Source organism: Pseudophryne corroboree, chromosome 11 (genome assembly GCF_028390025.1).
Source record: "Pseudophryne corroboree isolate aPseCor3 chromosome 11, aPseCor3.hap2, whole genome shotgun sequence".
In the NCBI taxonomy this organism is placed as follows: domain Eukaryota; kingdom Metazoa; phylum Chordata; class Amphibia; order Anura; family Myobatrachidae; genus Pseudophryne; species Pseudophryne corroboree.
Window position 1 is genome coordinate 116718308 of NC_086454.1, and position 288358 is coordinate 117006665.

The following is a 288358-nucleotide window of genomic DNA, read 5'->3' on the forward strand; positions in this document are numbered from 1 at the left end:
TACACGGTATTAGTAAATAGCTTATGTTAATAGGTAAATATTTAGCTTTATCACTGTGACCTCTGCCTCTGCTTGGATACAGATGTGTCCTCATAAATCTTGCCTCCATACACCATGCAGCAGGAGATGCCTGGCGCGAGTCAACTAGTAGCTCTGATAACCAGTGCCGTAACTAGACATTTCAGCGCTGTGTGCAAGAAACGGCCTTGGCGCCCCCGCGCGCCAAAGATATATAGGGGAATGGCTTCATGGGGAAGGGGTGTGGCCACAAAATAATACCAATTCATATTACGGTGCACAGTAGTCTCTATTATTCAAATTGTGCCACACAGTAGAGCCACTACACCAGGTAGAGCCTCTTTTACACATTATGGCGTACAGATTCCCCTTTTTACACATTACGGCAGACAGCGTCCCCTTTCTACACATTGCGGCAGACAGAGTCCCCCCTTTTTACACATGACGGAAGCCAGTCCCTCTCTTTACACATTACGGCAGACAGGGTCCCCCTTTTTACACATTACGGCAGCCAGTCCCCCTTTTTACACATTACGGCAGCCAGTCCCTCTTTTTACACATTACGGCAGACAGAGTCCCCTTTTTTACACATTATGGCAGCCAGTACCCATTTTTACACATTACGGCAGCCAGTGTCCCCTTAATACACATTACGGCAGACAGCGTCCCCTTATTACACATTACGGCAGACAGCGTCCCCCTTTTTACACATTACGGCAGACAGCGTCCCCCTTTTTACACATTACGGCAGACAGCGTCCCCCTTTTTGCACATTACGGCAGCCAGTGTCCCCTTAATACACATTACGGCAGACAGCGTCCCCTTATTACACATTACGGCAGACAGCGTCCCCCTTTTTACACATTACGGCAGACAGCGTCCCCTTTTTTACACATTACGGCAGACAGAGTCCCCCCTTTTTACACATGACGGAAGCCAGTCCCTCTCTTTACACATTACGGCAGACAGGGTCCCCCTTTTTACACATTACGGCAGCCAGTCCCCCTTTTTACACATTACGGCAGCCAGTCACTCTTTTTACACATTACGGCAGACAGAGTCCCCTTTTTTACACATTATGGCAGCCAGTACCCATTTTTACACATTACTGCAGCCAGTGTCCCCTTATTACACATTACGGCAGACAGCGTCCCCTTATTACACATTACGGCAGACAGCGTCCCCCTTTTTACACATTACGGCAGACAGCGTCCCCCTTTTTACACATTACGTCAGACAGAGTCCCCACTTTTTACACATAACGGAAGCCAGTCCCTCTCTTTACACATTACGGCAGACAGGGTCCCCCTTTTTACACATTATGGCAGCCAGTCCCCCTTTTTACACATTACGGCAGCCAGTCCCTCTTTTTACACATTACGGCAGACAGAGTCCCCTTTTTTACACATTATGGCAGCCAGTACCCATTTTTACACATTACGGCAGCCAGTGTCCCCTTAATACACATTACGGCAGACAGCGTCCCCTTATTACACATTACGGCAGACAGCGTCCCCCTTTTTACACATTACGGCAGACAGCGTCCCCCTTTTTACACATTACGGCAGACAGTGTCCCCTTATTACACATTACGGCAGACAGCGTCCCCTTTTTACACATTACATCAGATGGCGTCCCCCTTATTACACATTACGGCAGACGGCGTCCCTCTTATTACACATTACGGCAGACGGCGTCCCCCTTATTACACATTATGGCAGACGGCATCCCCCTTATTACACATTACGACAGACGGCGTCCCCTTTTTATACATTACGGCAGACAGATTCCCCTTATTACACATTACGGCAGACAGCGTCCCCCTTTCTACAAATTACGGCAGACAGCGTCCCCCTTTTTACACATTGCGGCAGAAAGTCCCTACACACACACACACCTTGTCCCATCCAGCGACTACACACACAGCCTATCCCCTCCAGTCCCTACACACACACACACACACACACACCGTGTCCACTCCAGCGACTACACACACACAGCCTGTCCCCTCCAGTCACTACACACACACACACACACACACACACACACACATTCACAGCCTGTCCCCTCCAGTCACACCACACACACACACACACCCCTCTCCCCTCCCGTCCCCCTGAACCCACTGTGTAACCTCCAGGAGAGCTGTAGCAGAGATGGACACAGACAGACCAAAAAGCAAAGTCGGGGGCGTGGCCTAATCGCGGACCCGTGGCCACACCCCCTTTAAGCACCGATAGGCAGACTGGTAGAGGAGGAGGCGCAGGACCAGACATCCAGCGCCCTGATCCGCTGCTGCAGCTACAGTACTGCTACAGACAAGCACTGAGCAACGCAGACCTGCAGGTGTTGCCGGCGGTCCTGCGCCCTCAGTGCACATGCACTGTGTGCCAGGCACCGCCGGCACACTCCTAGTTATGGCACTGCTGATAACGTCGGGTGCCTATTTTTTATGAAAATGCATCATATTTGCATTGCTATGTGGCTAGGATGCACAAGCAGCTTCTCCTGATTAAAATGATATGCTGCATGCCTATATACTGTGTGTGACTGTGGCTGTATCTGCATACGAAATGCTACACACAGAATATAGGCATGCCGCATATCGGCCCTCATTCCGAGTTGTTCGCTCGCAAGGCGAATGTAGCAGAGTTACACACGCTAAGCCGCCGCCTACTGGGAGTGAATCTTAGCTTCTTAAAATTGCGACCGACGTACGCGCAATATTGCGATTACAAACGAGTTAGCAGTTTCAGAGTAGCTCCAGACTTACTCTGCCTGTGCGATCATTTCAGTGCTTGTCGTTCCTGGTTGACGTCACAAACACACCCAGCGTTCGCCCAGGCACTCCCACCGTTTCCCCGGCCACTCCTGCGTTTTTTCCGGAAACGGTAGCGTTTTCAGCCACACGCCCCTGAAACGCCGTGTATCCGCCCAGTAACACCCATTTCCTGTCAATCACATTACGATCGCCGGAGCGAAGAAAAAGCCGTGAGTAAAAATACTTTCTTCATAGTAAAGTTACTTGGCGCAGTCGCAGTGCGAACATTGCGCATGCGTACTAAGCGGATTTTCACTGCGATGCGATGAAAAATACCGAGCGAACAACTCGGAATGAGGGCCATCATTTTAATCAGCAGGAGCTGCTTATGCCCCTAGGCATACCAGATGCCCTAGGCAATTGCTTAGTTTGCCTAAGCCTAGGGTCGGCTCTGTCTGCAATGTGCATATGTGTGCAATATGGAACCCCCCCAGGAAATCCTGAGTTTGCCCCTGTCTTCTGTAGGTGACACACTCACCACCTCACCTATAAACAGCCCAGCAAAAGCTCAGCTCCATGAAGGCTGCAGTGGCCGGCCGGGTGGCTGTAGTAGACTTCTTGCTGATGAGAGCTACTGACCGTGTCTTGCTGAATGCTGCTTGATTAGTGCTTCTATACAAGGTACTGTATGCAAGCACCATAAAAAATGATGATATCTCTTGAATTAATTACATAACTAGTTATGATAAGTGACAGATAGGAATATTGCAAAAGTCTTGATAAAAGGGTGAGAATCCCTGAAACGCTGACTTTATTACATAGTCTGTTGGTTTTTGGTTGTATAGTGTCCAGGAGTGCCACCCTTCCATTTTTCCCCTCTGACTCCATTTCCCCTGCAGCATTAGATTTAGCAATTAACTCAAAGCTGTTGCAATGACAGGCAATAAAAACAGTCTGGGTCTGCCAGGTGAAGCGCAATCACTTTGGCTCATCCTAGGAGGAGCATTTGTGCTCCTAATGCTCATAAACGGTGGGCAAAGGAGGAGAGAGAGCAGGCTGGTGCACGCGCTGTGTGACATCATAACGTCAAGTGCATGCATACAAAGGATAGCCGTGCAGGTTCCAATTGCTTTCTAGACAGGGCATAGAAGGCAGCTACGATCCTCTCGGTTGGCGGTCATTAACTCTATTGTTGACTGGGCGGACACTAATCGTGCCTTATTTACACAATTCTCCCCTGCAGCTAGCAGCCCGGGGACCCCCAATCCTCCTCTGCAGACAATAGCCCAGGGACCCATGATCAGGGCTGGATTTCGGGGGTCCGACCACAGGCCCCATGGTACTTCTGGGCACTAGGCATTCTCCTAGGTTGAATAGCTGTAAATCTGGCCCTGTTCTCTCTTCCGCCACACTGTCTCCATCACTCTCTGCATCTTCTTGTCAACTACCGCTTGTCACCCTCTCTCCCTTCGACCTACTGCTGTGTGGCATATTGTGAACTTTGGGTGGGCTTATGTGTGTGTTACATGTGTTTGTGTTCCTGTGGGTGCCTGTTTGCATGTATGTGTTTTCCTGTCAGTGCTATGTATGTGATATTTTGCTGTGGGGGCCTGTGTGTGTGTGTGTGTGTGTGTGTGTGTGTGTGTGTGTGTGTGTGTGTGTGTGTGTTTTCCTGTGGGGGCCTATGTGTGTGTTTCTTTCTAGCAGTGCCTATGTGTGTATTTACTTTATCTCTATTGATGCTAATGTGTGTGTTTTAGTTCCTGTGGGGGGCTATGTGTATTTTATTTATTTATTTTTTGCTGTGGATGCCTATGTGTCTGTGTTTTTCCCTATCAGTGTGTGTGTGTGTGTGTGTGTGTGTGTGTGTGTGTGTGTGTGTGTGTGTGTGTGTGTGTGTGATTTTCCTGTGGGTGCCTGTGTATGTGGCGCCTAAACTCCAATTCTGGCATCGGTCTCCTGACTATGAGGTAAGGACGGTGGATGGAGTGGAAGCCTCCCATGGTTCCCACATTACGGGGCAAGTTTGCACACATCACTGGAGGGGGGTGAGCTGGATGCAGGTGGAGCCGCACTGCCATGGTCACTGCTGGTCACTACTAATGGCAATTTGCACATGGTTAACAGGGCCGTCTCTACCATTAGGCAGCTTAGGGGCCTAGGGGCACAGTCCACTGGAGGGTGCCACTGAATTCATCTAGATGCTGCAAATTCATCTGCTGCTGTGGGTCTTATCAGGTGCAGCTGCCACTGTCAGGCTGTACCACATAGAGTCTCAGCGCTTCCTCATGCTGACATGTGTAACATCAAGTCATGTGCACATAGGAGGCGGATGTAACTATGACTCCCGAGGGGCACCGACATGGCCGCTCCTCATAGCCCTGATAAACCTCCTCCAAGCCCCTGGATCCCGGCTCACCAGCAGCAAGCAGCACCTGACTACATGTCTGCACCAAGCAGCATCGCTGTAATGTTGCTGCCATCTGTAAGAGGAACCATGGCAATTTGGAGGGAAAACAGGGAAACAACTTTTAGGTAAGTAACCCATGGGGGTTTCTGCGGGACCACAGACACTACAGATCTTACAGCCCAATGGGTGGTTTGCACTTGTAAACAGCATAATAGGGAAATTGGGGCACAATACAGTAAATATGGAGGAGGGGGGTCAGTAATGAACTTACAGATGGGGGATGGAACACATTAAGGAGCATACAAATATACAGATGTGTCCACTATTACCTTTCTGAAAAGAGTGCCATGGCAGTAAATTTGGCATGACATGAATTCCTTTTGTTGTTGGGCCATCATGTTGTGCTGTGACAATTCATGACAATTCATAGTTTCACCACTGGGTGTCCAGTGCATCACGTAACGTAGCTTTCCACCAACATTGCTGTTAAATAGACACTGTAATCAGGTCGTTGTGATGTATGGCCAGCTTTAGAGTGTAATTGCTAATTGTGTAGGTGTGAAAATAACAGTGTGAGAGGCCTTTGAAGTAGACTCCTTGGGGGGTACAGATTTTATCCTGGCTGGGGGATGTTACTATATGTTGCTCATAGCACAGAGGTGAATGAAGTCTAAAGTGAAATTAAATAATAAGTTAAGAAAAACCTTAGTGCTAGAGAGTAAAAGAACATATAAGATTTTGCAATGATAAAATATTTCCAAATAAAGGGCCTCATTACGAGTTGATCGCACGAAGCTGCTTTTTGCAGCCCGTGCAATCATCTAATCTCCACCTATGAGGGTTGTTTTTTTCCCATAGCAAAGCTGCAATCGCTTGTGCAGGGCTGCTATGGTAAAAAATGTTGTGCAGTTTCTAAGTAGGTCTGGACTTAGGGGGTCATTACGACTCGATCGCAGCATGTCGTCGTTCGCACAGCTGCAATCGGGTCCGTGCTGCGCATGTGCGGCGGCTGCTATGTGCACGCATGGCCATCGCCGGGCAACGACGCTGGGACCGAAAAAAGCGATTGCAGCACCAATCGCACGAAGATTGACAGGCGGAGGGCGTTCCTGGGCAACTCACCGTTTGCAGCCATTTTCGGGGAGTGGTAAGAAAAACGCAGGCATGGTGAGAGAAACGCAAGTGTGTCCAGGGCGAGTGTTTGACGTCAGAGCTAGGACCGAACAGGTTGAAAACATTGCAGCAGGTAAGTAAGTCACCGGCACCCCTGCACTGAGCATACTGCCGGCACTGCCGACACTCCTGCACCGAGGACACTTCTGGCACTCCCACACTGCCGACACTCCTGCACTGAAGACACTGCCGGCACAACTGCACTGGGGATACTGCCAGCACTCCTGCACTGAGGACACCTCCTACACTGCCGACACTGCCAGCACTTCTGCACTGAGGACACTTCCGGCACTCCCACACTGCCGGCACCCCTGACTGCTGACACTGCTGGCACCCCTGCGCTGGGGATACTGCCAGCACTCCTGCACTGATTACACCACCTGCACCTCTGCACCGACGACACTACTGGCACTCCCACATGTATTGGAGATATATTAATACTTCACAATTAGCTGCCGCTGCTGATACTCCCGTGTGCCTGATGGATAAATTGCCCTGCACATATGGATGTCCATGTTGCTGCCCACGGTGCTGTTGGTGGCTAGAGGTGGGAGGAGAAGCCACCGGCATCTGTGATTCTGCTGACCGGAAGTCGGACCCGGTCACTTGCTCGTTGCCAGGGGTTACATGCTCGTTGCCCGGGGTTACATATGCTTGTTGCCATAGGGGTTACATGCTTAGTACCAGGAGGTTACATGCTCATTCTGGGTAGCGCTGGGTAATGGTCTAGTACACAGGTTCTCAAACTCGGTCCTCAGTACCCCACACGGTGCATGTTTTGCAGGTCTCCTCACAGAATCACAAGTGAAATAATTAGCTCCACCTGTGGACTTTGTAAAATGTGTCGGTGAGTAATTAATACACCTGTGCACCTGCTGGGTTACCTGCAAAACATGCACTGTGTGGGGTCCTGAGGACCGAGTTTGAGAACCTCTGGTCTAGTAATACCCCTGGCATCTGTCTCCTAGAAGGGCCGTCTTCCATGCTGTCTGCATGGAATCTGCAGCTTCCAGTAGTAGGTAGATCCTAAGCATCTATTGTGCCGCTGCTGCGCCCCCCCCCAGCCCCAGGACTCAGCCATCCAGGCTGCAGCCTTATGGCTGATCAGGCCCTGGGTCTCATGTTTCTTCACCTACTTGTATGGCAGGCAGAGCACCCAGTGACTTATTATGGAGCACAGCCCAAGCACTGGACTGATTTGTGGCAGACAGGCACAGCACCCACTTGTATGGCAGACAGAGCACCCGGTTACTTATTATGGCAGCACAGCCCAAGCACTGGACTGATTTGTGGCAGACAGGCACAGCACCCACTTGTATGGCAGACAGAGCACCCGGTTACTTATTATGGCAACACAGCCTCAGCACTGGACCGATTTGTGGCAGACAGATGCAGCACCCACTTGTATGGCAGACACTGTCGATCTTCAGACCAGATCCCAGTGAAATATATGCGGTATTGAAATACCAAAAATTCTCTCTACTCACACCTTAACTACCAAACAATTGCAAAAAATGACAAGTATCGATAGTGCCTTTTAGTTAGTATCATAATTTCCATATCGAATCTCTGTGTGGAGTTTGTATGAACTCTTCATCAGCACATTATCAATCATAAGGGAAAAGATTTTTTCAAACATATAGGCAACATTGAGCCAGGTACATGTTGGAAGTTAGTATGAGAGATGTATTGGAAAAATATTAATATTTCACAATTAGCTGCTACAGCTGATATTCCCATGTGCATGATGGATAAATTGGCCTGCACATATGGTTCATGGGGGTCATTCTGACCCGATCGCTGCTGCTGACCAGCCGCTGCGGGGCGTGTAGCGATGATTAGCTCCCGGCCAGCACGCTAAAGCTGCGCTGGCCGGGAGCTACTCCTGAAGTACAAAAGCATTGCCGCTGTGCAATGCTTTTGTACTTCTGCGGGGGAAAGGGGGGCGGAACTGACCTGCGGGGCGGACTAGCCCTGTGCTGGGCATCCCCATGCATGTCTCTGTTCCTGATCGTAGCCCTGCAAAATTTTGCAGGGCTACGATCAACTTAGAATGACCCCCCCATAGCCGCAATTTTGTTAGCAGATGGGCAAAACCATGGGGGTCATGCAGACCTGATCGCACGCTAGGTTTTTTCGCTGCGCTGCGATCAGGTCATAACTGCGCGTGCGTGTGCACCGCAATACGCAGGCGCGTCGCACGGGTACAAAGTGGATCGTTGCTGAGCAATGGATTTAATGAAGAATCCATTCGCACAGACAATTGCAAGGAGATTGAATGGAAGAAAACATTTGTGGATGTCAACTGATCGTTTTCTGGGAGTGTTTGGTAAAACGCAGGTGTGTCCATGCATTTGCAGGGTGGGTGTCTGACGTAAATTCGGGGCAATCACTTTAAGCTGTTCGTGTCCGGAATTGACGTCAGACACCTGCCCTGCAAACGCTTGGACATGCCTGCGTTTTTCCAAACACTCCCAGAAAATGTTCAGTTGCCACCCACAAATGCCCTCTTCCTGTCAATCTCCTTGCGATCTGCTGTCTCTGTCTCTCACCCTCTGATTTTCTTTCTCCTAGACTTTATCTCCTTCCCCATGACTCTCTCTCACATGACTGTCTCAGTGTCTCTCGCCATCTGACTGTCTCTCTCCCTCTAACTCTATCGCTCTCTCTCCTTTAATCTATCTCTCCCCTTCACTATGTCTGTGTCTCTGTCCCCTGAATTTGTTGCTATCTCCTCCTGACTCTATCGCTCTCCCCCTGACTCTGTCTCTCAGTGTCTCCCACCCTCTCATTTTCTTTCTCCTAGACTTTATCTCTCTCCCCGACTATCTCCATCAAAGTTTGTCTCTCTCCCTATAACTCTATCACTATATCTCCTTGACTCTCTCTCTCTCCCCTTAACTATCTCTCTATGTCTCTGTCCCCTGAATTTGTCACTCTCTTCTCCTAACTTTATCGCTCTCCCCCTGACTCTGTCTCTCACCATTTGATTTTCTTTCTCCTAGACTTTATCTCTCTCCCACTGACTATCTCTCTCACATGACTATCTCACTTTGTCTCTCCATCAAACTTTGTCTCTCTCCCTCTAACTCTGTCGCTCTCTCTCCTTGACTCTATCTCTCTCCCTTTAACTATCTCTGTCCCCTGAATTTTTTTGATCTCTCCTCCTGACTCTATCGCTCTGCCTCTGACTCTGTCTCTCAGTGTCTACCACCCTCTAATTTTCTTTTTCCTAGACTTTATCTCTCTCCCTCTGACTTTATCTCTCTCACATGACTCTGTCTCACTTTGTCTCTCTCCATCTAACTCTCTCTCTCTCCTTGACTCTATCTCTCTCCTCTTTACTGTCTCTCTGTCCCATGACTTTGTCGCTCTCTCCTACTGACTCTATCGCTCTCCCCCTGACTCTGTCTCTGTATCTCCCAACCTCTGATTTTGTCTTTCAAGTAGACTTTATCTCTCTCCCCTGACTCTATCTCTCTCACATGACGCTGTCTCACTTTCTCTCTCCATCTGACTTTCTCTCTCCCTCTAACTCTATCTCTCTCCCCTTAATTATCTCTCTGTGTCTGTCCCCTGACTTTGTCACTCTCTACTCCTGACTCTATCGCTCTCCCCCTAACTCTGTCTCTGTGTCTCCCACCCTCTGATTTTCTTTCTCCTAGACTTTATCGCCTTCCCTCTGACTCTGTCTCTCTCACATGACTCTGTCTCAGTGTCTCTCTCCATCTGACTACATCTCTCCCTCTAACTCTATCACTCTCTCTCCTTTACTCTATCTCTCTCCCCTTAACTATCTGTGTCTCTGTCCCCTGAATTTGTCGCTATCTCCTCCTGACTCTATCGCTCTCCCCCAGACTCTGTCTCTCAGTGTCTACCACCCTCTGATTTACTTTCTTCTAGACTTTATCTCTCTCTCCCTGACTATTTCTCATATGACTCTTTATCTCCATCAAACTTTGTCTCTCTCCCTATTACTCTATCACTCTCTCTCCTTGACTCTATCTCTCTCCCCTTAACTATCTCTCTATGTCTCTGTCCCCTGAATTTGTCACTCCCTCCTCCTAACTCTTTCGCTCTTCCCCTAACTCTGTCTCTCAGTGTCTCCCACCCTTTGATTTTCTTTCTCCTATACTTTATCTCTCTCCCTCTGACAATCTCTCTCACATGACTCTGTCTCACTTTGTCTCTCCATCAAACTTTGTCTCTCTCCCTCTAACTCTATCACTCTCTTTCTCTCCTTGACTCTATCTCTCTCCCCTTAACTATCTCTCTATGTCTCTGTCCCCTGAATTTGTCACTCCCTCCTCCTAACTCTTTCGCTCTTCCCCTAACTCTGTCTCTCAGTGTCTCCCACCCTTTGATTTTCTTTCTCCTATACTTTATCTCTCTCCCTCTGACAATCTCTCTCACATGACTCTGTCTCACTTTGTCTCTCCATCAAACTTTGTCTCTCTCCCTCTAACTCTATCACTCTCTTTCTCTCCTTGACTCTATCTCTCTCCCTTTAACTATCTCTCTGTGTCTCTGACCCCTGAATTTGTCGCTCACTCCTCCCGACTCTATCGCTCTCCCCCTGACTGTCTCTCAGTGTCTACCACCTTCTAATTTTCTTTATCCTAGACTTTATCTCTCTCCCTCTGACTATCTATCTCACATGACTCTCTCACTTTGTCTCTCTATCAAACTTTGTCTTTCTCCCTCTAACTCTATTGCTCTCTTCTTGACTCTATCTCTTTCCCCTAAACTATCTCTCTGTGTCTCTGTCCCATGACTTTGTCGCTCTCTCCTCCTGACTCTATTGCACTCCCCTAACTCTGTCTCTCATTGTCTACCACCCTCTAATTTTCTTTCTCCTAGACTTTATCTCTCTCACATGACTGTCTCACTTTCTCTCTCCATCTGACTATAGTTTATTGTAATGTTAGCAGCCACACAGCAAAACACAAGCTAAAAAACATTCTCCATAAAGGAGCTGTACAATAAAGAGCATATTACCCCATATTAATAAAGATCTGTTTACAGACTACAGTGAGTGGTCAATTGAACACAGGAACGTAGCAATCATGCCATAGCTTTAGAGTCCAAATCCTAATTGTGTACAGTAAGTGTGAAAATCTCAGTGTGTGAGGCCTTTGTAGTAGATTCCTTGGAGAGTATAGATAGCATATATCCTGTCTGGGGGATGGCCTGGGATTTGAAATGAATAATTCAATTCCAATTTAAGTGTTTTCAGCTTCTAACTTTAGTCTATGCAGCTACAATATCAAAAGTTTTTTTATACATTTCTTGTTCCTTGCAATAAACAAATTTGGTATTTAAAAATATAATTGATTCAACTTCCTTCATAACTGGTCAAATAATGTAAAATGCTCAGGAAATGCACTCTTGTCTGTGAGGGGAGCCTGTGCCATTCCTTAGAGGAGAGTAGGGAGTGGGCATCACAGCATCTACTGTATAAAAGGGCCTACACAGTACACATGAGGTGACTGTGCTGAGCGATCTGAGCGATGCTAGATCACTCAGCAAGATTGCTCAGCACACAGCGCTGCACAACAATGTGTCAACGATGTGTGCTGAGCGATCTGTCAGGGCCAGTGAACAGTACACTGGCCCTGAGAGGCGATCTGACTAGATTTATCCTGCATGCAGGATCTTAATCGCTGCACCATTGCGACAACTGAACATCTATGTACTTGGGATATACAGTACCTATCAGCCACATAATCACTGTTGAAGTCTGGTTCCAGTTTAAGAAATATAGCATCATAACTATTTATTTACAGTTTCTTACATAGCGCAGCATAATTCTTTCCCATTCGTCCATTTAAAAAATATTAGTTATTTTGTGTGCACTGTGACTGTGTAAAGTAATTGCTATCACACAGAGCTGCCACTGCTGTGATCGGGCAGCGTGGGGGATGGGACTTGCTTGAGCTGTGTGCACTGTGCCTGATTGTTGTCATTCTGTTGGGGGAGGGGAGAACACACAGAGCTGCATAAAGGGGGTCATTCCAAGTTGATCGCTAGCTGCCGTTGTTCGCAGCACAGCGATCAGGCTTAAAATCTGCATTTCTGTGCATGCATATGTCCCGCAATGCGCATGCGCGACGTACGGGTACATAGCCCTTTGTGGTTTTGCACAGATTCTAGCAAAGTTTTCCTTCACACTGGCGCCCGCTAGAAGATTGACAGGAAGGGGGCGTTTCTGAGTGTCAACTGACCGTTTTCAGGGAATGTTTGGAAAAACGCAGGCGTGTCTGAAAAAATGCAGGCGTGGCCGGGCATTCGCTGGGTGGATGTGTGATGTCAAATCTGGACACGAATAGGCTGAAGTGATCGCAAGCACTGAGTAGGTTTAGAGCTACTCAGAAACTGCACAAACTGTTTTTGTAGAGCTCTGCTGCACATGTGTTCGCACTTCTGCTAAGCTAAAATACACTCCCCAGTGGGCGGCGGCATAGCATTTGCACGGCTGCTACAATTGGCCAGCGAGTGATCAACTTAGAATGACCCCCAATGCTTGGTGCTCAGACGTGCATTAAATGCTTTGCTCACTACAAGGATACTAAAGGTTATGATTTGTGACATGGATAGACAAGGATGGAAAAAGTAAAAAAATATGAAAACATTCCCAAAACCTTGTGTTGACCATATGTGTGTTTTAACCATTTCCATGTCGACCATTTGCTGCTGTGAGTAGTTGTTTCCTAATTTGGGAGCAGCCGGTATATAATGAGCTGTCCAGGCTCATGGTATTATTATGTCGTTTCAGGGGTGGTGATACCTGTGCTCACCTGATGTCTAGGTGTATGTGTCTTACATTATTACCAGTAATTTATATAGTGCACACATATTCCACAGCGCTTTACAGAGAATATTCAGCCATTCACATCAGTCCCTGCCCCAGTGGAGCTTACACTCTATATTACCTACCACATGTACACACACACATTTGCACAAGGGTTAATTTTGTTAGGAACCAATTAACCTATCGCTATATTTTGGGATTGTGGGAGGAAACCGGAGTACCCGGAGGAAGCCCACTCAAGTACGGGGAGAATATACAAACTCCACACATTATAATGAGTGTACATTGGTGTATTTGTAGTGTTCTTTATTGTGACACAATGCTCAGGTCACATGCATATTAATTAGACAGGTAAAAAGAGAGGTTTTTAAAACCGCACAGGACATGTGTTTGGTTCACACTATGATTAGTTAGAAATTCAAAAAACCAACATAAAGGCAATAAAGGGTCAATTACTCCTGGCACTTGGTTGGTGGTGCGCCCAGAAAAAATATTTCAATAAACTTTAAGCTTAGTACATCAGGCCCAGTGCACCGTCCCAAGACAGACAACTAATTAGGTTTCCATTTGCCCTCCCCCCTGCCTTATGTTAATGCTAATTGATGTTGTATTGAGACTTTTGTTCAGTCTCTTACTCACAAAGTAGCACATGCACTGTAAAGGGTCAAATACTCCTGGCACTTGGTTGGTGGTGCTCCCTGAAAAAATAGTACAATAAACTGTATAAATGGAAAATCTTTACATAGGAGGTAAAGACAAAAGGAGACTTTAAGTCTGTCCTGGGGCACACTTGTCAAAAATGATTAATAAAATATAACTTTTAATATTCACAATTAAAAAAGATCATCTCACAAAGCGACATGGCGACATGTAAAAATTGTAATCATAAACTTTTTGATACAGTAATCCAATGTATTATTATAGTGAAATATGCAGTATGCGGTATTGAAATACCCAAAAATCTCTCTGAGGTGTATTACCTCGTTACAATACTTTGAGAGAATTGGCTTCGCTATACTCACACCTTAACCACCAAACAATTGCAAAAAATGACAAGTATCAATAGTGCCTTTTAATTAGTATCATAATTTCCATATCAAATATCTGTGTGAAGTTTGCCCGGCTGCTGGGATGAGAGAGCCAGGTACCTATATGGAAGTTACTGTAATATGAGAGATGTATTGGAGATATATTAATACTACACAATTAGCTGCCGCTGCTAATATTCCTGTGTGCCTGATGGATAAATTGCCCTGCACATACAGATGTCCATGTTGCTGCCCACGGTGCTGTTGGTGGCTAGAGGTGGGAGGAGAAGCCACCAGCATCCATGATTCTGCTGACCGGAAGTTGGACCCGGTCACATGCTCGTTGCCAGGGGTTATATGCTCGTTGCCAGGGGTTACATATGCTTGTTGCCATAGGGGTTACATGTTTAGTGCCAGGGGGTTACATGCTCAGTGCCAGGGGGTTACATGCTCATTCTGGGTAGCGCTGGGTAATGGTCTAGTAATACCTCTAGCATCAGTCTCCTAGAAGGCAGCTGCCATTTTTAAAGGGCCGTCTTCCATGCTGTCTGCATTGAATCTGCAGCTTCCAGTAGTAGGTAGAGCCTAAGCGTCTATTGGACCGGTGCTGCCCCCCCCCCCCCAGGACTCAGCCATCCTGGCTGCAGCCTTATGGCTGCTCAGGCCCCGGGTCTCATGTTTCTTCACCCGCTTGTATGGCAGACATAGCACTGAATGACTTATTATGGAGCACAGCCAGCCCCAGCACTGGACTGATTTGTGGCAGACAGGCGCAGCACCCACTTGTATGGCAGACAGAGCACCCAGTGACTTATTAAGGCAGCACAGCCCCAGCACTGGACTGATTTGTGGCAGACAGGTGCAGCACCCACATGTATGGCACACAGAGAACCCAGTGACTTATTATGGCAACACAGCCGCAGCGCTGGACCGATTTGTGGCAGACAGACGCAGCACCCACTTGTATGGCAGACACTGTCGATCTTCAGACCGGATCCCAGTGAAATATATGTGGTACTGAAATACCAAAAATTCTCTCTACTCACACCTTAACCACCAAACAATTGCAAAAAATGACAAGTATCAATAGTGCCTTTTAGTTAGTATCATAATTTCTATATTGAATCTCTGTGTGGAGTTTGTATGAACTCTTCATTAGCACATTATCAATCACAAGGAAAAAGATTTATTTAAACATATAGGCAACATTGAGCCAGGTACATGTTGGAAGTTAGTATGAGAGATGTATTGGAAAAATATTAATACTTCACAATTAGCTGCTGCAGCTGATATTCCCGTGTGCATGATCGATAAATTGCCCTGCACACACGGCTCATGGGGGTCATTCTGACCCGATCGCTGCTGCTGACCAGCCGCTGCGGGTCGTGTAGTAATGAGTAGCTCCCGGCCAGCATGCTAAAGCTGCGCTGGCCGGGAGCTACTCCTGAAGTACAAAAGCATCGCCGCTGTGCAATACTTTTGCACTTCTGAAGGGGGGGGAGGGGGGGGCGTAACTGACCTGCGGGGTGGACTGGCCCTGTGCTGGGCATCCCCCGCATGTCTCTGTTCCTGATCGTAGCCCTGCAAAATTTTGCAGGGCTACGATAAACTCGGAATGACACCCCATAGCTGCAATTTTGTTAGCAGATGGGCAAAACCATGGGGGTCATGCAGGCCTGATTGCACGCTAGGTTGTTTTGCTGAGCTGCGATCAGGACATAACTGCACATGTGTGTGCCCCGCAATACGCAGGCGCGTCGCACAGGTACAAAGTGGATCGTTGCTGAGCAATGGATTTAATGAAGAATCCATTCACACAGACAATCGCAAGGAGATTGACTGGAAGAAAACATTTGTGGATGTCAACTGACCATTTTCTGGGAGTGTTTGGAAAAACGCAGGTGTGTCAATGCGTTTGCAGGGTGGGTGTCTGATGTAAATTCGGGGCAAACACTTTAGCCTGTTCGTGTCCGGAATTGACGTCAGACACCTGCCCTGCAAACGCTTGGACACGCCTGCGTTTTTCCAAACACTCCCAGAAAGCGTTCAGTTGCCACCCACAAATGCCCTCTTCCTGTCAATCTCCTTGCGATCTGCTGTGCGAATCGATTCTTCGTTAAATCCATTGCTCAGCAATGATCCGCTTTGTACCCGTACGACGCACATGCGCATTGAGGTGCATACACATGTGCAGTTTCGACCTGATCGCACCGCTGCAAAACAACCTAGCGTGCGATCATTTCGGAATGACCCCCATGGTTTTGCCCATTTGCAAATAAAATGCTGCTAGAATCAGGTCTGAACTACTCCCTCTAGAATCTCTTTATCAGACTTTCTGCTTGCTCAGTTTCTGAAAATGCCACCTGCTGTCTGAAAAGTGGTACTGCACTATATTTCAGAGGAGATACACATGGCTTGCCGTGAATATCTTAAGAGGAAAGCTTATCTCGTGCCATGAACGGCAGGCCATGATACTTTTTTCAGAAAGGTAATAGTGGACACATCTGTATGTATGTGCAGAAGCATAGCCAGTACCTTGTGGGCCCCATAGCAACATTTTGAAGGGGCCCCTGTCCCTATGCGTCTAGAGAGACACCTCTCTGCAGCAGTTGTTAATTTTATGCCCCGTGATAGTGCTCTAGTTCTTTTTCTGAACCATAGAAGCGCCTTAGTTAATTAAATGCCCCATAATAGTGCCCTAATTCATTTTATACCACATACTGTAGTAGTGCCCTAATTCATTTTATACCACATACTGTAGTAGTGCCCTAATTCATTTTATACCACATACTGTAGTAGTACCCTAGTTCCGTTTCTGAACTATAGTAGGACCATAGTTAATGTTATGTCCCATAGTAATGTCCTAATTAATTTTGTGCATCATAGTAGTGTCCTAATTCATGTTATATCACATTTAGGGCTACCAGTACACATTTTGCAACACAGTACTGCCACGTCACATTATGACATACTGTGCCACCAGTTCATATTATGACACATTATAGTGCCTCCGCATCATATTGTGCAACACTACAGTGCTCCAGTTCATATTGTGCAACATTATAATGCCCTATAGTTTATTTTATACCACATTACAATGATCAAGTTCGGGGACATATATAGATATATTGCGGTAAGGGCCACTATATACCACCCAATTGTGAAAAATCTATATAACACATTTATTATTGACAGGCATGGTGGACTTCTTTCAGCTCTGGGCCCCATAGCAGCCACACTCCCTGCGCATATGGGAGCTACGCCATTGTGTATGTACGTCTGTATATGTATACACATACAATTAAATATTCTCACCAGACCCCATATGCAGATGCAGAGTATATAAAGTATACACCATAATGCTTATTACACATTATGCCACACTCCGTAATGCCCATTACACATTATGCCAGATACCGTAATGCCCATTACACATTATGCCACACACCGTAATGCCTATTACATATTATACCACACACCATAATGCCTATTACACATTATGCCACACAGTTATGCCACTGACACCATTTTATGTCCCACACAAAAAAATGCCCCTTATAAATTATGCCCACAGTAAGTCTTCTATTTATTTGCTGCCATGGGTTTCATGGCAAAAGAGGCAGTTTTCTGCATCTTCTCCTGATGGCGCCAGCATTCCTGGGACTTCTAGGAAATGCTATACATTCAGTGGTGTAATTATACATTTTGCGCCCCCCCCCCCCCCTCAGGCATTTTAATGCCACTTACAGGCATAATGCCCCCTTGTGGTGCCGCTTATAAACACAATGCCCCCTGCTGTGCTCCTTACATGCATTGTGCCCTACTAGTGTCGCTTACACATATAATGCCTCTATTAGGACTTACCGCCCTACATGTTCATTGCCAGGGGTTTTTTGCTCATTGCCAGGTGTTACATTCTCATTGTCAGGGGTTTCTTGCTCATTGCCAGGGGTTGCATGCTCATTGCTGACAGAGACCCTGCACCCTGTGGTGCTGGCAGTGGGATGGTGGTACTGCGTACCACCACCACATTTCTTAATGATACTCCGTACCACCCCGTACCACCCTACTTTCAGCACTGAGGAAAGGACACCTGAAATCAAAACCTGTCACATTTTTTAGAAAGAGGTAGAGGTGTCACATTAAAAACGAACATGTCAATGCCTTAACAAATAATGCTAAGGCTGAAGAACAAACTATGTGTTCACAAATCCCTGAAGAGAGCCTAGGAGCATCCACGTTAGCTATGTGTGAGTCTGACATTTCTCACACTTGTAGAGAAGCCTCCTGTACTTCCTTCCACCATTTCTGTACCATCTGCAAATTTGAGGATGAGCAGTACCAGGAAAGATTGTGATGATGACATAATAGCAATGGTGGATGCTAATGTGGAAGTGGAACAGGATGAGGGGGATATTTGTGTACTATCTGACACAAATGAGGATGATGAGGATGTTGATGATGTTTTGTGTGTAAGTCAGCCACCAGTGGTAGCAGTTCTTTCCCATGATAAAAAGAAAGCCATTGTGATGCTTGGGCATAAAACCTAAAAAGCCACCTCTTGGGTTTGGTATTATTTTTATCCAATTCCTGGCACCTCCTCCTCCTCCAGGGCAATTACATGTGGCATTGTTCTTTTCTGCCACTGCTGTGTGGCAATGTTTTATAGATGTCCTATAAACTGCCGTGTGTTTGTGCTGCTGGTCTGTCATTTAGAAACCAGCCAGCTCGCTGCAGCCTTTGGCCTAAACTGGATGAAAACAATATTGTGAGCTGTGAGGTGGTCAAAATTGACTGGAAATAACTGGAAATTAATTTTAGTGAGGTTAATAATAATGTAGGAACAAAATCAGGCCCAAATTATGTGAGTTTAGACGTTTTTATCAATTGTTTAAATAACTACAGATCCGAAACTAAAACATGAGGGCGGTTTTGGCAAAACCAAAACATGAAGTTAAGACAGATCCAAAACTAAAACACAGGGGTCAGCGCACATCTCTACTCTTTTAATTTCTAACTCTAACTCTTTACACTGATTGTTAACATTGTTAATAGTTCCTTTTTACAAGGCAATTTGGAGTTTGGCATTAGTGGTCCTTTAAATAATACATTTACTTTTTTGTGAAAATACTAAGTATTTCCTTTACTAGAAACATAGAGGCCCGACTGTCAGCATCCCTCTAAAATGATATAACATGAATGCTAGTAAGTAGCATTGCAGCATGAACTACAATCCACACACTCTCCATACACTCTCCTATGTGAATTGGTACCTAAAATAATGAGGGAGGGACTTACATGCAATATAAACAACATGAGATCCAATTTTGAGATTTGAGATCTGATCGATATCCGGATGGTAGGTCAACAGCAAATGGTCAACATGCATATGGTCGACATGGTCAAAAGTTTTTTGTTGTTTTTTTGCAACTTTGGAGTCTATTTACTAAGCCTTGGATGGAGAGAAAGTGGATGGAGATAAAGTCCTAGCCAATCAGCTCCTAACAGACATGTCACAGGCTGTGTTTGAAAAATGACAGTTAAGAGCTGGTTGGCTGGTACTTTATCTCCATCCACTTTATCTCCATTTGAGGCTTACTGAATAGACCCCTTTATCTTACCATCCATGTGGACTACAAATGAAAAAGGTAACCTGTGCTGAGCACGGTGGTAGCGGAACAAGGCAACTTGCCCAAAGCACGGCGAGCGAATCAAGCTATGCGAGGGGATTCTGTACACTAATTGGGGTTCCATGTGCTGCAAGGTAGAATTTGACACCAAAAATCATGGGAAACTCATGTTGACCTTTTCATGTGTCAACCATTTGACCCTGTGAACCTTTAGACCATGCTGACCTTGTGCATAACGATCATTTGGTGTCGACCTCGACATTGTCGATCTTTTGACTGTTCACCTATTTTACCAAAGCCATCTCATCTTGGTGGGAAGACCTGAGCCAGGACTCTGTTCTACTTGAAACATCAAAGTTTGGGTGTGTTCGGTTTTCAGCAAAACCGGACCTTTCATTTCTAATGAAACCTTCTAAGGCTTCCAAGTGCACAGCCCTCAGTTAGTGCTGTCTCCTTCTCCCATCATGGAATGCATTAGACCTCCAACGTACTGACCCAAAGAGATCTTTATTGGTACTGGCACTTTAAAGTGGTGCAATAAGGGTGCAGAAGGTAGGGCCACAAAGGACTGTACTTACAGCCTCTGCAAGTCAAGTCTTTTTGTGGGGATTCAAATATCATTATGGATTCCAACAACGCAAAGATTGGGGATTAATGGGAGGAACCCTATAATTTAGGTAAGAGGACTCAAGAGAGGTGGAATTAGATACTTCTGAAAAAGTTCACAATGAAGATAACCAATAAACAATTCAACAAGGTGTTTTTCGGACATCATAGAACAGCCAACGTTTCCATCAGTGCTAAAAATATGATGGTGTATGTAAGTAACTTTTCAGTTTAATAATGACAATATAATCAAAGTCACTAATGTAACAGACCACTACTATATGAGATAAGTGCTTTATTTTTAAAAAGAAATACAATTACATTTTGCAAAAATACAATATATTAGTGATGGAATATATTAAGTTTATATTGTATTTTTCAGTCTTCTGTTTACAGATCGACGAGAACGAACAGGTGTCTTTTCCGCAACCGATGTCGCTGCTCCACAGTCAGTGTTTACACAGTCACATTTCTCCACATCAATGTACTCATGGTCAACCTGACTTCCGTCAGAACACTGCAGCATGATATGTTTCTGGCTGGTCTGTACCTCCTGGCAGCAGGTACATTTATGCGACATTGACCTGGCAGCTGCTGAGTAGCTGAAAGTACAGTACAAATTAGAATAATTAGTGTATCAGTTTGTACTTGTGTTAACTAATACTTTTTAATGATGAATGCAGAACTGTTGTATAAGAGTTGCAAGAGTAACAGTAAACTAAACTACAGCTCAAGTGGATTCTGCACCATTGGGCCTTGCACTGTCCAAGTGAAAGCTAAAAGTTAAGGTGTGTAAAATGAAAATACTGTAGTATGAAGGTACTGCGCTACTTTAAATGACCATTCCTTTTTTATAGACATAATCAAAACATATATTTAGCCGGATGTAAAGGTAAGTACACTTTCCCCTGTCGGGATTCTAATCAGGATGCCGCGGTATTCTGAACGCCGGCATCCCAACCATCGGCATATTATTTGAGCTGCATGGAGAGAAGCTTCCCCTTTTCCACAGCGTGGAGTTGCCAAGGAACTGGAGTGAACCTGCATGCATTTTTCGCTGTATCTGATCTCCTCCGTTGTAGGGACTGTGTTGATTTTTACTTTTTTAGTTGTTATTTTTGTTGCTGTTGATTTCTGTCCACTGGAGAAATGCCAGGAAGAATACTGGGCGTCATTATTAGAGGAAGAAATATCAACAGATAAAAAGAAACCTTTACGTGCAAGCGAAAACCTGACCAGCTGTAAGTTGGGTACGCTATTCACTTAAAGCATTCGTCACTTCTGTGTGATTGATCGAGGTAATAGAGGGAGAGAAAGAGACTACAAAAGGTGGTGGAAGATAAAGAAACCTTTATGAGTGGTTCCTATTTCACTTGGGTGTGAGTACGGTACGATTATTTGCAGAATCCTTGGTGGAGGAGTAACCGTTAAAGAACACTACCCTTCCACTGTTTACACATAAGACTTTTGGACATTGATAAAACATACTACACTATATTGCTTCTCTGTCTCTTCTGGGTTTTTTTTGACATATGGGTCAGAGGAAGTTACGGCTGGAGCAAGTGGACTTATCGTGAATAATCTGGATGGAATTTCGATTCATCTAAGTATTAAGGAATTAAGACTGTGTATATAAGGCGAACTGTATGTGAGCACATGTGACGAATTGTGTATTTCTCTTTTTTCATTATTCCACACAGCACGTTAGGTGAACGTGCCCACACAATTTATTATCTGTTCCTCCTGAGTGCGCAGTGGTAGATATCGTATTTTTGTCCTTAGTTTGGCATATTATACTCAACCCCTATTGGTATCACTAATGACCGTTGTGTAGAGTCATATTTTAGAGTATAAAATATGATTTTAGCTTTGGGTGAAATATAGATCCTGGTCCCCTAAATTAATTTAGCTGGATTCCGGATATATATACAGTAGATAAGGTCTCCCAATGTCTCCTCGTGCCCCAGAATGTTCCTGCAGGTAGCATGTCAGTGTCAAAGCCTTACACATGCTCTCTGCTCCTGCTGACCAAATCATCTTTTAGGAAAGCAGAATGTTGTTCACCACTGTAAAACTGTCCTTGGGAGTGTAGAGAAATAAATGGTACAGCAGCGAAAAGATATTCTCACCTATTCCTCATACACAGTTCTTTTCTACCTTCATTGGAAGTCCTACACTACCTACAGTATAATACATATACGCCATATGTGTTCAAGTCTAAGGTTCTGCTTCTTACCTAGAGCATAGACCTGTAGTGGCACTAAGAAAATTATAGTAAATGTACAAAATATACTGTACTTTGTGACACACACATTGTAGTTTTTTTCTGTAATAAACCGTAAAAAATAGAGATGTGTGAGTTCAGATTTACTCGGTTCTTAAACGTCAAAATTAACAGTAGTTCGGATTTATTCAGATTTTTCTTATTGGCTAACAAAAACACGTGACATGCGAGAGCCAATAAGATGCTGTTTTGAAATCAGGGTAAATCCGAACCCGCACATCTCTAGTAAAAATATTTCCTAGTTTATATATTTCATTCTTACATTGAAAAGGTTCCACAGGTCCCTTCACACCGAGACATCTTCACCATATCTGTAGTTCTGCAGTTATTGTGGGACAGATAATCGGAGTATTGCTGTAACTGACAGGAGGTTGTCTTCTCAATACCTGTAGAGTTCATAAGATCACATTAGGTTATCTGAACATAGTGTATGTCACCATTTTATGCTTGACATTAATAATAATTTAATAATAATTTTATTTATATAGCGCTCTTTCTCCAATAGGACTCAAAGCACTTTTTTGAATACAGTAATGTACTTCATGCACTGTCAAATATTGTTGCCTCAAATTAATATAGTTAATGCATCTTTTGTTTCTTGGGATTAATAAACTGAATATTCCTCAATCTATAAAGATACAGACAACTGTTTTAGTATCTACTATATACTGTATACAGACAAAAAAATAATAGTTCAGACATTGGGCCTAATTCATGTTAGTACGCAATGGGCGATGTTCACGCAAAACAGAGCGATTATTAGCAAACTGCGCATGTGCTGCGATCGCAATGCACATGTGCGAGGTTGCCGCTGTGGTCCTGCTCACACTGAGAACTTTGTTGCAGAATGATTGACAGGAAGTGGCTGTTTGGAGGTATTAATGGGGAGTTTAAGGGTAATGGCAGGGGTGTCACTGCCCCTAATTACACCCGATGCGGGCTGCCGCAAAACAGGGGTGTGACCTCGCGGGAGAGGCCTGGCTTAGTGGGAGGGGCGTGGTTTAGCAGGAGAAGCATGGTCTTGCTGGCCGAACCCCTGTTTTCGGCATTCTGTGGGTTCGGGGGATATGGCTGCCCCCGGAGGGTGCTGTGGCTGCATTGCCGGCTCGTACAAGGTGACAGGAGCTGGGTGCTGCACGTTATGTTACAGTGCAGCACCTGGCTCCTGTCACTAAGTTGGAGCCGGCATATTGGTGTCACCCCTAAGCGGCCGCACCCCTCTTATGACGCCACTGGGAAATGGATGGAAAAACGCAGGCGTGTCATGGATGTTTTCAGGGCGAGTATCTTCTGATGGCTGTGTGATCGTACGTGTAAATACATGGCGTCTGAGTCACTACCGCTGTGACCAGTCTGCGTAGCTATAGACCATCACTTAGCTTTGATGCTCTCTGTAACTGCATACAGGGGGTGATTCAGAGATGGATGCAGATCTTGCTTCCTGCAGCAAGATCTGCGTCCATTTCCTCACATGCTGGGGGCCGCTCAGCACAGGGCAAGGCCGCCCAATATGTATGTGGCGCAGCCTCACGATGCGTCCACAAAGTAATTGCTGACACATCGATAGCCTGTCTCCACCGCCATTTTTTTTGGTCGGAGCGGCTGCATCCATCTCTGAATCAGCCCCATAGTCTGTTAATGTGTACACAATTGCGGTTGAGCTTGCGCTGGTGTCTCTTTTCATTCTTGGGTGGCAGCTTCACTTGCGAACATTAGGAGCTTCAGAGCCTAGAGAATCATAATTGCAGTTACATTTGTTTGCAAACATGAATTAGGCCCCTTACCCGAAATATGTAAATAATACCCATAGCACTGGACATGGTGAGAAGCTAGAGAAGTACTTACATATTTTACAGCAGCCATTAGGTAGAAGTTGTATGGTATCCTGAAAATAAAGATATTGTTTATATATTTTAATCAGTGATATTCTGAAAAGCTTAAATATTATAGACTTACAGTAGAGACAAAGACCTTGGCTAACCCCTTCAGTAATAGCCTGGGCAGGGGCTGGCGGGCAACTTTCAGCCTTGGAGGCAGACTCAAGCAAGTGGCCCATCTTTCCACTGGGAATCTGTAGTCAGGTGGCCCTGGAACACTTAAATTGCACTGGCCCAGGGGGCAGATGGCACCCTGCCCCCTTGCCCAGCCAGCCCCTGAGCCTGGGTAAATTTGCACTCTAAGGGCTGATGTTTACATAGTAAAGTGATTATTTGCAAATGCACATGTGTCAGATGCACAGCCACAGTCTTAGTCAGATAAAGAAACTCCACTTGTCATAGGGCTGGTTCAAGTGTTGATGGTGCACGTGATGGTGTGCTGATGGTGGCATCTAAGGAACCACCGGCAGTGTCACATCGTGCAGAGACACTGAAAGCAGGCATCTCAGTCCTTGCACATTTGGATGCTGGCTACCACACAAGGAGAATGCGGATACTAAGATCTGCATATCTTTGAAGCCGTGACTCTGGTATGCAGTTGAGTCAGGATTTCGACGCCGGGATCCCAACCTCTGACAAGCCAGAATCCCAGCTTTCAGGGGCTATTCCCACTGGTGGGAGTCCACGACACCCACAGAGTGGGAACAGAACCTATGGCCGGCGCAGCGAGCCTGCAAGTGGATCCTTTGCGCTTGCCTCGCTGCCAACATACTGATGATTGCGATGCCGTTGTCGATATACTGACGTCTGGCATCCCGATATATCATGCTGATCCTGTGACTCTTGCAACACATGTAAGAGCAGACGCAGCAGCGCACACCTCTAACTCAGGCCCTAACTATCGGTACAGTCTCTGCATTTCACGCTGCACTGGTATTACTGGGAATAACTTTATTATTAAATCTAAGTACATTTTATATTAGTCTTAGTTTCCGGATCGGATAAAGCTTATCATTTGTCAGTATAGTTGATTAAAAAATATTTTTCCCTTTTTTAGGGTTCCTTAGATAGAACATAGGCCCTCATTCCGAGTTGATCGCTAGCTGCCGTTGTTCGCAGCGCAGCGATCTGGCAAAAAAAATGGCACTTCTGCGCATGCGTACGTGCCACAGTACGCACGCACCAAGTACTTTCACATAAAACTATGCAGTTTTACACAAGGTCGAGCAACGCTTTTCTGTCGCTCTTTTGATCGGTGAGTGATTGACAGGAAGTGGGTGTTTCTGGGTGGTAACTGACTGTTTTCCGGGAGTGTGCTAAAAAACTCAGGCGTGTCAGGTAAAAACACAGGCGTGCCTGGGGAAACGGGGGAGTGGCTGGCTGAACGCAGGGCGTGTTTGTGACGTCAAAGCAGGAACTAAACTGACTGAAGTGATTGCAAGGTAGGAGTAGGTTTGGAGCTGCGCAGAAACTGCATGAAAATTTTTACGAGCAGTTCTGCTAACCTTTCGGTCGCACTTCTGCTAAGCAAAGATACACTCCTAGAGGGCGGTGGCCTACGTTTGCACTGCTGCTAAAAGTAGCTAGCGAGCGATCAACTCGGAATGAGGGCCATAATTCCACACTTTACTCTTCACAATTTCTATTTCTTCCCATATTTACAGTTACACAATTAGTGCAAACAAAGAAAATGTCTCCCAAATGTTATTGTCAAGTTCCCTTGAGAATAGCAATACCAGATATACTGTATGAACTTTTTTCAAGGTTTAGGTATTTATAGGATATAGGTAGCAACAAGTATGACTTTTCCCATTTGTCTTTGGTACAATTTTTTGCTTTCCCAACTGGGAAGAACTTTATGGGGGGAATTCAAATGTTTGAAAAGTCGGTTGGGTGTCTGTTTTTTCCTTTCTATTAGATAGGAAAAAACAGACACCCAACTGACTGTTCAAACAATTGAATATCCCCCTATGAGTCACCTGATCATCTAATATGCCTCCCATCTTCCATCATTAACAACTGCTGGCTATGTACAAGGAAAAGGTGTTGGGGGCTTTGCTGGCTATTTACCTAGACTAAGATACAGCGCATTGTGGCCAGGGAGGACACTTGGTTCCCACCATATGTTTCCACTGCTTATGCCCTGTCATAGCAGCTCCTGTGCCTCCCTCCCCCCACCTTGGAGAGTCGTTCCCAGCTCACTAGCCCTTACTGGGCTCACCTCAGTCATAACAAGCAGGTGGGCAGGTTTTGGTGGGGTTGAGAAGCATGAGAAGTAATTATCTCTCAAGACATTAGTGCAGAGAACTTGCGGCTGCAGCAGATGCATGCTGCACCTCCTATAAGCCCGGCTGACAGCAGTCATCAGGGGTCAGGGTTGGGGTGCCCCATGCAATTGCACGGCTCGCTTGGCCCTAGAAATGGCTGCGCTAGTTAGAGCCACCAGTCTGATGAAAGTCTATCTACTAATAGTAATAATCAGTCTGTATGTGAGCATCATACATTGAATCTTTTCAATTTGATTCATGCAGTGGCCAGATTAAGAGTGTCTAGATATTTCCATTCACACCACTCACAGGTTCACATTCATCTTCATTAAAGTAAGGGCAGGAGATTTGTGAGACAGACGTAATGAACTGCTTCTTGATCACAATGCAGCTGTACACAGTACAGTTATCATTCTCAGACCGAATCATTTCTCCATTCTGAAAAAAAAAGATTAGAGACAGAGATTAAACTAAATGCAGGCTGGATGTTTTCTTCTCTTTAGTTAGGTTGTGACACTGATTTCTAATGTTATGATACTTCATTCTTATTTGTTTACAGGAATTTGAGAACAGTCTATCTTCAGATACTCTCACCTGCATCATCCTCTGTGTGTAGTATGTTTGTTAAAGATTTATTTACATTGTGGTAGTTTGAAGGTAAATTGCATTACTGACACATGTAATCAGTGTGTGGCTGGAAGGACCCACATACACAAGAAACAAACAGGAGATGTGTCCACAACTAGAGGCCGTGCTTTACATAGAGCCCAGGTGAGACTGGAGGACAGTCAGACAGTCTTAGTGGGGCTGCAGTCAGAGTGGAACAGGTCGGGTGGCCAGGGTCAGACCTGGAAGATGCAGGAAGATCCTCTGACCAATTTCCCCTAGTGCCTCTGACACTGCACTAGGAGAAATTGTGGCAGCCAGTCAAGCCAGGCAGGAGCCTGGAGGTAGCAGGCAAAGACTGTGGGACTGAGTTTATGTTGCCAGGAAGAAGCCAGGCTGGAGCCTGTATTACTCTGCAGGAAGCAGAGCGTGAGACTGTGTGATTGCATTAGAGAGACTTTGTGTTTGCAGACTAGGATATTCAGGGGCCCTGAATGCGGGCTAGGCTGTTTGTTATTTTCTGTTCATTTGTGCTTCTGCTGACAATAAAGCACTATTTCATTTATTTTCCTGGAAAGCTATGTGTGTGGACTCTGACTAAGCACCTAGACACTGCACCAAAACACCAATCTAATGAGCTAATTGCCCTATATCCTGACAATATATACTGTGTGTGTGTGTGTGTGTGTGTGTGTGTGTGTGTGTGTGTGTGTGTGTGTGTGTGTGTGTGTGTGTGTGTATATATATATATATAGAGAGAGAGAGATAGTTGCAGAACATTCTAAAAAATAAGTTCCATTTGTCTGTGGCTTCTTTTCTCGCTAGCATGTTGCACCCCAGTCTTTAGAAACACCCCCTTAAAAAAAAAAAATCTGCCCACTCATTTGTCATTAGATTGAAATCTTATAACTAAGGGGACCTTGAGAATCCAATTCATTCTACATTCTAAACGTGTAAAATAAAGCCTTATTTTTGATGATCATCAAAGTAATTTGATATTTTCTACTTAGTAGTGTAAGAAAGTGACAAGTTAATAGGTCACACAGATGTTTATACTGTGTGTTTTCTGCTTTAATCACTTTTACATTTTGGGAATACTGTATGGAGATTACAGAGACAACAGTACACCCAGAGTAAACCTTAGCAAGTATATTCAACACTACACACTGCCCCAAACCCAATATCTCCATAAACAAGCCTGTAGTGCATTTAATACACTAATAAATATCACTGATATGTCTGTCGGTGATTGACTTGTGACACAATATTTGCCAATTGTGATTCTTCAACAATGAAATTACCTTGATGATCTTAAAAGCTCAAAAAAAAAAGAGTACACCAGCAATAAAAAGGGCAACACCATCAAACATATACCGTAGAGTATCCTACCAAAAGAAATGGTTTGCATATTATAGTAGAAAATTGCGCATTATTGCTGGTCAGTGCCGTAACTAGATATTTTGTTGCACTGTGCCGGGCGCTCTGCTACTAACATGTATTACAGCAGGCAGTACACAGCCCCTGGCGGGATTGACAGTGCATACAAAGGAGGTTGAGGATGTTTGTGGCTGGTTGCACCCACAGGGCAAATGTGCTGTGTGCCGCACACCTACCTCACCACTCTAGTTACGGACCTGTTGCTGGTATATGATTTGAGATCTTTTTTGTTTAGGTTAAGCATTTATGATCATCAAGGGAACATCGCTACAGAAGAATCATAATTGGTGGATATTTTGTCACAAGACACGCACCAACAGATGCATTGGTGATATTTATTATTGTTTCATGTTGGAGTGTGGGGTGACATTGCTACACCGGTGTGTCTAAAAGGCTGCTTTTTTGTACACACTTGTCTGGTTCACATTCTTTCCATTGCATTTAATACACTATACTGTCTATCTGACCATTCATGTTATGTATAATAAGGATAAACAACCACCTAATTATGGGGCCGATTTATCATTGATCACATTTGCAATATGATCTGGGAGCGAAATAAGCTCCCATGATCACATTGCAGAATGTGATCACATAGGTAGGATGTATCATCTGGCACCTGCAGGGACAAGGGCCCCGAAAAGAACCCCGTCCCTGCAGTGTGCCAAGTGTGGATGCCAGGGCTGCTGCGCATGGCCAGTCCCACTGATCTCACATTCACAGCGGTCATTTCCGGTGAGTGTTTCAGGGGAACCCTCTGCCAGAAGCAAATGCGAAGTGTAGCCCATAGGCTGAGGGGGCCAATCTCTGGAATGTTTTGCATTCTGGATATTGGTAAATCTGGCAGCATCGCATCCCCTATAGAAACCTATGGGGGGTACGGCTGCAGGTGGTAATGAAGGGATCCCAGCAGGTATTGGAGATATCTGCTGCAGTCCCTATTACATACATTCAGGGGATACTTAATGTATGCAGCTAACCCCAAAAAATGGGATCAACTCCCATCATCTTCCCATCAACTCCGATTGACAAGCTGTGAGCCAATCACAAAGCCAGACCAGAGGACCAATGGGAAATGATCCCACCCTACCAGGACACTTTAAATCCTGCAATTCAAACACACAAATGACTCCCAGAGGAAGACCCTAATAGGTCGAAACGCGTTGGAGCCACCTATCTAATTATATTGGACTGAGGACGAATGTTCATTGTAAAGAAGGACAGCACAGCACATCTCTGCAAACCGTCCGGTCATGTGATCCGGAGTTCCGGAAGCAACCGGTTGCTAAGTTACGGAAGAAGCCAGAGACAGCGTGTGGTGGAAGGCGGAGGGGAAAGGAGAAGGTAAGTCCCCATAGTAGGAGGAGAGGCACGGCCAGCCGCTCGGAGAGCTCCGGCCGCGTCCACTTTGCCTCCGTGACAGGCGCGCACCACAGGCTAACAGCCCCACAGAGTGTGTCTGAATCAGGCGCTCTACTGTGGGACGCGAAGCATGAGGAAGCACGCCAGTCCGGGGTTCTTTATTCTCCACTCTAACCAAAACCTACACTACTACTGTCCACTGTTCATCACTGTACAAGGGAACTATCTACTTCAGAGCACAGACCAGCGGGATGCCGCAGTCTGTACAGACTTTACAAATTCTTTGGACTCTGGTATACTTTTTGTGGCATTTTTTTTCTTTTTCCATTTTTCTTCTTTTACTTTGCATAATTGCAGCATTGTTCTTTCAATTGAACCTTGTATTTTTTACAAGTAAGCTCAAACCAGGAGCGTGCTTGAATCACCCATTGACTATATAAACTGAGTTTTCTGTCTTTTGGGAAAGACATTATCTTAGCAGCTTGAAATAAATAACATAAGTGCATTACCTGTCTTTTCATTTAGAGCCTTTAAGTTTATACACAACTCTACAACTGAATTATTTTACAACCATAATTAGGGGTTGAGCGCAGGTTCCTTGTGGATATATCCACATCTGTGTACTTACCATTTAAGGGGGGTGGGACACCCCTCATTACCAGCAGCACACCCCGACTCACATTATCACCTCAGTGCGCAGAAAACCCACTTCTGTGTGTTTGGGGAAATAGCTGCAAATATTGTTTGATAAGTGGGCCCCTATATCAGGATATTTTAAGTAGAGATGAGCGGGTTCGGATTTACTCGGTTCTTAACGCCAGAATTAGCGCAGGTTCTTTTTTATGGATTTTTCTTATTGGCTAACCAAAACATGTGACGTCCGTGAGCCAATAAGGAGATTCAGGTAAATCTGAGTAAATCCGAGTAAAACCGAACCCGCTCATCTCTAATTTTAAGTGACTTGAGTGTTTAGTGCCATCACCAGGGCCATACTATGGGCCACGTGGACCTGCGGCTGAAAATGATCAAGGGTCTTTTGAGAAAAGTAAAGAGACTATGACATGTGCTGTGTGGGCGTGGCCCATGCCATGTGGGGGTGTACGCCTCTACACTCTCAGTTCCACTGTGTCTCTAAGGGCGATATCATATTAGAGGCAATACGATTTCCGACGATCAAAACATCCAAAAATATCGCGATTAAAGACAGATGGTCATTATCGTGGTTTCCAATTAGAGGCCATTTTGATTGGCCGAAATTGGACCTGCGATCGCAAGAACACATATGGGAACAGGGATAAATCCCTGATCCCATGTGTTATCGTGGCTCCAGCGGCCCCTTATCACGGATTATGTTTAGGCACCTGAAACATAATCCCAGATAAATGCTGTCATCGGGGAAAAACTATGCCAGCATCGGGGCTAATAGGATAGCTCTCGGAGATCCTATTAACAGCAGTAAAGTACCGCTGTTAATAGAATAGCACCCTAAAAGTGACAAAATAGCAAATGAATCAATTCATGAGGAAGAAAGAATACTTCTGTCCAACATTTTCGTAAGATGGATGACTGGTCATCATCATTGCTCTCAAGAAGATGAGCCTTTTTTGATGTAGGGCCTGGAGCAATAGTCCTATCTGCCCAATCTGCTATAGCTATTAATATTCTTATATGTCTCAGTAGGCGAGTGCTTAATCTGACATCCCTGCTACAGCACCTGTATTTGTTTAAAAACAAGCCATAATACATGGGACATACCTTCATGAGATGCTGTGAACCATCCTGATTTAGGACACAGTGAGTCTGTTCACACGTTCCACAGCACTCCCGTGGGCTATTCTTCAGTTCAAAGCCCTGTGGTAAATACATTTACTTAAGTTTAATGACATGCAGTACATCTTATTGCTTTACACATCAGTATTTTCACCCTCCAAAAAAATCATCAATGATACTGGGGAGGGCAGGGCAGGTAAATGACCATCTGATGAGTGATGACATGATGTACTTACCAGTGGGCACTGCACGCTGCAGGGTACATGTGCGCATTTTATTTCCAACCCTGTAGTGCTGTTTGCACTCTCTGAGCACACACAGCTCTGGCACTTATCGGAGAAGACTGAAGCTCCAGGCTGCGGAAAGACAATGTCAGTATCTTGAAATGGCCAATGGAAAGTTATTATACAGAAAATACTGACGTGGTACAAAAATGTTGCTTATTAATAATATTTATTTTGTTAAAAGCACATTGACTTTATATTATAGACTCCTTTATGTACTGAATTTATAGCTTTTCACCTAATTGTGCTATACAGAGAAATTTGATGCAATGTTTGGTTACAGTAAAACTCTCAGTCAAGAAAAGTGCAAACAGACTTTTTGTGGTTCCGGGTGTCAGGGATGAAGTGGTTCTTACTCTTTTCTTTTCTCTGTACCGCCCTGTGTACTGCATTATTTACATTTCTGTGTTTTCCCTTTTTAGGGTGGGATGTATCATGTGTTCTATTGTTTCTGTGCATGGGTTTTGCCCATTAGAGAAAGATTTTGCTTTTGTGATCCATGCTAAATTAGGCCCTCAAAAGCTTATGATGTGCAAGTCATGGGGATGGGCAGTGAAATTCTGTAGTAAGAAGCCTGTAGGTTTTTATTGGCAATGGGGAAAACCTCTAAAAAAGGGCAGATTACGACCGCATTTACCCTTATTACATCCCGCCTATAGCACTATAGACCATAAGCACCATCCCAGGCGTTTATTAAAAGCCACTGAACGGAGGTGTGGCATGGAGCCAATATTGGACTGAATAAGTGCCATGGCAATCCAATTTAGGTCCCACTTTTATCCCACACCTAATCATTTCCATTACTTCATTTATCTCTGGTAGTCCATAGAATGCAGAGCTCACAAAACTCACTGATTCTGAGATTATAAACTCCGGCTTCATTATTTTTTTATGATGTGGACTGAAGGTAATGTTGAAGTGGGTTACGATAGGTAACTGCTTGAACTACATCAGATCAAGAAAATTACGTTGATAGTGAGGAAGTTTAATCAAATATGGGAGGATATAAGTATTTACTGTACAAATAAAGTGTGCTTTTAAATCAGTGAGCTTTATGAAGTTAAACTGTATTTTCTATTTATGTATAAAGGCCAATGTGTCATTATTGATAAGTGGACACCTACTGTAAATGGGAACATTGGGGGTCATTCCGAGTTGATCGCTCGCTGCCATTTTTCACAGCGCAGTGATCAGGTTACTACTGCGCATGTGTATGCACCGCAATGCGCAGGTGCGTCGTATGGGAACAAAACGGATCATTACTGGGTGATGGATTTAACAAAGAATCCATTCGCACAGCCGATCGCAAGGAGATTGACAGGAAGAAGGCGATTGTGGGTGTCAACTGACCGTTTTCTGGGAGTGGTGGGAAAAACGCAGGCGTGTCCAAGCGTTTGCATGGCGGGTGTCTGACGTCAATTCCGGGACCAAAAATACTGAAGTGATCGCAAGGGCTGAGTAAGTCCAGAGCTACTCAGAAACTGCAAAAAACATTTTTTGTCCCGCTCGGCTGCACAAGCGTTCGCACACTTGCAAAGCAAAAATACACTCCCCTGTAGGCGGTAGCTATCTGATCGCTGCGCTGCAAAAAATAGCTAGCGAGTGATCAACTCGGAATGAGGGCCATTATACACACTGAGATGGTAGGGAAGGCAAATTGGTTGCATTAATTACCAAACTGCATTGCTGGATATTTAATTTACTATATGAAAAAGCTTACCATGTACTCAGCATTTCCATGCACACAGACTCGCTTTTTAACTGCAAGAGAACACGGCACACGTTAAATTATTTACATGTGCATCACAAGGTCTTGTCTGACATGGCACATCTTGATTATTCAAAGGCAATTACTGAAATCAATAGCACAATTCCTGTCGCATATAAACACATAATAGTAGGCATGGATGTTTATTGGATAATTGTAATGCAATCTACTCGCCATCACCAAATATAATGATGGTTATTGCACCCCCACCCCTCTGCGGCTCACCTCTCAGACGGCCAGCACACGCTCGTTCGGGATTCCGGCAGTCGGGATTCCAGCGCCAGACTTGTGACTGTAGTTGGGATTCCGAGTAGTGCAGGGATTGCAGCGTCTGTATTTCGACTGCCGGGATCCCGGCCGGATACCATATGACCAGTACTTTGTTTTGTCGCAGTTCAGAAAACAGCAAGTATTGAGACTACAGCTAGATAACTATAGTATGATGTTTAATGGTAATAATAACTAAACACTACAGGGATTACAGATGAATTGATCATTAGGACATGTTGTCATGATACAAAGGCCCATGAGGACTAATGTAATTTGTTTAGATTGAGTTAATATAGAAAACGTGCTACTGAAATTTACTTTTAAGACCGGCACATGTTTTAGAAACAGTGAGTCACAAATTCACAATACTTTAAGTACTGTCAGTTAATGATCCCTGCATTTTAAACAGGGCATTTTGTAGAGCAGTGACTCCAGACCTCAAGTACCAGCAACTTGTCATGTTATGTGGATTTCTTTAATTTTGCACAGATGAATTATCAATTTTACTTCCAGAAATCTTGAAAACATGATCTGATGGAGAAATTTGAGGGGTGAGGTTGAGAACCACTGCTTTGTGGTATGTATTATTACATTTTGATAGACGTGGGGAACTACAACAGTTTAGCATTCCATTAATACAGTATATACAGTTTAGTAGACTATTAAAAGTGGAGATGAGCGGGTTTGGTTTTACTCGGATTTACAGGAATCTCCTTATTGGCTATCAGGCATCACATATTTTGGTTAGCCAATAAGAAAAATCCAGAAAATAAGAAATGGTGATAATTCTGACGTAAAGAACCGAGTAAATCCAAACCCGCTCATCTCTAATTAAAAGGCAGATTATAAACACACATTCAGGTTCTAAGAGAAAATAAAGAACATGTTGCACCTGTGGGCAACAGAACTTACCACACGTATACACAGGACAGCAATGTCCCTCTGGAATGCCACCAACGGCTTCATAGCCAAGTCCGCACTTAGGAGATTTGGATGAGCACAGGCTGGTGTCACACTCTACATAGAGAAGGAAATCAAACGATTGGTGGAAATATAATATAAGGTGGACACGTTTCACGTATGTGAACAGATCTGCACATATAACATCAGAGCAACAATAGTGGCCATGGGCATAGCCAGAAGTTTGTGAGCCCCAGAGCAACATTTTGAAGAGGCCCCTGTCCTAATACTTCTAGAGAGACAGCTCTCCACAGCATTTCTTCATTTTGTGCCCTAGTTCATTTTCTGAACCACAGTAGTGCCTTAGTTAATGTTACGCCCCATAATAGTCCCCTTGTTTATTTTATGCTCCATTGTAGTGCCCTAGTTTGGGTGTGTATTGTATGCTGATGGCTGGGATCCCGGCGACAAGCATACCGGCCCGGAAGCCCGACCGGCATACCGACAGCGCGGTGAGCGCAAATGAGCCCCTTGCGGGCTTGCTGCGCTTGCCACTCTGCGGGCACGGTGGCGCGCTACACTATTTATTCTCCCTCGAGGGGGGTCGTGGACCCCAAAGAGGGAGATAAAGTGTCGGTATGCCGGCTGTCGGGATTCTGGCGCCGGTATACTGTGTGGTGGGATCCCGACAGCCGGCAAACTGAAGACCACCCCCCTAGTTCACATTATGTCACATTGTTGGGCTGCCATTACACATTATGCAACACAGTACCGCCACTTCACAATATGACATACAGTGCCCACAGTTAATACTATGCCACATTAAAGTGCCCCCTGGTCATACTGTGCCACATTAGAGTACCCTCCATTTCATATAGTGCCACATTACAATGCCCTAGTTCATATTGTGTAACATTATAATGCCCTCCAGTTCATTGTATACCACATAACAAAGAGCAGGTGCAGGGGCATCACTATGTTCCAAGGCAAAAGTCTGTAAGAGCCCCTACAGTATGTACCACCCAATGGTGAAAAATGTATATAACACATGTTACTGTGACAGGGAAGGTGGCCCCTTTCAGCTGTGGGCCTCATAGCAGCTGCACTTCCTGCATCTATGGTACCTATGCCCTTCTATTAAAACACATGTAACTGTGACAGGGAAGGTGGGCCCCTTTCAGCTCTCGGCCCCATAGCAGCAGCTCTCCCTGCACCTATGGTGGCTATGCCCTTGTTATTGGCAATAGAGCCAACAACAACAGGCATCATCGGTCAGTAACAGGATTGTGCGAATATTTCATTTGCACGGGCGTTCGCAAGGTGATTGACAGGAAGAGGCCGTTTGTGGGTGGTAACTGACTGTTTACTGGTGGGAGTGTCAGGGAAAACACAGGCGTTTCCAAGCGTTTTCAGGGAGTGTGTCTGATGTCAGCTCTGGCTCTGATCAGCCTGTTCCCATCAAACTGTAGGAGTAAGTCCTGGGCTGCGCAGAGACTGCACACACTGCATTTTGCAGCTTGGCATACACATACGATCGCACACTTGCACAGCGAATTTACTGGGGCGGCGACTATCTGAACACAGGGCAGCAAAGTTAGCAGCCCAGTGATCAGATCTGAATAACTCCCATTGTGTACAAGCAAAGACATAATGGCAGCACAATGTGATCAGGTTGCTGAGATATGAATTACTGTCATACACACAAATGTCTAATCCCAAACCTAGCTGCTGTACTTTTCTAAGAGCTAAAACATTTTTTAACATTTGTATAACTTTAAATTGCAAGTAAATAAATATGCTGATTGGTTTTACTGTCATATATGACTGGTTTTGAAATGATCATTGAGTATAGCTAAGCAAATATCCAGGTTGTCATGACAATCACTAGAGGCTATGGGTGAAATTATATTAGCGGAATCAGTAGAATATTTTATGAATAGTTTAACTAATGTCTGTAGATTGGCTATACTGTATGTACTGTACTTTTGACTATAAAAAAGTAAACATAGTCCCTAATTAAAAATGGCTTATAGCTCTCAATGAAATTAAATATGTATAAGACTATATATAACATAATTAATGGAAAGGAAATATTGTTTTGAATATAAATATATTAAATGGGTAAATATGACATATTTTGGCAATAATGAATGAGTGTAGCAGCTGCACTTACTGCACACAGTCTCATTGCAGCAGACATCAGAGGGGCTGAACACTATCTCAGGATAGAAACCTTCCAGCGCACACCCTACTTTTTGCAATGGTCGGCACTCATGCTTCTGACATGTGATTCCACTGCCGCCCTCTCTGCAAACGCAGTCCTGGCAGTCAAGCTGGAACACATCTCCAAACTGTAAGGACAACAATTAGATCAAAATTATTGCTGATTTGAGAAAAAGAAAATCACACTGAAATCTTTTCTGCGTGTGCCTGAATTTACATCTCAGAGAGGTCTATAAACAAAGAACACAACAGTGGTGTGTCATGCTACAGCCAATCAGATACGCTATTACAAAGGTGTAAGCTTGTCTATTACTGAACCAGTGTTCACCTATAGATGTAGCTATGCTAATCTTGCTGCAATAAGGCATGTTGTATCATGGCATGCCATGCAGCAAGCCGTGATCCAATGCCGTATAGCAGTAAGATGAGCATGGCTACATCTGTATTCTCTAGGTTATCTAAATAGTTATATATTCTTTATGCTACCAAGTGCATAATGTAACAGTGACATAGTGGATAGCATTGCTGTCTCATTGCATAGGGATTATGGGTTTGATTCTGACCAGGACCCTATCTGTGTAGAGATGATGTGTTGTGTATGTAGTAGGGAATATATACTGTAAGATCCACTGGAGCAGAGACTATTGGGAATGATTACATAGTATCTACACAGCGCTGCGTAATATTAAGGGTCATGTGTGTGAGCACCTGTACTGATTTGTGTTTGTACACATGTTGGTGATCCACCAGACATCGTTCTGGCCATACAACGTTCTACAGGAGATAGGGATCATTCATTTTATAGGACTAAACAAACTTTTCAGTATACAGATGTAGCGGCATTTATCTTATCCACAATGCGTACGTACACATTGCGGGTATGTCTCAGTGCACCGGGCTGCGTCTATTTGCACCCACAATCGCACAATGTAAAGTGAATTGGTCACATCTGTTCAGTGATTCTGCATTATTGCTCCATCCAACACACTGAGACAGCAGAGGCTTGGCAGGATCAAACTTGGGAAAGGACAATTTATGCTTGGTCCTAGAGTGACAAGATAGCAGACATGCTTCCCCTACTTTCAGAATCTTGTTTTTTACGTTTTTGTTTTATTTAGAGATGTGCGGGTTCGGATTTACCTGCATCTCAAAATGGCATCTTATTGACTCTCAGATGTCACGTGTTTTAGATAGCCAATTAGAAAAATCCGGATAAATTCGATCTCACCTTAATTTTGGCGTTTAGAACTGAGTAAATCCGAACCCACACATCTCTGATTTTAATACAGTATGTATCTGTACGTTTGTGTCGACTAATTTCTGCAAAATGCCTGCTAGTGTAAAAATTCAAGATACTTTCTAATTACTAAAGAATATATTTATGTACACATTGTACTATAAACTAATTGGATGTGATGGAGTTTGGAGTCATGGAGGTGTGCCTCTGTCACCCTGCTGCTGCTGTAATATTCAGAAAATGGGCCATCTTCAACTATCAATTAGTCAAGAATCAAATACAGGTTGAGTATCCTATATCCAAATATTCCGAAATATGGATTTTTTTGACTGGGAGTGAGATAGTGAAACCTTTGTTTTTGATGGCTCAATGTACACAAACTTTGTTTAATACACAAAGTTATTAAAAATATTGTATTAAATGACCTTCAGGCTGTGTGTATAAGGTGTATATGAAACATAAATGAATTTTGTGAATGTACACACACTTTGTTTAATGCACAAAGTTACAAAAAATATTGGCTAAAATTACCTTCAGGCTGTGTGTATAAGGTGTATATGTAACATAAATGCATTATGTGCTTAGATTTAGGTCCCATCACCATGATATCTCATTATGGTATGCAATTATTCCAAAATACGGAAAAATCCGATATCCAAAATACCTCTGGTCCCAAGCATTTTGGATAAGGGATACTCAACCTGTATAGATATTTTGAGTGCTGTGTATGAAATAGTTTTACAATTGACTCCAGATAATATTTATACAATGTTATTATACATATATATAAATAACTATGTTTGCCATCAAAAATGCTTTTATTACTGTATTTTAAATGCCGACAGATATTAACAGTGTTCTTTGTTGCTAAGGCTCTGTCCATGAATTGAGTCTATGTATAGTGCCAGCTACTGTAGTTATTTGGGACTAGATTCCACAGTGTCAGTGCTATTAGAGTGGAAAAAACCTCCGCAAAGAATTTTTGCAGCAGGAAATAAAAGGTGTTTTTTTTTCAGAACGTAAGGTGTAACCTCTACATATGTACCTAGCACCATAGATCATTCTCTATCATGGACATCTATCCAACAGTCTTCCACCATCCACCACATTTCCCCACAGTCTCCCAATCTATCTAGTTGCCTTTTTAATGATAAAACATTTTGTGTGGACTTTGACCCATCCAGGTATGATGTACAGTATTAGATTGCAGAAAGCCTGCCATGCTACATGGTGTACAGACAATATAGGGGTATGAGGACAAATATGTACATTATTTAGTGTTATTTGCAAAATAATTTTAGCACCAGATTCTACATAATGTAGAACCGCTCAGCATACATCTCTCCTGCCGCTCAACACAGCGCAATCTGTGCTGAGCGTGCGGGGGGAGACGGGGGGCCCACTCATTTCACCCAGCAGGTGAAATGAGTGACCTGCTAGATTGGCCTGCATGCAGGCCAATCTAGCAGCAACGATAGCGATGTGCGGGGCTGCGCATCGCTATCGCTGTGAGGGGTACACACGGAGCGATCGTGCTTAAAATCTAAGTAATCTAGTCAGATTGCTTAGATTTAAAGCAGCGATCGCTCTGTGAGTACCCCCCTTAAAAGGCAGATTTAACAATGAGTGATATTCTTGTTATCACTCATTATGAATGATAAATGGTGCTCCAGCCAATCAGATCCTGACACTGTTAAAAACACAAGACAAATAGGAGCTGATAGGCTGGAGCACCATATAACAGTACAAATGATAACAAGAATATCACTCATTGTTAAATCTACCTGTAAATTATTTACAAGAAATGGAATGTATAAATTGATACTTTAGAAAGACAATACAGAGAACAAGCATGTCTTATGGAAGATTACAGATAGAGAAAAAGAAAAGGCTCAGAAAAAGCACCCACCTTTCGTGGTATATTGTCAGGTCCAACACATCCTGAGAGACAAAGAATATTGGCATGTTGGTACAGTATGCTCTTATTATTGTCAAGTATTTATATAACACCAACATAATACACTCAATATGGTAAAGTTGCAGAACAAACAGTAATCAACCACTGATACAAGAGAGATCTCAGCCCATATAAGCTGAGGGGCTAATTCCAGATGTCTTTATAACATTAATAATTTATATTATTGCTTAAATCCATGTCAATTGTAGCTATGCAGCATGTACTGTGTGTTTAAATATTTCTGTAGTTTGCATTTTGCAGGAATCTATGATCTAGACCACAGGTTCTCTAACTCGGTCCTCAGGACCCCACAGAGCGCATGTTTTGCAGGTAACCCAGCAGGTGCACAGGTGTATTAATTACTCACTGACACATTTTAAAAGGTCCACAGGTGGAGCTAATTATTTCACTTGCGATTCTGTGAGGAGACCTGCAAAACATGCACTGTGTGGGGTCCTGAGGACCGAGTTTGAGAACCTATGATCTAGACCAGTGGTTCTCAAACTCGGTCCTCTGGACCCCACACAGTGCATGTTTTACAGGTAACCCAGCAAGTGCACAGGTGTATTAATTACTCACTGACACGTTTTAAAAGGTCCACAGGTGGAGCTAATTATGTTTGTGAGGAGACCTGCAAAACATGCACTGTGTGGGGTCCTGAGGACCGAGTTTGAGAACCTGTGATCTAGACCACAGGTTCTCAAACTCGGTCCTCAGGACCCCACACGGTGCATGTTTTTCAGGTCTCCTCACAGAATCAAAAGTGAAATAATTAGCTCCACCTGCGGACCTTTTAAAATGTGTCAGTGAGTAATTAATAGAGATGAGCGCCTGAAATTTTTCGGGTTTTGTGTTTTGGTTTTGGGTTCGGTTCCGCGGCCGTGTTTTGGGTTCGAACGCGTTTTGGCAAAACCTCACCGAATTTTTTTTGTCGGATTCGGGTGTGTTTTGGATTCGGGTGTTTTTTTCAAAAAACACTAAAAAACTGCTTAAATCATAGAATTTGGGGGTCATTTTGATCCCAAAGTATTATTAACCTCAAAAACCATAATTTACACTCATTTTCAGTCTATTCTGAATACCTCACACCTCACAATATTATTTTTAGTCCTAAAATTTGCACCGAGGTCGCTGTGTGAGTAAGATAAGCGACCCTAGTGGCCGACACAAACACCGGGCCCATCTAGGAGTGGCACTGCAGTGTCACGCAGGATGTCCCTTCCAAAAAACCCTCCCCAAACAGCACATGACGCAAAGAAAAAAAGAGGCGCAATGAGGTAGCTGTGTGAGTAAGATTAGCGACCCTAGTGGCCGACACAAACACCGGGCCCATCTAGGAGTGGCACTGCAGTGTCACGCAGGATGGCCCTTCCAAAAAACCCTCCCCAAACAGCACATGACGCAAAGAAAAAAAGAGGCGCAATTAGGTAGCTGTGTGAGTAAGATTAGCGACCCTAGTGGCCGACACAAACACCGGGCCCATCTAGGAGTGGCACTGCAGTGTCACGCAGGATGTCCCTTCCAAAAAACCCTCCCCAAACAGCACATGACGCAAAGAAAAAAAGAGGCGCAATGAGGTAGCTGTGTGAGTAAGATTAGCGACCCTAGTGGCCGACACAAACACCGGGCCCATCTAGGAGTGGCACTGCAGTGTCACGCAGGATGTCCCTTCCAAAAAACCCTCCCCAAACAGCACATGACGCAAAGAAAAGAAGAGGCGCAATGAGGTAGCTGACTGTGTGAGTAAGATTAGCGACCCTAGTGGCCGACACAAACACCGGGCCCATCTAGGAGTGGCACTGCAGTGTCACGCAGGATGTCCCTTTCAAAAAACCCTCCCCAATCAGCACATGATGCAAAGAAAAAGAAAAGAAAAAAGAGGTGCAAGATGGAATTGTCCTTGGGCCCTCCCACCCACCCTTATGTTGCATAAACAAAACAGGACATGCACACTTTAACCAACCCATCATTTCAGTGACAGGGTCTGCCACACGACTGTGACTGATATGACGGGTTGGTTTGGACCCCCCCCAAAAAAGAAGCAATTAATCTCTCCTTGCACAAACTGGCTCTACAGAGGCAAGATGTCCACCTCATCTTCACCCTCCGATATATCACCGTGTACATCCCCCTCCTCACAGATTATCAATTCGTCCCCACTGGAATCCACCATCTCAGCTCCCTGTGTACTTTGTGGAGGCAATTGCTGCTGGTCAATGTCTCCGCGGAGGAATTGATTATAATTCATTTTAATGAACATCATCTTCTCCACATTTTCTGGATGTAACCTCGTACGCCGATTGCTGACAAGGTGAGCGGCGGCACTAAACACTCTTTCGGAGTACACACTTGTGGGAGGGCAACTTAGGTAGAATAAAGCCAGTTTGTGCAAGGGCCTCCAAATTGCCTCTTTTTCCTGCCAGTATAAGTACGGACTGTGTGACGTGCCTACTTGGATGCGGTCACTCATATAATCCTCCACCATTCTATCAATGTTGAGAGAATCATATGCAGTGACAGTAGACGACATGTCCGTAATCGTTGTCAGGTCCTTCAGTCCGGACCAGATGTCAGCATCAGCAGTCGCTCCAGACTGCCCTGCATCACCGCCAGCGGGTGGGCTCGGAATTCTAAGCCTTTTCCTCGCACCCCCAGTTGCGGGAGAATGTGAAGGAGGAGATGTTGACAGGTCGCGTTCCGCTTGACTTGACAATTTTGTCACCAGCAGGTCTTTCAACCCCAGCAGACTTGTGTCTGCCGGAAAGAGAGATTCAAGGTAGGCTTTAAATCTAGGATCGAGCACGGTGGCCAAAATGTAGTGCTCTGATTTCAACAGATTGACCACCCGTGAATCCTTGTTAAGCGAATTAAGGGCTCCATCCACAAGTCCCACATGCCTAGCGGAATCGCTCCGTGTTAGCTCCTCCTTCAATGTCTCCAGCTTCTTCTGCAAAAGCCTGATGAGGGGAATGACCTGACTCAGGCTGGCAGTGTCTGAACTGACTTCACGTGTGGCAAGTTCAAAGGGCATCAGAACCTTGCACAACGTTGAAATCATTCTCCACTGCGCTTGAGACAGGTGCATTCCACCTACTATATCGTGCTCAATTGTATAGGCTTGAATGGCCTTTTGCTGCTCCTCCAACCTCTGAAGCATATAGAGGGTTGAATTCCACCTCGTTACCACTTCTTGCTTCAGATGATGGCAGGGCAGGTTCAGTAGTTTTTGGTGGTGCTCCAGTCTTCTGTACGTGGTGCCTGTACGCCGAAAGTGTCCCGCAATTCTTCTGGCCACCGACAGCATCTCTTGCACGCCCCTGTCGTTTTTTAAAAAATTCTGCACCACCAAATTCAAGGTATGTGCAAAACATGGGACGTGCTGGAATTTGCCCATATTTAATGCACACACAATATTGCTGGCGTTGTCCGATGCCACAAATCCACAGGAGAGTCCAATTGGGGTAAGCCATTCCGCGATGATCTTCCTCAGTTGCCGTAAGAGGTTTTCAGCTGTGTGCGTATTCTGGAAAGCGGTGATACAAAGCGTAGCCTGCCTAGGAAAGAGTTGGCGTTTGCGAGATGCTGCTACTGGTGCCGCCGCTGCTGTTCTTGCGGCGGGAGTCCATACATCTACCCAGTGGGCTGTCACAGTCATATAGTCCTGACCCTGCCCTGCTCCACTTGTCCACATGTCCGTGGTTAAGTGGACATTGGGTACAACTGCATTTTTTAGGACACTGGTGAGTCTTTTTCTGACGTCCGTGTACATTCTCGGTATCGCCTGCCTAGAGAAGTGGAACCTAGATGGTATTTGGTAACGGGGGCACACTGCCTCAATACATTGTCTAGTTCCCTGTGAACTAACGGCGGATACCGGACGCACGTCTAACACCAACATAGTTGTCAAGGCCTCAGTTATCCGCTTTGCAGTAGGATGACTGCTGTGATATTTCATCTTCCTCGCAAAGGACTGTTGAACAGTCAATTGCTTACTGGAAGTAGTACAAGTGGGCTTACGACTTCCCCTCTGGGATGACCATCGACTCCCAGCGGCAACAACAGCAGCGCCAGCAGCAGTAGGCGTTACACGCAAGGATGCATCGGAGGAATCCCAGGCAGGAGAGGACTCGTCAGAATTGCCAGTGACATGGCCTGCAGGACAATTGGCATTCCTGGGGAAGGAGGAAATTGACACTGAGGGAGTTGGTGGGGTGGTTTGCGTGAGCTTGGTTACAAGAGGAAGGGATTTACTGGTCAGTGGACTGCTTCCGCTGTCACCCAAAGTTTTTGAACTTGTCACTGACTTATTATGAATGCGCTGCAGGTGACGTATAAGGGAGGATGTTCCGAGGTGGTTAACGTCCTTACCTCTACTTATTACAGCTTGACAAAGGGAACACACGGCTTGACACCTGTTGTCCGCATTTCTGGTGAAATACCTCCACACCGAAGAGCTGATTTTTTTGGTATTTTCACCTGGCATGTCAACGGCCATATTCCTCCCACGGACAACAGGTGTCTCCCCGGGTGCCTGACTTAAACAAACCACCTCACCATCAGAATCCTCCTGGTCAATTTCCTCCCCAGCGCCAGCAACACCCATATCCTCCTCATCCTGGTGTACTTCAACACTGACATCTTCAATCTGACTATCAGGAACTGGACTGCGGGTGCTCCTTCCAGCACTTGCAGGGGGCGTGCAAATGGTGGAAGGCGCATGCTCTTCACGTCCAGTGTTGGGAAGGTCAGGCATCGCAACCGACACAATTGGACTCTCCTTGTGGATTTGGGATTTCGAAGAATGCACAGTTCTTTGCTGTGCTGCTTTTGCCAGCTTGAGTCTTTTCATTTTTCTAGCGAGAGGCTGAGTGCTTCCATCCTCATGTGAAGCTGAACCACTAGCCATGAACATAGGCCAGGGCCTCAGCCGTTCCTTGCCACTCCGTGTGGTAAATGGCATATTGGCAAGTTTACGCTTCTCCTCCGACAATTTTATTTTAGGTTTTGGAGTCCTTTTTTTTCTGATATTTGGTGTTTTGGATTTGACATGCTCTGTACTATGACATTGGGCATCGGCCTTGGCAGACGACGTTGCTGGCATTTCATCGTCTCGGCCATGACTAGTGGCAGCAGCTTCAGCACGAGGTGGAAGTGGATCTTGATCTTTCCCTAATTTTGGAACCTCAACATTTTTGTTCTCCATATTTTAATAGGCACAACTAAAAGGCACCTCAGGTAAACAATGGAGATGGATACTAGTATACAATTATGGACTGCCTGCCGACTGCAGACACAGAGGTAGCCACAGCCGTGAACTACCGTACTGTACTGTGTCTGCAGCTAATATAGACTGGTTGATAAAGAGAAGATGTCTATGTAACTATGTATGTATAAAGAAGACTGAAAAAAATCCACGGTTAGGTGGTATACAATTATGGACGGACTGCCTGCCGAGTGCAGACACAGAGGTAGCCACAGCCGTGAACTACCGTACTGTACTGTGTCTGCAGCTAATATAGACTGGTTGATAAAGAGAAGATGTCTATGTAACTATGTATGTATAAAGAAGAATGAAAAAAAACCACGGTTAGGTGGTATACAATTATGGACGGACTGCCTGCCGAGTGCAGACACAGAGGTAGCCACAGCCGTGAACTACCGTACTGTACTGTGTCTGCAGCTAATATAGACTGGTTGATAAAGAGAAGATGTCTATGTAACTATGTATGTATAAAGAAGAATGAAAAAAATCCACGGTTAGGTGGTATTACAATTATGGACGGACTGCCTGCCGAGTGCAGAGACACAGAGGTAGCCACAGCCGTGAACTACCGTACTGTGTCTGCTGCGACTGGATGATAAATGATATAAAAAATATATATATATCACTACTGCAGCCGGACAGGTATATATTATATATTATATAATGACGGACCTGCTGGACACTGTCTGTCAGCAGAATGAGTTTTATTTTTATAGAATAAAAAAAAAAAAAACACACAAGTGAAGTCACACGACGAGTGTTTAACTTTTTTCAGGCAATCACAATATAAGTATACTACTAACTATACTGGTGGTCAGTGTGGTCAGGTCACTGGTCAGTCACACTGGCAGTGGCACTCCTGCAGCAAAAGTGTGCACTGTTTAATTTTAATATAATATGTACTCCTGGCTCCTGCTATAACCTATAACTGGCACTGCAGTAGTGCTCCCCAGTCTCCCCCACAATTATAAGCTGTGTGAGCTGAGCAGTCAGACAGATATATAATATATATAGATGATGCAGCACACTGGCCTGAGCCTGAGCAGTGCACACAGATATGGTATGTGACTGACTGAGTCACTGTGTGTATCGCTTTTTTCAGGCAGAGAACGGATATATTAAATAAACTGCACTGTGTGTCTGGTGGTCACTCACTATATAATATATTATGTACTCCTGGCTCCTGCTATAACCTATAACTGGCACTGCAGTAGTGCTCCCCAGTCTCCCCCACAATTATAAGCTGTGTGAGCTGAGCAGTCAGACAGATATATATAATATTATATATAGATAATAGATGATGCAGCACACTGGCCTGAGCCTGAGCAGTGCACACAGATATGGTATGTGACTGACTGAGTCACTGTGTGTATCGCTTTTTTCAGGCAGAGAACGGATATATTAAATAAACTGCACTGTGTGTCTGGTGGTCACTCACTATATAATATATTATGTACTCCTGGCTCCTGCTATAACCTATAACTGGCACTGCAGTAGTGCTCCCCAGTCTCCCCCACAATTATAAGCTGTGTGAGCTGAGCAGTCAGACAGATATATATAATATTATATATAGATAATAGATGATGCAGCACACTGGCCTGAGCCTGAGCAGTGCACACAGATATGGTATGTGACTGAGTCACTGTGTGCTGTGTATCGCTTTTTTCAGGCAGAGAACGGATTATAAAGTAAACTGCACTGTCCTCACTAGTAAACTCTCTCCACTCAGTCTCTTCACTTCTACAGTAACAGTACTCCTCCTAGTCAGCTCCAGTAAATCTCTCTCAGTCTCTTATAATCTAAATGGAGAGGACGCCAGCCACGTCCTCTCCCTATCAATCTCAATGCACGTGTGAAAATGGCGGCGACGCGCGGCTCCTTATATAGAATCCGAGTCTCGCGATAGAATCCGAGCCTCGCGAGAATCCGACAGCGTCATGATGACGTTCGGGCGCGCTCGGGTTAACCGAGCAAGGCGGGAAGATCCGAGTCTGCTCGGACCCGTGAAAAAAACCATGAAGTTCTGGCGGGTTCGGATTCAGAGAAACCGAACCCGCTCATCTCTAGTAATTAATACACCTGCGCACCTGCTGGGTTACCTGCAAAACATGCACTGTGTGGGGTCCTGAGGACCGAGTTTGAGAATCCCTGATCTAGACTATTTCTTTGTTGTAGGGAATATAATTGCTACCTAGCAACAGCTGGTGGGCTTGGTTATCAAGCATACTGATTCTCTGCTGACAGGTAGGGGAGTGAATTTTCTCCATCACTAACCTGCTGGTCACAAGCACACTAGCAGCTGGGCAGGGTCACTGAATCAGATTGAATCTGAATCTGAAGCCCGTCACCGATGGTAGGATGGGCCTCTGCTATTGAATGTTGCAATGCGATTGTGTCGGAACACAAGTAAAATATATAGCATATATATATATAGCACCCATAAAATGATAATAACAACGAAATACATTGGCCGTAAGGTAGGGGGATGCATAAAAAAAGTTTTTTTTTAATGGGGGGGTGATTTGGAAAACATATTATTTATTTTTTTACTTCTAAGGGGGTATGGGGTTTAAGTCCAATGGGGGGGTACTATTGCCAATGCAGGGTGAGATGTTATTTTATAATTGGGGCCTATGGACATGCGAGGGGGATGGGGGGGGGTGCAAAACATCCCTTATATATATATATATATATATATATATTTAACTAAAATATTTTAATATATTTCTGAGCGGTATTATGGGGAAACAATTGTCAGTTAGGTGGTTAAATACTATTAAAACAGATATTATTTAAAATAGTTAATACTTATATTAGCATCACCTGTCTATTATACAGATATTATGCATAAGAGCTCTCTACTGTGAATGACAAATCATATCAAACCATATATGACTCCATGGGATCTGGTCAGCATACTGGCGATCGGGATGCCGGCAGTCAGAATACCAATGGCGGAATCCCGACACTGGTCAGAAGACAGACGCCAGGATTCCAACATGTATCACAAGGCCGGCACCAGAATCCTGACTGCCGCCATCCTGATCGTAAGTATGCCCGGGCTGGGTTAGGTTTAGGCTGCGGGGGGTATTAGGGTTAGGCTGCAGGGGAGGGTTAGGGTTAGGATCGCAGTGGGGGGGGGGGGGGGTTAGCGCTAGGCTGCGGGGAGGGAGGGTTAGGTTTGGGCACTAAGAAGGGAAGTTAGGGTTAGGCAACAAGGAGGAAGGGTTAGGGTTAGGCACCACCGGGGAGGGTTACGGTTAGGCTGAAGCAGGGGGAAGGTTCAGGCTGCAGGGGAGGGGTAGTGGTAGTGTTAGTGTCAGGCTGCAGGCAGGGGGAGTTAGGTTTAGGGGGGTAGAGGGTTATGGTTAGACTACTTACTGCTGTGTGTCGGGATGTCGCTGTCAGTATACTGACCACTGGCATCCCAAGCGCAGGGATCCCAGTACCATCCCGACTCCATCACTCACTTCAATGTTTGTAACAATAATAACTTAAATTAATTGAATGTAATATTCAGTGTACTGTTAGCATATATGTTAGCTTACACCAATTCTTCTCACTACAGTGGCTGCATACAGTACGTTTGTCTTCTCTCTGCCTCTCATTCTTGTGTATATTTTTCCATAGCTAGAAATTGTTTTATAATTCTCGAAATAATCACTGCAAATGTTTGTTTTACTAGATACATTTAAAAAAAATGCTTTTAATTTCCCAATAATTCTGAAAGGTCTGTGTTTTCCAAGAATATTCATTTCTCCTTACCACAAGTGCGTACACAAACATCCGCGCCTGGGCTGAAGGCCATAGTACCCGGTGGGCAGAAGCAGCCCTCAACCAAATGTTTCTCATTATTCAGTAATGTATCTTCTTCGGGACTGAAAGATTTAAAGAAATCAAAGTTTACATTCCTCATACATGTACATAACAGTGACAGTAACAGTATACCATAAACCAATCTAGAGCTCTTATAGATATGTGATGTAAGCACACGCAGGGCTAAATTAAGGGCCACAATGTGCTGGGGCTGAAATGAGCACTGGAGGAGGTGTGTCCAGTGATGTTTGGGTGTGACCAGTGTCATGTGGGCATGGTCAGTACTGTGTGGGTGTGGCCTGAGCCATGTGGGCATGTACACTGCCTAAACCAGGGCCGCATCTAGGGGGGCTAAGGGGGCACGTGACCCGGGCACCGGACACAAAGGGGTGCCAATTCGTCCTCCAACTTTGAGGGGTAACAGGCTGTCCCCTCTCTCTCTCCTGTTGGATAGCTGAACAATGCTGGGTACAAATTCTTCCTACCCTGCTGTTGCTAGTCATTGTTCAGAACACTGTTACAGAGACCTCATGCACCGAGGGTGCTCAGTCGGGACACCGCAGTATAGGTGTCCACATATCTGCCTTGCCCTGGGTGACAAACATCTTTGTTTCGGTCCAGCCTCAATCCCAATGCCTTCCTAAATATGTAAAAGTCTAAAAATTGCATCTTTTTGTGAGGGAAAATCAGAATACAATTTTAGTACATATGAGTTATGGCCGACTGTGTGGTATTCATCATATTGTCACAATAATAGATATAGAAAAAATACCTGGCACCAATTAAAACTCAGACTTGGGAGTTTAAAAAACAAACAAACAAAAAAACAGAGTGCTATGCAGCGCTTTATCATACACTGCCGGCTTTGTAATCAACTGCTTAAAGGTTTCATTATTGGCTCAATAACCTTGTTCCAGTGTACAAACAAAAAGTAAAGGTTTGTAAGCATAGTGATAGTAAAAAAATAAACACAATTTGTAATTACAGTTGATTTGCTCTTTGAAGGGAGCATAGTAGATTGGTTTTGTATGGCATTGACTACGTATGTTAGTTTACAAAATACAGCATATGTATAAGGAAATTTCCCAAGTATTGGTGATCCAACTCTCTGTATATTTTTTGCATAACCCGGGTCGGTTCTGGGTTCGACCTTGGTAGCTACCAGAGTCGAATTCCAGGGTAACACAACCTGGGTAGCCCCGTTCACATCAAGCTCGGATCCGGGTTGCCCCAGGAATAACCCGGGTTCTAAGTTTGGTGTGAAAAGGGAAATTAGTGTACGTAAGTTAATTGCAGAAGCACTCTTCTGGTGCCCCCTTTACAGCAATAATCTCTGCTACTTCTATAATCCATGTTCTCTACACTTACGTGGTTTGACAAGTTCTTGACAAGGCTGGGCCACAGGCATTGTAGACTTGGTGTGATGGGCAGGAAATAGCTGGAAGAGAAGGAATTCCATGTCTTTTAATAGTACAAATCAGATTATCATATATGCACAGAACTTTGGGTAGCTAGTATAAAAGTCCACTGTCATAACACCATAACTAAATAAGGCAACACATTGATAACTTACCACATTCTGGGGCTACTTTCCTCCATTCAATGCATATTCCCTGATCTCCGCACAGGAGAGCATAGTGCTGCAAACTGGTGCATTCAATGTTGGAGTCAGTAACATGGCAGCTGTCATAAGTGCAAGCTTCATAGAAATCTCTTGGGTCTATAGTCTTATGGCAAGCCTGGAAAGTTCTTTAAATAGGAAATACAAATAAGGAAGATAACAATAATTATTCTGTGTATGAACAAAGCATAAACGGCTAAACAGTTGTCTCCTCTGATATAACCCCCCAACATAACCTTTATTGTTAATGCTTACGGTCCATTGATGAGGTTGCACAATGGCGATGGTGTGCAGGGGGTGGGAGGTTTAGTGACTTTGGGGGGTAATGTAGGTCTGATGTGGCCACATCCAGGTTTCCTTGGATCTGGTACTATCCAGGTATCAGCCATAAGTTCACAGTTTGACACAATTTCTCCGCTGCGTGTCATGCAGTCATCTGTTTTGTTGTTGGTGCAAGTACCTGTGTGGGAAGAATGAGTGTGTATCAAAAAAATAAGCAGGGTTTATCCAAAGAATTCTAAATGCATTTACCACTGTTCTGGGTCAAAGGCACCAACTTCCTCAAGGGGAGGATCTCTTCATTTGTTTATACACGTTTATTAATAGTGGCGATAACACTGCTAAATCTGCTGCTTGCATGTGTGTACTGTAACCACAAAACTAATGCTAGGTTCAGGAATTAACTATTTGAGATATATGGAAGACCTTAATCAGCCAACATCTGCACTCCTCTGCCGACCACACTACATGTGCATTCATATGCCAACAACACTAACAGGGCTTACTGGATCTGTGCAACTTGGGATCCCATATGTGTAGCACATTTAGAAATTACTTCTGTGCTTGAACTAAGTGTAGAGTCTTGCCTGTGTATGGCCAACATCAGACCTATGTTGTGGCAGGAGTCAATGGCTGATTCCCTTACAGCCTAGTACTTCTCTGGCCTAACCTTCAGAAGTGTGGCCTTACTATAAGAATGCTATTTATGTGTTTTACAGATAATGTTTGCAGATACTTGAATTCTAGAAAAAGATTCCTGACCCAGATAATTGCTTTAGTAAGTGATAACTTCATACAGTGCAAAGGATTACCTGACCTTTGAATATTAGACATATATGATAATGTACCACAGTTATTCCCTAGCCCTTTTCCTATCCAAGTATTGTTCTGTACCATAGAAACAGTGATTGCAGAGTTACCAACTGCTTCTGGGTCCTAAGTGTTTTGGGCCCAGTTATGATCACTCTATACCATAGGGGAAACAGGCTGTTTCAAACAGCCATAAATGGAAGACAAGTTGTTGCATATGGAGAACCTCAAAAGGACAAGTAGTATTAGTTAAATGGCCTTGGGGTTGATATGTCAAACAGTGAAAAGAGTGGAGAAATGGACCAATTGGAGAAGTTGCCTTCAGCAACCAATCAGCTTGTACCTTTCATTTTATAAAATGTATTTGAAATGTACTGGAAGCTGATTGGTTGCTATTGGAAATATATCAACTGGTCCACTTCTTGCTTGATATATCAACTCCCATATTGTTTATGCTGTATGGTGTGGTGGGTTTTATTAGAGATATTTCAGGAGCAGTTTATTTTGTTTGTAATGGAGTAAAGGAGATTTTAATTACATTTATTTGTTGTTAAAAAATAACTGGGAGATTGTGACCCAATTCGGATGTCTTGGAAGCTCCTGTTTTGGTTGTTAACTCTAGGTTAGGCACCATATAATTGACATTAATATGGTCTAGCTGTCTACAGGCATGACATACTACAATTCTTCCTTTGCTATTATATCCTTTTATGTAGCCTAGGTAGTAAACCAATTTACAAGTGCTGCTTTCTGTTTAGAAAAACCTACCTACTGTAGCTGAGAATCCAGGGACAAAGCACAGTGCACAAAAAGGATTCATATTTTAAATACTGATCACAAAACTAAAAGAAACAGGGGGGTCACTTAAAATAGGCAAAAGCAGAGCAGTGCAAGAACTAATGTTACATATTTGTTATCACTGCACCTAATTTGGCGATCTTGCAGATCAGGACCACAAACTAATACTGTCCTACTGCCAAGCACTCACCACACTGTCCTTGTGTGTTATGTCCAAAAAGCCGATATGGCAGCTTAATAGAGAAAGCCAAGCCATTGTACATGATATTAGCCTCCAGCTCAGGTATTTCCACCACATAATTAATTCCAGATTTGTAAACTTTCACTCCATATTTTTTAAAGGGAGTTCCAACAACTTCTCCATTTACAACAACCTACAGTATGTGAGAGAAGAGTAAGCAGTATAATTATAAAACAAATAGTACATAATTAATTTAATATGCATGTTTTATTTTAGGAAAAGTTTGTTGATCTTGTATAAAATTATATTTAAAGAATCTACTGTGTTAAAAACATTACAGAGCGGTAAACGTAATAAGTTTAGGTACAGTAGCTACAGGTCATAGAATTGAATAGTTGGGTAACATACCTCCCAACATTGCTCTTCCAGGAACCTGAAGGCGGAGCCTTTTGGCAAGGGTGCAGAGCCTTGCGGAACCCAGCTCGTATTGCTGTGGGGCTGTGCCCAGCACTCTCAGAGATGCTGGTCTACCCTCAGGCTCTCCCTACAGTGTGAATAGATGTTGTGCTCCACCCCAACTTTTCCCCCAGCAGGACACTATGCCCCGTGGGTGGAACAGCGGGACAGTACCAGAAAAACTGGATTGTCCCACCGAAAGCGGAACAGTTGGGAGATGTGGGTGTAATACTGAATGCACACTAGTGATGTCTAATATGCAGCTCAATGAATCAATGAGAAGACAACCACAAATGTACAGTATTATACATGTGTCTGGGAAATTAAATGGCTGAATGTATACACTTTTTGTACTGGATGTTGGGGATTGTCAACCCTATTTTGAGCCATCATTAAGCAATCTTTTATTTTGTATCCAGTGATATTTCTAGGTAAATGTTCTAGATTCCTACATGTTTCATATAGCTTGGGTAACATTTGATGACCTCATTTTTCTGTAGAGGCCTGTAATACTGCATGCTATATTTATTATTGAATATTTTACATTTACAGTCCAAGTAATCATCTTGAAGTACATATATACTTGTTTAGTATAATTGTTAACTTTTAGAACAGATAACTATTCTGTAAATCCTAATGAATAAAATTAAATTAATCTTTCACTTTCTGGCACTTTAACGTGATTGATTGAAGTTGAAAACTTACAGATAATAATGTTCCATCGTACCTGTAAATTCAGTGATGTCAAGCTTATTGTCTCAATGCGGATGACCTGAGATTCATGTCGAACAATGATGTTACGAGGACAGGAGACCCGGTCTAGTGCTCCACAGTCATAGCTATCAATGTATACTCCAAAGTTATCAACCCTCTCTTCAATCTCCTCCACTAGAGTATAGGTACAGTTGCCTTGATAGCTATAATACGTCCCATCAAACGTGACATAATGAGGATCGCCCCAGCCAGTACATACACCTGGATATCAAAATCAACATTTGTAATTGTCAGAATTTTTTAACAATGGTAAATTGCAACCCTGCTAAAGTATCATTATTATTTTTGTAGTTGAGGAGTCACAGTTCTCCACAGCTCTGGAGAATAGAGAAAACATCATACTGTCCATAAAACTGGGACAGGATAAGAAAACACAAGTGCTACTATGAAGCAAAAGATTCTAACGAAGGGAACTTGTTTATGAGAGTTTTGCAATGTACAGTAGAAAGAAAAAGGCCTGAGATAAGATCGGCAAGTGTGACTTGGAGTATAGATTCAAAAAGCAGACCAGTGTAGATGGCAGTAGGGGTTGGGTACAGGATTCCAACAGTCAGGATGCCGGCGGTAACATTACCGACAGTGGCATCCCGATGGTCAGAATCCCAACACATCTAGGTAAGTAGGCTGATCCTACTCCTTACCCTCCCCCTAACCCTCCCTACACGCAGCCTCACCCTAACCCTCCCGCTAGTGCCTAATCCTAACCCTCCCCAGCATACTTATGTTTGGGATTGTGACTGTTAGAATTACGGCATAGGGATTCTGAGTAGTGCCGGGATTCCGGCACCTGTCTTCTGGATGCCGGAATCCTGACGGTCATGATGGGAAATACATCCTGACAGTAGGGTAAGATTTTTTTAAAAGGGCCTTTTCAGAGAGCTTTTACAGATTTGATGGCTGGGGAAGAGTCTGGTCAGAGATACACGGGTATCAGGGACGGTTCTAGACCTTGTGGCGCCCCCGACGGCGAAATAGGGTTAGTGCTTGGCAAAGGCGCGTGTTAAAAATAGGGGCGTGGCTTCATAGGAAAAGGGCGTGGTCAGTTTTGCTGCCTGTAGTTTTGCCCCCTGTAGCGTTGTGCACCCTGTAGAGCTGTGCCCACAGTAGCTGTTATGCCCCCTGCAGCTGTTGTGCCCCCAGTAGCTGTTATGCCCCCTGCAGCTGTGCCCCCATTAGTTGTGCCCCCAGTAGTTGTGCCCCCCTTAGTGTGCCCCCTGCAGCTGTGCCCCCATTAGTTGTGGCCCCAGTAGTTTTGCCCCCATTAGTTGTGCCCCTGCAGCTGTGCCCCCATTAGTTGTGGCCCCAGTAGTTGTGCCCCCCTTAGTGTGCCCCCTGCAGCTGTGGCCACAGTAGTTGTGGTCTCCTTAGTGTGCCCCCTGCATCTGTGCCCCCATTAGTTGTGCCCACAAGTAGCTGTGCACCTAGTTAAAAAAATAAAAAATACTTACCAGCCCCGTTCCTGTTCCCGACCACTGCACTCTGTCTCCGGCGCCGCTCCTCTGAGCTATGGGAGAGATGTCATGACGTCTCTCTCATAGCGCTGCACAGAAAGGACCGCTCCGCGAAGGGAAACTAGACGCTACCGCACTGCGCGTCTAGATTCCCTTAGTGGAGAGGACCTTTTCAAAACCACCGCCGCCGCCGCCATCTGAGTTAGTAGTGGCTCTTGCCACGGCGGCAGCGCCCCATGGACATCGGCGCCCCGGGCAAAAGTACTACTTGCCCGTGGCAAGAGCCGCTACTGACGGGTATATACATCATACAGTTTTTCACACAAAATAGTAACAGCACAGATTATTCAGTTGCTGCTGTTTTCTTTCCAACAGTATTTGCAGATAGTAACAACTTTGCTTTCTGATGGTTCATGGGGCCTAATTCAGAGTTGATCGCAGCAGCAAATTTGTTAGCAGTTGGGCAAAACCATGTGCACTGCAGCTATAACATGTGCAGAGAGAGTTAGATTTGGGTGGGGTGTGTTCAAACTGAAATCTAAATTGCAGTGTAAAAATAAAGCAGCCAGTATATACCCTGCACAGAAACAAAATAACCCACCCAAATCTAACTCTCTCTGCAAATGTTATATCTGCCCCACTTGCAGTGCACATATTTTTGCCCAACTACTAACACATTTGCTGCTGCGATCAACTCTGAATTACCCCCATTGTCCAAAAACGTTGTTAAACCGCACAAAATTATAAAAAAAATAAAAATATTGTATAAAATTACCTTCAGGCCATGTTTATAATGTGTAAATGACACATTCATGCATTTTCTGTTTAGACTTGGGCCCCATACCAAAGATATCTCTATGGTATGTAAATATTCCAAAATATGGATAAACGGGATAATACGGGAGACTCAACCTGTGTTTATTACAGAGTCATCTGAGCAGAAATACTCACAGTCACACTCCCAGTGCCAGCAGCAAAGGTCATCATCTGGTACAGCTATTGGTGGGCGCCCATTGGCACATGTGATCAAAGGTGGAGGCTCACACTTTAACTCAATGATCTCTACTGTGTTATTTTCCAGACATCTGGCCATGGTACAGTTACACAGCATCCACGTTTCATTGTACTGGAGAAGCAGAGGCAGGAGGCAAAGTTACATTGCAACCAAAAAATACAGACTAGTAGAGGTATATAAACATAAGCCAGCCACATATCCTAATTAGTACTAGTCTAATATTGTGCAATTACAAAAAATAGTGGTTGACCTGGGCTGGGCCTGAATGTGTTTTACATTATATGACAAACAAGAAAGAGAAAGTATTCCACAGTGGGGTACTCATTTGTAACTGATTGGACTAATAGTCCTCAATCGAGGTACAGTATACCTCCCCATAAAACATAACCTTTATTATTATTTGTATAAAATACCAATATAAATTAGCTTGCAAAGTATTCTAAGAAAAATGTGTATGAAGAAGTGAATGTGTAACAGAAAAATTAAATAAATAAAAAAGAGTGAACACACACTGGTCTCAAATTACTTTAATATACCTCGTTAAAGCTTACATGCGAAATGCGCATTGGTTAGCACGCCACCCACCTTCTGGGTGCTGTGTTTTTTAATGATCACACGGTCTCATCAGACAGAATATCATATGCTAATTGTACTAGTGATATAATCCGATATCCGGGGATACTGGGATTTATGTACCATAGGACGTTAATGTGGAAAACATGTTGCTAAAAGAGATGCCATCTCTCCCTTATTAGGCATACGGGCAGTCTGATTGCAATAAAACATATCTCAGCAAGGGACTATTATAATCATATAATACTGCTAACAGCAGCGTTTGGGATAAAAGTTCATGTGCTAACTTTATGGTCAAACTACATGTTATAGAAACTATGGGGGGGTAGTTCCAAGTTGATCGCAGCAGGATTTTTTTAGCAGTTGGGCAAAACCATGTGCACTGCAGGGGAGGCAGATATAACATGTGCAGAAAGAGTTAGATTTGGGTGGGTTATTTTATTTCTGTGCAGGGTAAATACTGGCTGCTTTATTTTTACACTGCAAATTAGATTGCAGATTGAACTCACCACACCCAAATCTATCTCTCTCTGCACATGTTAAATCTGCCTCCCCTGCAGTGCACATGGGGGTCATTCCGAGTTGTTCGCTCGGTAAAAATCTTCGCATCGCAGCGATTTTCCGCTTAATGCGCATGCGCAATGTCCGCACTGCGACTGCGCCAAGTAAATTTGCTATGCACTTAGGAATTTTACTCACGGCATTTTCATCGTTCTGGCTATCGTAATGTGATTGACAGGAAATGGATGTTACTGGGCGGAAACAGGCCGTTTTATGGGCGTGTGGGAAAAAACGCTACCGTTTCCGGAAAAAACGCAGGAGTGGCTGGAGAAACGGGGGAGTGTCTGGGTGAACGCTGGGTGTGTTTGTGACGTCAAACCAGGAACGACGAGCAGTGAAATGATCGCAGATGCCGAGTAAGTCTGGAGCTACTCAGAAACTGCTACGAGGTGTGTAATCGCAATATTGCGAATACATCGTTCGCAATTTTAAGATGCTAAGATTCACTCCCAGTAGGTGGCGGCTTAGCATGAGCAAATCTGCTAAAATTCACTTGCGAGCGAACAACTCGGAATGACCCCCATGGTTTTGCCCAACTGCTAAAAAATTTCCTGCTGCAATCAACTTGGAATTACCCCCTATATGTGACCATAATCTGCAGAGTACGTTCCTTATAATTTAGATAAGCCATCTGGTTTGGGACTGCTGGCTTTGAAAAAATACGTTGTAATGGGGAGATTTTGCTATATGATATTTTTTATCACTAACTCCCTGCTAAGCATGAGCATTATGTCACAGCAGTATAATAATTTTTAATGAAAACACGACTCACGGTCCATGTTTTGTATTACTGCGCAAAGCTTCTAATTAATTCCAATTAACTTATAACTCACGGTCCGTGTGTTATATTACTGTGTAAAGCTCCCAATGAATTATGTGGGGTGAGAATACACTGCAGAGAATCGCATTGACACTTTATAACAGAGTTTTATGACTCAACAGGATATTTGTATCAGTTTCTGAGAGAAGGAAGATGTGCTACAATAAAGGATACAAGTAGCGATTCAGAATAAACTGCAGACCGGAGAAACTCCCTGCTATGTGCACAATAACAACGAGACAGCTGGCTTTTCAGAATATGCTGCAGATAGGAGATCTATTCTAATTTACTATTAACCTCTCGCTGTATATGAGTATTATACTGTAGTAGCCTCATTTCTAATTGGTGTATTATTAAAATAGGGTTAATATATCCATCTAGGGTACACACGAATACTAACTAACAGGAATTATAGGGATACAACTAGAGTCCATGTGTTGCATTCATTTATCATATAAACCATATGTGGTGACAATTGATTGCATAGAATCTCAGTGACATCTTGTAATAGGTGTACATGAACTTTAATTACAAGCCTATTGACTCTGGTGAGGGAATCTCGGAGTAGGGTATTATAAATACTATATTATAATCCACACAATTACATACCTCCCAACATGACCCTCTCCAGGAGGGACACAATGCTCTGCTTCTGGACTTTTCTCTTAATTTGTGATTGCCATCACCCGTGCTGAACAGGTTTATGGATAAGAAAGGTGTTTCAGCACAGGTGATGGCAATCATAGATTAAGAGGGAAGTCCAGGAGCAGAGCATTCTGTCCCTCCTGGAGAGGGTCATGTTGGAAGGTATGCAATTAGTACTATGGATTAATATTGATATTGGGCATAGGGATACTGCCTGATTTATTAAGAACATAACTATTTAGCATATATTAAAGTAATTTGAGACCAGTGTGTGTTCACTCTTTTTTATTTATTTAATTTTTCTGTTACACATTCACTTCTTCATACACATTTTTCTTAGAATACTTTGCAAGCTAATTTATATTGGTATTTTATACAAATAATAATAAAGGTTATGTTTTATGGGGAGGTATACTGTACCTCGATTGAGGACTATTAGTCCAATCAGTTACAAATGAGTACCCCACTGTGGAATACTTTCTCTTTCTTGTTTGTCATATGATTAATATATTCCAGGGAGCACACCCAACTAACAATAAATAATACTACTACTACTAAATTAATGGATTTTCTATACGAGTTATGGGAGGTAATTGATTGATATAAGAGTACCATTTATAGGATCTGTGCGGACTTTTTCTTTTAGAATTCATGTGTTTTACATTACCCAGTAGACGCTTCTCTTAGCTTAAATTAAACATTAACAATTAATGATGATTTAGCAAATGCAACAGATTTGTTATCTCTAGTATACACTAATTACCAGCCTGTCAGAAAGATGGAACAAATAAAAACAGTAATGTCAGCACCAGCGCCTGTGTGCGCCCTAACGGAGAAACACTTGAATTGCTCCGTCGGGCACCATCTAGTGGCAGCCAGCACGCAAAGCACCTGAATTCTCCCCATAGAGGTGAAGAGCAGAGTAGGGGTCTATTTACTAAGCCTTGGATGGAGATAAAGTAGATGGAGATAAAGTACCAGCCAATCAACTCCTAACTGTCATTTTACAGGCTGTGTTTGAAAAATGACAGGTAGGAGGTGATTGGCTGGTACTTTATCTCCATCCACTTTATCTCCATCCAAGGCTTAGTAAATAGACCCCTGACGGTTTTATTATATAGGATGTTAAGATTTATGGGTTGGTCTCCTGTAATGATTAGCATTACTGTCTCACAGCCCTAAGGTCATGTGTATATTTCCACCATGGCCCTAGCTGTGTGGAGTTTGTATATTCTCCCCGTGCTAGCATGGGTTTCTTCTGGGTACTCTGATTTCCCAAAAATTTAACCCTAGTGTGTAAGTGTGTGTATGTACTTGGGCAGACTAGATGGCCTGTCAAAGTCTATGTTTCTATGTTTCTAGCTACTACTATGGTAGGAAGACAATGCATACCTGTTCTGCTCCTGTTCTGCTTGAAATAAATTCAGTTCTCCTAGTGCTATAATACACTGTAATGTGCTACATGTGAAATGCATTCATTTATTAGGTTTTGCTGTATTTAATTTCAATGTACTGTCTCAGAGTTCAGAGAGGCAGGAGAGTCACACATGGAGACACAAGTTTGTCAAATCGCTTCCATTCAGGCTGGGGTCAGAGAGCTGATCACTGGGCAGTGTCTGTACTCCACTAGAACAGTGGTGAAATTAGCAGACAGGCAGAGGAAAAATATGGGGCAGACTGGAGAGAGATAAAGTGAGGAGAGATAAAGTACCAACCAATCAGCTACTACAGTAGCTTTCATTTTGCCAGCTGTGTTTAAAAATGACAGAAGCTGATTGGTTGGTACTTTATCTCTATCTAGGCTTTCATAAATCTCTCCCTATATGTGATATTGATTCTTTCTAACAAACTGAATGTAAAAAACCTTAAACCTATATCTTTTCTAGTTACTGTTGTAGCTGTGCTGATAAATGTACAATAGTTCACATAAATGATGTATTGTTTAATACAGTATCTATAATTTATAATAGGCATGTAACAGAGTCTTATATATTTGTTTATAGTCTACTGTATAATAAAACCTTCCGGCCTTAAATTCTGTTCAGGGAATCAATGTTTTTGTATCTCCTAACTAGGGGACATCACACCATATACTGTATTGTCACAGCTATTATCATCATTGTAAAATGAGGCTGTTATATAAAAGGTTATTGTGCCTTCTAATACAGTACTTATAACCTGTGATATAAGTAATCTGGCACGGATACATTTAAAAATAGTGGTAAAACTTACTAGTACTGTATTTTTTAAGATGCATGTAAGGAAAAATTTATTTACCTCACGATTAGGCTCAAAGGGACAACCAGGCTTCTTAGTAGTAGAAGGGACCATGAGTGTTGTAGATGTGGACTTTGAAGTTGTAGTACTATGTGTTGTGGATCCCTTTGTAGTGGTAGTTTGTGGTGGCGTGCTAGTAGGATGTGATATAGTACTTTCTGTAGTTTGACTACTGCTGGTAGAGGTTACTGGGGTTGTTGTGCCTTCTGTAGTTGTAGTGGTTCCTGGGGTTGTTGTGCCTTCTGTAGTTGTAGTGGTTCCTGGGGTTGTTGTACCTTCTGTAGTTGTAGTGGTTCCTGGGGTTGTTGTGACTTCTGTAGTTGTAGTGCTTCCTGGGGTTGTTGTACCTTCTGTAGTTGTAGTGGTTCCTGTGGTTGTTGTGACTTCTGTAGTTGTAGTGGTTCCTGGGGTTGTTGTGCCTTTTGTAGTTGTAGTGGTTCCTGGGGTTGTTGTGCCTTCTGTAGTTGTAGTGGTTCCTGGGGTTGTTGTACCTTCTGTAGTTGTAGTGGTTCCTGGGGTATTTGTACCTTCTGAAGTTGTAGTGGTTCCTGGGGTTGTTGTGACTTCTGTAGTTGTGGTGGTTCCTGGGGTTGTTGTGCCTTCTGTAGTTGTAGTGGTTCCTGGGGTTGTTGTGCCTTCTGTAGTTGTAGTGGTTCCTGGGGTTGATGTGCCTTCTGAAGTTGTAGTGGTTCCTGGGGTTGTTGTACCTTCTGTAGTTGTAGTGGTTCCTGGGGTTGTTGTGACTTCTGTTGTTGTAGTGGTTCCTGGGGTTGATGTGCCTTTTGTAGTTGTAGTGGTTCCTGGGGTTGTTGTGCCTTCTTTAGTTGTAGTGGTTCCTGGGGTTGTTGTGCCTTCTGTAGTTGTTGCTGGGGTTGTTGTACCTACTGTAGTTGTAGTTGTTACTGGGGTTGAGGTGCCTTCTGTAGTTGTAGTGGTTCCTGAGGTTGTTGTACCTTCTGTAGTTGTAGTGGTTCCTGGGGTTGATGTGCCTTCTGTAGTTGTAGTGGTTCTTGGGGTTGTTGTACCTTCTGTAGTTGTAGTGGTTCCTGAGGTTGTTGTACCTTCTGTAGTTGTAGTTGTTCCTGGGGTTGATGTGCCTTCTGTAGTTGTAGTGGTTCCTGAGGTTGTTGTACCTTCTGTAGTTGTAGTGGTTCCTGGGGTTGATGTGCCTTCTGTAGTTGTAGTGGTTCCTGTGGTTGTTGTACCTTCTGTAGTTGTAGTGGTTCCTGAGGTTGTTGTACCTTCTGTAGTTGTAGTTGTTCCTGGGGTTGAGGTGCCTTCTGTAGTTGTAGTGGTTACTGAGGTTGTTGTACCTTCTGTAGTTGTAGTGGTTCCTGGGGTTGATGTGCCTTCTGTAGTTGTAGTGGTTTCTGGGGTTGTTGTACCTTCTGTAGTTGTAGTGGTTCCTGGGGTTGATGTGCCTTCTGTAGTTGTAGTGGTTCCTGGGGTTTTTGTACCTTCTGTAGTTGTAGTGGTTCCTGGGGTTGTTGTGCCTTCTGTAGTTGTAGTGGTTCCTGGGGTTGTTGTAACTTCCGGAGTAGTAGTGGTTGGTTCTGTAGTTGTAGTACTTTCTGTAGTTGTTGTTGGAGTAGTAGTTGAAGGACTAGTACAAGGCCATTGGTGCACATGTACTTTGCACTGCCTGCTACATATTACTCTGTAGCACCAAGTGTCATTGGCTACACCGCTGGTTATTATACCTGAGGATGAAAACAAACATATTAACAGTAAATACTTTGGTCCTAGCTTGTTCCCTTTTTATATGAAAGCACGTTATTTCCTCTTATGTCTTTATACATCATACTTGACTAATACATAGAAATGTGTTAAACAATTATGTAATGTAATACAGTGGTTAATTCTTCAAGAAGCGTAAATCGTAAGTACATATAATGGGATAACCAGGTCCCAAAATACACATTCCAAATACCCCACATAATATTATGCAGGACTTCAGTTAGGAAAGCTGGTAAGAAAACAGTGTTGACCTGTGCACAGCAGCAGACAGCTCTGCAGCATGCTGGACTCGTACGTTGCAGCAATAGTCTAATGTGAAACAGGAAACTGATGTAGCCATAGTATATTCTGTAGCTGAGCACATTCATCCGGCTTTATGAAATCAAACACCACTCCGTCACATCTCCACTTGCAGCTGAAGAGGCATAACTGGGTTCTAACAGTTAATTTGCGTGTAAGCTAAAATTTGGTTTGGGTGTGTCTCGAGGCTCCATCAACAGAATTGTTGGTAATGTGGGGCTGACACACCTGTATTCAGCAGCATCTCTTGCACCAGTGGTAGAGCTGGTGCATGTGCTCACTGATACTGATAACAGCTATGGATCCAAGTGTATGGATAGGAGCATGTGGTCGTGTAGATGCATACAACTTAGCATATGTACAAATGTCCACATATTTATCTGGTCACATAATACAGGTTTAATTATGGTCAACTTGCATCAGCCCCTGAGTTATCGGACACTACATACTGTATTTACTGAGTATTCTATTGAAGGATGTAATATAGAGCTGTGTGTTTGATGTTCACCACAAATACCTCTGCGCATGTTCCATCCAGAATGCAGACAAGGGAAATTTAAGAATAAAAAACCCTTTATCATTGAAATCCAAAGCAAAATTAATGTATTCAGGCAAATACTGCCAGTACAGGTACTGTGAGTATGTAGTTGGGATGCCAGCATTCAGGATCTCAGCAGTCAGAATGCCGGCAGAAGGGAGGGTTAGGGTTAGGCTGTGGGAAGGGAGGGCTAGGTTTAGGCTGTCGGGAGGGGAGGTTAGGGTTAGGCTTTGCTGGAGGGAGGCTTAGAGTTAGGGGGAGGGTTAGAATTAGCAGTGCCTGCCTTCTGCACCCCTGTTGGGATTCCAAGCAATTGGGATGCCAATGTCGGTAGTCTGACCACCGTCTTCCTGACTGACGGTATCCCATACCAAACCCGTTTTGTGAACCATGTGTCCTATCTGATGTAGACATGACAACACGACCCTTTCAGTCTTATAATATTAATATTATATACTTGTGATACCGGACCGCTTTCACCATTGTGGAAGTTTGCCATTTTGCATTTCTCAGTACGGTTCAGTCCTGCGGTTTAGTGGTTATGGAATTACAGAGCTTTCCAAATGGCTTGTTATTTCGTTTGGCAATAATGTACAGTATATAATAGACACAACAGGGATGCCGTACTGTGATATTGGCTGTATTACCTGGTGGATACGTTGTGCCACTGTACACACAAACACACATTGTAGAAGATGAGATGGTTGTCTCAGTTGTGGTGGTTGTTAAAGGCGTTGTGGTAACTGAAGTAGTTGTTGGCAGTGTTGTAGTTGTTACAGTCGATGATGGCTTTATAGTAGGTGTCGGATTAGGAGTCACAGGTGTTGTGCTGTTCACTGTTAGAAGCAATGAGAAGATGAGAAGACTGATATGCTAAATGGTGGCTTAAATGATAAAACAGCTATGTTATGTTATGGATCGTTTTGTTTGACAATCTTCTCATTGACACAGTTTCATTTATGGATTAGAAAAGGCTGTTATCTAAGTTAACAATGCCCTAAATTGCTGTTTTACGCTACAGATGAAAAGATTCAGTGGAAAATCAAATCACATGTAACCCATTCTTAGGCTGGGTACACACTTGACGATATGCAGCCGATATATTGTCTGAAACGGCAGATCGGACGATATATTGTTCACATCGTCCAGTGTGTATGCAGTATGTTGTTAACGATGTGCACTCCCAGCGGCTCGTTAATGCTGTCCAATATCTTGAGTTCAAGCCTTGAAATCAAAAGATATAGGACATGACTGCATGCACCTGGATGTGGGTGGATGGCATCACTGGTGACAATATGATTCAGTGTGTATGCCCGACAATTCTTTGCCTTGACAATGTCGCATCTCAGGCGCATCATCAAGTGTGTACGCAGCCTAAGCTTTTTAAACTGAATGAGGAAAGTCCTTAGAAGGCCCCAAAATCTGCATTTCTCGACTAGCTCACAGAACTGATAACTTTCAGGATTCATACTTCGGCCAGTTTCCAATTAGCCACAGTAATTAACAGGGCTCTCCAATTAGCCATCATGCAAGCGCTTATCAGGGATCGCAGGCGAAACTGAATCCCCAAAAACAAGCTTTTCTTTTTTGCAATCATGGATGCAAAAATACACAGATCCATGACTTTTCACAGAGCTTATGTATTTTTGCGAGATAATGGTACATTTTTCGGGCACAAGCAATGAGGGCTTAATTATATAGACCAAAAACAATCGGCTGTAATAAAAAATATTGAAACTCCCCCATATCTCACAGCTGGAAAATGTCAGGACTAATTGGATACCCCCCTTAGTTGACTGAAATGAAAGTTTTCTATAAATTCTGAATATCCAGTTAAGTCACAAACTAAAACCTGCATTTTTTGCATCTGTAGTTAGTTAACTGTACATCTTGGTATTGGAGGACTGTATCTCCCTAGAATATTTTTTTATGTTGTATTAAACATAAAAATTTTTACAGTATTGATTCAGAAACAAATATCCATAGTTTTGATAATCATCATCACTCTATTTTACTATACAATTATTTTCAGGCCAGTATTTTTAAACTCTGAGGCTTTTTGAACTTTGGGTAAGTTTCCTCGGGGTACTCCTGCTTCCTCCTGCACTCCAAGAATAAATCTAATTGTGTGTATATGTGGTACGGAACACCGATTTTACACTCCACTGTTGCAGGGGCTGATGTGAATGATAACATGTTCTCTCTGCACTGCAATATATTTATATAATCAATACTATCCTAATACACAATAGGTCACACATCATTTACTGACAAATGTCTTTGCATGTCAGATGGTTGGAAAGCTAATTGCCTTGCTAGTGTTTCCTCATATACACCAGGAGTCCAGAGACAAAATGCTAATGGCCCTGGAATTTTCTATGAAGCCATGTTCAAAGCGTCGGGGCAGGGTCTATTGGTTATAGTCCTAGTTCCCCAGCTTCAAACAGGCAATTAAAGATAAGGGAATCCACCCCTGCCAGAATGACTCAGAAACCCCAAAGTGTAGATTGTGATTAAATCTGCTCTGGTTTTGGAAGGGACTGTGTGTGAATTGCAGTAGGTTTAAATATGGGAAACTGACTCGGCAAATGGTCCATTATCTTTGAGGTGGGTCAAGGGAGAGACTTGGTCCTATAATGACACGAGAATATCTGAAGCAGCCTTACTTCTACAACGTTCTGTACTGCAGGTGACTTGAGCGTTGTGGTTTTTACCTCTACCTTTATTTCTTGAAATTGTAATTACTTGTGTGACTATTTAAACTATTTTAATCTTGAAACTCTAAGCTTTGAAGATTTTCTTAAAATTAAATTCCATAATTTTTAGTTCTGGTTCTTTGTTTTCAAACCCAAGACCCCGAGTGGCCCATGTAACCTAAAAAGTAAAGTATTAAAAAATGGTATTGATCCCTCAAAGTATTAGCTACTCAGCATGTTCACTAAATGTAACAAAGAATTATAAATTTTAACAGAAAATCATAACATATGTACAGTTTTAAATATTTGTCTCCATGTTTAATTCAAGTTATAGGGGTATATTCAATTGAAGTCGAAAACTGCAGTTTGTCGAAAAGATGGCAGTTTTCGACTTTTTAAGGTCAAATCCTGACTCGACCTATTCAATATTTTGCTAAATTTTTTGACAAGTTGATAAATTCGACTTGTCGAAAGGCACGTGGATCGGCGGAATAGCTGCCGATCCACGTGTTGATGTCGAAAACGGGGCCAAATCCGACAGGTTTTGGCCCACTTTTCAACCATCTCAGTCCGACATCAAAATGATGTCGAACTGAGATGCGGACCCAGAGGAGGCAAGGTTGGGGGGAGCTGCAGGGAGATGGGGGGACAGCCGGAGGGCATACAGGGAGATCAGCGCTACAGTAGCACTGCAGCTGGATTTCACTCAGCCACCCGACCTCACGGCAGCTTCCACCCGGCACCAGCTGGAGCCAGGTGAAAGCTGCCGTGAGGTCGGGTAGCTGAGTGACATCCTGCTGCAGCGCTTCTCCGTAGCACTGATCTCCCTGTATGCCCGCCGGCTTTCCCCCCGCGGATCTCCCCCCTTCTCCTCCTCTGCGTCCCATCTAAATTCGACTTGAAAAAGTCAAATTTTAGATGGGATTGAATAGGGTTTGTCGGATCCATTCCGACAAATACATGTCGGAATAGATCCGACTTTAATTGAATATACCCCATAGACTTATTATTTTTCATAATATCTATGCAGTAACTGCAGTCTGAGTCATATTCTGCAATATACTGTAAGAATATAAAATGCACATTAGCATTGTTTAATCCATTTTAAATATATACAGTATATCTGCCATGTTATATAATTACCTTGAACTTCTTCAGAGTTAGGTGTTGTAGTCGTTGTTGTAAATGTACTGATGTCAACACGTATGGCTGCATGAGAGGGAAAAATATGATTATTGTTTATATAAATGAAGACAAATCTGGTAGGCACCTTCAGTACTTCTGTACATTCCAAACCTTAATATAGTTTATGTGAGACAGAGGCATCTAGTGGACATACTGTATGTAACCAATGAATGGACTCTGATGAACACACTATTTGCTACACTACAGTAAGTCCTGTCCCACTCTCTCAGCACCAGCCATTCTGTATCGTTTTGTTCCAATTTCAGATAACATACATACTCAAACTTTAATCCTTCCAGACACTGAACATTACTGTACCTCAGATGTGATAAACTTTTTTATTTGACAGGACACTTGAAACTATTACACCCAGTTATGTACGGTATCTACTTCAGCACCATCTTGTGCTTCCTCATAAAGTACAATAGTTCTCAAAAATGGAGTACACCCACACCTGGCACTAGCCTAGGACATGTTCCTCCCAAATTAATGTTTAAAAATATGTATGAAATTTAAAGTTTTCACTCAGATATAAGTTAGTGCTGATGAAGTGTGACAGCTGCTGTAATGTTGTCATCTGTCCTGACCACTGGTTGGGATCTGTAAGTCACAAACAAAACACCCTGAAGCTCTCTGGCAGAACAGTAATGCTTGGGCAGGGAAATAATACAAGATGACATCAAGGTTGGAGACACCCAGTGGGGTATGGGTCATTAGGTCGACCATACTTAGATTGACAGTCATGAGGTCGACCACTATTGGCCGACGGTCATTAGGTCGATGTGGTCACTACGTCGACATGAACAATGTCAACATGGAAAAAAGGTCGACATGCAGGGTTTTTTTGTGTCATTTTCTTTGTAAAGTGACGGGGAACTCCTAGTGCACCGTATCCCCTCGCATTGCTCGCAAGCTTCGGGCAAGGTTACTATTCCCAATCGTAGTCCACGTGGATTGTAACGTATGAAAATGTTTAAAAAATAGTTTGTTTTTTTAAAATGCATGTCGAGCTTTTTCCATGTCAACCTAGTCACCATGTCGACCTAATGCATCTCGACCAATAGTGGTCGGCCTAATAACTGTCGACCTATGTGTGGTCGTCCTATTGACCGTATCCCCAGTGACCAATGTAAAGTTGAGTAAAATGTACAGTTCCATACAGCGCTTGCATGCTTATGAGTAAATGTAGATACAGATACATTTTACATTTACAGCATCTTAGGTTTAGAGACACAGAACCGGGTAATGAAGGGAAAGCAAGCACAGGTCTAGTACAGTAAGGGCATGATAATTTTACGGCAACAAAATCAAAATGTAGATGAAAGGATACATGCTTATGATGATCATCAGCACAAATCTTTGCAGTGTTATATAAAAAGAGTTTTGTAAAAAAAATGTGTCTCACGCAGCTAAAAGCGAGCCAAGCAGCGGCACCTGCTGCCCCTGGGCTGAAGCCGTCCAAAGTATGCGGGGGAAGGGGGGGAGCTGGCCAGGACATATGTAACATATGTCCTGGCTTCCTTCCCCGGGAATCAGCAGCAGCAGCAGCATGCAACACACTGCTCAGCTTGTCAATCATCATTTAGCCCGCCCCCGGACTCCTGCTGGCTGGTTTCACAGGAGTCTAGGGGCGGGCTAAATGACGATTTACAGGCTGTACGGTGTGTAGCATGCTGCGGTGGCTGCTGACTTCCAAGGAAGGAAGCCAGGACTTACAGTACATGTGAAGTTGTATGTAACATATGTCCTTATGTCCAGGCCAGCTCCCCCTGCACACTGTAGATGGCGCTGGAGCTAAGCACCAATTGTCATAACCTTAACTGTCACTACTGTGTGGGGCCATCCTACGAAGGGCACTACCATCACTAGGCTATAAAGTAGGTAATTCCTCTAGCAATGAGACACAGCATTAGCCTGTACATCACAAGACTGCTAGATGCGTCATTGCTTAGACAGTGATAAAATAAGAATTTACTTACCGATAATTCTTTTTCTCATAGTCCGTAGTGGATGCTGGGGACTCCGAAAGGACCATGGGGAATAGCGGCTCCGCAGGAGACTGGGCACAAAAGTAAAAGCTTTAGGACTACCTGGTGTGCACTGGCTCCTCCCCCTATGACCCTCCTCCAAGCCTCAGTTAGGATACTGTGCCCGGACGAGCGTACACAATAAGGAAGGATTTTGAATCCCGGGTAAGACTCATACCAGCCACACCAATCACACCGTACAACTTGTGATCTGAACCCAGTTAACAGCATGATAACAGAGGAGCCTCTGAAAAGATGGCTCACAACAATAATAACCCGATTTTTGTAACAATAACTATGTACAAGTATTGCAGACAATCCGCACTTGGGATGGGCGCCCAGCATCCACTACGGACTATGAGAAAAAGAATTATCGGTAAGTAAATTCTTATTTTCTCTGACGTCCTAGTGGATGCTGGGGACTCCGAAAGGACCATGGGGATTATACCAAAGCTCCCAAACGGGCGGGAGAGTGCGGATGACTCTGCAGCACCGAATGAGAGAACTCCAGGTCCTCCTCAGCCAGGGTATCAAATTTGTAGAATTTAGCAAACGTGTTTGCCCCTGACCAAGTAGCTGCTCGGCAAAGTTGTAAAGCCGAGACCCCTCGGGCAGCCGCCCAAGATGAGCCCACTTTCCTTGTGGAATGGGCTTTTACAGATTTTGGCTGTGGCAGGCCTGCCACAGAATGCGCAAGCTGAATTGTACTACAAATCCAACGAGCAATAGTCTGCTTAGAAGCAGGAGCACCCAGCTTGTTGGGTGCATACAGGATAAACAGCGAGTCAGATTTTCTGACTCCAGCCGTCCTGGAAACATATATTTTCAGGGCCCTGACTACGTCCAGCAACTTGGAGTCCTCCAAGTCCCTAGTAGCCGCAGGTACCACAATAGGCTGGTTTAAGTGAAACGCTGAAACCACCTTAGGGAGAAATTGAGGACAAGTCCTCAATTCTGCCCTGTCCTCATAAAAAATTAGGTAAGGGCTTTTATAGGATAAAGCCGCCAATTCTGAGACACGCCTGGCTGAAGCCAGGGCTAACAGCATTACCACTTTCCATGTGAGATATTTTAAGTCCACAGTGGTGAGTGGTTCAAACCAATGTGATTTTAGGAACCCCAAAACTACATTGAGATCTCAAGGTGCCACTGGAGGCACAAAAGGAGGCTGTATATGCAGTACCCCCTTGACAAACGTCTGAACTTCAGGAACTGAAGCTAGTTCTTTCTGGAAGAAAATCGACAGGGCCGAAATTTGAACCTTAATGGACCCTAATTTTAGGCCCATAGACAGTCCTGTTTGCAGGAAATGCAGGAAACGACCCAGTTGAAATTCCTCTGTAGGGGCCTTCCTGGCCTCACACCACGCAACATATTTACGCCAAATACGGTGATAATGTTGCACAGTTACATCCTTCCTGGCTTTGATCAGGGTAGGGATGACTTCATCCGGAATGCCTTTTTCCTTCAGGATCCGGCGTTCAACCGCCATGCCGTCAAACGCAGCCGCGGTAAGTCTTGGAACAGACAGGGTCCCTGCTGGAGCAGGTCCTTTCTTAGAGGTAGAGGCCACGGGTCCTCCGTGAGCATCTCTTGAAGTTCCGGGTACCAAGTCCTTCTTGGCCAATCCGGAGCCACGAATATAGTCTTTACTCCTCTCCTTCTTATGATTCTCAGTACCTTGGGTATGAGAGGCAGAGGAGGGAACACATACACTGACTGGTACACCCACGGTGTTACCAGCGCGTCCACAGCTATTGCCTGAGGGTCCCTTGACCTGGCGCAATATCTGTCTAGTTTTTTGTTGAGGCGGGACGCCATCATGTCCACCTTTGGTTTTTCCCAACGGTTCACAATCATGTGGAAGACTTTTGGGTGAAGTCCCCACTCCCCCGGATGGAGGTCGTGTCTGCTGAGGAAGTCTGCTTCCCAGTTGTCCACTCCCGGAATGAACACAGCTGACAGTGCTATCACATGATTTTCCGCCCAGCGAAGAATCCTTGCAACTTCCGTCATTGCCCTCCTGCTTCTTGTGCCGCCCTGTCTGTTTACGTGGGCGACTGCCGTGATGTTGTCCGACTGGATCAACACCGGCTGACCCTGAAGCAGAGGCCTTGCTTGACTTAGGGCATTGTAAATGGCCCTTAGTTCCAGGATATTTATGTGAAATGACGTTTCCATGCTTGACCACAAACCCTGGAAATTTCTTCCCTGTGTGACTGCTCCCCAGCCTCTCAGGCTGGCATCCGTGGTCACCAGGACCCAGTCCTGAATGCCGAATCTGCGGCCCTCTAGAAGATGAGCACTCTGCAACCACCACAGGAGAGACACCCTTGTCCTTGGAGACAGGGTTATCCGCTGATGCATCTGAAGATGCGATCCGGACCATTTGTACAGCAGATCCCACTGAAAAGTTCTTGCGTGGAATCTGCCGAATGGAATCGCTTCGTAAGAAGCCAGCATTTTTCCCAGGACCCTTGTGCATTGATGCACTGACACTTGGCCTGGTTTTAGGAGGTTCCTGACTAGCTCGGATAACTCCCTGGCTTTCTCCTCCGGGAGAAACACCTTTTTCTGGACTGTGTCCAGAATCATCCCTAGGAACAGCAGACGTGTCGTCGGAATCAGCTGCGATTTTGGAATATTTAGAATCCACCCGTGCTGTCGTAGTACTACTTGAGATAGTGCTACTCCGACCTCTAACTGGTCCCTGGACCTTGCCCTTATCAGGAGATCGTCCAAGTAAGGGATAATTAAGACGCCTTTTCTTCGAAAAAGAATCATCATTTTGGCCATTACCTTGGTAAAGACCCGGGGTGCCGTGGACAATCCAAACGGCAGCATCTGAAACTGATAGTGACAGTTCTGTACCACAAACCTGAGGTACCCTTGGTGAGAAGGGCAAATTGGGACATGGAGGTAAGCATCCTTGATGTCCAGAGATACCATATAGTCCCCTTCTTCCAGGTTCGCTATCACTGCTCTGAGTGACTCCATCTTGAATTTGAACCTTTGTATGTAAGTGTTCAAGGATTTCAGATTTAAAATAGGTCTCACCGAGCCGTCCGGCTTCGGTACCACAAACAGCGTTGAATAATACCCCTTTCCCTGTTGTAGGAGGGGTACCTTGATTATCACCTGCTGGGAATACAGCTTGTGAATGGCTTCCAATACCGCCTCCCTGTCGGAGGGAGACGTTGGTAAAGCAGACTTCAGGAACCGGCGAGGGGGAGACGTCTCGAATTCCAATTTGTAGCCCTGAGATACTACCTGCAGGATCCAGGGGTCCACGTGCGAGTGAGCCCACTGCGCGCTGAAATTCTTGAGACGGGCCCCCACCGTGCCTGAGTCCGCTTGTAAGGCCCCAGCGTCATGCTGAGGACTTGGCAGAAGCGGGGGAGGGCTTCTGTTCCTGGGAAGAGGCTGCCTGCTGCAGTCTTTTTCCCCTTCCTCTGCCCCGGGGCAGATATGAGTGGCCTTTTGCCCGCTTGCCCTTATGGGGACTAAAGGACTGGGCCTGAAAAGACGGTGTCTTTTTCTGCTGAGAGGTGACCTGGGGTAAAAAGGTGGATTTCCCAGCCGTTGCCGTGGCCACCAGGTCCGATAGACCGACCCCAAATAACTCCTCCCCTTTATACGGCAATACTTCCATATGCCGTTTGGAATCCGCATCACCTGACCATTGTCGCGTCCATAACCCTCTTCTGGCAGAAATGGACAGCGCACTTACTCTTGATGCCAGAGTGCAAATATCCCTCTGTGCATCTCGCATATATAGAAATGCATCCTTTAAATGCTCTATAGTCAATAATATACTGTCCCTGTCCAGGGTATCAATATTTTCAGTCAGGGAATCCGACCAAGCCACCCCAGCACTGCACATCCAGGCTGAGGCGATTGCTGGTCGCAGTATAATACCAGTATGTGTGTATATACTTTTTAGGATATTTTCCAGCTTCCTATCAGCTGGTTCCTTGAGGGCGGCCGTATCAGGAGACGGTAACGCCACTTGTTTTGATAAGCGTGTGAGCGCCTTATCTACCCTAGGGGGTGTTTCCCAACGCGCCCTAACCTCTGACGGGAAAGGGTATAATGCCAATAATTTTTTAGAAATTAGCAGTTTTTTATCGGGGGAAACCCACGCTTCATCACACACCTCATTTAATTCATCTGATTCAGGAAAAACTACGGGTAGTTTTTTCACACCCCACATAATACCCTTTTTTGTGGTACTTGTAGTATCAGAAATGTTCAAAACCTCCTTCATTGCCGTGATCATGTAACGTGTGGCCCTACTGGAAAATACGTTTGTTTCCTCACCGTCGACACTGGAGTCAGTGTCCGTGTCTGGGTCTGTGTCGACCATCTGAGGTAACGGGCGCTTTAGAGCCCCTGACGGTGTTTGAGACGCCTGTACAGGTAATAACTGATTTTCTGGCTGTCTCATGTCGTCAACAGTCTTTTGTAAAGTGCTGACGCTATCACGTAATTCCTTCCATACGACCATCCAGTCAGGTGTCGACTCCCTAGGGGGTGACATCACTATTACAGGCAATTGCTCCGCCTCCATACCATTTTCCTCCTCATACATGTCGACACAACGTACCGACACACAGCACACACACAGGGAATGCTCTGATAGAGGACAGGACCCCACTAGCCCTTTGGGGAGACAGAGGGAGAGTTTGCCAGCACACACCAGAGCGCTATATATATACAGGGATAACCTTATATAAGTGTTTTTCCCTTATATAGCTGCTGTATTGATTAATCTGCCAAATTAGTGCCCCCCCCCCCTCTCTTGTTTTACCCTGTTTCTGTAGTGCAGGACTGCAGGGGAGAGTCAGGGAGCCTTCCCTCCAACGGAGCTGTGAGGAAAAATGGCGCTTGTGTGCTGAGGAGATAGGCTCCGCCCCCTTCTCGGCGGCCTTTCTCCCGCTTTTTTAAGGAAAAACTGGCAGGGGTTAAATGCATCCATATAGCCCAGGAGCTATATGTGATGTATTTTTTGCCATCTAAGGTGTTTTTATTGCGTCTCAGGGCGCCCCCCCCCCCAGCGCCCTGCACCCTCAGTGACCGGAGTGTGAAGTGTGCTGAGAGCAATGGCGCACAGCTGCGGTGCTGTGCGCTACCTTATTGAAGACAGGACGTCTTCTGACGCCGATTTCCCGGACCTCTTCAGTCTTCTGGCTCTGTAAGGGGGCCGGCGGCGCGGCTCTGGGACCCATCCATGGCTGGGCCTGTGATCGTCCCTCTGGAGCTAATGTCCAGTAGCCTAAGAAGCCCAATCCACTCTGCACGCAGGTGAGTTCGCTTCTCTCCCCTTAGTCCCTCGATGCAGTGAGCCTGTTGCCAGCAGGTCTCACTGAAAATAAAAAACCTAAAACTAAACTTTTCACTAAGTAGCTCAGGAGAGCCCCTAGTGTGCACCCTTCTCGTTCGGCACAAAAATCTAACTGAGGCTTGGAGGAGGGTCATAGGGGGAGGAGCCAGTGCACACCAGGTAGTCCTAAAGCTTTTACTTTTGTGCCCAGTCTCCTGCGGAGCCGCTATTCCCCATGGTCCTTTCGGAGTCCCCAGCATCCACTAGGACGTCAGAGAAAATGGAGAAAGAAAACGTACCAGCCAATCAGCTCATAGCTGTCATGTTACAGGCAGTGTTTGAAAAATGGCAGTTAGGGGCTGACTGGCTGCTGCTTTTTCTCTCTCCAGTTTATCACTTTCCAAGCGATGACGCATCTAGCCCTGTGAGGTTCAGTGGCGGATTTAGGGGGGGGGGGGGCACAAAGGCACGTGCCCCCCCTGTCGTTCATTCATTTAAACCGCAAGCCCGCCCGTGTCCAGGATGAGCGAGTCAGCCTCTTAGCCCTCCTGTCGGGCGGGTAGAGAGAGGTGAGGGAGAGACCACAGTAGCGGCGGTGCACACCGCTATTAAGGGACCTGAACCATTAATAGCCGCCGCTCTGTTCTGGGATGGCACCAAGCAAGATGTTCTGCCAGCGGCTCAGGCGGGGAGCAGGATTGTGCTAGCACACTTTGAAGCTACGGCGCACATTTTTTTTCAGCATTGGTCTGGACGGCCGTCAATTGTAGCCCCGCCCCCCTCACGGCTATTTGCCGCGATTTGCGGGTCTGTCGGGAAGGGGCGGAGCCAATATGAACAGATTCTCATGTAATTGAGTCATATTGGCTCCTCCCCCTCAACGCCGACCCGCGAATCGCGGCATTTAGCCGAGAGCGGGCGGGGCTACAGTTGCCGGACCAATTATGCCAAGGTGGCTTATTTTTGAAACATGCCCTGCCATTAATGACAATAAATGCCTGTCCAGCCCTGCATTAATGACAACTGCAGCATCCTCTTCATTCAGGACAGGGCAGTTTCCAAATGTAAGTGTACTGTATGTGGTGTGTAATTGTGTATGTGTGTATATGTATGTGTTCCATGTGTATATTTATGTGTACGTGTTCTGTGTATGTATATCGATCTATGTATGTATTGATGTGTTCTATGAGTGTATGTTTGTGGTGTTCTATGTGTGCGTTTGTGTGTATGTGTTTTATGTAATATATGTATTATATATATCTACATGTGTGGAAGGATGCATTTGCATCATGATTGACAGATGGCGGGCTTCTGGGGGCGGTAACACAGTGTTGGGGGGAGTGCACCATGAAATGCAGGCGTGTCATGGCCATTTTCGGGGCCGATGATGTCACCTGCATTTCCTGAGATCGCATGGCGGCTGTGCACCTGCCTGCGCAGCCATGAGGTCGACCTCTATTTGAGCTTTTCGCAATGCGATCAAAATAGAATTGTGATCCCATCGCGGGGCAGCACCAAACATTCTGGGCGACTTTGCCTTGTGCTGGGCGGCCCCCCACTGCATGCGATTTTAGTGGTTGCAGATTTTGCTAAAATAGCAAAATCTGCGACTAACTCTGAATAACTCACACTCTGCTTGTCCCTGTCACCAATTGCCTCTCAGTCACCCATTGCCTCACCCTCTGCCTCTACCTTGTGTCACCATCTCTCTGTCTTTCCAAGGCATCACCTGCTCCCCATTATATGAATATGGCATTACCTTTGAGGCCACGCCCCTTGCTGAGAGGCTATGCCCGTATTGAGAGGCCACACTCACTTTTCCAAGAACATGCACCTTTGGCATGCACTAGTAACACCCCCCTCTTCCTCATCATAGTGCCCCCCCTGTCATTTTGGTCTGGATCCGCCCCTGGTGAGGTTGATGTATCAAGCAGTGAAAAGAGTGGAAAAGTGTAGCAGTGCAGGAGTTGCCCATAGCAACTAATGAAATTGTGATGTAGCACACTCTATAAAATAATAGGGAAAAGCTGCTAGGGCCAACTTCTCCACTGGTCCACTTATCCACCTATTTCACTGCTTTATATATACATCAACCCCTAAATACTCTATGTAACGTTATCCTGCACAAAGTCACTGCTGCCTTCTCTATCAAAAAGAAGTCCTGTGCTGATATTTTAAATAGCTTTGGAGCTGTGGAAAATATACATAAGCCAAGGACATGGATGCAGGGACCTACTATACATATACATTTTATGTTTGTTTTTTTTAACAAGTAATTATTAACAAATTGTGTTTACTTAAATATTATAAGAATGACTTCGTTAAGGGCCCTACACACTGGCCGATAGCACTAAACGATATGAACATTCTCGTTCATTAATGAACAAGAACTCGTTCATATCGTTTCGTGTGGAGGCACCAACGATGAACGATGCATGGCCTCGTTCATCGTTGGTGCCCCGTCGCTTGTGCATGCAGGCCAATATGGACGATCTTGTCTATATTTGCATGCGCTGCTATGGTCGCCCGTCTCCCGTCTCGGCCGTCAGGCAGTTCGGCGGCGGGTCGACCAATGTGTAGGGGGCTTTAGTTTATAAAGGAAATACAGTTTGGGTTAGAATCATTCAGAGCTATGAATGTGCAGAAAGGGGGAGAATGTGATGGAATATTTAAATCCTACCTTTTTTTAAAGTCTTTTCTTCAATGTATGGGTTATTTGATAAGTTCTTGATCTAAAGCTAGGTACACACAATACAATTATTGGGCCGATTTGCCAATAATTGGGACATCGGCCTGATTTTTCATACAGTGTGTATGAACGATCGTTTCGGTAATAGTTCTATAAAATTTTGCACACACACACACACCCAACGATCGATTTTCCAATCTATTGGCCGAGACCAAAAATATCTGCTACAATCTCCCGATATCTAGCAGTGTGTGTGCATTCTCAATAATCTGCCCATATTTCCTGTGTTTTCCTGTCACTATGTCATTCACTTTGTGGGTGAATATATGCAAATGCAGTGTGATGTGGCAGAAAATTGGTAACTGGAAAAACAAATCTTCAAGGGTGTAGCTTAGATATTGGTGCCTACAATTTCCTGAAAAATTGTCCAATTGTCAGGCCGACCAAAAATTATCTGCCAGTGTGTACCTAACTTAAGAATAATTAATTTATCTACAACTGAGTATTACTAAACAATCCTTAAAGTTATGTTGGGTACACACTGGCAGATATTTTGGCAAATCAATTGTTTGGCCAATATATCTTTTGCTGATCTGCAGGTGTGTACAAGCAATATGTCTGTGAAAGTCGTCTTTCACAGATATACTGTATTGCTGGCCAATATATCTGCAGGTATATTGGTGCATCTTTCTGTGTGTATGAACAACCCCCATCTGCATATATAGCTTCAGATAGATTGAACAGCAGATATATCTTTAAGATATATTCCCGCATCTTTCTGTGTGTATGAACAACCACCATCGGCAGATATATCTGCAGATCGATTGAACTGCAGATATATCTGCCAGCGTGTACCCAGCTTACACAACACATACAGTAAAGGCCCATATACACTTGACGATAAAATGAGCAACGTCGTTCATTTCAGCCCTCATCAACGACGTCGCTCATTATATCGTTAAGTGTGTATGCATCCGACGACCACCGATGCGCGGCCCCGCGGGACGTTAACGACCCTCGCTTATCTGTGGAGCATGTATTCTCAATTTCCACTATGGTCGTTACCGACCAGAGACGTCGTTGAATGTGTATGGTGTGAACGACCAACGACCAAGCCACTGTTCACCAGCCCTGTTCCCAGCTCATTATTTTAATAAACTGTTCAGCTTGGATGCTTCAACGATGAATGGTCTTTGGTCTTTGGTCGTTGGTCTTTGGTTGTTGGTAGTGTGTATGCTCATGTCGTTTGCTCAGCTGTTCAAGGGAAGTTCAAGGGAAGTCGTTAACGACGGTCGTTAACGACGTGTGCATCGTCAAGTGTGTATGGGCCTTAATACAACATGTTGTGTTTTTGTTTTTTAAAATATTATACTTTATTGTCAAATCATAAATATTTATGATTCATGAAATTTCTGCATCACCTTATAAATACTTTATAAAGAACAAATTGATGATAATATCCTGTTCAAGAACTATGTAGAGGTTTCCTTCAATGACAACAAAACAGGAAGCAAATATATAAAGGAAGAAAAAGAAACATGTTCCACAATAGGATGGTACATTTTACTGCTAGTATGAAGCTAGCAGGGTGGTCTTCTGGTTGCCGGCGGCCGGCCTCCCGGCGACCATCATACCGGCGCCAGAATCCCTACCGCCGGCATACCGACATCTTTTCTCCCTCTTGGGGGTCCACGACCCCCCTGGAGGGAGAATAGATAGCGTGGCACGCCACTGTGCCCGCAAGGGGCTCATTTGCGCTCGCCCAGCTGTCGGTATGCCGGCGGTCAGGATTCCGGTGCTGGTATGCTGGTCACCAGGAGCCCGACCGCTGGCATACCATACTACACCCAGCTAGCACACAGCTGATGACACTGTGAACCAACGTGCAGTGTGACCAGATTGGTAAGCATTTGAGTGTGTGAGGGAGCACTTAACAAGTATTTGCACACTTACTGGCCTCACTACAGGTTACTTACCTTTATACTGTATATTTACTTGACATTGAAGGAAAACTCTACATAGTTCATGAATAGGATAGTCAGAATGTTTTAGTTTATAAAGTGTATGTACTGTAAGGTGGTGCAGGATGTTTTATAAATCATTTTGTAATTTTGTTTTGGTTAAGGTGTTAGTTGACACCTGTGTTTTTATTTGTTTTGCTGCAGCCTATGAGCGCTAATTGTAGGCCTAATTGTCTATTTATCGGTAAATCAGTTTCCTTATTTTCAATACAGATCTCCCAGAATATCATTAATATAACTATATTTAAATCTTGTGCAGTAAAACAATTTTGAATCTTGTTTCATTCTTACATGTAGTAGGACGTGTCTTTGTTGTAGCTGAACCTGTTGTGGTGATTGTTGTTGGCGATGGCACAGATGGTGTTGTTGGGGTTGTGCTCTTTGTTGTGGTAGGTGTTGTCTGAGAAGAAGTTGGAATAGTTGTAGATTCAGTATAGATGGTTGTTGGAGATGTGGCAGAAGTGGTACTCTCAGTTGTGGTGGTTGTGGTCACTATAGTGGAGGAAGTTGTAGTCTCCGGAGTTGTTTCAGTAGTGGTACTTGTTGTTGAAGGCACAGATGGTGTTGTACTGTGAGTTGTGGTGGTTGTGATCAGTGTAGTGGTAGGAGATGTCTCTGAAGTAGTAGAAGTATCAAGAAAAGGAGTAATTTCAGTAGTGATGGTTGTTGGGGATGTAGTCACTGATGTTGTACTCTCAGTTGTGGTGGTTGGAGTCTCTGTAGTGGTGGGAGTAGATGTCTCTGGCGTAGTTGTTATCTCTGGAGTAGTTGTAGTCGTAGTAACTGTTAATAAACAATGAGAACAAATTAAAAGCGCTAGCCTCAATAATGATATAAAAATTACAATGTTGAGATGAGCAATAAATAAAACTCAATTACTAACAGCACTGTATTTAAAATAGACATCATGATAAAGACACAGCATTACTGCAAGATTAATGTCAACTATCAACTAAAGTGTTGGTAGACTCTGACATTAGAGAATATCAAATGTTTGAACCAGCCTCTTTTTACTCCTGGAACCAGTTCATCAAAATGGTTCAAACATATGAAAACTAAGTGGAATTTCTTAAATTCTAAATGTAAAAAAAAAAAACTTTTACTAAGTAAAAAAAAAATTCAACACGTTAATCTATGTTTGTTGGATGACTATGTTTGAACGAGTTCATCCATGTTGCAGCTGTTTCTACTATGTTAGAACTAGTTTGCATATACTGTGCATATCTGATCAAGTCCACACATATACAAACCAGTTTAAAATCATACTTGATATATTTTTTTTTATTTTTTTCAGGAAACACTGTGCATATTTGACCTATCATGTGATTAGTTACAGGTTTAATTTCAGACTGTATTTAAAAAAAAAACAGATTTGATAAGGAGGATCTGCTATAAGGCTATATTGTTTATTTTTTTTAAGATTTTCAAATACAGGTATAATGTTGCATTTGTGTAGGACTATGTGGAATCGTTCTTGTTGGATATCTTTGCTGCTTGCTCATACAGTATGTCATTTATTTTGGACATACTGTAAATAGACATATGTCTATTTACATTTTCTGCCATCTTTCTACTATATATTTTATCTGTCTCACCATTTATGTGAATTGTTACTTTAATGCCAGTGGTATCCAGTGGTATCTTACACAGATGATGAATAGTATACAGTGAGGTAAAAGGATGAGCAAGGTACAGCATATATTTGGGGGGTGGATCATTCAGGTGAACTGTGGTGGGGCTTATATACAGATGTGTCCTCCTACAACTTTGCTGCAGTTCCGTTAAACAGCCCTTCTAGTGATACCATGCAGTGGCGTGACTCGGTAGTTCCGAGCATCTTTACGTGCGACTTTTTACGTTTAAATATGTTGCATTGCTATATGAATAGGATGCACAAGCAGCTTATGCTGATTAAAATGATATGCAGCATGCCTATATTCTGTGAGTGACTGGGGCTGTATCTGCATATGAAATGCTACGTTACAGTGTTTTCCTACACTCCAATATTTTCCTAGTAAACACTGTAACATAGCATTTTGTATGCAAATACAGCTGCAGTCACATACAGAATATAGGCAATTTGCATATTTTAATAAGCATAAGCTGCTTGTGCATCCTAGTCACATAGCGATGCGTATAAGACGCATTTTCAGCAACAACAAAAAAAGCCCAACAATAGCAGAGCTGCCCAGGAGCTGCCGGCTGACTCACGCCAGGTATCTTCTGCTGTATGGCGTATTTAGGGGGTAATTCAGACCTGATTGTAACAGCAAATTTATTAGCAGTTGGGCGAAACCATGTGCATTGCAGGTGTGGCAGATATAACATTTGCAGAGAGAGTTAGATTTGGGTGGGTTATTTTGTTTCTATGCAGAGTAAATACTGCCTGCTTTATTTTTACACTGCAATTTAGATTTCAGTTTGAAAATACCCCACCCAAATCTAACTCTATCTGCACATGTTATATCTGCCACCCCTGTAGTGCACATGGTTTTGCCCAACTGCTAACAACTTTGCGGCTACGATCAGGTCTGAATTACCTCCTTAGGCAAGATATATGAGGACACATGTGTAGTTCATGTTGTGCATTTAGAAACATAATTAAAGGCGATCACAATGATCATTTTCTGCTTTAAAATAAAAATCCCTTCTGTGGATTGTTTTAAATATGCGTTTTTAAAAAAAAACTTATAGGGAGATGTAAATAAACTTCTAAAGTGGAGAAGTTGCCTATAGCAGTGGTTCTCAACCTCGGTCCTCAAGTACCCCCAACAGTTCATGTTTTCCAGGTCACCTAGCAGTTGAACAGGTGTATTCATTACTCACTGACACATTATAAAAGACCCACAGGTGGAGCAAATTATTTCACTCGCAATCCTGTGAGGAGACCTGGAAAACATGAACTGTTGAGGGTACTTGAGGACCAAGGTTGAGGACCACTGGCCTATAGCATGATCACCGGGAGCATTCTTAAGTAATCATTCACTAGGAGTAGCTGGAAGTAACCATATGCTTAAAATATAGTATTGATGTTCTTTATAATTATGTTTAAATGTTATACGAACATAAACAACTTATACATCAGTGGATCTATTTAGTGAGAAGTATGTGGGGATCAAACTGTGGATAATGTGTACAGAGGTTAGGGTGCTTTAAACCATGGGACTACTTAACCGCTTAATATGGAGGTCCTTTATATGGAGTGTTAAAGCTAGACACCCGGATATGAGCAAACAATACGAATTATTTTAAGCTTGGTCTTGAATGTTTGACTTCTGGTGAGATGTATTTGTGCAATATTGAAAGACATATTGCTTGTCTTTGTGCCATATTGAAAGATACAGTTTATTGCTTGTTAGGACCACCTTGATCATTATGTATTTATAAGATCCCCTTGTCAGTATATATAGATAATTTCTGTCTATAGTGTGTTCTGCTATCAGAGCCAGCCCTAACCAATATGATGCCCTAGACAAGATTTTGGCTGGTGTCCCCTAGCACCGCCACTAGTTCTGCAGGAGATGCCTGGCATGAGTCATCTGGCAGCTCTGCTTATGTCTGGCGCCTTTTGTTTATAAAAATGCATCTTATTTGCATTACTATGTGGCTAGGATGCACAAGCAGCTTCTGCTGATTAAAATAATATGCAGCATGCCTATATTCTGTGTGCGACTGTGGCTGTATCTGCATACGAAATGCTACATTGCAGTGTATTCCTGGAAATCACTGTAATGTAGCATTTCGTATGCAGATACAGCCGCAGTCACACACTGAATATAGGCATGCCGCATATCATTTTAATCAGCAGAAGCTGCTGGTGCCCCTAAGCATACCAAATGCCCTAGGCATTTGCCTAGTTTGCCTATGCCTAAGGCCAGCTCTGTCTGCTATATATTTCCCCTTGAAAGAGGGTATTAGAAATTAAATAAGTAAAATAAAATATGTTTAAAACAACCTGACAGTGATCAGGATTGAACCCAGGTCTCAGAGTTAACAGGGCACACTTTAGTCCACTAGGCTACAGTATATAGCCTCTAGATATCTGAACAAGCTGGAACCTAATGTTAAAGTATTATGTGGTTACATAAAAATAAAAGATGCTTTGATTGTTCATTTACTTTGCTCTGTAACAACAATGTAACTAAACTATGATTCACCAACTGTTTCTCAATGATGCCCCAGGAAGTCAGGATAATACCAATAAATAAAAGGAAATATTGTTTATGTAACTGCTCTTAGATAGCTCCACATCAGGTAGTTGCTTTGATTCTACTCTCCAGGTGAAAACTCTCATCATTAACTGACAAAGACTAGTTATTGGACAGCGCTACCTTTAAATGAGAGCTCACCTGGACAGTGGATTACTGTTTCTTTCTTTCTGAAGAAACTGCCACGGTGTAACGGCAGAGAAACGCGTAAATAGTTATCGGCACTCACACCACCGCTACATGCTTCCAGTTACCGTGTTGATATAAAGGGCAGAGACAAGTAGAATCCGCGGCCTCCCCACCCGCTCCGAGACTGTGATATCTGACAGCTTCAACCCTGTCTTTCACTCCGGCTTCACCACCAATGCACAGGACAATATGGTGAGCAGCTATATACTCTCCACGGGCTTCTGAGGTAGAAAAATGCTGTGACACCTACCTTCAGCAAACTAGCCTAATTGGAGATAAGAAAGCTTATATCCTAGCTGGCTCATCTGTCACACAGTGAGAGATATATTTATAAAGACGAGAGGTGGTAGCGGGATCCGGTCTGAAGATCGACAGTGTCTAGGTCGACAATGTTTAGGTTGACCACTATAGGACGACAGTCACTAGGTCGACAGGGTCAGAAGGTCGACAGGGTCAGAAGGTCGACATGTTCTAGGTCGACAGGTCAAAAGGTCGACATGAGTTTTTCAAAATGTTTTTCTTTTTTTTTACTTTTTCATACTTAACGATCCACGTGGACTACGATTGGAACGGTAATCTGTGCCGAGCGAAGCGCAAAGGGACACGGTGCACTAATTGGTGTTCCCGGTCACTCTACGGAGAAAACAACACAAAAAAAAATAAAAACTCACGTCGACCTTTTGACCTGTCGACCTAGAACATGTTGACCTTCTGACCCTGTCGACCTAGTGACTGTCGACCTATAGTGGTCGACCTAAACATTGTCGACCTAGACACTGTCGATCAAATGATCCACACCCGGTGGTAGCATACTGCTGGCAATAGAACTGCTTACTGCATAAAACTACTCATTGAATCCATACCCCTGACACTGATTCAGGACAAATCATATGGAACGGAAGCATATTAACCATACATGTGGATAGTGAGACTTTGCCTTATGGAATACTATTGATTTTATTGTGATATATGTTTTCATTTTAAACCTTTTTGTAAAATAATAAATTGTTAAGCCCTCTCTATTTTAGTAATTTATATTACTCTTTTTTATGCTAAGTTGCCTATAGCGACCAATTAGCACCTAGTTACAGTATCATATATCCTAGAACATTATTTAAAATGGTAGCTAGAATTTGATTGGCTGCCATTGGCAGCTTCTCCACTGTAGAAGGTTTGATACATCTCCCCCAAAGTCACGTCAGGACCTGGATCTGAAATATCCCTGTAAATGCTGTAGTGGAGAAATTCTAGAAACAGGCGTCCATTCCGTATATGCCCACCTCTAACCAGCCCAGAAGTCTGGCTGCACATCCTTGACACTCCAACTAGATGGAATTTTTAGTTGTCACCCATAAATGGCCATTTAATGCACAAAGCAAACCGGCCACTCTGGTATCCTACATCAATATGCGTATGCATGGTGCATTACATGTTGTTATGCACACCAGTGCCTGCAGGAATGTACTGGTGTTTGAACTGTTATGCAAAACAAATGGACTCACAGACAGACTGGGGAATATGACATAACGTACACAGAAGGTGATAGGGTAACAAAATACACACAAAGTGAACAGAGAAGCCCAGAGGCTAAGGAACTGGGTGTCTCCCTTGTATTAGTAATGCTCAGATGAGAAAAGCAAGATGTTGTGTTTTAATACGTAGAGAACCCGAAATGCTGTTGCTAAGGGCAACAGCAAAACCCTAAAGGGTTACCAACGGGTGTGGCAGTAAACTCCTTGGTCAGAGATGGAATGATAGACACAAGGAGAGTCTCCACAATCCTAATTCTCACTTGCAGTGCACAGGTTCAGCTTACTGCCACTAAACTGACCCCTGACACCTAGCACAGTGAGACAGGATTAGACAGGCAAGTCTTAGAATACAGCCGCAAACTTGCTAAGTTCACAGAGTAGTAACAGAACCCCAGCAAGCTAAACGACTGACTCCAGTCTTACTGCTAGGTCTGGATTGGCAGAGTGTAATACCAAATCCCCAGGCCTATTTGCAGTAAGCAACAAACAAATACAAAGCTACACAGTACTGGCTAACTTTCAGGAACTGACTAACCAACAAAGATTCAGCAGCATCTGCTTACCCTAAGAAGAGGCCTTATAAAGCAGGTGCTGTCCACGCCCCACTCAGACCTCACAGACTGTGAGCACAAAAACCAGCACCGGATCCCCTACCGTGCACAGAGCCTGTAACCACTGCACAGCAAAAGACCCGAACCGGAGTATCAGCTGCGCTCAGGTTACTCTGCTAGCACTTGTCTCCCGGTTGCCATGACGACGTGGCAGCACAGGGCAGGAGACCCTAACAGTACCCCCCCTCTGACGAGGGGTCAAAGAACCCCTACCACCGGGTTTATCGGGGAACTGCGAGAAGAAAGAGCGTATCAGTCTGGGGGCATGAAGATCACAACTGCGCACCCACGACCGCTCCTCCGGGCCATACCCCTTCCAGTGCACCAAAAATGACAGCCGACCCCGAACCACCTTGGAGTCAAGAATCCTTTCAACAACAAACTCCCTCTGGCCACGTATCAGAAGAGGGGAAGGTCTTCCACTGGAAGAAGGATTACTAATCGCCCATTTTAAAAGGGAACAATGAAATGTTTTATTGATACCCAAAGAACGGGGCAGATCTAACTGAAATGCCACCGGATTGATAACCCTGGTGATCTTATAAGGGCCGATGAACCGGGGGCCTAACTTATGAGATGGCTGTCTCAACTTCAAATTCTTGGTAGACAACCAGACGAAGTCTCCTAATTTGAAGCTGCAGGGTCTTTTCCGCTTATCAAAAACCCTTTTGGTCACTAATGACACAGACACAAGGGCTTTCTTCACTTTCCGCCAAATACCTCTAAGGACCGAAACCACAGAGGAACCACCAGGCGTGGAGTCCAGGGGGTCAAAAGAATTGGCCTTAGGATGATGCCCATACACACAAAGGAAGGGAGAGATCCCTGTAGCAGAGTGAGCCACGTTGTTATAGGCAAACTCCGCCATGGACAGATGAGCAACCCAGTCAGTCTGACACTTGGAGACATAACACCTGAGGAACTGCTCCAAAGACTGGTTCACCCTTTCAGTCTGCCCATTAGACTGCGGATGGTAGCCTGACGACAAGCTGACAGAAATCTGGAGATCGGAACAAAATGCCCTCCAGAATTTTGCCACAAACTGGGATCCGCGGTCAGAGACCACATCAAGTGGCAACCCGTGGAGACGCACAACATGCAGCATAAATAATTCAGACAGGTGTCTGGCCGATGGCAGCCCAACCAGTGGAACGAAGTGCGCCATCTTCGAAAACCTGTCAACGACAACCCAGATGGCTGTCATCCCTGAGGATTTGGGCAAGTCCACCACAAAATCCATTGAAATGTGGGTCCATGGCTTAGATGGGATAGAGAGTGGATGTAATGGGCCAACAGGAACCCCTCTAGGAGTCTTATTTCGGGCACAGATGTCACATGCCCGAACCCACTGATCCACATCCTTAGCCACCGAGGGCCACCACACCGCCCTAGATAGCAACTCCCGAGTTCTGGCAATACCCGGGTGACCTGCCGACTTCTTGGCATGGAATTCCAGGAACACTCGCTGTCTTAACCTAGGAGGCACAAACAAAAGACCTACCGGAAGGTCTGGAGGAGCCTGCTCCTGTGCTCTAAGGACTAATGATAAGAGGTCCTGGGTAATGCCCACTTTAATACATGATGGGGAAACAATGGGCAACGGCTCCTCGGTGGTCTCCTGGATTGGAGCAAAACTCCGCGAGAGCGCATCAGCCTTGATGTTTTTTGACCCAGGGCGATATGTTATCAAAAAATTAAAGCGAGCAAAAAACAAAGCCCATCGTGCCTGCCTGGCATTGAGACGCTTCGCTGACTCTAAATATGCCAGATTCTTATGGTCAGTGAGAATTGAGACCACAAACTTAGCCCCCTCAAGCCAGTGTCTCCACTTCTCGAGTGCATCCTTAATAGCCAACAATTCCCGGTTACCCACGTCATAATTCATCTCGGCAGGCGAAAATTTACGGGAAAAGTAAGCACAGGGATGAAGGCGATTATCAGACACTCCCATCTGAGAAAGCACTGCCCCAATACCCATCTCAGAGGCATCCACCTCCACCACAAAAGGACGCTCTGGATCTGGGTGTCACAGCACCTTGGCCGAAACAAATGCCCTTTTGAGACGGGCAAAAGCCGCTTTAGCCTCACAAGACCAGTGAGCAACATCCGCCCCTTTCTTAGTGAGTGCCACCAAGGGCGCCACTATAGACGAAAATCCAGCGATAAATCGTCTATAAAAATTCGCAAAGCCCAGGAAACGCTGAAGCGCCTTCAAACTAGTGGGCTGCACCCAATCCAGGACTGCCTGTACCTTGGAACCCTCCATTTGGAAACCTTCTGGGGAGATAATATATCCTAGAAATGCGATTTGCTGAACTTCAAATTCGCACTTCTCCAGCTTCGCCCCAAGCCGGTGGTCTCTGAGTTTCTGGAGGACTAAGCGTACATGCTTCCGATGTTCCTCCAGGGAATGGGAGAAGATTAGGATGTCATCTAAGTATACAACTAAGAATCTATCCAAATATTCCCTGGGCACATCATTCATGAAATCCTGGAAGACTGCCGGGGCATTACAGAGCCCAAAAGGCATCACCAAATATTCATAATGCCCTGAGTGGGTATTAAAGGCAGTCTTCCATTCATCCCCCTCTCTTATTCGGATTAGATTGTACGCACCGCGTAGGTCAATCTTAGAAAAAATGGTGGCAGTACGAAGCTGGTCAAACAAGACCGAAATGAGAGGCAGTGGGTATGAGTTTTTAATCGTGATACGGTTCAATTCCCTGAAGTCGATGCAGGGTCGCAACGAACCGTCCTTTTTACCCACGAAGAAGAACCCCGACCCAACTGGAGACTGTGAAGGTCTGATAAATCCCTTAGCCAAGTTCTCCTGAATGTACTCTGCCATAGCCTGAGTCTCAGGACGTGACAGGGAGTACAACCTGCTCTTGGGAAGCTTAGCATATGGCAACAAATCAATGGCACAGTCATAGGGGCGATGGGGAGGTAGTACCTCTGCAACTTTTTTGGAGAACACGTCCGCAAAATCTGCATAACACCCTGGCAATCCTGGCAAACTTAGCTGCGAGAGCCTGACTGGAAGGCTCAAGCAACTCCTGAAACAATCAGTACCCCAACTAAGAATCTCCCCAGAGACCCAGTCAAATTGAGGATTGTGGGCCCTTAACCAGGGTAACCCCAACACCAATGGGGCAAAAGTACAGACAGTCACATAAAAGGACAATTTTTCAGAGTGTGTGGCTCCAATAAACAAAGAAATCTGGCTAGTGCAAGAGGTAATTTTACCTTGGGATAATGGTTCCTCGTTTAACCCACAAATCTCAATTTCCGATGCCAAGGGTACTAAGGGAACAGAGTGTTTCAGGGCGAATTGGCGGTCCATAAAAACCCCGTCGGCCCCACTGTCCACAAAGGCCTCAGTCTTGACAGTTTGACCGAGGATCTTCAAGGTCACCGGAATGATAAAAGTCTTCTTGGGAAATTCTGACTTCTGGCCTGACAGGATATTTCCCATCACCCTCAGGCCCTGAAGTTTTCCGGCTTTTCTGGGCATGATACTACCACATGACCTTTATTCCCACAGTACAAACACAACCCCTGCTGTCTCCTCCGCGTCTTCTCACGCGAGGAGAGGCGGGTAGCCCCAATCTGCATAGGCTCCTCGGAAAATTCCTCAGAGTCTGAGGTTCCCTTGGGAAGGAAGGAAATCTCAGTCTCCCTTTCAAGCCTACGCTCTCTCAGCCGTCTATCCACCCGGATGGATAACTGCATGAGCTGATCCAAGCTATCAGGCAAGGGATATTGTACCAGTTGGTCCTTTATCTGGTTAGAAAGACCTCTTCGGTACTGGTGTCTCAGGGCTGGGTCATTCCACTGGGTATCATGGGCCAACCTCCGAAACTCCGTACAGTAAACCTCAACTGGCCTTCGCCCTTGCTTAAGGATCGAAATCTGAGCCTCGGCTGAGGCCGTCTTGTCAGGGTCATCATACAACATGCCCAGTGCCGTAAAAAAAACATCAACACTTTTAAGCGACGGACAGTCAGGCTGCAACCCATATGCCCTGACCTGTGGGTCTCCTTGTAGCAAGGAAATCACTATGCCCACCCGCTGAATCTCCGACCCAGAAGACTGAGGCCTAAGCCGGAAGTATAGCTTGCAGCTCTCCTTGAAACAAAAGAACTGCGAGCGATCTCCAGAAAAACGATCCGGGAGATTTACTTTCGGCTCCTTAACCCCTGCAGGTGCTGCTGCTGCGGGAGCTCCGCCAGCAGCCTGGGAGGTGTGCATTTTAATGGACAAATCATTAAATTGTCGAGTCAGGACCTGCACCTGATCGACCACCTGTTTCAACGTATTTTGAGGGGTATGCTCCATATTCCCACAAAATTTCAACAGGAGTATTAGGCTGCTGAATATGTTATGCACACCAGTGCCTTCAGGAATGTACTGGTGTTTGAACTGTTATGCAAAACAAATGGACTCACAGACAGACTGGGGAATATGACATAACGTACACAGAAGGTGATAGGGTAACAAAATACACACAAAGTGAACAGAGAAGCCCAGAGGCTAAGGAACTGGGTGTCTCCCTTGTATTAGTAATGCTCAGATGAGAAAAGCAAGATGTTGTGTTTTAATACGTAGAGAACCCGAAATGCTGTTGCTAAGGGCAACAGCAAAACCCTAAAGGGTTACCAACGGGTGTGGCAGTAAACTCCTTGGTCAGAGATGGAATGATAGACACAAGGAGAGTCTCCACAATCCTAATTCTCACTTGCAGTGCACAGGTTCAGTTTACTGCCACTAAACTGACCCCTGACACCTAGCACAGTGAGACAGGATTAGACAGGCAAGTCTTAGAATACAGCCGCAAACTTGCTAAGTTCACAGAGTAGTAACAGAACCCCAGCAAGCTAAACGACTGACTCCAGTCTTACTGCTAGGTCTGGATTGGCAGAGTGTAGTACCCAATCCCCAGGCCTATTTGCAGTAAGCAACAAACAAATACAAAGCTACACAGTACTGGCTAACTTTCAGGAACTGACTAACCAACAAAGATTCAGCAGCATCTGCTTACCCTAAGAAGAGGCCTTATAAAGCAGGTGCTGTCCACGCCCCACTCAGACCTCACAGACTGTGAGCACAAAAACCAGCACCGGATCCCCTACCGTGCACAGAGCCTGTAACCACTGCACAGCAAAAGACCCGAACCGGAGTATCAGCTGCGCTCAGGTTACTCTGCTAGCACTTGTCTCCCGGTTGCCATGACGACGTGGCAGCACAGGGCAGGAGACCCTAACAGTACCCCCCCTCTGACGAGGGGTCAAAGAACCCCTACCACCGGGTTTATCGGGGAACTGCGAGAAGAAAGAGCGTATCAGTCTGGGGGCATGAAGATCACAACTGCGCACCCACGACCGCTCCTCCGGGCCATACCCCTTCCAGTGCACCAAAAATGACAGCCGACCCCGAACCACCTTGGAGTCAAGAATCCTTTCAACAACAAACTCCCTCTGGCCACGTATCAGAAGAGGGGAAGGTCTTCCACTGGAAGAAGGATTACTAATCGCCCATTTTAAAAGGGAACAATGAAATGTTTTATTGATACCCAAAGAACGGGGCAGATCTAACTGAAATGCCACCGGATTGATAACCCTGGTGATCTTATAAGGGCCGATGAACCGGGGGCCTAACTTATGAGATGGCTGTCTCAACTTCAAATTCTTGGTAGACAACCAGACGAAGTCTCCTAATTTGAAGCTGCAGGGTCTTTTCCGCTTATCAAAAACCCTTTTGGTCACTAATGACACAGACACAAGGGCTTTCTTCACTTTCCGCCAAATACCTCTAAGGACCGAAACCACAGAGGAACCACCAGGCGTGGAGTCCAGGGGGTCAAAAGAATTGGCCTTAGGATGATGCCCATACACACAAAGGAAGGGAGAGATCCCTGTAGCAGAGTGAGCCACGTTGTTATAGGCAAACTCCGCCATGGACAGATGAGCAACCCAGTCAGTCTGACACTTGGAGACATAACACCTGAGGAACTGCTCCAAGGACTGGTTCACCCTTTCAGTCTGCCCATTAGACTGCGGATGGTAGCCTGACGACAAGCTGACAGAAATCTGGAGATCGGAACAAAATGCCCTCCAGAATTTGGCCACAAACTGGGATCCGCGGTCAGAGACCACATCAAGTGGCAACCCGTGGAGACGCACAACATGCAGCATAAATAATTCAGACAGGCGTCTGGCCGATGGCAGCCCAACCAGTGGAACGAAGTGGGCCATCTTCGAAAACCTGTCAACGACAACCCAGATGGCTGTCATCCCCGAGGATTTGGGCAAGTCCACCACAAAATCCATTGAAATGTGGGTCCATGGCTTAGATGGGATAGAGAGTGGATGTAATGGGCCAACAGGAACCCCTCTAGGAGTCTTATTTCGGGCACAGATGTCACATGCCCGAACCCACTGATCCACATCCTTAGCCACCGAGGGCCACCACACCGCCCTAGATAGCAACTCCCGAGTTCTGGCAATACCCGGGTGACCTGCCGACTTCTTGGCATGGAATTCCAGGAACACTCGCTGTCTTAACCTAGGAGGCACAAACAAAAGACCTACCGGAAGGTCTGGAGGAGCCTGCTCCTGTGCTCTAAGGACTAATGATAAGAGGTCCTCGGTAATGCCCACTTTAATACATGATGGGGAAACAATGGGCAACGGCTCCTCGGTGGTCTCCTGGATTGGAGCAAAACTCCGCGAGAGCGCATCAGCCTTGATGTTTTTTGACCCAGGGCGATATGTTATCAAAAAATTAAAGCGAGCAAAAAAAAAAGCCCATCGTGCCTGCCTGGCATTGAGACGCTTCGCTGACTCTAAATATGCCAGATTCTTATGGTCAGTGAGAATTGAGACCACAAACTTAGCCCCCTCAAGCCAGTGTCTCCACTTCTCGAGTGCATCCTTAATAGCCAACAATTCCCGGTTACCCACGTCATAATTCATCTCGGCAGGCGAAAATTTGCGGGAAAAGTAAGCACAGGGATGAAGGCGATTATCAGACACTCCCATCTGAGAAAGCACTGCCCCAATACCCATCTCAAAGGCATCCACCTCCACCACAAAAGGACGCTCTGGATCTGGGTGTCACAGCACCTTGGCCGAAACAAATGCCCTTTTGAGACGGGCAAAAGCCGCTTTAGCCTCACAAGACCAGTGAGCAACATCCGCCCCTTTCTTAGTGAGTGCCACCAAGGGCGCCACTATAGACGAAAATCCAGCGATAAATCGTCTATAAAAATTCGCAAAGCCCAGGAAACGCTGAAGCGCCTTCAAACTAGTGGGCTGCACCCAATCCAGGACTGCCTGTACCTTGGAACCCTCCATTTGGAAACCTTCTGGGGAGATAATATATCCTAGAAATGCGATTTGCTGAACTTCAAATTCGCACTTCTCCAGCTTCGCCCCAAGCCGGTGGTCTCTGAGTTTCTGGAGGACTAAGCGTACATGCTTCCGATGTTCCTCCAGGGAATGGGAGAAGATTAGGATGTCATCTAAGTATACAACTAAGAATCTATCCAAATATTCCCTGAGCACATCATTCATGAAATCCTGGAAGACTGCCGGGGCATTACAGAGCCCAAAAGGCATCACCAAATATTCATAATGCCCTGAGTGGGTATTAAAGGCAGTCTTCCATTCATCCCCCTCTCTTATTCGGATTAGATTGTACGCACCGCGTAGGTCAATCTTAGAAAAAATGGTGGCAGTACGAAGCTGGTCAAACAAGACCGAAATGAGAGGCAGTGGGTATGAGTTTTTAATCGTGATACGGTTCAATTCCCTGAAGTCGATGCAGGGTCGCAACGAACCGTCCTTTTTACCCACGAAGAAGAACCCCGACCCAACTGGAGACTGTGAAGGTCTGATAAATCCCTTAGCCAAGTTCTCCTGAATGTACTCTGCCATAGCCTGAGTCTCAGGACGTGACAGGGAGTACAACCTGCTCTTGGGAAGCTTAGCATTTGGCAACAAATCAATGGCACAGTCATAGGGGCGATGGGGAGGTAGTACCTCTGCAACTTTTTTGGAGAACACGTCCGCAAAATCTGCATAACACCCTGGCAATCCTGGCAAACTTAGCTGCGAGAGCCTGACTGGAAGGCTCAAGCAACTCCTGAAACAATCAGTACCCCAACTAAGAATCTCCCCAGAGACCCAGTCAAATTGAGGATTGTGGGCCCTTAACCAGGGTAACCCCAACACCAATGGGGCAAAAGTACAGACAGTCACATAAAAGGACAATTTTTCAGAGTGTGTGGCTCCAATAAACAAAGAAATCTGGCTAGTGCAAGAGGTAATTTTACCTTGGGATAATGGTTCCCCGTTTAACCCACAAATCTCAATTTCCGATGCCAAGGGTACTAAGGAAACAGAGTGTTTCAGGGCGAATTGGCGGTCCATAAAAACCCCGTCGGCCCCACTGTCCACAAAGGCCTCAGTCTTGACAGTTTGACCGAGGATCTTCAAGGTCACCGGAATGATAAAAGTCTTCTTGGGAAATTCTGACTTCTGGCCTGACAGGATATTTCCCATCACCCTCAGGCCCTGAAGTTTTCCGGCTTTTCTGGGCATGATACTACCACATGACCTTTATTCCCACAGTACAAACACAACCCCTGCTGTCTCCTCCGCGTCTTCTCACGCGAGGAGAGGCGGGTAGCCCCAATCTGCATAGGCTCCTCGGTAAATTCCTCAGAGTCTGAGGTTCCCTTGGGAAGGAAGGAAATCTCAGTCTCCCTTTCAAGCCTACGCTCTCTCAGCCGTCTATCCACCCAGATGGATAACTGCATGAGCTGATCCAAGCTATCAGGCAAGGGATATTGTACCAGTTGGTCCTTGATCTGGTTAGAAAGACCTCTTCGGTACTGGTGTCTCAGGGCTGGGTCATTCCACTGGGTATCATGGGCCAACCTCCGAAACTCCGTACAGTAAAACTCAACTGGCCTTCGCCCTTGCTTAAGGATCGAAATCTGAGCCTCGGCTGAGGCCGTCTTGTCAGGGTCATCATACAACATGCCCAGTGCCGTAAAAAAAACATCAACACTTTTAAGCGACGGACAGTCAGGCTGCAACCCATATGCCCAGACCTGTGGGTCTCCTTGTAGCAAGGAAATCACTATGCCCACCCGCTGAATCTCCGACCCAGAAGACTGAGGCCTAAGCCGGAAGTATAGCTTGCAGCTCTCCTTGAAACAAAAGAACTGCGAGCGATCTCCAGAAAAACGATCCGGGAGATTTACTTTCGGCTCCTTAACCCCTGCAGGTGCTGCTGCTGCGGGAGCTCCGCCAGCAGCCTGGGAGGTGTGCATTTTAATGGACAAATCATTAAATTGTCGAGTCAGGACCTGCACCTGATCGACCACCTGTTGCAACGTATTTTGAGGGGTATGCTCCATATTCCCACAAAATTTCAACAGGAGTATTAGGCTGCTGAATATGTTATGCACACCAGTGCCTGCAGGAATGTACTGGTGTTTGAACTGTTATGCAAAACAAATGGACTCACAGACAGACTGGGGAATATGACATAACGTACACAGAAGGTGATAGGGTAACAAAATACACACAAAGTGAACAGAGAAGCCCAGAGGCTAAGGAACTGGGTGTCTCCCTTGTATTAGTAATGCTCAGATGAGAAAAGCAAGATGTTGTGTTTTAATACGTAGAGAACCCGAAATGCTGTTGCTAAGGGCAACAGCAAAACCCTAAAGGGTTACCAACGGGTGTGGCAGTAAACTCCTTGGTCAGAGATGGAATGATAGACACAAGGAGAGTCTCCACAATCCTAATTCTCACTTGCAGTGCACAGGTTCAGCTTACTGCCACTAAACTGACCCCTGACACCTAGCACAGTGAGACAGGATTAGACAGGCAAGTCTTAGAATACAGCCGCAAACTTGCTAAGTTCACAGAGTAGTAACAGAACCCCAGCAAGCTAAACGACTGACTCCAGTCTTACTGCTAGGTCTGGATTGGCAGAGTGTAATACCAAATCCCCAGGCCTATTTGCAGTAAGCAACAAACAAATACAAAGCTACACAGTACTGGCTAACTTTCAGGAACTGACTAACCAACAAAGATTCAGCAGCATCTGCTTACCCTAAGAAGAGGCCTTATAAAGCAGGTGCTGTCCACGCCCCACTCAGACCTCACAGACTGTGAGCACAAAAACCAGCACCGGATCCCCTACCGTGCACAGAGCCTGTAACCACTGCACAGCAAAAGACCCGAACCGGAGTATCAGCTGCGCTCAGGTTACTCTGCTAGCACTTGTCTCCCGGTTGCCATGACGACGTGGCAGCACAGGGCAGGAGACCCTAACACATGTGTAGTCTGCAATTTCTATTTGGGCCACATATGCAGTCTTTAAATATTCACAGGATGCCTTTACTTTTGGATGTACAAGCAACTTAAGGGGGGTACTCACGGGAGAGATGTGTGCTGAGCGATCTTAACACAGACCGCTCAGCACACATCTCTCACCCCGCTCAGCACAGCGCGATGTGCTGAGCGAGGGGGAAAGCCGACGGGGGGCCGCTCACTTCACACAACGGTGAAGTGAGCGACCCGCTAGATTGAGCCTGCATGCAGGCTCAATCTAGCATCGGCGATAGCGATGCGCGGGGTCGCGCATCGCTATCGCTGGAGGGCATACACACTGCAGATCCGTGCTTAAAATCTAAGCAATCTAGCAAGATTGCTTAGATTTTAAGCACGGATCTCTCCGTGTGTACCCCCCTTAAGAATCAGACCCTCTATCTTCATTTATTTAATGGTTTTTTTTTGGGGGGGGGGGGTTTGATTGTTTTTTGCGGAGGTTGTTGTTACTTAATGGATCAAAAAGAATCAAAATGAATCAGAAAACAAAGTGAATAAACAACCATTGACATTGACTTGCACTGGCATCAGATGTACTAATTTAAAGGAGAGATAAGTGACAGAGCAGCGGCACAAACAATCAGCAATTTTCAGCACATGAATAAAACATTGCCACAGTGTATTGGGGTCAAGTACACAACACAGTCCAAACAATAGATCTCTATAAAAAAAATTGAGCTTGCAGCTCGGTTCAAACTGCATGAAGTCACGCGGCTTTGAACAAAGTGCACTAGGGTAAAGCGCACCAAACAGTACAAATAACGTATATATATGTTTTTGATTTTCTGTTTTTTGAACTTGCAGCTCGGTTCAAACTGCGTGGATCACAGGGCTTATAGATGCACGTGAACAAATTGCTCTAGGGTAAAGTGCATCAAACAGTACCATTTACAGAAGTACAGCGCAGCATACATCAGCATGCGCCTATACACACACAGTCACTATACAGAGCACAGCCACTATTGAATCTGGAGTTTCTGGACACAGCACAGCCAAACAGCAGAGTATAGCGCAGCATGCCCCTACATACACTGTCATTATTCTGCACAGCCGCTTAGTGTAGTGTGGAGTCTCTGAAGTCTGGGTACACCACAACCAAAACAGCAGAGTATAGTGACAGCGTACCCCTATATACACTGTCACTATACTACACAGATACTTAGTGAAGTCTGGAGTTTCTGAAGCCAAAACACCACCAAACATAACGCAGCAAACAGCAGCGTGCATGCATTGAGTGAAATGGCGCCGAGTCCCAGCCGTGGTGCCTTATATTGAATCCAAGTGCCACGAGAATCTGATAACGGGAGGATGATGTTCGGCCATGACGTGGTATCAGAGTTTGGCAGGAACATCTGAGCTGCGACTCAGGTGGATTCGAATACCCAGAGTTCGGAGCGCTTCGGATTCCAAGGAATCTGAACCACTCATCTCTAATTTAAAGAAAGCTACATTTAAAAGAAATGGAAACACATAAGCACATATAATAGACAATTTGTTTTCTTTTAAACACACTTACGTGGAGTTGTTTCCTCAGTCTCTGTGGTGCACTCTGTGGTAGTGATGGTCAGTGGTGTAGTTGTTGTTACACTGGTAGTGGTGGGTTGTTCTGTAGTTGATGTAGTTGTAGGTTCTGAAGAATGTTGAAGCAAATTACACATTCATTTAGTAGACTGACAAATTTGTACATTAGTTGTATCAACAATAAAAAATGCACATTATCTTAATGAAAATAAAAAAAAAAAAACCCTGAAATTTAAATAAAGGTGTTAATATGATGAGTTTGTTTTGAGTAACATGCGAATATTTATTATCAGATAACAGCGGTGGTTGTTGTCTATTATCTCTCTTTGGTTGCTGAAATTTGGCTTGATTTACAGGTGATGGGCTTAGATCAAGGTTTAGGTCTATGGGGGCCCCTGGGCAACAAATGTGTGGGGGCCCTTTTCAATTAAAGTGATATAGTGGCAATTAACAAAATAAGTATTGGATATAGCAGTTATTTTCCTATATATGTAAAAAAAGATATATTAATGAGAACCAGAGGGGGAGGCTGATGAGACACAGAGGGAGAGGATGTGAGATTCATAAAGAGAGGCTGATGAGACACAGGGGAGGGGGTGAGGCTAAGAGACACAGTGGAGGGTGTTGAGGCTATTCGACACAAAGGGGGAGGCTGTGGAGAACAGGGAAAGGGAGTTGGGCTGTGAAAGACCGAGTGGGAGACATTCAGAGAAAGAGGAGAGGATGTAAGAGACGGGGAGACTGAGGGACACAGGGGAAGGGGTGAGGCTGGAGGGACACAGGTGGGAAGGCTGAGAGACACAGGGCAGGAGCTGAGAGACACAGAGGGTGAGGCAAAAAGAGACAGGGGAGGGTTGTGAGGCTGAGAGACACGGGACAGGAGACTGTAGCGATAGGACAGGAGGCTGGAGGGACAGACCATGAAGCTGGAAAGAATGGAGGCAAATGAGACCTAGTAGGCAGAAAGCTGGAAATAAACGGGCAAGAGGCTGAAAGACGGGGATGGAGTGACACAAGGGTCAGGAGGCTGGTGGTAGCACAGGTAGCAGGAGGAGACACAGGGGTACGAGTCTGTTTGAAGTTCTGTTGTATGATGATGACGACATTGTTTACATAAAACAGGCATTTTCAGGACCAGGGGTATATTTACTAAACGTCAATTTTGTTGGGGTAGGGTGGGTGGGCCAAGGGACAGCTTGCTCTCCCCAAACATTAGAGATCCACCCACCATCCACCCGGAACTGCAATCACCCGCCTGTACCTGCCGCCGCCACCAGATGCAGTGCTGCCTGCTGTGTAAAATTATAGTAGCGGTGTCAGGCGCACTGCCGCTAATACAGCACTGAAGCTGTCTGCCCCATGTGCTCCACCCCCCACCTCGTCTCCTCCAGTGTCTGCACTCTGCAGAGATTTGCTGCCAGTAACAACAGAGGTAAGCAGCAGAATAGTTGCTGGCCACAGGGAAGAGGTAGTGAAGAGGAGCAGTGGAATGAAGAGGAGGAGGAGGCATTCTACCTGTCAAAATGTTTATAAGGGGCTCTACCAGGCATAATGTATATAAGGAGCTCTACCACGCACAATGTCTGTAAAGGACTCAACCTGGCATAATGTGTATAAGGTGCTCTACCTGGCATAAAGGGCTAAAATGGTCTCTACCTGGTGTAACATGTGTAATGGGCTCTACCAGGCGTAATGACATTTGCAAAAACATATAGAAACTTCAATAAAAGAAAATCAGGAGAAGGATGGAATCCAGAGTAGCTAATAAGAAACAAAAATACATGGCTGAATTCTAGCTAAATACACAATTGGAGGTACAGTAGAAAACAATCTGTCCTGTTATAACATGGAATTATTACCAAAGAAGTGATGCTTAATATGTACTGTGATATCATGTACCAACTTCTTTAGTAAATTTAGTTAATAAATTATATTAATTAAAACATAGGGGAGGCAGTCAATTGACCACCGGACGGGATCCCGGAGGTCAATATACCGACGCCGGAATCCTGACACAAGCTGCAATACCTTCCCCCTTGGGTGGTGGTCCACACCACCACCCGAGGGGAAATATAACAGGTCACCACCGGGCGGCGAGCACAGTGAGCCCATAAGGGGACATGCTGCACTCGAGCCGGGATCCCGGATTTCAGGATCCCGGCGTCGGTCTCCTGACAGCCAAGATCTCATGCTGATCCCAAACATAGATATTTGTAGAAGGTTTCCTTTACATGTTCAACTTTATCTGACTTCAATTACCAAATAAAATGTGCTGCTTTCCTCCTCCTAGTTATTGGATTATTATTGAACATTGCAGAATATCACATAACACATAGGGGTCTATTCAATTCCAGTCGTAATTGCTGTCAAGTCGGAAAGATGGCAGTTTCCGACATTTTTAAGGTCGAGTCAGGTTTCGACCTATTCAACTGAGTTGCCATTTTTCCGACTTTTGGAAAACACGTGGATCGGCGGATTAGCTGCGGATCCATGTATTTTGTTGAATTTGCAGCCTTTTCCAACAGGTTTTGGCCTGTTTTGACAATGCTGATTCGACTTCAAAAAAAGTCGGATCAACATTGTCGAAAATGAGCAAAACCTGTCGGAAATACCCGCAAATTGAATACTGAACTGTCGGATCCTCTATGTCGGAGAGGATCCGACAGGTATTGAATAGACCCCATAATGTACAAAACTTTGAGCATGATGCACAATAGTTCTACGCTAGTTTGTGTCAATTTGTTCTGCCAAGGTCAGTAGGGATACACTCACACAATTGAAAGCAGATGATGAGTAGAAAAAAGAGATTCATATACAGTACAGTGGTTCAAATATTCAGGGACAAGTGAAAATATTGGTGACGAAGATGACAGTCATCAGCGCTAACAAACCACCCGTGATTTGTAATTATCGAACCTTTTAACACCAATTGTGTTTTCTTCATCACTTGGCATATATTATGGTAGTGTAGGTGTTTAAGAAAAACCTTTTCTTTTATTCTACAGGAAATGTGTAGTTGTTTCTGCTGCATTAGAGTTGTTCTACAGATGTGCGACTTGGTTCTCCAGAAATCTGAATCCATCTGAATATTGTGGATCTGAACCTAACCAAAATCCGGTCCAGATCTTCCGAGTAGATCCAATTTGAAATGATTCCCAGTTCGGTTCTACCCGTAATATGGAATTCGGATTTTAAATACAAATTTCTAGTTTTGGATTGTAAAAATTACATGATTTTTTAGCTGTGTTATCAATGATTATTGATGTTTTATCGATTTTTGACCAATTAAAAACACTTGAGGGTGATTTTGCCAAAACCAAACACGATGATGAATTATAACCAAAACCAGAACACAGGGGTCTGTGCACATCTCTAAAGCCAGTGCACATGGGGAGATTTCCCCAGAGATGGGTGCTGAGAGATCTAGCACGAACGCTCAGCACACATCTCTCCCCCTCTAAGCACACAGCGCGATGTGTGCTGAGCAAGGGAGGGGGGCGGTGGGTCCGCTCATTTCACCCAGCGGTGAAATGAGTGATGTGTTAGATTGTGCCTCATGCAGGCCAATCTAGCACTGGCGATAGCAACACGCGGGGTCGCGCATCGCTATCACTGTGGGACCTACACACAGAGAGATCCGTGCTTAACTTCTAAGCAATCTAGTCAGATTGCTTAGAATTTAAGCATGGATCTCTCTGTGTGTACCTCCCTTAAGATGTTCTAACAGCCTTATTGATACCTAATTGTAAATGCATTTGTTGAATATAAAAGAAATGGTTTAAAACATGGTCGCGGCTGGGATGTGTCTAGTTGTGCTGCTGGCATAAATGAGTCACAGACGCTATTGAAACGCATCAATCCGTTCCGTATATGGGTGAAAATATGCTATTTTTTAGTGCAACTACTGTACTTGAAATGCAAATTACGTTAATTTTGCTGACTTTTGCCTCAGCCCATTTGTATCTTTGTTTTTTTAAGAGTAGATACTTTGGGCCTGATTCTAAGTTGCCCAGACGTGGTTGAACAATTTCCTTTTTACTGCACTTGCATCTAATGCTGGGTACACACTGGCAGATATACTGGCCAGATATACTGACCGCCCGTACACACAGGACATCGTGCCGATATATCTCTAGATTTATTGGCCATTGGCTGCGTTGCAGGGCCGACACAATAGATCTGTGAATGACGGCATTCGCAGACATATTGCTGGTACACACTGGCCGACGGACCATGTGTACCCAGCATTAGTCTCACCATGCATGCATCCCAGTTGTATTCATACAGAGTTGCAGTTAGCAATTTCAGACAAACACAATGAGAAGTGTAATAAAAATGTATTGGCCATTTCTGGGAGGTGACTATTCAAACGCACAGAGATGGTTTGTCTTATTGGCGTGATATAGTCTTGCAACCTTATCGCTGAAGTTTATGGATACACAAACTCTCAATCACTCACAATGCAGGCCATACTCAGATGGAGAATTTCCACCTGGCATAGGGCTGGTGCACGTTTTGATGGTATGATCAATCCCTATAGATTGTAAACTTGCGGGCAGGGCCCTCCTACCTCTATGTCTGTCTGTTTTTACCCAGTTTTGTTCTATTACTGTTGTTCTAACTGTAAAGCGCAACGGAATATGTTGCGCTATATAAGAAACTGTTAATAAATAAATAAATAGTGGCGTCTCAAGATGCACCAAGCACGATTGCAGCATCTGGAGGCACTTGAAGTGGTTGTCTCAGTTCTGGCACATTCATACGCACAGATGTACACTGAACACTCTGAGTCTGCGCCTGACTCAGAATTAGGCCATTTATCTTAAAATCAGTTTTGTTATTTGCATGCCTGTGTTAAAACCTTGTACAGATAAAGCTTTATTAATCCCATTTCTTTCTTACTTGTAGTTGGAAGTGTGGTTCTTGTAGTTTCAGTTGTGATCTGTGTAGTGGTAGGAGCTGTCTCTGAAGTAGTAGGTATAGTTTCACTAGTGGTGGTTGTTGGAGATGTAGTCACTGATGTTGTACTCTCAGTTGTGGTAGTGGTTGGAGTCTCTGTAGTGGTGGTAGTAGATGTCTCTGGAGTAGTTGTTTTCTCTGGAGTAGTTGCAGTCGCAGTAACCGTGGTTGTTGGTGTTGTTGTTACTGATGTTGTTGTACTCTGAGTTGTGGTTGCTGTGGTGGTTGCAGTGGTTGTAGATACGCAGTAAGGTGGGAGTCTACAGCAGTACACCTTTATCTCATAGTTGTAACACAGAGATAAGACCCCATCTTGGTCTTTGTTGTTACAGATGAGCCCATAGGAGACATCACATGTCACTTTCTGCCCCAGGTCATCCAGTGGTCTATCTGGGAATTTCAGTGCTCTGCAGGAAATGTTCTCTGGCTTCTCACACACATCATGGTCGGCATTCCTGATATTCTCATAGGTCTCATAATCTCCTCCATCAGGTCCATATTTAGGATAACTCACATCAAACCACTCTGACCATGAGCAGTCAGGGACACAGTAAGATGCTGAAGAAAAAATAAATACATTTATTGTAGAGGGTAAAGGGAGGGGGATAGGGACCTGAGCACTGGTTCAGTAAAAAAGTGTATAAGAAAAAAAAAATGTGTAGTGGGTAGCTCCAAATAAGGATAAATAGATCCTAATCAAGGAATAATAATTCTGTTACAAGGATGTGCTCCCACGAGAGTAATGTTTAAGTATAGGTGGTAATGGAGGAAAGAAAAGTACTCTCTTGCCGGGGCACAAACCTTCTACTAAGTATAAAACTTAGCTTTTAATAAATAATGTCAATAAGAAAGGGGGTATCAATTCCCTACAAAACAGACAACTACAAACTGAAATTACACACACAAAAAATCCATAGAATAAACACAGTAAAATGGTGTTGCACATAGATTTTTATCAAGAGAATTATCCAGAAGGTTAAAAAAATACTCTCCTGGTTATGAGTGCACACAACAAATGCATAAATTTATAAATAAAATTAACCCAGCCTAAATTGCTATCAAAAAGATGTCGCTCACGGAAATCAGATATTCCTTACACCTTTGAGCCAATAAACACTATACCTAGCCAATATATTTGCAGTTGTATCACTGTGGCCAGGGGCCCTGTATTATGCACTTGGTGTGTGCACTCATAACCAGGAGAGTACTTTTTCAACTTTCAGGTTAATTCTCTTTATAAACATCTGTGTGCAACACCATTTTGCTGTGTTTATTATATTGATGCATTTTTTCTGTGTGTAGTTTGTATTTGTCTATTTTAATTTGTAGGGATATTATACCTCCCCTCCTTTCTTATTGATAAAATAAATACATCAGATAAAAGTACTGTTAAGTCTGTGAAATTGTATCCACCAAGTGAAGTCTAGAAACATTTTCTTACTCTCCTTTGACATATATTATGCTTTTATTTGTGTTTAAGTCAGTGGTTCTCAAACTGTGTGCTATGGTACCCTGGAGTGCCTTGGGACACCTGCAGCGTTGCCCCGGGTTGGTGGTCCAGGACCAATTCAAATTATTTATGGTCAATGTACAGTAATAGGCAAAACCAGTGCTGGTGGCTGCAAATCCAAATATATGTGAATATATGTACCCAACTTACTTAATTTAATATTGCTTTCTAAATTTCTTAGTAAGAAACTTTTGGCCTAAGGATGCCGTAAAAAAAATTCTGATCCTCTAAGGTGCCGTGATTCTGAAAAGTTTGGGAACCACTGGTTTAAGTAAAAATTTTCTTTGTTTTCAACACAAGATATGAAGGATTTTCTGCTATATTAAGGAGCTTTTAACAGCTTTATTGAACATAGTTGTGAAGGAGTTTGTTGCATATAAAAGTAATGGTTTAAAACATTGTGGCTATTGGGATGATCATGTAAGTGTCTGTGATGTGTTATTGGCATAAACCAGGCACATGTCTTACTATTCCACAATAAAAATGTATGAGACCGTTCTGCATGTGGGCGTAAATATGTTAATTTGAATGCAACTCTTTGAATTGCAAATGACTGCTAATGTGTGCTTCAACCCTCTTTATCTTTGCTTTTTAAAACATGGGGGGTCATTCCGAGTTGTTCGCTCGGTAAAAATCTTCGCATCGCAGCGATTTTCCGCTTAATGCGCATGCGCAATGTTCGCACTGCGACTGCGCCAAGTAAATTTGCTATGCACTTAGTAATTTTACTCACGGCTTTTTCATCGGTCTGGCGATCGTAATGTGATTGACAGGAAATGGGTGTTACTGGGCGGAAACAGGCCGTTTTATGGGCGTGTGGGAAAAAACGCTACCGTTTCCGGAAAAAACGCAGGAGTGGCCGGAGAAACGGAGGAGTGTCTGGGCGAACGCTGGGTGTGTTTGTGACGTCAAACCAGGGACGACAAGCACTGAACTGATCGCAGATGCCGAGTAAGTCTGAAGCTACTCAGAAACTGCTACGAGGTGTGTAATCGCAATATTGCGATTACTTCGTTCGCAATTTTAAGATGCCAAGATTCACTCCCAGTAGGCGGCGGCTTAGCGTGAGCAACTCTGCTAAAATCGCCTTGCGAGCGAACAACTCGGAATGACCCCCATGGGGTCTATTCATGCAGAAAGTGAAAAGTGAATTGTTACTTATCACTTTACAGATATAGGTGGTCATTCCAAGTTGTTCGCTCGTTGACGATTTTCACTATGCTGCGATTTGTTGCTAAATGCGCATGCGCTTGGTACGCAGAGCGCATGCGCTAAGTTATTTTACACAAAACTTAGTTGATTTGCTGGTGTTCATGCAGCGTTTTTCAGTCACACTGCTGATCGGTGAATGATTGACAGGAAAGGGGCGTTTATGGGTGGTAACTGAGCGTTTTCCCGGAGTGTGCTAAAAAACGCAGGCGTGTCAGGGAAAAACGCGAGAGTGTCTGGAGAAACGGGGAGTGGCTGGCCGAACGCAGGGCGTGTTTGTGACGTCAAATCAGGAACTAAACGGACCGAGCTGATCGCAATCTAGGAGTAGGCCTGGAACTATTTATTTAGTAGCAATTCTGCTAATCTTTCGTTCGCAATTCTGCTAAGCTAAGATACACTCCCAGAGTGCGGCGGCCTAGCGTTTTCAATGCTACTAAGAGCAGCTAGCGAGCGAACAACTCGGAATGAGGGCCATAGCCAAGCTCATCGCAGCATGCCATGCCAGGCTGTGACTATTCACAGCCGGTGATCGCTCAGTTAATTCCAGCATGCTGCATGCAGCAAAGATGAGCATGACTGCATCTGTACATCGCAGCCTTTTGATGTGATATATAGCTTTGATAAGTAGTAATTCATATACACTTACCCTTCTGGTGATGCGATCCAGTATCCAGGGGTCCAACGATTCATTCTTCTCCAGCGCTACCCTCTTTGAAGCCGACAGGTCCCTACTGCGCATGCGCTGGATTTTGAGCACCCAGGAGGCTGCAGTGGCTGCTTGGAGGTCAGGGAGGAAGAGCCAGCATGGGTGCTGGGCAGAGAGCAGGGAAGCATTGAGCCTCCCTGCAGTTTCTGCACCAATTATCAGGTTTCGCCATTATGAGATGATGAACCTGCACTCCATGGAGAAGCGGAAAACAAAGCTTTCCGTTCCTTCACGAAAAGTATGGTGATGCGATTCAGACATGGAGTGGGGTTGCCGCTGGAGAATTCAGGAACTTCTCCATGGTAACCAGCTCTGTGGATAGCAGAAAGCAGAGAAAAGCCCTGTTTAAAGCAAAACAGGGCTTTTCTCTACCACATACATAGACTCCATGATACGCAATCTTTAAATCACTTTGGATATTTGCAATAGAGATCTCCCAGAATAACATGCAGATCACTGTGTTTAAACCTTGTACAGGAAAATCTTTTTATAATCCCCCTTTTTCTTCTTACTTGTAGTTGGAGGTGTGATCCTTGTAGTGGATGGGGTTGTAGTCTCCGAAGTAGTTTCAGTAGTGGTGCGTGTTGATGATGAAGGCACAGATGGTGTTGTACTGCGAGTTGTGGTGCTTGTGGTGTATGTAGTGGTAGGAGCGGTCCCTGAAGTAATAGTAGGTGTAGTTTCAGTGGTGATGGTTGTTGGGGATGTTGTTGTACTCTCAGTCGTGGTAGTGGTTGGAGTCTCTGTAACGGTAGGAGTATATGTCTCTGGAGTAGTTGTTTTCTCTGAAGAAGTTGCAGTCGTAGTAACCGTGGTTGTTGGTGTTGTTGTTACTGACGTGGTTGTACTCTGAGTTGTGGGTGCTGTGGTAATTGGAGTGGTTGGAGATACACAAAAATCTGGGAGTGGGCGACAGCAGTACACCTTTATCTCATAGTTGTAACACACAGGTAAGACAACATCTTGGTCTTTGTTGTTGCAGATGAGCCCATAGGAGACATCACATGTCACTTTCTGCCCCAGGTAATCCAGTGGTCTATCTGGGAATTTCTGTGATCTGCAGGAAATGTTCTCTGGCTTCTCACACACTTCATGGCCGGCATTCTTGATGTTCTCATAGGTCTCATAATCTCCTCCATCGGGTTCATATTTAGGATAACTGACATCAAACCACTCTGACCACGAGCAGTCAGGGACACAGTGAGGTGCTGAAGAAAAAATAAATACATCAGATAAAATTACAGTAGGTCTGTGAAACTGTATCCACCAAGTGAGGACTAGAATCCTTAGCTGGTTTTAATTATATTAGTCAATAGAAGGTGTAAACATAAGAGACAATAGAGGATAAACATTATACTTCAGCTGAGGAAGATATCTAATACAAAGGACATGTGATAGCAGAAAAGGAGAGCTCCCCTCAAAGCTGTGGTAGGTATTGAAGTTAAAAATACAAGCTCCAACTTTGAAGAATTCTGTGGAAGTCTGTGAGCTCATATTGCTCTCAGTGGGAGATTCACTGCAACACTGTTTTAGGATTTTGATTAAACGTCAATAAATCCAGATAAAAGAAAATATTTCTGAAGCTATAATGACATTTGCAAAAAACATATACAATAGAAGCTTCAATATTGGAATAATGAGATGTGAGATGTAATTCAGAGGATACAAATGAGAGAAAAAATAAAGTTGTTTAATTCCAGCTAAATACACCATGGAAGGCCAAAAACAACCTGTCCTTATGTAAACTTCATTTACCTTATTGAATAATGTTGAATATGTAGTATGATATGTACCATCGGCACTGACGTATTTGTAATGGGTGCAGTGTGTACAGTGTACACAGGCCCTCGGGGTCCAGGGGGGCCCACACTGCACACCCTGCACCCTTTTTTTAAATCCTTACCTCTCCGGAGTCCCCCGCCAGCGGCAGCATCACTAAGCAAATTTCTAGTAAATGGCATGGCAGCCATTTTTCCAGAGATTTGTGCATGCGCACAAAACTCTGGGACAGTGCTAGGGTACCCTAGTGCCCCTAGTGTCCAGAGTCTACAGTGCTTCCGGCTAGAGAGGAGGGGGCCTCCTCCTCTCAAAAAGCACCCCTGACCATCGGCTTTAATAAATTGTTTTAATAAATGATATTGATTAAAAAAAACAGATCTTTATTGGGCTCCTTTTCAACTTTATCTGCCTTATATTACCAAATAAATATGGCCTGGGTCATGCGACAGACGCTATATGACTCTCTAATGCCTCTATTGGAGCTTTCTGGCTACAGCAATATCTTACTGTATCTTTCCTATGTGTGATACTGCTGCACAATTTCATCCCTCTATTACATAGGTCTGCAAACTCGGTCCTCATTACCCCACACAGTGCATGTTTTGCAGGTCTCCCCACAGAATCGCAAGTGAAATAATTAACTCCACCTGCGGACCTTTTAAAATGTATCTGTGAGTAATTAATACCCCTGTGCACCTGCTGGGTTACCTGCAAAACATGCACTGTGTTGGGTAATGAGGACCGAGTTTTCAGACCTAGGGGTAAATTTACTAAGATGGGAGTTCTATTTAAGATGGGATGTTGCCCATAGCAACCAATCAGATTTTACTTCTCATTTATCTAGCACCTTCTAGAAGATAATACCTGGAATCTGATTGGTTGCTATGGGCAACATCCCATCTTAAATAGAACTCTCATTTTAGTAAATATACCCCCTATGCTCTATTATAATTTAGCAACTTCTCATTCACTTCTATTCTTTACTTCTCACACCTCTTGGATTATTAGTGAACATTCCCAAATGTTAAATTACCTACTGTATAATGTACTATAGATTGATTCTGATGCAGAATGAGCACTACACTCAATTGTGCAGTATAAATTGTGTGAGTTTGTTCTGAGATTGCTCAGTCAACTGAGTACACATATAGGCACCTGTGCAGATTTGCAACAGTCGGCTACTTCCACCTGCTTGTGCCTGGATATTCGGGATGCAAGTGTTCTAACAAAAGAAGCATATACCTACCCTTGGGAAGCTGTATTATTTAGGAATAGTAATAGGCAGGTACAAAGAGGGAATGACATCATCGCCAACAAGCCACTTGTGATTTATTCCATTATTTATCAAAGAGTGATAAATTTCACTGTGAGTGATAAATTGTACAAGCCAATTGGCTCCTAACTTCCATGTCACAGGCTGGGTTTGAAAAATGACAGGAGCGGATTGGCTGGTGCAATTTATCATTCACAGTGAAATTTATCACTCATTGATAAATAAGGGCATTCATTTTTTTAAAAACATATTCTGACTGTGTTTTCTTCATCCCTTGGCATATATTATGCTCTTGTTTGTGTTTAATTAAAACTTTTTATTTGTTTTCAACACAAGATACTGTTTGGAGGATTTTCTACTATATTAAGGAGGTTTTAACAGTTTTATTGAGACCTAGTTCTGAATGAATCTGTTGCATATAAAATAAATGATTTAACAAACATGGTTGCTATTGGCATTGGCATGTGTTGCGTTGCTGTCATAAATACAACAGTCCATTCTGCATGTGGGTGTAAATATGTTACTTTTTAATGCAACTCTTTGAATTGTAAATTAAGCTAATTTTGTGCTAATTAGTGCCTCAACTCCTCTTTATCTTTGATTTTTAAAACATGGAGGTCTATTCATATATATAAGTGAAAAGTGAATTGTTACTTATCACTGTACATCGCATCAGTTTGATGTAATATATAGCTGTGATAAGTAGCAATTCATGTATACTTACCCTTCCGGCAATGCAATCTGGTATCCAGGGGTTTAGCAATGCATTCTTCTCCTGCACTCCCCTCTTCAAAGCCAGCAGTTCCTATCTGCGCATGCACCAGAATCTGTGCTCCCAGGAGGCTGCAATGGCTGCTTGGAGGTCAGGGGGCGGAGCCAGCATGGGTGCTGGGCAGAGAGCAAGAAAGCATTGAACTTCCCCACATTTTCTGCACCAATGATCAATTTGCACCATTCAGAGATGTGAACCTGAACTCCATGGAGAAACGGAAAGCAGAGCTTTCTGTTCCTTCAGGAATCGCATTCTTCATAATAAAGTATGGTGATGCAATTCAGGCACAGAGTGGGGTTGCCGCTGGAGAATTCAGGAATTTATCCACAGTAATCTGCTTTGTAAATAGCAGAAAGCAGAGAAAAGCTCTGTTAATCTCAAAAGAGGGCTTTTTTCTGCTACATGAATAGACCCCATGATACGCTATCTTTAAATCACTTTTGTTTTTTGCAATACAGATCTTCCAGTATAACATGCAGATCGCTGTGTTTAAACCTTGTACAGAAAAAACTTTTTTAATCCCATTTCCTTCTTACTTGTAGTTGGAGGTGTGGTCACTGTAGTGGATGGAGTTGTAGTGGTTGGAGTCTCTGTAACGGTAGGAGTAGATGTCTCTGGAGTAGTTGTTTTCTCTGGAGTAGTTGCAGTCGTAGTAACCGTGGTTGTTGGTGTTGTTGTTACTGACGTGGTTGTACTCTGAGTTGTGGGTGCTGTGGTAATTGGAGTGGTTGGAGATACACAAAAATCTGGGAGTGGGCGACAGCAGTACACCTTTATCTCATAGTTGTAACACACAGGTAAGACCCCATCTTGGTCTTTGTTGTTGCAGATGAGCCCATAGGAGACATCACATGTCACTTTCTGCCCCAGGTAATCCAGTGGTCTATCTGGCAATTTCTGTGATCTACAGGAAATGTTCTCTGGCTTCTCACACACTTCATGGCCGGCATTCTTGATGTTCTCATAGGTCTCATAATCTCCTCCATCGGGTTCATATTTAGGATAACTGACATCAAACCACTCTGACCACGAGCAGTCAGGGACACAGTGAGGTGCTGAAGAAAAAATAAATACATCAGATAAAATTACAGTAGGTCTGTGAAACTGTGTCCACCAAGTGAGGACTAGAATCCTTAGCTGGTTTTAATTATATTAGTCAATAGAAGGTGTAAACATAAGAGACAATAGAGGATAAACATTATACTTCAGCTGAGGAAGATATCTAATACAAAGGACATGTGATAGCAGAAAAGGAGAGCTCCCCTCAAAGCTGTGGTAGGTACTGAAGTTAAAAATACAAGCTCCAACTTTGAAGAATTCTGTGGAAGTCTGTGAGCTCATATTGCTCTCAGTGGGAGATTCACTGCAACACTGTTTTAGGATTTTGATTAAACGTCAATAAATCCAGATAAAAGAAAATATTTCTGAAGCTATAATGACATTTGCAAAAAACATATACAATAGAAGCTTCAATATTGGAATAATGAGATGTGAGATGTAATTCAGAGGATACAAATGAGAGAAAAAATAAAGTTGTTTAATTCCAGCAAAATACACCATGGGAGGCCAAAAACAACCTGTCCTTATGTAAACTTCATTTACCTTATTGAATAATGCTGAATATGTAGTATGATATGTACCATCGGCACTGACGTATTTGTAATGGGTGCAGTGTGTACAGTGTACACAGGCCCTCGGGGTCCAGGGGGGCCCACACTGCACACCCTGCACCCTTTTTTTAAATCCTTACCTCTCCGGAGTCCCTTGCCAGCGGCAGCATCACTAAGCAAATTTCTAGTAAATGGCATGGCAGCCATTTTTCCAGAGATTTGCGCATGCGCACAAAACTCTGGGACAGTGCTAGGGTACCCTAGTGCCCCTAGTGTCCAGAGTCTACAGTGCTTCCGGCTAGAGAGGAGGGGGCCTCCTCCTCTCAAAAAGCACCCCTGACCATCGGCTTTAATAAATTGTTTTAATAAATGATATTGATTAAAAAAACAGATCTTTATTGGGCTCCTTTTCAACTTTATCTGCCTTATATTACCAAATAAATATGGCCTGGGTCATGCGACAGACGCTATATGACTCTCTAATGCCTCTATTGGAGCTTTCTGGCTACAGCAATATCTTACTGTATCTTTCCTATGTGTGATACTGCTGCACAATTTCATCCCTCTATTACATAGGTCTGCAAACTCGGTCCTCATTACCCCACACAGTGCATGTTTTGCAGGTCTCCCCACAGAATCGCAAGTGAAATAATTAACTCCACCTGCGGACCTTTTAAAATGTATCTGTGAGTAATTAATACCCCTGTGCACCTGCTGGGTTACCTGCAAAACATGCACTGTGTTGGGTAATGAGGACCGAGTTTTCAGACCTAGGGGTACATTTACTAAGATGGGAGTTCTATTTAAGATGGGATGTTGCCCATAGCAACCAATCAGATTTTACTTCTCATTTATCTAGCACCTTCTAGAAGATAATACCTGGAATCTGATTGGTTGCTATGGGCAACATCCCATCTTAAATAGAACTCTCATTTTAGTAAATATACCCCCTATGCTCTATTATAATTTAGCAACTTCTCATTCACTTCTATTCTTTACTTCTCACACCTCTTGGATTATTAGTGAACATTCCCAAATGTTAAATTACCTACTGTATAATGTACTATAGATTGATTCTGATGCAGAATGAGCACTACACTCAATTGTGCAGTATAAATTGTGTGAGTTTGTTCTGAGATTGCTCAGTCAACTGAGCACACATATAGGCACCTGTGCAGATTTGCAACAGTCGGCTACTTCCACCTGCTTGTGCCTGGATATTCGGGATGCAAGTGTTCTAACAAAAGAAGCATATACCTACCCTTGGGAAGCTGTATTATTTAGGAATAGTAATAGGCAGGTACAAAGAGGGAATGACATCATCGCCAACAAGCCACTTGTGATTTATTCCATTATTTATCAAAGAGTGATAAATTTCACTGTGAGTGATAAATTGTACAAGCCAATTGGCTCCTAACTTCCATGTCACAGGCTGGGTTTGAAAAATGACAGGAGCGGATTGGCTGGTGCAATTTATCATTCACAGTGAAATTTATCACTCATTGATAAATAAGGGCATTCATTTTTTTAAAAACATATTCTGACTGTGTTTTCTTCATCCCTTGGCATATATTATGCTCTTGTTTGTGTTTAATTAAAACTTTTTATTTGTTTTCAACACAAGATACTGTTTGGAGGATTTTCTACTATATTAAGGAGGTTTTAACAGTTTTATTGAGACCTAGTTCTGAATGAATCTGTTGCATATAAAATAAATGATTTAACAAACATGGTTGCTATTGGCATTGGCATGTGTTGCGTTGCTGTCATAAATACAACAGTCCATTCTGCATGTGGGTGTAAATATGTTACTTTTTAATGCAACTCTTTGAATTGTAAATTAAGCTAATTTTGTGCTAATTAGTGCCTCAACTCCTCTTTATCTTTGATTTTTAAAACATGGAGGTCTATTCATATATATAAGTGAAAAGTGAATTGTTACTTATCACTGTACATCGCATCAGTTTGATGTAATATATAGCTGTGATAAGTAGCAATTCATGTATACTTACCCTTCCGGCAATGCAATCTGGTATCCAGGGGTTTAGCAATGCATTCTTCTCCTGCACTCCCCTCTTCAAAGCCAGCAGTTCCTATCTGCGCATGCACCAGAATCTGTGCTCCCGGGAGGCTGCAATGGCTGCTTGGAGGTCAGGGGGCGGAGCCAGCATGGGTGCTGGGCAGAGAGCAAGAAAGCATTGAACTTCCCCACATTTTCTGCACCAATGATCAATTTGCACCATTCAGAGATGTGAACCTGAACTCCATGGAGAAACGGAAAGCAGAGCTTTCTGTTCCTTCAGGAATCGCATTCTTCATAATAAAGTATGGTGATGCAATTCAGGCACAGAGTGGGGTTGCCGCTGGAGAATTCAGGAATTTATCCACAGTAATCTGCTTTGTAAATAGCAGAAAGCAGAGAAAAGCTCTGTTAATCTCAAAAGAGGGCTTTTTTCTGCTACATGAATAGACCCCATGATACGCTATCTTTAAATCACTTTTGTTTTTTGCAATACAGATCTTCCAGTATAACATGCAGATCGCTGTGTTTAAACCTTGTACAGAAAAAACTTTTTTAATCCCATTTCCTTCTTACTTGTAGTTGGAGGTGTGGTCACTGTAGTGGATGGAGTTGTAGTGGTTGGAGTCTCTGTAACGGTAGGAGTATATGTCTCTGGAGTAGTTGTTTTCTCTGGAGTAGTTGCAGTCGTAGTAACCGTGGTTGTTGGTGTTGTTGTTACTGACGTGGTTGTACTCTGAGTTGTGGGTGCTGTGGTAATTGGAGTGGTTGGAGATACACAAAAATCTGGGAGTGGGCGACAGCAGTACACCTTTATCTCATAGTTGTAACACACAGGTAAGACCCCATCTTGGTCTTTGTTGTTGCAGATGAGCCCATAGGAGACATCACATGTCACTTTCTGCCCCAGGTAATCCAGTGGTCTATCTGGCAATTTCTGTGATCTGCAGGAAATGTTCTCTGGCTTCTCACACACTTCATGGCCGGCATTCTTGATGTTCTCATAGGTCTCATAATCTCCTCCATCGGGTTCATATTTAGGATAACTGACATCAAACCACTCTGACCACGAGCAGTCAGGGACACAGTGAGGTGCTGAAGAAAAAATAAATACATCAGATAAAATTACAGTAGGTCTGTGAAACTGTGTCCACCAAGTGAGGACTAGAATCCTTAGCTGGTTTTAATTATATTAGTCAATAGAAGGTGTAAACATAAGAGACAATAGAGGATAAACATTATACTTCAGCTGAGGAAGATATCTAATACAAAGGACATGTGATAGCAGAAAAGGAGAGCTCCCCTCAAAGCTGTGGTAGGTACTGAAGTTAAAAATACAAGCTCCAACTTTGAAGAATTCTGTGGAAGTCTGTGAGCTCATATTGCTCTCAGTGGGAGATTCACTGCAACACTGTTTTAGGATTTTGATTAAACGTCAATAAATCCAGATAAAAGAAAATATTTCTGAAGCTATAATGACATTTGCAAAAAACATATACAATAGAAGCTTCAATATTGGAATAATGAGATGTGAGATGTAATTCAGAGGATACAAATGAGAGAAAAAATAAAGTTGTTTAATTCCAGCAAAATACACCATGGGAGGCCAAAAACAACCTGTCCTTATGTAAACTTCATTTACCTTATTGAATAATGCTGAATATGTAGTATGATATGTACCATCGGCACTGACGTATTTGTAATGGGTGCAGTGTGTACAGTGTACACAGGCCCTCGGGGTCCAGGGGGGCCCACACTGCACACCCTGCACCCTTTTTTTAAATCCTTACCTCTCCGGAGTCCCTTGCCAGCGGCAGCATCACTAAGCAAATTTCTAGTAAATGGCATGGCAGCCATTTTTCCAGAGATTTGCGCATGCGCACAAAACTCTGGGACAGTGCTAGGGTACCCTAGTGCCCCTAGTGTCCAGAGTCTACAGTGCTTCCGGCTAGAGAGGAGGGGGCCTCCTCCTCTCAAAAAGCACCCCTGACCATCGGCTTTAATAAATTGTTTTAATAAATGATATTGATTAAAAAAACAGATCTTTATTGGGCTCCTTTTCAACTTTATCTGCCTTATATTACCAAATAAATATGGCCTGGGTCATGCGACAGACGCTATATGACTCTCTAATGCCTCTATTGGAGCTTTCTGGCTACAGCAATATCTTACTGTATCTTTCCTATGTGTGATACTGCTGCACAATTTCATCCCTCTATTACATAGGTCTGCAAACTCGGTCCTCATTACCCCACACAGTGCATGTTTTGCAGGTCTCCCCACAGAATCGCAAGTGAAATAATTAACTCCACCTGCGGACCTTTTAAAATGTATCTGTGAGTAATTAATACCCCTGTGCACCTGCTGGGTTACCTGCAAAACATGCACTGTGTTGGGTAATGAGGACCGAGTTTTCAGACCTAGGGGTAAATTTACTAAGATGGGAGTTCTATTTAAGATGGGATGTTGCCCATAGCAACCAATCAGATTTTACTTCTCATTTATCTAGCACCTTCTAGAAGATAATACCTGGAATCTGATGGCAACATCCCATCTTAAATAGAACTCTCATTTTAGTAAATATACCCCCTATGCTCTATTATAATTTAGCAACTTCTCATTCACTTCTATTCTTTACTTCTCACACCTCTTGGATTATTAGTGAACATTCCCAAATGTTAAATTACCTACTGTATAATGTACTATAGATTGATTCTGATGCAGAATGAGCACTACACTCAATTGTGCAGTGTAAATTGTGTGAGTTTGTTCTGAGATTGCTCAGTCAACTGAGCACACATATAGGCACCTGTGCAGATTTGCAACAGTCGGCTACTTCCACCTGCTTGTGCCTGGATATTCGGGATGCAAGTGTTCTAACAAAAGAAGCATATACCTACCCTTGGGAAGCTGTATTATTTAGGAATAGTAATAGGCAGGTACAAAGAGGGAATGACATCATCGCCAACAAGCCACTTGTGATTTATTCCATTATTTATCAAAGAGTGATAAATTTCACTGTGAGTGATAAATTGTACAAGCCAATTGGCTCCTAACTTCCATGTCACAGGCTGGGTTTGAAAAATGACAGGAGCGGATTGGCTGGTGCAATTTATCATTCACAGTGAAATTTATCACTCATTGATAAATAAGGGCATTCATTTTTTTAAAAACATATTCTGACTGTGTTTTCTTCATCCCTTGGCATATATTATGCTCTTGTTTGTGTTTAATTAAAACTTTTTATTTGTTTTCAACACAAGATACTGTTTGGAGGATTTTCTACTATATTAAGGAGGTTTTAACAGTTTTATTGAGACCTAGTTCTGAATGAATCTGTTGCATATAAAATAAATGATTTAACAAACATGGTTGCTATTGGCATTGGCATGTGTTGCGTTGCTGTCATAAATACAACAGTCCATTCTGCATGTGGGTGTAAATATGTTACTTTTTAATGCAACGCTTTGAATTGTAAATTAAGCTAATTTTGTGCTAATTAGTGCCTCAACCCCTCTTTATCTTTGATTTTTAAAACATGGAGGTCTATTCATATATATAAGTGAAAAGTGAATTGTTACTTATCACTGTACATCGCATCAGTTTGATGTAATATATAGCTGTGATAAGTAGCAATTCATGTATACTTACCCTTCCGGCAATGCAATCTGGTATCCAGGGGTTTAGCAATGCATTCTTCTCCTGCACTCCCCTCTTCAAAGCCAGCAGTTCCTATCTGCGCATGCACCAGAATCTGTGCTCCCGGGAGGCTGCAATGGCTGCTTGGAGGTCAAGGGGCGGAGCCAGCATGGGTGCTGGGCAGAGAGCAAGAAGCATTGAACTTCCCCACATTTTCTGCACCAATGATCAATTTGCACCATTCAGAGATGTGAACCTGAACTCCATGGAGAAACGGAAAGCAGAGCTTTCTGTTCCTTCAGGAATCGCATTCTTCATAATAAAGTATGGTGATGCAATTCAGGCACAGAGTGGGGTTGCCACTGGAGAATCCAGGAATTTATCCACAGTAATCTGCTTTGTAAATAGCAGAAAGCAGAGATAAAAGCTCTGTTAATCTCAAAAGAGGGCTTTTTTCTGCTACATGAATAGACCCCATGATACGCTATCTTTAAATCACTTTTGTTTTTTGCAATACAGATCTTCCAGTATAACATGCAGATCGCTGTGTTTAAACCTTGTACAGAAAAATCTTTTTTAATCCCATTTCCTTCTTACTTGTAGTTGGAGGTGTGGTCACTGTAGTGGATGGAGTTGTAGTCTCCGGAGTAGTTTCAGTAGTGGTGCGTGTTGTTGTGGAAGACGCAGATGGTGTTGTGGTGGTTGTGGTGTATGTAGTGGTAGGAGCGGTCCCTGAAGTAGTAGTAGGTGTAGTTTCAGTGATGGTGGTTGTTGGGGATGTAGTCACTGATGTTGTACTCTCAGTCGTGGTAGTGGTTGGAGTCTCTGTAACGGTAGGAGTATATGTCTCTGGAGTAGTTGTTTTCTCTGGAGTAGTTGCAGTCGTAGTAACCGTGGTTGTTGGTGTTGTTGTTACTGATGTTGTTGTACTCTGAGTTGTGGGTGCTGTGGTGGTTGCAGTGGTTGTAGATACGCAGTAAGGTGGGAGTCTACAGCAGTACACCTTTATCTCATAGTTGTAACACACAGGTAAGACCCCATCTTGGTCTTTGTTGTTACAGATGAGCCCATAGGAGACATCACATGTCACTTTCTGCCCCAGGTCATCCAGTGGTCTATCTGGCAATTTCTGTGATCTGCAGGAAATGTTCTCTGGCTTCTCACACACTTCATGGCCGGCATTCTTGATGTTCTCATAGGTCTCATAATCTCCTCCATCGGGTTCATATTTAGGATAACTGACATCAAACCACTCTGACCACGAGCAGTCAGGGACACACACAATATCTGAAAAAAAAATCAATTTATCATATTACAGGAAGATGTAATATTTGCACATAGTGGATCACAATGATGAAAGTCATCAGTGCTAACAAACCTCTTTTGATTGGCTATTTGCAAACCTTTTGCTGACATTGATTGTTTTCATTTTGTTCATCACTTGGCACTTATATATATAATATGCTTTTGCACAGGTTTAAGAAAAATAACTTTCTTTTTTTCTGCACAAGTTGTGATTTTTCTGCTGTACAGTCAGTGGCGTAAGTTCATACTACTTACCCAAAGGCAAGATAGTTTGGTGTCCCCGCCCCAGTAATCTAGTGCCAGGGAGAGGTGCCATGTGGTATGCGGCCCTGGCGGTGCCTTCTGGGGCTGTTGTTATAGCCCTAAGTTGCGCAAATATTGTGGACACTGTATAGAGCTGGTTAAAGACCCCACAGGACCCTAGGAAAGATACCACTTCGGGGCCCCATATTAATGTATATATAAAACATACAGTATACATACAGCTATCCCCCCTCACCCAGATCTCCCATAATAAAGCTCTCTCCATCTCACGCAGACTCCTCCCACATCTCTCCCTACTCACTCAGATCCCCATAATATAGCTATCCTCTCTCACACAACTCTTCTCCTAATTGAGTTCTCCTCTCCTCACACAGTTCTCCTTCCTTACGGGATGCAATCAATTTGCTGGCTGTCAGGATCCCGGTGGTCAGGATACCAATGCTGGAATCCCGACAGCCGACAATGCTGACAGCCAGAATACCGGCGCACAGGGGATAGCCCCACTCCCGTTCACGTCACCCATAGAGTTAGAATAGAACCTGTGGCAAGTGCAGCAAGCCACCGAGCCTGCAGCGTGGCGAAAGCAGCGAGCACACAAGGGGACTCTTAGCACTCACCCCGGTGTCGGCATTCTGTTGGGCAGGATGCCACTGTCGGATCTTGACAGCCGGCATCCCGTCCGCTGTTATTCCACCCTTACATAGCTTTTTAGTGCCCTGTCATGCCCCATCCCCCCCACACACACACACATATATATATATATATATATATATATATATATAGATCACACATTTATAGATCACTGCAAGAATATGGATTTTGACACAAATCCTCTTTATACCACATTCATGCGCTCAACCCGAGAGCTTGCCGTTATTCAGCCACAATACCCCTCATTAAATAACACATTTCAATACACTGCCACGCCCGGGACTCAAACCCACAATTTGCTGAATCCCAGTTAAACACCCCACCCACCTTGATCCCACATATAAACTGTGAGATTTCTAACTATATAAAACTACCTGTACCCCGTAAAAATAACCAGCACCATAATTGAGCAGACCCATGTAGTGTGCAGCCACACATCCAATCCATTGCAGCCACACACCACATAGATCTGCCCAGCCGCAACGCTGTTCACCCCTTCACAACGTACAAGGTAAGCTTCAAATAGTTAAAACTCTCCAGCTTGGAATTCTCTAGCTTTCTATTTAAGGGCAAATAGCTCAATGAATAGAGTGTCCGACTGCAATGTTATAGGCAATGGGTTAGATTCATTTCCTGGGCACATCAGCTTCCCGAAATATAATAAAGGACAGAGTGACTGAACAACAAGGAGCTCTCAAGTCAAGTCCATGAATGCTGTATAGGTGTTAGCAACAAAAGGGGGGAAGGAGACAGGGGCGATCAGGAGATGCTGGGCTCTAAAATGGGGGGAAGCTGCAAGTGAAAGTAATTAGATAACTCATAATTGATAAGTGATGCCAACAGCGCCCCCTACTCTGCAGCGATATTTTCTGAGCATACTCCGCACACACCTAATTACTTGTTACCTGGCTCTTCCCCTTAATATTTGTCTCCCCTCCTAATGCAGTTCTATCACTCACTCAGATACCCCTCTCCACAGCACCTCCCCTTAAATAACTTTCCCCACACACTCGGATCCCCCAACACAGCTCCACCCCATCAGATTACCCCTCTCACATACTGAGTGTGGGGGTTGTCCCTTCCTCACACAAACAACCCCCACACTCATTTCCCCTCTTCTCAAACACACACTGATTATATCCTCCCTCACATAATCAGATTCACACACACTCACACATAGACAAAGCTCTCCCCAATCAGTGTAACATGCACTGAACCAGCAGTAGCACGGATCTGAGCTTACCACAGCAGGTCTTCTGCACCGCATGAGCTCATGTACCCGAACATGACATGGCACTTGGCCACTGCACAAGCCTACTCTCTCACTACCCAGCTCACCAATAGGCGGGTCGAACGCCTGCTGCTCCCTCCCAGGACATGCCAACCCCCGATGGCTGCACTGCTCTGTGCCTAAACTCCCCATGACTCCTCCCCATCTCCCCAGCTGTCTCCAGATGTCATCATCCTTCTAGTCCCCGTCAACTGGCGTCCGTGATGCCGGGGCAATGGAGGAGGTGCCCCCTCTGTACTGAAGCTCAGCGGCAACAGACTCCATTGTCTTTGGTACTTCCGTCACTGTCTACAGTATATGAGATGTTGCAACAGTTTTATTAATGTATAAATGTATTTGTAGAATATAAAATAAATGGTTTAAAAAATGGTCACAAATGGGATGTAATTGTCGTTGAGGGTTGGTAGCATCAAGCAGTCACATATGCTACTATACCCTGCTTGAATACATCTTCCATGTCACATGTGGGTAAAAAAAATGTTAGTTTTGAATGAATATCTTTGAACTGCAAATGACGCTAATTTTGCTGCTAATTTGTGCCTCAACCATCTTTATCTTTGTTTTTTTCAATCATGATACTTTATCTTTAAATCAGTTTTGTTATTTGCAATACCGATCTCCCAGAACAACATGCAGATCGCTATGTTTAAGAACCTAGGCCCTCATTCCGAGTTGTTCGCTCGCTAGCTGCTCCTCTGGGAGTGTATTTTAGCTTAGCAGAAGTGCGAACGAAAGGATCGCAGCGCGGCTACAGAAACATTTTCGAGCAGGTTCTGAGTAGCTCTAGACCTACTCCTAGCTTGCAATCACTTCAGACTATTTAGTTCCTGTTTTGACGTCACAAACACGCCCTGGGTTCGGCCAGCCACGCCCGCGTTTCCCCAGGCACGCCTGCATTTGTATCTGACATGCCTGCGTTTTTCGGCACACTCCCTGAAAACGGTCAGTTACCTCCCAGAAATGCCCCATTCCTGTCAATCACTCAGCGATCAGCAGTGCGACTGAAAAGCGTCACTAGACCTTGTGTGAAACTGCATGGTTTGTTGTGAAAGTACGTCGCGCGTGCACATTGCGTCCCATACGCATGCGCAGAAGTGCCGATTTTTAGCCTGATCGCTGCGCTGCAAACAACGGCAACTAGCGATCAACTCGGAATGACCCCCCTTGTACAGGAAAATCTTTTTAATCTCTTAGTTCCTTCTTACATGTAGTTGTTGGCATGGTCCTTGTAGTGGATAGGGTTGTAGTCTCCAGAGTAGTTTCAGTAGTGGTGCTTGTTGAGGAAGGCACAGATGGTGTTGTACTGTGAGTTGTAGTGGCTGTGGTCTGTGTGGTGGTAGGAGTTGTAGTAGTAGGTGTTGTTTCAGTAGTGATGGTTGTTGGAGATGTAGTCACCGATGTTGTACTCTCAGTTGTGGTGCTTGTGGTCTCTGTAGTGGTGGGAGTAGATGTCTCTGGAGTAGTTGTTATCTCAGGAGTAGTTGTAGTTACTGATGTTGTCGTACTCTGAGTTGTGGTGGTTGTAGTCTGTGTAGTGGTGGGTGTAGATGTCTCTGGTGTAGAAGTCTCTGGAAAAAAAACCCCATCAGATGTATTTAATGATAATAATAATAATAATAATAATAATAATTTTATTTATATAGCGCTCTTTCTCCAATAGGACTCAAGGCGCTTAACAGATACATAGCATAATACAGTACAGAAACAATGAAGTACAGTATACAGTAGCTTTCCATAAAATAATGAAGCATGTAGATACGGGTGGTATACATGTGACCGGCGGTCAGGAGACCGACGGTCACATGACCTCCTGCGACATCCCGCCCCCTTACTATCCCGACTGTCTGCATGCTGACCAACAGGGACTATTTCCACTCGTGGGTGTCCACAACACCCATAGAGTGCGGTCGCCACTGAGCCTGCAGCATGGTGAGCGCAGCGACCCTGCAAGGGGCTTACTGCACTCGCTCCCCTCCCGCCGAGATCCCGGCGTCAGTATGCTGCCGGGATCCCGGCGTTGGTATGCTGACCGTCGTTCAGCCATACTACACCCGTAGATACTATAGGGACATTATGGAAATGCCTGAGTAAACAGGAAAGTCTTGAGTCTATTTTTGATGGATTCTATAGTTGGGGCCTCTCGCACTGTACGGGGAAGTGAGTTTCATAGAGTCGGAGCCGCATGACTAAAAGCTCGACTCCCAGATGAATTACGGGATATTCTAGGTACTGCTAAAAGTCCTTCATCTACAGATCGCAGTAATCGAGTGGGGCAGTATGGTATCAGAAGCTGCTTCAGGTACCTTGGGCCTTGGTCATGTAGTGCTTTGAAACTAAGCCAATCTGATTTCGCCATTTTACAGGCAGCTAGCAAAGGGAGTAGCGGATGGGTGTTATGTGGTTAGAATGGGGCTGGTTGGTTAACAACCTGGCAGCTGTGTTTTGTACCAGCTGTAAGGGGTGCAATTCTATTGCTGGGAGACCAAGGTAGAGGGCATTTTACAGTAGTCTAATCAAGATGATACAAATGCATGTATGACTTTTGGCAGATCATCTGAGGGAATTAAGTGCTTGATTCTGGCAATGTTCCTCAGGTGAAAGAATGAGGATTTGATTGTGGCTGATATCTGATTTTTAAGTGTCAAGCCACCATCCAGAACAATGCCAAGATTCCGCACACGATCAGTGGTTTGTAATTCGGAATCCCCTAGTGTAAGTCCAGTTGGTTGGCTATGCTGCAGTCTTGTCCTTTGATGTTGCAGTCCTATCATAAGGGCCGCTGTTTTATCCGGGTTAAGTCGCAGCCAACTGGCACTCATCCACTCCTGGAGCTCAGCTGGACAGCCATTTAGGGTTGCTATTGGGTTATCAGTGCCCGGAGCAAAGGACAAGTACAGTTGTGTATCATCTGCATAGCAGTGGTAGACCAGGCCATGGTGCCTGATTATTTCACCCAGTGTGAGTATGTATACTGCAAAAAGCAGTTATTAATACAAAACCGTAACAAATGTACAGCTGTATCTAGTATCATTAAACATCAATATAATAGTAAATTTGTCCTTTGTATTTATAGTAGAGCTTAAAATAGTTGTCATCTCAGCCACTTATTGGCTGTAACTTTGCATTATAGCCATATTTTTTTTCTCGTCTTTGGCTGTGAATTGTTTTATTCCATTGTGCCTGGTTTACGGTGTCAGTTTTTGTTCGGTGCTGTAATCTTAATTTTACAGCAGCTGTTGCCAGCACTTTTTCTGAGGTTGTGTAATCTGCTCAGGGGTTCATTTGGAAACGTCACACTAAGGGGTTCATTAACGCCTGAAATGCAACAGGGCAAAAGGGCACCCCATGTGTTGTCATTAAAAGCATTGCTCTCTTATATCCGGCGGAGCTGCCGGAAATTGATTCCCTTATAGAAGAAGGTCTGCACACTTGCTAGCTCGATTCTAGGCATTCCTATTTCTTTCAGTTGTTGATGAACAGGGAGCAGCATTGTCCTTACAAGTGATTAACTGGATCATTACATCCCATGGAAGGAGGAGGGGATCCCTTTACTGTTGTTTCTGAAAATTGCCTATCCCAATCTTGAATATATATACTATTTAGATTTTTTACATTTTTACTTTGTATAAAATTTTTATCTATATGTGTATGTATGTGCAGTTTGTTTTTATGTTGTATACTGGTATTTGATATTGCTATCATAGGGGGTCATTCCGACCTGATCGCACGCTAGGTTTTTTCGCTGCGGTGCAATCAGGTCAAAACTGGGCAAAACTGCGCATGTGTATGCACCACAATGCGCAGGCGTGTCATACGGGTACACAGCGGATCGTTGCTGAGTGATGGATTTAACAAAAAAATCCATTCGCACAGCCAATCGCAAGGAGATTGACAGGAAGAGGGCTTTAGTGGGTGTCAACTGACCGCTTTCTGGGAGTGTTTGGAAAAGCGCAGGCATGTCCAAGCTTTTTCTGGGGGGTGGGTGTCTGACTTCAATTCCGGACACGAACAGGCTGAAGTGATCGAAATGCTGAGTAAGTTCAAACCTACTCAGAAACTGCACAAAACTTTTTTGTACCGCTCGGCTGCACAAGCGTTCGCACACTTGCCAAGCGAAAATATACTCCCCCATAGGCGGTGATTATCTGATTGCAGCAATGCAAAAAGTAGCTAGCGAGCGATCAACTCGGAATGACCCACATAGTTACATTTATAAAACCCTCTATGAGACTAAATTGCAAAAAAAAATTGTTCATACTGTTTCTGTTTACGTTCTCTGTAAGGCGATGCGAACCAATTGTGGTGCAATATAATATAATCACAAATAAAACAAGACATTACAACCTATGTTTTTGATATACCTCACAAATATCCTGGTACAGTCCAAATTTTTGGACAAGAAATAAGACAGAGTCTAAACAAATATGGGTAGTGCATGGGCAGGTATTTTGGTGCAGATCAGTTTGTGTGAGTTGTGTCAGGCTTATTTAGTCAATATTTTACATTTAAAGATATATTTAAATGATATCACACTGATTATTATCTGCTTGAAAAGAAGGATCCCCATTAGTGGACCTTTAAATTTTAATCTTTAAAACTGATCCATACTAGTAGATAAGAAATGAGAAAATAATTAGATAAACTATAAATTGATTTATTTCATTTTCTTAACAAAGAGATCAAAATAAATTAAGACAAATTAGAAAGCAAATGATAATCAGCAACCACTTCTGTTGACTCAGGCTGGATACACATTAGACCATTTTTTAAACGATTTGCTCAGTTCCGACATATCGGAATGACAAATTTGTAAAATTGTCCAGTGTGTACCCGCTATGTCGCTGATTATGTATGCTCCCGCGGGTCATCAGCGACATTGCCTGTCGGACCTGCATGCAGCTCAATCTAGCGATATCGCTAGTAAGGTCAATGCTGCCGAATGGCCCCGCTCCCCCCCCTTCCATCGCTGCTGTCACCAGCAAGTGTGTATGTACTTGCCGATGTCGGCTCCTCCACAAGGTCCCCGCAAGTATCCCCTCGCCCGCGATGTTGTGCTGGGTACACATCGTCTAATGTGTACCCAGCTTTACGCTGACTTTAACATGTACACATGCCTGACTTGAAAGTACTTTTTAAACACACTTACGTGGAGTTGTTTCCTCAGTCTCTGTGGTAGTGACGGTCGGAGGTGCAGTTGTTGTTACACTGGTAGTAGTGGGGCTGGTAGTTGTGGGTTGTGTTGTAGTTGATGTAGTTGTAGGTTCTGCAGAATTTAGAAGCAAAATTTGAGTGGGCTGACACATGTATTGTACATCATTATTTCAATAGTAAATTAATTCACATTATCTTTATTTAAAAAAAGTAATATTTAAAAATGTAACTAAATTCAAATACATCTGATAAAGTGATGAGCATGCTTTGAACTAGAGATGTGCAGGTTCAAATGTACTTGGTACTTAACGTCAAATTAGCGCAGCTCAGATTTAACTGGATTTTATTGGTTATCCAAAACATGTATAACCAGAAAGTCAATGAGATGCCTTTTTGAGATCCGAGTAAACTGGGTAAATCTGAACCCGCGATTCTCTACTTTGAACAATATATTTATTGGCGCATAACAGTGTTTATTGTTCACTATCGCACACTGGCCCAGATTTATCAAGCCTTGGCAAGTGATAGATAGCACGGTGATAAAGTACCAGCCAACCAGCTCCTAACTGTCATTTTTTCAAACACAGCCTGTAACATGCAAGTTAGGAGCGGATTGGTTGGTAATTTATCACTGTGCTATTTATCACTCTCCAGGGATTGATAAATGGCTTCTTTTGTCTCCTACAAAGGTCCAACTGGCTTCTTGTATGACTTACTTCTACGTTATACATTGCTCACCTCTGACCTAGTATTAAATAATGTCATGCATACTCTGTGATGTAGAAGCCTAACATCCAAACATTCTAACCAGACTTGTTATTTTATTTTTGGTATTACTGTAAACACAATATCCTCTCACCTGGAGTCCTTGTCTCTATTGTGGTAGTAGTTGGAGAAAAAGTAGTAGTTGGAGTTGTGGTTGTAGACTCAGTGGTAGTAGTAACTGTACTAGTGACAATAGGAGTAGTAGTTGGTGTTGTGGTTTCAGTTGGAGACTCAGGGGTTGTAGTAACTGTACTAGTAACAGCAGGAGTAGTAGTTGGTGTTGTGGTTACAGTTGTAGACTCAGGGGTTGTAGTAACTGTACTAGTGACAATAGGAGTAGTAGTTGGTGTTGTGGTTTCAGTTGGAAACTCAGGGGTTGTAGTAACTGTACTAGTGACAATAGGAGTAGTAGTTGGTGTTGTGGTTACAGTTGTAGACTCAGGGGTTGTAGTAACTTTACTAGTGACAATAGGAGTAGTAGTTGGTGTTGTGGTTTCAGTTGGAGACTCAGGGGTTGTAGTAACTGTACTAGTAGTAGTGACAATAAGAGTAGTAGTTGGTGTTGTGGTTACAGTTGTAGACTCAGGGGTTGTAGTAACTGTACTAGTGACAATAGGAGTAGTAGTTGGTGTTGTGGTTACAGTTGTAGTCTCAGGGGTTGTAGTAACTGTACTAGTGACAATAGGAGTAGTAGTTGGTGTTGTGGTTACAGTTGTAGACTCAGGGGTTGCAGTAACTTTACTAGTGACAATAGGAGTAGTAGCTGGTGTTGTGGTTTCAGTTGGAGACTCAGGGGTTGTAGTAACTGTACTAGTGACAATAGGAGTAGTAGTTGGTGTTGTGGTTACAGTTGTAGACTCAGGGGTTGTAGTAACTGTACTAGTGACAATAGGAGTAGTAGTTGGTGTTGTGGTTTCAGTTGGAGACTCAGGGGTTGTAGTAACTGTACTAGTGACAATAGGAGTAGTAGTTGGTGTTGTGGTTACAGTTGTAGACTCAGGGGTTGTAGTAACTGTACTAGTGACAATAGGAGTAGTAGTTGGTGTTGTGGTTTCAGTTGGAGACTCAGGGGTTGTAGTAACTGTACTAGTGACAATAGGAGTAGTAGTTAGTGTTGTGGTTGTAGTTGTAGACTTAGGGGTTGTAGTAACTGTACTAGTGACAATAGGAGTAGTAGTTGGTGTTGTGGTTTCATTTGGAGGCTCAGGGGTTGTAGTAACTGTACTAGTGACAATAGGAGTAGTAGTTGGTGTTGTGGTGGTTGGTGTTGTGGTGGTTGTTGTGGTACTGGGAGTTGTGGTATGTGTAGTGGAATGCCAACATTCCATGCTGCAGCAGTATACTCTGATCTCATAGTTGAAGCACTTCTGCCAGAGGTTATCATCCAGCTCTTGCTCACTGTTCCTGCAGATGAGTCCATATGATACATTGCAGTGAACGTTCTGTTTCAGATCATCCAAACTGACATCAGGTGCATTTACTGCTCTGCATTGTATCTGATCAATCTGATCGGGCAAATCACAGAATTTATGGTGTTTCCTTATCTCATCATATGTTTCATAATCGCCACTATGCAGGGATTCACCAGGCTTGCTGACATCAAACCACTGTGTCCATTGGCACACCTCCTCATAAACACACGCTGCACAAGACAAGACACAAGACATAGCAGATGAGCAAAATAATATATATTACTGGTAAACAGTACATAAAATGATATGAGACTGGTGACATAGGGGCTCAGGCGCAATTAGATGCATGCATCATAAAAATAAGCTCTAAAATCAGTTGTACAGTACATGCTACAGGCAGGGTCGGACTGGCCCACAGGCAGAGCCGGCCTTAGGCATAGGTAAACTAGGCAATTGCCTAGGGCATTTGATATGCCTAGGGGCATCAGCAGCTTCTGCTGATTAAAATGATATGCAGCATGCCTATATTCTGTGTGGTGGAATAATAATAATATTAATAATAATAATTTTATTTATATAGCACTCTTTCTCCAATAGGACTCAAGGCGCTTAACAGATACATAGCATAATATAGTACAGAAAATAATGATGTACATTTTCATACAATACAGAAGCATGAGGATACTAGCATTTCATATGCAGATACAGCCACAGTCTCACACAGTATATAGGCATGCTGCATATCATTTTAATCAGCAGAAGCTGCTTGTGCATCCTAGCCACATAGCAATGCAAATAAGATGCATTTTCATTAAAAAAAGGTGCCAGATAGCATTGAGGCAATATTTATGAGGACACATCTGTATCCAAGCAGAGGCGTAGGTCACAGTGTTAGTGGCAGTGTGATTGCTGTGTGCATGTGAGTGGGTTGGTTTTGCAGTAGTGTCCAAAATATGTGTAAGGAGCATTATGTGTGTCATGTAAAAATGCATTAATAATATGCAACATATGTGTAAGGGGCACTATGCGTGTCATTATGTGTAAAAGGGCATTAATAATGTGCAGCATATGTGTAAAAGGGTACTACTGTATGTGTGTCATTATGTGTATAGAGGCACTAATAATTTGCAGCAAATGTGTAGGGGGCACTATGTGTGTCATTATGTGTATAAGGGCATTAATAATGCGCAGCTTATGTGTAAGGGACATTATGCGTAAAAGGGCATTAATAAAGGTTGTCATAATGTGTAAGGCGCATTATGTTTATAAGGACATTAATAATGTGTCTCATATGTGTAAGGGGCATTACTGTGTGGAATTATGTGTATAAATGCATTACTAATCTGTGGCATTATGTGTATAAGGTGCTCTACTATGTGGCGTTGCATATAGAAAGGGCACTACTGTGTCGTCTAATTTGAATAGGGTGTGATGTAATGTGAATAAGGGGCTCTACTGTGAGTAGTAACGTTTATAAGGTAAAGTGATACTACTGTGGGATGTGATATGAATTATGAACACTATCACATGATCAAATGTAAATGAAGTTGCAGTACTGTGTGGCGTAATTGGAATTGGGGTTACTATTGTGTGGCCATGCCCCTTGCCAATAAAACACACCACTTTTTGGGCTGTGCGCCAAATGTGCAAACTGTTCCTATTTAAAATATAGGGGGTACAAACACCAAAATAAGGACTGCTATGGGTGAGGGGTGATGGTGCTGGGAAAGAAGTGCAAGGTCAGAGGCGGAACCAGCGGTGGTGCTAGGGGGCACCGGCCAAAATCTTGCCTAGGGCATCATATTGGTTAGGGCCGGCTCTGCCCACAGGGGCACAGGGGAAGCCACCGGTGGGCCACACTGCCTGTGGATGGGGGGCCCACTCCTTCTAAGGATTAGGTCCCAGATTGTGCACTTGAATTATACATTATTACATTATACTGCACAGAACTATGTTGTATTTCTACAGTGCATTGCTGTTATTTAGTCTGGTACATTATCATGCATACACTAGCAGTATTTATTATATAATATATATATTTATCAAGGAGCTTCTAAGCATGGGCCCCTACCACTGCATTTCTCCGGTGGGCCCTTCGTGCCCTAGTCCGACACTGGTTACAGGTTTATGACAGGATCACCTGGCACATTCCAGCAATGTATATATTACTGCCACCACTGAACACCAATGATCAATATAATAAGCCAGTAATATATACATTGCTGGCACAGGCCGGCAATGTATATATTACTGGCACCACGGCCCACCAATGTTTAAGTATAATATAAGCATGATATATAAATTGCAAGCAGAGTCCCCATTTATGCATGTGGCAGCAGTCCCCTTTTTACACATTACGGCACCACTCCCCCTTTTTACACACATTACGGCAGCAGTCCCCCTTTTTACACACATTACGGCAGCAGTCCCACTCTTTACACATTACGACAGCAGTCCCCCTTTTTACACACATTACGGCAGCAGTCCCCCTTTTTACACATTACGACAGCAGTCCCCCTTTTACAATGGCCCATGGAGGTCATTCCGAGTTGTTCGCTCGTTGTCGATTTTCGCAACAGAGCGATTAAGGCAAAAATGTGCATGCGCATGGTTCGCAGTGCGCATGCGGTTAGTATTTTACCACAAAACTTAATAGATTTACTCACGCCTGAATGAAAATTTTTCATCGTTGAAGTGATCGTTGTGTGATTGACAGGAAGTGGGTGTTTCTGGGCGGAAACTGGCCATTTTCTGGGAGTGTGCGGAAAAACGCAGGCGTGCCAGGGAAAAACGCGGGAGTGTCTGGAGAAACGGGGGAGTGGCTGGCCGGACGCTGGGCGTGTGTGTGACATCAAACCAGCAACGAAACGGCCTGAGCTGATCGTTATTTGTGAGTAGGTCTGGAGCTACTCAGAAACTGCTAAGAAATTTATTTTCGCTATTCTGCGAATCTTTCGTTCGCAATTCTGCTAAGCTAAGATACACTCCCAGAGGGCGGCGGCTTAGCGTGTGCAATGCTGCTAAAAGCAGCTAGCGAGCGACCAACTCGGAATCACCCATGTTCCCACCCTTGGAATTCAAACCCAGCCTATTATGTAAATAGCCTTTCTAATGAAAGATTTTCAGCAAAGTATTTCGCCCCCTGAAAATCACTTGCTCTTTGGGAAAATAGCTCAGTGTGTATGCATTACTTTAGGTGAAAGATATATCTTTCAGAGATGTTGTCAAAGTCTTTTGAAATGAAAATCTCCTAGTGTGTATAGGCCTAAGGAGTAGCAAGTACTTACTTGAAGATTGTTGGGTTGTTGAAGTCAAAGAGACTGTGCTGCTGACTGAAATTAGAAGGATTGGTTTATGAGTATAAATATTTTGAAGCAAATTACAAATCAGCAAAAAACTATAAACACACAATTACTGAGATTGTGTTAATGTGTACTTAAAAAGGATCAGCGTTTACATGGACAAATACATTTCTCAAAATGACTAAATTATATATGTACAGTATGTGTGAATATGTATACATTTTATTTATGGGGCTCACACAGAGCTGTATATACCACAATGCTGCGCAAAGTAGGTTAACACTGGAGAAATCTGGGTTAACCTCTTCTTAAGGTAGAGGGTTTCTCATGTGGTTTTGGCAGAGATTTGGCTGTTTCTCTGCTTCATAAATAGACCAAATAGTGTTTCTCATAGGCAACTGTCTGTAAATAGGAACCCAAATTATTGCAGGTGTAATGACCCAGGGAGGATGAGAGGGGCAAGTGAAATCTACAGGTCACTGTCTGATGGAAGGTCACTTGTATCGGGATCCGGTCTCTAGGTCGACAGTAACTAGGTCGACAATGTTTAGGTTGACCACTATTGGTCGACAGTAACTAGGTCGACATGGTGTCAAGGTCGACAGGGTCTCTAGGTCAACATGTTCTTGGTCAAAAGGTTGACATGAGTTCTTCACATTTTTTTCTTTTTTTGAACTTTTTCATACTTATCGATCCACACGGACTCTGATTGGGAATAGTAACCTGGCCCGAAGCATGGCGAGCGAAGCGAGCCATGCAAGGGGACACGGTGCACTAATTGGGGTTCCCGGTCACTGTACGGAGAAAACGACACAAACCCCCCCATTAAAAACACATGTCGACCTTTTGACCTGTCGACCTAGACCATGTCGACCTAGAGACCCTGTCGACCTAGCATCCCTGTCGACCTAGTTACTGTCGACCATTAGTGGTCGACCCAAACATGGTTGACTTAGACACTGTCGACCATATGAACCACACCCCTTGTATCTTACAGAGATTCAAATAATTTTTCCATGGTTTTGGTAGTCCCTGTCTCTCTGGTTTAAATTGCTAGGAGTGAGTTTATGGAGTACTCCGACAATTTAGGGACTTTGATTTAAGCCCTTTCTTCCTAGTTAGAGTGATACTTACACATGTGTATAGCATGTTGTTTATGTACTAAATGGAAACTCATTGTTGGCAAGTGATAGTTCACAACATTCTTAAGGGGTCTATTCATGAAGCAGTGAAAAGAGTGGAGCAGTGAGCCTGTGGAGAAGTTGCCCATGGCAACCAATCAGCTGCTCCGTACAGTTGTATAATATGCAAATTATAAATGTAACCTTAATACTGATTGGCTGCCATGGGCAACTTCTCCACTGGTTCACTTTTCCATACTTGTCACTGCTTCATGAATAGACTCCTGAGTGAAGTAAGGTAAATTTGGTTCCTGACAGTCAGGTGAAAGAATACAAATGTGGTTGACTGTAGGAACATATTTCATGATGGATCTTCCATAAACTTTATTTTCTAATTATTGATGAAGCTTTCTCTCACATTACTTTTATTCTACCATATATTGTTGTGATTTTCTGATTTTGCTGAAAGTTTACTTTTTATGTAATATTTGTGCATATTGAACCAATTACGAATTGCTTGTGTTTCTTGTAGTGGTGATGATGAGTATAGTTTGCATATTATAATAAAAGGATTACTATAGTGTCTTGCTCAATTGTAATAATTATCTCCCCCAGAGAATATATGATAATGGACTATAAAATTAAGCTGTATATATGTAAAAAAAAAATAGTTAATGTTAATTGTAAAAAAAAATTAATTTTTACATTTTGACAAACTACTTTTATTTTGCCAAACACAATTTTACTGATATATGAATAAAAGAGGGGGTTTGCATAGCATGACATGGGTAAAAATGTCTCTAAAGGTCATATTTTGATGCTATTACAGTGACAGAATCTATAGGAAACACAGCTTGAAGAATCTGTGGACGTATTACCTGTTGTGGTCAGACTGGTGGTTGTCGGAGCAGTGGTGACAGTAGTGGTGGCTGTGGTTGTGGGTATTGTAGTGGAACAGACACCTGAAGGGGGACAGGCACAATCTACAATGAAAGAGACAATAAATAAAACACTTTGGGTTGTAACTTACTGTATGTCACTTTTCTGGTGAACAAATCATGGTAGCACCACTTACTGAAATTTCACAGTATGAGTGCAAGTAGATTCAATGGGGGGTATTCAATTGTGTGAAAAGTCAGTTGGGTGTCTGTTTTTTTCTTATCTAATAGACAGGAAAAAATAGACACCCAATCTACTTTTCAAACAATTGAATTCCCCCCTCTGACTCTTTATTTTCAAAGATGTACTGTATGGGATAGAGGTGCTTCTCTGTTTTACAGTATCTCTAAAAAAAGTGCAGAAACTTGCAGACAAAGACATTCAACTGCAGAACATGGTGGATTAATGCACAGACATAGAGAATGGCCACTTGATGTATTTTCATGTGTTAATTGTTAAATGTAAAGTATAAGATATGAGAATTATTTCATTTACTCACACCTTTCCCTGGGACAGTCCCTTGTCTGCCAAGTAATTCTAGCTGCTGTCCAGGGGTTCAGTTGCTATATAGCAGCCGTGCAAACGCTATGCCGCCTCCCACTGGGAGTGTATTTTAGCTTGGCAGAAGTGCGAACGAAAGGATCACAGAGCGGCAGCAAAGTTTTTTTGTGCAGTTTTAGAGTAGCTCAATACCTACTCAGCGCTTGCGAACACTTCAGACTGATCAGTTCCTGTTTTGACGTCACAAACACGCCCTGCGTTTTTCCTGGCACGACTGTGTTTTTACGAACACTCCCTGAAAACGGTCAGTTGACACTCAGAAACGCCCACTTCATGTCAATCACTCTGCGGTCAGCAGTGCGACTGAAATGCTTCGCTAGACCCTGTGTGAAACTACATCGGCCGTTGTAATAGTACGTCGCATGCGCATGCGCAGAAGTGCCTTTTTTTCCCTCATCGCTACACAGCGAACGAATGCAGCTGGCGATCAAGTCGGAATGACTACCAATGTCCTGATACCCAAATTGTTTCACTAATGTTTATGTCTAACATAACAAAACTGTAAATGTCACCCATAATTCTAGTTACAGTGAAATTATACTATAAATACATTTTTTGTAACAAAAAATAAAATATAAAAAATGAAACAAATATAAATAACGTTTTTATGAATAAGTGGTTGGTTTTCTTAGATCGGGAAAACTATTTAAGGGGAAAAAAGCCATGTAAGATTTCTTTTATTCATTTTTTTTTTTTGCTTCAATTTGGACATATACAATAATTTAATATTTCTAGTTTCGCACTTATATTTTAGTACTACCCATGACCTACTGTATGTAGGTTAAAAATCCTCTTTTTTCTGGCATTGCGGTATTTCTGGATTACATTTACAGTATATTATGAGAGGTACATATTATGCTTTCATTTTATCATCACTAGTTCCCTTTAGTTCTGCTTTGTTGGCAGTTAAAATATAACTTGTTCATTTAGTTACAGTATGTTAAAGCGAAAGTAATTGATTTTTTTGTTCTTTGTAATTATAGCTTTTTATCCCATATCAGTATTATTTTCAACACTGCCTACGAGATGTATATTGTAGAATCATATGTTTCAAATAAAATCGGTAATAAATAGTTGCATTGTAATCAGGGCCGGATTAAGCCTTGTGGCCTGGGGGGCACTTAAGACAGGGGGGCCTGCCCCCCACATCGCTGCCAACACTCTGAAAATACCGACCTCCGCTGGCGGTAGGGTCTTCCTGATATCAAACTCTATTACCTAGCCTCCCATTTCTCCCATATTGTCACCTCTTATGCTCCTCCTGGGTCCGTATCCTGGTTGGATATCGAATCAGCCTATGTGAACCTTCCAGACCTGACCCCCCTGTGGGGTTTGCCCTCTACCTCCCGGCCCCCAACATCCAAACTACTCCCCACTATTAAATTTAAACTTAGAATTTGGGACTCTCACACTCTGAAGATGGGTCTTACCACCACTCCCTCACCCTTGACCCCTATCTGGCAGAACCCTATGTTTCCTCCTGGATTCTCGATTACAAGGTCCCGTGCATGGACACTGCTGGGCTTCAAATTCCCGATTGATTTTGCAGATCGAGGTCAATGGTTGTCCCTATCGGATCTCCTACAGAGGACCCCTTCGCACACACTTAATCCCTTTAAATTCCTACAAATTCATCACTTTTTAGGTTCCTTGCCCTCCTCTGCTTTGCTTCGTAACCTTACCCCCTTTGAAAGTTTATGTAAAAACTCCCACCTCTCCAAAGGCTTAATTTCCCACCTTTACTCCCTCCTATTAGATTCTTCCCTTCCCTCTTCCTGGTCCCACAAACTTGCTTGGGAGCGTGATCTTAGGTCTCCCCCGGAGAGCGAGGGCTGGGAGGACATGAGACTGGGGATAGCTAAGTGCTCTATTGCTACTGCTTTCAAAGAGATGGCTTACAAGATTTACTACCATTGGTACTATACCCCTGATAGACTCAATAAACTCTTTCCATCTTCCTCCCCTAACTGCTGGTGGAACTGCAGATGTAGAGGCACTATGCTTCATATATGGTGGACCTGCCCAATCATTGTTTCCTTCTGGAATCTAGTCCATTTCCTCCTGAAGTCCCTTCTGGAATCTCCCATGCTGGAAGACCCCTGGATCTTTTTACTGTGTTACCCTCCCCCGATGCTTGATAAATTCTCCCAAAAACTGACTACACACATTCTAACTGCGGCGAAATTGCTGATTGCTCTCAATTGGAAAAATCCCTCTCCCCCTCTCTCCCATCCCTTAAAGCCAAAATCTGGCATATTGCATCAATGGAGAGGATTACATATTATCTCCATGATTGGGGTCACATTTTTGAGCAGGTCTGGACCCCTTGGCTCGTTGCTGAACGTAGACCGCCGCCTCCCCCCTCTTATTCTTAGCTCCATCCGCAGGCCCATGGGCATCGGCTATCTCTCCTATTCTCCTCCATCTTTTCTTTTTTTTCTTCTCTCCTTTGCCCTTCTTTCTTAAGCTAACTGTTTTCGAAATAAGTACTGTGCTTTAATTACACCGTGGTTCTCCCCTCCCCCCCCCACCCCTTCCTTTTCCCCCTCCCCCCCACATTTGATACTTTGTTGCCAATGTTTTATTTTTTATTGTTCTTGTTCTTTATTCTAAAAATATGTTTTTTGCTGGACGTTGGTTTTCCTGACCGCTTGTCCTTTTTCTTATTGTATTGTTTAGCCACTCTGTTTAAGCATACGAAAATAAAGAATAAAAAAAAAAAAAAGACATGGGGGCCCGGTGGAAAGTGAGGGATGTATATTAGATTGTGCGTACCTCCCAACATGTCTCATTTCAGGAGGGACAAAATGCTCTCTACCTGGACTTCGATCTTAATATATGATCGATGTCACCTGTCTTGAACTATTTAATTGATAAGAAAGGTGTTTCAACACAGGTGTTTGCAATCATAAATTAAGAAGGAAGTCCAGGTAGAAAGCGTTTTGCACCTTCGGTAATGGGTCACGGTGGGAGGGATATATTGTGTATATTATATTTAAAACTATGCTATATATTAGTTTTAAACTAATAGTTTAATAATAATGACTGGCATTCCTGACAAATACCTCTCTCCACTACAATCTATCCTCAATGCTGCTGCCCATCTCATCTTCCTCACCAAACGCACTACATCCACCTCTCCTCTCTTACTAGACCTTCACTGGCTCCCCTTCCCTTTCAGAATCCATTTCAAGCTTCTCACACTCGCTTACAAAGCCCTCACCCACTCCTCTCCCATCTACATCTCTGACCTTATCTCCCTTTACACTCCCACCCGTCTTCTTCGCTCTGCTAATGCACGCCGACTCTCCTGCCTACGGATTACTTCCTCCCACTCCTACCTCCAAGATTTTTTACGTGCTGCACCAATTCTCAGGAATTCCCTACCTCTCCCCCTCAGACTCTCCACCTCTCTACAAAACTTCAAACGGGTTCTCAAGACCCACTTCTTCACCAAACCCAGCCAAATCTCATCCTAACCCTCTGTTCTATGCTATCAATGTACCCCATCTGTGTCACCCCTATCTGTTTACCCCTCCCCTTCAGAATGTAAGCTCTCACGAACAGGGCCCTCTTCCCTCATGTGCTTATCCTTTCTTACTTTAATAATCTTCACCTGCACCAAATCCAGCAGTCTTGTGCCACCTGATACTTATTCCAGTGTCATCTGCTGATGTAACTATGTTTATTTACCCTGTACTTGTCCTATACTGACATCAACTGTAAGTTGCTGTTTTTCTGTTTGATTATTTGTTTATGTACTCTGTAATTGGGCGCTGCGGAACCCTTGTGGCGCGCCATATAAATAAAGGATAATAATAATAATAATAATGAGCAAATAAGCAGAATGGTCGGCGTTGTACATTAAAGTGAAGCTGTTTTCTCTTAAATCAGGCTTGTCCCCGAAAAACACACTTTCTTGTAAAACCTGGAAACCTTTCCCATATGGCAGAAACTTACATTAAAGTTCTGACCCGCAGACCTTTAAAGTTATCTTTATCTTCCCTTCTTTAAACCCACCAGCATTTAAAAGGTATGCAGCAGACACTTACATTAAAATCCTGTCTCGCATTCACATAGCAGTTTCTTTAATCCTCCATATACATCCGGACACAGGCTGGCTCCAAAACCAAGTTTTAATAAGAAGAGTCAAATGTAACAAACACTAAGTTCACAGGTACAATGTAACAGCCAGAGTGAAGCAAGTGTGTGAAGACGCTGGATCTTATGTGCGGCACTGCCTGGCTGCAGACACAGACTCGATGATAAATGGCAGCAGCACACGTCCTCTCTCACCGGCAGTTGTAACAAGCAGCTGGTTACAAATTCACGATAACGGCTAGCTCTGACGCGTTTCCGGGATAGCAATCCCCTTTGTCAAAGAGTCAAGGACGCTACATTTTACTCTTCTTATTAAAACTTGTTTATAAAGATGCCTTTCAAGGTCTGCGGGTCAGAACCTTAATGTAAGTTTCTGCCATATGGGAAACGTTTCTAGGTGTTACAAGAAAGTGTGTTTTCAGGGACAAACTTGATTTAAGAGAAAACAGCTTCACTTTAATGTACAGCACCGACCACTCTGCTTATTTGCTCATTGTCTAATTGGGGTTTATACAGGTGTACTCCTGCAGAGTGTGGCTGCAGTGCATAGGGCAGTGCAGGATCACATTTTGTTTTAATTACTAATAGTTTAAAAATGCCTGGGTATTGTTTATACAGTATCTCCAACCTTAAAATACACATAGAAAAATAAAATAATTTATCTTGTCCACATGCAAGAATAGCAGCAGCCTCTGTACTACTTACACACTGGGATAGGACTCAGGAGGACTCTCTGTGTGTGTCTCTATCTCTAGACCCAAGTGGTTTAGTTGCATAAAAGTTTACACAAGACTCAGACACCCAGGCAGGGAGGAGGAGAAGCTGGGATCGCTGTGTCGCTTACAGCTCTCTCCACCCTCCTATCTCTCCTCTGGTCAGAAAGCTCAGTCTGTAGCTCATGAAACATGATATGTCTCTGCCTGCACTGCATAGTGTCCTGCTCGCATTCTGGTTCTCGCATTAAGAAGGAAAGCAAGTGGTATCAATGTGCTCTGGCCGGGGAGGCCCTGACACAGGGGGCCCCGGGGTAGAGTATGCCCTGCATCCCCCCCTTAATCTGGCTATGATTGTACTTTTGAAAAGATCTGCAGTGTAATGCCATAGTAAAACAAAATGCATTTTACTTATTGCTGCAGCTATCCCGAAAGACCTTGTCATTTTCACTGTTTAGCGACTATCTTTGTTCCTGAAATTGATTTGGATGTAAAGCCAAAAATGAAAACAAAATGACTGTGCACTTGGGTAAAACCATATTACGGGCAGATGTAACATGCAGAGATATTTTGATTTGGGTGGGATGTGTCCAAATTAAAATCAAAATTCCAGTGTAAAAAAAAAAAATCTGTGTGATGCAAAAGGAGCCAGTATATTAACCCAGCACAGAAAAAATATAAATGTATTTGCACCCCTTGCATTGCCCCCTTCCATTGCAAGATGGTTTGTTCCAAATACAAAATTGCTTGCTTTTTTTTTTTTTTTCTGCTTTATTTCCAAATCAGAATCTGGCATTACAGTACAGTATGTAACTCCCTTGTTCCTCGTTTATGCTGTGTGATATCATAGTGTTCATTCTAGCACCTGCACTTTTCAAAATCCGTGAAGTTTCTCTTTGCTGCCTGGGATGTCGCCAGGCCTGCGCTACCCACCCAGCAAATGGATGTAGAGCAGGGAGGCGCCAGGCTGGAGAGGTGCTCCCCACTCTGCATCCCTGTGCTGAGGTCCCCAGCTGATGCCGGCTGCTGCGCCTTTCACACTACAGTGGCACCGGCAGCAGGAAGAATCCTCTCTCTCTCCCCCACTTTCAACACAGCCTCAGGCATTAAAAAGTCGGCGGAGATACACAGACTGAGAGCGCGAAGCTACATGGACTGAGAGGGCGGGGCTACATGGGACAACAAGACTGCAGTAGTCTAGAGGAGGATATGCTGCTCCAGATCCAGCCAGCCAGACTGTGATACAGCAGGTAAGTGGATGGAGAGAGTGAGGATGTGTGTGTGTGTGTGTGTGTGTGTGTGTGTGTGTGTGTGTGTGTGTGTGTGTATGTGTTTCTGAGTATGCATGTGTGTTTGTGTGGGGGGGGGTGCGGGCTTGGGAGGCATAATACTATACTGCTGGGATGTTATGTGTAAGTTGCGTTACTGCAAGCTGCGTTACTGCTGTGGACATTATGTATAAGCGGCGCTACTGCTAGGGGCGTTATGTATCAGTGGCACTATTGCTGGGGACATTATGTATCAGCAATACTACTGCGGGGGGCATTATGTATAGGTGGTGCAATTACTGGGTACATTATGTATTAGTGGCGCTACTACTGGGGGCGTCATGTATTAGTGGCGCTACTACTGGGAGTGTAATGTATTAGTGGCGCTACTACTGGGAGCGTTATGTATCAGCGGCGCCACTACTGGGGGCGTCATGTATTAGTGGCGCTACTACTGGGAGTGTAATCTATCAGCGGCGCTACTACTGGGAGTGTTATGTATCAGCGGCGCTACTACTGGGAGTGTTATGTATCAGCAGCGCTACTACTGGGAGTGTTATGTATCAGCGGCGCTACTACTGGGAGTGTTATGTATCAGCGGCGCTACTACTGGGAGTGTTATGTATCAGTGGCGCTACTACTGGGAGCATTATGCATCAGTGGCGCTACTACTGGGAGTGTTATGTATCAGTGGCGCTACTACTGGGGGCGTCATGTATTAGTGGCGCTACTACTGGGAGTGTAATGTATTAGTGGCGCTACTACTGGGAGTGTTATGTATCAGCGGCGCTACTACTGGGAGTGTTATGTATCAGTGGCGCTACTACTGGGAGCATTATGCATCAGTGGCGCTACTACTGGGAGTGTTATGTATCAGTGGCGCTACTACTGGGGGCGTTATGTATCAGCGGCGCTACTACTGGGAGCGTTATGCATCAGTGGCGCTACTACTGGGAGTGTTATGTATCAGCGGCGCTACTACTGGGAGCGTTATGCATCAGTGGCGCTACTACTGGGAGTGTTATGTGTCAGCGGCGCTACTACTGGGAGTGTTATGTATCAGTGGCGCTACTACTGGGAATGTAATGTATTAGTGGCGCTACTACTGGGAGTGTTATGTATCAGCGGCGCTACTACTGGGAGTGTTATGTATCAGTGGCACTACTACTGGGAGTGTAATGTATCAGCGGCGCTACTACTGGGGGCGTCATGTATTAGTGGCGCTACTACTGGGAATGTAATGTATTAGTGGCGCTACTACTGGGAGTGTTATGTATCAGCGGCGCTACTACTGGGAGTGTTATGTATCAGTGGCACTACTACTGGGAGTGTAATGTATTAGTGGCGCTACTACTGGGAGCGTTATGCATCAGTGGCGCTACTACTGGGAGTGTAATGTATTAGTGGCGCTACTACTGGGAGCGTTATGCATCAGCGGCGCTACTGCTGGGAGCGTTATGCATCAGCGGCGCTACTACTGGGAGCGTTATGTATCAGTGGCGCTACTACTGGGAGCGTTATGTATCAGTGGCGCTACTACTGGGAGCGTTTTGTATCAGTGGCACTACTACTGGGGGCGTCATGTATTAGTGGCGCTACTACTGGGGGCGTCATGTATTAGTGGCGCTACTACTGGGAGTGTTATGTATCAGCGGCGCTACTACTGGGAGTGTTATGTATCAGCGGGGCTACTACTGGGAGCGTTATGCATCAGTGGCGCTACTACTGGGAGTGTTATATATCAGTGGCGCTACTACTGGGAGCATTATGCATCAGTGGCGCTACTACTGGGAGTATTATGTATCAGCGGCGCTACTACTGGGAGTGTTATGTATCAGTGGCGCTACTACTGGAAGCGTTATGTATCAGTGGCGCTACTACTGGGAGCGTTATGTATCAGTGGCGCTACTACTGGGAGCGTTTTGTATCAGTGGCACTACTACTGGGGGCGTCATGTATTAGTGGCGCTACTACTGGGACTGTTAAGTATCAGTGGCGCTACTACTGGGCTGGGAGTGTTATGTATCAGCGGCGCTACTACTGGGAGTGTTATGTATCAGTGGCACTACTACTGGGGGCGTCATGTATTAGTGGCGCTACTACTGGGAGTGTTATGTATCAGTGGCGCTACTACTGGGAGTGTTATGTATCAGTGGCTGTACTGCTGGGAGTGTTATGCATTAACGGCGCTACTACTGGGAGTGTTATGTATCAGCGGCGCTACTACTGGGAGTGTTATGTATCAGTGGCACTACTACTGGGGGCGTCATGTATTAGTGGCGCTACTACTGGGAGTGTAATGTATTAGTGGCGCTACTACTGGGGGCGTCATGTATTAGTGGCGCTACTACTGGGGGCGTCATGTATTAGTGGCACTACTACTGGGGGCGTCATGTATTAGTGGCGCTACTACTGGGAGTGTAATGTATTAGTGGCGCTACTACTGGGAGTGTTATGTATCAGTGGCGCCAGTGGCGCTACTACTGGGAGCATTATGTATCAGCGGCGCTACTGCTGGGAGCGTTATGCATCAGCGGCGCTACTACTGGGAGCATTATGTATCAGTGGCGCTACTACTGGGAGCGTTATGTATCAGTGGCGCTACTACTGGGAGCGTTTTGTATCAGCGGCTCTACTGCTGGGGGCGTTATGTATAAGCGGCACTACAGCTGTGGATATTATGTGTATAAGCGGCGGTGTAATGTGAATAAGATTGTGCTACTTTGTGGCTTAATTTGAAATGGGGGTACTATTATGTGGCCACATCATTCCTTGTGAGACCACACCCCTTTTTTAATGCGCGCCATCCCTTTGTAAATTATGGGAGGGTGCAAATGTATAGTTTGCAGGGGGGAGCCAAACACCCTAGCACTGGCCCTGGGTGTTGCTCTTTATTTTGGTGCTTGTAGCACCTTTTGGTCTGTATCTGAGACACTGGTCTGTGTCTGAGATACAGATCAGACTGTGCTAAAAGCACCACAGCAGAGAGTGACATCCCAGGCAGGAAAGTGAAAAGTGCAGGGTGCTGCTAGTATAAACACTGGTATCAGATTATGGTACAACATGTGTATACAGTTTACTCCATGTGGTTATAGTATAATTATGCTCACCATAGAAGAGAAAACACAGAACCAATATAAAAAAGTCCTTTTCTGCATAACTAAATGCTAAATGTACCTGATTGATTATAGTAACAGTCCAGTTTTGATTCTGCTGAACATACACTAAAATGAGACAAAAAATCATAAATTAAACACAGGTAAACCTTTTGATGCCTTTACAAACTAATAGCGATTGCATTGTGCGAACAAATCATTACACAAGATTGCAGTCTCAGAACGTCACATAAAAAAACAGGATATAAGTTTATTGTTTTAACATAAGGATGTGTATTGTGCCATATGCATAAACATTTATAGAGACTCACTTTAAATTATGCACAAAATCATAATTCTTACCATGTGTAACATTCCTCATGAGAAGGCACCTTATCACCAATCTCATAGTATGTGTTATTAATGTAACAACCGCATTCCTCCTTGGTCACACATATCTTCTTTGACTCATCAAAAATAGGTTTATCTTTTGGGCAAGTTGGGTAGCAGCCTTAAAAAGATACATATTTAATTTGTGAGTTGGGATAAGCTTCATCCTGTATGTCATGTTGTGAAAATGTAAGTCTATTGAATAGAAGTACAATCTGAGCAGAGATTTAAGTAATGTATCAATGTATATCACTACTATGCGCTCTTGTAGCACTGAAGACACAATTGTAATGTTACATAAATCTTTCTGTGCTTTGTGTTTGATACAGCGATATAATATGTTACATTTTGTCTGCAAAAATCAGATCTCTGGGGGTTATTCTGACCCGATCGCACACTGCAGTTTATCGCAGCGGTGCAATCGGGTCAGAACTGCGCATGCACCGGCCGCTACGATCGCCTCTGCCTGATTGAGGCAGAGGCGGTCGCTGGGCAGGGGGGGGCGGGGGGTTCGGAACGGCTCACACGCAGCCGCTGCGGGCCGGGGAGTGATTATTAGCTCCCGGCCAGCGCGCTAAAGCTGCGCTGGTCGGGAGCTACTCTTGAAGTGCAAAGGCATTGCCGTTGTGCGATGCCTTTGCACTTCTGCAGGGGGGGGGGGGGGGCGGCACTGACATGCGGGGCGGGATAGCCCTGTGCTGGGCGTCCCCCCGCATGTCAGTGTGAATGATCGTAGCACAGCTACGATCATCTCGGAATGACCCCCTCTGTGTTGTTCAAGTAGTTGCACCAAGTTTTATTCGGCATGTGCCAATGATGTGGTGACCTATTATGGGATACAGAATATCATTTATGGCTGTTCTGGAGCACTTACCTTCCAGATAAGTGATGGTGACATTAGTATAGACATTATTGATAGATCGGCATGTCTGTATGTTGTGATTACCACATGGGTGATAATGCCACTCGCACTCATCCTTCGGATTGTAGTAGTCACAAAATATGGCTAAAGTAAAAAAAAAATGTTTTCTGTAAACAGTTCAGCAGCATATATTTCTACAATTCACATGCTTATAGATGGCTAATTAATATTGGTTAATTAGACTTGCACTAACCATGAATTGTACATTAAGATGATGCTACATCCTAATGCACTGTAAAACATAGAATAACAGATTAAAAATGTCTAAATATTTTAAATGTTCAGAATATGGTCACAGTATAATGGCCCTCATTCCGAGTTGTTCGCTCGCTAGCTGCTTTTAGCAGCCGTGCAAACACTAAGCCGCCACCCTCTGGGAGTGTATCTTAGCTTAGCAGAGGTGCGAATGAAAGGATCGCAGCGCTGCTACAAAGAAAGATTGTGCTGCTTCAGAGTAGCTCGAGACCTACTCCTACCTTGCGATCACTTCAGACTATTTAGTTCCTGTTTTGACGTCACAAACACGCCCTGCGTTCGGTCAGCCACGCCTACGTTTTTCCAGCCACTCCTGCGTTTTTATCTGGCACGCCTGCGTTTTTACACGCACTCCCCGAAAACGGTCAGTAACCACCCAGAAACACCCACTTCCTGTCAATCACTCTGCGGCCAACAGTGCGACTGAAAAGCGTCGCTAGAGCTTGTGTAAAACTGCATCGGTTTTTGTGAAAGTACGACGCGCCCCATACGCATGCACAGAATTGCCGTTTTTTTACCTGATTGCTGCGCTGCGAACTAAAGCAGCTAGCGATCAACTCGGAACGAGGGCCATTGTTGTAAGAGTATTGACGTCATATTACAACTTTCAAATAGTCCAAATGCATTTGGATAAAGAATTGGGGTTTAAATCAGATCAAATGTTTTGCTAGTATGAATAATAGTAATAACCTACGTATTTTGCTTTTTAAACACCAATTTCAGGGCTAACAAGATGTAAATATCAAACAATATTTGTAGGATATATCCCCAAGACAGTATAATTGATTATGGCTTCTCATCAGAGGTCCAGAGAATTTCTATAGACCTCCTTACTGAATTAGAACAATAAATAGATTTTTTTTTGGAGGTACAGTATCTGGAATTCTATGAAGCGGTCTTGTTGTATCCACCCTTATTATTCTTGTGGCCTGTTTTATTCATGATAGTTGTGTGACTGTAAATTACTGCAAATTTGCTAATAGTGCTGTACTGGTTTGTTGTATGCCATTCAATATGAAAAATAATAATATAGAGATAATTAAGGTAAATAAATATATATCCAATATAATAACAGACTAATTCTGCTCCACATCTCCATGGGGAGAATTCAAGCGTTTTGCATGCCAGCGGCCACCAGATGGCGCCTGATGGAGCAATTCTAGTGTTGCTCTGTTCGGGTACACACAGCCACCAATGCTGACATTACTGTTATGTTGCTCCATCATTTTGATGGACTGGTAACTCGAATATTACATTATATATATATATATATATATATATATATATATAATATCTGGATAATCCGCCACTCCTAGTAGTATCCAACCGCCTGTGTGCCCTTGTCCAAGCATAAATACGTGGTGGAGTCAGAAACATAACATCAAAGTACAAGCATACGTATTTAACATGCTTGTACTTTGATGTTATGTTTTGCATACTGCATCACTGGTACTTGTGGATGTTTGTACCCCGGACCGGGAGTGATGCAGGTTGTTGACTAAGCTGGGACATTAAAATTCATTAATACTGAGTCCTGGAGTGCCGTGTCCGTCTTGAACATTTGCTTGTTCTGACTCCACCATATATATATATATATATATATATATATAGTCACAAAGGCAACACTGCAATACCTCGGTTTATAACCTTACCCGGTGCCCTCCAAGGGGTCCCACGGCCAAGACACACGCAGACACCAGCAATAATTATCGATAGTTACTATTGGTGTCTGCATCTTTTTCTCCCGAGTGCCGCCTTCTTTTGACTATATATATATAGATAGATAGATAGATAGATAGATAGATAGATAGATAGATAGATAGATAGATAGATATAACACAAAGTTCACTTTATCCATTTGGCTAATAATACTAAATATACACAGTACTTTTACCAAAGGTTCAGTGTAATATTTGCTATAATTCTTTTGGGGAAAATAATAATTTATTTAGCACTTTCAAACAAAGGATAAGTAACAGTACGTATTGTGGGGGTCATTGCGAGTTGTTCGCTCGCTAGCAGTTTTTAGCAGCCGTGCAAACGCTATGCCGCCTCCCACTGGGAGTGTATTTTAGCTTAGCCGAAGTGCAAGCAAAAGGATCGCAGAGCGGCTACAAAATAATTTTGTGCAGTTTCAGAGTAGCTTCAGACCTACTCAGCGCTTGTGATGACTTTAGACTATTCAGTTCCTGTTTTGATGTCACGAACATGCCCTGCGTTCGCCCAGCCATGTCTGCGTTTTTCCTGGCATGCCTGCGTTTTTCCTGGCATGCCTGCGTTTTTTCGAACACTCCCTGAAAACGGTCAGTTGACACCCAGAAACGTCCTCTTCCTGTCAATCACTGTGCGGCCAGCAGTGCGACTGAAATGCTTCGCTAGACCTTGTGTGAAACTACATCATTCGTTGTAAAAGTACGAAGCACGTGCGCATTGCGCCGCATACGCATGCGCAGAAGTGCCGATTTTTTTGGCCTAATTGCTGCGCAGCGAACGAAAGCAGCTTGCGATCAACTCGGAATGACCACCTGTATCTCTAGCAAATACTTTCCCATGTTTAAGTGGACCATCACAGCTTAACATGTTCTTTACAAGAAATGCTGAAGAAGAATGAACTGAATTCCTGACATGCCTAGTAAAGGTCATAATGTTATAATATTTGGATCATGAAATAAAAAATGTAAATATCATTAAAATTAAACTTTCCTTCAAGGTTAGGCTCATAGTTTAACTCTGTAGCCAGTAATAATGCTTTACTCACGGCAAATATCAGGTGTTCTCCAGTAGACACAAGCTTCTTTTTTGGTGCATTCCTGAGCGTAGGCTGCAACCGCAGTACAGAAACATTCACAGTCTCCACCACTGTCACATGAGCAGGCATCATTTACACACGCTTCGTAAAATGGCTTTGGGTCCACCTAAAAACAAGTTCACACTCAGGTCTCAGCTGATTTGTATGGACATAAACATCAGTAACAGTACTGTGGCTTAGAAAGCATTTACTTTACATCTTTAAGAGATGTTAAGTCATTTATATAAAAAATAATAATTCATAATTTAATGCTGACTACTAGGAGTTTAATTTGCTGTGTTGTGTCTATGAGCTGCCATGTTGCTCCTGTACTAGTTGTAGGTATATCTATGCTGAATAATGAAAACACAGACAAATCTCTCATAAAAGGACAATGCATAACAGTTATAGAAGCATTGGCTAACCCAGTGGTTCCAAAACTGTGTGTCTAGACAACCTGGGGTGCCGCAAGGCTCTTGCAGGGGTACCTCAGATCCAGATCTCAGTTCCAGGACTAAAACAAATTATTTATGGTCAAAGCTGCAGGCAAAACAAGCGCTGGTGACTGCCAATCATAAAATATGTGGAGAGTTACAGCAGGTCCACCACCACATAACTGAACCCAAGTGTGACAGGTAGGCACAATTTACTAATTTAATATACTTTTTTTAACTTATCAATAAGAAACTTTTGGACTAGGGGTGCTTTGAAAAACTGAACATACTGAAGGGTGCTGTGATTCAAGAAAGTTTGGGAACCACTGGGTTAACCCGGACCCTCAACCATGACATCCTTCCCAAAACTCTGACCCAGTGGCGGATCCAGGAATGGCTTTTTTGTTTTATAGAGGAGCAGCAGCAGCAAGCACCACCATGTTGCTTCAGATCGTTGCATTCCAACTAGAGGGGACCTAGAAGGCCGCCGAACATTCAGCAGCTTTTTGGAGCCCCAAACTCATCTGCACATGTGCGGAACGGCCTTCTTCTTGAAGAGAAGGAAATCGTAGCCAGCCCTGCACACACTCCTATGTCAAAGGATAGGACCCCGTGCAGCCAAGAAAACAGCAGCAACGGCCGGTTTCTGCACTGTCCACAGGATAAAAAATAAGTCCTAGGAGTGACAGGATGAGACCCCATTTATGGTCGAGACAGCCGCTTCTACCTGAAGGAGGCCATCCATGTTGTTGGCAAAATAAGGTTTTGGGGGTGGACAAGGGGAACATGCATTGTCACCCTGTGCATGACCATATATATGTCACCCCAGTGTATGCGCAACTGTCACCCCGTGTACAGATGGAGCCTCGCTCATCTAGCCTTCTCTGCTGTGCCTAGGTGCACCAAGGATTAGTTAATCCTATTAAAGGGATAGATGAGCAGGGCCTGTGTATACACCTCGATCACCCTAGGTATGTGCCACTGTCACCCAACATGTATGTCCCTCTGTTACTCCATGTATATGCCCGTGTATATTTTACTCTGTCACCCTGTGTGTATGCGCTACTTTCACTCTGTGTATGTCCCTCTGTCACCCCACGTAAGTCCCTCTTTCACCATGCATATATGACCCTCTGTGATCCTGTATACACGCCACTGTCAAGCTGTGTATGTCCTTCTGTCACCCTGTGTATGTCCCTCTGTCACACCACCAAAAGCTGTTAGCTCCAAGGGAGTCAATACAACCATTCCCACCTGTTTAAGTAGTTGGAAGACATTGAATGACCCTTTACTGGACTGTCCTTGGTCAATCAACATTCTTTATAGGGGATCTGGTAAGGATCCCAATGGTTGGGATCCCGGCTGTCATAAGGCCGACATCGGAATCCCGACACTGATCAGAATACGGACATTGGCATCCGGAATAGGATGGCCGAGATCCTGATCATGTGACAGCCGGGATGTCTGAGAGGTAAGTCGCGGGGGGTGGTAGGTTTAGACTGCGGGGGGGAGGGTTATGGGGTTAGCCTGCAGTATAGGGTGGGTTAAGGTTTAGGCTGTGCAGGGGAGGATTATGGGGTTAGGCTGCGGGAAAGGGAGGTTAGGTTTAGGCTGCGGGGAGAGGGAATTATGTTTAGACACCCCTGAGAGGGTTAGGGTTAGGCTGCAGGAGGAGGGATTAGATTAAAGCACCACAGGGGAAGGTTAGGGTTAGTCTGCGGGGAGGGGTAGGATTCAGTTTAGGCTGTGGTAAGGGAGGGTTAGGGTTAGGCTGCAGGAGGAGGGGTTAGATTAAGGCACCACAGGTGAAGGTTAGTCTGCAGGGAGGGGGAGGATTCGGTTTAGGCTGTGGTAAGGGAGAGTTAGGGTTAGGGGCTAAGGGGTAGCATGCTTCCCGACCCCTATCGGCATTCTAAACAGCAGGATGCCGTGGCCGCTACTCTGACAGCAGGCATGCCACCTGCTGGCATTTCAGCACCAACCCCTTTATAGACATAATGAGAAGATTTGTTTCAACAGTATAAATTCTCTAATCTATATGATTGGTGTTAGTTGTGTATATCTCTGTGTCTAGCTGTATGATTGCCAAACCTTGGTTGAAACTGTTATTCATTTGAATTCTGAATGGTCTAAATCTTATCTGTTTACCTTGCTGTGGCAGACTTTGAAAACTTGGCTTTTGATTAAGCCGCACTGCTTCTCAGACCAGGACTGGCGATGCGGGTTCTGACTGCAGGGATTCACCACATCTGTTGCGTCAGGACAGGTAGGGTCAACCTTCCAGCTGTTTCCGAACTCCAATACATCAGTGACTTGTAACATGTGGCTGGTTGTTAAGTCATTTTGTGAATTATCATCAAAGTTTCCACACAAACCGCACAATTTACCCTGGAGGAAAAGGAATGTAGACAAAAATTGTTAACGTACAGTACATGCCACAGAATATTGTACAGAATATCCACACGTTACAGATGATTTCAGGCACAAATGTGCTTAAAGTTTAATATGCATTTGAATGCAAAAGCACATATATCATAGAATTGTTTTGTTTGGTCTTTTTTAAACAATAAAAATTTAGCTTTGGGCTGAACTGACTTAAGGTCCGAACACACTTAACGATAAAATGAGCGACGTCGCTCATTTTCCCCCTCCTTGAGCGTCGTCGCTCATTTTATCGTCAAGGGTGTATGCCGCCAGTGGCGACCGATGCGCGGCCCCGCGGGTCGGCAACGATCGTCGCTGTCGGTAGGGCATGCATGAAGGATGTGGACTGTCGTCCACGACCTTCATGCAGGGCTGGCGGAGGCGTGACGTCACTTAGCGATATGAGCGGTCATATCGCTCAGTGTGTATAGTCGGCCGCCGGCCGGCCGGTCCGGGAGGGGGAAACATTAGATGATGTCGCTCACAGAGCGACATCGTCTAATGTGTATGGGCCTTTAAGTTCTATGTAAGTGATGTATTTACTCTTTGGCACTTTAGTCAAAACATATTTAGAATTATGTGTTTATGAAACTATTCATGATCCCATGTAGTATTCTGTGTAGCTTTATTGTGAATACCGCTGCCAACCTCAGAAATTGCCTTCCACTCAGACTTGCATCAAGACTCCCAGACTTTAAACATGCCCTTAACCACGTAACTGGCTAATACTGTATTATTTCCAAAAAACACTCAGAAGTTGTCATTTTTTTAGGATTGAAAAATTATCCAACATGATCTTATTTAAAAATAATAATAATTATGTTCTTGTTGAAACATCGGTTAAATCAAAGGCTGAGATGTTGGACCATTAATAGTCGGAATGTATGTATTTATATAAATCTAGGAGGTTGTCTGTAATGATCTAATTTTGTCACCTTTGTACTTCGTAACATTTTGTGTATTTAGGATCTGGTGACAGTTCTAGCCTGGCAAACTACAGTATTCTAGGGAAGGGTTACAAGCCTTTTTTTACACACTCTAGATCAGGGGTGGGGAACCTTCATCCCTCCAGCTGTTGTTGAACTACACATCCCAGCATGCCCTGCAACAGTTTTTGCATGGCCAAATAGCAAAACTGTAGCAAGGCATGCTGGTATGTGTAGTTCAACAACAGCTGGAGTGCCGAAGGTTCCCCACCCCTGCTCTAGATAAACAAAGGTTATATTCCAAAGCCCCATGTAATGCTGAATGACCTCTTCTTACCTTGTATTCAGGTGACACCTTGATGAATATTGTGGTTTTTCTGTCCCAGATCAGTAGAATACCATTGCTTGCTTCAATGACCAGGTAAACGCCGACTTCTCGTGTCAAATACTGCACACGTTTTCCACCCTGCCCTACAGTTTCCTCTAAGTGTTTTTCTGCTAACTTCAGTACCGTGCTCTGAAATATGTAAAAATACATCCATAGAAGCACATATGTTATTGAATGTTTTTATACAGTCACCCTGACATTCTAGATGACTTAGCACTACAACAAAATATCTACAGTACATATAACATATGAGGCCGGATGTAACGATGCCCAGGTTCAGCGGCCATGCGGGATGCCGGCCGAACTTGACCGTTTTGCCTTGTAAGTGATTGCCCCTTTAAAAAAATGTTTGTCTGCATCCGGCCCATAGTTTGCATATAAAATAAATGATTTGTTATGGTATAGTTATTTACTTCATGTCAACTTGGTGTAATTTATACAGTTATGTTAAAATCAACTATGTTAATGTACATACAGTCATAACTTCCCTTAATGTAGTAATTTTAATCTCTCTCTCTCTCTCTCTCTCTCTCTCTGCCTATTGCGAGGGCTGTGCCATACACGTAAGCATGTACAAAAGAATTAGCAGCATCAACATCCAGCGACAGTCAACATCACAGAGTGAGCTGCAAATTCAATTACAATGCGATCTGTCATTGGATGAGGTAAGTTCATGGGTAATAACTGAAGCTTGTAGTGGCATTGGGCTATACAGAAGAGCTTGTACTCTTTTCAGTTCTCCATAATAAAAGAAGGGAGCAATTAGTCTGCAAGATGGAAGCCAATCTGGCAAGTACTGTATGGGTGTGGTACAAAAGTTAGACATTATAGACAGTCATTAGGTCTACACCAAACGGTTGCTTGTCAAAAAAATTGTGTGATTGTGTGATTTTAACATTTTTTTACCCAAATTTGTTGGAATGGGTCCCCTCGCCAAGCTTCGGGCTCGGTGGCACTGTTACTTGAGGTAATAGTTGTGACATGGATAGTAAATGAGGCAAACGTAAAAGCATGAAAAGACTCTAAAACACGTGTCGACCCGGTCGACCTTTTTACTGTTGGCCTATTGACTTTTAACCTTTTAACTATCAACCACCTCCCGTACTGTATGCCCCTTATTTTAAAAGAAGCAATAATTTAAAAGGCAAAATTCGTATGATTTTGCTTTTTAACTTACTGCTGGTTTGAAAATACAGTCAGCCACACTGGAATTGTGCCCCCGCCTGCATCTCTTAGACCAGGGGTGGGGAACCTTTTTTCTACCAAGGGCCATTTGGATATTTATAAAATCCTTTGGGGGCCATACAAAAATTATCAACTTAAAAATTAGCCTGCCTCCAGTAGATATGCCCCCATTAGATATGACCCCTAGTAGCGCCGCTTACACACACACACACACACACACACACACACATTAAAAGAAAGAAAAAACACAATACTCACCAGCCCCGCTACTGTTTCCGGACCCTTGCCCTCTGCCTGGCTGCCCGCTCCTCAGAACTGTGGGAGAGACGTCATGACATCTCTCCCATAGCACCGCACACTGCCAAAGCCGGAAGCCGGAGCTCAGGAGTGAGCTCCTAACTCCGGCTGCTGCTGAGGGGAAGAAGCCGGGCGCCCGCTAGTAACAAAAAATCTCAGCGGTTAGGTGAGCCTGGGAGGGCCGGATCAAGTGGCTTTGCGGGCCTTATACGGCCCGCGGGCCTGAGGTTCCCCACCCCTGTCTTAGACTATTACATTAGATCCCCCGTGTTATATTTGGAAAAGCGGCTTGATCTTTTTATTACACATGGGTCACTTAGCAACAGATTTTGCATTTCTCCCCTTAAGAAAATTCCTGATCTCACACTAAGAAATGACAGGCATCGTTAATGACAACATCACACTTACCTGTATTATTCTATTAAGAGTCCTCCAAACAATTATAGCATGAGAGAATATTAAAGGCATAAAATACATACCCCAAGAAAAACTTTGATGGACTTTGAACAGGTAACGCCAGTGGTTCCGCACGGAATGTTCTCTGTGATGATACTAAAGTTGCCATCAGAATGGTTAGGACCACAGTAATCCTGCAATTAAATGATAAGTGAAATCGCTGTTCTTTAATTTACTCAATGACATCATACTGTATCACAGTTATTTTCTTTTGAACTATCACACACATTACAGTCTATCAGCTGTATGTACCAATAACATTGATTGCACAATAATTTTGGTTATAAACAGCAAATAATAATTTGCGTTGTTTATGTTGTGCAGATCTCAACATATTTAGAACCCTCTAAGGGTTATTGGACCTCATTCAGATTCTGCTGTAACTTTGATAATGTCGCAAATGAGTGATTATCGGTAGACTGTGCAAGCATCGGGCCTCAGTGTGCACACACCAAGGTACCTTTGCAATGCTGCTTGCAGTGAGGAATCACAGAGTGATTGACGTGAAGAGACCATTTGGGGGAGGTAACAGGGAGTGTTTTAAAAAAATGAAGTTGTGACGTGACAATTTTTCAGGGCATGTCTTGGTGTGCAGCTGCGATCTCGTATGCCTAAAACATGGTGCCATCCTGCGCAGCCCCAAAGGCATTCAGGGAGTCGATGTTTCCTGTTGTGTATAAGGGGCTCCACTGTGCGGTGCAATGTGAATAACAGGCACTACCGTGTGGTATAATATGAATAACGGACACTCCTGTGTGGTGTAATGCAAACGAGTACTATTCTGTGGCCACGCCCCTATATTTTTGGCATGTACTGTCTCTATTTTAGATGTGGGGCACCAGTTCTCTTTCTGGCACAGGGTACCTGTCTAATGTCTAGTTACGGCTTTGTGTCGCATAACTGGATGCTTACATTGGAGGCCATAGTCTGACAGAGAATCTGCTCTCAGCATGGGGCTGGTGCACATTTTGACTGTGTACCGATGGTTGCACCTAAAGACGCACAAAACAGGATGGTTGTGACTGCAACTGCAGCCCCATAATGTGGGTGACCCAGTCCTTGCACATTACGCAGGCTTGTACACAGGGGATAGGCTTTTACTACCATTAGTATAGAGTTGCAGACGTGTCTACAGCAAAACTTAATCAGCCCCTTAGTGCTTTTAGAACACAGCACCTGAAGGTTTTACATCACATCCACCCTGTTTCACCTGTTCAAAATAAATATTTTACTCTCAGATATTGCTTAATATTGACCATATCTTTTACTGTAAATAATGTATTTATCACATGTACTTATTTTAAGACATGTAACAAAACATACTGAATTTGCCTTTCATCTCCATGAAAATATTTACTTACTGTAAATAGAGTGAATTTTTATTTTTCCTTCTAAAGCCATGTTGTTAAATACAGCGTCACCTTGAACTAGCAAAAGATACAATTTTGTAAAGAACCACTAAAGCCTTGTTGCATGGTATGAAATTGATTTTTCACTTGAAAAATTCCAAATGTCAAAAGTAATGGATTCAGATACACAATGAATACAATTCTAGAAATCAGATATTTTAAATATTCACTAAACCCCCAAATCATAATTTTCAAATATAAAACATGAAGATAAGTAATATTAGTTACTGTTAATCTGTTGCTCTGTTAAAAGGGACCTCTTGGTTATAAAAAGGAAATGCATATTTATACCAAAGTCCTAATATACAGGTAAAAAGCTAAAACTGCAGTCTGTTAAGATGCTGTGATATCAATGGCCCAGCCTCTATTTATGATCATCTACCACTCCGCACAGCACATTTCTGCAATACACGTGTGTAAAGCTGGGTACACATTAGACAACATTTTAAACAATTTGGATGTTGGAACGACAGATCTTTTGAATCGTCCAGTGTAGATGCCAATGTATGTTCTGCTGCTTGTTGGTCACTTCTTCTGATTTTTTAAACAGGCAGGAAGATTTGTAAATATTGTTAATGACTGCATACTCCTGGATGTGGCCACTGACGACATCTTTTGTAAGATTGCACATTGTGTATGCACTATATCGTTTGTCCGGGAGTTCCAGGGAGTTCAAGGGAAATCGTTGATGACATTGCATCATTTGCAAGTCGTCTAATGTGTAAACACCTTTAGCCTATCTGCTCTGTTCAAGAAGCACATGCCTATAGGGCAAGATGGCAGTCTGCCTTAGAGGGGTGGAACAGTAGCACATGGATGTAGAATATGAACCCAGAGACAAGGGGACACCATGCCTTAGCCTTGATTTTTGGGAGCTCATTTTAGACCTACATTTGCAGCATGTGTCCCCAGAATGATCACATTGCCAACAAATCACTATAGAAAACTATCTCTGAAAGTATCAAAATGGGGCTTCATTTTGTCATCTCTTCTGCACGTTTTCAAATAAATAAATCCAGTAGCCACAGCAATTAACTGTAAGAATGTGTGTGACCAGCAATCGCATCAGGTCAGAAAATTCATCGGAAAGTTGGTTAGCCGTGGTTGCTGATATGTCAGTGTGGTGTGTCTTCTGGTATAGCTTTAAATCAATTGTCTTTACTATACCAGATCCAAATAGATTTGTGCACTTAGGTAATTTAAAATTAGGCAATTTAATGGGAACTATCATTTAGCACTTATCTACTCTTTCTGCAATACTATAATTCTTCCAGAAACTGAAAAATTAGTGTGGTATGGTCTTCTAGATGATTGGAAATTTTTGAGAGTTTTTTTCAATCAATAAAATGGTAAACAAAAAAAAACATCTTGCAGTGCAATATTATGTTCATGTAAATGTATTACAAATGTAACACTTTTTAACACTCGTGTGATACCTTGGGGTGGTTGGCTTGTGGTGGCCTGAGGGGTCCTGCCCTGGACTTGAACCTTAGTGTTAGGGACCCACCAGATGAGGTCACCTGGCCAAAATTATTCTAAGCACCTCAAATTTACTCTATCTTATATTGCAGAGTTTATTACCATTATTCTGCTTAGCAGTGGTTAGTATTTAGAGCAGGGATGGGGAACCTTCGGCCCTCCAGCTGTTGCTGAACTACACATACCAGCATGCCTTGCTACAGTTTTGCTATTTGGCCATGCTAAAACTGTTGCAGGGCATGCTGGGATGTGTAGTTCAACAACAGCTGGAAGGCCGAAGGTTCCCCATCCCTGATTTAGAGTGTGCATTTTCTCTCTTTTTTCTGTGTGCAACTACAAGTCTCAGCATGGTAGCACCCCCATATACGCATAAAGCAGTTCGGCATTTGTGGGCTACAAGCAAAGCAGGCAGTATTTACCTGCATATAAAAACAATAAATGTATTTGCACCATGGTTTGTTTCAAATACACTGTTACTTGCTGGTTTTTCTTTGCACAGAATCAATCAGCCCTATAGTAATAGATGAACATTAAACATAGTACAGTATACAGAAGTTTGACATCAGTGTTGGTAATAGTAATATTAGTAGTATAATATCCAAAGTCTCTTACCTGGGCAGCCACAAATTCACAATTCCCATCAAAGTCATAAAATTTTTCATCAAATGTGATATAATGACCGTTTCCATAGATTGCACATGTGCCATAACATATAGCATTAGTGCAGCTCCATCTTCCTCTCTGGCAAAGGCTGCAAATTAATTCATGCAATTAAATTTACATATTAAGTAAACATACAGTATATGAATAATAACAATACCCTTCAATACGGATTACATAACGTAAAATAAATAAGCCTGATCTGCAAAGTCTGCTGAAATATTTGACCCATTTAAATTAATACATTATGGAGCAGACTTAAGCTGTGTACACACTAGTGATGAGCGGATTCGGTACACACTAAGGTGGTCATTCCGAGTTGATCGCTGCAGCATTGCGATCAGGCTAGAAATCGGCTGTTCTGCGCATGCGTATGGGCCGCAGGGCGCACGAGCTAAGTTATTTCACACAAAACAATGCAATTTTACACACGGCCGAGCGACGCTTTTCAGTCGCTCTACTGATCGGTGAGTGATTGACAGGAAGTGGGTGTTTCTGGGTGGTAACTGAGCATTTTCAGGGAGTGTGCTAAAAAACGCAGGCGTGCCAGGCAAAAACGCAGGAGTGGCTGGAGAAACGGGGGAGTGGTTGGCCGAACGCAGGGCGTGTTTGTGACGTCAAACCAGGAACTAAACTGACTGCAGTGATTGCAAGATAGGAGTAGGTCTGGAGCTACTTAGAAACGGCATGACATTTTTTTGTAGCAATTTTGCTACTCTTTCGTTCGCACTTCTGCTAAGCTAAAATACACTCCCAGAGGGCGGCGGCTTAGCGTGTGTAATGCTGCTAAAAGTCTAGCAAGCGATCAACTCGGAATGAGGGCCTAAATGATGTGTACCCAGTGTGATATTGGTGGCGACGGATCCGGCAGGGGCAGTGACGGACTGGGCCTCCAATTTTGCCCGGCCACTTGTGAACGCGCGCTTCATGGTGGGTGATCTGTCAGATAATATGGGGGTGTGCCACGAGTCATGGCGGTGTGGACTCGTGGCACGCCCCCATTACCATGGCGACGCTTGTTGGGGGCGTGGACACACAGCACATTCGGTGGGGGCGGCTCAACCAGAGAGCCGGAGCTGCGCTGCACACAGCCTTCCCGTCTCTCTGAGGGACCAGCCCACCTGCCCATCGGCACTTGTGGCAAATGCCAGAAGTGCCAGATTGCCAGTCCAGCCCTGGGCAGGGGTGCCGGCATTGGCAAGTGCATACACACTTGCCGATGTCAGCAGCAACGGAGCAGTGGCATGGGGAGGAGTAGGTCCATGCTGCATTCAGCAGCATGGCATCACTAGCAACATTCCCAGATTGAGCTGCATGTACAGACGATGCAGTATGTCTCTAGTGACCCGCGGGAGCACGTATCGCTAACGATCTAGTGGGTAAACACTGAACAATAAAACAAATTTGTCATAACGAATGGTCGTTATTGGAAAATTTGTTTAAAAATGTCATCTAGTGAGTGCCCAGCTTTACTTGTCACTAAAGTAGAAATATTCTGACTACGCTATCCTCGCTATGGGGTCTATTCAAGAAGCAGTGAAAAGTGTGGAGAAGTGAGCCAGTGGAGAAGTTGTGCATGGCAACCAATCAGCATTGAAGTAACATTTATAATTTGCATACTATACAGTTATACAGAGCAGCTGATTGGTTGCAATGGGCAACTTCTCCACTGGCTCACTTCTCCACTCTTTTCACTACTTCATGAATAGACCCCTATGTGTCTATGCTGCTTACTGATCAGATGAGGGTATATAAAATAGTGTGTAAAAGTAATCCCAAATAGTCCGGAAACTGTCCACATATAATTAATTCAATGCAGAGCAGCCGTCATCGTGTGAGACTTAATATTATCAGTTTGGTAAATCATATTTATACTGTAGTATATTTTAGTTATATTCAATTTGATCATGACTTCAACAACTGTAAATAACATTACTGTAACTAACCCTCATTGTTTTCTGTGCAATACAAGAGTGTTATTCGAAGCAAAGCCCCCATACCCCTCCCTAGTTCAGCAGCAGCATGCAGGAATAATACTGCAATGTGCTCAGAGCTGTGACCCATGTATTAAATAGGAAAAAAGTAAGGAACTCTGGGGGTGCATGGGAGAGTGGGATTATAGGGCAATAGGCCATATGGGAACTTCATTTTATGCATCGCTGTTTTAAAGGCTTATGCACCAAGATGAATGGGTCTGTTCTGCAGCTGGAAACAGTAGATTCCACATGTTTTAAATAATGGACCTATTCCTAATTGCATAGGCACACACGGGGGAGGGGGGATTCCAGTTGACTGGAAACTCCCACTAAGCAGGGATCTTCAATTGTGGAATGGGGTCCACATCTGGAAAAGAAAATGTTCAGCTCAGATGTGCTTGCCCTACTGTCATACCTAAAGGCGTGGTGTCATCACTGGCCCTGTATATATCTGAAATATTACATACACTGCACTGTATGAAGTGCTACAGTAAGTATGCCCTCATCATGTGGTGTAAACACTTGCTCTAAAATAAACCATTTGGAAACCCCCCTCTAGAAATCCTACATTTGCCCCTGAATTGGTTTCCCGATCAGGCACACTGTCTATTCATTAAGCTCAGAAAGCTAAAAGTATTTAATGGTTGATTGCGGGAATTGTTGCCATCTTCAGATGGTGTTAGTCTGCTGAGCCCTACTACTTTTTATAAAAAGGGGATCTGGAGTGCAAAAAGGGATCCCTTTGTTTTGCCCATTTGGATCTCCCTCGCTGTGCACAAGCAAGCTCACACATTCACAGTAACGCTGTCAGTGCAAACGTTTGCCACTAGTAATCAGGTGAGAAAGTGTGATTGCTAGGGATCGTGGAACAGCTGCTTTTTCTAGTAGCTGCCCAGTGCTGGAGCAATGCGAAATTGCTCAAACGGATTTGGGGGTTTTGACTACAATTGTGGCAAATTAGATACATAATTTGTGTAGGGCTAATGCATGTTAATAATAAATAGGCCACTAAGACACTATATGGATGGTATAACCCATCTAGTTAAAAAACTCTAGATTCAGACTTTGTGTCATTTGTCATGAACATATTACATTACCATGTATTGCAGTCCACCTTGACCTGAGTCCCATGGGGAAAAATATCTTCATTATGGACACAAGGACACCTGTCTTCAGGAACACATCCTCCAGCGCCATCATCTAGGAGACCATCAGGGCAAACACATCCTGAGATACACTCTGTCTGAAACTATGTGATCAGAAAAAAACAAAAAACAGGATTAATCCTCATTATTTTTTGTTACCCTCATTATACAAGCAAAAGTGGAACAGTTGTGTTCAAATTGTGTATAGCAAGGTGTGTATTGTATGATGTCAGTGTCACCATTTTTGCACATTACATATGAGGTTATGGCACAGTAGCATAGGCTAGGTGTACATGTCTGTTAATAGAACTATAAATATATTATAACTTTGAATTTAATTATTTCAAATGTAACATCAGAAAAAATAAAATTAACGTACATATTCCACACTGAGTGTCTTGCAGCTCCTGTGACTTTTGGCACCTGCAACATCTGATTGGACCTTGTTACAGTCAAAGTAGTCCTTTCCCTTGGGGCAAGCTGTAAAGAGACAACGTGTCTTCATGTATGAAATAACTGTGCATTAGTGTGACATGACTTGTCTACAGAAGGTAGGCATTCATTTTGCCGGCTGACGGGATCCTGGCTGTCAGGATACCGACGCTGGTATCCCAACACCCGGTGAAATACCGGCGGTCGGAATTCGCTGGAATCCCGCCACTACCGGAGGGGGAATATAACCCTGTGGCAACCAAAGGTCGCTAATTAGCCCGAAGTGTGGCAAGCGGACACCTGACCACCTGACCACCGGGATCGCGACAGCCAGGATATCTTACTGAATACCTACAGCGATACAGTACACCGTCATTTAATTGTAACACACGACATACTGTACAGTAAATTACTGGTATAATTGGGCAGCACTGATGGTAAATATGACTTGCTGTACGGGGAGATGCTTGTAGCCTTGGAGACAAAAAAAAGTGGAAAGAGATAACATGCAAACAAATGAGCTTCTAGCAGTCATTTCTCAAGTACAACCTGTAAAATGACAGTTAAGAGCTGATTGGTTGGTACTTTATCTCTTTCCAGTATGTCTCTCTCCAAAGTTTGATGCATCTCCCCCATAGTCATTGTAAGTGAATTCGTTATTGTTCACTGCAAACTATTTTTTAGTTTAGACTGTTGGATATAATAAATTACTATTATATACTGTCACATATAGTGTAATATGTTTGGAATGTTTGTTATAATTATGTCAGTGACTGCTTCCAAAGTTGATATGTAACATTTGTATGAAAAAACTTGAATGTAGTATTTTGTCCTTACTGTCATTGGTGTGACTGCTGCAAATAAGTTTCCCATTGTGGCAGGAGCTGGGAGAAAAAACACAATAGAACACAACATTAGCATTTTATGTACACATTATACTCATAACAAACTTGTACAGTTATTAAGATATGGACAAGATATGGTTTATCTTCAGTGGTGTCTCAGTAATGAGATTGCTGCAAAAGACATCATCATGATTAGTTTTTGCAGCTTTAAATACATTTGGTTTGTACACATGTGTAGTAAGATTGTGCCAATAGAAATAATTTGTTTTCTAATTATATTTTATTAATTACTTAAAGGAGACCTCGGCAGGCACTTAAATCACACTGGCATGCTGGGGGTTGCAGAGTTTTAAAACTACAGGGTAGTTTAGTTTAAGTGCCAGCTCCTACACTGTCGTCAGCAACCCCATAGTCCAGTGTCCCCCAGCCTGAGTGAAAGAGATAGAAACCACTTGTTTCCTATTTATATTTTTTTAATTACTTAAAGAGGACCTGTGCATTAGATATAGCTTTATTACACAGTAATATGATAGGTAGAATCTGATTTGTTGCTATAGGAAATATCTCCACTTTTCCTCTATAGAAGATTTGATATACCTTCTCCTGTGTTCTCTCCTCAGAAAACTCTCTTCATCAGACACATCAGATAAATTGTGATCGGTAAAAGGAAGCCAGACTGGGAGCAAGCATACTGCAGATGGAATCTGAGCGGGGCCATCAGAGCACTGCAGCTGTATGGCTGGTTATGATTCATGCTTACCAAAGTTCTAGTGGATGACACTGGGGCAAAGAGTCTAATGCGTGACTGACCACATTGATCAACAGCCAGACTTGAAAACTGACAGTTCTACAAAATCATTAGACGAAACAGACCAGAGTTTAGGATAGAAGAATAAGTTGAAGGTCAGGATGACAGGTAGGCTTGGATGACCAAAGACTAGCTGGTTCCATAAGAGATAGCAAAAAATCAGACATCAGGATAGGGATGAACATGACACATTAGTAATAGGTACTCTTAGATGGACACAAGTGTGGGAATAGCTGCTGCTCTGCTACCACCGTGTGTAATGAGCTGTCCTTTTAAATAAATCTGTTGATGTCATATAAGTATAGAGGACTGGAGGGAAGATGAGGGCACACTGCTATGTAGTAAGTGGGAGCATTGATGGCCTATAAGAACACCAGGGTGACAGGCCTAAAGGATTCTGATAGATCCTGCAATATCTCAGTTCACGTATCAACTTATGTAAGAGTACTGAATTCATTTCAGCCCAGAATATATTTTATTTCCCGCAGACAGGTGGGGCAAAACGTGAACCTGGAGCAGATTCTCAATAGAGAGGGGTTTTGAAATAATTCTTAGCATATAATGTAAAGATTAATATGATATAAGTGACACCCAGATCTACCAATTATTTTGTCAGAAAAAGGGCCATCATTTGCTATGTTAAACTCTTAGCATTATGAGTTTTAGTGTCATAGTTGTATTCAATCCTTACCAACGTTCACCCTGTTTGTTGAACACATCCAGTGGTTCCAAGTAGGTGCCATGGTAATAGCATGAACATTTGGATATAGGTACACACTGGTCCTTCTCATTCAGGTACTGTCCATCTGGACACGCACAGCCATCTACTGGAGTGAACACACTAGTGCAAGCTTTCTCTCCCTCTGCCAAGGAACGACATGTTGGCTGACACGTAGTCAGGTTATACAGATAGACTTGGGAAGATGGGCAAGAGGTAATGTCCTTCTCTGCAGGGGATAAAGTAAAAGAGAACTGATTCACAGAACATTCAAGTCAGGTAACATTTTTCTTCCGTTTGAGCATGTTATATAAACTAGTTTCATTTAAAAGCTGTTTATAGAACAAAAGCTAACAACTCATGTTTCCTTATTATCCTTGTAAAGGGTGTGACATTTGTTTAAACCAGTGGTTCCCAAGCTCGGTCCTCAAGGACCCCTAATGGTTCACATTTTCCAGGTCACTCGAGAGGTGCACTGTCCATGACAAACTTCACATTATAAAAAATCCACAGGGGCCCTGGAAAATGTGAACCATTAGGGATCCTTGGGGGCTGAGTTTGGGAACCACTGATTTAAATAATTAAAATGCTCTACATATCTCTTGATTTAATTTATGGAGTGTTATGCATAATGTATGCATACCAGTAAATAAATGACTATCCTAAAAAACAAATGGGCACCCCAAAAAATGTAACAGCAAAGTCAATGGAATGAAACGGAGTTCTCCCGAATTTCCCATTACCAGTGGCAAGTAATTCCACCAGGGCTGGAAGCACTATAGCAGGGAAACAAAAACATGGAGTCCTCCAGCCATAGTACTAAATAGCCTTAGGTTGGTCACAATAGGGCTGTATTCCCTAGGGGTTCAAACTCAAAAAAAATCCTCATCTCAGGAAAACCAATCACCTTGCTGATAGCATTCGAGCTATTACCAACACTCTGGTGGACTATAGATCCCAGCACTACCTGGCCACCTTTAATCTCTCTCTATACAATATTACTTGCTCAAGCTACTTACCACAGATGCCATTTTTCCATCCCCACAGGATGATCCCTTTGGCAGCACAGGCTCTGACGTAGGATGAAACAGCGGCACACATGCAGAGCTCACTGTTTTTACAGACACATGAGTCATAGCGACATCTCTGTCAGGTGCAAAAAAATAAGAGGGAAACTATAGTCAGTGAGGATTTACATGAACTGGTAAGTGTACACATTCAATGATACTGACCTTTGCATATTCAGTTGGGTCTATTGCAGAATGACATATGCCAAATCGAGACTCTGTTTTTTCCAACATAGAACACCAATAGTCTGCATAGTTTTCTGGACAAAAAAATGAACAATGTCATAATAATCTAATATAAACATGTGGTCAACTGGGGAAAAAAGACAAAACATCGAACTGCTAAAAGGAAAACTTTTCATAGTCTCAATACTAATTGCCGATAGGGGTTGGGTTTGTGTGACTGGTTGGGTTTGTGTGACCACGCAGCATGCTCAGTGGCTCGCTGTGCTTGCCACAGGTTTTATTCCCACTCTAAGTGTCGTGGACACCCACGAGTGGGAATAGTCCCTGTTGGTCAGCTTGCCAACAGGCAGGCTATTGATCGTGCGCGATCCCAGCGTCTGTATTGTGACCGGCAGTCTCCCCAATGCTGGTCACATAACCGCATCCTGATGCTCGGTAGCATGGGACAACTATGGCAGCACATGCAGCTCCTTATCAGTTAGTACAGCTATTCTGATAGATTATCCCCACAACGCTGGCTTGTGCCTCTAACATTATTACAGTAAGTGAGTGTCGTAGTTAGTTTGCATTATCTTAAAAGAGCTTAATATTTAAATAGATTAAATATATCTGATCTGCTAACTATGGGCCTGATACGGATTTGGAAGCAAGGCAGAAAATGGAAGTTTGCACCATTTTGCAATGCAAGGGGAGCAAATACTTTATACAAATATTTTTTTTCTGTGCAGGGTAAATACTGGCTGCTTTTGCATGTAGCCCACACATGTTAGACAGCTTTATTTTTACACTGCAATTTAGATTTCAGTGTGTACACACCCCGCCCAAATCTAAATCCCTCTACGCGCTGCATCTGCCCCACCAGCAGTGCAATATGGTTTTGTCCAGTTGCTTGCTTTTTTTGGTTTGCTTCCATATCTTAATAACTCCCAATAAAACCTTGTACAATGGGGGTAATTCTGAGTTGATCGCAGCAGGATTTTTTTTAGCAGTTGGGCAAAACCATGTGCACTGCAGGGGAGGCAGATATAACATGTGCAGAGAGAGTTAGATTTGGGTGTGGTGAGTTCAATCTGCAATCTAATTTGCAGTGTAAAAATAAAGCAGCCAGTATTTACCCTGCACAGAAACAAAATAACCCACCCAAATCTAACTCTCTCTGCAAATGTTATATCTGCCCCCCCTGCAGTGCACATGGTTTTTCCCAACTGCTAAAAAATTTCCTGCTGCGATCAACTTGGAATTACCCCCCATATGTGCATATCTGTATAATATGGATGAGTAAGATTGTCAAACCTTGAAAAAGATTTTACTGATAATTTTATTGGAAAAAAAAATAGTAACCAAATTGTTTGCTGACACAGGGGGATATTCAATTACCCGCGATCATTGGTTGTGGGTAATGGTCTCGCCGGGGGCTATTCAATTAGCCCTGTTAAGCCAGCACGAGATGCGGCTTATCAGGGATTTGTTTCACATGCTTCAGGCAAGTGAAGCAAATTCCCTAAACACATCCCTGTTTTCAGCTCAAAACAGAGCTGTTTCTACCAAAAATACACAGGTTTCACGGAACCTGTGTGTTTTCGGGTGAAAAAAACATTGACGAAACATCAGAAAACATTGCACCGAAGCTTCTTCGTGGGTAATTGAATACCCCCTATAGTTGGTGATTCAGAGTAAATACAGTGCCAGTTTGCCCAGTGGGCCTGATTCTGATTAGTACGTAAATCCAATGGTATACATATAAATCTGATGGTGGCTGATCTGCACATATGCAAGACCCATTCTGTGTATATGCAGCACAAGTCATGTGGTCATGTTGAATACACAGGCGGTGGCTGTTTGTATGTGGGGAGGAGGTGGTGCCAGCCAGTGATCCAAAAAACGGGGGAATGGATTGCGAGTGGTGAGGCCAGTGTCTGCATCTGCAAATGCAGATTTCCTGGCTTCATGTACGGAAGGTAACTCAGCTGGCCGATGGCCCTGCAGATGGATCCAGTGATGTGTCCTCGGGTACAGCAGGCGGATCACGCATGCATGCAAGAGCCGTCTATTTACACCAGATGCCTCCTGCTGTGTTAGTATAGGGTAGCATCGCTGCTGTCTCCAAGGACGCAGCAGCGATGCTAATCAGATCGGAATCATGTCCAGTGTTTCTTGTGTGAAATCACACTACACATTTCCAGTGGAGTAAGGGTGGGGTTACGTAATTGCAAACACAAGCAGACCAGGACACACTCTTTATCAGTCATAGGCAGTTGCAAATAGCAAATGATGATGACAGTCACCAGCACTAATGAACCATATATGATTGGCTGTTTGCCTGGCTGATGCTATTTGTCCACTGCCTGGACACAGATTATGTGTTCTGTGTATGGCTTAACAAAGCTATTTTTGATGTATTAGAGAAGTGATTGAAGCTTTATTATGGACTAAAAATACATAATTAAATTAATTCTCACTGTTTTCAATGCTGAGGCTGCAGGGATCATCCAACCAGTCTGACATGTCATCGCAGCTGGGTTGTGCTTTCCACGTGTTGGCAAAGGCTGATGCTGTGGCTTCGACTAGTCCTCCTGATGTTTTGAAATCATCTCCTTCCTTAGAATTGAAGTTTCCGCAAAGACCTATACACAAAAAAATGCTCATTACTTTCTCATAATACATCTCATTTCGCTAATATAAGATATTAAAGATTTCATTCCAGAAAAATAATATCTGTCACCAGTATATCAACAGCGGAGCGAGCCCACAATGCAGGCACGGGGGCTCGGTGCGCTCGCCACAGGCTATATTCTCCCTCTATGGGCATTACGGCAGCGGGCTCTCACTGCTAGTCGGGATTCCGGCACTGGCATTGTGACTGCTGGGATCCCAACTAGCAGTATTTTTTAACCTCTTCCCACCTGAGGCATACAGAGAAGACATGTTACTGCATTTCTGCTTATTTGGAGTATAATATTAAATGCAACGGCAGGGCCGGATTAAGGTCGGTGGTGGCCCTGGGCAACGTAGATTGTGGGGGGCCCCACCTATGCTTTCTGGAGAAGTCTTTCTGGAGAAGTCCTTGCCCCCCTCCCGGGGGCCGTGCACGCGCATGTACACACACACACACATATATATATATATATATACACACACGCAAATATACACGCACACATACATACATGCATACACTCATATATACACATATACACACACCTTTACTTACATTGGAGCAGGGAGCGCAGGCTGTCCGGCGGCCTGCAGTCACTGTCTCGCGGGATTTCCTTGTCCCACGAGACTGACTGTGCAGAAGCGGAGCTCCTCGGCGGCTGCTGTTACTGAACAGCTGAGCGGCCAAAGGAAGAGGCCTGCAAAACGTAGGGTGTGGGAGCCCCTAATGTGTGGGGGCCCCAGGACGGACGGCCCTCTCGCCCCTGCCTTAATCCGGCTCTGTGTAACGGTGAGCGGTGTTTTAAGGAAACAGGTGTTTGACTTATAGAATAAGTGGGGTGTATATCCACAAGTCTGTTGTCATAAATACATTTTTTGTCTTTATTAGAGAAGTCGGAAAATGACCTAAAATCTGAAAATTATTGGACATCATTCTTATTAAGCTGGAACTATATGATGATATTTCATTTTGTACATACTATTGAATTAGAATTGAACTGACCTTGCAGACGACTCCTAGCAGATTTCTCCATAGTGATGTAGAGCTGCATCATGGGTAACAGCTGAATCTGAATCTGGAGACCATTAGTGACTTGAGCAATGATATAGGAATCAGAGGGCTGCAGAATGGTGAAACTGGCTGTGGAGGAAACACAGGGAAACAGAATACAGTCCATTAATAATATTAATATTAGACAGTATTTTATACTGGTATCTGAATGTAATTCTTGTGTAGCAGATATTATTCATTGAAACACTTGGCGATTTTACCTGTGACATGAGGCAGGGTGATTTTAAGATCATTCAATAACACAGTACCATCTGCTTTGAAGGTCACAACCTAAAGGAATTAAGTGATATCAGAGTTATTTTGTTGACTGAAATTTTAGTTATAAGCCCTAATATTGTTATTCATGTTATTTCCTATAGGAAGGGTAAGACTATAGAGTACATTGATGGTATTAACAACAGACATTACAGTTGGAGAAACTTTTTACAGAAATGTTCTGGCATCCTGTAAGCTGTGATTGGTTGGTCACTCTTCTCCTGGTCACCAGGTATTGGTATACTCACATTCTTCAGGTTGTCTGTAAGGAGTATGACAGATTTCAGGCAAGTCTCTCTTGCAATAGAACTACAAGGTGTTAACTCCCCTAAGAGTGCATGTGACTCATTTCTTTTACCCTGCAATAGAAAGGACTGCAGTCATTAATAGCACAACAAGGTTCAGAGGCATGTCCTAAACAGAGGCATGTCCTTAGATAACACAGCATTGTATAGTCAAATGTTTGTCAGGATAAAACTTACAGAACAGAATGGCAGCCTTTTCATGCTGGAAGCACATAGGGCCTGGTTTAGATGTGGTTGGAGTAGCTATTGCTGCTTACGTGGAAGCAGCAGCGATAGTTCTAATACGGTAATGCAGCAGAAGGCATCATGCCTCCTGCTTGCATTAGTGATCTGAGCTGCATCATATGTGACAACATTGGCCGGCTGTGTGACCCAAGCCGGCTGCTGAATCTACAACAAAGATGCCAGCTAATCTCCATCCTCCAACAAAGATCCTGCTCAAGTCCCTCCCTCAAACTGGCGGCAGTACACCTCCATTTTGGGAAATGGAGGCCATCGCCACCCCCTTCCTAACCCCCAGATAACTGACAGCTGACACTGTTCTGCTTCCCTTGTTGCAGGCCCGTACTGCACATGTGAACATCGGTACTTTGCGTACTATGCAACGCATCTCCACCCACATCTGAATAAGGTTTATAATAGTGTACAGCATATAGATATTGCTTGTGTTTCATCTCAAAACAACTTTGGATCCTGAAAACCTGTTTCTTCCTGTTTGTTATTACACCTACACAGCTTGTAATCATGCTTCTATATTAACTAAATATATATCATTATTTGATGTCAGTAAGCAAGAAACATCTACATTATCTATGTACAGCATATGGCTTAATAACAGCCTACACCATGGAATGATAAGACAATGCCTTGCCTTAGACAGCACATAGTAACAGTTGCCATGGAAAGTATAGGCCTTTCCATCAAAAGTGGTGAAATGGGCTCCTCCTTCAATAGAGCAAACTCCGGGGCAGGAGCGGTCTGTGCAGTTCCATCTTCCCGCATTACAGAAGCTGAAATGAGAACATTGTAAAAATTATAAATCATTCAAGAGTAATACACATCTAAAGCTTCTGTACATCAACAGGTACTAATGACTATTGGAATAACAATCACACTGACTGCAGCATACGGGAAGTGTTATATATTGCTGGCTCTTATGGACATATATTTTGTATGCTTTGTGGTATTGCTGCACAGAACATGGTTTATTTTATACAATTAGGACTCATAATAGCTGTTATTCTTTATATGGAACAAAGCGTTTTGATTGGCATTTATTAGAGTGAATATTCACAATGACTGGAGGCAGTGGTGTCACAAGGAGGGTGCAGGGGCTGCGGCCCACACCCGGGTGTCATCCGCCGAGGGATGACACCAAAGTGGCGGCTCTTGCTCAGTGACAGGAGCCGGGTGCTGCACTGTAACATTACGTGTAGCAACCCGGCTCCTGTCACCATGTAGGGAGCTGGCACTGCAGACATGCCAGTCTTCGGGGGCAGGCTGCAACTCCCGGACCCATGGAGTGATGGAAATGCAGGTCGGGGCGCTTAGCCACGCTCCCTCCGCAAAGCCATGCTCCTCCAGCGGGTCAGTCTGTGAAGCCATGCCCCCTCCCGCGAAGCCATGCCCCCTGCTGCACCGGGTACATAAGAGGTGAGTGACACCTCTACTGGAGGTCTGTGGTAGCAAAGATGGAGCTCAATTGTTTGTATTGCTGATCATTGTTATGGAGCCATGGAGCATGTAATATACATTTAGGTCCATATACGAGTATATCTGGATACTGACAAATGTTTTCTAATTTTGGCTCTAAGACACCACAGTTGATTTGAAATCAGCTTTAATTCAAGGGGTTGCACAAAAATATTGTATGAAACATTTAGGGATTATAAACATTTCTATACATAGCACCCTGTTTTCAAGGGCTCAAATGTAATTGTACAAATGACCATATAAATAAAATGTTCATCTTACGGACTGTCTGAAGTCTGTAACTAGTGTGATGCCTTGTGGTGGTTGAACTGTGCTGCCTTGGGGTGTCCCTTGCCCTGGACTAGTGTTAGAGACCCACCAGATGAGGTCATCTGGTCATGGCTGGTGGGCCCATATATTTTTGCCCAAAAATTATGCTAAGCACCTCAATTTGCTCTATGTTAGATTGCAGAGTTTATTCTAATTATTCTGATTAACAGTACTTAGTACTGTAGAGTGTGCATCTGCATTTTCTTTTTTCTGTGTGGAATTCCAAGTCTCAGCTTGATAGCGCCTCTCACTATGTTTGGAATTAGGGTATGCAGTCCAAGGTCTGCCCTTCCATATTTTCTGTTTTTATGAATGGTTTGCACCTTGTGGTGAACCATTTCTATTTGCTTTTGTGAAGTCTTCTCTTTATGGTAGACTTGGATAATAATGTACATAAATCCTAGAGAGTGTTCTTCACTTGGCTGGATGTTGTGAGTGTTTTTTTCTTTACAATGGCAAGGATCCTTCGATCATCCACCACTTATTTCTTCTCTGGATGTCTAGGCCATTTTGTGTTGCTGAGCTCACCAGTATAGTTTTTCTCAGACTGTACCAAACTGTTGATTTGGCCACTTCTAAGGTTCACTCTCTGATGGATTTTTGTGTTTTTGCAACCTATGGATAGACTGTTTCAGTTGCGTTGGGAGCTCCTTGGACTGCATGTTATGTGTTCACAGCAACAGCTTCCAAATGCAAATGCCACACTCGAGACCTTTTGCCTGCTTAATTGATGAAGAAATAACAAAGGAATAGCTCAGATCTGTCCATAAAACATCTATTAAGTCAATTGACCAAAAAGGTTGCTACATATTAAACAGCTGTAATTCCTAAACCCATCCTCCAATTTGTATGCGAATTCCTGCAAAATAATGCTGATAGTTTATACTTTAAATACATATTCATTATATAACTGTAACTTAAATATCTTTTGGTAAACAGTATATGGACCTAACTGCATGTAATACTGTCAAAAGTAAATTAATAGCGTGAGATTAATGTGAGTTTTATTAATGGGAACAAGTTACCATATAATGTAGGTACATTGATGACATACTGTATACCATGATGTTTCTTACCATTCATCACAGTCATTCTGCATTGTTTCTCCTGGTTTATACAGTTTCCCTCGATGTTTGCAGTGGCACTCGCTAACTGCCACACAGCCTTTGTCAGTGTAATCATCCTGCACAGTGCCTGGAAGGAGTAAGGAGAAAACGTGATTTTTTTTGTCAAATGTACTATTCCTACTGTAATTATTTTTGTCCATATTTATATCAGTCTAATCCTTCAAGATATATGCTGCTCATCCCATTACAATTCTACCATCTCTTGCCACAGCCCATAGGAACATACACATGGTTGTAAGAGACTGCCATCCACCTTCCCCTTCTTCATAAACAGTACTCAGGGAGGTGGGCAGGGCCACATAGTGTGAACTACAGTACTCAAACCTTTTATCTGAGTATTACCTGGCTGGGTCTCAGAATTTCCCATGCCTTTGATGCACAATGAGGATGTTTCCTATTTAGCAAAGCCATTCCTGACTGTTAATGATTTCTTATCAATATACTTAACAATAGTAAGCACAGTACTTGCCTTACTGTAGGCTGTCAAGTTCTGTTTTTACATAATTGCTTCACTTAGAGCCAATGGAAATGTCATTGTCATTTATATAGTATAATATTCCTATACAACTTACCTGCTGGACAGAAGCATCCATCCATGTAATGCTCCTCACACAGACTGTGTATCTCTAGGTGGGAGCAGGAATTCTTGCAAGGGGAGGCACTCTCTTGGTAAATCATGTTTGCAGGACACTGCTTAGCTGGGGAAATATATTTGAAATTCAGTTTGATGAAAAACAATCATATTAACCTCTATGTGTGTATAAATATTATTTATAAATATATTTTTTATATTATTTTATGAACAAGTAAATGTAGTTTTAGTAAGGATAAAGTGTCACTAGTTATGGTGAGTGTGACAAGGGTCAGATCACCTTGTTCCATTCACATCTGCTCATTCTTGTGCGTAGTCAGCCAACTTGAATGCAGAGCTGCTTTAACACTGAAATGGGGCCCTAGGCATTATAATGGTTTAGGGCCCCCTCCTTCAATCCATTGATATACAATATATATACAACTGATATACATTATCTGTATACACAGTCCACACTGACATCACATGCCTCATACAAATAGGCCACACTAATATCCTACACATGATGCACTCTGTTACTCTACTGAAGTCACACTGATATCACACACCTGAAATAAACTGTTCACTATATTTTCAGTGACCTAATCACTGTGCATAGTCATCTGTAATATGCTACATGTATCTAGCTTACCACTGTACCAGGCTTCCTGCACAGATCTGTCATTATCTCTCAGCCTTAGCCCCATGCTGCTGAGCAGGAGTCAGAGCAGATTGCACTGAGCCCTGACTGGAGGCACTTAGTACATGCTACTGTGACACCTGTGATTGGCTGAGAGTACAGAGTGCTGTGCCACTACTATTCTGTCATTTTAAGCAGACCTGTCAGGCTTGCAGTCTCGCAATGCACTAGTGCTGGCCCAGCAAAACTCTTTAATCGAGGCCCTGTTGCCTAACCCATACCAGGAATTCATCCAGGGCCTTTTTTTTTAACAAGAATTTTCCATTTCGGCACCTTGTGTGCTCCCAAGGTCCATAGTTACTAGGCAGCTGCCTATGTTGCCCTGTAGAAAATCCATCCCTGAGTGGAAGGATTTAAACAAGAAGACCAAGGAAATCCATGCAGCAACTCAGAGTGTATGAGCGTGCATCATAAGTTTAATGAAATTAGAGTAATACTTCTCTAGGGTCATCAGCAACAATGGACAAAATACAGTTACTCTTTTTAAATGAACAATTATTTATATTATAATTTTATGACACTATATTCAAAGTTTCTATCAGTATGGATTAAGCATCTGAGTTCACAACTATTCCTGTTACATGCCTGCAACCAGGACTGTCTTTTCTTATGGGCTCAACTGGCAGTTGCCCAAGGGCCCCAGGAGTATAATGGATCTAAACTAATAGCTGAGGGTCCCCTTTTTCCAGGGGTACCAGATTTTTTAAAATCGGCCGTGGGGAACCAGAGATATCTGACATTAAAGCAGTGGTCCCCATCCAAGCCTGTTAATTGCTCTTCCCAGACAGATATCTCAGGTTCTATCTGATATGAAGGTTTTCTGAGGGTATAATCCAAAAGGTGGGACTCTCCCCTTTTGATGGACACTGGCAGCTTGTCTCTACTGTGCCCAGAACCAGACATTTTATTATTTATTTATTTATTTATTACCAGTTATTTATATAGCGCACACATATTTTGCAGCGCTTTACAGAGAGAAATATGGTCCATTCACATCAGTCCCTGCCCCAGTGGAGCTTACAATCTATGTTCCCTACCACATGTACACGCACACACATTCACGCTAGGGTTAACTTTGTTGGGTGCCAATTGACCTACCAGTATATTTTTGGATTGTGGGAGGAAACGGAGCACCCTGAGGAAACCCACGCAAGTACGGGGAGTATATACAAACTCCACACAGTTTGGACCATGGTGGGAATTGAACCCATGACCTCAGTGCTGTGAGGCAGTAATGCTAACCATTACACCATCCGTACTGCCCATCAGCCTTCCAGCAGCGGGTCCCTGCTCCAGCTCCACACGCCTGGTATGCAGGTTTATATTTTCACCAGTGGATTCCTCTGGCCCCTGAAATTTGATCCCCAAGTCCACAGCACTTCCTGAAAAGTTTTTTTATTCCATTGAAAGCTAAGAAATCTATTTCCAGGAACTGGAGCTATCTGCAGTCAAGAAAGCTGCCCTCCCGCCGGAAAATGATGAATATTAAGCCCACTCCACTATCCCTCCCTCTCCTGTATATTAAACACCCCTTACCACCCTGAAACTCTTGTATCAGGCCCCTTGATTCAGCCCAATGCCCCTTTCTACAGTTTAGTGTTCTCCCTCCCATCCCATCTCCCACCAGCTGTGCAGTAAATGAGTAATTAGCAGAAATGACTGCTCAAGGTCCTACATGCTGAGCAGAAGATAGAACACCCCCATTCCACCTGTGGGACATCAAAGCTGCCGCTGATAGCACCCCCACCACTACCGCTGGATGATGGCTAGACCCAGTGGACTGCTTTGCATAGGGGCCTACACCGCTGTTAAGATGTCCCTGCCCGCAACACTCCTATAACACACCTATCATATAGAATAGCTATGTACATCCATTTAGCCCCCTTCCACTCTACACCCAGTTATGCCCAATAGATTCTGGAACCAGTACGGCTCAATCAGCCCTGCGACTCTGTGTGCGCAGACACCATGGGACACATCTGCCATGTGATATTTTAAAGATTTAGACCCATGAACAGTCTCAAAAAGTCAGTAATTTACTGAACATCAGCATTGTATGCGACTCAGAGTCAGCCCTTAAACTGAAAAGTGGCCTAAAGGAGATATTACGTAATGATAACTATTTTAATACAGTAGGTGATCAAGAAGAAACCAAAAATGTATGTGGATTGTGGGCTTATGTCTTAAACACCCCCCAGATAGTTATAATCTGTACCTGATTGATGCTAGCCATATAAATAAGCATTGCAGACAGTATAGAGCAAAAGAATACTTACGACAGAAGTTGTTGCTTCTCCAGTTGCCTGGGCGTCCCCCTGCATGAGAGCACTGTCTGGAATACTCGGTGATAGTACTGCACAGGCAGAAGGTGTCTTGGGACTGATCACAAGAGCACATGTCCAGCATGCAGGCCTGGATGTAGGGCTCCACATTGAGGAGACTTTGACAGTCTGAAAACGCAGATTGTGCCAAGTGTTCTTCACAGACCGTGCGCTGAGGGGAAATAATGCCGTATGAGTCAAGTCATAAGCAAGTGTTATCTGCCCGGAAATGTGGGGCAGGCTCCAAGCGGAGTGGAAATTATGTAATAATTCAGTGACCATTTCCTGTAGTCATAAAATCATGGTGGGTAATTTCCTTTCACATTTCAAACACACTTTTTAAAAGACTAGAAGCATCCAGAGTCTTCTCAGGAAAAATAATTAATACACTAATGGCCATGGTATGTACTGTACGCCTGTTATTGATCAAAAGAAAAGTAGATATTACATTGCATAACCTATTCTTTTGAGGTAAACCCTTCCAGTACTACTGTATGTTGGTTTGTGTACTGTATTATAACATTGATACATACTGTAGTACGTGTGTAAAAACTACTAAAAGCAAAACTCAAAGTACTGTAGTTGTATGTAGTTTCTATTTTACTATTATCCAAATTGATATAAAACACTATCAGATTCAAAACCACACAAATCTAGAAGTAAAGTACTCAATAAAGTCAATAAAATACCAGCAGCAATGCTATCAACTCTATGGCCTTTTACTAGTGATCCTATACTGTTAGCACTGTGGTTAGCATTGTTGTATTACGGCACTAGGGCGTGGATCTGATTCTGACCCAGGAAATAATCTGTTCTCCCTGTGTTCATATGTACTTCCTCTGTGTGCCCCAGTTATCTCCCATTGGGGGTGATTCAGACCTGATCGTAGATGTGCTAAATTTAGCACATCTGCGATCAGCTTCCCTGACATGCGGGGGGACGCCCAGCTAGTCCACTTCGCATGTCAGTCCCTGCCCCGTCGCACAAGTACAAAAGCATCGCACGGTGGCAGTGCTTTTGTACTGCGCTGGCAGGGAGCTACTCGTCACTGCCCAGGTCGCAGCAGCTGCGTTTGACGTAAGGAAGCCACCACAGAAAGCCCCCTCCCCCCCCCCCCCAGCGGTCCGGGCACGTCTGCATTGCCCAAACCGCGCCCTCTCAATGGCAGCCAAACACCACCGGCCCGCCCCCTCCCGCCCAGCATCCGCCTCTGCCTGTAAATCAGGCAGAGGTGATCGCAGGACCCAGATAGCTGTCGGCTGTCTGGCATGCACCAGCGCACTGCAGCACCAGCGCATGTGCAGTTCAGACCTGATCGCTGCTGTGCGACCGATCAGGTCTGAATCAGCCCCATTGTCCAAAGACATAATTTTGCAGTAGATTATGTTTGCCAGTGAAAACATTATAAGTAGGAAAATTAAATTAAAATTAAATTGTGAGCTCAGTAGGGACAAAGTCCAATGTGCCTGAAAAAAGTTATCTGATTCTGTGCGAGATGCATCAAACCTTGGAGAGAGCTAAAGTATCAGCCAAACAGCTTCTAATACCGCTTTCAGATCGCTAATGCTGGGTCGCACCCGAGAATTGTAAACGGGTCCTTCCCAGGTGCGACCTGACATTCGACCCTGAGAACTGGCTTCCCGACCTGTCAATTTGCCGGGTCGGGTTCCCATCAGGGGCGGGAACTGCAGCGGCATCGGGGGCGGGTGCAGGTGTGGAGGCAGCGCTGGGAGATGAGATCATCTCTGCGCCGCCTCTCCTTATGCTGTGAACAGGTGCCGGGTTGCATCGACCTGAGTAACTCGTTCACACTGTGCCTGATCCGGTAATAACCCGGGAATAACCCTTCTTTATTCCCGGGTTAAATTACCAGGTCAGGCAACCCTGGAATTCGGGACTGACCCTTTCACAATGCACAGCGACCCGTGTTGACCTGGCAATATACCGGGTTATTTGTGCTGTGTGAAAGGGGAATAACAGACATTTTACAAGCTGTGTTTGAAATATGAGAGCTGGGAACGGATTGGTTGGTATTTTATCTCTCTCCACTCTATCTCCCTAAGGATTGATACATCTCCCCCACTGTGATGTCACTATATAAATAAAGCATACTAACAACAACACATTTGTTTTCTTCATTGGTTTACAAATTGCATATTTCTGTATAATACAAAACACCCACAATTACTTATCCTCCTAAGTATCATGCTCCCCTAATGAAATAGATTAATGTGTTTTTTTAAGACATATCTGTCTATGCTAACTTATTATTAATAGCATCATGTGTTTAAGAAACATGCCGTATAGAGACATACATGCCTGGAATGTTACTCACATATTGGGAGCAGTGTGATGTGTCTGCCTTCTGTGTCTCATCTGAGTCTGTGCACTCATCATTTGGGTCATGGATATTCTGAAGATTTCCATATTGCACAGGACTGAGAGTGATATCTGTGGATCAAAGATACAACGTAAACATATATGTACACAAGGTACATATCTGTAAGCTGCCCATACACTGGCAGATCATATTGCTGCCAGCATACGAGTAAGAACTCTGCCCAATTTAGCTTCAAACATGAGTGATCAAAATGGATGGATCTGACCACTCAGGGTCCTTATCAAGACCAAGTGCCTGACTTTCTTAAGGCCCATGGAGATGAAAGCTGTACACATTGGCCCTCATTCCGAGTTGTTCGCTCGCAAGGCGATTTTAGCAGTATTGCACACGCTAAGCCGCCGCCTACTGGGAGTGAATCTTAGCTTCTTAAAATTGCGAACGATGTATTCGCAATATTGTGATTACACACCTCGTAGCAGTTTCAGAGTAGCTTCAGACTTGATCGGCATCTGCGATCAGTTCAGTGCTTGTCGTTCCTGGTTTGACGTCACAAACACACCCAGCGTTCGCCCAGACACTCCTCCGTTTCTCCAGCCACTCCCGCGTTTTTTCCGGAAACGGTAGCGTTTTTATCCACACGCCCATAAAACGCCGTGTTTCCGCCCAGTAACACCCATTTCCTGTCAATCACACTACGATCGCCGGAGCGAAGAAAAAGCCGTGAGTAAAAATCCTATCTTCATAGCAAATTTACTTGGCGCAGTCGCAGTGCGGACATTGCGCATGCGCACTAAGCGGAAAATCGCTGCGATACGATGAAATTTACCGAGCGAACAACTCGGAATGAGGGCCATTGTCAAATCATGGTAAGTAGCAGTCTTTTTCCACCAGGCCCCATCAACATCTGATCAATCCTGCTCATTGGAATTAAAAGCCATTTAGGACCCATAAAAGCAGCAAATCATAGAACATTTCCTGTAAAATGGTAATCCAAATTGCTATGTGTTGGTACTGTTACACATAATGACACAGCTAGCCCGTACTGTACTTTTACCTAGTTATCTTGGCCAGCACAGTGCAAATGTTGGAAGCTTATTAAAGGCAGTCTTACAGTTTTTACATCGGTATATACTGTACAACAACAAAGTCTCTTGCCTTTTTTTGGAATGTCCATCTTGTCATTGACAACTAACCAATTATATGTTAACAATAAGGTAGTAAGCAATTGGCTTAAAAATAGTGGTAATACCAGAAGATTAATACTTCATTATGATATAGGATTACTGATAAACATGATTATATATATATCAATGTAATGTGTGTAGATGTAATTATAACAAACATGGCAACAAGCTACTTATTGTATAGCCATGTCTGCAGACATTGCACAATCTGTTGCCAGAACTGAGTTATTGTATCTGCTGTGTCCTTTCCATTTAAATAATATTAGTGACCTATATATGGTAAGGTTCTTGCAGTGAACCAGTTTGTCCAGATTACTTACCCCCAGAAAGAAACTCATTATAGATGGGAATGCCATTATAATCCCCACACAGACCACAGGTGTGGTTGTTAAACTTCGGGTCAAGCTCCAGCTGAGTAGAAGAAAAGATTAAATCATATAACTGGCCCAAGATTTAAATAGTTCACTCTGGCTAGTAGGATCCTACAGTTCTGTTTAATTACTATGTCCTGAAATGAGACATTTTAAAGTGTGCTACAATAACGTGAAAAGGATTCTGTATGTCAGAGGTGACTTGTAGTATCACAGATAACAAGAAGGAAAAAGGAGTGATGGAGAGAGTATTGCTGTCCTAGGGACATGATAGGGCCACCTGGGCTAACAAGTTCTCTTTGAATATTTGACAGTCAGTTTAGTTTATTGGCTCAGATTGCCAGGTGTCAGTAATCCACCTCCTATTGTAGTAAATGGAAAGAATATCTGACTAGTAGGGATGAGATTTATCAAAGCTTGGGAAGAGATAACATGGATAACTCCTATATTTTTACAGGCTGTGTTTGAAAATGATAGCTAGGAACAGCTTGGTTGGTACTTTATCTCTTTCCACTTTATCTCTTGACAAGCTTTGATAAATCTCCCTCTAGCTGCTTTGTTGTGTTGCTCACCATGAGTGCGTCTTCCTTATTCCACATGAGGGTCAATCCTACTTTTGCGTACACCTTGAAGTAGGCATCATTTTTGTGAATGAGGATCCCAAAGCTGTAGTATGGTGTCTTGGCACTGCAAAATAATTGATATAATTGAAAATTCAGGATGTCCTGCAAATCTGTACAAGTCTAATTTGAAATTCACATGGGCAACAATTTAATTTTAAATGTAGCTTTCAAATCTGTTACATTGTAGCTGCTCCATAGGAAACAGGGTCAAATGCTAGATTACAACAATGAGATTTCAAGTGTAAAACACAAAATTCATTGAGAAGTACCATACTGCCAAACACAATTACAATTGGCCAGTACACTTTTAAAAATATAAAATTGAATGTCCCATTTACTTTTATACAGTATGCGTAGCATAAATACATAAAATTCATAGGTATGGCATGCAAGAATCCTGGCCAAGTACCATCTGCAAAGAGCATTGTATGACTGCAATCAAAGGACTATGGGGGTATCCAATTACCCATGGTCAACCATGGGTAATTTTATCGCCGAGGGCTATTCCATTAGCCCCGACATGGCAGACTCCTCCCCCAGATGCCGTAATTTATCGCCAATTATGCTTTGGGTGCCTCAGGCACCTGAAGCATAATCCACTATAAGCGGCTGCCGGAGGCGCGATAACACATAGAATCGGGGATTTAGCCCCAATCCCATGTGTTTTCACGCGATTGCGGTCTGTTTTTCGGCTGAAGAAAATGGCCTGTAATTATATACCGCAATAATGATTGTCGGTCATTAATCATGATATCCGTATGTTTTCCCGTGGTGAAAATGGATCGGCTGCAATTGGATACCTCCCTTTGTCTTGCAAACTAGTGCTCTTTGTTATAGCTTTTTTATTGTTTTAGTATTTTTCCAGTATGTTTTTCATAACTGGTAAAATCTAGGCATACAGTATGAAGCCCCACCTCTTATCCAACTATATCCCCTATCCCATCTATTACAAACACTGTTGTTATTACTGTTTAGTCCAGTAAATCTACAGCCTTTACATGTATCAGAGACTACTTTATACAGTATAAAAGGTTTTAGACTAAGACAGTACCTAAGCAGTTATGTTGTTATCCAAGCTTTATATTAAAAATGAATAATGCAGCTAGAATATACATATTCAGCCATAATATACATTGATTCCTTTAGTTTGTCCCTTGTAAAGTTTTATTTTTCATGATTTTTTTTTGCTTAACATTCTGAAGCATCATAAAATTCCTACAGTGTTAATCTAGCTGCCTTGATTCAAGTTTTACTATTTTCTCAATATTTCAGGAATAAAAATAATGAAGATTATACAGTATAGAGTGAGTAGCTTTCTAAAGTAATTAAAATTTACTAATGTTTTATGGGTGCATGAGATTATTTGATATCTGTCCATGCCTATGATTTTATGCATTACATCCTTGCAATCTAATGAGGCTAAATTACTTTTATTTTTGTTTTCTAGATGTTGTAGCATCTGTGTGTTTCACTCATGTTCATTTCACCTTTTACAAGGTAGAATTATCCAGACTGGGGATACTTAACGGATTGCCCACTGTGGTAATGACAACTTTATCCACTGTATATTTCTGCCTCATAACAAAAGGGTTAAATTATTTTTATATCCTTAATAATTAAGGCTGCTATAAATGTTTAGGGTTTCTTTGCTACATTCTGTAATTTATTGGGTTCCACCTCAGAGTGCACACCATATGTTCTAAGACACATATAAGATATGACATAGCCATTAAGAAACTCCACTTTTATCCAATGCACCGCACCCAAGGAAACACCTTGTACAAATGTCAGTCAGCACCTTGGACCTACTAGGAGACAGCTGCTCTATGTAGCAGCTAAGATGTCAAAAAGTAAGGCTTCAGCTGAGGGCTGTTTAAACATACTTTAATAATAATCAATCACATACTGTATGTGACTTAGAAGGTATACAGTATGATCTGTGACTATAGAGTAACAAAGGCTAAACTATATATACAAGTGACAAATGGAAGAGTTCAGCAATGATCACAAGACATTAACAGTACATGTAATTGATATGAGGACACTGTGTGGGATATATCTCAAACCTTAGAGAGAAAGTACCAGCCAATTATCACCTTTCATTTTACAGATAACGGGGTCTAATTACTAAGGCTTGGATGAAGATAAAGTGGAAGGAGATAAAGTACCAACCAACCAGCTCCTAACTTCATTTTTTTAAAAACAGCCTTTGATATGGTAGTTAGGAGCTGATTGGCTGGTACTTTATCTCTCTACAAAGTTTGGTATATCTCATGTTCAGAATAGTATATAACTCGAAACATTTACAATGGTTAAAAATAAATTATATTAATCTGTGATAAAAGTAGGAGGTTTGTTTACTACTGCCACCACAGAAAACATTACAAATGAAATTTAATGGATTACCACAATAACATATACAGGTTGAGTATCCCTTATCCAAAATGCTTGGGACCAGAGGTGTTTTGGATATCGGATTTTTCCATACTTTGGAATAATTGCATACCATAATGAGATATCATGGTGATGGGACCTAAATCTAAGCACAGAATGCATTTATGTTACATATACACCTTATACATACAGCCTGAAGGTCATTTTAGACAATATTTTTGGTAACTTTGTGCATTAAACAAAGTGTGTCTGCATTCACACAATTCATTTATGTTTCATATACACCTTATACACACAGCCTGAAGGTCATTTAATACAATATCTTTAATAACTTTGTGTATTAAACAAAGTTTGTGTACATTGAGCCATCAAAAAACAAAGTTTTCACTATCTCACTCTCAGTCAAAAAAGTCCGTATTTCGGAATATTCTGTATTTCGGAATATTTGGATATGGGATACTCAACCTGTAATAGGCAGTTATGAAAACAAATAAATTGTTTATACCATTTTACCATATACCAAAGAACGAGAATACTACTGTATAAGGATGTATCAGTTGACTTCAAATAACAAGTAAAATATTGTAGATTGCTAGAACTGTTGGAGATGTGTTACATTTGTGGGGGCAGATTGAAATTACAATCTGAAGATGTACCGTATGAGCCTCATAATTGTAGAAGGGTACATTAAGAAATTCCTGCTATACAGAAGAGTGTGGTGAGGAAGAAAGGATTAAGCAAATGTAGAAACACGAGCACAGTAATTGGAACACTTCCTATATTGCCTAGTACTAGTATAGATTGATTATAATATATGATAGATGATACTATAGTAGATGTTTGACTGTCCCTAGTAGTGGTAACATGGGAGTGTTTATGCACACGTTAGTGCGTATGTACTAATACTACATATAGGTGCATATTTTGCCGTAAACTGCAATCACTCAGCAATGATCTTGTGTCTGTCTACTAGGCAATTATTTATTAACATTTATTTAAATAAAACCAGAATTTTCTGCTGCGTTTTACAATAGGAAACAAAGCAGTAATAGAACAAAGACTGGGGGAAAGCAGACAGACAGGTAAGAGGACCTTGCTCATAAGTTTACAATCTATATGGAGACTGGAAATGGATACAGGAGAATAATTGCTATATATTCTAAAATGGTTCTTGGTGGGTTATATGAACTAGTCACTACATGTTTTGCCCTTAATTTAATGTTAGTAAATAAGCCCTAAAAATCAATAAAAATGCATCACTCTGAAGGTGCAAGAAAGACCCAGTGTAACGTTTACAGTTAAATGTAAACATAATTGTCTGTTACAGGGCAGCACATCAGCTGCAGCAGGACTACAGTATGCGCAGTGTGCACTTGGGTGACAGGAAATATTCACAAATTTATTGCAGCATTACAGGAGCATCTAACAATTAGAAAAGAGCAACGGCAGTGACGCCTCCTTAGCATAAGGCAGCCCATGCTCACTGTAAACTCATTTGCGTGTGGAACACAGATGTTAGAAGTGTTCACTATAACTATGCTATTATGCACAGCTGGGTGATTGCAAACTGTGTGCATCTCAGCACCAGGAGCATATGTGCCAGGTTTATAGAAGGGATAGTCTTAAAAATATTCCAGTGTAGGAGATCACTAAACAGGTTGAACTCGATGGACAATTACATCCAACTCAACATTAGTATCATGGTTTATACCATAAAGTGATCAGTGCCAGGGCTGTAACTAGGTGTGTGCCACCGCACACTGCATAATGCTGAGGGTTGGGCACCATCACTGTCTCAATGGCTCTGTTATAGGCTTTTGGGGTGCCTGTAGTTCACTCCTATTGCTTGTGGGAACACATAGAACGTTCTCCATTGCTTGTATTGGCACCTGTCATGTCCTTGGGATGCAACTGATGAACAGCTCCCTGATCCTGGCCCCTCAAGTCAGTGATGTCATGATGACATATGTGCTGGGGGTGATGGGCATTGAGTGCAGCACAGGGGTGATCTGCTATGGCTCTGATCAATGCTATGGATATTCTGTACTGTATGTAGGTTTTTTTGTAATGATGATGACAACATTTTTATTAAGCAATTCTAATACCAAATATGTGAATGTGCTGTTTAAGAAAGCAATAACTGTTTGTACTAATATTTTTGAACATGGATAAGAATAATTGGGAAATAACCTTAGACAACTTCTATCACCTTTCACTGTATGTATATACTGTAAATGGGTCTGCGCATGGTCCAGGGAGAAGGAGAGAGCAGGGTAATGTTAGAAGAATCCTATATGATATTTCACTAGAACATGTAATGGTAGATTAATAGTGTAAAAAAAGAAACATAAACTGAGGAGCTCTGGAGGAAACAAATGAAATAGATCAGGAGCTGATGGCTAAAAAATAGTTTACAAAACTCACATGGCCCCGTTCACTACCACTATGCTGCCTTTCAATTGAATGATGACATCTTTGATGGTGATGGTAATCTTGTCTATGAGCGGGTGACCGCTGTCCATTGACCGATGGACATGGATGGAGAATTCCTGATAGGAGTCTCTACAGTCGGAGGCAAAGTTGTAGCTGCAGCTGCCAGGAAACTGGTAAAAGTCTCCATCAAAGGTCTTGAAGTGATAGTTTCCCCATGTACTGCAGACGTAGTGACCATGATTACGGATTTGACCTGTTAAGTAACGGCACAAATGGATGGAATTAGTAGTAATATAATCTGTGAACAAGCTCTGCTAAATAACATGGAGGCAAATTTACCATATCTACAAAGGTTAATAATGCAGCTATAATTACTGTACCACTTAAATTAGCAAGAAATATATCATTTTGGATACAGTACATGCAAAGCATAAATTCCTGCCTCATATATAAACAGTCTAAGACCTAGTATATGAATTTGGAGTGTAAGCTCCTGAGATCAAATCAATTTTTTACCCACATTAAGAATGTTCAATTTGTACACCACATATTATATATAAAATATAGTAATAGTTTAAATGGGAAATAATTATGTCACTGAAAGGGTAATAGAACCTGTAGGCAGAAAAAGTTTCCAACAGAGGGGTCAGGGGCTACAATGGTAGAGGATTTTAATCATGTTTGGGAATAGACATAAGACTACAGTATACTAAATCTCAGCAAAATGATCTAAGGTTTCTATGAGTAAAAACTGGCAGACTAGGTGGGTTGGTTCTTGCTGGTTTGAGATTATATGACACAGAGAAGTGGAATATCAACTGATACAGGTGAGAGGAAATATACACAGGTTTAAATATATTCTAAACATGAAATTCTCCAGCTTTCCACCTAGTAATAACATCCACCACATGAGTTTCACTTCCTTTGAACAACCGTTCATTGTAAAGGCATATATAAGTTTGGCATATGTACTGTGTACAAATAAATTAATGAGATAAATTACATGAGTACATTGTATTCTGACAGATTAGTATAAAATAATCCATGTTTATGTTGCCTATTAATTTTGCCATCATGCCATTTGTTTTGGATTGCTGTCTTTTGTCCTGATCATTTTCTTGTCCCGCTGACAATGCAGAACACTGGGAGGTAGCAGATATAACGGATACTGTAAGATGAATTTACTGTACCTGGAATTACATCAATGGCATATGAAAGGGTCAATGCCAGCCATAGCACCCACAAGCTGGCAGTCTGATGCCCCATTGTATGTCCCAGGGGCGATGGACCTTCAGTAGCATCAGCCACATTGATACCTTGCACTTTATAGGATTATTTGGTGTCTTAGTGACATCACAGCAGGTGGAGCAGGAAAATCTTTAATCTTTACAATCAAGGTAAACATTACATTTCTCTCTACATGTTAAGCCACTTGGGAGGGATCAACGGAAAGATATTAATTTCCTTAACCCTGTCTCTGCTAAAGAAATCCTGTGACACAGAATGATCTATTTACACTATAAATATCTGCTGAACACTGTGAGGAGTACTTTACATGCTAAGAAGTGTTCAGTAGATTAATACCATCTATCTATACAGTAAATGATATGAGAAGTTCCATTTTTAATACTATACTGTAAATTGCATTCATTTTACAGACACCAATGCTTAGCTTCTCACCTTATGTGTTTGTATTAGTCACTAATTTTCTTGGTAATTTATTATCTAAATTAAAAACTTATAATAATAATAATAATTATTATTATTATTATTATTATTATTATTATTAATATTATTGTTACTATTATTATTAGTAAAATCTTAATTACATTTGCAAGTATCTAAATGCAAGTGGCCACTCTTGCAGAGCTTTTATAGCAGGACGTGATGTTTTCAGGTAGCAGCAAAGTAATTTTTGGGATCATTTTGAAACAGATGGAGCTCGGAGTTATTTAGCAACAATTTCTAAAACATTTTTTATTTTGCAAGAGACATTAAAATCATTTAGTAGCTGTCGTTGCTCCCCCCCCCTCTTTCTCTGTACCCCACCCATTGCCATTTCTGTTCTACTTTCCCCCAGTTTCTCTGTTTCTCTACTCCCATCCTTTCTCTTACATTATTTGGCTGTCCCCATTTCCTTTCCTTATCTCTTTACCTGTGTTCCCCCATCTACAGTATCTATCTATCTATCTATCTATCTATCTATCTATCTATCTATCTATCTATCCCCATCCCCCTTCCCCCACATGTCCTTTTCCCACTCTTTGCTTTCTTTCCTGCTGTTTTCTGACATTTCCCAATATATAATGACCGATATGTCAACAAAGCCACAGTATGAAATTATCGTTATAGATATCAGCCTTTATGTTTTGCAGGAGTGAGTGGGCGCATGCAGGTCGTGGGAGTACAGGGTGGGATACCTACCAGTTAGCTGAGGGAGCGGAGAGGCTGTGGTGTCTAAGCAGCCAGTGAGAGGGGCTCTATACTGCGCAGCTGTAAGAACCCACCTACAGAATTATTTAATAGATATTGAGAGTGATGCAGTAAGATTAAAATATGTCTAACATTTACATGACACATATTCCAGATTTACCGAAACTCTGCTATTACATTTCAGGTTTTAAGGATATCCAGATAGTTAAAATAAATTGACTGATGTACTATGTAAATCACCTGTGCTTAAAACTGGACTGTAATGGCGGAGGGTGGAAAAGTGACATATTCTATAAAAGTGATTTTCTTGTATCATCAAATAGCATCCTCTTTTATTCATTATAAGTAGAGGCTGCTGCATTATAACATTATGTAATATGAAATAGAAAGAAGAACAATTTTAATGAAAAGTTAAGGTGAATTTTCAGTTCTTCCTGTTTGATAGACCATCCTCTATAATAATGATGCATAAACAAAAGTTTATGAAATCTGAAATACATAAAGCTAACTCCTGACGTCGATGTGGTTCTGATGTGCTTTTCATTACTTGAGTTCTAGAATTTTTAATGGTAGTCAAAAAAAAAAAAAGACAAACAAACAGGAGATTGGAAGAAAAAAAGGCAAAATTATAATTAGTAAGGGGAGGAGACCAAATTTCATGATAACTTGCATATTTTGGGATGTGAATTTATGTATGTTCTAAGTGCAATGGAGCAAACAAAGTTAGCAATGAGTATTTTGCAATCATAGTTTTAATAGTGTGTGCACAGTGACTGAGGCATTTTAGTTCCTGCTGGCAAATGTAACATTTTCGTTTGTAAAGGTTAAGTCAAGAAATTGCAGCGGCAACTCACCAACTCACGTGCAGGGGCAAGTTCATTGGATTGACCCCATTGTGTGCAGTTTTTTCTACTACCAATCACATGCATGCTGTACAGTATGTTCATGCATTAATTCACTCACACATATACAGGTAAATTCTAAATCATATTTGCCTACCCTCCCGCATTCTGCAGGAGTCTCCCTGAAATTACAGCAATCTCCCTGACTCCCTGAATAGTCCATCAATCTCCCCGATAATGGGGCAGATGTATTAACCTGGAGTAGGCATAAGGAAGTGATAAACCAGTGATATGTGCAAGGTGATAAAGGGACCAGCCAATCAGCTCCTGTTAATTTACATATTGGAGCTGATTGGCTGGTGCCTTTATCACTTTGCACATATCACTGGTTAATCACTTCCTTATGCCATCTCTAAGTTAATACATCTGCCCCATTATCCCCATTATTCAGCTGTTACATTCTTGGGGAAAAAAAGAAATCTGAGATACATTGAAATGGGATCATCAGTGCCATTTCCCTGCATGGTTATAAGGCACAATGAGGCAAATGTATTAAGCCTAGAGAAGTGATAAAGCAGTGATAAGTGGAAGGTGATAACTCACCAGCCAATCATTACGGGTTTGAAAACTGACAGGAGCTGATTGGCTAGTGCGTAATCACCTTCCATTTATCACTTCTTTATCACTGCTTTATCACTTATGGAGGCTTATTACATCTGACCCAATGATCTATACGGATACATGCATTTTAAATAAGGTTTCTCGTGGCCACATACTGTACTGTATATGGAACCTCTTATAATACATAATACATGAACAAATCCTGAAAAATATCTTTGTCTTTTCTTCAACAAGTAAATCTTACTAACTTTGGGGCTCATTTATATTTCGATGTGCGTCTTTTTTCTGACACACCTCTCAGAGGTACAGTACACGTCCGTGCTGATAGCTGTTACTTTCACAATCTCCCTGAAATGCTTTTTCAAAAGTAGGCAAGTATGGAATAAATTCACTCACACATTATACAGGTATACTATAAATTCACTCACACATATATACTAATGCATTCAGTGTTGCCAGGAAAATAAAGAACTGGGGATTTTAGATAGATTAAATTACCCAATATAACCTGCTTGGAAGATTACTAATGCTGTGGTCATAGTCTCGAGTTCTTTCTAAACATAACACTTAATTGTATAGTTTATAATGTCCCTCATTTAAAAAAAAAAACATAATGTTATTGCTAAAGGTATTAATAAATTATTATCCTCTTTATTAGCTACACAAATGATGTATAAAGTGAGGCTGTGTTGTAAGTGGTTTGTCATATTATTTTTAGAGATGTGCGTCGGACACTTTTTGGGTTTTGTGTTTTGGTTTTAGCTCTGGATCTCCGCTCTTGTTTTGGATCTGGATTGGTTATGCCAAAACCACCCTTTCAGGTTTTGGTTTTGGATCTGGATGATTTTTGAAAAAAACATAAAAACAGCTAAAATCACAGAATTTAGGGGTAATTTTGATCCTACGGTATTATTAACTTCAATAACATTCATTTCCACTCATTTCCCGTCTATTCTGAATACCTCACACCTCACAATATTGTTTTATGCACTAGGCACCAAAGAGCACATAATGCAAAGAAAAAAAGAGGTGCAAGATAGAATTGTCTTGGGCCCTATCACCCACCCATATGTTGTTTAAACAGGACATGCACAGTTTAATAAACCCATCATATCAGCAACAGGTGGTCCCCCTGGAAAATGCTCGCCAAGTTCTCCAAATCATAGCTAGCTACAAATATAACACCTCCATATTTGATGACTTTTCACATTATGAGAAGAGGCAAGAGGAAGAGGACAGTGTCAAGAAGGTGATTAAAAATTAGAGAGGCACACGCAATCAGGAACAACACACAGGCTTTCACCTCCACTCCTATATTGGTGTGGAACAGAAAGGACTTCAACCAAGCAAATATATAATTACCACATTACTGGACAAACTGAAAAACTAGGGGCCAAAGCCTCCAAAATTGTACCCCCTTCTCCATGTTCAGGGATTAAGATAATCTTGGATTTAATGCTGGGATGCAAATAAACTGGTTTATACCACAGGATCAAGATTGGATATTTTCCCCTCCACAGAGTCTGGAGACTTATTTTTTGAAAATCTCGTGGGTTTCTTTCTTTCAATTTTTTTTATTGCATTTTTATTTAAATATTTTGTGGAAGATGCCTTATTTTTGTTTTTCACAGCTCCCAGTTACACGCATGTGAGAATACCTGTGTGTCCCAGTTACACACATGTGAGCATACCTGTGTGTCTTGTTTATTTTATTCCTATTTTATTTTTAAATAAAGCAGCCCCTTAGATGTTTTAGCAGCCCCTCCTTAATCCCCACAGCAGCCCCGGATGGGGCAAGTTGAGTTAGAGTGTGTTCGGTAAAGTACTAAGCCCCTGCCCTAGTGGAGCTTCCCACTCTACAGTCGAAACTCATTTCATGCTATAAGTAGGACTGTGGGAGGAAGCAATGCTAACCTCTGTGCCCACAGCATGTCTCAGCCTGGCAAGCCAGACATCTTCCTGGCTGTAAGCCACCATGAGTCTCCATACTGGGCCTTATTCAGTAACTGTTTGTGCCTCATAGGAGCTCCTGGCCCATCTAGTGCTGCAGTGCAATGGAAAGTTGATGCAATGCAAGATCACTGAAACTCTGTTCTTCTAGCACTGCGAGGTCTTGCGATAACCCTACGCAGCCCTTAGGAAAAGAAGATCTTTGAACAACAAATGCGCATCTTCTAAATAAATAATCCGAAAATGTGGAAAATTAATAATAAATCAAAATTAAGGTTGACTAATTGGAGCTATTCATTTGCGTGAGTCTCTAACATTAAATAATTGAGAAGATCCTCTCTCTAATGCTCCTACAGAAAATCAAATTTTTACCTGTCCGGCAGTTGTTCTGGATATGATTCAGTCTCTTCTGAGTCACACTGACTTTGGCCACAAATGTGGTCTCTCCTCACTTTATTTAAAAACACTTTGGCAATTTCCATTTCCACTTTTGCGGCTATGTTTTCACAAATCTGTTTGTGATGTTGAAGCTTGTTTCATATTTGCTCTAGGCTTTCATTTAAACCTAGGACCAAGTACAGCAGCACCCCTGGAATTATACTGCAGCACCCCCGGACTTATACAGCATAGGCAGCACCCATGGAAAATTACACAGCACAGCAGACAGGCAACAGCACCCCTGGACTTAAACGGCAGTGGGACTGCACCCCTGGACTGATAGGGCAGAGTGGCAGCACCCCATATAGGGAGTCACCCCTGGAATGATGTGGCAAAGAAAAGACGTGCAAGATGGAATTGTCCTCGGGCCCTCCCACCCAGCCTTATGTTGTATAAACAGGACATGCACACTTTAACAAACCAATCATTTCAGTGACAGGGTCTGCCACACAACTGTGGCTGAAATGATTGGTTTGTTTGGTCCCCCACCAAAAAAGAAGCAATTAATCTCTCCTTGCACAAACTGGCTCTACAGTGGCAAGATGTCATCCTCATCCTCAGACCCCCCCCCCTTCAGAGTTTACATCCTCATCCTCACAGAGAAATAATATTCAAACAAAACCACATAATTTAGGTATCAGTGGACTACTTACACTATTACCCAAAGTTTCTGAACTTGTCAATGACTTATGATGAATGCGCTGCAGGTGACGTATAAGGGAGGATGTTCCTAGGTGGTTAACATCCTTACCCCTACTTATTATGGATTGACCAAGGCAACAGATGGCTTGACACCTGTTGTCCGGATTTGTGGAGAAATAATTCCACACCGAAGAGGGGTATTCTGCCAGGCATGACAATGGGCTTTTTCATCCCATGGACAACTACTGTCTCCACTGGTGCCTTATTCAAACAAATCACATCACCATCAGAATCCTCATAATCAACTTCCTAGGCAGCGCCAGCTACACCCATATTCTCCTCATCCTGGTGTACTTCCACAGTGACATCCTCAATCTCAATAACAGCAACTGGACTGGCTGTGCTCCTCCCAGCACTTGCAGAGGGCGTGTAAATGGTGGTAGGAGCCTCCTCTTCCTTTACAGTGTTGTGAAGGTCAGGCCTAGACATCGTAACCATGGACAGTGCTAGCACCCCTGTATTTTCACAACTACCCTGTAATTTTACAGCATACAAGACAAGGCCAGTGTACATTTATTTTTACTGCACCCCTATATTTTTACAGCATACAGGACCAGTGGGCTTTTATTTGAACAACAGAAGCACCCGTGAATTTTTACAGCATACAGGGCCAGGAAATATTATTTTAACAGCAGCACCCCTATATTTTTACAGCATACAGGAAAAGTGTGCTTTTATTTAAACAACAGAAGCACCCCTGAATTTTTACAGCATACGAGACTGGGCCAGCACCGCTATACTTTCACAGCATACAGGACCAGTGTGCCTGTTTTTTTTCCAGGCTCGAAGCGTGAAGTTTGGTGGGGGTTCGGTTCTCTGAGAACCGAACCCGCTCATCTCTAATTATTTTAGCATAGCAAATGTGCACATAAAGAAAATATGTTAGAGTTATTTGCACACATGTTGGCCATATGGAATGCTGGGAAATATGTTCTCTGTTTCAGAACTACATGCATCTATGTGACCGCATTGCTTCAATCCACCCGCATGTCAAAGTATCGGTCATTACTATTGCCCTGCATTCGCGCCAGCCTATACCTAGTAAAGCAATCTGAAAGCAGATGGAACTCTGCAAAAGCTCACAACTTAATAGCCCACAATCCTGTCTAAACACCCACGACACCCCTTAGGATGCTTAACCGTGTTTACTGAATGCCTAGGTACACAGAATTCAGTATGGGATCCTGACGGCCCGGTGGCGAACACTAATTTATTTATTTCCCCCAAGTGGGGATTCCGGGCCCGGTCGAGAATCCGACCGCCAGGATTCCTTGGCTGTTGGGATTCTGGTGTTGGTATCTTGGCAGTCGGGATTCCGACAACCGGAAAACTGACTGCTTCCCATTACACACACTTAGCTACAAGTGGACAGATGTGTCTGGGGTGCGACCGACTCTAAAACGCCTGTAGTTTCAGCAAATTGCATATGATCAGCAGCAGAGCATGCACAGTGTGAGATATAACAAGATGCATCTGCAGCTCTGACACAGTCACAAAATTAATACTGACCTAACTAACCATCCACAAACGCACAGTAACTGAGTCTAGAGTAAATGTGCAACTTTTAAAAATATGCTGTTAAGAACATTTTCCGTATATATAATGTAATAGTTTTATGCTTCCAAATCTAGAAATCTCATAGTATACCATTTAGGGCAGTGTATCTATTGTTGTAGGATGAGGGACCCCCTGGAGTTAATAGCTCCAAATAATTATACTCTTTTTACATTAATTTATTAACAAAGTGACATGTTTATTGGGTTTAAAGGTCAGAGTCAGGTTGATGATCAGTATTGACAATGACTACCACATGATGTACATAGCCTTATATCAGAAGACTGATATAGCTAATGGTAAACTAATGCCTTGGGTATTTTGTGCTTTCAAAATATATTTATTAAATGCCAATTACAGTAAATATTAAAGGTACTATATTTTATGCAATAATACAAATTTTTACCACACTTTATATAACCATCTCTTATGTCACGCATTGTGCTTTGATCACTTTCTCTTTTTAAGAAGATAAAATAATTTCTGCCTGTGTACTTAGCATGTATACTAGTGGTCGACTGTGATTAAACATGGGTGCTTATTGTAACTGGCAGTATACAGTAGATAGAATATTGTTAACTAATAGACTGGTCAGGTTTCAATTTAGTGCACTGGGGTGGGGGGCACCACCAGGGGCAGGGCCGCCTCAAGCTTAATATTTTTGGCAAGTGCATATAGATTTTGACGCCCCTTTATGAGATAAACCATTATATGTATCCCTTCCATGCCTCAGAGAAGTAACAGCACATGTCAAAGGCATGCAGGAAATGAGGGGTGTGGTCTCACAAAGGAAGGGGCATGAGCACACAATAGTACCCCCAATTCACATTACGCCACACAGTAGTGCAATCTTATTCACATTACACTGCACATAGTGCCGATTCATATTACACCATATAGTAGTGTCCACTATTCATGTTACCACACAAAGCAATGCTTGATATTCATGTAATACTACACAGTAGCACAAGCTTATTCACATTATACCACACAGTAGTGTTCCTTATCATGTTACGCTACACAGTAGTATCCAATATACAGTACACATTAAGCCACACAATAGTGCACTTACACACATAATGCCCACAGTAGCAGTGCTGCTTATACATAATGCCCACAGTAGCACTGCCGCTTACACACATAATACCCACAGTAGCAGTGCCGCTTACACACATAATGCGCACAGTAGCAGTGCCGCTTACACACATAATACCCACAGTAACAGTGCCGCTTACACACATAATACCCACAGTAGCAGTGCCGCTTACACACATAATGCGCACAGTAGCAGTGCCGCTTACACACATAATGCGCACAGTAGCAGTGCCGCTTACACACATAATGCCCACAGTAGCAGTGCATCTTATACACATAATGGCCACAGTAGCAGTGTCGCTTACACACATAATTCCCCCTAGTAGTAGTGCCGCTTATACACATAATGCCCACAGTAGTAGTGCTGCTTATACACATAATGCCCACAGTAGCAGTGCCACTTATACACATAATGCCCACAATAGCAGTGCCACTTATACACATAATGCCCACAGTAGTAGTGCTACTTATACACATAATGCCCACAGTAGTAGTGCTGCTTATACACATAATGCCCACGGTAGCAGTGCTGCTTATACACATAGTGCCCACAGTAGCAGTGCTGCTTATACACATATTGCCCACAGTAGCAGTGCCACTTATACACATAATGCCCACAGTAGCAGTGCTGCTTACACATAATTCCCACAGTAGTAGTGCCACTTACACATAATGCCCACAGTAGTGCCACTTACATATAAATCTGATCATAAACTTGATTTTTCAGTAGGTACATAATCTTTATGCTACTGATAAAGCAAATGTTGAAAAAATAAACGTCCTCCTTTACAACGGGATTCCTTTATAGTGAGGAATGCTGTGGGGGTCCTTCTATTGGAGAGCTGATTGGGGCACTTCAGAGGGAAGGGGGTGGAAATCCTGGGCACTAGCACAGTGTGTTGGAGTGGCTGGCTGACAGGAACAGGGGAGCAGGAGCAGATTGGGGCAGCTACATTGACCGGATCACTTTTTTAATGTCTCCTCTTAATGTGCCCTTTCCTGCTCCTGTCCTCCCCCCCCCCCCCTCTCACTGCTGTGTTTGGGGTGTTTTCTCTGGTGAAAGGGTAGCTTCCAGGTTGCCAGATCTACCTGCTGTGCATACTACTGGTGGTTCAAGTTTCACTGAAAAATATTTCTACTTTGGAGTGTAATCAAGTCCAGATGGAACTGCATATGGACATTTGAATTCCACAAAAAAATATAAGGACTTTTATATGGACAATTGCCCTCTCGTTTTCTCGTCTCTGCATTTCCTTTTGGTTCCCACTAACGGGGATCTATTTTATAAATGCCCAATAATGGTTGCTTGCTTTTATATATATATATATATATATATATATATATATATAAAACCTCCTTGCACTGGCTTTGTAACCAGCTGAGCACTTTGGGCCTAATTCAGAGTTGGGTGCAGCAGCAAAATTGTTAGCAGTTTGGCAAAACCATGGAGGTAATTCCAAGTTGATCGCAGCAGGAAATTTTTTAGCAGTTGGGCAAAACCATGTGCACTGCAGGGGGGCAGATATAACATGTGCAGAGAGAGTTAGATTTGGGTGTGGTGTGTTCAAACTGAAATCTTAATTGCAGTGTAAAAATAAAGCAGCCAGTATTTACCCTGCACAGAAACAAAATAGCCCACCCAAATCTAACTCTATCTGCACATGTTATATCTAGAGATGAGCGGGTTCGGTTTCTCTGAATCCGAACCCGCACGAACTTCATGTTTTTTTTCACGGGTCCGAGCGACTCGGATCTTCCCGCCTTGCTCGGTTAACCCGAGCGCGCCCGAACGTCATCATGACGCTGTCGGATTCTCGCGAGACTCGGATTCTATATAAGGAGCCGCGCGTCGCCGCCATTTTCACACGTGCATTGAGATTGATAGGGAGAGGACGTGGCTGGCGTCCTCTCCATTTAGATTAGGAGAGAGAGAGAGAGAGATTGACCTGAGGCTGATACTGTAGAAGAGAGTGCAGAGTTTAGTGACTGACCACAGTGACCACCAGCAGTGCAGTTGTTTTATTTAATATATCCATTCTCTGCCTGAAAAAAACGGTACACACAGTGACTCAGTCACATACCATATCTGTGTGCACTGCTCAGCCCAGTGTGCTGCATGCCTGCATCATCTATGTATATATTATATATCTGACTGTGCTCAGCTCACACAGCTTATAATTGTGGGGGAGACTGGGGAGCACTGCAGTGCCAGTTATAGGTTATAGCAGGAGCCAGGAGTACATATTATATTAAAATTAAACAGTGCACACTTTTGCTGCAGGAGTGCCACTGCCAGTGTGACTGACCAGTGACCTGACCACACTGACCACCAGTATAGTTAGTAGTATACTATATTGTGATTGCCTGAAAAAGTTAAACACTCGTCGTGTGACTTCACTTGTGTGGTGTTTTTTTTTTTTATTCTATAAAAAACTCATTCTGCTGACAGACAGTGTCCAGCAGGTCCGTCATTATATAATATATATACCTGTCCGGCTGCAGTAGTGATATATATATATTTTTTATATCATTATTTATCATCCAGTCGCAGCAGACACAGTACGGTAGTTCACGGCTGTAGCTACCTCTGTGTCGGCACTCGGCAGTCCATCCATAATTGTATACCACCTACCCGTGGTTTTTTTTTCTTTCTTCTTTATACATACATACTACTACATCTCTTTATCAACCAGTCTATATTAGCAGCAGACACAGTACAGTACGGTAGTTCACGGCTGTGGCTACCTCTGTGTCGGCACTCGGCAGTCCGTCCATAATTGTATACCACCTAACCGTGGTTTTTTTTTCTTTCTTCTTTATACATACATACTACGACATCTCTTTATCAACCAGTCTATATTAGCAGCAGACACAGTACAGTACGGTAGTTCACGGCTGTGGCTACCTCTGTGTCGGCACTCGGCAGTCCGTCCATAATTGTATACCACCTAACCGTGGTTTTTTTTTCTTTCTTCTTCATACATACATACTACGACATCTCTTTATCAACCAGTCTATATTAGCAGCAGACACAGTACAGTACGGTAGTTCACGGCTGTGGCTACCTCTGTGTCGGCACTCGGCAGTCCGTCCATAATTGTATACCACCTAACCGTGGTTTTTTTTTTCTTTCTTCTTTATACATACATACTACGACATCTCTTTATCAACCAGTCTATATTAGCAGCAGACACAGTACAGTACGGTAGTTCACGGCTGTGGCTACCTCTGTGTCGGCACTCGGCAGTCCGTCCATAATTGTATACCACCTAACCGTGGTTTTTTTTTCTTTCTTCTTCATACATACATACTACGACATCTCTTTATCAACCAGTCTATATTAGCAGCAGACACAGTACAGTACGGTAGTTCACGGCTGTGGCTACCTCTGTGTCGGCACTCGGCAGTCCGTCCATAATTGTATACTAGTATCCATCCATCTCCATTGTTTACCTGAGGTGCCTTTTAGTTGTGCCTATTAAAATATGGAGAACAAAAATGTTGAGGTTCCAAAATTAGGGAAAGATCAAGATCCACTTCCACCTCGTGCTGAAGCTGCTGCCACTAGTCATGGCCGAGACGATGAAATGCCAGCAACGTCGTCTGCCAAGGCCGATGCCCAATGTCATAGTACAGAGCATGTCAAATCCAAAACACCAAATATCAGTAAAAAAAGGACTCCAAAACCTAAAATAAAATTGTCGGAGGAGAAGCGTAAACTTGCCAATATGCCATTTACCACACGGAGTGGCAAGGAACGGCTGAGGCCCTGGCCTATGTTCATGGCTAGTGGTTCAGCTTCACATGAGGATGGAGGCACTCAGCCTCTCGCTAGAAAAATGAAAAGACTCAAGCTGGCAAAAGCAGTAGCACCGCAAAGAACTGTGCGTTCTTCGAAATCCCAAATCCACAAGGAGAGTCCAATTGTGTCGGTTGCGATGCCTGACCTTCCCAACACTGGACGTGAAGAGCATGCGCCTTCCACCATTTGCACGCCCCCTGCAAGTGCTGGAAGGAGCACCCGCAGTCCAGTTCCTGATAGTCAGATTGAAGATGTCAGTGTTGAAGTACACCAGGATGAGGAGGATATGGGTGTTGCTGGCGCTGGGGAGGAAATTGACCAGGAGGATTCTGATGGTGAGGTGGTTTGTTTAAGTCAGGCACCCGGGGAGACACCTGTTGTCCGTGGGAGGAATATGGCCGTTGACATGCCTAGTGAAAATACCAAAAAAATCAGCTCTTCGGTGTGGAACTATTTCAACAGAAATGCGGACAACAGGTGTCAAGCCGTGTGTTCCCTTTGTCAAGCTGTAATAAGTAGGGGTAAGGACGTTAACCACCTCGGAACATCCTCCCTTATACGTCACCTGCAGCGCATTCATAATAAGTCAGTGACAAGTTCAAAAACTTTGGGTGACAGCGGAAGCAGTCCACTGACCAGTAAATCCCTTCCTCTTGTAACCAAGCTCACGCAAACCACCCCACCAACTCCCTCAGTGTCAATTTCCTCCTTCCCCAGGAATGCCAATAGTCCTGCAGGCAATGTCACTGGCAATTCTGACGAGTCCTCTCCTGCCTGGGATTCCTCCGATGCATCCTTGCGTGTAACGCCTACTGCTGCTGGCGCTGCTGTTGTTGCTGCTGGGAGTCGATGGTCATCCCAGAGGGGAAGTCGTAAGCCCACTTGTACTACTTCCAGTAAGCAATTGACTGTTCAACAGTCCTTTGCGAGGAAGATGAAATATCACAGCAGTCATCCTGCTGCAAAGCGGATAACTGAGGCCTTGACAACTATGTTGGTGTTAGACGTGCGTCCGGTATCCGCCGTTAGTTCACAGGGAACTAGACAATTTATTGAGGCAGTGTGCCCCCGTTACCAAATACCATCTAGGTTCCACTTCTCTAGGCAGGCGATACCGAGAATGTACACGGACGTCAGAAAAAGACTCACCAGTGTCCTAAAAAATGCAGTTGTACCCAATGTCCACTTAACCACGGACATGTGGACAAGTGGAGCAGGGCAGGGTCAGGACTATATGACTGTGACAGCCCACTGGGTAGATGTATGGACTCCCGCCGCAAGAACAGCAGCGGCGGCACCAGTAGCAGCATCTCGCAAACGCCAACTCTTTCCTAGGCAGGCTACGCTTTGTATCACCGGTTTCCAGAATACGCACACAGCTGAAAACCTCTTACGGCAACTGAGGAAGATCATCGCGGAATGGCTTACCCCAATTGGACTCTCCTGTGGATTTGTGGCATCGGACAACGCCAGCAATATTGTGTGTGCATTAAATATGGGCAAATTCCAGCACGTCCCATGTTTTGCACATACCTTGAATTTGGTGGTGCAGAATTATTTAAAAAACGACAGGGGCGTGCAAGAGATGCTGTCGGTGGCCAGAAAAATTGCGGGACACTTTCGGCGTACAGGCACCACGTACAGAAGACTGGAGCACCACCAAAAACTACTGAACCTGCCCTGCCATCATCTGAAGCAAGAAGTGGTAACGAGGTGGAATTCAACCCTCTATATGCTTCAGAGGTTGGAGGAGCAGCAAAAGGCCATTCAAGCCTATACAATTGAGCACGATATAGGAGGTGGAATGCACCTGTCTCAAGCGCAGTGGAGAATGATTTCAACGTTGTGCAAGGTTCTGATGCCCTTTGAACTTGCCACACGTGAAGTCAGTTCAGACACTGCCAGCCTGAGTCAGGTCATTCCCCTCATCAGGCTTTTGCAGAAGAAGCTGGAGACATTGAAGGAGGAGCTAACACGGAGCGATTCCGCTAGGCATGTGGGACTTGTGGATGGAGCCCTTAATTCACTTAACAAGGATTCACGGGTGGTCAATCTGTTGAAATCAGAGCACTACATTTTGGCCACCGTGCTCGATCCTAGATTTAAAGCCTACCTTGGATCTCTCTTTCCGGCAGACACAAGTCTGCTGGGGTTGAAAGACCTGCTGGTGAGAAAATTGTCAAGTCAAGCGGAATGCGACCTGTCAACATCTCCTCCTTCACATTCTCCCGCAACTGGGGGTGCGAGGAAAAGGCTCAGAATTCCGAGCCCACCCGCTGGCGGTGATGCAGGGCAGTCTGGAGCGACTGCTGATGCTGACATCTGGTCCGGACTGAAGGACCTGACAACGATTACGGACATGTCGTCTACTGTCACTGCATATGATTCTCTCACCATTGAAAGAATGGTGGAGGATTATATGAGTGACCGCATCCAAGTAGGCACGTCACACAGTCCATACTTATACTGGCAGGAAAAAGAGGCAATTTGGAGGCCATTGCACAAACTGGCTTTATTCTACCTAAGTTGCCCTCCCACAAGTGTGTACTCCGAAAGAGTGTTTAGTGCCGCCGCTCACCTTGTCAGCAATCGGCGTACGAGGTTACATCCAGAAAATGTGGAGAAGATGATGTTCATTAAAATGAATTATAATCAATTCCTCCGCGGAGACATTGACCAGCAGCAATTGCCTCCACAAAGTACACAGGGAGCTGAGATGGTGGATTCCAGTGGGGACGAATTGATAATCTGTGAGGAGGGGGATGTACACGGTGATATATCGGAGGGTGATGATGAGGTGGACATCTTGCCTCTGTAGAGCCAGTTTGTGCAAGGAGAGATTAATTGCTTCTTTTTTGGGGGGGGTCCAAACCAACCCGTCATATCAGTCACAGTCGTGTGGCAGACCCTGTCACTGAAATGATGGGTTGGTTAAAGTGTGCATGTCCTGTTTTGTTTATACAACATAAGGGTGGGTGGGAGGGCCCAAGGACAATTCCATCTTGCACCTCTTTTTTCTTTTATTTTTCTTTGCGTCATGTGCTGTTTGGGGAGGGTTTTTTGGAAGGGACATCCTGCGTGACACTGCAGTGCCACTCCTAAATGGGCCCGGTGTTTGTGTCGGCCACTAGGGTCGCTAATCTTACTCACACAGTCAGCTACCTCATTGCGCCTCTTTTTTTCTTTGCGTCATGTGCTGATTGGGGAGGGTTTTTTGGAAGGGACATCCTGCGTGACACTGCAGTGCCACTCCTAAATGGGCCCGGTGTTTGTGTCGGCCACTAGGGTCGCTAATCTTACTCACACAGTCAGCTACCTCATTGCGCCTCTTTTTTTCTTTGCGTCATGTGCTGATTGGGGAGGGTTTTTTGGAAGGGACATCCTGCGTGACACTGCAGTGCCACTCCTAAATGGGCCCGGTGTTTGTGTCGGCCACTAGGGTCGCTAATCTTACTCACACAGTCAGCTACCTCATTGCGCCTCTTTTTTTCTTTGCGTCATGTGCTGATTGGGGAGGGTTTTTTGGAAGGGACATCCTGCGTGACACTGCAGTGCCACTCCTAAATGGGCCCGGTGTTTGTGTCGGCCACTAGGGTCGCTAATCTTACTCACACAGTCAGCTACCTCATTGCGCCTCTTTTTTTCTTTGCGTCATGTGCTGATTGGGGAGGGTTTTTTGGAAGGGACATCCTGCGTGACACTGCAGTGCCACTCCTAAATGGGCCCGGTGTTTGTGTCGGCCACTAGGGTCGCTAATCTTACTCACACAGTCAGCTACCTCATTGCGCCTCTTTTTTTCTTTGCGTCATGTGCTGATTGGGGAGGGTTTTTTGGAAGGGACATCCTGCGTGACACTGCAGTGCCACTCCTAAATGGGCCCGGTGTTTGTGTCGGCCACTAGGGTCGCTAATCTTACTCACACAGTCAGCTACCTCATTGCGCCTCTTTTTTTCTTTGCGTCATGTGCTGATTGGGGAGGGTTTTTTGGAAGGGACATCCTGCGTGACACTGCAGTGCCACTCCTAAATGGGCCCGGTGTTTGTGTCGGCCACTAGGGTCGCTTATCTTACTCACACAGTCAGCTACCTCATTGCGCCTCTTTTTTTCTTTGCGTCATGTGCTGATTGGGGAGGGTTTTTTGGAAGGGACATCCTGCGTGACACTGCAGTGCCACTCCTAGATGGGCCAGGTGTTTGTGTCGGCCACTAGTGTCGCTTAGCTTAGTCATCCAGCGACCTTGGTGCAAATTTTAGGACTAAAAATAATATTGTGAGGTGTGAGGTATTCAGAATAGACTGAAAATGAGTGGAAATTATGGTTTTTGAGGTTAATAATAATATGGGATCAAAATGACCCCCAAATTCTATGATTTAAGCTGTTTTTTAGTGTTTTTTTAAAAAAACACCCGAATCCAAAACACACCCGAATCCGACAAAAAAAATTCGGTGAGGTTTTGCCAAAACGCGGTCGAACCCAAAACACGGCCGCGGAACCGAACCCAAAACCAAAACACAAAACCCGAAAAATTTCAGGCGCTCATCTCTAGTTATATCTGCCTCCCCTGCAGTGCACATGGTTTTGCCCAACCCGCTCATCACTATGAATTACCCCCTTAATTTGCAATATTTTGTACATGATGTTATGCTTGAAAAGGGTAGGACTGAAAAATCACATTTCTGCATTACTGTAAGCATGGACGCACATCCCCAAAATGTTGAATAAACTATGGTTGATATGAACAATAGGGCGACATGAAAAGGATGACAAAAAAACGGTTGAAATGGTTTTGGGGTTTTTTTACTTTTTTTTTGGTGTCATTTACTCTGTAAGGTGACCGGTAACCCCAATTAGTGCACCATGTCACCTTGCATGGCTTGTTTTGCTCACCATGCTTCAGGCAAGGTGCATCGCTCCACTACCACTGCGCACAGCACAGGTTACTATTCCCAATCATAGGGCCGGATTCAGACTTGTTTGCTGCTGTACGTTTTCACACAGCGACTGATTATCTAATGACTGCGTATGCAACGCAATGCACACATGCATTGGCAAACAGCGACAGGATGGTGCGAAAATTTTGATTGCACGGGCGTTTGCAAGGTGATTGGAAATAACAAAGAACCAAAAACTCCAGTATGCGCTATTTTCAATAACATGTAAAGTCCACCATCAGTGTTTATAAAAAAAAAGGGATCTTACTCTCCTTATTGTATTTATAAATGTAGCAGGTTCAGCCTCCTGGTCTTTCACAACAGAATTTGATATAGCTCTTCTGCTTCCTTTTCTTCCTATTTTTGCTTGGCAGTGAGACAAGTAAGGGAAAAGGAAAACAAAAACATTGTGCAAAACCTTCTATAAAAGAATAGGTTTTATTACACAAATGCTTAATGCACTCACATTTAAAAACATTGGGCCTAATTCCGAGTTGATCGCAGCAGAAAACTTGTTAGCAGTTGGGTAAAAACATGTGCACTGCAGGGTGGGCAGATATAACATGTGTACAGAGAGTTAGATTTGGGTGTGGTGTGTTCAAACTGAAATCTAAATTGCAGTGTAAAAATAAAGCAGCCAGTATTTACCCTGCACAGAAACAAAATAACCCACCCAAATCTAACTCTCTCTGCACATGTTATATCTGCCTCCCCTGCAGTGCACATGGTTTTGCCCAACTGCTAAAAAGTTTTCTGCTGCGATCAACTCGGAATTACCCCCATTGGGCATAATTCTGAGTTGATCGCAGCAGCAAATATGTTAGCAGTTGGGCAAAACCATGTGAACTGCAGGGGGGTCAGATATAACATGTGCAGAGAGAGTTAGATTTGGGTGGAGGTATCCAAACTGAAATATAAATTGCAGTGTAAAAATAAAGCAGCCAGTATTTACCCTGCACAGAAACAAAATAACCCACCCAAATCTAAATCTCTCTGCAAATGCTATATTTGCCCCCCCCTGCAGTGCACATGGTTTTGCCCAATTGCTAACAAACTTTCTGCTTCGATCACCTCAGAATTACCCCCACAGAACAAGCATATCTACCACACATTAGTGGAAATAGTCCGCGCTACACTCGGAATTGATGTAGAATAATGTCTCCTCGACCAGAGGGCAAACGGTCAGACGAATACAGGAAAGGTCCAGGACACTAAATCCTATTTGTCACAGAGACAGTCCACGAGATGTCCACGGTTTTCAGGTCACAAACGCCATCTGTTTTCAAAGTGATTGACAGGAAGAGGACGTTTGTGGGTGGTAACTGACTGTTTTCTGGGAGTGTCAGGAAAAACGCAGGTGTTCCCAAGCGTTTTCAGGGAAGGTGTGTGACATCAGCTCCGATCCCGATCAGCCTGATTCTATCGCACTGGAGGAGCAAGTCTTGGGCTACGCACAGACTGCACAGGCTGCACAGACAGGGCCGGTTCTTGCCCTTGTGGCGCCTCGGGCAAAATATAGGGGCGTGGCTTAATACGGGGGCGTGGTCAGTCATGCCCCCATTTGTAGCGCCGCTGAAAGGAAATAAAAAACAAAACAAAAAACAAAGTATACTTACTATACCCCGCTCCTGATTCCAGACTTGCAGACCTCCGCCGGTGCCGCTCTTCTCCTCGGATCTATGGGAGAGACGTCAGTCATGACGTCTCTCCCATAGCACAGCATAGGCACTAGAGGTCAATTATGACCCCTAGCGTCTGTGCCACAATGCTGTGCGGTGCGCGATGAAGTCATCGTGCACCGCACAGCAAAGGTCCTCTCCATGAAGGGAAACTAGACGCTTAGCGTCTGATTCCCTTCACAGCTGGGGGAACCAGCGCCACGAAGGGAAACTAGACGCGTAGTGTCTGGTTCCCTTCTCACAGCGGGGGGGGGGGGGGGGCACAGCGGTGGGGCACTGCTGGGGGGCACACTGCACAGTGGCGCATCTTGCCATGGTGCGGCGCCTTCCGGATGGCGCCGGCGCCCTCCGGAAGGCGGCACCCCGGGCAAAAGTCCTGCTTGCCCGTGGCAAGATCCGCCACTGTGCAAAGACTGGAAAAAACATTCGATGGTGAGTGAGTTGCGAACGGATTTACAAACTCAGAAAGAATCAGAATCAGTTTATTGCCAAGTATATCAGTACATAATACACAAGGAATTTGTTTCCGATAACCACAGCTCCCTGAGAAACATGGAGGAAGGAGAACACATAGAGGATAGTTTGAGTACATGAGTTGAGTACAGAGCAAATTTGTGAATATGAATAAGCGTTTGCTGAATTGACCAAGTTCGTTGCCTGAGGAAAGAAGCTGTTTCTGTGCCTGGCTGTTCTCACGAGCCTCGAGCTGTACCGTCTGCCCGACGGCAGCACCCAGGAACCGGTTGATGTGCGTGGTGGGAGTGGTCACCGATGATCCTCCCCGCTCGCTTCTTGACCCTTGCCCGATAAATGTTAGAGATGTGCGGCGGGCACTTTTCGTATTTTGTGTTTTGGTTTTGGTTCTGGTTCCATGCTCGTGTTTTGGATCTGGATTGGTTTTGCCAAAACCACCCTTTCATGTTTTGGTTTTGGATCTGGATGATTTTTGAAAAAAACATAAAAACAGCTAAAATCACAGAATTTGGGATTCATTTTGATCCTACGGTATTATTAACCTCAATAACATTCATTTCCACTCATTTCCAGTCTATTCTGAACACCTCACACCTCACAATATTGTTTTTAGGCCAAGAGGTTGCATCGAGGTGGCTGTATGACTAAGCTAAGTGACACAAGTGTGCCGCACAAACACCTGGACCTTCTAGGAGTGACACTGCAGTGTCAGACAGGATGGCACTATTCAAAAACTAGACCCCAAACAGCACATCATGCAAAGAAGAAAAAGAGGTGCAATGAGGTAGCTGTATGACTAAGCTAAGCGACACAAGTATGCGGCACAAACAACATGGGACGTGCTGGAATATGCCCTGATGTAATACACACAAAAAAAAAACCCTTGCGCTATTCAGACTCAATTAGAGGCAACAAGGCTTGAATAATCTCAAATAAGATTATAATTACAAGATGATTTTATTGTCTATAAAATTGATCAAATATGAACATATATAATTCATTAATAACTGTAATATGCGCATATACATAAAAATAAGACTAAAACATTAATAATAATACAACTACTAATGAGCATAAGAGGTGGATCATATAACTAACAGTGACCACAGTGGGCTAGACACTGATAACATCCTTACTTTTAATTTTCAAATAAGACCTTCTCATCAAATGTGTTCATGAGTCATTCATAATTAGATATCATATGGTGTAATATATTTGAAGCCTTTGTTTAAAGATCTCTCAATGAATAGAATTCATCCAATTGCTCACATATACTGATGGTGCTTTACTTGTGGGATATCATTCAAAAAGGTCATGGAGGAAGTAATACACACCCGGGACTCTTAGTGCATCGCAAGCACCTGTGAGAACAAAGCTCCCGTCTCAATTGCCACAAATGATGTCCTCCGTCTCCCACTGAAACTGGCTCCCGTGCACCACCTGTATTGGTTTGGAGAGAGAAGTAACAGTCCGGCTCCCGGAGCCCCGCGCACTGCAGGCGCTAGAGATAGATTCCGCTCCTGTTTTCCAGCCGCCGCATATAGCGTCCTCTCGTCTCCTGTGTGTCAGTCTCAGACACCGCTGCACTTCAATGAGAGCTAACAGCCAAGGTCCACCGGGTCACAGATAGGGCACTTTCTCTGACGCGTTTCGCTTCTAATTGAAGCTTCCTCATAGAGGCAGGATCACTGGAATTATACGGCAGTACTACTGAATTTATACGGCAGTACCACTGGACTGGATTTATACGGCAGTATCACTGGACTTATATGCCAGTACCACTGTAATTATATGGCAGGCTCACTGGACATATACGTCAGTATCACTGGACATATACAGCAGTATCACTGGACTGGATTTTTATGCCAGTACCACTGTATTTATACGGCAGTATCACTGGACATATACGGCAGTATCACTGGACATATATGGCAGTATCACTGGACTGGATTTATACGCCTGTACCACTGGATTTATACGGCAGTACCACTGGACATATACGGCAGTATCACTGGAAATATATGGCAGCACCACTGGACGTATACAGCAGCACAGGTACACCACCACTGGACGGATGCAGGACAACACAGCACCATTGCAATGGACTGGATTTATACAGCAGCACTGGATGTATGGCAGCAGAGGACACCACCACTGTGACTGGACTGATGCAGCACAACACACCACCACTGGACTGATGCAGCACAACACAGCACCACTGGACTGGACTTATACAGCAGCACTGGACATATTGCAGCAAAGGACACCACCACTGTGACTGGACTGATACAGCACAAGACACTACCACTGTACTGATGCAGGACACTGAGGACAGAGACACATCCTCTCGCTACACTCTCCAATGCCGGAGTGAAAACGGCGGCGATGGGCGGCTTCCAATTTGATTCCAAACCCAGCATGAATCCGACAGCGGGATGATGACGTTTTGCCTGGTTTCCAAGTCAGGCGAGAAAACCTGAGCCGGACTCGGATCTGGGATCAGGACGTGAAGTCCAGTAGGGTTCGGTTCTCAGGGCCTGATCCCGCACATCTCTAATAAATATCCACAACTGCCGGGAGATTCATCCCTATGATTTTTTCCACTGCCCTTACAACTCGATGTAGCCTGTTTCTGTCATGGGTTGAGGCAGGGCCAAACCACACTATTATTGAGGTGCAGAGAACAGATTGTTTAATTGCAGAGTAGAAAAGGATCAGAAGTTCCTGTGAGAGTTTAAACTTCCTAAGTTGGCGTAAGAAGTACAGTCTCTGCTGTGCTTTCCCATCAATGCCATCTATATTAGAGTTCCACCTCAGATCCTTAGAGATCGTGGAATCTGAAGGATTCGACCACAGTTACAACATTGGGGGTCATCCCGAGTTGATCGTTGCTGTGCTAAATCTAACACAGCTACGATCAGGCTAGTCCGCCCTGCATGTCAGTGCCGCCCCCTCCCCTGCAGAAATGCAAAAGCATCGCACAGCAGCAATGCTTTTGCATTTCAGGAGTAACCTCTTGGCTGCCTGGGTCGCAGCGGCTGCATGTGAAGTCACGCAGCCACCGCGCCCCCCCCCCCCCAAACAGTCCGGCCACGCCTGCGTTGGCCGGATCACGTCCCTTAAACGGCGGCTTAACGCTGCCGTCCAGCCGCCTCCCGCCCAGCGACCGCCCCTGTCTGTCAGCTCAGGTGCACACAGCCAATCAGGAGAGTGCCATGACGTGGCGCTCCCTGATTGGCTGAAGGGACCCTCTTTGACAGCAGTCACGGGGGATCCCGCCAGTCGGGGAAAGGGGTCCCATGTGTAAACATGGGACCCCTTTCAGTGCGTGGTTCGTGTTTTTCATTTTTTTATTTTGCCAAGTACGTGGATTACAAACAGAAGAGGACCGATCTACACTGGATTGTTGTGAGTATAATTTTATTTACAGGTACCCCGTGGATTCTACGTGGAGAAGGGGACCGACTCTTCGTGTCAACACAGGTAAGTATGTATGTATGTTGGTGTGCATGAATGTAATAAAGTTGTACTATCACGGTGTCTGTGTATTGTTTTTATTTGGGTATTTTTTTGTAGTAGAACTACAGGTACCAGCGGGCCCATTTTTCTCCCACATGCTGGTCCTTGTGGTTCTCCAAGTACCAGCTTGCGGGGGAGGTTGCTGGGACTTGTAGTTCTGCTAAAAAAAACAATATTCTTTTTTTTACACAAAAGGCTATCAGCCCCCCATCCCCCGCACTTGGATGGGGGGGACAGCTTCGGGCTTCACCCCTGGCCCTTGGGTGGCTGGAGGGGGGGATGCCTTGATTTAAGAGGTCCCCACTCCTCCAGGGTACCCCGGCCAGGGGTGACTAGTTGGGGATTTAATGCCACAGCCGCTGGGACCAATATAAAAGTATCCCCCGGCTGTGGCATTATCTCTCTGGCTAGTGGAGCCCGGTGCTGATGTTAAAAATATGGGGGACCCCTACGTCTTTTGTCCCCCATATTTTTGGCACCAGGACCAGGCGCAGAGCCCGATGCTGGTTGTTAAAATACGGGGGAACCCCTGTCATTTTTTCCCCATATTTTTACAACCAGGACCGGCTCAAAGAGCCCGGGGCTGGTTATGCTTAGGAGGGGGGACCCCACGCATTTTTTTTCAGGATTTTTAACCATTTCACACCCCTTCCAACTAAAAAACATGCACTGATCTCTCCATATTATTATAGTTAGTAAAAAAAAATATATTTTTTTATATATAATAATCTTTTAAAAAATCGATTAAATAATACTTGTGGCTCCTAAATAAACAAACCAAGTAGATAATCCCTTCAAATATAAATAGATATGCTATTAGCAATAAAAAAGCACCAAAAAACACATGTTTTTTAAAAAAATTATTGGATCACGACAGAAAAATTAGGCGGAATGAAAATGACTGTCGAAAAGCACTGTTGTCAAATCGACATTCTTCAATTGAATTGTCGAAAAGCCATATTTTAACATTGCAGACATGTCAAATTGAAAAAATGTCGAATTGCCAAAAGTCGAAAATGAAACGGCAGGTTTTTTGTCGAAAAGTACTGTATTGAATTGTCAAATCAAATTCGACAGGTTTTTTGTGTCGAAAATCACCCGTTTTTCAACATTTTCGGCAATTCGACTGCAATTGCATATACCCCATAGTCATTTTGGACTTGAGGAGTCTGCACACTGCACACACCGAGTGTTAAGTGTCTGGTTTTTCCTTTTATTGCTCCTCTCCCTGATGTCACATCGAGATCATACATACTACAGTTTCTTTCTAAGTCACTTCTTTACTTCTCAGCAGTACTGTGTACTGAGAATTGTGGTGCTAATTGTTAACCTGTGCTCTGTTTTAGTTTTCAGATACTGTAATGTGAAGTTCTGTGTATAGTTCTAATGTGTGAATGTGTGTCGTTTTTACGATGCAGTGAAAATCTTGTGGTGCCTTTTAAATAAAATGTAATTATTAGCTATACAATAGTGAAAATGCAATCCAAATCCATCCAGTACTTTTTGCGTGATACCAGAATGAACAGGCCGATAAACAGGCAGACAAAAATTCAGAATTTTTTTTTGTCTCCCCCCCAAAAAAATTGCTATGTACAGACACAACCATTTAAGTTTTATTATACACGGTCGAGTCACATTTTTATGACCACCTCCTACATTTGACATTGGCAGCGCGTAGCCTATGCAGTACATCACATGTGGTGCGCTGGCTGGGTGGGTATATAAGATGTGCGATTGGACATCTGTCTAAAACGACAGTTCGGCCCGTCTAGCTGCTGTTCATGCCGCAAATGGCAGTTACTCTGGCTATTAGCTGGTGGTCATAATAATGTGACTCAACCATATTTTTTTTTAATCAATGAACAAAATGTAAAGTGAATGAACAGAAGAGAAATCTAAATCAAATCAATATTTGGTGTGACCCACTGCTTCTCTCTGTAATCCTCTACTTCTCACTCTCTCCCCTTCACCCTCACCCTCTCCCTCTCACCTTTTCTCTCTCCCCATCATACTGTCTCCATAACTCTCTGCATCTCCCTTTTACCCTCTCCTTGTCACCCACTGCTTGTCACCCTCTCTCTCTCCCCACCACCCACTGCTGTGAGGCATATTGTGAACTTGGAGCAGTCCTATGTGTATGTAATGTATGTTTCTTCCTATTGGTGCTGTGTGTATTTTTCCCCTGTGGGGCCTATGTTTGTGCTTCTTCCTGTGGGGGCCTGTGTGTGTGTGCGTTCGTGCGTGCGTGCGTGCGCGTGCGTGTGTGTGTGTGTTATTTGCTGTGGGGGCTTGTGTGTGTGTGTTTTTCCTATCAGTGCCTATGTGTGTAATTTTTTTTTCTATCGTACCTACTGTATGTGTGTTTTTTTTGTTCCTGTGGGGCCTAGGTGTATTTTTTTTTTTTTTAGCTTGTGGGTGCCTATGTATCTGTGTTTTTTCCTATCAGTGCCTATGTTTGTGTTTTGTTTTTTTCTGTGGGGGCCTGTTTATGTGTTTCCTATCAGTGCTAAGTTTAGGTAATACCTAAGGGGGTGTACTGTACACACGGTCAGATCCCTGCTATGTTCGATTTTGACTATGTGATTTCCTTTGAACTCCCCCAGAGCCCAGATAGCACAGATTGTACAGATTTTGACTATCTGTGCTTGAGATTTTGTCTATGTACGATTTTGACTAAGTGCCAATTTTGACTATACTTTGTACTAGATTGTACACTAGATAGTCAAGATTGACTTGCCTGCAGAGTCTATCTAACCTTATGATACCGACCCCACGGGAGCGCGCATCGGGATCGAATCTGTATCGCAAGCTGCCTAGCACCATGAGATATGCACTAACTTTTCATAAGATTTTGACTATATAGTCAAAATCTCACAGATTTATCTCACCGTGTGTACACACCCTAAGTTTAGTTGAAGATCAGAAGGTACAGGTCATAGAAATTGAAAGGTAGACACCATAGCTTACAATCCCATAACATTTTTAATACCCCCACTTCAAAATTCCCACTTCGACCATTATTTCTCTAACGTCCTAAGTGGATGCTGGGGACTCCGTAAGGACCATGGGGAATAGCGGCTCCGCAGGAGACTGGGCACATCTAAAGAAAGCTTTAGGACTATCTGGTGTGCACTGGCTCCTCCCCCTATGACCCTCCTCCAAGCCCCAGTTAGATCTCTGTGCCCGAACGAGAAGGGTGCACACTAGGGGCTCTCCTGAGCTTCTTAGTGAAAGTTTTAGTTTAGGTTTTTTATTTTCAGTGAGACCTGCTGGCAACAGGCTCACTGCATCGAGGGACTAAGGGGAGAAGAAGCGAACTCACCTGCGTGCAGAGTGGATTGGGCTTCTTAGGCTACTGGACATTAGCTCCAGAGGGACGATCACAGGCCCAGCTTGGATGGGTCCCAGAGCCGCACCGCCGGCCCCCTTACAGAGCCAGAAGGCAGAAGAGGTCCGGAAAATCGGCGGCAGAAGACGTCCTGTCTTCAACAAGGTAGCGCACAGCACTGCAGCTGTGCGCCATTGCTCTCAGCACACTTCACACTCCGGTCACTGAGGGTGCAGGGCGCTGGGGGGGGCGCCCTGAGACGCAATAATAAACACCTTGGATGGCAAAAAATGCATCACATATAGCTCCTGGGCTATATGGATGCATTTAACCCCTGCCAAAATACATAAAAAAAGGGTGATAAGGCCGCCGATAAGGGGGCGGAGCCTATCTCCTCAGCACACTGGCGCCATTTTCCCTCACAGCTCCGTTGGAGGGAAGCTCCCTGGCTCTCCCCTGCAGTCACTACACTACAGAAAGGGTTAAAAAAGAGAGGGGGGCACAAATTAGGCGCAGTATTAACTATACAGCAGCTATAAGGGGAAAAACACTTATATAAGGTTATCCCTGTATATATATAGCGCTCTGGTGTGTGCTGGCAAACTCTCCCTCTGTCTCCCCAAAGGGCTAGTGGGGTCCTGTCCTCTATCAGAGCATTCCCTGTGTGTGTGCTGTATGTCGGTACTTTTGTGTCGACATGTATGAGGAGAAAAATGATGTGGAGACGGAGCAGATTGCCTGTAATAGTGATGTCACCCCCTAGGGGGTCGACACCTGAGTGGATGAACTGTTGGAAGAAATTACGTGACAGTGTCAGCTCTGTATAAAAGACAGTGGTTGACATGAGACAGCCGGCTACTCAGCTTGTGCCTGTCCAGACGTCTCATAGGCCGTCAGGGGCTCTAAAGCGCCCGTTACCTCAGATGGCAGATATAGACGCCGACACGGATACTGACTCCAGTGTCGACGGTGAAGAGACATATGTGACTTCCAGTAGGGCCACACGTTACATGATTGAGGCAATGAAAAATGTTTTACACATTTCTGATAATACGAGTACCACCAAAAAGGGGTATTATGTTCGGTGAGGAAAAACTACCTGTAGTTTTCCTGAATCTGAGAAATTAAATGAGGTGTGTGATGATGCGTGGGTTTCCCCCGATAACAACTGATAATTTCTAAAATGTTATTGGCATTATATCCTTTCCCGCCAGAGGTTAGGGTGCGTTGGGAAACACCTCCTAGGGTGGATAAAGCGCTCACACCCTTGTAAGGGTTCTATCCTCTCCTGAGATGGCCGCCCTTAAGGATCCTGCTGATAGAAAGCAGGAGGGTATCCTAAAATGTATTTACACACATACTGGTGTTATACTGCGACCAGCAATCGCCTCAGCCTGGATGTGCAGTGCTGGGTTGGCGTGGACGGATTCCCTGACTGAAAATATTGATACCCTAGATAGGGACAGTATATTTTTGCCTATAGAGCATTTGAAAGATGCATTTCTATATATGCGTGATGCACAGCGGAATATTTGCCGACTGGCATCAAGTCTAAGTGCGTTGTCCATTTCTACCAGTAGAGGGTTATGGACACGTCAGTGGTCAGGTGATGCGTATTCCAAACGGCATTTGGAAGTATTGCCTTATTAAGGGGAGGAGTTATTTGGGGTCGGTCTTTCAGACCTGGTGGCCACGGCAACAGCTGGGAAATCCACGTTTGTACCCCAGGTCGCCTCTCAACATGAGAAGACGCCGTATTATCAGGCGCAGTCTTTTCGTGGATAAGCGGGCAAAAGGTTCCTCATTTCTGCCCCGTGACAGAGGGAGAGGAAAAAGGCTGCAGAAATCAGCAAGTTCCCAGGAACAGAAACCCTCTCCCGCCTCTGCCAAGCCCTCAGTATACGCTGGGGCTTTACAAGCAGAATCAGGCACGGTGGGGGGCCCGTCTCAATGAATTTCAGCGCGCAGTGGGCTCACTCGCAAGTAGACCCCTGGATCCTTCAGGTGATATCTCAGGGGTACAAATTAGAATTCGAGACATCTCCCCCTCGCCGTTTCCTAAAGTCGGCTTTACCGATGTCTCCTTCTGACAGGGAGACAGTTTTGGAAGCCATTCACAAGCTGTATTCCCAGCAGGTGATAATCAAGATACCCCTCCTGCAACAGGGAACGGGGTATTATTCCACACTGTTGTGGTACCGAAGCCGGACGGCTCGGTGAGACCGATTCTAAATCTAAAATCTTTGAACACTTACATACAGAGGTTCAAATTCAAGATTGAGTCACTCAGAGCAGTGATTGCGAACCTGGAAGAAGGGGACTACATGATGTCTCAGGACATCAAGGATGCTTACCTTCATGTCAAAATTTACCCTTCTCACCAAGGGTACCTCAGGTTTATGGTACAGAACTGTCACTATCAGTTCAGACGCTGCCGTATGGATGGTCCACGGCACCCCGGGTCTTTACCAAGGTAATGGCCGAAATGATGATATTCCTTCAAAGGAAGGGAATTTTAGTTATCCCTTACTTGGACGATTCCCTGATAAGGGTAAGATCCAGGGAACAGTTGGAGGTCGGTGTAGCACTATCTCAGGTAGTGTTGCTGCAGCACGGTTGGATTCTCAATATTCCAAAATCGCAGCTGGTTCCGACGACTTGTCTTCTGTTCCTAGGGATGATCCTGGACACAGTCCAGAAAAAGGTGTTTCTCCCGGAGGAGAAAGCCAGGGAGTTATCCGAGCTAGTCAGGAACCTCCTAAAACCGAGCCAAGTCTCAGTGCATCAATGCACAAGGGTTCTGGGTAAAATGGTGGCTTCCTACGATGCAATCCCATTCGGCAGATTCCACGCAAGAACTTTCCAGTGGGACCTGCTGGACAAATGGTCCGGGTCGCATCTTCAGATGCATCAGCGGATAACCCTGTCACCAAGGACAAGGGTGTCCCTCCTGTGGTGGTTGCAGAGTGCTCATCTTCTAGAGGGCCGCAGATTCGGCATTCAGGACTGGGTCCTGGTAACCACGGATGCCAGCCTGCGAGGCTGGGGAGCAGTCACACAGGGAAGGAATATCCAGGACTTATGGTCAAGCCTGGAGACATCACTTCACATAAATATCCTGAAGCTAAGGGACATTTACAATTCTCTAAGCTTAGCAAGACCTCTGCTTCAAGGTCAGCCGGTGTTGATCCAGTCGGACAACATCACGGCAGTCACCCACGTAAACAGACAGGGTGGCACAAGAAGCAGGAGGGCAATGGCAGAAGCTGCAAGGATTCTTCGCTGGGCGGAAAATCATGTGATAGCACTGTCGGCAGTATTCATTCCGGGAGTGGACAACTGGGAAGCAGACTTCCTCAGCACGACCTCCACCCGGGAGAGTGGGGACTTCACCCAGAAGTCTTCCACATGATTATAAACCATTGGGAAAAACTCGACAGGTATTGCGCCAGGTCCAAGGACCCTCAGGCAATAGCTGTAGACGCTCTGGTAACACCGTGGGTGTACCAGTCAGGGTATGTGTTCCCTCCTCTGCCTCTCATACCCAAGGTACTGAGATTGATAAGATGGAGAGGAGTAAGCACTATATTCGTGGCTCCGGATTGGCCAAGAAGGATTTGGTAACCGGAACTTCAAGAGATGCTCACGGAGGATCCGTGGCCTCTACCTCTAAGAAGGGACCTGCTCCAGCAAGGACCCTGTCTGTTCCAAGACTTACCGCGGCTGCGTTTGACGGCATGGCGGTTGAACGCCGGATCCTGAAGGAAAAAAGGCATTCCGGATGAAGTCATCCCTATCCTGATCAAAGCCAGGAAGGATGTAACCGCAAAAACATTATCACCGCAATTGGCGAAAATATGTTGCGTGGTGCGAGGCCAGTAAGGCCCGACGGTGGAAATTCAACTGGGTCGATTCCTACATTTCCTGCAAACAGGAGTGTCTATGGGCCTGAAATTGGGGTCCATTAAGGTTCAAATTTCGGCCCTGTCAATTTTCTTCCAAAAAGAACTAGCTTCAGTCCCTGAAGTTCAGACGTTTGTAAAAGGGGTACTGCATATACAGCCTCCTTTTGTGCCTCCAGTGGCACTTTGGGATCTCAATGTAGTTTTGGGTTCCAAAAGTCACATTGGTTTGAACCACTTAAATCTGTGGAGTTAAAATATCTCACATGGAAAGTGGTCATGCTGTTGGCCCTGGCCTGGGCCAGGCGCGTGTCAGAATTGGCGGCTTTATCCTGAAAAAGCCCTTATCTGATGTTCCATTCGGACAGGGCGGAATTGAGGACTCGTCCTCAGTTTCTCCCTAAGGTGGTTTCAGCGTTTCACCTGAACCAACCTATTTGTGGTGCCTGCGGCCACTAGGGACTTGGAGGACTCCAAGTTGCTAGACGTTGTCAGGGCCCTGAAAATATATGTTTCCAGGAGGGCTGGAGTCAGGAAATCTGACTCGCTGTTTATCCTGTATGCACCCAACAAGCTGGGTGCTCCTGCTTCTAAGCAGACTATTGCTCGTTGGATTTGTAGTACAATTCAGCTTGCACATTCTGTGGCAGGCCTGCCACAGCCAAAAATCTGTAAATGCCCACTCCACAAGGAAGGTGGGCTCATCTTGGGCGGCTGCCCGAGGGGTCTCGGCTTTACAACTTTGCCGAGCAGCTACTTGGTCAGGAGCAAATGCGTTTGTAAAATTATACAAAATTGATATCCTGGCTGAGGAGGACCTGGAGTTCTCTCATTTGGTGCTGCAGAGTCATCCGCACTCTCCCGCCCGTTTGGGAGCTTTGGTATAATCCCCATGGTCCTTACGGAGTCCCCAGCATCCACTTAGGACGTTAGAGAAAATAAGAATTTACTTACCGATAATTCTATTTCTCATAGTCCGTAGTGGATGCTGGGCGCCCATCCCAAGTGCAGATTGTCTGCAATACTTGTACATAGTTATTGTTACAAAAATCGGGTTATTATTGTTGTGAGCCATCTTTCAGAGGCTCCTCTGTTATCATGCTGTTAACTGGGTTCAGATCACAGGTTATACGGTGTGATTGGTGTGGCTGGTATGAGTCTTACCCGGGATTCAAAATCCTTCCTTATTGTGTACGCTCGTCCGGGCACAGTATCCTAACTGAGGCTTGGAGGAGGGTCATAGGGGGAGGAGCCAGTGCACACCAGATAGTCCTAAAGCTTTCTTTAGATGTGCCCAGTCTCCTGCGGAGCCGCTATTCCCCATGGTCCTTACGGAGTCCCCAGCATCCACTACGGACTATGAGAAATAGAATTATCGGTAAGTAAATTCTTATTATATACGGTATTCATTGCCCTGTTAAACAACTCTGGTAAGAGCTCATTCCACACCACACTACACATTAAACTAGAGATGAGCGGGTTCGGTTCTCAGAGAACTGAACCCCCCCCCCCCCAACCCCCCCCCCCCCCCACCCGGATCTTCCCTCTTGACTCAGAAACCCGAACTCGGCAAAATGTCATCATCTCGCTGTCAGATTCTCGCAGGAATTGGATTCCATACAAGGAGCCGCGCGTCGCGGCCATTTTCACTCCAGTCTCTTCAGTGTGCTCAGTCTCTGTTTATTCGGGCGGGAAAGTAGGGTGACAAGTGTTGTGCTGCTTAGTCCAGTCCATATAGCCAGTGTAGCTGTAAAGTGGTGCTGTGTTGTGCAGACCAGTCCAGTGTAGTCACTCAGTGTATTGTGCTGCATCAGTCCAGGCAGTCACAGTGTTGGTGTTCTCTGCTGCCATATATCCAGTGTAGCTGTAAAGTTGGGCTGTGTTGTGCAGACCAGTCCAGTGTAGTCACTCAGTGTATTGTGCTGCATCAGTCCAGGCAGACACAGTGTTGGTGTTCTCTGCTGCCATATATCCAGTGTCCTGTGTTATCAGTAATTTCAGTGACGATATACGCTGCTGCTATATATATATATATATATATATATATCCACTGCTGCAGTATAACAAATTACAATTATATTATTATTAAAAAGCTGTTGGGCTGCATCAGACCAGTGGTAGTGTGTGTCCTGTGTCATCAGTAATTCCAGTGGCGATATACGCTGCTGCTATATATATCCACTGCTGCAGTATAACAATTATAACAACCTGTTAGGCTGCATCAGTCCATTGGTAGTGTCCTGTGTCATCAGTAATTCCAGTCATTCCTGTGACGCACATTGGGGGTCATTCCGAGTTGTTCGCTCACTGACGTTTTTAGCAGAATTGCGATCAGGCTAAAATCCAGCAGTTCTGCGCATGCGTATGGGCCGCAGGGTGCACGCGCTAAGTACTTTCACACAAAACTATGCAATCTTACATAGGGCCGAGCGATGCTTTTCAGTCGCTCTGCTGATCGGTGAGTGATTGACAGGAAGTGGGTGTTTCTGGGTGGTAACTGAGCATTTTTCGGGAGTGTGCTAAAAAACGCAGGCATGCCAGCCAATAACGCAGGCATGCCTGGAGAAACAGGGGAGTGGCTGGCCGATTGCAGGGCATGTTTGTGACGTCAAACCAGGAACTAAATAGTCTGCAGTGATTGCAATCTAGAAGTAGGTCTGGAGCTACTCAGAAACTGCAGGGAAATATTTAATAGCAGAACTGCTAATCTTTCGTTCGCACTTCTGCTAAGCTAAGATACACTCCCAGAGGGCGGCGGCCTAGCGTGTGTACTGCTGCTAAAAGCAGCTAGCGAGCGAACAACTCGGAATGAGGGCCCTTGTCTCTTATAACTTCCAAAAAATAATGGAGAACAAAAATTTTGAGGAGAAAATAGGGAAAGATCAAGAAGAACCACTTCCTCCTAGTGCTGAATTTGCTGCCTCTAGCCATGACATAGACGATGAAATACCATCAACGTCGTCTGTCAAGGCTGATGCCCAATGTAATAGTAGAGGGCGTGTAAAATCCAAAAAGCCAAAGTTCAGTAAAAAGAACCAAAAAAAGAAATTCAAATCGCCTGAGGAGAAACGTAAACTTGCCAATATGCCATTTATGATACGGAGTGAAAAGGAATGGCTGAGGCCATGCCTATGTTCATGGCTAGTGGTTCAGCTCTGGAAGCCCTCATCCTCCCGCTAGAAAAATTAAAAGAGTTAAGCTGGAAAGAGCACAGAAAAGAACTGTGTGCTCTGAGATGGTATCACAAATCCCTAAGGAGAGTCCAATTTTGTCGGCGGTTGCGATGCCTGACCTTCCCAACACTGGACGGGAAGAGGTGGCTCCTTCCACCATTTGCACGCCACCTGCAGTCCAGTTCCTGATATTCAAATTGAAGATGTCACTGTTGAAGTACATCAGGATGACGATATGGGTGTTGCTGGCGCTTAGGAGGAAGTTGATGATGAGGATTCTGATGGTGATGTGGTTTGTTTAAGTCAGGCACCGAGGGAGACACCTGTTGTCCTTGGGACGAAGAAGCCCATTGTGATGCCTGGGCAAACTACCAAAAAAGCCACCTCTTCGGTGTGGAATTATTTCTGCACAAATCTGGACAACAGGTGTCAAGCCATCTGTTGCCTCTGTTAATCTGTAATAAGTAGGGGTAAGGATGTTAACCACCTAGGAACATCCTCCCTTATACGTCACCTGCTACGCATTCATCAGAAGTCACTGTCAAGTTCAGAAACTTTGGGTAAGAGTGTAAGCAGTCCACTGACACCTAAATCCCGTCTTCCTCCTGTACCCAAGCTCCTGCAAGACACACCACCAACTCCGTCAATGTCAACTTCCTCCTCAGTCAGGAATGTCCGTAGTCCTGCAGGCCATGTCACTGTCAAGACTGAGGAGTCCTCTCCTAACCGGGATTCCTCCGATGGATCCTTGAGTGGTACGCATGCTGTTGCTCCTGCTGCTGCTGTTGTTGCTGCTGGGAGTCGATCGTCATCCCAGAGGGGAAGTCGGAAGACCACTTGTACTACTTCCAGTAAGCAATTGACTGTCCAACAGTCCTTTGTGAGGAAGATGAAATATGACAGCAGTCATCCTTTTGCAAAGAAGATAACTGAGGCCTTAACAGCTATGTCTTACCCTCCAACTGTACCTCTTTAATAGGTACAGTACCTTTTTTTCATGGTCTGTACCGATTTTTGGCTCTCCAAACTTCCATTGAAAGTATAGGAAAAGGGGTGTGACCACGCCCCCTTTACCCGCGGTCACACCCCTTTTCCGGATTTGTACCGATTTTTCTAGGTAAAATGTTGGAGGGTATGCTATGTTGGTGTTAGAGGTGCGTCCGGTATCCACCATTAGTTCAGAGTCACTTAAAGATTTGTTTGAGTTACTGTGTCCCCGGTATCAATTCCCATCTAGGTTCCACTTCTCTAGGCAGGCGATACCGAGAATGTACACAGACGTCAGAAAAAGAGTCACCATGGTCCTAAAAAATGTGGTTGTATCCAGTGTCCAGATAACCATGGACATGTGGACAAGTGGAAAAGGGCAGACTAAGGACTATATGACTGTAACAGCCCACTGGGTAGATGTATGGCCTCCCGCAGTGACACCAGTAGCAGCATCTTGCAAACGCCAACTCATTCCTAGGAATGCTATGCTATGTATCACCGCTTTCCATAAGAGGCACACAGCATACAACCTATTACGGAAACTGAGGAACATCATCGCAGAATGGCTTACCCCAATTGGACTCTCCTTGGGATTTGTGATATCGGACAATGCCACCAATATTGTGCATGCATTACAACTGGGCAAATTCCAGCACGTCCCATGTTTTGCAAATACAATTAATTTGGTGGTGCAGAATTTTTTTTTAAATAAGAGGGTTGTACAGGAGATGCTGTCAGTGGCCCAAAAAATTGCGGGCCACTTTCAGCATTTTTCCACTGCGTGCCGAAGACTGGAGCGCCAGCAAACACTCCTGAACCTGCCCCACCATCATCTGAAGCAAGAGGTGGTAACGAGGTGGAATTCAACACTCTATATCAGTGGTTCCCAAACTATGTGCCGTGGGACCCTGGGGTGCCTCGGGACACTTGTAGGGGTGCCTTGGATTGGTGTTCCAGGACCAATTAAAATTATTTATGGTCAATGTAATAGGCAAAACCAGTGCTGGTGGCTGCTAATCATAAAATATGTGGACAAACAGAAGCAACTCTTGTCCCTCACCACACAGTTGAACTTATAGAGGACATAGACACAATTTACTTAATTTAATATTTCTTTCAAAATTTCTCATTAAGAAGCTTTTGTCCTGGAGGTGCCGTAAAAAAAATTCTGATACTCTAGGGCGCCGTGATCCCAAAAAGTTTGTGAACCACTGCTCTATATGCTTCAGAGGATGGAAGAGCAACAAAAGGCCATTCAAGCCTTAAAATCCACCTACGATATAGGCAAAGGAGACGTAATGCACCTGACTCAAGTGCAGTAGAGAATGATTTCCATCTTGTGCAAGGTTCTCCAACTCTTCGAACTTGTCACACGTGAAGTCAGTTCAGACACTGCCAGCTTGAGTCAGGTCATTCCCCTCATCAGGCTTTTGCAGAAGCAGCAGGATAAATTGAAGGAGGAGCTAAGACGGAGCGATTCCGCAAAGAATGTGGGACTTGTGGATGAAGCCCTTCATTCGCTTTGCCAGGATTCAAGGGTGGTCAATCTGTTGAAATCAGAGCACCACATTTTGGCCACCATGCTCGATCCTAGGTTTAAAGCCTACGTTGTATCTCTCTAGCCAGCAGACACAAGTGTGCAGATGTGCAAAGACCTGCTGGTTAGTAAATTGTCAACTCAAGCGGAAAGTGACCCGTCAACAGCTCCTCCTTCAATTTCTCCCGCCACTGGGTTCTGCAAGGAAAAGGATAAGAGTTCCTAGCCCACCTGCTGGCGGTGATGCAGGGAAGTCAGCAGCGAAAGCTGACATCTGGTCCAGACTGAAGGACCTGCCAACGATTACTGACATGTCGTCTACTATCACTGCATATGATTCTGTCACCATTGAAAGAATGGTGGAGGATTATATGAGTGACAGCATCCAAGTAGGCATGCCAGACAGTCCGTACGTATACTGGCAGGAAAAAGAGGCAATTTGGAGGCCCTTGCACAAACTGGCTTTATTTTACCTAAGTTGCCCCCCTCCAGTGTGTACTCCGAAAGAGTTTTTAGTGCAGCCGGTAACCTTGTCAGCGATCGGCGTAGAAGGTTACTTCCACAAAATGTGGAGAAGATGATGTTCATCAAAATTAATTATAAAGTCTTCCGGGAAGACCTTTACCAGCAATTGCCTCCAGAACGTACACAGGAACCTGTGATGGTGGATTCCAGTGGGGACGAATTAATACTCAGTGAGGAGGATGTACACGATGAAAGGGGTGAGGAATCGGAGGATGATGATGAGGTGGACATTTTGCCTCTGTAGAGCCAGTTTGTGCAAGGAGAGATTGATTGCTTCTTTTTGGGTGGGGGCCCAAACAAACCAGTCATTTCAGCCACAGTCATGTGGCATACCCTGTCGCTGAAATGATTGGTTTGTTAAAGTGTGCATGTCCTGTTTATACAACATAAGGGAGGGTGGGAGGACCCAAGGACAATTCCATCTTGCACCTCTTTTTCTTCTTTGCATCATGTGCTGTTTGGGGACTAGGTTTTTTTTTGTGCCATCCTGTTTGTAACTGCAGTGCCACTCCTAGATGGGCCAGGTATTTGTGCCATACACTTGTGTCGCTTAGCTTGGCCATCCAGCTACCTAATTGCACCTCTTTTTCTTCTTTGCATCATGTGCTGTTTGGGGCCTTTTTTTAAATATCTGCCCTCCTGTCTGCCACTGCAGTGCCACGCCTAGATGGGCCTAATTGTTTGTGTCACTTGGCTTAGTCATACAACTACCTCATTGCAATTATTTTTCTTCTTTGCATTATATGCTGTTTGCGGACTAGTTTTTGAATAGTACCGTCCTGTCTGTAACTGCAGTGCCACTCCTAGAAGGGCCAGGTGTTTGTGCCGCACACTTGTGTCGCTTAGCTTAGTCATACAGCCACCTCGGTGCAACTTTTAGGCCTTAAAACAATATTGTGAGGTGTGAGGTGTTCAGAATAGACTAGAAATGAGTGGAAATGATTGTTATTGAGGTTAATAATACTGTAGGAGCAAAATTACCCCCAAATTCTGTGATTTTAGCTGTTTTATGTTTGTTTGTTTTCTAGAATCATCCAGATCCAAAACCAAAACACGAAAGGGTGGTTTTGGCAAAACCAAGCCGAAACCAAAACACGAAAATGGAATTAGACCCAAAACCAAAACACAAAACAGGAAAAGTGCCCGCCGCACATCTCTACATTAAACCCAGACAAAAATTTAGACAAGACCCCACCAGTGGTCCATAGCAACAAGCACTAAATTGAACCTTTAAGAATGGAACTAGGCTTTTACTCTGTTGTTGCTATGATTAAAAATATTCTTACAGGAGCGAACGCTATCAAGTTATTAGTCAGAATATTTTATTATGTCTATCTGTATATTCTGGTGTTACCCAATGAAAATGTAAACAAATGTAGCATTTATATTTCTGTTGACATAAGATTATACAATGCTCAAACCATTTTATTAAAGAGATTAGATCTCTTCAGTGTTTGAGCACATGAATTCTTCCAGTTCATGGATATAATCAATATACAGGTTGAGTATCCCATATCCAAATATTCCGAAATACAGAATATTCCAAAATACGGACTTTTTTGAGTGAGAGTGAAATAGTGAAACCTTTGTTTTTTGATGGCTCAATGTACACAAACTTTGTTTAATACACAAAGTTATTAAAAATATTGTATTAAATGACCTTCAGGCTGTGTGTATAAGGTGTATATGAAACATAAATGAATTGTGTGAATGTACACACACTTTGTTTAATGCACAAAGTTATAAAAAATATTGGCTAAAATTACCTTCAGGCTGTGTGTATAAGGTGTATATGAAACACAAATGCATTCTGTGCTTAGACTTAGGTCCCATCACCATGATATCTCATTATGGTATGCAATTATTCCAAAATACGGAAAAATCCGATATCCAAAATACCTCTGGTCCCAAGCATTTTGGATAAGGGATACTCAACCTGTATATAAAATAAAGTGGTTTTTTTTTTTTTTACTATTTTTGGTTTATAATCTGCTTGCAGAATTAACAAGCCTTTGACGTTTGGTGCACCCCTGTCCCCTGTACAATAGTGACATACGTATACATGGTTAGTAATTTATTGGTCTTGTTACAACATCTTAAATAAATACAATATTTAAGAGTGTCCAAGCCATGACAGCTGCACATTGTGTAAGATGCCAAATATATTTAATAGCCCAATTCAACTTCCTACCTAACCCCAAGTATAGTACATTGTGACATTAAAGGGAATCATCATGTTCTGTAATTACTTTCTCATTAGCGCTAACAGTTTCCCACTGAATATTTTGAAACCATGCCTACCTATTGTTTTTCGTTTTGAAATGAGATGAGGCTGATTGTATTGCTATTACTATGTATCTCAGTAAATGGAAGAGCTATGAGCTAGTAGGAGTCCAGTAAAGGCAGCTCTGTTTCCCAAGAACTTTCCATTCATTCCAGCATCCACAGATAAAGGAAGAAAATAAATTAGGTGGTCCCAATATTTAGGACAGAGAACATTTGAGGGTAGAAAATGATCATGTACAGTAGCTAATATCAGTGGTGCCAAGAAGGGGGGGTACTCTTTACCCATGGTCGGGCCTGTTAGAGGGGACCCAGAGGGGGTTCGGGTCCTACTGCCTTCCTCCCACTTTCCTGTTGCAGAGAGCCAGACAGGGATAGAGGAAACTGACTGTTGCTGCAGCAGCCTTTCTCCCCAGCCAAGCACATGCTGCTCAGTGCTGTGTGCTGAGCTGGGGCGAGAGGCTGCGCCAGCCTGTCCTCTCTCTCCCTGCACGAGGTAACGATCACACCCGCACCTCGCCGCTCTAAACACCAGTACCCTCATTCTTTGTGGCCGCACAGAGCACATTGTTTTTATTTTTTTAAATGAGGTTGTCTGGCCATGCCTTCTCTATTGGCCATGCCACTTCCTTGTACCAGGGCCCGACGGAACTGTTGGCACCTCTGGCAACTCTAACAGTTCTTAATGACTGATAGACAAGCTGGTGGGAAGTCATGTATATGCATATGAAGGAGGTGTCACGGCCCAGGGTAAAGCTCCAAAGAACCGGCCTTCTTCCTTACCTAATCAGATGCTGGTCATATGTCGGTGCACTGTAATAGCCAAAAGGTGCAGGAATAATGTGGTGGTGACTGCTTCTGCAGCTAAGTCCTGGAGTATCGTGGTGTCCATTTATGCTGCACTGGAGTGTGTGGGGCAGGATTCCAGGATTGCCTTGCATGCTGCACATGTGTTTGCGGAATGGGGTTTGGAGTGTGCTGCTGGCTTTCCACATGATACAGTTCCCGCCAGACCAGCAGCATGTATGGCGCCATCTTGCTCTGTATCAGGTGATATGTCTCTGACCAATCCTGTCCAGTCTGTCATCCAGCTGACATTTTCAGCCAATGCTGAACAACCTTTGGGTATACAGCAGGACCAAAGTTGTCAGTGCAATAAGTCACACAGATCTGAGTATTGTCTCTGTACTCTCCAGCGATCCTGTCCGGTTCCAGGGAATCCTGATTCCAGTATGGTCACTCACTAATATCTTTCAGTGTTTTGTGCATTGTGGCGCAGTCCACTACCATCTGTACAAATCCGATAATCTCAACTATCAATAAGTCAAATATTCTCAATTATTGGTGCAAGTCCAAATTTGAATTTCCTTTGATACCTTTCGGTGAAAAGTCCTTTATTACTGTCATGAGAAAAAGTGTTCAATTTTGCATTAAACGTGATTAACCTATACTTACAGTATAATAAAGTTGTAATGGTTGTTTCTATACATATTTTTTTTTTTTTTTAGAAATGTGCTCCTTCATTGATAAATCATACACCTGACTATGGGCCTTATTCAGGTTCATGCGCATCTGAGATGCGATCACATTCCCCCGTACCTGGGCCCAATGGGCACACCCAGGGCAGGGAGATGCGATTGCAAATCAGTAATGCGAACACCTCTGCCTGATTGACCGGCAGAGGCGTTCGCGGGACAGTCAAGGTGATAACGCAGCATTGCAGGGACATGGTGCCGGAAATGGGGATGGGTCTGGCCAGTTTTGGGGCAGCCGCATGATGTCACGCGCGGCCACTGCTACAGAGAAGATGGCAGCGGCCTGATTGCCTTTGCAGCAGGGCTGCAGACAGGGGTCTTCCCTTATTCAGCGATGCGATCACAATTGACCGCCATTAGCATGCTGCTGGATGGCTCCCAGCATGCGATTGCAAGCAGTTGCAGTTTTGATAATTTAGGGGGGGGGGGAACATTTCTCTTTCTGGCACAGGGCACCAAAAAGCCTAGTTACGGCTTTGTTAGTATCAACATATGTTAGTATCTCTGCTGTGTGCAAGGACACAGCAGCGATGCTGACAATGACCACATCAGAATCGGGCCATCATAGGTCCTTTGATAAAGCGAAACGCGTCAGAAGGCTAATTTGGGTCAACACCTACTTGATTTTCACTGCCGAACTGTATCCGGACCAATACTGGACTTTGATATCTGCAGAAAAAGTGAGGCGAACAACTATACCTGGAGCATCACCAACCCTTTATATATAAGGAGGACACCGCGATATATTGAGGATCCCAAACCTGGCTGGTTCTGAGTAAATACAAGAGACACTCTTAAGGGACTACACCTCTAGCGGCTTTGGTAAAGTTGAGACTGCACCGTCAGTCAGTCTCCATTTATTCTATCCGTCTGCAATCCAGTTTATTTTCAACAGGAACGGAATACTTTGAAACAGGCAGTTGTAATCTTGACCCTTATTTTTGTTTTTTTATTGTTATCATTGTTATGGATTTTTATACATGGTTTTAATGTGGTTTAACCATATACCTTATTAAATGTGAAGAATTTTATCACTCAATCCTTCTTATTATAATTTACTAATTTACCATTACGTTAGCGCTGCTGCTATTGTTGTTGTTTTTTCTGAGATGAAGCCTAAATGCTGATAAAATTCTGTCAGTTCCCTCTTACCAGGCTTTGAACCCTACGTCAGTTTGCTTTAATTCATGGAAAGCTCAGAACTCATGTTCTCTAGTTATGTTCTGTACCATTATGTTTTGTGTTTGAATAGTGACACATTTGTCTCTTTCTGTTCTCAGTGTAAATTAGCCAATTGAAATATTATGTTACTGTTTAATTAACCTAAGCACAATAATATGACAGTACTCTTACTCACTGCTTACAGTTCTGTTTTGTGCTTTACTAAAATAAAAATGTAACCTCGTACGCCGATTGCTGACAAGGTGAGCGGCGGCACTAAACACTCTTTCGGAGTACACACTTGTGGGAGGGCAACTTAGGTAGAATAAAGCCAGTTTGTGCAAGGGCCTCCAAATTGCCTCTTTTTCCTGCCAGTATAAGTACGGACTGTGTGACGTGCCTACTTGGATGCGGTCACTCATATAATCCTCCACCATTCTTTCAATGGGGAGAGAATCATATGCAGTGACAGTAGACGACATGTCCATAATCGTTGTCAGGTCCTTCAGTCCGGACCAGATGTCAGCATCAGCAGGTGCTCCTGACTGCCCTGCATCACCGCCAGCTGGTGGGCTCGGAATTCTGAGCCTTTTCCTCGCACCCCCAGTTGCGGGAGAATGTGAAGGAGGAGATGTTGACAGGTCGCGTTCCGCTTGACTTGACAATTTTCTCACCAGCAGGTCTTTGAACCCCAGCAGACTTGTGTCTGCCGGAAAGAGAGATCCAAGGTAGGTTTTAAATCTAGGATCGAGCACGGTGGCCAAAATGTAGTGCTCTGATTTCAACAGATTGACCACCCGTGAATCCTTGTTTAGCGAATTAAGGGCTCCATCCACAAGTCCCACATGCCTAGCGGAATCGCTCCGTGTTAGCTCCTCCTTCAATGTCTCCAGCTTCTTCTGCAAAAGCCTGATGAGGGGAATGACCTGACTCAGGCTGGCAGTGTCTGAACTGACTTCACGTGTCGGCAAGTTCAAAGGGCAGCAGAACCTTGCACAACGTTGAAATCATTCTCCACTGCGCTTGAGACAGGTGCATTCCACCTCCTATATCGTGCTGAGTTGTATAGGCTTGAATGGCCTTTTGCTGCTCCTCCAACCTCTGAAGCATATATAGGGTTGAATTCCACCTCGTTACCACTTCTTGCTTCAGATGATGGCAGGGCAGGTTCAGGCGTTTTTGGTGTTTCTCCAGTCTTCTGTACGTGGTGCCTGTACGCCGAAAGTGTCCCGCAATTCTTCTGGCCACCGACAGCATCTCTTGCACGCCCCTGTCGTTTTTTAAAAAATTCTGCACCACCAAATTCAAGGTATGTGCAAAACATGGGACGTGCTGGAATTTGCCCATATTTAATGCACACACAATATTGCTGGCGTTGTCCGATGCCACAAATCCACAGGAGAGTCCAATTGGGGTAAGCCATTCCGCGATGATCTTCCTCAGTTGCCGTAAGAGGTTTTCAGCTGTGTGCGTATTCTGGAAACCGGTGATACAAAGCGTAGCCTGCCTAGGAAAGAGTTGGCGTTTGCGAGATGCTGCTACTGGTGCCGCCGCTGCTGTTCTTGCGGCGGGAGTCCATACATCTACCCAGTGGGCTGTCACAGTCATATAGTCCTGACCCTGCCCTGCTCCACTTGTCCACATGTCCGTGGTTAAGTGGACATTGGGTACAACTGCATTTTTTAGGACACTGGTGAGTCTTTTTCTGACGTCCGTGTACATTCTCGGTATCGCCTGCCTAGAGAAGTGGAACCTAGATGGTATTTGGTAACGGGGGCACACTACCTCAAGAAATTGTCTAGTTCCCTATGAACTAACGGCGGATACCGGACGCACGTCTAACACCAACATAGTTGTCAAGGCCTCAGTTATCCGCTTTGCAGCAGGATGACTGCTGTGATATTTCATCTTCCTCGCAAAGGACTGTTGGACAGTCAATTGCTTGGTGGAAGTAGTAAAAGTGGTCTTACGATTTCCCCTCTGGGATGACCATCGACTCCCAGCAGCAACAACAGCAGCGCCAGCAGCAGTAGGCGTTACACGCAAGGATGCATCGGAGGAATCCCAGGCAGGAGAGGAATCGTCAGAATTGCTAGTGACATGGCCTGCAGGACTATTGGCATTCCTGGGGAAGGAGGAAATTGACACTGAGGGAGTTGGTGGGGTGGTTTGCGTGAGCTTGGTTACAAGAGGAAGGGATTTACTGGTCAGTGGACTGCTTCCGCTGTCGCCCAAAGTTTTTGAACTTGTCACTGACTTATTATGAATGCGCTGCCGGTGACGTATAAGGGAGGATGTTCCGAGGTGGTTAACGTCCTTACACCTACTTATTACAGCTTGACAAAGGCAACACACGGCTTGACAAATGTTGTCAGCATTTCTGTTGAAATACTTCCACACCGAAGAGCTGATTTTTTTGGTATTTTCACCAGGCATGTCAACGGACATATTCCTCCCGCGGACAACAGGTGTCTCCCCGGGTGCCTGACTTAAACAAACCACCTCACCATCAGAATCCTCCTTGTCAATTTCCTCCCCAGCGCCAGCAACACCCATATCCTCCTCATCCTGGTGTACTTCAACACTGACATCTTCAATCTGACTATCAGGAACTGGACTGCGGGTGCTCCTTCCAGCACTTGCAGGGGGCGTGCAAATGGTGGAAGGCGCATGCTCTTCACGTCCAGTGTTGGGAAGGTCAGGCATCGCAACCGACACAATTGGACTCTCCTTGTGGATTTGGGATTTCGAAGAACGCACAGTTCTTTGCGGTGCTTTTGCCAGCTTGAGTCTTTTCATTTTTCTAGCGAGAGGCTGAGTGCTTCCATCCTCATGTGAAGCTGAACCACTAGCCATGAACATAGGCCAGGGCCTCAGCCGTTCCTTGCCACTCCGTGTGGTAAATGGCATATTGGCAAGTTTACGCTTCTCCTCCGACAATTTTATTTTAGATTTTGGAGTCCTTTTTTTACTGATATTTGGTGTTTTGGATTTTACATGCTCTGTACTATGACATTGGGCATCGGCCTTGGCAGACGACATTGCTGGCATTTCATCGTCTCGGCCATGACTAGTGGCAGCAGCTTCAGCACGAGGTGGAAGTGGATCTTGATCTTTCCCTAATTTTGGAACCTCAACATTTTTGTTCTCCATATTTTAATAGGCACAACTAAAAGGCACCTCAGGTAAACAATGGAGATGGATGGATACTAGTATACTTATGGATGGACGAGCGACTGCCGACACAGAGGTAGCTACAGCCGTGGACTACCGTACTGTTTCTGCTGCTAATATAGACTGGATGATAATGAGATGAAATTAATATATATATATATATATAGTATAGAATTGGAGACTACGGCGCTCGGGTGCAGTTTATGTGGTAATTATGCACAGAATATACAATAAAAGTGTTGTTTAGAAATATGATAAAACGTACTGAATATAATAAAGAAGAAACGTGGAGTAAAAGTCCCTATTTCATATAAAAGCACTTCTCAATAGGTTATCAGAGCGGCAGCTTGTAATGCATATAAATATGCTTGGCGTGCATATAAAATTTGTTGCAAGAATTGGTGAAAACAAGCGCCCAAGAGTGTGATTATTAAAATCAGGGAAAATGAAGGTATAGAGGAACGGATGATAAGGATCGGTTTAAAACACTTATCTGGTAGGTAGAGACTTGACTCAAGCAGTACTCTTTTTGTGGATTAAGAACATGCGGATAAAACAGAAGAAAACTAACATAGTGTGTACCGTTTATGTTACGTATTATGTTACTGCTTAGTTTCACAGGCCTAATTAGGGAACTAGCTTATTCCCACAAAATATAAATTTGCAGCCTGAGCAGTATATATATTAAAAATACAAAAAATTTAATAACATAATCACATAAAAACACACATAAAAATAGCTGTATAGCATGCGTACAGAATAAAAATTATATCAGGCTTATCTGTCCATAAAGAGGAGATGTCTGCAGGTACTCCCAACGCGTTTCGTCCGTCAGCAACAGGACTTCATCAAGGGGATGACCACACTGAGCAAGTTTTGCTCTATTTATGCCCAAAAGGAGGAAATTAGTAATGACATCACTTCCTGTGATTGTCATTAATTTAGTTGGAGAAAGACGATATATCTATGATCTAATTTGCACTCAAAACAGTGGTAATTAGATAGAAATATAATTAGAGTAAGAAAGAACCGAAAATTTTATGGAAAACATGAATAGAAAGTGTATTAACATCTATTGCCGTCGGAAATGGTGGTGGAACGCATGTGGAACGCATGCGTCATTTCCGGCCGGCGTTGTGTACTTCTAAATAGTGAAAGATTCACTGTATAAGGAGTAGAAATAAGGAAGCAGATCAGGATGTGAACCAGTAGTGTGTTTAGAACATGTGGGGAAGAGGAGAAGGAGGATAGCGGTGGCGTGCACCGCCACAGCACTTACGTCACATCCGTGGGAAACACGGAAGTGAGTGCATTAGAGAGGTGGAACGCACCGCCATTAAGTTGGAAGGAGAATAGGACTTAGCGGTGAAACGCACCGCCATGCAGATGACGTCACTTCCGTAAGAGATGCGGAAGTGAGAGACGTTTATGTCAATTATGGTGGAACGCACCGCAATTGACTATCAGTGCTGTTAATAGCGCTGTGGAGCGCATAGCCAAGAGTGAAAAATACTAATAGAGAGTGATTAGCGAGACCATTAAAATTAGCCAATTAATCTTGTGGTTGACGGAATGTGCAAAGTGTCATAGATTATATGTATGTATATATACACATGCATGTATATATGTGTAAATATATAAATACATATTTCTCGTGAGTGATGAAGATTTAAAGTGACAGTGCCCTGGGATATATCATTAGATTTAAAGTGGCAGTGCTGTATTTATTATTAGTTTATTTTGAGTGCAGATGGATGTTATTAGAAATAATTATTAATAATTATGTATGATATAAATGTAAAATCTAGACTCATTTTTTCTTCTTAATAAAGATTTTTTCCGATACAGTCATATGGATTCATTCTTTCTTAGTCGTTTAAAAAGTGTCCATAGTTTTGGATGTGTCCTTAAAGTCAGTCTTGTACATTGCTTGTGGACGTCTTGTGGTACTTCTCATATTTGTTTTTAGTATCGTCCATTGGAAAATTTAGCTGGAAAAAACCATAGAAATGGCTTATGACTTAGAGCCTTGACTAAATGTAAATACAAAGAAATATATAACAAGAAACCAATTTCATACTTAGTTATATATCAAGGAGAGTAATGAATAAAAAAGGAGATAAAAGGTGAAAAAGGTGATAAGGAAAGTGTGGGGAGTGAAGCATCAGAGAAAAGGGGCAATTTCAAACGCCTCATTCAGTCCTAATGGGGATAAGGTCTTAAGTTCATATATCCAGAACATTTCCCGTCTCGACAACTTGTTTAGGACATCACCTCCTCTTTCCCCAAGTTTTACCAGTTCAATTGCTTTAAATGAGATGTCTTCCGGGTTTGATTTGTGTTTTTCTGTGAAATGTTTGGAAACGGTATGGTTGTCTACCTTATTCTTGATATTCCTAATGTGCTCTTGGATTCGTAGCTTGAGAACTCGTTTCGTCTTTCCGACGTACTTTAGTCCACATGTACACTCCAGCAGGTATATTACCATAGTCGAGTTGCAATTTAGGAAATCTTTAATGCTGTAATCTTTGGTGCTGTCGTGGTTAGTGAATTTTTTCCTATTTGGGTGAAGATATTTGCAGATATTGCAGTTTCCACATTTATAGCATCCTTTGCAATTGATAAAGGTGCTATTCCCGGGTTTGTTCTTGTTCTGTAGATGACTTGGGGCCAAAATGTCTTTCAGGCTGCTGGTTTTCCGAAATACAATGTCTGGTTTTGGTGGGAGAATATCTTTTAGTATTGGATCCATTAGTAGGATGTTCCAGTGTTTGTTGATGGATTTTTTGATAATATGTTCTTGGTTGCTAAATGTGGTAATGAACGGAGTGAAGTTGTCAGATTTCTTTTGTGTTTGTTTGTTGAATAGATCCGTTCTTTGTGTATTGGCCGTCTTTTCCAATGCTTCACTTATCACACGTTCTGGGTATCTCCTTTCCTTGAATCTTGTGGCGTATGTTGTTAGTTGATTATTGCAATCCTGTTCGTTACTGCAATTTCGTTTGATGCGATGAAACTGAGAGTATGGAATGTTTGTTTTCCAATTCCGAGCATGACAACTTTTGAAATGTAGGTAACTGTTAGTATCTACTTCTTTTATATGATTACTGGTTATGACTTTTGAGTCGGCACTCGAGAGGGTAAGATCCAGGTAATGCACACTGTCTTTGCTGATCTCGTAGGTGAACTTCAAGTTATATTGGTTTGCAATGAGTATCTGAAAGAAGCTTTTGAATGTTTCCTCGTCTCCTTCCCAGATGATCAAGATATCATCTATATATCGTTTGTAGATGATCAGATTTTTCAAGAATGGATTGTTATTGTAGATGCACTCATCTTCCCATGAGCCCATTAGTAAATTTGCAAAACTGGGAGCAAATGATGTGCCCATGGCTGTTCCACAGATTTGTAAATAGACGGTCCGCTGGAATGTGAAATAATTGTGACGCAAGATGAATTTCATAAAGTCACAAATTGCGTTCTTATGGAATGTTGATAGTTCAGGGTCTCTATCCAGGTATCTTCTGCAGGCTTCTATTCCTTTTTCATGAATAATGGAGGTATATAAGCTTTGCACATCAATCGTAATCCAGAGGTAGGAATCCTTCCATTCCACTGTGGACAGTATATTTATTGCACTGTTGGTGTCTTTCAAAAATTATGGTAAATTGATCACGTATTTACACAAGAATATGTCTACATATTCCGATAGGTGGCTAGTAAGGGAGTCAATCCCTGCGATGATAGGTCTGCCAGGAGGTTTGGAGAGATTCTTGTGTATCTTTGGAAGGTGGTAAAAAGTTGGTATTACCGGTGTTGTCGTCATAAGGTACTGGAATTCATTCTTATCCAGAGTGTTCTTTTGGAAATAGTGTACCAGTAGAATTCTGAGTTCTTCTACAAAAAGATTAGTAGGATCTTGTGGAAGCTGTTTATAGGATGATGCATCGTGTAGAAGGCGTAAAGCTTCGCATTCATATGCCTCTCTGTCGAGGATAACAATACCACCTCCTTTATCTGCTTGTTTTATAATAATATCATTGTTATCTTGTAACTTTTTGAGAGCTTCTTTTTCTTTGTTCTTCAGATTTGAAACGGAGGATTTCTTAATCTCGACATCACAAAGGTCCTTTCTTACTAGTTCCTGGAACACGTTTATGTGATTCCCTTTAGACTCAAGAGGGTAATACTTCGATTTTCTTTTTAGTCCTGATTTTGAAGGTTCAATTAGATCTATTTGTTGTTCCTTCTTCGCAAAATGTCTCTTCAAGGTAAGGGCCCTTGAGAACTTGTTGAGATCTATGAAAGTATCAAATTTATTCATCTGTTTGTCAGGTGCAAATTTTAATCCCTTGCTTAAAAGTGATATCTCTGCTTCATTAAGAATATGACCCGAAAGGTTAAATATTCCTTGTTCCATAGGGTTCTTTATGGTTGGTACCGTCTTTTGTTTATTCTTCCTATGCCCGCCCCTTGTCCCTCTTCTTCTTGGAGGCTTCTTTTCATGGGGGAAACCCCTTTCAGTCTTTCTCTGAAGAATGTTTTCCTTGAAGAGAAGGTGTTGTCTGTTGTTGGGTCCGGGGATAAAAAATCGGAGTCACTATTTGACTCTAGTCTTTGAAGCGCTGAAAATCTGTTATATGTAGCTGCAGTTTTTGAAGTTATAGGATAGGTTCTTTCTTTTTCGTGATGTATTTGTTGTCGATTTTGATTACGGTTGTTTTTATTCCTGTATGGTGTCATTTTCCATTTCCTCGCTCCTGGGTCCTGATATACAGAAATGTGTTGGTATTGTTTGTCTTGAAATCTGCTCCAGTTTTGTATTTTGTTGTGCAGATAATCTTGTTTGTCTCTGAAAAATTTCTTTTGTTTACCTTTAATGACATCATCCTCAATGTGTTCAAGTTTCTTTGTTAGTGTTAGATCATTTGCCTTGAATTCTTCCTTGTCCTTATGTATGGCTAATTGCTGTTCCTTTACCTTGAGTTCGTCCTCAATTTTAACAAGAATTTTTTGTTTTTCTAGGATTATGAGATTCATCAGGTTGATTGAGCAACTGTGCAAAATCTCATCCCACTTAGATATAAATTCCGTGTTGTCTAGGCCAAAGGTAGGTCTTTTTATTAGTCTTAGGCCTCTTGGGATCCTATTGACTTTTATATATTGTTCTAGACCCTTTATCTCCCACCATGCTTTAATTTCTTTGGTGAGTAGTCTTTCTGCTTCCCAGAATAGGGAATCTATGTCAGTTTCGTTGTGAATATTTGTATCAGCATTTGCAGAACCTTCATTAAATATTTGGTGGCAGAGATCATTTCTTTTTTCGTGACCTCTATTTTTAAACATTATTGATAAATGCACACAAAAACAGCCCCAGCTGCCGACAGAAAATAACCATATAATATCACTAGTACTGCAGCCGGACAGGTATATATATTTATTATGTAATGACTGATGACGGACCTGCTGGACACTGTCAGCTCAGCAGCACCGCAGACTGTTACAGTAAGCTACTATAGTAGTATGTATCAAGAAGAAAGAAAAAAAAAAACCACGGGTAGGTGGTATACAATTATGGATGGACGAGCGACTGCCGACACAGAGGTAGCTACAGCCGTGGACTACCGTACTGTGTCTGCTGCTATATATAGACTGGATGATAATGAGATGAAATTAATATATATATATATATATATATATATATAATATCACTATTACTGCAGCCGGACAGGTATATATATTTATTATGTAATGACTGATGACGGAGCTGCTGGACACTGTCAGCTCAGCAGCACCGCAGACTGCTACAGTAAGCTACTATAGTAGTATGTATCAAGAAGAAAGAAAGAAAAAAAAAACACGGGTAGGTGGTATACAATTATGGATGGACAAGCGACTGCCGACACAGAGGTAGCTACAGCCATGGACTACCGTACTGTGTCTGCTGCTTATATAGACTGGATGATAATGAGATGAAATTAATATATATATATATATATATATATAATATCACTAGTACTGCAGCCGGACAGGTATATATATTTATTATGTAATGACTGACGACGGACCTGCTGGACACTGTCAGCTCAGCAGCCCCGCAGACTGCTACAGTAAGCTACTATAGTAGTATGTATCAAGAAGAAAGAAAAAAAAAAACCACGGGTAGGTGGTATACAATTATGGATGGACGAGCGACTGCCGACACAGAGGTAGCTACAGCCGTGGACTACCGTACTGTGTCTGCTGCTAATATAGACTGGATGATAATGAGATGAAATTAATATATATATATATAATATCACTAGTACTGCAGCCGGACAGGTATATATATTTATTATGTAATGACTGATGACGGACCTGCTGGACACTGTCAGCTCAGCAGCACCGCAGACTGCTACAGTAAGCTACTATAGTAGTATGTATCAAGAAGAAAGAAAAAAAAACCACGGGTAGGTGGTATACAATTATGGATGGACGAGCGACTGCCGACACAGAGGTAGCTACAGCCGTGGACTACCATACTGTGTCTGCTGCTAATATAGACTGGATGATAATGAGATGAAATTAATATATATATATATATAATATCACTAGTACTGCAGCCGGACAGGTATATATATTTATTATGTAATGACTGATGACGGACCTGCTGGACACTGTCAGCTCAGCAGCACTGCAGACTGCTACAGTAAGCTACTATAGTAGTATGTATCAAGAAGAAAGAAAAAAAAAACACGGGTAGGTGGTATACAATTATGGATGGACGAGCGACTGCCGACACAGAGGTAGCTACAGCCGTGGACTACCGTACTGTGTCTGCTGCTAATATAGACTGGATGATAATGAGATGAAATTAATATATATATATATATAATATCACTAGTACTGCAGCCGGACAGGTATATATATTTATTATGTAATGACTGATGACGGACCTGCTGGACACTGTCAGCTCAGCAGCACCGCAGACTGCTACAGTAAGCTACTATAGTAGTATGTATCAAGAAGAAAGAAAAAAAAAACCACGGGTAGGTGGTATACAATTATGGATGGACGAGCGACTGCCGACACAGAGGTAGCTACAGCCGTGGACTACCGTACTGTGTCTGCTGCTAATATAGACTTGATGATAATGAGATGAAATTAATATATATATATATATATAATATCACTAGTACTGCAGCCGGACAGGTATATATATTTATTATGTAATGACTGATGACGGACCTGCTGGACACTGTCAGCTCAGCAGCACCGCAGACTGCTACAGTAAGCTACTATAGTAGTATGTATCAAGAAGAAAGAAAAAAAAACCACGGGTAGGTGGTATACAATTATGGATGGACGAGCGACTGCCGACACAGAGGTAGCTACAGCCGTGGTCTACCGTACTGTGTCTGCTGCTAATATAGACTGGATGATAATGAGATGAAATTAATATATATATATATATATATATATAATATCACTAGTACTGCAGCCGGACAGGTATATATATTTATTATGTAATGACTGATGACGGACCTGCTGGACACTGTCAGCTCAGCAGCACCGCAGACTGCTACAGTAAGCTACTATAGTAGTATGTATCAAGAAGAAAGAAAAAAAAAACCACGGGTAGGTGGTATACAATTATGGATGGACGAGCGACTGCCGACACAGAGGTAGCTACAGCCGTGGACTACCGTACTGTGTCTGCTGCTAATATAGACTGGATGATAATGAGATGAAATTAATATATATATATATAATATCACTAGTACTGCAGCCGGACAGGTATATATATTTATTATGTAATGACTGATGACGGACCTGCTGGACACTGTCAGCTCAGCAGCACCGCAGACTGCTACAGTAAGCTACTATAGTAGTATGTATCAAGAAGAAAGAAAAAAAAAACCACGGGTAGGTGGTATACAATTATGGATGGATGAGCGACTGCCGACACAGAGGTAGCTACAGCCGTGGACTACCGTACTGTGTCTGCTGCTAATATAGACTGGATGTTAATGAGATGAAATTAATATATATATATATATATATATATAATATCACTAGTACTGCAGCCGGACAGGTATATATATTTATTATGTAATGACTGATGACGGACCTGCTGGACACTGTCAGCTCAGCAGCACCGCAGACTGCTACAGTAAGCTACTATAGTAGTATGTATCAAGAAGAAAGAAAAAAAAAAAAAACACGGGTAGGTGGTATACAATTATGGATGGACGAGCGACTGCCGACACAGAGGTAGCTACAGCCGTGGACTACCATACTGTGTCTGCTGCTAATATAGACTGGATGATAATGAGATGAAATTAATATATATATATATATATAATATCACTAGTACTGCAGCCGGACAGGTATATATATTTATTATGTAATGACTGATGACGGACCTGCTGGACACTGTCAGCTCAGCAGCACCGCAGACTGCTACAGTAAGCTACTATAGTAGTATGTATCAAGAAGAAAGAAAAAAAAAACCACGAGTAGGTGGTATACAATTATGGATGGACGAGCGACTGCCGACACAGAGGTAGCTACAGCCGTGGACTACCGTACTGTGTCTGCTGCTAATATAGACTGGATGATAATGAGATGAAATTAATATATATATATATATAATATCACTAGTACTGCAGCCGGACAGGTATATATATTTATTATGTAATGACTGATGACGGACCTGCTGGACACTGTCAGCTCAGCAGCACCGCAGACTGCTACAGTAAGTTACTATAGTAGTATGTATCAAGAAGAAAGAAAAGAAAAAAACCACGGGTAGGTGGTATACAATTATGGATGGATGAGCGACTGCCGACACAGAGGTAGCTACAGCCGTGGACTACCGTACTGTGTCTGCTGCTAATATAGACTGGATGATAATGAGATGAAATTAATATATATATATATATAATATCACTAGTACTGCAGCCGGACAGGTATATATATTTATTATGTAATGACTGATGACGGACCTGCTGGACACTGTCAGCTCAGCAGCACCGCAGACTGCTACAGTAAGCTACTATAGTAGTATGTATCAAGAAGAAAGAAAAAAAAAACACGGGTAGGTGGTATACAATTATGGATGGACGAGCGACTGCCGACACAGAGGTAGCTACAGCCGTGGACTACCGTACTGTGTCTGCTGCTAATATAGACTGGATGATAATGAGATGAAATTAATATATATATATATATAATATCACTAGTACTGCAGCCGGACAGGTATATATATTTATTATGTAATGACTGATGACGGACCTGCTGGACACTGTCAGCTCAGCAGCACCGCAGACTGCTACAGTAAGCTACTATAGTAGTATGTATCAAGAAGAAAGAAAAAAAAAAACACGGGTAGGTGGTATACAATTATGGATGGACGAGCGACTGCCGACACAGAGGTAGCTACAGCCGTGGACTACCGTACTGTGTCTGCTGCTAATATAGACTGGATGATAATGAGATGAAATTAATATATATATATATATATATAATATCACTAGTACTGCAGCCGGACAGGTATATATATTTATTATGTAATGACTGATGACGGACCTGCTGGACACTGTCAGCTCAGCAGCACCGCAGACTGCTACAGTAAGCTACTATAGTAGTATGTATCAAGAAGAAAGAAAAGAAAAAAACCACGGGTAGGTGGTATACAATTATGGATGGACGAGCGACTGCCGACACAGAGGTAGCTACAGCCGTGGACTACCGTACTGTGTCTGCTGCTAATATAGACTGGATGATAATGAGATGAAATTAATATATATATATATATATAATATCACTAGTACTGCAGCCGGACAGGTATATATATTTATTATGTAATGACTGATGACGGACCTGCTGGACACTGTCAGCTCAGCAGCACCGCAGACTGCTACAGTAAGCTACTATAGTAGTATGTATCAAGAAGAAAGAAAAAAAAAAACACGGGTAGGTGGTATACAATTATGGATGGACGAGCGACTGCCGACACAGAGGTAGCTACAGCCGTGGACTACCGTACTGTGTCTGCTGCTAATATAGACTGGATGATAATGAGATGAAATTAATATATATATATATATATATAATATCACTAGTACTGCAGCCGGACAGGTATATATATTTATTATGTAATGACTGATGACGGACCTGCTGGACACTGTCAGCTCAGCAGCACCGCAGACTGCTACAGTAAGCTACTATAGTAGTATGTATCAAGAAGAAAGAAAAAAAAAACACGGGTAGGTGGTATACAATTATGGATGGACGAGCGACTGCCGACACAGAGGTAGCTACAGCCGTGGACTACCGTACTGTGTCTGCTGCTAATATAGACTGGATGATAATGAGATGAAATTAATATATATATATATATAATATCACTAGTACTGCAGCCGGACAGGTATATATATTTATTATGTAATGACTGATGACGGACCTGCTGAACACTGTCAGCTCAGCAGCACCGCAGACTGCTACAGTAAGCTACTATAGTAGTATGTATCAAGAAGAAAGAAAAAAAAAACATGGGTAGGTGGTATACAATTATATATATATTATATACAATTATATATATATATATATATATATATATATATATTAAACTGGTGGTGATTAATTAAACTGGTGGTCAGGTCACTGGTCACACTATCAGCAACTTGCAAGTAGTACTCCTAAGCAGACAATCACAATATATACTGGTGGTCAGTGTGGTCACAATGGCAGTGTGGCACTCTGGCAGCAAAAGTGTGCACTGTACGTTAAAATATGTACTCCTGCTCTCAGACTCTAACTGCTTCCCACTGTCTCCCCCACAAGTCAGATATACAGTCACACTATCACTTCAGCAAGTAGTAGTACTCCTCCTAATGCTCCCCAAAATTACTAAAGTAAATACTGTGTCTCTCTCTACTCTAGTCTCACTCTCTTCTCTATAAACGGAGAGGACGCCAGCCACGTCCTCTCCCTATCAATCTCAATGCACGTGTGAAAATGGCGGCGACGCGCGGCTCCTTATATAGAATCCGAGTCTCGCTATAGAATCCGAGCCTCGCGAGAATCCGACAGCGGGATGATGACGTTCGGGCACGCTCGGGTTAACCGAGCAAGGCGGGAAGATCCGAGTCGCTCGGCCCCGTGTAAAAAAAACTGAAGTTCGGGCGGGTTCGGATTCCGAGGAACCGAACCCGCTCATCTCTATCCAAAACCCGTGAAAATCCGACAGGAGGAGGATGACATTTTGCCTCAATTTGGGATCTGAGTCAGGCGGGAAAACCGGCGCTGGACTCAGATCCTGGCTCGGATCGCAATGTAAGGGTTGGTCCGGTTCTCAGAGAACCGGACCTGCTCATCCCTAATTAAAACACTATTTATGAAACAAATAGTTACTAGTGTTTAGCCTGACATACAGTATATGTGATGTAAAGTAGCTAATTATCTGTTGCACATAAATAGTATTCATAATGCAAGAACATATGGTTAGCGTAACAAACACACAAACCAAATCATCACTACTTTATCTAGCATACTGTATGAATGCAAAAACGAGTTTTATGGTAAGAACTTACCTTTGTTAAAACTCTTTCTGCGAGGTACACTGGGCTCCACAAGGAATGGAAATTGGGGGGTGTAGAGTAGGATCTTGATCTGAGGCACCAACAGGTTCAAAGCTTTGACTGTTCCCAGAATGCATAGCGCCGCCTCCTATATTACCCCGCCTCCCTGCACAGGAGCTCAGTTTTTAGTTAACCAGCCCAATGCAATAGCAGGAAAAGAGACGACAACGGTTAGTAGCCACATACACCACACTCTCACGACAAGAGAAGTGTCAGCGGCTAATGCCATACCAACCCAAAGAAGCTAAGTGCGTCAGGGTGGGCGCCTTGTGGAGCCCAGTGTACCTCGCAGAAAGAGTTTTAACAAAGGTAAGTTCTTACCATAAAACTTGTTTTCTGCTGCTGGGTACACTGGGCTCCACAAGGAATGGACAATGGGGACGTCCTAAAGCAGTTCCTTATGGGAGGGGACGCACTGTAGCGGGCACAAGAACCCGGCGTCCAAAGGAAGCATCCTGGGAAGCGGCAGTATCGAAGGCATAGAACCTTATGAACGTGTTCACAGAGGACCACGCAGCCGCCTTGCACAATTGTTCAAGGGTCGCACCACATTGGGCCTCCCAAGAAGGTCCAACAGACCGAGTAGAATGGGCTGTAATGTGAGCAGGAGCCGACAGACCAGCCCTCACATAAGCATGTGCAATCACCATTCTAATCCATCTGGCCAAAGTTTGCTTGTGAGCAGGCCAGCCCCGTTTGTGAAATTCAAACAATACAAAGAGAGAATCAGATTTCCTAATAGAAGCAGTTCTCTTCACATAGATACGGAGAGCCCGTACCACATCCAAAGACCACTCTTTGGGAGACAGATCAGGAGAAACAAGTGGCGGAACTACTATCTCCTGATTAAGGTGGAACGAAGAAACCACCTTAGGTAGATAGCCGGGACGAGTCCTAAGAACCGCCCGGTCACGGTGAAATATCAGATATGGGGAACTACAGGACAAGGCACCCAAATCCGACACTCTTCTAGCTGAAGCAATAGCCAGCAGAAACACCACCTTAAGGGAAAGCCACTTAAGGTCAGCTGAACCAAGAGGTTCAAACGGAGACTCTTGTAACGCCTCCAAACCACCGACAAGTCCCAAGGAGCCACAGGCAGGACATAGGGAGGTTGGATACGCAACACGCCCAGAGTAAAAGTATGCACATCAGGTAAGGTCGCAATTTTTCTCTGAAACCATACCGACAAGGCAGATATTTGAACCTTGAGGGAGGCCAGATGCAGGCCAAAGTCCAGGCCCTGCTGAAGAAAAGCCAACAACTTGGCTATACTAAACTTGGAAGCATCATAATCGTTAGATGCGCACCAAACAAATTAAGAATGCCAGACCCTATAGTAAATCCGAGCAGAAGCCGGTTTCTGGGCCCGCAGCATAGTTTGAATGACCGCCTCAGAAAACCCTTTAGCCCTTAAGACGGAAGCTTCAAGAGCCACACCGTCAAAGACATCCGGGCTAGGTCCTGGTAGACACAGGGGCCCTGAACGAGGAGGTCTGGGAGTTGTGGAAGTAAAATTGGATGCTTTGACGATAGGCCTTGCAGGTCTGAGAACCAGTGCCGTCTGGGCCACGCTGGAGCTATGAGAAGCAGAATTCCTTTTTCTTGCTTGAACTTCCGAATTACCCTGGGCTGGAGTGACACCGGAGGGAACACGTACGGCAGCCGAAACCTCCACGGTGCCACCAGCGCATCCACAAATGCTGCTTGAGGATCCCTTGTCCTTGCTCCGAAGACTGGAACCTTGTGATTGTGTCGAGACGCCATCAGATCTACGTCTGGGAGGCCCCACTTTCCACTAGGAGTTGAAACACTTCTGGATGGAGGCCCCACTCACCGTCATGCACGTCCTGACGACTGAGAAAGTCCGCTTCCCAATTCAGGACTCCCGGAATGAATATTGCCGATATGGCCGGTAGATGGCGTTCTGCCCACTGTAGAATCCGTGAGACTTTCTTCATTGCTAGGCTGCTTCGAGTGCCGCCTTGATAATTTATGTAAACCACTGTGGTGGCACTGTCTGACTGTACTTGAGCAGGACGGTTCTGAATTAAATGCTGGGCTAGGTTCAAGGCATTGAAGACGGCCCGCAACTCCAGGATATTGATCGAGAGGAGGGACTCCTCCTTGGTCCACCGCCCCTGAAGGGAGTGTTGCTCCAGCACCGCGCCCCAACCTCTTAGACTGGCATCTGTCATCAACAGGACCCAGTCGGATATCCAGAACGGACGGCCCCTGCACAGTTGTTGGTCCTGGAGCTACCAGAGCAGCGACAGCCGGACCTCCGGAGTCAATGAGATCATTCGAGACCTGATCCCGTGAGGTAGGCCATCCCATTTGGCTAGAATCAGCCTCTGGAGAGGGCGAGAGTGAAATTGAGCATACTCCACCATGTCGAATGCTGACACCATGAGGCCCAGCACCTGCATCGCCGAATGTATCGACACTTGCGGACGAGATAGGAAGCAACGAATCCCGTCCTGAAGTTTCAGGACTTTCTCCTGAGACAGGAACAACCGCTGGTTGTGAGTGTCCAATAGTGGTCCCAGATGCACCATGCTCTGAGCAGGGATCAGGGATGACTTCTTCTAGTTGATGAGCCACCTGTGGGCTTGCAGAAACCAGACTGTCACATCTAGATGACGCAGGAGAAGTTCTGGGGAATTTGCCTGGATTATCAAGTCGCCCAAATACGGCAGTATCCTGACCCCTTGACGGTGGAGTACCACCGTCATCATCGCCATGACTTTTGTAAAGACTCGCGGAGCCGTTATTAAACCAAAAGGTAACACCCGAAACTGGTAATGGCAGTTACCAATCGCAAATCTCAGGTATTGCTGATGAGACACTGCTATAGGAATATGCAGGTAAGCATCCTGTATATCCAGGGAGACCCTGAAGTCCCCAGGTTCCAAGGCCAGAACTATAGAGTGAAGGGTTTCCATCCAGAACTTGGAAACCTTCACAAACCTGTTAAATGCCTTGAGGTTGAGAATGGGCCGGGAGGACCCATTCGGTTTTGGGACTAGAAACAGCGGAGAATAGTACCCCTGACCCCTCTGCGCAAGAGGCACCTGTACTACGACTCCTGTATCCAGGAGGGTCTGTACCACCGAATGTAGAGTGTTTGCCTTTGTCTTGTCCAACGGGACATCTGTCTGGCAAAATCGATGAGGGGGTCGGTTTTTGAAGGCTATGGCGTAACCTCGAGTGACGACTTCCCATACCCAGGCATCTGAAGTGGTCTTCAACCATTCCTGGGTATACCCTAGAAGCCGGCCCCCCACCCTGGGATCCCCCAGAGGGAGGCCCGACCCGTCATGCGGCAGGCTTATCTGTCTTGGAATGTGGCTGACTGGCCGCCCAGGCTCTTTTGGGCTTAGGCTTACCAGGTTTGGAAGTGCGGGCCTGCTTGTTACATGCCTGACCTTTTGCTTTACCTGAAGGACGAAAGGGGCGAAAGGAAGTACCTTTAGCCTTCGACACAGAAGGAGCAGTACTTGGCAGACAGGCAGTTTTGGCAGTAGCCAAGTCAGCCACAGTCTTATTTAAATCCTCCCCAAACAGAATATCTCCCTTAAAAGGGAGTACCTCCAGGGCTTTTCTAGAGCCCAGATCCACAGACCAGGATCTCAGCCACAATATCCGGCGAGCCAGGACTGACGTAGTAGAGGCCTTGGCTGCTAGGATACCGGCATCAGAAGCCGCCTCTTTAATATAACGAGAAGCTGTGACAATATAAGACAAGCATTATCTAGCATGGTCAAAGGAGATTTCAGCATCTAACTCCAAGGCCCATGCTTCAATGGCCTCTGCAGCCCAAGTAGCTGCAATAGTGGGCCTTTGTGCAGCACCCGTGAGGGTGTAAATCGCTTTCAGACAACCCTCCACACGTTTACCCGTAGGCTCTTTTAGAGACGTGACGGTGGTGACCAGTAGAGCTGAGGAAACCACCATCCTAGCCACATGTGAGTCCACTGGAGGAGGCGTTTCCCAATTCTTAGACAGCTCCGGCGCGATGGGATAGCGAGCCAGCATCTTCTTTTGAGGCACAAACTTTGTACCCGGGTTTTCCCAGGGTTCCTGATGTATATCAATTAGGTGGTCAGAGTGAGGTAAAACTTGTTTAATCACCTTCTGACGCTTGAAACCTATCTGGTTTCTTAGGAGGAACGGATGGCTCGGGATCATCCGTAATCTGTAAAATTAACTTAATAGCCTCCAAAAGATCAGGAACATCCACATGTGAACCACCCTCCCCATCAGCCGTATCTGAGTCAGAACCTGTGGGGTTCGTGTAAGTGCCGTCTTCATCCGACGAGGTGTCAGTGACAGCAGTGGATTGTGAAAAGACAAGCGCTCGCTTAGAGGACCGCTTGGACGTAGGCGAGCGACAGTGAGACTTTTTAGTAGTCAGGGACTGGTTCAACTTCTTTATTTGAGCAGATAAATCGTCCGCCCACGGCGGGTTAGCTGCAGGGACCACAAACGGTTGCATCGGTATTGGGGGTCCCATAGGGGGTGTTAGTTTATGAACTAGCGTATGCAGAAGTGTGGAAAAAGCGGCCCACGGCGGGTCATTATTTGCCCCCGTTGCCACCGTCCCACTGGGGGGCAAGGAGCCCCCAGAACCAGAGCCCAAAGCTGCTATATTCTCCTCATAGGTATCTGCGGCTTCAGCAACACCGGCAGTGTGTTCAGCCCCAGAACCGTTACCCTCAGAAGCAGACATGATATAACTTGCAGTATCAGGTAACACAGTACAATTTGTCAGCAGCACTATATCTCTAGCACAAACCCCTGCCCAGTGTAGTCAGCACCAGCAGAGATAAAGGAGAGATATGGTGACTAAATCACAGAGAAAAATACGTAATACAGTATATCTTTGTGAAAATCCTATATTAGATAAAACCTGACGCACCAAGCCCCCTCAGGTTATAGAATATAGGGATAGCAGGTTGAGTGAAAGACACGGAATGGACACCACTCAGCTATCAAATGCACACACAAATAGTCACAGTCTGTACAATGCAGAGGTTATTACTAACAATAATACTGCACTGGACTAGCTTACACAGCTATATAACAATAGATATAACAGTACGCAGTAAGAACTGGATGTATATCACAGGGTAATTGTACTAGGAAACCCTGTCTAAGTGCACTCTTTCTTAACTAACACTGACTAAAAAAGGCAGGTAGAATACTTAAGTGTCTTGTAAAGTCACAGCACTGACAACCAGGCGGCTTTGGAGGATTTGCCCAAGCATTCCTAGGAACAGTGAGCTGAGGGATAATGGCGTCGCAGACACTGCCAGGGAGTGAGGGAGAGACAGATATGCAGCTCCAGGGTGGGAACATTTGCAGAAAATGGCGCCCTGGGGCTGGGGGAGGGGTTTCAGGTCCAAGCTCTATCCCCCTGCTGGCAAAAACCACCGGGTACTGTGGGCTCTAATAAAATGGTTTATAGAGAAAACCTGACCTGTCCCATGCCCTGGTGATCTAGTGGGATCGCCTGTACTGCCACAGTGTCCACTGCCAGCGCACGCAGCCCGCCTCCCATTGACCGCGCTGGATCACGATAAAGACCGGGTCCCGCAAGCAGGACCCACTTACCACCTCCCGAAGCGCGGCCACGCGATCCCGGAGAGCCCCCGTTGTGTGTACTTGACAAGAAGAAAACCGGAGCCTCCTGCTGTAGTTACCTGGCAACCAGGGCTCGGGAGTGTACAGCGCCGCTGGGGAGAGCCGAAGCTGCAGCCGTGAATGTCCACTGACATGTAACACTGCTGCTGCCCTTGAAGTCTTCACATTTTTCCTCATAAAAAAAGCTCTTCTTAGGGCTGCCCGGAGCAGCCCCTCTGTTATGTTAAGTGCCTGCTACTGCAGCACCAACTACAAAACTGAGCTCCTGTGCAGGGAGGAACAGTCAAAGCTTTGAGCCTGTTGGTGCCTCGGATCAAGTTCCTACTCTACACCCCCCATTGTCCATTCCTTGTGGAGCCCAGTGTACCCCGCAGCAGAAATACTAATGAACTTGTGATAAAGGAAGATACAGGTCTATGTAATATTAATCCACTTACTGTGGAGTTAAAGCTGCTGCTGCTTTACCTGCTAGCGCTGCTGTGTACTAATAATGTTGCTGCCGAAGAGGGTGAACGTTAAGCGCACCCCTCAGCGGTTTCCACACAGAAACTTTCCGCCTCCTGTTGGCTGCTTGTGCATGCTCCCCACAAACACATTTGTCAGCAGCGCCCTGACGAAACATGAGAAGTGGAGAACAAGCATACAGCCAAAAGCATGCACAGCATGTATAAAGGCCCTCATTCCGAGTTGTTCGCTCGCAAGTGAATTTTAGCAGATTTGCTCATGCTAAGCCGCCGCCTACTGGGAGTGAATCTTAGCATCTTAAAATTGCGAACGATGTATTCGCAATATTGCGATTACACACCTCGTAGTAGTTTCTGAGTAGCTTCAGACTTACTCTGCATCTGCGATCAGTTCAGTGCTTGTCGTTCCTGGTTTGACGTCACAAACACACCCAGCGTTCGCCCAGACACTCCCCCGTTTCTCCGGCCACTCCTGCGTTTTTTCCGGAAACGGTAGCGTTTTTTCCCACATGCCCATAAAACGGCCTGTTTCCGCCCAGTAACACCCATTTCCTGTCAATCACATTACGATCGCCAGAACGATGAAAAAGCCGTGAGTAAAAATCCTAACTACATAGCAAATTTACTTGGCACAGTCGCAGTGCGGACATTGCGCATGCGCATTAAGCGGAAAATCGCTGCGATGCGAAGATTTTTACCGAGCGAACAACTCGGAATGAGGGCCAATATGGATACAATAAAATGCCATATAACAAGATATTGTATGAATGCTATAAAAGATAAACAAAATACTTTTTTTTAAATGTTTTACTACTTATTACAAAATATTAGATATTATAACCATGGCCCTCATTCCGAGTTGATCGGTCGCAAGGTGATTTTAGCAGAGTTACACACGCTAAGCCGCCGCCTACTGGGAGTGAATCTAAGCTTCTTAAAATTGCGACCGATGTATTCGCAATATTGCGATTACTAACTACTTAGCAGTTTCTGAGTAGCTCCAGACTTACTCTGCCTGTGCGATCATTTCAGTGCTTGTCGTTCCTGGTTGACGTCACAAACACACCCAGCGTTCGCCCAGGCACTCCCACCGTTTCCCCGGCCACTCCTGCGTTTTTTCCGGAAACGGTAGCGTTTTCAGCCACACGCCCCTGAAACGCCGTGTTTCCGCCCAGTAACACCCATTTCCTGTCAATCACATTACGATCGCCGGAGCGAAGAAAAAGCCGTGAGTAAAAATACTTTCATCATAGTAAAGTTACTTGGCGCAGTCGCAGTGCGAACATTGCGCATGCGTACTAAGCGGATTTTCACTGCGATGCGATGAAAAATACCGAGCGAACAACTCGGAATGAGAGCCCATATACTGTAAACCAAGTAAAATATTTTAAGGTCAAATCCAACTTTCTTAACAACATACAAAACAAACAGAAAAGACGGCTGGATGGCATTACTAGACAGAACAGGAGGCAGATAACAGCAGCAAGGGGACACAATGCTGGTCCTGCGAAAGACAGGAGTCGGCAAGTTAATGTATCCCTTAGTAACATCTGACACTTAGCGTTGTCTAAGCCTCTATTTAGTGCTGGGAAAATAGTAGTTTGCAGGAATCTATGACCAGCAAACTTCCTTTGTTCTAGGGAATGGGATTGTCACCTAGCAACAGCAGGTGGGTTATGTAGTAAGCATCCTGATTTTCCGCTGTAAGTCAGGGAAGTTACATTTTTAAATTACTAACCTGCCGACATTGGGGGTAATTCCAAGTTGATTGCAGCAGGAAATTTTTTAGCAGTGGGGCAAAATCATGTGCACTGCAGGGGAGGCAGATATAACATGTGCAGAGTGAGTTAGATTTGGGTGGGTTATTTTGTTTCTGTGCAAGGTAAATACTGGCTGCTTTATTTTTACACTGCAATTTATATTGCAGATTGAACACACCACACCCAAATCTAACTCTCTCTGCACATGTTATATCTGCAACCCTGCAAGTGCACATGGGCCCTCATTCCAAGTTGTTCGCTCGCAAGCTGCTTTTAGCAGCTTTACACACGCTAAGCCGCCGCCTACTGGGAGTGAATCTTAGCTTCTTAAAATTGCGAACGAAAGATTCGCAATATAGCGAAAAGACATCTCTGTGCAGTTTCTGAGTAGCTCGAGACTTACTCGGCATCTGCGATCAGTTCGGTGCTTGTCGTTCCTGGTTTGACGTCATAAACACACCCAGCGTTCGCCCAGACACTCCTCCGTTTCTCCAGCCACTCCCGCGTTTTTCCCAGAAACGGTAGCGTTTTTTCGCACACACCCATAAAACGGCCAGTTTCCGCCCAGAAACACCCACTTCCTGTCAATCACATTACGATCACCAGAACGAAGAAAAAACCGTGAGTAAAAAACCTAACTGCATAGCAAATTTACCTTGCGCAGTCGCACTGCTGACATTGCGCATGCGCACTAAGCGGAAAATCGCTGCGATGCGAAAAAAATTACAGAGCGAACAACTCGGAATGACCCCCATGGTTTTGCCCAACTGCTAACCAAGATCCTGCTGCGATCAACTCAGAATTACCCCCATTAACAGTGAAGTTGCACTTGCCCAGCAGGCTAGGTTGTGCACAGGTCACATGCACACTAGCAGTTGGGCGGGGCTAACACTCACTGAATCAGATTTTTCAAAGCTTACTGGTAGCAATCCTAATAAGAACACCTGTGGGTGAATATTATGTGTGTTGGAACAAAGGTGAGTAATACCTACACATTTAGATCTAAACTTACTGAACCATTTATTTAGGCATACAGTACTGGTGAGGCTTGTGAAAGGCAAACCCTGAGAAGAAATAACATATATATATATATATATATACTGACGACAGGCTGTGTCGGACCTAGACGCAATAAAAATTACTGCTTTCAATTGATTATTCAGACTCCTGAGTGCCGCCTATATTGGAATCTTTGTAAGGTAGATATTACCGTGGCGGGCACCGGAGCATTTAAACAACAGGAGTGCCGGGCTATAGACTATTATATATATACTGTATATATAAATATATATTCACTCTTTTAACTCTGGTTATATTTGAGCTGTATAATATATATAAGCAGAACAAGAAATGGAAGTTAGAACAGCTTTCTTATCATTTTAGACACTTGCAGTTGGAATAACAATAAATGTACACAACTAGAAAATAAAGTCTTATGTGTGAACTGACTTTTTCGGCTCCATTTGTCTTGTTTTCCAGAAATGGATGGCAAAACAATATTTTAAAGAAATCTTTGTTTTGCAAGTAAACAAACAGAAAATTGAGGATTCTCAATTTCTAGGGTCCTCTGTAGCCAGACTCTGTAATATTCATGTCCCTCAGAGGGCCTGAAAAGATAATAGACTAATGTCTGGAAGAGTAACCAACAGAGAGCAACAGCTACTTTGTAATATTATTATTTTTTGGGGAGGGTGGGATGGGCGCTGTTGCTAGGTGGCAATCCTATTCCCTAGAACAAAGGAAGTTTGCAGGTCATAGATTCCTGCAAACTACTGTTTGTTCATCGAGAGGATTGCCACCTAGCAACAGCAGGTGGGCAGACTACCAAACACCTGTTGGTTGTTCTGATAGATCTAATCTTTTCTTCATCATAAGTCTCCAATAATGTTATGTACATGACCGCATTAATGACAAATGAGCCTTGTATATAATTATTTGTAAGGGAAGACCTTCTGAGGTGCCTTCATTTTGCTAACTCCTCTCAAAAGTGGCCTTTGAGTAGTGTCATAGCCATTAAAGTTGAGGGTATATCAGTGTGTGAGGTAAATTTTTGTTCAAGCTAATTGGAGGGTATAGGAGGTAAACCTTCTGATCACCAGTCTCCGTAGTATTTTCCCAATGCACGTGCAGATGACCAGCTTGCAGCGTGCATGATAGCTTGACATGGCAAGACCTTGAAGCAGCTTTAGAAGCAGTGTCACCCAGTAAAGAGAGGCCTTTAAATTGATAAATATCAATACCAGACACTATCATGTGACAATATATCCTGTAAGGGTGGAGGGTTTAGCTGTACAGATAGGTTTTGTAAACTTATATATAATTGCTGTATATTGTAACAAGTGGGGTAAGAGCAAGGTAAGTAGATAAACAGAAGACAATGTAATGGTTTGGTTCTTTATCATCTTTACTTTTTCTAATTCTACTAAGAATTCTACATAAGAGATGTTTTGTTATGACCCTTGAGAATAATTTTGGTACACTTTTGGGGTTGAGAAATGGTTTGAGAAACTAATAGGGTAAGCTCAACTCCTTTTATTTGCAAATGCTAAAGCTAAGAGGGAAGCCAGTGTCTTAGAAATAGACATAATAGATAATAAGGAAATCAAGGTAGTCAAAGAGAGGAAAGGGAATCTGCAAGTTAGAATAATATTTCCAGGCAGGTTTATTGCTTTTAGAATTATGTTCCTTTCTATGATCTACTGCAAAATGTCCAAATCTGCCATGCAAAGGAACATTAAAAGATTTTCTCTATTTTGTTATGTAGGACATAGTTGTCATATTGTCCAGAGCAGATCTAGAGCCTTGTGTGTCTAGAGAGGTTAAACAGATTCAACAGTTATTTACCAGCTCTCAGTTCTAAGGTACTTTTAGAAAGGCTGTATTCTTCCATGATAATTCTTCTTGTATGGATCTTTGTTGGGAGAAGTTATCCCATCCCAGATGAGACATATCTGATGTTATCGTTAAAATCAGTAGAGGGTCTAATGCGGGACTGTAATTTGGAAATTGGCAGAGAATTCCAATTGGATATCTCCCATATGACATGGGAAGATAGCAGTGACGTGCGGTGGGGTGAGGCAGGTGAGGCAGAGCCTTTCCTGTCATACTAACATTTGTGACAGAGTTTTGACTGTATAAAGTATATGAAAAATACAAAGAATATGTTTTAAATATCTTCTTTGCATTATTCTAATAACTTTTATAGCCAAAAGTCTGGAGTAAAAAGTCTATGAAAGGTGAGGCAGTGCCTCACCTGGCTAACGTTTCCGCACATCTCTGATCAAATCTCACCAAATTTCCAGGAGTTTATACTGCTGAACCTGTGTATAATGCCCAGATGTACGCTTTGGCTCAAAAATTGCATGTAAATCTGGCTCTGGTTCTAGCCAGTGCCTCCTGAGCTGTTTAGCTCACTGTACGTCCCTGGAAGATAGGTATGCTTGACTAGCAGTGACAGGTTTTTAAGAAAACCTGAGGAGAGCTAGTGAGTTCCTGCATAGGAGAGAAAATGTGTAAGAGAGATCTACCTTTGTCCCGATTAGTGCCGCTAAATAATTGAAATTGTTGGCTTTAGCAAGAAAGTCAGAATCATTCTCTCTATTGCTCCCCATTTCTTTGGAGGAGGCAGGTTCCATCATTCAAAGCATGTACTGGAAAGAAGGGGTGCTTTATCAGGATTCAACCTTAGGGATCTTGCCTGTAGAGGCCGCTGCTCTGTTGACTGCCCTATTATAGCAGTTTATCATAAAGGCCAATTCCATTATGAAAGATACTGTTAAGTCCCTGTGGTGTATGATTTTAGCAAATTGTTTATGTATACCACTCTCTAGACACCATATGGTTGGAGAAATGTGGTTCAAATAGGTAAAATATAAGGTGTGTTTGAGGAGCGAAATAACATGACAGGACACCAGAATAAAAGCATTTTCCAATAAAATTGTAACATACTGTTGTATAGATGTATGGAAATGGGAAGGAAAGCATTCTGGAGATCTATTTTAATGCATAATCCATTTTGGTTTAGTAAAAATAAATGCCATGCAAACTCTCCACACAGAATCTTATGGGTTTTGATAAGCTGTTTTGTATAGAGATGAATGGGTTTGGTTCCTCGGGATCCAAACCCCCCCACGAACTTCACCCATTTTACACGGTTCCGAGGCAGCCTCGGATCCTCCTGCCTTGCTCGGTTAACCTGAACATGGCCGAACGTCATCATCCCGCTGTCGGATTCTCTCAAGATTCGTATATAAGGAGCCACGCGTCGCAGCCATTTTCACTCGTGCTTTGGAGATTGAACGGAGAGGACGTGGCTGCGTTCTCTCCCTGAAAAGCCCCGTAATCTGTGCTCAGTGTGCTGCAAATATCTGTGCTCAGTGTGCTGCAAATAATCTGTGCTCAGTGTGCTGAAAATATCTACGTTCTCTGCCTGAAAACGCTCCATATCTGTGCTCAGTGTGCTTCAAATATCTGATCAGTGTGCTGCATTGTGGGGACTGGGGACCACCAGTATATAATAATTATAGTACTACAGTACAGTAGGCCATTTCTGTATCTTGCAGCTCATTCCATATCTGTGCAGCATTTTTGTGAGCAGTATATATAGTATTACAGTGCGGCATTTTGGTGACCCAACAGTATATAGTTGTGTACAGTAGGCCATTGCTGTATCTTGCAGCTCTGTGTCACTGCACGTATCCATTCCATATCTGTGCGGCATTTTTGTGAGCAGTATATATAGTATTACAGTGCAGCATTTTGGTGACCCAACAGTATATAGTTGTGTACAGTAGGCCATTGCTGTATCTTGCAGCTCTGTGTCACTGCACATATCCATTCCATATCTATGCAGCATTTTTGTGAGCAGTATATATAGTATTACAGTGCAGCATTTTGGTGACCCAACAGTATATAGTTGTGTACAGTAGGCCATTGCTGTATCTTGCAGCTCTGTGTCACTGCACGTATCCATTCCATATCTGTGCAACATTTTTGTGAGCAGTATATATAGTATTACAGTGCAGCATTTTGGTGACCAACAGTATACATATATAGTACAGTACAGTAGGCCATTGTTATTGATATATTACTGGCATATAATTCCACACATTAAAAAATGGAGAACAAAAATGAGGAGGGTAAAATAGAGAAAGATCAAGTTCCACTTCCACCTCGTGCTGAAGCTGCTGCCACTAGTCATGGCTGAGACGATGAAATGCCATCAACATCGTCTGCCAAGGCTGATGCCCAATGTCATAGTAAAGAGCATGTAAAATCCAAAAAACAAAAGTTCAGTAAAATGACCCAAAAATCTAAATTAAAAGCGTCTGAGGAGAAGCGTAAACTTGCCAATATGCCATTTACGACAGTGGCAAGGAACGGCTGAGGCCCTGGCCTATGTTCATTGCTAGTGGTTCAGCTTCACATGAGGATGGAAGCACTCATCCTCTCGCTAGGAAAATGAAAAGACTTAAGCTGGCAAAAGCACAGCAAAGAACTGTGTGTTCTTCTAAATCACAAATCCCCAAGGAGAGTCCAATTGTGTCGGTTGCGATGCCTGACCTTCCCAACACTGGACGGGAAGAGGTGGCGCCTTCCACCATTTGCACGCCCCCTGCAAGTGCTGGAAGGAGCACCCGCAGTCCAGGTCCTGATAGTCAAATTGAAGATGTCAGTGTTGAAGTACACCAGGATGAGGATATGGGTGTTGCTGGCGCTGGAGAGGAAATTGACAAGGAGGATTCTGATGGTGAGGTGGTTTGTTTAAGTCAGGCACCCGGGGAGACACCTGTTGTCCGTGGGACGAATATGGCCATAGACATGCCTGGTCAAATTACAAAAAAAAAATCACCTCTTCGGTGTGGAATTATTTTAACAGAAATGCGGACAACAGGTGTCAAGCCGCGTGTTGCCTTTGTCAAGCTGTAATAAGTAGGGAACAGTGAGCTGAGGGATAATGGCGTCGCAGACACTGCCAGGGAGTGAGGGAGAGACAGATATGCAGCTCCAGGGTGGGAACATTTGCAGAAAATGGCGCCCTGGGGCTGGGGGAGGGGTTTCAGGTCCAAGCTCTATCCCCCTGCTGGCAAAAACCACCGGGTACTGTGGGCTCTAATAAAATGGTTTATAGAGAAAACCTGACCTGTCCCATGCCCTGGTGATCTAGTGGGATCGCCTGTACTGCCACAGTGTCCACTGCCAGCGCACGCGGCCCGCCTCCCATTGACCGCGCTGGATCACGATAAAGACCGGGTCCCGCAAGCAGGACCCACTTACCACCTCCCGAAGCGCGGCCACGCGATCCCGGAGAGCCCCCGTTGTGTGTACTTGACAAGAAGAAAACCGGAGCCTCCTGCTGTAGTTACCTGGCAACCAGGGCTCGGGAGTGTACAGCGCCGCTGGGGAGAGCCGAAGCTGCAGCCGTGAATGTCCACTGACATGTAACACTGCTGCTGCCCTTGAAGTCTTCACATTTTTCCTCATAAAAAAAGCTCTTCTTAGGGCTGCCCGGAGCAGCCCCTCTGTTATGTTAAGTGCCTGCTACTGCAGCACCAACTACAAAACTGAGCTCCTGTGCAGGGAGGAACAGTCAAAGCTTTGAGCCTGTTGGTGCCTCGGATCAAGTTCCTACTCTACACCCCCCATTGTCCATTCCTTGTGGAGCCCAGTGTACCCCGCAGCAGAAATACTAATGAACTTGTGATAAAGGAAGATACAGGTCTATGTAATATTAATCCACTTACTGTGGAGTTAAAGCTGCTGCTGCTTTACCTGCTAGCGCTGCTGTGTACTAATAATGTTGCTGCCGAAGAGGGTGAACGTTAAGCGCACCCCTCAGCGGTTTCCACACAGAAACTTTCCGCCTCCTGTTGGCTGCTTGTGCATGCTCCCCACAAACACATTTGTCAGCAGCGCCCTGACGAAACATGAGAAGTGGAGAACAAGCATACAGCCAAAAGCATGCACAGCATGTATAAAGGCCCTCATTCCGAGTTGTTCGCTCGCAAGTGAATTTTAGCAGATTTGCTCATGCTAAGCCGCCGCCTACTGGGAGTGAATCTTAGCATCTTAAAATTGCGAACGATGTATTCGCAATATTGCGATTACACACCTCGTAGCAGTTTCTGAGTAGCTTCAGACTTACTCTGCATCTGCGATCAGTTCAGTGCTTGTCGTTCCTGGTTTGACGTCACAAACACACCCAGCGTTCGCCCAGACACTCCCCCGTTTCTCCGGCCACTCCTGCGTTTTTTCCGGAAACGGTAGCGTTTTTTCCCACACGCCCATAAAACGGCCTGTTTCCGCCCAGTAACACCCATTTCCTGTCAATCACATTACGATCGCCAGAACGATGAAAAAGCCGTGAGTAAAAATCCTAACTACATAGCAAATTTACTTGGCACAGTCGCAGTGCGGACATTGCGCATGCGCATTAAGCGGAAAATCGCTGCGATGCGAAGATTTTTACCGAGCGAACAACTCGGAATGAGGGCCAATATGGATACAATAAAATGCCATATAACAAGATATTGTATGAATGCTATAAAAGATAAACAAAATACTTTTTTTTAAATGTTTTACTACTTATTACAAAATATTAGATATTATAACCATGGCCCTCATTCCGAGTTGATCGGTCGCAAGGCGATTTTAGCAGAGTTACACACGCTAAGCCGCCGCCTACTGGGAGTGAATCTAAGCTTCTTAAAATTGCGACCGATGTATTCGCAATATTGCGATTACTAACTACTTAGCAGTTTCTGAGTAGCTCCAGACTTACTCTGCCTGTGCGATCATTTCAGTGCTTGTCGTTCCTGGTTGACGTCACAAACACACCCAGCGTTCGCCCAGGCACTCCCACCGTTTCCCCGGCCACTCCTGCGTTTTTTCCGGAAACGGTAGCGTTTTCAGCCACACGCCCCTGAAACGCCGTGTTTCCGCCCAGTAACACCCATTTCCTGTCAATCACATTACGATCGCCGGAGCGAAGAAAAAACCGTGAGTAAAAATACTTTCATCATAGTAAAGTTACTTGGCGCAGTCGCAGTGCGAACATTGCGCATGCGTACTAAGCGGATTTTCACTGCGATGCGATGAAAAATACCGAGCGAACAACTCGGAATGAGGGCCCATATACTGTAAACCAAGTAAAATATTTTAAGGTCAAATCCAACTTTCTTAACAACATACAAAACAAACAGAAAAGACGGCTGGATGGCATTACTAGACAGAACAGGAGGCAGATAACAGCAGCAAGGGGACACAATGCTGGTCCTGCGAAAGACAGGAGTCGGCAAGTTAATGTATCCCTTAGTAACATCTGACACTTAGCGTTGTCTAAGCCTCTATTTAGTGCTGGGAAAATAGTAGTTTGCAGGAATCTATGACCAGCAAACTTCCTTTGTTCTAGGGAATGGGATTGTCACCTAGCAACAGCAGGTGGGTTATGTAGTAAGCATCCTGATTTTCCGCTGTAAGTCAGGGAAGTTACATTTTTAAATTACTAACCTGCCGACATTGGGGGTAATTCCAAGTTGATTGCAGCAGGAAATTTTTTAGCAGTGGGGCAAAATCATGTGCACTGCAGGGGAGGCAGATATAACATGTGCAGAGTGAGTTAGATTTGGGTGGGTTATTTTGTTTCTGTGCAAGGTAAATACTGGCTGCTTTATTTTTACACTGCAATTTATATTGCAGATTGAACACACCACACCCAAATCTAACTCTCTCTGCACATGTTATATCTGCAACCCTGCAGTGCACATGGGCCCTCATTCCAAGTTGTTCGCTCGCAAGCTGCTTTTAGCAGCTTTACACACGCTAAGCCGCCGCCTACTGGGAGTGAATCTTAGCTTCTTAAAATTGCGAACGAAAGATTCGCAATATAGCGAAAAGACATCTCTGTGCAGTTTCTGAGTAGCTCGAGACTTACTCGGCATCTGCGATCAGTTCGGTGCTTGTCGTTCCTGGTTTGACGTCATAAACACACCCAGCGTTCGCCCAGACACTCCTCCGTTTCTCCAGCCACTCCCGCGTTTTTCCCAGAAACGGTAGCGTTTTTTCGCACACACCCATAAAACGGCCAGTTTCCGCCCAGAAACACCCACTTCCTGTCAATCACATTACGATCACCAGAACGAAGAAAAAACCGTGAGTAAAAAACCTAACTGCATAGCAAATTTACCTTGCGCAGTCGCACTGCTGACATTGCGCATGCGCACTAAGCGGAAAATCGCTGCGATGCGAAAAAAATTACAGAGCGAACAACTCGGAATGACCCCCATGGTTTTGCCCAACTGCTAACCAAGATCCTGCTGCGATCAACTCAGAATTACCCCCATTAACAGTGAAGTTGCACTTGCCCAGCAGGCTAGGTTGTGCACAGGTCACATGCACACTAGCAGTTGGGCGGGGCTAACACTCACTGAATCAGATTTTTCAAAGCTTACTGGTAGCAATCCTAATAAGAACACCTGTGGGTGAATATTATGTGTGTTGGAACAAAGGTGAGTAATACCTACACATTTAGATCTAAACTTACTGAACCATTTATTTAGGCATACAGTACTGGTGAGGCTTGTGAAAGGCAAACCCTGAGAAGAAATAACATATATATATATATATATATATACTGACGACAGGCTGTGTCGGACCTAGACGCAATAAAAATTACTGCTTTCAATTGATTATTCAGACTCCTGAGTGCCGCCTATATTGGAATCTTTGTAAGGTAGATATTACCGTGGCGGGCACCGGAGCATTTAAACAACAGGAGTGCCGGGCTATAGACTATTATATATATACTGTATATATAAATATATATTCACTCTTTTAACTCTGGTTATATTTGAGCTGTATAATATATATAAGCAGAACAAGAAATGGAAGTTAGAACAGCTTTCTTATCATTTTAGACACTTGCAGTTGGAATAACAATAAATGTACACAACTAGAAAATAAAGTCTTATGTGTGAACTGACTTTTTCGGCTCCATTTGTCTTGTTTTCCAGAAATGGATGGCAAAACAATATTTTAAAGAAATCTTTGTTTTGCAAGTAAACAAACAGAAAATTGAGGATTCTCAATTTCTAGGGTCCTCTGTAGCCAGACTCTGTAATATTCATGTCCCTCAGAGGGCCTGAAAAGATAATAGACTAATGTCTGGAAGAGTAACCAACAGAGAGCAACAGCTACTTTGTAATATTATTATTTTTTGGGGAGGGTGGGATGGGCGCTGTTGCTAGGTGGCAATCCTATTCCCTAGAACAAAGGAAGTTTGCAGGTCATAGATTCCTGCAAACTACTGTTTGTTCATCGAGAGGATTGCCACCTAGCAACAGCAGGTGGGCAGACTACCAAACACCTGTTGGTTGTTCTGATAGATCTAATCTTTTCTTCATCATAAGTCTCCAATAATGTTATGTACATGACCGCATTAATGACAAATGAGCCTTGTATATAATTATTTGTAAGGGAAGACCTTCTGAGGTGCCTTCATTTTGCTAACTCCTCTCAAAAGTTGCCTTTGAGTAGTGTCATAGCCATTAAAGTTGAGGGTATATCAGTGTGTGAGGTAAATTTTTGTTCAAGCTAATTGGAGGGTATAGGAGGTAAACCTTCTGATCACCAGTCTCCGTAGTATTTTCCCAATGCACGTGCAGATGACCAGCTTGCAGCGTGCATGATAGCTTGACATGGCAAGACCTTGAAGCAGCTTTAGAAGCAGTGTCACCCAGTAAAGAGAGGCCTTTAAATTGATAAATATCAATACCAGACACTATCATGTGACAATATATCCTGTAAGGGTGGAGGGTTTAGCTGTACAGATAGGTTTTGTAAACTTATATATAATTGCTGTATATTGTAACAAGTGGGGTAAGAGCAAGGTAAGTAGATAAACAGAAGACAATGTAATGGTTTGGTTCTTTATCATCTTTACTTTTTCTAATTCTACTAAGAATTCTACATAAGAGATGTTTTGTTATGACCCTTGAGAATAATTTTGGTACACTTTTGGGGTTGAGAAATGGTTTGAGAAACTAATAGGGTAAGCTCAACTCCTTTTATTTGCAAATGCTAAAGCTAAGAGGGAAGCCAGTGTCTTAGAAATAGACATAATAGATAATAAGGAAATCAAGGTAGTCAAAGAGAGGAAAGGGAATCTGCGAGTTAGAATAATATTTCCAGGCAGGTTTATTGCTTTTAGAATTATGTTCCTTTCTATGATCTACTGCAAAATGTCCAAATCTGCCATGCAAAGGAACATTAAAAGATTTTCTCTATTTTGTTATGTAGGACATAGTTGTCATATTGTCCAGAGCAGATCTAGAGCCTTGTGTGTCTAGAGAGGTTAAACAGATTCAACAGTTATTTACCAGCTCTCAGTTCTAAGGTACTTTTAGAAAGGCTGTATTCTTCCATGATAATTCTTCTTGTATGGATCTTTGTTGGGAGAAGTTATCCCATCCCAGATGAGACATATCTGATGTTATCGTTAAAATCAGTAGAGGGTCTAATGCGGGACTGTAATTTGGAAATTGGCAGAGAATTCCAATTGGATATCTCCCATATGACATGGGAAGATAGCAGTGACGTGCGGTGGGGTGAGGCAGGTGAGGCAGAGCCTTTCCTGTCATACTAACATTTGTGACAGAGTTTTGACTGTATAAAGTATATGAAAAATACAAAGAATATGTTTTAAATATCTTCTTTGCATTATTCTAATAACTTTTATAGCCAAAAGTCTGGAGTAAAAAGTCTATGAAAGGTGAGGCAGTGCCTCACCTGGCTAACGTTTCCGCACATCTCTGATCAAATCTCACCAAATTTCCAGGAGTTTATACTGCTGAACCTGTGTATAATGCCCAGATGTACGCTTTGGCTCAAAAATTGCATGTAAATCTGGCTCTGGTTCTAGCCAGTGCCTCCTGAGCTGTTTAGCTCACTGTACGTCCCTGGAAGATAGGTATGCTTGACTAGCAGTGACAGGTTTTTAAGAAAACCTGAGGAGAGCTAGTGAGTTCCTGCATAGGAGAGAAAATGTGTAAGAGAGATCTACCTTTGTCCCGATTAGTGCCGCTAAATAATTGAAATTGTTGGCTTTAGCAAGAAAGTCAGAATCATTCTCTCTATTGCTCCCCATTTCTTTGGAGGAGGCAGGTTCCATCATTCAAAGCATGTACTGGAAAGAAGGGGTGCTTTATCAGGATTCAACCTTAGGGATCTTGCCTGTAGAGGCCGCTGCTCTGTTGACTGCCCTATTATAGCAGTTTATCATAAAGGCCAATTCCATTATGAAAGATACTGTTAAGTCCCTGTGGTGTATGATTTTAGCAAATTGTTTATGTATACCACTCTCTAGACACCATATGGTTGGAGAAATGTGGTTCAAATAGGTAAAATATAAGGTGTGTTTGAGGAGCGAAATAACATGACAGGACACCAGAATAAAAGCATTTTCCAATAAAATTGTAACATACTGTTGTATAGATGTATGGAAATGGGAAGGAAAGCATTCTGGAGATCTATTTTAATGCATAATCCATTTTGGTTTAGTAAAAATAAATGCCATGCAAACTCTCCACACAGAATCTTATGGGTTTTGATAAGCTGTTTTGTATAGAGATGAATGGGTTCGGTTCCTCGGGATCCAAACCCCCCCACGAACTTCACCCATTTTACACGGTTCCGAGGCAGCCTCGGATCCTCCTGCCTTGCTCGGTTAACCTGAACATGGCCGAACGTCATCATCCCGCTGTCGGATTCTCTCAAGATTCGTATATAAGGAGCCACGCGTCGCAGCCATTTTCACTCGTGCTTTGGAGATTGAACGGAGAGGACGTGGCTGCGTTCTCTCCCTGAAAAGCCCCGTAATCTGTGCTCAGTGTGCTGCAAATATCTGTGCTCAGTGTGCTGCAAATAATCTGTGCTCAGTGTGCTGAAAATATCTACGTTCTCTGCCTGAAAACGCTCCATATCTGTGCTCAGTGTGCTTCAAATATCTGATCAGTGTGCTGCATTGTGGGGACTGGGGACCACCAGTATATAATAATTATAGTACTACAGTACAGTAGGCCATTTCTGTATCTTGCAGCTCATTCCATATCTGTGCAGCATTTTTGTGAGCAGTATATATAGTATTACAGTGCGGCATTTTGGTGACCCAACAGTATATAGTTGTGTACAGTAGGCCATTGCTGTATCTTGCAGCTCTGTGTCACTGCACGTATCCATTCCATATCTGTGCGGCATTTTTGTGAGCAGTATATATAGTATTACAGTGCAGCATTTTGGTGACCCAACAGTATATAGTTGTGTACAGTAGGCCATTGCTGTATCTTGCAGCTCTGTGTCACTGCACATATCCATTCCATATCTATGCAGCATTTTTGTGAGCAGTATATATAGTATTACAGTGCAGCATTTTGGTGACCCAACAGTATATAGTTGTGTACAGTAGGCCATTGCTGTATCTTGCAGCTCTGTGTCACTGCACGTATCCATTCCATATCTGTGCAACATTTTTGTGAGCAGTATATATAGTATTACAGTGCAGCATTTTGGTGACCAACAGTATACATATATAGTACAGTACAGTAGGCCATTGTTATTGATATATTACTGGCATATAATTCCACACATTAAAAAATGGAGAACAAAAATGAGGAGGGTAAAATAGAGAAAGATCAAGTTCCACTTCCACCTCGTGCTGAAGCTGCTGCCACTAGTCATGGCTGAGACGATGAAATGCCATCAACATCGTCTGCCAAGGCTGATGCCCAATGTCATAGTAAAGAGCATGTAAAATCCAAAAAACAAAAGTTCAGTAAAATGACCCAAAAATCTAAATTAAAAGCGTCTGAGGAGAAGCGTAAACTTGCCAATATGCCATTTACGACAGTGGCAAGGAACGGCTGAGGCCCTGGCCTATGTTCATTGCTAGTGGTTCAGCTTCACATGAGGATGGAAGCACTCATCCTCTCGCTAGGAAAATGAAAAGACTTAAGCTGGCAAAAGCACAGCAAAGAACTGTGTGTTCTTCTAAATCACAAATCCCCAAGGAGAGTCCAATTGTGTCGGTTGCGATGCCTGACCTTCCCAACACTGGACGGGAAGAGGTGGCGCCTTCCACCATTTGCACGCCCCCTGCAAGTGCTGGAAGGAGCACCCGCAGTCCAGGTCCTGATAGTCAAATTGAAGATGTCAGTGTTGAAGTACACCAGGATGAGGATATGGGTGTTGCTGGCGCTGGAGAGGAAATTGACAAGGAGGATTCTGATGGTGAGGTGGTTTGTTTAAGTCAGGCACCCGGGGAGACACCTGTTGTCCGTGGGACGAATATGGCCATAGACATGCCTGGTCAAATTACAAAAAAAAAATCACCTCTTCGGTGTGGAATTATTTTAACAGAAATGCGGACAACAGGTGTCAAGCCGCGTGTTGCCTTTGTCAAGCTGTAATAAGTAGGGGTAAGGACATTAACCACCTCGGAACATCCTCCCTTATACGTCACCTGGAGCGCATTCATCAGATGTCATTGACAAGTTCAAAAACTTTGGGTGACAGTGAAAGCAGTCCACTGACAACTAAATCCCTTCCTCTTGTAACCAAGCTCCTGCAAACCACACTACCAACTCCCTCAGTGACAATTTCCTCCTTACACAGGAAAGCCAATAGTCCTGCAGGCCATGTCACTGGCAAGTCTGACGAGTCCTCTCCTGCCTGGGATTCCTCCGATGCATCCTTGAGTGTAACGCCTACTGCTGCTGGCACTGTTGTTGTTGCTGCTATGAGTCGATCGTCATCCCAGAGGGAAAGTCGGAAGACCACTTGTACTACTTCCAGTAAGCAATTGACTGTCCAACAGTCCTTTGCGAGGAAGATGAAATATCACAGCAGTCATCCTGCTGCAAAGAGGATAACTCAGGTCTTGGCAGCTGCGTTGGTGTTAAACGTGTCTCCGGTATCCACCGTTAATTCACAGGGAATTAGAGAATTGCTTGAGGTACTGTGTCCCCGGTACCAAATACCATCTGGGTTCCATTTCTCTAGGCAGGCGATACCGAGAATGTACACAGACGTCAGAAAAAGAGTCACCAGTGTCCTAAAAAATGCAGTTGTACCCAATGTCCACTTAACCACGGACATGTGGACAAGTGGAGCAGGGCAGACTCAGGACTATATGACTGTGACAGCCCACTGGGTAGATCTATTGCCTCCCGCAGCAAGAACAGCAGCGGCGGCACCAGTAGCAGCATCTCGCAAACGCCAAACGTTCCTAGGCAGGCTACGCTTTGTATCACCGCTTTTCGTAAGAGGCAACCTCTTACGGAAACTGAGGAACATCATCGCAGAATGGCTTACCCCAATTGGACTCTCCTGGGGATTTGTGACATTGGACAACGCCACCAATATTGAGCGTGCATTACATGTGGACAAATTCCAGCACGTCCCATGTTTTGCACATACCTTGAATTTGGTGGTGCAGAATTTTTTTTAAAACGACAGGGGCGTGCAAGAGATGCTGTCGGTGGCCCGAAGAATTGCGGGCCACTTTCGACATTCAGCCACCGCGTGCCGAAGACTGGAGCACCAGCAAACACTCCTGAACTTGCCCCGCCATCAGCTGAATCAAGAGGTGGTAACGAGGTGGAATTCAACCCTCTATATGCTTCAGAGGATGGAGGAGCAGCAAAAGGCCATTCAAGCCTATACACCTACCTACGATATAGGCAAAGGAGGGGGAATGCACCTGACTCAAGCGCAGTGGAGAATGATTTCAACGTTGTGCAAGGTTCTGCAACCCTTTGAACTTGCCACACGTGAAGTCAGTTCAGACACTGCCAGCCTGAGTCAGGTCATTCCCCTCATCAGGCTTTTGCAGAAGAAGCTGGAGAGAATGAAGGAGGAGCAGAAATGGAGCGATTCCGCTAGGCATGTGGGACTTGTGGATGGAGCCCTTCATTCGCTTAACCAGGATTCACGGGTGGTCAATCTGTTGAAATCAGAGTACTACATTTTGGCCACCGTGCTCGACCCTAGGTTTAAAGCCTACATTGTATCTCTCTTTCCGGCAGACACAAGTCTGCAGATGTTCAAAGACCTGCTGGTGAGACACTTGTCAAGTCAAGGGGAACGTGACCCGTCAACAGCTCCTCCTTCACATTCTCCTGCAACTGGGGCTGCGAAGAAAAGGCTAAGAATTCCGAGCTCACCCGCTGGCGGTGACGCAGGGCAGTCTGGAGCGAGTGCTGACATCTGGTCCGGACTGAAGGACCTGCCAACGATTACTGACATGTCGTCTACTGTTACTGCATATGATTCTGTCACCATTGAAAGAATGGTGGAGGATTATATGAGTGACCGCATCCAAGTAGGCACGTCAGACAGTCCGTACGTATACTGGCACGAAAAAGAGGCAATTTGGAGGCCCTTGCACAAACTGGCTTTATTTTACCTAAGTTGCCCCTCCTCCAGTGTGTACTCCGAAAGAGTGTTTAGTGCAGCCGGTCACCTTGTCAGCAATCGGCGTACGAGGTTACTTCCACAAAATGTGGAGAAGATGATGTTCATCAAAATGAATTATAATCAATTCCTCCGTGGAGACATTCACCAGCAATTGTCTCCAGAAAGTACACAGCACTCTGCTCAGTGCCATGTTCTCTCTCCTCAGGCTGCAGAGACATCGCTGGTCCTCCTTCACTTCTGACTACAATTATCAGGGTGCAAAACATGGGGCACAAGCGAATTTGGTGCTTTACAAGCGTGTTTTACTGTGTAAAAAGCGCTGCATGGCAGTGGGCATTCTGTGTTCACAGGCATTAGATACTAGTGATGTGCACCGGAAATTTTTCGGGTTTTGTGTTTTGGTTTTGGGTTCGGTTCCGCGGCCGTGTTTTGGGTTCGAACGCGTTTTGGCAAAACCTCACCGAAATTTTTTTGTCGGATTCGGGTGTGTTTTGGATTCGGGTGTTTTTTTCAAAAAACCCCTAAAAAACAGCTTAAATCATAGAATTTGGGGGTCATTTTGATCCCATAGTATTATTAACCTCAATAACCATAATTTCCACTCATTTTCAGTCTATTCTGAACACCTCACACCTCACAATATTATTTTTAGTCCTAAAATTTGCACCGAGGTAGCTGTGTGACTAAGCTAAGCGACCCAAGTGGCCGACACAAACACCTGGCCCATCTAGGAGTGGCACTGCAGTGTCACGCAGGATGGCCCTTCAAAAAAATACTCCCCAAACAGCACATGACGCAAAGAAAAAAAGAGGTGCAATGAGGTAGCTGTGTGACTAAGATAAGCGACCCAAGTGGCCGACACAAACACCTGGCCCATCTAGGAGTGGCACTGCAGTGTCACGCAGGATGGCCCTTCAAAAAAATACTCCCCAAACAGCACATGACGCAAAGAAAAAAAGAGGCGCAATGAGGTAGCTGTGTGACTAAGATAAGCGACCCAAGTGGCCGACACAAACACCTGGCCCATCTAGGAGTGGCACTGCAGTGTCACGCAGGATAGCCCTTCAAAAAAATACTCCCCAAACAGCACATGACGCAAAGAAAAAAAGAGGCGCAATGAGGTAGCTGTGTGACTAAGATAAGCGACCCAAGTGGCCGACACAAACACCTGGCCCATCTAGGAGTGGCACTGCAGTGTCACGCAGGATGGCCCTTCAAAAAAATACTCCCCAAACAGCACATGACACAAAGAAAAAAAGAGGCGCAATGAGGTAGCTGTGTGACTAAGATAAGCGACCCAAGTGGCTGACACAAACACCTGGCCCATCTAGGAGTGGCACTGCAGTGTCAGACAGGATGGCACTTGAAAAAAATACTCCCCAAACAGCACATGATGCAAAGAAAAAAAGAGGCGCAATGAGGTAGCTGTGTGACTAAGATAAGCGACCCAAGTGGCCGACACAAACACCTGGCCCATCTAGGAGTGGCACTGCAGTGTCACGCAGGATGGCCCTTCAAAAAAATACTCCCCAAACAGCACATGACGCAAAGAAAAAAAGAGGCGCAATGAGGTAGCTGTGTGACCAAGATAAGCGACCCAAGTGGCCGACACAAACACCTGGCCCATCTAGGAGTGGCACTGCAGTGTCAGACAGGATGGCACTTGAAAAAAATACTCCCCAAACAGCACATGACGCAAAGAAAAAAAGAGGCGCAATGAGGTAGCTGTGTGACTAAGATAAGCGACCCAAGTGGCCGACACAAACACCTGGCCCATCTAGGAGTGGCACTGCAGTGTCACGCAGGATGGCCCTTCAAAAAAATACTCCCCAAACAGCACATGACGCAAAGAAAAATGAAAGAAAAAAGAGGTGCAAGATGGAATTGTCCTTGGGCCCTCCCACCCACCCTTATGTTGTATAAACAGGACATGCACACTTTAACGAACCCATCATTTCAGCGACAGGGTCTGCCACACGACTGTGACTGAAATGACTGGTTGGTTTGGGCCCCTACCAAAAAAGAAGCAATCAATCTCTCCTTGCACAAACTGGCTCTACAGAGGCAAGATGTCCACCTCATCATCATCGTCCGATTCATCACCCCTTTCACTGTGTACATCCCCATCCTCACAGATTATTAATTCGTCCCCACTGGAATCCACCATCTCAGGTCCCAGTGTACTATCTGGAGGCAATTGCTGCTGGTGAATGTCTCCACGGAGGAATTGATTATAATTAATTTTAATGAACATCATCTTCTCCACATTTTCTGGAAGTAACCTCGTACGCCGATTGCTGACAAGGTGAGCGGCTGCACTAAACACTCTTTCGGAGTACACATTGGAGGGAGGGCAACTTAGGTAGAATAAAGCCAGTTTGTGCAAGGGCCTCCAAATTGCCTCTTTTTCCTGCCAGTATACGTACGGACTGTCTGACGTGCCTACTTGGATGCGGTCACTCATATAATCCTCCACCATTCTTTCAATGGTGAGAGAATCATATGCAGTGACAGTAGATGACATGTCAGTAATCGTTGGCAGGTCCTTCAGTCCGGACCAGATGTCAGCACTCGCTCCAGACTGCCCTGCATCACCGCCAGTGGGTGGGCTCGGAATTCGTAGCCTTTTCCTCGCACCCCCAGTTGCGGGAGAATGTGAAGGAGGAGATGTTGACGGGTCACGTTCCGCTTGACTTGACAATTTTCTCACCAGCAGGTCTTTGAACCTCTGCAGACTTGTGTCTGCCGGAAAGAGAGATACAACGTAGGCTTTAAATCTAGGATCGAGCACGGTGGCCAAAATGTAGTGCTCTGATTTCAACAGATTGACCACCCGTGAATCCTGGTTAAGCGAATGAAGGGCTCCATCCACAAGTCCCACATGCCTAGCGGAATCGCTCCGTTTTAGCTCTTCCTTCAATGTCTCCAGCTTCTTCTGCAAAAGCCTGATGAGGGGAATGACCTGACTCAGGCTGGCAGTGTCTGAACTGACTTCACCTGTGGCAAGTTCAAAAGGTTGCAGAACCTTGCACAACGTTGAAATCATTCTCCACTGCGCTTGAGTCAGGTGCATTCCACTTCCTTTGCCTATATCGTGGCCAGATGTATAGGCTTGAATGGCCTTTTGCTGCTCCTCCATCCTCTGAAGCATATAGAGGGTTGAATTCCACCTCTTTACCACCTCTTGCTTCAGATGATGGCAGGGCAGGTTCAGGTGTTTTTGGTGGTGCTCCAGTCTTTTGTACGCGGTGCCTGTACGCCGAAAGTGGCCCGCAATTCTTCTGGCCACTGACAGCATCTCTTGCACGCCCCTGTCGTTTTTTAAATAATTCTGCACCACCAAATTCAAGGTATGTGCAAAACATGGGACGTGCTGGAATTTGCCCAGATGTAATGCACGCACAATATTGCTGGCGTTGTCCGATGCCACAAATCCCCAGGAGAGTCCAATTGGGGTAAGCCATTCTGCGATGATCTTCCTCAGTTGCCGTAAGAGGTTTTCAGCTGTGTGCGTATTCTGGAAAGCGGTGATACAAAGCGTAGCCTGCCTAGGAACGAGTTGGCGTTTGCGAGATGCTGCTACTGGTGCCGCCGCTGCTGTTCTTGCAGCGGGAGGCAATACATCTACCCAGTGGGCTGTCACAGTCATGTAGTCCTGAGTCTGCCCTGCTCCACTTGTCCACATGTTCGTGGTTAAGTGGACATTGGGTACAACTGCATTTTTTAGGACACTGGTGACTCTTTTTCTGAGGTCTGTGTACATTTTCGGTATCGCCTGCCTAGAGAAATGGAACCTAGATGGTATTTTGTACCGGGGACACAGTACCTCAATCAAGTCTCTAGTTGGCTCTGAATTAACGATGGATACCGGAACCACGTTTCTCACCGCCCAGGCTGCCAAGGCCTCAGTTATCCGCTTTGCAGCAGGATGACTGCTGTGATATTTCATCTTCCTCGCAAAGGACTGTTGGACAGTCAATTGCTTACTGGATGTAGTACAAGTGGTCTTCCGACTTCCCCTCTGGGATGACGATAGACTCCCAGCAGCAACAACAGCAGCACTAGGCATTACACTCAAGGATGCATCGGAGGAATCCCAGGCAGGAGAGGACTCGTCAGACTTGCCAGTGACATGGCCTGCAGGACTATTGGCTTTCCTGGGTAAGGAGGAAATTGACACTGAGGGAGTTGGTGGTGTGGTTTGCAGGAGCTTGGTTACAAGAGGAAGGGATTTAGTGGTCAGTGGACTGCTTCCGCTGTCACCCAAAGTTTTTGAACTTGTCACTGACTTTTGATGAATGCGCTGCAGGTGACGTATAAGGGAGGATGTTCCGAGGTGGTTAACATCCTTACCCCTACTTATTACAGCTTGACAAAGGCAACACACGGCTTGACACCTGTTGTCCGCATTTCTGTTGAAATAATTCCACACCGAAGAGCTGATTTTTTTTTGTATTTTGACCAGGCATGTCAATGGCCATATTCGTCCCACGGACAACAGGTGTCTCCCCGGGTGCCTGACTTAAACAAACCACCTCACCATCAGAATCCTCCTTGTCAATTTCCTCCCCAGCGCCAGCAACACCCATATCCTCATCCTGGTGTACTTCAACAGTGACATCTTCAATTTGACTATCAGGAACTGGACTGCGGGTGCTCCTTCCAGCACTTGCAGGGGGCGTGCAAATGGTGGAAGGTGCAAGCTCTTCCCGTCCAGTGTTGGGAAGGTCAGGCATCGCAACCGACACAATTGGACTCTCCTTGGGGATTTGTGATTTCGAAGAACGCACAGTTCTTTGCTGTGCTTTTGCCAGCTTAAGTCTTTTCTTTTTTCTAGCGAGAGGATGAGTGCTTCCATCCTCATGTGAAGCTGAACCACTAGCCATGAACATAGGCCAGGGCCTCAGCCGTTCCTTGCCACTCCGTGTCGTAAATGGCATATTGGCAAGTTTACGCTTCTCCTCAGACGCTTTTAATTTTGATTTTTGGGTCATTTTTTTACTGATCTTTTGTGTTTTGGATTTTACATGCTCTGTACTATGACATTGGGCATCGGCCTTGGCAGACGACGTTGATGGCATTTCATCGTCTCGGCCATGACTAGTGGCAGCAGCTTCAGCATGAGGTGGAAGTGGATCTTGATCTTTCCCTATTTTTTTAACCTCCACATTTTTGTTTTCCATATTTTAATGTGCACAACTAAAAGGCACCACAGGTATACAATGTAGATGGTTGGATAGTATACTTTATGTATGACGACGAGTGACTGAAGAAACAGAGGTAGGTACAGCAGTGGCATACCGTACTGCTATATACAGTATAATGGACCTGGTGGACACTGTCAGCAGACTGCGTTTATACTAGTATAAAGAAAAAAAGACACCACAGGTATACAATGTAGATGGATGGATAGTATACTTTATGTATGACGACGAGTGACTGAAGACACAGAGGTAGGTACAGCAGTGGCCTACCATACTGCTATATACAGTATAATGGACCTGGTGGACACTGTCAGTAGACTGCGTTTATACTAGTATAAAGAAAAAAAGACACCACAGGTATACAATGTAGATGGATGGATAGTATACTTTATGTATGACGATGAGTGACTGAAGACACAGAGGTAGGTACAGCAGTGGCCTATCGTACTGCTATATACAGTATAATGGACCTGGTGGACACTGTCAGCAGACTGCGTTTATAGTATAAAGAAAAAAAGACACCACAGGTATACAATGTAGATGGATGGATAGTGTACTTTATGTATGACGACGAGTGACTGAAGACACAGAGGTAGGTACAGCAGTGGCCTACCGTACTGCTATATACAGTATAATGGACCTGGTGGACACTGTCAGCAGACTGCGTTTATACTAGTATAAAGAAAAAATAAGAATTTACTTACCGATAATTCTATTTCTCGGAGTCCGTAGTGGATGCTGGGGTTCCTGAAAGGACCATGGGGAATAGCGGCTCCGCAGGAGACAGGGCACAAAAAAGTAAAGCTTTACTAGGTCAGGTGGTGTGCACTGGCTCCTCCCCCTATGACCCTCCTCCAGACTCCAGTTAGGTACTGTGCCCGGACGAGCATACACAATAAGGGAGGCATTTTGAATCCCGGGTAAGACTCATACCAGCCACACCAATCACACCGTACAACTTGTGATCTAAACCCAGTTAACAGTATGACAACAGAAAGGGCCTCTTAAAGATGGCTCCTTAACAATAACCCGAATTAGTTAACAATAACTATGTACAAGTATTGCAGATAATCCGCACTTGGGATGGGCGCCCAGCATCCACTACGGACTCCGAGAAATAGAATTATCGGTAAGTAAATTCTTATTTTCTCTATCGTCCTAAGTGGATGCTGGGGTTCCTGAAAGGACCATGGGGATTATACCAAAGCTCCCAAACGGGCGGGAGAGTGCGGATGACTCTGCAGCACCGAATGAGAGAACTCCAGGTCCTCCTTTGCCAGGGTATCAAATTTGTAAAATTTTACAAACGTGTTCTCCCCCGACCACGTAGCTGCTCGGCAGAGTTGTAATGCCGAGACCCCTCGGGCAGCCGCCCAAGATGAGCCCACCTTCCTTGTGGAGTGGGCTTTTACAGTTTTAGGCTGTGGCAGGCCTGCCACAGAATGTGCAAGTTGAATTGTGTTACAAATCCAACGAGCAATCGACTGCTTAGAAGCAGGTGCGCCCAACTTGTTGGGTGCATACAATATAAACAGCGAGTCAGATTTTCTGACTCCAGCCGTCCTTGCAATGTATATTTTTAAGGCTCTGACAACGTCCAACAACTTGGAGTCCTCCAAGTCGCTAGTGGCCGCAGGCACCACAATAGGTTGGTTCAGATGAAATGCTGATACCACTTTAGGGAGAAAATGCGGACGAGTCCGCAGTTCTGCCCTATCCGAATGGAAGATTAGATAAGGACTTTTATAAGATAAAGCCGCCAATTCAGATACTCTCCTGGCAGAGGCCAGGGCTAGTAACATAGTCACTTTCAATGTGAGATATTTCAAATCCACCTTTTTCAATGGTTCAAACCAATGGGATTTGAGGAAATCTAAAACTACATTTAGATCCCACGGTGCCACCGGAGGCACCACAGGAGGCTGTATATGCAGTACTCCCTTGACAAAAGTCTGGACCTCAGGGACAGAGGCCAATTCTTTTTGGAAGAATATTGACAGGGCCGAAATTTGAACCTTAATGGATCCCAATTTGAGACCCATAGATAATCCTGATTGCAGGAAATGTAGGAAACGACCCAGTTGGAATTCCTCCGTCGGAACCCTCCGATCCTCGCACCACGCTACATATTTTCGCCAAATGCGGTGATAATGTTTCACGGTGACTTCCTTCCGTGCCTTAATCAAGGTAGGAATGACTTCTTCTGGAATGCCTTTCCCTTTTAGGATCTGGCGTTCAACCGCCATGCCGTCAAACGCAGCCGCGGTAAGTCTTGAAAAAGACAGGGACCCTGCTGTAGCAGGTCCCTTCTCAGAGGTAGAGGCCACGGTTCGTCCGTGAGCATCTCTTGAAGTTCCGGATACCAAGTCCTTCTCGGCCAATCCGGAACCACTAGTATTGTTCTTACTCTTCTTTGCCGTATGATCTTCAATACCTTTGGTATGAGCGGCAGAGGAGGAAACACATACACTGACTGGTACACCCAAGGAGTTACCAGTGCGTCCACAGCTATTGCCTGTGGATCTCTTGACCTGGCGCAATATTTGTCCAGTTTCTTGTTGAGGCGAGACGCCATCATGTCTACAATTGGTCTTTCCCAACGGTCTATTAACATGTTGAAGACTTCTGGATGTAGACCCCACTCTCCCGGATGAAGATCGTGTCTGCTGAGGAAGTCTGCTTCCCAGTTGTCCACGCCCGGGATGAACACTGCTGACAGTGCTATCACGTGATTCTCCGCCCAGCGAAGAATCTTGGCAGCTTCTGCCATTGCACTCCTGCTTCTTGTGCCGCCCTGCCTGTTTACATGGGCGACCGCCGTGATGTTGTCCGACTGAATCAACACCGGCTTTCCTTGCAGGAGAAGTTCCGCCTGGCTTAGAGCATTGTAGATTGCTCTTAGTTCCAGAATGTTTATGTGAAGAGACTTTTCCAGACTCGTCCATACTCCCTGGAAGTTTCTTCCTTGTGTGACTGCTCCCCAGCCTCTCAGGCTGGCGTCCGTGGTCACCAGGATCCAATCCTGAATGCCGAATCTGCGGCCTTCTAATAGGTGAGCCTTCTGCAACCACCACAGAAGTGACACCCTTGTCTTTGGTGACAGGGTTATTCGCAGGTGCATCTGCAGATGCGACCCTGACCATTTGTCCAACAGATCCCTTTGGAATATTCTTGCATGGAATCTGCCGAATGGAATTGCTTCGTAAGAAGCCACCATTTTTCCCAGGACTCTTGTGCATTGATGTACTGACACTTTTCCTGGTTTTAGGAGGTTCCTGACCAGATCGGATAACTCCTTGGCTTTTTCCTCTGGAAGGAAAACCTTTTTCTGAACCGTGTCCAGAATCATTCCTAGGAACAGCAGACGAGTTGTCGGGATTAAATGGGATTTTGGAATATTCAGAATCCACCCGTGTTGTCTTAGCACCTCTTGAGATAGTGCTAAAGCTGTCTCCAGCTGTTCTCTGGACCTTGCCCTTATTAGGAGATCGTCCAAGTATGGGATAACTAATACGCCTTTTCTTCGAAGAAGAATCATCATCTCGGCCATTACCTTGGTAAAGACCCGAGGCGCCGTGGACAATCCGAACGGCAGCGTCTGAAACTGATAGTGACAGTTTTGAACAATGAACCTGAGGTACCCCTGGTGTGCGGGGTAAATCGGAACGTGTAGATACGCATCCTTGATGTCCAAGGATACCATAAAGTCCCCTTCTTCCAGGTTCGCTATCACTGCTCTGAGTGACTCCATCTTGAACTTGAACTTTTTTATGTAGAGGTTCAAGGACTTCAGATTTAGAATAGGCCTTACCGAGCCATCCGGCTTCGGTACCACAAATAGAGTGGAATAATACCCCTTTCCTTGTTGTAATAGGGGTACTTTGACTATCACCTGCTGAGCGTACAGCTTGTGAATGGCTTCCAACACCCTCTCCCTTTCGGAAGAGACGGTTGGTAAGGCAGACTTCAGGAAAACGATGAGGAGGATCCGTCTCTAATTCCAACCTGTACCCCTGAGATATTATCTGCAGGATCCAGGGGTCTACCTGCGAGTGAGCCCACTGCGCGCTGTAATTTTTGAGACGGCCCCCCACTGTCCCCGAGTCCGCTTGAGAGGCCCCAGCGTCATGCTGAGGTTTTTGCAGGAGCCGGGGAGGGCTTCTGTTCCTGGGAAGGAGCTGCCTGTTGGTGTCTCTTCCCTCTTCCTCTGCCTCGTGGCAGGTACGACAAGCCCTTTGCTCTCTTATTTTTGTAGGAGCGAAAAGGCTGCGGTTGAAAGGTCGGTGCCTTTCTCTGTTGGGGAGTGACTTGAGGTAAAAAAGTGGATTTCCCGGCAGTAGCCGTGGCCACCAAGTCTGATAGACCAACTCCAAATAACTCCTCCCCTTTATACGGCAAAACCTCCATGTGACGTTTTGAATCCGCATCGCCTGTCCACTGTCGTGTCCATAAGGCTCTTCTGGCTGAAATGGACATAGCACTCACCCGAGATGCCAGTGTGCAAATATCCCTCTGTGCATCACGCATATAGATAAATGCATCCTTTATTTGTTCTAACGACAGTAAAACATTGTCCCTATCTAGGGTATCAATATTTTCAATCAGGGATTCTGACCAAACTACTCCAGCACTGCACATCCAGGCAGTTGCTATAGCTGGTCGTAGTATAACACCTGCATGTGTGTATATATTCTTTTGAATAACTTCCATCTTTCTATCTGATGGATCCTTAAGTGCGGCCGTCTCAGGAGAGGGTAACGCCACTTGTTTGGATAAGCGTGTGAGCGCCTTGTCCACCTTAGGGGGTGTTTCCCAGCGCGCCCTAACCTCTGGCGGGAAAGGGTATAATGCCAATAACTTTTTTGAAATTATCAACTTTTTATCAGGAGCAACCCACGCTTCATCACACACGTCATTTAATTCTTCTGATTCAGGAAAAACTGTTTGTAGTTTTTTCACACCATACATAATACCCTGTTTTACGGTATCTGTAGTATCAGCTAAATGTAACGTCTCCTTCATTGCCAAAATCATATAACGTGTGGCCCTACTGGAAAATACGTTTGAATTTCTACCGTCGTCACTGGAATCAGTGCCCGTGTCTGGGTCTGTGTCGACCGACTGAGGCAAAGGGCGTTTTACAGCCCCTGACGGTGTTTGAGGCGCCTGGACAGGCATTAATTGATTGTCCGGCCGCCTCATGTCCTCAACTGACTGTTTAAGGGAAGATAAACCATCACGTAATTCCACAAATAAAGGCATCCATTCTGGTGTCGACCCCCTGGGGGGTGACATCTGCATATTTGGCAATTGCTCCGCCTCCACACCAATATCGTCCTCATACATGTCGACACCACGTACCGACACACACCGCAAACTCACAGGGAATGCTCTAATGAAGACAGGACCCACTAGCCCTTTTGGGGAGACAGAGGGAGAGTCTGCCAGCACACACCACAAAGCGCTATATATACAAGGGATATCCTTATATTAAGTGCTCCCTTATAGCTGCTTTAATATATATATATATATATAGCCATTAATGTGCCCCCCCTCTCTGTTTTACCCTGTTTCTGTAGTGCAGTGCAGGGGAGAGACCTGGGAGCCGTTCTGACCAGCGGAGCTGTGACAGAAAATGGCGCCGTGTGCTGAGGAGATAGGCCCCGCCCCTTTTTCGGCGGGTTCTTCTCCCGCTATTTTTCCAGTCAGGCAGGGGTTAAATATCTCCATATAGCCCCTATGGGCTATATGTGAGGTATTTTTAGCCTTGTATAAGGTTTATATTTGCCTCTCAGAGCGCCCCCCCCCAGCGCTCTGCACCCTCAGTGACTGCCCAGTGAAGTGTGCTGAGAGGAAAATGGCGCACAGCTGCAGTGCTGTGCGCTACCTTATGAAGACTGAGGAGTCTTCAGCCGCCGGTTTCCGGACCTCTTCACGCTTCAGCATCTGCAAGGGGGTCGGCGGCGCGGCTCCGGGACCGGACTCCACGGCTGGGCCTGTGTTCGATCCCTCTGGAGCTAATGGTGTCCAGTAGCCAAGCAGCAAATCCACTCTGCATGCAGGTGAGTTTACTACTTTCCCCCTAAGTCCCACGTTGCAGTGATCCTGTTGCCAGCAGGACTCACTGTAAAGAAAAAAACCTAAACTAAACTTTCTCTAAGCAGCTCTTTAGGAGAGCCACCTAGATTGCACCCTTCTCGTTCGGGCACAAAATCTAACTGGAGTCTGGAGGAGGGTCATAGGGGGAGGAGCCAGTGCACACCACCTGACCTAGTAAAGCTTTACTTTTTTGTGCCCTGTCTCCTGCGGAGCCGCTATTCCCCATGGTCCTTTCAGGAACCCCAGCATCCACTTAGGACGATAGAGAAAAAGACACCACAGGTATACAATGTAGATGGATGGATAGTATACTTTATGTATGACGACGAGTGACTGAAGACACAGAGGTAGGTACAGCAGTGGCCTACCGTACTGCTATATACAGTATAATGGACCTGGTGGACACTGTCAGCAGACTGCGTTTATACTAGTATAAAGAAAAAAAGACACCACAGGTATACAATGTAGATGGATGGATAGTATACTTTATGTATGACGACGAGTGACTGAAGACACAGAGGTAGGTACAGCAGTGGCCTACCGTACTGCTATATACAGTATAATGGACCTGGTGGACACTGTCAGCAGACTGCGTTTATACTAGTATAAAGAAAAAAAGACACCACAGGTATACAATGTAGATGGATGGATAGTATACTTTATGTATGACGACGAGTGACTGAAGACACAGAGGTAGGTACAGCAGTGGCCTACCGTACTGCTATATACAGTATAATGGACCTGGTGGACACTGTCAGCAGACTGCGTTTATAGTATAAAGAAAAAAAGACACCACAGGTATACAATGTAGATGGATGGATAGTGTACTTTATGTATGACGACGAGTGACTAAAGACACAGAGGTAGGTACAGCAGTGGCCTACCGTACTGCTATATACAGTATAATGGACCTGGTGGACACTGTCAGCAGACTGCGTTTATACTAGTATAAAGAAAAAAAGACACCACAGGTATACAATGTAGATGGATGGATAGTATACTTTATGTATGACGACGAGTGACTGAAGACACAGAGGTAGGTACAGCAGTGGCCTACCGTACTGCTATATACAGTATAATGGACCTGGTGGACACTGTCAGCAGACTGCGTTTATACTAGTATAAAGAAAAAAAGACACCACAGGTATACAATGTAGATGGATGGATAGTATACTTTATGTATGACGACGAGTGACTGAAGACACAGAGGTAGGTACAGCAGTGGCCTACCGTACTGCTATATACAGTATAATGGACCTGGTGGACACTGTCAGCAGACTGCGTTTATACTAGTATAAAGAAAAAAAGACACCACAGGTATACAATGTAGATGGATGGATAGTATACTTTATGTATGACGATGAGTGACTGAAGACACAGAGGTAGGTACAGCAGTGGCCTACCGTACTGCTATATACAGTATAATGGACCTGGTGGACACTGTCAGCAGACTGCGTTTATACTAGTATAAAGAAAAAAAGACACCACAGGTATACAATGTAGATGGATGGATAGTATACTTTATGTATGACGACGAGTGACTGAAGACACAGAGGTAGGTACAGCAGTGGCCTACCGTACTGCTATATACAGTATAATGGACCTGGTGGACACTGTCAGCAGACTGCGTTTATACTAGTATAAAGAAAAAAAGACACCACAGGTATACAATGTAGATGGATGGATAGTATACTTTATGTATGACGACGAGTGACTGAAGACACAGAGGTAGGTACAGCAGTGGCCTACCGTACTGCTATATACAGTATAATGGACCTGGTGGACACTGTCAGCAGACTGCGTTTATAGTATAAAGAAAAAAAGACACCACAGGTATACAATGTAGATGGATGGATAGTATACTTTATGTATGACGACGAGTGACTGAAGACACAGAGGTAGGTACAGCAGTGGCCTACCGTACTGCTATATACAGTATAATGGACCTGGTGGACACTGTCAGCAGACTGCGTTTATAGTATAAAGAAAAAAAGACACCACAGGTATACAATGTAGATGGATGGATAGTATACTTTATGTATGACGACGAGTGACTGAAGACACAGAGGTAGGTACAGCAGTGGCCTACCGTACTGCTATATACAGTATAATGGACCTGGTGGACACTGTCAGCAGACTGCGTTTATAGTATAAAGAAAAAAAGACACCACAGGTATACAATGTAGATGGATGGATAGTATACTTTATGTATGACGACGAGTGACTGAAGACACAGAGGTAGGTACAGCAGTAGCCTACCGTACTGCTATATACAGTATAATGGACCTGGTGGACACTGTCAGCAGACTGCGTTTATACTAGTATAAAGAAAAAAAGACACCACAGGTATACAATGTAGATGGATGGATAGTATACTTTATGTATGACGACGAGTGACTGAAGACACAGAGGTAGGTACAGCAGTGGCCTACCGTACTGCTATATACAGTATAATGGACCTGGTGGACACTGTCAGCAGACTGCGTTTATACTTATAGTATAAAGAAAAAAAGACACCACATGAGTTTTTTTCAGGCAGACAAACGTATACTGGTGGTCACTGTCAGCAAAACTGTGCACTGTACTCCTGCTATAACTGCTCCCAAGTCTCCCCCACAATTAAGCAGTGTGAGCACTCAGCACAGTCAGATATATCATGCAGCACACTGAGGCTGAGCACAGATATGGTATGGAGCGTTTTTTTTCAGGCAGAGAAAGGATTAAAAAAAACTAGCAAAACTCTGCACTGTACTCCTCCTAACAGCTGCTCCCCAATCCTCCCCACAATAAGCTAAGCAGTAGCAATCAGATCAACTAACTATAACTATATAAACGGAGAGGACACCAGCCACGTCCTCTCCCTATCAATCTCAATGCACGTGTGAAAATGGCGGCGACGCTCGGCTGCTTATATAGAATCCGAATCTTGCGAGAATCCGACAGCGGGATGATGACGTTCGGGCGCGCTCGGGTTAGCCGAGCCATACGGGAGAATCCGAGTATGGCTCGGACCCGTGTAAAAAGGGTAAAGTTCGGGGGGGTTCGGTTTCTCGGAAACCGAACCCGCTCATCACTATTAGATACTGGCGCTGGGGTTGTGAACTGGCTGCTCCTAAACTGTGTCCCTCTGACAGATTTTACTGTGGGTCGGTCCCCTATAAGTCCCAGTTTGTCTGTGTGTGTGTTGTACACATGTGTAAGACATGTCAGAGGCAGGGAGTTCCTCCCAGAGGAAACCATTTTAGGGACACAGAAGTGTAATGTGGTGGCGCTGCCGGCACACCAAGAGCCTGCATGGGTGAAAGAAATACATGATAGTATGCATCATATCAATAGGAGATTAGATAAGTCTGAATCGCATGCTGAGTGCTGGAGAAAATCTGTGGAGGATGTGATATTTCTGGGCTCTGTTCTTCCCAGTGGCGGAACTAGCGAGCGGTGGGCCCAGGTGCGACAAAATGCTTTGGGCCCCTCCCCCCCCATCCCATCCAAGTCCATCCCCTCACCCCTGGAGAGGATCTGGTGAGGGGGAACTGCTCAGGGCCAGAGGAATGGATACCTAGCAACAGTGCCGTAACTAGACATTTTAGCACTGTGTGCAAGAAACGGCATCAGAGCCCCACCCCTGTATGCAAAACAGGGGCAGTGCGCGCCGTAGGCGCGCGCAAAAATACATAGTGGCGTGGCTTCGTGGGGAAGGGGTGTGGCCACAAAATACCAATTCATAAAACGGTGCACAGTAGTCTCCATTATTCAAATTACGCCGCACAGTAGCACCACTACACCAGGAAGAGACCCTTTTACACCTTACGGCGGACAGATTCCTTTTTTCACACATTACGGCAGACAGCATCCCCTTTTTACACATTACAGCAGACAGCGTCCCCCTTTTTACACATTACGGCAGACAGCGTGCACTTTTTACACATAACGGCAGACAGCGTCCCCTTTTTACACATAACGGCAGACAGCGTGCCCTTGTTACACATAGCGGCAGACAGCGTACACTTTTTACACATAACGGCAGACAGCGTGCCCTTGTTAAACATAGCGGCAGACAGCGTACACTTTTTACACATAACAGATTCCCCCTTTTTACACATTGCGGCAGGCAGATTCCCCAGCAGCAAGAACAGCAGTGGCGGCACCAGTAGCAGCATCTCGCAAACGCCAAATCGTTCCTAGGCAGGCTACGCTTTGTATCACCGCTTTTCGTAAGAGGCAACCTCTTACGGAAACTGAGGAACATCATCGCAGAATGGCTTACCCCAATTGGACTCTCCTGGGGATTTGTGACATCGGACAACGCCACCAATATTGAGCGTGCATTACATGTGGACAAATTCCAGCACGTCCCATGTTTTGCAGATACATTGAATTTGGTGGTGCAGAATTTTTTTTAAAACGACAGGGGCGTGCAAGAGATGCTGTCGGTGGCCCGAAGAATTGCGGGACACTTTCGACATTCAGCCACCGCGTGCCGAAGACTGGAGCACCAGCAAACACTCCTGAACCTGCCCCGCCATCAGCTGAATCAAGAGGTGGTAGTGAGGTGGAGTTCAACCCTCTATATGCTTCAGAGGATGGAGGAGCAGCAAAAGGCCATTCAAGCCTATACATCTACCTACGATATAGGCAAAGGAGGGGGAATGCACCTGACTCAAGCGCAGTGGAGAATGATTTCAACGTTGTGCAAGGTTCTGCAACCCTTTGAACTTGCCACACGTGAAGTCAGTTCAGACACTGCCAGCCTGAGTCAGGTCATTCCCCTCATCAGGCTTTTGCAGAAGAAGCTGGAGAGAATGAAGGAGGAGCTAAAACGGAGCGATTCCGCTAGGCATGTGGGACTTGTGGATGGAGCCCTTCATTCGCTTAACCATGATTCACGGGTGGTCAATCTGTTGAAATCAGAGCACTACATTTTGGCCACCGTGCTCGATCCTAGGTTTAAAGCCTACATTGTATCTCTCTTTCCGGCAGACACAAGTCTGCAGATGTTCAAAGACCTGCTGGTGAGACACTTGTCAAGTCAAGCAGAACGTGACCCGTCAACAGCTCCTCCTTCACATTCTCCCGCAACTGGGGCTGCGAGGAAAAGGCTAAGAATTCCGAGCCCACCCGCTGGCGGTGATGCAGGGCAGTCTGGAGCGAGTGCTGACATCTGGTCCGGACTGAAGGACCTGGCAACGATTACTGACATGTCGTCTACTGTCACTGCATATGATTCTGCCACCATTGAAAGAATGGTGGAGGATTATATGAGTGACCGCATCCAAGTAGGCACGTCAGACAGTCCACACGTATACTGGCACGAAAAAGAGGCAATTTGGAGGCCCTTGCACAAACTGGCTTTATTTTACCTAAGTTGCCCCTCCTCCAGTGTGTACTCCGAAAGAGTGTTTAGTGCAGCCGCTCACCTTGTCAGCAATCGGCATACGAGGTTACGTCCACAAAATGTGGAGAAGATGATGTTCATCAAAATGAATTATAATCAATTCCTCCGTGGAGACATTCACCAGCAATTGTCTCCAGAAAGTACACAGGGACCTGAGATGGTGGATTCCAGTGGGAACGAATTAATAATCTGTGAGGAGGGGGATGTACACAGTGAATGGGGTGAGGAATCGGACGATGAGGAGGAGGTGGACATCTTGCCTCTGTAGAGCCAGTTTGTGCAAGGAGAGATTGATTGCTTCTTTTTTGGTGGGGGCCCAAAGCAACCAGTCATTTCAGCCACAGTCGTGTGGCAGACCCTGTCACTGAAATGATGGGTTTGTTAAAGTGTGCATGTCCTGTTTATACAACATAAGGGTGGATGGGAGGGCCCAAGGACAATTCCATCTTGCACCTCTTTTATCTTTAATTTATCTTTGCATCATGTGATGTTTGGTGCCAATTTTTTTAAGTGCCATTCTGTCTAACACTGCAGTGCCACTCCTAGATGGGCCAGGTGTTTGTGCCAGCCACTTTGGTCGCTTAGCTTAGTCATCCAGCGACCTCGGTGCAAATTTTAGGACTAAAAATAATATTGTGAGGTGTGAGGTGTTCAGAATAGACTGGAAACGAGTGGAAATTATGGTTATTGAGGTTAATTATACTATGGGATCAAAATTACCCCCAAATTCTATGGTTTAAGCTGTTTTTGTGGGGGGTTTTATAGAGATGTGCACTTGAAATTTTTCGGGTTTTGTGTTTTGGTTTTGGGTTCGGTTCCGCGGCCGTGTTTTGGGTTCGACCGCGTTTTGGCAAAACCTCACCGAATTTTTTTTGTCGGATTCTGGTGTGTTTTGGATTCGGGTGTTTTTTTCAAAAAACCCTAAAAAACAGCTTAAATCATAGAATTTGGGGGTCATTTTGATCCCAAAGTATTATTAACCTCAAAAACCATAATTTCCACTCATTTTCAGTCTATTCTGAACACCTCACACCTCACAATATTATTTTTAGTCCTAAAATTTGCACCGAGGTCGCTGGATGACTAAGCTAAGCGACCCTAGTGGCCGACACAAACACCTGGCCCATCTAGGAGTGGCACTGCAGTGTCACGCAGGATGGCCCTTCCAAAAAACACTCCCCAAACAGCACATGACGCAAAGAAAAAAAGAGGCGCAATGAGGTAGCTGTGTGAGTAAGCTAAGCGACCCTAGTGGCCGACACAAACACCTGGCCCATCTAGGAGTGGCACTGCAGTGTCACGCAGGATGGCCCTTCCAAAAAACACTCCCCAAACAGCACATGACGCAAAGAAAAAAAGAGGCACAATGAGGTAGCTGTGTGAGTAAGCTAAGCGACCCTAGTGGCCGACACAAACACCTGGCCCATCTAGGAGTGGCACTGCAGTGTCACGCAGGATGGCCCTTCCAAAAAACACTCCCCAAACAGCACATGACGCAAAGAAAAAAAGAGGCGCAATGAGGTAGCTGTGTGAGTAAGCTAAGCGACCCTAGTGGCCGACACAAACACCTGGCCCATCTAGGAGTGGCACTGCAGTGTCACGCAGGATGGCCCTTCCAAAAAACACTCCCCAAACAGCACATGACGCAAAGAAAAATGAAAGAAAAAAGAGGTGCAAGATGGAATTGTCCTTGGGCCCTCCCACCCACCCTTATGTTGTATAAACAGGACATGCACACTTTAACCAACCCATCATTTCAGTGACAGGGTCTGCCACACGACTGTGACTGAAATGACGGGTTGGTTTGGACCCCCACCGAAAAAGAAGCAATTAATCTCTCTTTGCACAAACTGGCTCTACAGAGGCAAGATGTCCACCTCATCATCATCCTCCGATATATCACCGTGTACATCCCGCTCCTCACAGATTATCAATTCGTCCCCACTGGAATCCACCATCTCAGCTCCCTGTGTACTTTGTGGAGGCAATTGCTGCTGGTGAATGTCTCCATGGAGGAATTGATTATAATTCATTTTAATGAACATCATCTTCTCCACATTTTCTGGAAGTAACCTCATACGCCGATTGCTGACAAGGTGAGCGGCGGCACTAAACACTCTTTCGGAGTACACACTTGTGGGAGGGCAACTTAGGTAGAATAAAGCCAGTTTGTGCAAGGGCCTCCAAATTGCCTCTTTTTCCTGCAAGTATAAGTACGGACTGTCTGACGTGCCTACTTGGATGCGGTCACTCATATAATCCTCCACCATTCTTTCAATGGGGAGAGAATCATATGCAGTGCCAGTAGACGACATGGCCGTAATCGTTGGCAGGTCCTTCAGTCCGGACCAGATGTCAGCATCAGCAGTCGCTCCAGACTGCCCTGCATCACCGCCAGCGGGTGGGCTCGGAATTCTGAGCCTTTTCCTCGCACCCCCAGTTGCGGGAGAATGTGAAGGAGGAGATGTTGACAGGTCACGTTCCGCTTGACTTGACAATTTTCTCACCAGCAGGTCTTTGAACCCCAGCAGACTTGTGTGTGCCGGAAAGAGAGATCCAAGGTAGGTTTTAAATCTAGGATCGAGCACCGTGGCCAAAATGTAGTGCTCTGATTTCAACAGATTGACCACCCGTGAATCCTTGTTAAGCGAATTAAGGGCTCCATCCACAAGTCCCACATGCCTAGCGGAATCGCTCTGTGTTAGCTCCTCCTTCAATGTCTCCAGCTTCTTCTGCAAAAGCCTGATGAGGGGAATGACCTGACTCAGGCTGGCAGTGTCTGAACTGACCTCACGTGTGGCAAGTTCAAAGGGCAGCAGAACCTTGCACAACGTTGAAATCATTCTCCACTGCGCTTGAGACAGGTGCATTCCACCTCCTATATTGTGCTCAATTGTATAGGCTTGAATGGCCTTTTGCTGCTCCTCCATCCTCTGAAGCATATATAGGGTTGAATTCCACCTCGTTACCACTTCTTGCTTCAGATGATGGCAGGGCAGGTTCAGGCGTTTTTGGTGGTGCTCCAGTCTTCTGTACGTGGTGCCTGTACGCCGAAAGTGTCCCGCAATTCTTCTGGCCACCAACAGCATCTCTTGCACGCCCCTCTCGTTTTTTAAATAATTCTGCACCACAAAATTCAAGGTATGTGCAAAACATGGGACGTGCTGGAATTTGCCCATATTTAATGCACACACAATATTGCTGGCGTTGTCCGATGCCACAAATCCACAGGAGAGTCCAATTGGGGTAAGCCATTCCGCGATGATCTTCCTCAGTTGCCGTAAGAGGTTTTCAGCTGTGTGCGTATTCTGGAAACCGGTGATACAAAGCGTAGCCTGCCTAGGAAAGAGTTGGCGTTTGCGAGATGCTGCTACTGGTGCCGCCGCTGCTGTTCTTGCGGCGGGAGTCCATACATCTACCCAGTGGGCTGTCACAGTCATATAGTCCTGACCCTGCCCTGCTCCACTTGTCCACATGTCCGTGGTTAAGTGGACATTGGGTACAGCTGCATTTTTTAGGACACTGGTGACTCTTTTTCTGAGGTCTGTGTACATTTTCGGTATCGCCTGCCTAGAGAAATGGAACCTAGATGGTATTTGGTACCGGGGACACAGTACCTCCAACAAGTCTCTAGTTGGCTCTGCAGTAATGATGGATATCGGAACCACGTTTCTCACCACCCAGGATGCCAAGGCCTCAGTTATCCGCTTTGCAGCAGGATGACTGCTGTGATATTTCATCTTCCTCGCAAAGGACTGTTGGACAGTCAATTGCTTGGTGGAAGTAGTAAAAGTGGTCTTACGACTTCCCCTCTGGGATGACCATCGACTCCCAGCAGCAACAACAGCAGCACCAGCAGCAGTAGGCGTTACACGCAAGGATGCATCGGAGGAATCCCAGGCAGGAGAGGACTCGTCAGAATTGCCAGTGACATGGCCTGCAGGACTATTGGCATTCCTGGGGAAGGAGGAAATTGACACTGAGGGAGTTGGTGGGGTGGTTTGCGTGAGCTTGGTTACAAGAGGAAGGGATTTACTGGTCAGTGGATTGCTTCCGCTGTCGCCCA

At 44.0% G+C, this 288358-nt stretch overlaps 1 protein-coding gene across 1 annotated transcript; it reads right to left on the reverse strand.

Moving 5' to 3' along the window:
* Positions 1 to 20715: 20715 nt before the first annotated feature.
* Positions 20716 to 187251, reverse strand: MUC2 (mucin 2, oligomeric mucus/gel-forming). The gene is made up of 59 exons (XM_063944190.1): positions 187176 to 187251; positions 185977 to 186238; positions 181108 to 181222; positions 180485 to 180575; positions 178975 to 179090; positions 176595 to 176811; positions 173620 to 173745; positions 172997 to 173114; positions 170765 to 170908; positions 169842 to 169944; positions 169539 to 169608; positions 169270 to 169407; positions 168074 to 168238; positions 165594 to 165688; positions 165381 to 165507; positions 164335 to 164590; positions 162828 to 162874; positions 161938 to 162038; positions 161511 to 161662; positions 158390 to 158528; positions 154913 to 155023; positions 152901 to 153080; positions 151362 to 151601; positions 148750 to 148906; positions 145689 to 145820; positions 144788 to 144935; positions 144507 to 144553; positions 134626 to 134730; positions 132612 to 132656; positions 128007 to 129554; positions 127143 to 127259; positions 123202 to 123564; positions 119083 to 119772; positions 115423 to 115941; positions 111753 to 112271; positions 107905 to 108600; positions 103908 to 104522; positions 99001 to 99114; positions 80827 to 81318; positions 68434 to 68499; positions 65242 to 65430; positions 62020 to 63719; positions 57080 to 57254; positions 54631 to 54878; positions 53457 to 53640; positions 51635 to 51839; positions 51332 to 51507; positions 51127 to 51196; positions 49708 to 49820; positions 40632 to 40663; positions 37436 to 37613; positions 35275 to 35379; positions 34045 to 34085; positions 32277 to 32396; positions 32026 to 32121; positions 27175 to 27303; positions 24567 to 24606; positions 22984 to 23107; positions 20716 to 21039 (listed from the first exon to the last, which is right to left on the reverse strand). Exons 1-59 carry the CDS (start codon positions 187249 to 187251, stop codon positions 20802 to 20804), a joined length of 13725 nt encoding a protein of 4574 aa, XP_063800260.1. The 3' UTR covers positions 20716 to 20801.
* Positions 187252 to 288358: the final 101107 nt, after the last annotated feature.

Coding starts and splice junctions, on each gene's coding strand:
- MUC2 (XM_063944190.1), bottom strand. CDS start 187,251: ATGGGGCATCAGACTGCCAGCTTGTGGGTGCTATGGCTGGCATTGACC. Junction 176,812..178,974: donor CATCACACTGCTCCCAATAT/GTGAGTAACATT, acceptor ATTTCCCCTCAG/CGCACGGTCTGTGAAGAACA. Junction 144,936..145,688: donor CACCATCACTTATCTGGAAG/GTAAGTGCTCCA, acceptor TATCTTTTTAAG/GCTGCTACCCAACTTGCCCA.